The following is a 269343-nucleotide window of genomic DNA, read 5'->3' on the forward strand; positions in this document are numbered from 1 at the left end:
TGAGGGGCGCCGTGGGCCCACTGCTGAACACAGAGGGTGCCCTGGTGACAGGGGATGCAGAGGCCGAACTACTGAATGCCTTCTTTGCTACAGTCTGTACAGACAAGGCCAGCCCTCGGGAAGCCCAGTCCAGCAAGGACAGTAGGATGGCCTGGACAGCAGAGCACTTGGCCTGGGTGGAAGAGGAAGAAGTTAAAGATTTGCTGGCCAAGCTTGAGGCTCATAAGTCAATGGGTCCTGATGGGATGCATCCGAGAGTGCTGAGGGAGCAGCTGATGTGATTGCTGAGCCTCTCTCCATCATTTTTGATCAATCATGGAGCACAGGCGAGGTGCCTGAGGGCTGGAGACAGGCCAATGTCACTGCAGGCTGCAACAAGGGCTGGAAGGATGAGCCAGGAAACCACAGGCTGGTCAGCCTGACCTCCATCCCTGGAAAGGTGATGCAACAACTCATCCTGAATGTCACCACTAAACATATGAAGGATCAAATGGTTGCCAGGGGGAGTCAACATCGATCACCAAGGGGAAATCCTGTGTGACCAACCTGATGCCTTCTACCAGGACATAATCGGCTGGTTAGTTTAAGGGGAGCAGCAGATGTCACCTGCCTTGAGTTCAGCAAGGCTTTGGACATTGTCTCCCACAACACCCTCATCAGAAAGCTCAGGCAGTGTGGGCTGGATGAGTGGAGGTGAGGTGGATGGAGAACTGGCTGAATGACAGAGCCCAGAGGGTGCTGATCAATGGCACAGAGTCAGGTTGGAGGCCTGTGGCCAGTGGAGTTCCACAGGGATGGGTTCTGGGGCCAGTCTGGTTCAACATCTTCATCAAGCACCTGGATGAGGGGACAGAGGGACCCTCAGTGAGTTCCCTGCTGGCACCAAACTGGGAGCACTGGCTGATTCCCCAGAGACTGAGCTGCCAGGCAGTGAGAGCTGGACAGGCTGCGAGTTGGGCACAGAGGAACCTGCTGAGGGTCACCAAGGGCAGGGGCAGAGTCCTGCAGCTGGGGAGGAACAACCCCCTGCACCAGGCCAGGCTGGGGGTGACCTGCTGGAGAGCAGCTCCAGGAGACAGACCTGGCAGTGCTGGCTGATAAGAAACTGCCCATGAGCAGCAACGTGGCCTCGTGGGCAAGAAGCCAATGGCAGCCTGGGGGCATCCAGCAGAGTGTGGGCAGCAGGGCCAGGGAGCTTCTGCTCCCCCTCTGCTCTGCCACAGCTGCTGAGGCCTCAGCTGGAGTCCTGTGCCCAGTTGTGGGCTCCCCAGCTGCAGAGGGACAGGGAACTGCTGCAGAGAGGCCAGTGCAGGGCCACCCAGATGCTCAGGGCACTGGAGCATCTTCCTTGTGAGGAAAGGCTGCGGGCCCTGGGGCTGTTCAGGCTGGAGAAGAGGAGACTGAGGGGGCAGCTCATTCATAGCTCCAAATCTCTCACTGGTGGCTGTCAGGAGCTTGGGGCAGCACTTTCTCTCTGTTGTATCCAGTGACAGGACAAGGGGTGATGGGATGAAGCTGCAACACAAACAGTTCCATTGAAACACAAGGGAAAACTGTTTGAGTGTTTGAGTGAGGGAGCCCTGGCCCAGGCTGCCCAGGGAGGGTGTGGAGGCTCTTGCTCTGAAGGGCTTCAAACCCACCTGGACACATTCCTGTGTGACCTGATCTAGGTGAACCTGCTTCTGCAGGGGGATTAGGCTGGATGATCTCTAAAGGTCCCTTCCAACCCCTCCCATTCAGTGATTCTATACCTCACAGGTGACAGTTTCAAGCAGAGCCATATATGAGGCTATAGGTAAATGCCAAATCATTTGCTGAGCTGAGTCTGAATTCAGGTCCCAGTCCCAGGAAATGAAGCACTTCATGGCATGACTTAGATGCAGAGGAAAACGAGGATGCTGGACTACAAACTAATGTACAATGTGCAGCCTCATGGGCTTCAGTCCATCTGCTCCAGCCTGTGGCACTCCAGGATACGGCATCAGGACACAATGATGGTCTGACCCTGAAGGCTTTTTGACCCTTACAAACTACAGATGACATGCCTGGTTGTATCTGTTTCAAGAATGCGTTTGTTGTTGTTTTTCTAGGAGTGAGGGAAGAGCCTCTGGTTTTAGGTTATCCCTTGAGAGACTGAGAATGAATGACAAGATCTGAAAGCTCAGAACTGCCTGCATATAACCTTCCTTCCTGGAGTACTATTTGTCACTTAAAGAGCTTAATTCTTTGAAATGCAAATGTTAAGTTGGAGCACTTTATGAATTTATGAGTATGAAAAATGAATGTATCTCAGTTACAGTGGGAAAAGACAGGTATTGCACACAAATGGCAGACTTGAAGGCCTGTAAGTCATTTGGCTGGCCAGCTTCCCCTCCTAATCCCACTTTATACTGACACTACAAGTAATCTTATGATAAGAAAAACCAACTGTATATTATGAGATCAGAGGGCTTGCAAGGGAGACATTAAAACTGCTTCTCACATGTTGCTTTAGATGCAACACTGATATCCTTCCTTTCTCCTTCCATGACACGAGCTTTTCAGATGGCTGCTTCACTCAAATGCAGTAGATGTTTGTCCTGATTTCAGCTGGGACAGAGTTAATTTTCTCCCTAGCAGCTTGCACAGGCTGTGGTTTGGATTTAGTGTGTTGATAACACACTGAGGTTTAGTTGTTGCTAAGTAGCACTTATCCTAAGTCAAGGATTTGGTTTTTTGGCTTCTCATGGCCTGCCATCAAGAAGGTTGGAGGAACATGAGAAACTGGGAGGAGATACAGCTAGGACAGCTGACCCAAACTGATCAAAGGAATATTCCATACCATATGAGGTCATGGCCAGTATATAAACTGGAGGGAGTTGGCTGGGAGAGACAGGTCACAGCTCAGGGACTGGCTGAGCATGGGTCAGTGGGCATTGAGCAACTGCATTGGGCACCACTTGTCTCTCTTGGGCTTTATTTCATGATCCTGTCATCTTCCTTTTCATTATAGTAACAATAACAGATATATTTTATTATTTGTTTCCATTATTAAACTGTTCTTATCCCAACCCATGAGCTTTACTTGCTTTTGGTTCTCCTCACCATCCCACCAGGAGTGAGTGAGTAGCTGTGGGGTAATAGCTGCTGCCTGGGGTTAAACCACAACAATGCTGTTTAACTGCTGTTTCCACTAATGCCCTGTAAAGCCCATACAGGTAGTCTCAGCTCACTTACTCTGGTTGTTCTCTAGGGTCCCAGGAATCCTCAAATTCAGATCCTTCTGGGACTTCCTCTGTATTCCAAATAGCTTTGTCATTTCCAGGTTTCACTTGGAAAGTATCTGCAAGTGATGAGAAAAATCATCCTGTCATAGACTGGAATGTCTCTGATCCTTTAGGTTTGCTGAAAACTTCAGCTTTTCCTAGGCTTCAGAAAAAAGCCTTTGTACTAAAAGCATTCTAGTTAATGCTCACAGTCTCCTTCAGCTCAGAATGCAGAAGGAAGACAGAATGTTTTCCTTTCCTTTAAGTCTGCTTTATCCAACCTCCATGTCAAGGAAATCCCCCTTTCAGGCATAAAATATCTAGCACTTCAAAAATGGGTGAAGTGTAGCAGTGTGAAATAGTAATCCTCCCCAAGCCCCTCAACATGAGATTTTTATGTGGGCAGAGTCATTTACAAAAGGACCTCCTTTCTCACACAGAAATCCAGCTCTTCCCCTTAATTATTGAGCACAGACCAGATAAGGTACAGAAGACACATGACAGCTCACAGGCAGGATACCCTGGTTTATGCCTGTCCTACATGGAAAGGTAAGCTGGTAAATCTCCAGCTTGAAGGTTTTTATAGTAAGAATCTTTGGCTATTGTTGGAATCCCAAGCAAAACTACTCTATTTGTTATATTTGCAACAGTTCCTTTGCTGCTACAGTCATCCTAGTCCTTGCTGGCCTTTCTTACAGCTCATAACTAAGCTCCAGGAACAACTTTACATTTACTGTGCCAAGGCTAAACTTGTCTTCTTTTCTTTCCTGAGTATGATTCACACCAGTTTAGGAAGCCTGAACATATCTGTTCTCACTGTCTGAGAGTCTGCTTTTCCACATAGTGCCAGAACACCTGTGGTCAGGTAAAGTCTGGAATTGTCCAGTGTTTCCAGGCAAAGAAGTAGGTGCAGGAACTGAAAAATGTCTCTTGGACTGTTGAGGGCAGCACTGAACAAAGCTCTTGTTTCTAGATGTGGTCTAAATAGGGTTGTGACACTTCAGTGAGGGAGCATGGCACAACTGTGCTTCACAACACACTCTCTAGCTTTTCCTCATCATAGGCATAGGCTCAAATCCACACAGTCGACTCCATGAAGACCCCTTCAGGTGAGTACCTAGAAGTCCATCTTCCTTGTTTGCTCTGAGTGAGCACTAACATCTCCATGTGGAGCTTTTGGCTGCTCAGTTATGATTCCCCTCAGCCCATGTCCAGGCTGTGCTCTGTACTCTGTTTCTCATCATCACTGGAGGCTGCTGTGATCTGGAGTTACCTTTTCTGTGTGTTTTTGTGGGGGTTATTTTGCAGCTAAACTTTCAGGACCAGAAGAATTTTACAGTGTAAAATGTAATGCTGTTTCCATCTTGGAGGTCAATGACCTCTCTCTGACTCAAGCAAACCCTATTACTGGTAACTTACTACAGCTGTTACAGTCTGCTACCATGGCACTGAACATTAAACCACACAGACACTCCTCCTTACCAGTGGTCTCTCTCTTTCCTGGTCCAATAGTCCCAGGAGTCATGGCATTAACTGAACAGTGAGGCTGAGGAAAAAAAGGCAAATGCAGCTTCAATTAACTACATAGAGCCCAGCTCAGTAACAATTATGTCAATAAATACCAAATAAGGTCAAACAAATCCCTGCTAGGATCCACTGAACCTTCTTTCCTTGTCACACTCACCCAGCAGAAAGTGACCTTGCCCCAGTGGGTTTGAGCAGTACTCCCCAAAGCCCTGTGTTACAGACAGCTGTGCTTTCTGAGCATTAGCTTCCACAGCACTCTGGCAAAAACTTCCATGCTTTGCCTGCCAGGAAGCTGAGGGTGCTACAGGTTTCCTTTTGACAGTCAAGGTCATATGAGGCAACAACATTTCCCTCTAATTATGAATCAATTTAGTGCTAATAGGCCTATGTGAGGCATTCCTCTATATGTGAAGATCCCTTTGGTTTGATAACAGTGCCTCACATGCACAGAACATTCAATTAAATCAAAATAAAGATTTCCATTTCCCCAGATTGACTCAGACTTAATTGCCATCCCTTGTGGCAGTTTGCCATTGCTGTCTCTGAAGTGTCACTCATTTCATTAATAAGATGTAAACAAATTCTTTCAAAATCAGGATGTTGACTGCAAAGATGTACAGCAATAATGCCACTTTTAAAAGGCAGCCAGCAAGCAGCTAAAGTGTGGCTGGAGTGTGAAGGATCACATCTACCCCCTACTGAAAGGAAACTTCAAGGCATATGAACCCCTTTGATGCCCAACATTCCCATCTTTACCAATACTTGCCCACAGCTGCTGGGGCAGCCAGCTGGCTCTTTGCTGAGTGCATTAGAGGAACACTGAGCAGTTTGCAGTTTTTGTTATCCATGTCATAACATCACTTGTTCAAACTCTTAAGAGACCTGGCAGTCTCTGAGCCTTCACAGAGGCCCTCTACATTGTGTTTGTCAGCACCTCTGGCCCTCCTGGGCTATTCCTCCCATGCAGGCCTTGAGAAAAGCAGCAGCTGCATGGTTTCCAAAAGCTGTGATTTTCACCTAGTCCTGAGGTGAATGGATAGAGAAGGGAAAGATGCTTCTCTCATCAGTGATTCAGACCACTCACCTTCAAATGATTACCCACCCTTTCCTATTCTACAATCACCAACATATCTATTGTACTTCAATGACCAATTATCTCTACAGTCCTTCAACGCCTGGCACACAGAATGAGTTCACTTGGCTGCCTCTGGCTATTTTAGTCTTTACTCAGAAGTTGAGCAGCAACTTTTTTCCCTCCACATGCAGCATTCAGCTGCAATTGCCTTCATCTCCAGCAGACTTCAGGGAGAAGCAGGGGGAAGTGTAAAGTATCTAAAGCTCTTTCAAGTACAAGTTCTCATTTCTTTCAAGCTGAAAAACTAAATCTCCCTCCCATCTTGTGGCCACAATCTCTCCTTGTTTTCCTGGGGCACCTTCCTATTCTCTCCCTCAAGAGCTTGTGACACTGTTTCTGTGTTTCAAGTCAGTCCAAGACCTTCAAAGTTCCTTTTCACACGCTCTGGGAAAGAGAGCTTCACTTCTCCTCAGTTAATAAGGTCATGGTACAACATGTAAAAGAAGCAGTACTTCTGATGAAAGACTCACCACCTGTTCATCATCATCATCATCTTCTTGAGTATCATGAAGCAGTTTGGCAAGCAACTGCAGAGAAGGGCCTGAGGAAAGACTGTCCATATCAATACCTGCCACTCACCTATGCACCAAAAAACAAGTGACACGTGAAGAAGGAACAAAATGTGTCCTGTACAACTTGGAAAGCACAATTTTCCTACTGGGTGTTCTACAAAGGATAAAGTTCAGCCAAACTTTTACATGCATGATGTTAAAACATATAGAACAGAACATACTCCACCTTTCCTAGAATCACAGAGTGGTCTCAGCTGGAAGGGATCTTTCAGCCCATGGGGTGCAGCCTCTGTCCCAGCCCCATCACCCACCAGCCCATTGCCCTCAGTGCAACAGCCACCCAGCTCTGAAACCCCTCCAGGGACGGTGACTCCAGCAGCTCCCTGGGCAGCCCCTTCCAATGCCTCAGCTTATAGACTCTTTAGCACTATTGCAATCGCAGCCCAAGCCTCACAGCGGCCACCGAGCTAACAGCAGGCCCCACCTCCACACGCATCTGTAGCCACCGCAGCCACAGCGAGGGCAGCGGGTCGCCTCGGCCCAGCGCTGCCCCCGAGGGCCCGGGCAGGCGTTCGCGCACGGGTTGTGTGCCCAGCCGCGGGGGGACGGACACGCCGCAGCTCTCGACCCCGCGGCACGGGCACCGTGTGTCGCACGGGCGGGCCCCGCTCCGCGCCGCTCCAGCCGCCGCCAGGCCCCGGCCCAACCGCCGCCGCGTCCGCGTCGCCACGGCAACGGGGAACCGCCGCCCCTCGCGCCTCGCCTCGACGTCACCAGCCAATCCGACCGGGCTTCCCGGGAGTGGCGGCTGGAGCGGCCAATGACTGCTGAGGGCGGGGAAAACGCGGCCGGTGGTTGGCCGGCGAGGGAGGGGGCGGTGCTTTGCTGGGCCGCGCGCGGGGCGGTTGGGTTTCCGCTTCCGGCTGGGGCTGGGCCTGGCTCCGGGGCTGGGGCTCCGTCCCGCAGCAGCCATGAGCTTCGGCTTCGGGTCGGGCGCGGCGGGCAGCGGCTTCGGTTTGGGCACACCGAAGACGACCGGCACCACGGCCACGACGGGCTTCTCGTTCTCCACGCCCGCCGCCTCGGGGGGCTTCAGCTTCGGCAGCACGGCCCAGACGCCGGCCAGCAGCCAGCCCTTCTCCTTCAGCAAGCCGGCCGCCGCCACGCAGCCCCCCAGCTTCAGCTTCGGGACGCCGACCACGGCGACTGCGGCTCCCACAACCACCGTGTTCCCTCTGGGGTGAGGGGCGCGGGGCCGGCGGGCCCCGGGGAGGGGGTGCTGGGCGGCCCTGGGCGCTGGGGAGCACTGGCAGGGGCTGCCCAGATGGGCTGTGGAGGCTCCTTCTCTGGAGACGTTCCAACCCAGCTGGTTCCTGTGTGCCCTGCTCTAGGTGATGCTGCTCTGGCAGGGGGGTTGCACTGGCTGAGCTCTGCAGGGGCTGCCCAGATGGGCTGTGGAGGCTCCTTCTCTGGAGACGTTCCAACCCAGCTGGTTCCTGTGTGCCCTGCTCTAGGTGATGCTGCTCTGGCAGGGGGGTTGCACTGGCTGAGCTCTGCAGGGGCTGCCCAGATGGGCTGTGGAGGCTCCTTCTCTGGAGACATCCCAACCCAGCTGGTACCTGTGTGCCCTGCTCTAGGTGGTGCTGCCCTGGCAGGGGGGTTGCACTGGCTGAGCTCTCCAGGGGCTGCCCAGATGGGCTGTGGAAGCTCCTTCTCTGGAGACATCCCAACCCAGCTGGAGGAGTTCCTGTGTGTCCTGCTCTAGGTGATGCTGCTCTGGCAGGGGGGTTGCACTGGGTGAGCTTTCCAGGGGCTGCCCAGATGGGCTGTGGAGGCTCCTTCTCTGGAGACATTCCAACCCAGCTGGTTCCTGTGTGCCCTGCTCTAGGTGATGCTGCTCTGGCAGGGGGGTTGCACTGGCTGAGCTCTGCAGGGGCTGCCCAGATGGGCTGTGGAGGCTCCTTCTCTGGAGACATCCCAACCCAGCTGGTTCCTGTGTGCCCTGCTCTAGGTGGTGCTGCCCTGGCAGGGGGGTTGCACTGGGTGAGCTTTCCAGGCCCCTCCCAGCCCTTGAGACTCTGTGTTTCTGTGGGCGATGCCCCTGGGAAGTGCAAGTAATTATTGCAAGTAATTCTCAGGCAGCAAACCCCTTGCTCTTGTGCCCCAATTGACTGGAGCACTCTGGGAAGCATCTTTAGTGCAATGTGTTTGTGTCAGTGCTGCCTTTTTTCAGATGGGCGTTGAGAATGAGCTGTTTCACATTTTGGTCTGTAATTGGGGTATGGATGCTTGCATGAAGAAATGATACAGCTTTGTGTCTCAGCATGAAACATCTTGTCCTTTGATCCAAATGTGGAGCACTCAGAATGTTTCTTCAGCCAAGTAGGACCATTTTGCCCTTGGGAGGGACTGTAAGCTTGGAAGTGATTCTTCCAACCTGCTGTTGTTGAAGCTTGCCAGATGGGAGCAGTGGGAAGGGAGCTGCAGTGGGGACTGGCACTAAGAGTTAGTTGAAAAATATAGTCTTATATAGAAGAAGTGCAAAAGGGGATGTGAGAGCTGAGAGAGTAAGCAACTTCACTTACACTGCTATAAATGTCTTCTGGTGCCTGGCTGGGTGAAGGTAATTGAAGAGGGAGTTAGTATAAAGAGACTGAAGAGGACTTCAGATGACAAGGGTTGTGGTGTAGACATTGCCAAACTTGCAACACACCCCTGACTGAGTGCATGGCCTTTGGAAGGGTGATTTCTGCTGGCAGCAAACTGTTAGAAAGCCTTGAAATTGAGTAGATATTCATCTCCAACAGATTGGCTTCTTTTCTTCTCTAGGATGAATGCACCAAAGTTAAGCTTTGGAGGCAGTGCTACAACACAAGCTACTGGAATCGCAGGGGGCTTTGCATTTGGTAGGTCTGCACCAACCAGCGTGGCCTCGAGTCAAGCAGCAGCCCCTACTGGCTTTGTGTTTGGATCTGCTGGCACCACCAGCAGCAGCAGCAGCAGCACCACCACAGCTCAGTCTGGGACAACTGGAGGATTTACTTTTTCCAGTGGTAGCACAACTCAGGCTGGCACAAGCACCTTCAACATCGGCACCGCAGCTCCCCAAGCACCATCCACCGGGCTGACCTTTGGGACAGCAACTGCTGCCACCACTGCTGCCACCTTGGGAACTGCAACCCAGTCAGCAGCCCCCTTCAGTCTTGGGGGACAGACCACAGGTGAGTGCCAGGGCTTCAGATGGCTGCTGTAGTCAGGAAGCCTGTCAGCACAGAGGATAGCTGGGGATGGTGTGGAGATCCACAGAGTCTCAAGGGCTGGAAGGGGCCTGGAGAGCTCACCCAGTGCAACCCCCCTGCCAGGGCAGCACCACCTAGAGCAGGGCACACAGGAACTCATCCAGCTGGGTTGGAATGTCTCCAGAGAAGGAGCCTCCACAGCCCATCTGGGCAGCCCCTGCCAGTGCTCCCTCACCTCAACAGGGAACAACTTTGTCCTTGTGTCTCTTTGGAACCTCAGTTTGTTGCCCCTTGTCCTGCCACTGGCCATCCCTGAGCACAGCCTGGCTCCAGCCTCCTCACACCCACCCTTGATGCATTTGTAACCATGAATTAGATTCTTCAGCCTCCAGCTGCTGCTGGTGACAAATGAAGCTGCAATTGATGGGTTTTCTGAGATGCTTGCCTGGGGTCACCTGTGATGAATGACAACTGCTGGTGAGCCTTTGGGTTTAGAGAGTGAGGCTGAAATAGTTCTGCCAATGTGTGTAGAAAGTGCTTGTTGCATTTGAAGCCCTTCTAAAGTGTTTTGGATGGGTTTGCTGATGCAGAGGGAAGGGGCTGGCAGTGATGGGGAGGAGGTGCTGCAGGATGAGCCTGGCCCACAATGCCAAAGGTCACCTCCCTGATGGCAGGAACCTGCCCCCTCCTGCAGAGCTTTTGGTCTACTTGTTGGTGACAGTGCCTGCCTTGGAGGGAAGGTCAGCAGCTCTGGGGCAGGGTGATGCTTGTCTGTGTCAGCATTATTCTTGGAAATCTTTTTTACACAATGCCTGTGTTAGCTCCAGTTCATTTCTGGGACAGTACAAGAGTACTTACCACACCAGCTCCAGAGGGAACTGCTGCAGAGAGGCCGATGCAGGGCCACCCAGATGCTCAGGGGACTGGAGCATCTTCCTTGTGAGGAAAGGCTGCGGGCCCTGGGGCTGTTCAGGCTGGAGAAGAGGAGACTGAGGGGGCAACTCATTCATAGTTCCAAATCTCTCACTGGTGGGTGTCAGGAGCTTGGGGCAGCACTTTCCTTCTGTTGTATCCAGTGCCAGGACAAAGGGTGATGGGATGAAGCTGCAACACAAACAGTTCCATTGAAACATAAGGAGAAAGTGTTTCAGTGCTGAGGTGAGGGAGCCCTGGCCCAGGCTGCCCAGGGAGGGTGTGGAGGCTCCTGCTCTGGAGCTCTTCAAGACCCTCCTGGCCATGTTCCTGTGTGAGCTGATGTAGGTGGGAGCTGCTTTGGCAGGGGCTTGGGCTGGATGAGCTCTAAAGGTCCCTTCCAACCCCCACCATGCCGTGAGTCTATGACTGAATAACATTGTTTTTCTTATACTCCTACCCCTTCTACCTTGACTGTTGTGATCAGCAGAACCCACAGTGTCTCTGTAGTAAAACAACTGTAATTTCCATTTCCTTCTGCTTGTTGCAGGTCTAAGCTTTGGATCATTGACTTCAACAGCAGCCACTAGTGCACCCACAGCAACGCTGACTGCCAGTACCAGCCAGGGACCTACTCTGGCCTTTGGAAGCAAACCTGGAGGTAGGAAATTGTTTCAGGAAATAATTACTTGAGACTTGGTGAATCTGCTGTCCTTCTGGGAATAGTTTTCTAAGCTGGAGTCTGGTAATGAGCTAGAAGTGCTTGTGAATTTGCAAGAGCATCAGTGATCTGTGGCAGTTCATGCAGCCATTCACCTGAGCATCCCATGCTTTTGATTGTGTTCCCTGTGCCTTGTTCTCTTCTGTAATTCTTGCTTGAGTGCAGTGGGAAGGAGCCAGGGGTTTAAGGGGTACATTGTAATAAAGATAAGCCTGAAGTAGAAAACGAGGAGGAGTAGTTTGAAGCCCTTCCATCCTCAAAAGCCTGGTGGAAATGGGCAGATGTGTGTCCCCTCCTCAGCACGCCTCTTCTGAAATGGGTGAGAGCTTGCTGTGGTCTGATTGTACAAGGTAGATGCTTTTTCTGTTTGCAGTAAGATCCACAGCTGCCACAACTGCAGCCACCACCACAACCTCCATTCTTGGCACAACAGGGCCTACCCTGTTTTCATCTATAGTGAGTTCTTCAGCACCGACGTCGTCTACCGCCACAGGCCTCTCACGTAAGTCACAACATGCAGGTTTCATCTGTTAGGGGAATAAATGAGCAGCATGGTTGGTGGCAGCTGGTAGTGGTGGAGCTGTAGATGCTGGGGTAATAGAGAATTCAGAAGACCAGCTCTTCTCACTGTTTGCCACCTCCCCTCTTTGCAAACTGTCTTCAAAGGTGAGGCGTGAGAGTTTTGTTTAAGCTCAAGCACACTTTAGATTCAGAGTGGGCAAGCAACACAGGGCACTTTTAACTGTTTTGGTGTTTCTCTGGGTAGTACCACCACAAATTAGCTTTCTAGTGGTGTTTTAGCTACTGTCTTGTTTTAGCTACTTGTCCTTGAGTCTGGTTATGTCAGTCCTTGACTCTTGCATTAAGTGTTTGCACGTCTTTACGGTGGCCTGGGATGGTAGAGATGCAGGGTGCCAAAAACAAATATTCCCACTACTATGTGCTTGCAAGTTCCCCTGCTAATAACTGGCAAGTTTCCTCTTGCAAAATGAGTTTCATGGCAGCAAGTAGTGTCAGTTTTCTGATAGCTTTAAAGGCAGTAGCCCAGGTTTGAAGACAGTCCTAACAGCTCCCTTTCTGAGTCTTCGGTGAGGTATTAACACTTCAGTTTCTTTTGATTATGGAAACTAGCTACAGCCAGTGTTGCTCTTTACCAGGGTTAATGCTACTGTTCCATACATCATGCTGTCCTACCCCTACCTCTAAGAATTTAGGCAGCTGCTCCTAAGGCCCTTCACAAGTTTTATGTTAAAGCCATGCTGATTATGTTTAGCTGATGAGCTGCTGCAATTTGTAGATGCCACGTGCAGCAGTTTAATAACTTCTGTTTTGCCTAGCACTGCAGCACTTGCATTGCTACTCTAATTCCAAAACTGACCTTAATCTTAGTGTTTAAGAATGCTTTTAAGCAAGTGGGTGTTCTCTGTTTATCAGGGTATCTGAAATTTGTTGTTAGATGCTAATAGGGGGGTTGTTCCCAGGCAGCTGAGATGTGACCAGGGTGTTTCCTGTAGTATGTGCAATGGTATTGCTTTAGCTGTAGGCTTGTGCAGAGATTGCCTTTGCTGCCTGACAGTGTCCAGCACCCTTGGCTTCTCTTAGCATTTGATAGCAGTTAAATGTTAGATAATTCCAAACAGGTAAAGAGAAGCAATAGTAGCTTGGCACCAGGGTTGATAAAGTTGCCTGGAAGAATAACAATGATCCTCCTTAACACAAATACAGAGCAGACAGAGATGGGTGAGCAGGCAAGGGTAGAGCTTTTCAATGGGATGCTGTGTTTAATGGGTTATGCAAACTCTTAATATTGTCTTCTGTTTCCAGTTACTGCCCCTTCCACTGGGACAGCCAGTCTTGGATCACTTGGCTTTGGACTGAAGGTTCCTGGAACAACAGCTGGTACAACAAGCACTGCCACTAGTAAGAACTAGATGCTGCAAGTAGCTGAAGAGAAGGGAGCTCCACTAATGGGGCCACACTAATGTAGCAGTGCAGCAGTTCTAATTTCCAATGCTCTCCACATCTTTCCCTGATCCTCTTTTCCCATCTCCCCAAAGGCACAGTTACCTATGACTTCTGAGAGCCTGGCCACACACAGCAAAGGGACTGGGTTGAAGGAAGGCCCCTGGGCTTTGATGTTTAATCTGGATCAAGTCAACTAAATAGATTGACTGCCCCTGTTCTGGCCTGCCTGTGTAGTACAGAATTGCCCTGATGGATGAGGGAGAGGTGTCCAGATGGGGGAAGGGAGAGGGACTTTTAGGGAGAGAGGTTTTATGATTCAGTTACACCCCATTCATCTGTTTCTTCCATATGATGAGTTCTGAAGTGTTGGGTTTTATTAACTCTCCTTCAAAAGCAAACAAAGCAGAGATGAGTGCTGTTTGTGTCAGCCCTCGTGTGAAAACCTGCAGTGGCATCTGCTGCTGAACAATGGTTGGGTTTGGGACTGCACATCCTTTCCTGCATGGGGTTACCAGTCAGTTTTCAGCATGATGACATGGCTGCTCAGCTCTCAAGGTCTTTCTCAAGCTTGTTTCTGATGTGAGTGTGAAGAGTTCGAGCTCGGTGCCTAAAAGTGCTGTGTGAGTGGCTGACAGTAGCGTCTGATGGCTGCTCTTAGTTTTGTGAAAACCTGGAGATCCCATCTCTTGCCAAGATGCAGGAGAGGAACTGGGTTTGCTGGTAGTTGTTAGGTCTAATAGTAAAACATGAGACTGAGAGGGATGTGTGGGCAAATGTCCAGGGCTGCCAGTTCCTCACTTTACTGGAACTACTAGTTGGGTATGTACAGTGCACTGCCTTTGTGTCTAGGTGCCCTTCATTCCCTTCCTGGCAGATACGGGATTTGCTTTCTGTGTAAGGGACCTATTTGAGTTCATATTGCCCAGTGTTTGGAAGTGTGTGCTGGCCTGTTCTCCATGTGTTAGATAGCAGATGTGTCCTGTTGCTTGACTTGCATCTCTTCTTTCAGGCACTACTACTGCTTCTGGCTTTGCTTTGAATCTTAAGCCATTAACTACAACTGGTGCCATTGGAGCTGTGACTTCTGCAGCTGCCATCACCACCACCACAGCCAGTAGGTGAGTGTGTTCCAGCCAGCCCCTGCCTCTTTGGAGGAGAAGCTGTTATTAGTGATGGGATCCTGGGGGGGAAGGAGGGATCTTATCACCTTTATAGTTTGGGGTTTGATCTTTTTGCCTTTGTGGCACTTCCTCCCAGTGCCCCTCCAGTGATGACTTATGCCCAGCTGGAGAGTTTGATAAACAAGTGGAGCCTGGAACTGGAAGACCAAGAGAAACACTTCCTTCACCAAGCCACACAAGTGAACGCCTGGGATCGGACGCTGATAGAGAATGGAGAGAAGGTCAGGCAATGTCCAGAGGAACCTGATTTTGCTTGCTTACATCCTTAAAGGCCTTCAGGGTTAGAGATGCAACATCTAGTGGGACTTTCCCATCTGTATTTTACAAGCAGAATTGGATCTGTGTGCTTTTAAAAGACTCCCTTGTGTGTCTGTACTGGACTACAGGCACTGAAGCTTGGAAGTCTGTTCTGTGAGCTTACACCATGCTAACAACTTCCCTTAGGGTGGAGCTTTCAAAGCCAAACTTCCGCTGTTCCATTTCTGGTCTGGAAGTCTTTATGGAACCATTTCTTGTGTCTGGTAGATGTTGGTATGGTGCTGGCTTCCTGTTCCACTGCTCTCACGAGTTCACTTTGGAGTTTTCACAATGTAATTAAGTGTCTTGTGTTTCCAGATTACTTCATTACACAGAGAAGTAGAGAAAGTGAAACTTGATCAGAAGAGGTATGAAACTATGAACACTTGATGGTATTGTTTGCTTTTTGCATGCTCCTGTGTTTGTGGTGTGGCAGATGTAGAGCTCACAGAACTTTTGAGTTGATTAGTTAATGTTTTTCCTTTTCAGACTGGATCAGGAGCTAGACTTCATTCTATCACAGCAGAAAGAGCTTGAAGACTTGTTGACCCCTCTGGAGGAGTCTGTGAAGGAACAGAGTGGGACCATCTACTTGCAGCATGCGGATGAAGAACGGGAGAGGACGTAAGGCAGGAAGCTCCTTGGAGCGTGTGATGAGCAGGCTGATGTGGTGGGGATCAGTCAGCAAGAAGCAGTGTTGGGATACATAGAATCATAGAATAGTAGGGTTGGAAGGGACCTTTAGAGATGATCCAGTCCAACCCCCCTGCAGAAGCAGGTCAACCTAGATCAGGTCACAGGAACATGTCCAGACGGGTCTTGAAGACCTCCAAGGAAGGAGCCTCCACAACCAGGCTCTGGGCAGCCTGTTCCACTGCTCTGTGCAGTATTGATCCATCAGTGGCCTTTGTCAAATATGTAATCCTGTTTTATGCATGGCAACTTAGATTTTATGCATTAGAAACAGGGGAGTGGTGACTGGAAACCCTCGAGTGGGCATGAAGAGCTCTTTAGATGTTGGGTCTAACTGACTGTCTGGGAAATGGTCTCAGAAAACTGGTGATTATTTAGCTGGTGTGACTGGGAGTGGGTTTGCTGAAGTACAATATTCTGCCCTTTGTTCCCACATGTTGTGCAGCTTTAAACTGGCGGAAAATATCGATGCTCAGTTGAAGCGGATGGCACAAGACCTGAAGGACATCACTGAGCACCTGAACACATCCCGAGGCCCAGCAGACACCAGCGACCCGGTAAACACCACCTTTCCTTGTTTGTTGGTTGGAGACAGAGGATATTGAAACAGTTCTAACTCTTCCATTTGTCTGAATGGAATGCATGGTGAATGCTGCTTGTAGCTTTAACCTTGGAGGAGTAGTTTGTCCCTGAGTTGGATCTCTTCTGGGTAAAACTACTCTGACACAATCCAGGCTGACTCACCTACTTGCTCTGCACTCCTCTTAAGAGTTTTCAAGGTCTTTCATTCTGGTGTGAACTCTGGTTATTTGCTTGTCTAATTTTACCCTGGATTACAACTTGTTTTAGAGGCCTGTCTCAATGTTGATGTGGTTACCTCCTCCACTGCCTGCATCTTTCTGGGGCAAACCTAAATCTTGTTCAGGGTGCCATCTGTAGCAGCTGATCCTTTTTCCTCACACTGCTTTTGTATCCTCATGAAAACAAGATCTGAATTACCAGCTCTTTCTGATATGTATTAAATGGATCTCAATATTCCTTGAGGGTTTACTGAGAAGCTCTTTTTCAGACACAATTTCCCTTCAGTGTTGCAGACTTGATTCTGGTTTTTTCCCCATTCCTTTTTGCTTTTGCCACCTCAAGCCCAAGATGATTAATGTGGTGATGGTTCCTATGTCTGAATTGGAATTAGCCTAAAGCCACAGGTGTGTGCTCTAAGCCAGTCTGTTTTCTTGATGGTAAAGAGAAGCAAAGCAACACAGTTGCTGCACACTTCCCTGGGAAGGTGGCTGCTCAGTGAGTGGAGCTGTACATATGAGAGATCTGATTGCATCACATTCCAAAGGCAGGGACAGGCAGGCTGGCTTTTACTGCTTTTAGATTTTATGTAGTGTAACAAAGGACTTGTACCTTCTCTTTCTCTTCAGCTTCAGCAGATCTGTAAAATCTTGAATGCTCACATGGATTCACTGCAGTGGATTGACCAGAACTCAGGTGAGTGTCATCCTGCAGCTCTTGGGGAATGTAAATAGAAGGTAGCATGTGTTTGAAGTGGGTTTGGAATGTGAAGGAGTTTCTGAAGATCCCTGAGGAGTCTTCTCCTCACCTCCAATGACACTGTCCTTTCTGTGCTCAAAATCTCTTGATGTGCATTAAAGGCCTTTGCTGAGAAGTAATTCCTGGCAACTGCTACTGTTTCACAAAAAGCACTGCTTGCAGTGCCTCAGTGCAGAGCAGAGGACTGAAAAACCCTGTGCTGTGTTTTCTCAAGCTAAGGGTGAATATTTCAGCTTCTAAAATGTTTGTGAGTAGGAAAATTGGTGAGGGATGTGTGTGTGTGTGGTGAGTGTTCTCTGCTTCCCCCTCCTTCAGCAAGCCCCCTCCAGGCCAGCCTGAGCAGCAGGCATTTATCTGCAGGTGTGGAAATGGCACAGAAGTCGTGGGAGATGAAATGCAAAGCAGGAGATGCACTCAACAGTGAAAACTCGATGGTGTAGTTACTGTTGTTTCTTGTCCTGGATTCACCCTTTACTAGTATACCCCGGTGCCATACCCAATCAAGAAAGGAAGTTTTCGGAAGGGAGCGCCTCCTTGTGAGGGATTCGGGAATTGTGCACGGGTTTGGTGTGATGTTTGCAGCCACAGGGGGGCGTGGCAGAACAAAGCAGGACAAAGCAGGGCTCCTCTCACCAGCACGGCATCCCTCTGCCTGCCTGCAGTGCTGTGAAAGTGCCCGCTCCCAGTACACTTCTAGAGCGAAAGCGGGCATCCTGCTGTGTTCAAATAGGAGTGTTGGCTTAGGGCAGGGACTGAAACATATGTGTGAACTTTCCCACATTCCAAACCTACCTTCACTGGGAAATCTGCTGCAGCTCCTGTGGCAGCAGAATTCTGACTTTACAGAACTTGTGTGCAAATAGCAACCTGCTTCCTTTAGATTTCCCTAGAAGGGAGACCCATTTTTTCCTGCCATTCAGTACCAAAGAAGCTGCCTTATCAGTTAACAGTGATTCATTGTGTTTGCTGGGAAATGTACAACTAAAGGAAGAGTTGAGCTGTGGTTCACCTTCAAACAAGAAGGAAGCAATATGGCTAAGAAATTGCAAGGTTTTAAAAGAGGTTAATGCATCTCCCTGCTTCTGTGGGGTTCTTGGAGAGGAGCTTCTGTTGCTGTGTGCACTTAGTGGAAAAATGATACCATGTTGGGGTAAGCCTTCACACAGCCTGGGAAGGAAACATTCCTTAACTTGCTTTTTGTCTTAGGAAACCAAATCAAAACCCCACAAAACTAGAACTAGGACATCTGTGCTGTAGGTGATATTACCAGGTTTGTCTCCTGTGGAACACCTGCAGGACTGTTTCCCAACAGCCAGTTTCTGGGCACACTCATATTCACAGAGTCTCAAGGGCTGGAGGGGGGCTGCAGAGCTCATCCAGTGCAACCCCCCCTGCCAGGGCAGCACCACCTAGAGCAGGGCACACAGGAACCAGCTGGGTTGGAATGTCTCCAGAGAAGGAGCCTCCACAGCCCATCTGGGCAGCCCCTGCCAGTGCTGTCTCACCTCAACAGGGAACAACTTTGTCCTTGAAAAGTGACAAACTGAAATGTGTTGCTTCATCTCTTACTGCCATATTCTGGGTTTGGCATGCTGCACAACATAAACCCCAGCCTGGACTGGCTGTCTCCAAGCCCCAGGCTGTAACATCATGCTGTGGCCCTGTTGAAGAGCCTCTGATAAGCTTTCACAGAATGAAATTAGAAATTGCCTTAGCTTGTGCCCGGGATGTTTTGTACCTTGCCATGACTGGTGCATTTAAACTTGCTGATCAGTCAGTGTCTTCTGTGTATCCAAAGCAGAGATGTGCAAATAACAGCTGATCTGTGTTGTGGCTGCTAGTGCTCTGCAGCCTTTCTGTGCACTCACACCATCCTCCTTTTTGCTGGATATGCAGTGTACAGCTTGTTATGGCTGTGTGACACCCTGCCAGAAAATGTCTGTATACTTCTCACTGCCAGTCAGTGGGGTCTCAACCAGCTTCAGAATTGGGCAGAGAGGAACCTGCTGAGGTTCACCAAGGGCAAGGGCAGAGTCCTGCAGCTGGGGAGGAACAACCCCCTGCACCAGGCCAGGCTGGGGGTGACCTGCTGGAGAGCAGCTCCAGGAGACAGACCTGGGAGTGCTGGCTGATAAGAAACTGCCCATGAGCAGCAACGTGGCCTCGTGGGCAAGAAGCCAATGGCAGCCTGGGGGCATCCAGCAGAGTGTGGGCAGCAGGGCCAGGGAGCTTCTGCTCCCCCTCTCCTCTGCCACATGTGCTGAGGCCTCAGCTGGAGTCCTGTGCCCAGTTGTGGGCTCCCCAGCTGCAGAGGGACAGGGAACTGCTGCAGAGAGGCCAGTGCAGGGACACCCAGATGCTCAGGGGACTGGAGCATCTTCCTTGTGAGGAAAGGCTGCGGGCCCTGGGGCTGTTCAGGCTGGAGAAGAGGAGACTGAGGGGGCAGCTCATTCATAGCTCCAAATCTCTCACTGGTGGGTGTCAGGAGCTTGGGGCAGCACTTTCTCTCTGTTGTATCCAGTGGCAGGACAAGGGGTGATGGGATGAAGCTGCAACACAAACAGTTCCATTGAAGCATAAGGGAAAACTGTTTGAGTGTTTGAGTGAGGGAGCCCTGGCCCAGGCTGCCCAGGGAGGGTGTGGAGGCTCCTGCTCTGGAGCTCTTCAAGACTCTCCTGGACACGTTCCTGTGTGACCTGTTCTCGGTGGGACCTGCCTGACTCTTTACAACCTGTGTGTTTATAGGTGTGCAGTTCACCCCCAAGGAAATCTCACTTTCCTTGCTGATGTGGATTGAAGAGGAGGCAAAAGCTGGCAGTAGCTTTTTTCAGACAGGCCATCACAAGATCAGTTTTGTTCTCAGCTCCAGCACAAAGCTCTTGCCTCATGTGTCACTGAGAACTGAGACAATGAGATGATTCTTTTCCCCTTGTGGATATCATTTTCTGCCAAATGTTTTCTCCAGTTCAAACCCAACTCTAAAGCTCGCTGCTTTGGGTTGTTTTCCTTTTTTATTGAGGTTTTTCTAAGCAGAATTTGTTAGTGCTGGGGCAGGGGCATCTGTAGAAATAAGCCACTGAAAGTGAGCCAGCTGAGACTGAAGCTGCTGGAGAATCGTTGTGCAATTGGCACGTGGCTGAGGGAAGACAGAGGACTGCTGCTGGGTGTCTGTAAAATCATTGTCTTACTAAGACTTGCCAATGAAACCTCTTTCCTTCTGATACAAGAAACTGTAGTCCAGGTGATTGATATCCTGCTAATTGATTGGAGATGTTGAGCTGTGAAGCTGCAGCTGCTAAAGATATTTACTGGAACAAGTCTGAGTAATTCCAGTACCAAGGTGGGGGGGTCTAAAGTCAGTCTCTGCCAAACGGGAGCTTTTGAGTCCTACTTTGTCATGCTGCTGTACTGCAATACCCAAGCTACCCAGCAGTGTCTAATAAGAGCTGATGATGAGCTACAAGACTGATTCCTTTCCATGCAGGCAAACAAGAAATGTCAAGCAGCACGTGGTGAAAAGGAGACAATGGTGATGGAAAATGTCCGAGGGGAGAAGCAGCCCCCGACCTCTGAGAGGAAAAGGAGATACTGGAGAGTGAGAGATGCAAAGCAAGGAATAGCAAAGTGTGCTGATAAAGTCAGCCAGCTCTCTCGGGAAAAGGAACGCTGCAGCAGCTCTACGAAACAGAGGTACTTGTGAAACAAAGGTGCTCTGCTGTGTGACCTGAGCGAAGGATGGAAAGCAGCATCAGAAGAACCGCACTGCTGGTTTGCTGCCGGGCTCAGTGGCAGAGGCCTGTTTTCACTTGAGGCTGCTGCAGAGCTGTGACAGCCCCTCTTCTCCAAGGGAAGGGGAGGAAGCTACTGAGTTCTCACTGTCATCTTTTGGAAGTTCCTTTTCATATTTCCCTGGCAATAGCAAATGATGGGAAACAACAGGGGCTTTTTCTGCCAAAACTGAAGAGACTGCTTGTTGCAGACGCCTGGATTGTGAGATGGCCCTTGGAGATTCCCAAATGGTGGGGATCCCCAAGAAACCTGTCCCTGGAGATGCCCACCAACGCTCCCCCAGCCATGACCCTGCGTCCTGGAAGTTTCAGCTCCTGGCCTGCCCTGAGGTGAGGGCATTAGACAAACATGTCCTGCAGCTGGCACCGAGGTACCTGCGGAGCGAGTGCAGCCAGATGCAGTGGCTGATGCTCAATGCCCTCATCACCACCTGCGACGAGCCCTCGAAGGTAGGCAGGGGGCAGCCGGCCGGAGCCGTGCTGGGGGCGTGGGGCTGGGTGAGGGGAGCTGGGGGACATGCAGCTGGGGCTTGGCTGTGCTTTGGGAGCTCTGGCAGCTCCTGCCAGCCCTCCTGCCTCCCTGCTGGCCTCCCCAAGTCCCTTGTGGCAGGCCTTTGGCTTCTGGCTCCCGAGGCAGCAGCATGGGGTTGAAGCACTGGAGTGATTTTGGCAGTGCAGCTTTTCACGGCTTCACCACAAGCATCGTGTTGCACACAGGCCAAAAGCATGTGGATCCTGCAGGAAAGCCTCCTGGAGCTACTGCAGGACCTAGATGACGAGGTGGTCGAAACGAACCTCTCCTTGCTCAAAATGATGCTCCAGGCTGCCAACAGCCCAGTTTGCAGCACCCTCGTTCTGGAGCTGACTGGGAGGCTCCAGCCACTCTTTCACCACGTAAGGCTTTGTGCCCCCCACCACAGGCACTGGCTGCTGCCAGGAACCTTTGTGCTCTGTGCATTTTCAGAGCCATGCCCAGGTGGGCCTGCAGCAGCCGGTGCTGAGCTCTTGTCCTCTTTCTTTTCCACCAGACCACCAGCAGTGTGCAGCTGCTCTCCCTTGAGCTCTTCCAACGTCTGATGCAGTCTGTCAACAAAAAGGAAAGACAGCCGATGAAGACACGGGTGTATGAGAACGTGATCGAACTGCTCTGCCTCCTGCATGACGAGAGCCCGGAGGTGGCAGAGGTGAGGATCTCTGACCTGCCCATGTCCCTGCGGGAGGTCCCCAGGGCCAGGAAGGGCCATGAGCTTTGCCCGGGTGAGAGGACGCCCGTCCTGTGCCCTGGGCAGCGGTAGCATCTCCCTGCTCTGTGTGTCTGCAGGCCTCTCGGGTAACCCTGCTTGGAGCTGCCGCCTTCCTGAAGAAGAGGAGGCTCAGAAAGCTCCTGGAGAAGAGGAAGACATTGGAAGTGGGCAAGTACCTGGTAAGGATGGTCCCCAAGCAGCAGCCCCAGCCTGGGCAAGCTGTGCCCCTGCCCACTGCCACAGCCCGTCCCGGGCACAGGGCCACGGTCGGTACCAACCCTTCCCTTTGTCCCCTGTCCGTCTGCAGCTGTCAGGGTGCGGCAGCAGAGCCGCGCACTATGTGCAGCAGGCAGCGCGGTGCCTTTGGAGCCATCAGCAGCCCATACGAGAGGCGGCCGTCAGGTTCCTGGGTGAGACACAGCCCCTGTCCCTCCCTGCCCCGCTGCAGCTCGGCCCCAGCCCCGGCTGTGGCGCGGCCGCAGGAATCAGCCGCGTGGCTGCGGAGCCGCGAGTGCCCGGTGCAGGGCCCTGGCGCCCGCGAGGCTCCCTGCGCCCTGTGCCAGCCCTGCCCTGCGCCTGGCGCTCGCTCGCCCGGGGAAGAGCCTGGGCTCAGCCCTGCCAAGGGGAGGGGGGCGTGTGGCCGGGCTGCAGGGACCTGTGAGGCAACTGTGCCGCTGGGGCACTGACCGACTGTGCGTTCGCAGGGCTCGCCGGGCAGCACCTGAGGGGGCATCAGGAATTGCTGCAGCCCATCCATGAGGGTGAGTGAGGGCAGCGGGGCGGCAGCGGGGACTGGCAGGGAGGAGGAGAGGCCCTGGGAAGGGAGCTGCGGCCCCTGCCCCGGCCAGGGAGAGCAGAGAGAGATGTCAGGAGCCCGGGGGGTATTCAGCACCTTCCGGCTGATGCCGTTGGGCCCGGCTCCCTCTGGGCTGTGGGAACAGCTGGGGGTTGCCCTGGCAGGAGGGGTTCCTGGGGTGAACACAGGCTCTGATCTCAGCTCTGTTCCTCTCTGTTGCAGCCCTTGAAAACCTGCCAGAAGACACCATCTCGTCAGTAGCAAACCTGGCAGCTCAAACGCAGTGCACCCTGAGAGATGCAGAGAGAGCAGCTCCCTCCAGACTCAGCCTGCGAGAGTGGCTCCGCAGGGCCTGGAGCAGACGGCCTTCTCTCTGGGCCCGTCGCTGACCGGGCAGCTGCAGCTCTGAGCGGGGCCCATGCCAGGGGCTATTCCATGAGCTCCTCCCTGTGCTCCATGGCAAACCTTGGACCTACCAGCAGTTTTCTTTTGCATCGTTGCTCAGTAGTTTAGACACCGAGTTTAGCACTTGGGTTTCTTCCAGTTTGTGTACGTTTGATTTTCTGGCTTTCTTCACCCTGTGAGAACCATTTTCTACAGCTGGAAACTCTTTGTTACCCTTCATGTCAACAAACCTGGATTTGTTCCGTGTTGTTTGAGGGATGCAAAGTGCTTTGGTAAAAACAATAAAGCTCCGTCATCAAACCTTAACCAGTGCTCCCCATGTCTGGCCTGTCACGTTTCAAGCAGTAGCTCAAGAAGTCCCAGGGACGGACAGAGTTCTTCAAACAGCATGACAGAACCAAATATTTGTAGGTACAAATATGACTTGGACCAGCCAGCTTGAATAAAGATGGTGGGGACAAGTTAATGCAGCTGGCAAGCTACTTCCAACTATCAGAAACAGGTGCTGCAAGTTAATCAGTTGGGCCCTGGGTGATCACATGGGCAGAAGCAGCATATAAGGAAGTAGCCAGCCAAGGAAGGGTGGCTTTGAGTCCCTCTGTTGGTTGCACTGTGTTGGCTGTGTATGTGTCTGCAGGTGCATTACCCAGCCTCTCTACATCTTTGAATGAATATTGCTTGCACCGTTACAACAGGAAGGTGTCCAAGTGGGTTTGGAAACCTCCCAAGAAGGAGCCTCCACACCCTCCCTGGGCAGCCTGGGCCAGGGCTCCCTCACCTCAACAGGAAAGAAGTTTTTCCTTAAGGGGAATTGTTTGTGTTACAGCTTTTGTTCAATACCCCCTGTCCTGTCACTGGACACTACAGGAAAAACCCTCCCTGCTGCCTCCTCTCCTTGGCATGCAGCTTTCAGCACTTGTAAGTATTAACGAGGTCCCCCCTCAGTCTCCTCCAAGCTGAACTGTCCAAAGTCCAGCAGCCTTTCCTCAGAAGGAAGATGCTCCAGTCCCCTGAGCATCTGGGTGGCCCTGCACTGGCCTCTCTGCAGCAGTTCCCTGTCCCTCTGCAGCTGGGGAGCCCACAACTGGGCACAGGACTCCAGCTGAGGCCTCAGCACATGTGGCAGAGCAGAGGGGGAGCAGAAGCTCCCTGGCCCTGCTGCCCACACTCTGCTGGATGCCCCCAGGCTGCCATTAGCTTCTTGCCCACGAGGCCACGTTGCTGCTCACGTGCCGCAAAGTTTTTGGCTCTTGGCCTTAATAAACCTGCAGAGCTCAGCCAGTGCAACCCCCCTGCCAGGGCAGCACCACCTAGAGCAGGGCACTCAGGAACTCCTCCAGCTGGGTTGGAATGTCTCCAGAGAAGGAGCCTCCACAGCCCATCTGGGCAGCCCCTGCCAGTGCTCCCTCACCTCAACAGGGAACAACTTTGTCCTTGTGTCTCTTTGGAAGCTCTTCAGTTCCAGCTTGTTGCCCCTTGTCCTGTCACTGGCCATCCCTGAGCACAGCCTGGCTCCAGCCTCCTCACACCCACCCTTGATGCATCTGTAACCATTCCTGAGCTCACCCCTCAGGCTCCTCTCCTCCAAAACCCAGTTGTTGGCTGGTCACCAGTGTGTTCCCCAGGGCTCAGTGCTGGGCCCTGTTCTGTTTAACACCCTTCTCAATGATCTGGATGAGGGGATTGATGCTCCCTCGGTAAATTTGCCAGGTAGAGTCAGGACCCTGAACTTTAAGAGAGTGGATGAGATCCCCTGGGAAACTGCCCTGAGGGACAAAGGAGGTGAGCAGAGCTGGGAGCTTCTGAAGGACAGTTTTTTGAGCCCAAGAGCTCCCTGCCGTGCCCAGGCCCCATGTGAGTGACTGCAGGCAGCCCTGCTGTGGGCTCTGCCAGGCCCTGCACTGGGAGAGGGAGCAGGCAGGGCTGAGCATCCCGCTGGTACAGGCACTGAGCCCTGAAGGAGGCTGAAGCTGGTCACATCTCAAAGAGCAGCTCTCAGCTGGCCTGTGCTCGGGGGCCAGGGCTGGAAGTGGCTGGTCTAAGGGTCTGGAAGTGGTGTCAGGGGACAGGTTCTCCTGTCTGTTCAAGCAACAACCAGCTGGGCTGCATCTGGGAAGTCACAAATCACGTTTGAGGGCACTTGTGGGCATGGAGATGTTCTACAGGGCCCAAGAATCTCTTGCATGTGTTCTCCTGTGGGGCTCAGGGATGCTGCCAGTCCTGCAAAGGCTTCAGCAGAGCTCTTGTCCTCCACACAAAGGCGGGAAGCACTTGGTTGGGGTTTTTAATACAAAGTACATAGGTGTCGTGGTTTGGCCCAGCCAGCACAGAGGCACCACGACAGCCTCTCGCTCGGTGCCCCCATCCACCCCCACCCTCGTCAGGATGGCAGAGGCCCCAGAGAAAAGGGAGGAGGAAGAGAAGCAAGGTTGTTGTGGATGGAGACAAGGGCAGGGAGGGCTGGCTGCCCGTTACGGTTCCCGGCAAAACAGGCTCCAGTGCTCGACTGAGAGAGGAAAGGAGGAAAGTTTATTCTGCTACCAACATGAAACAGAACGGAACAAAAGCAAAAAGGGAGTAGGATGATGAGAAAATGACAACCACGGGACACAGTCCTTGGGGAACATCTCTGGCGTGGATTCTTCACACCTCCTCTCTTTCCTCACTGACCTTGGAGTCCGCGTGGTTGTTTCTCTCCCTCTTCCCACTCCTTGCATCGCCAGCAGACAGAGAAGAAGGAGGGACAGGAGGAGGAAGAAACAGGAAGAACCGTCATTTTCCAGCTTCTCCAAAAGTGATGGTGGAGGCGGCTCATTGGCTCAGCCCCAGCAGTGGGGCTGGCTCAGAGCTGGGCAGGGTTTCCAGCGACTTCTTACAGGAGCCATCTTTACAGCCCCTTCCCCCTTCCCAGAAACGGCTGTCATGTCAAACCCTGACCACAAAACATCAAACTCAGTCACTTTCCCCAGCAGAGACGTACCGGCGCTTGGCTTGGAAGAACCAGCAGCACTTGGCACACGAGCTCTGCAGCGAGCGCTGCTGCCTTGCAGACGGCAGGATCAAGCGGGTCTGAGTGGCCAGGCAGCAGATGGAGGGCTCGGGGTCTGTCTGCAGGGCCTGGAGGGCTGTGGCAGAAGGAGAAAGGGCCGGGATGAACCCCCGTGGCTTGTGTATGGCCGCCCCGGGCAGCCCCTCCAGACCCTGCCGGCCCCACGCGGCTCTCGCCCTGGCAGCAGGAGCACGTGGCACCAGGGCATGTGCTGGGAGCTGCTGCTCAGGAAGGCCTCAGAGCTCCCAAGCCTCTCCTCTGCCCTGCCAGCGTTTCCCTGGGGCAGAGCAAGGAAGGGCCGTCCCAGCCCCAGCCGTACTCACCGCAGTGGATCTCTCTCAGCCTCTCCTCGCTCCTGTCCCTGGAGAATCGCGCAGCAACCCCTGAGCAGAGAGCCCCGTCAGAGCTGCTGCCGCCCAGCACGTCCCCAGCTGCCCCTCGCTGCCGGCAGCAGCGGGGCCGGGCTGCCAGGAGAGGGGCTCTGGGGGCTGCAACTCACCCACAAACCTGATGGCCGCCGCTCGCACGCTGCCCTGCGAGTCCTGGAGGTACCGCAGGCTCTGCTGCAGGTACATGTCAGCTCTTCGCCTGTCCTTCCTCACCTGGAGACAGTAAGAGGCTGGGATGGACCCTCCACTGCCGGCCAGAGCAGTCCCTTCTCCCGCTGATCCCCTTCCCAGCCCGGGCACGGCCATCTCCCCAGCAGAGGCCTGTGGGGCCGAGGTACGGAGCCGCAGGCAGAGGCGGCTCTGGGGTGCCAAGACCCCTCTGCCCATCTGTCCGGGCTGCCAAAAGGACTGGGGTCTCCTCCAGCGGCCTGCGGGGTGGGGAGGGGAGCGTGGCTGGAGAAGAGCCCCTGGGGCCTCTGTGCTGGAGGGCTCCAGGCTGCGGGCCCGGGCCTTTGTCCTCACCAGGCACTCTGGGATCCTCCACGAGTCCTCGGAGCCGATGAAGCGCGTGGGCTTTTTGCACCGCAGGACGTCCATCACAGCCAGGAGGGTGTGCTGAGCCACCTGCAGAGCAGCAGAGGATGGGAACTGGCATCACGGCTTGGGGAAGGAGAGCCGGCGTCCCGCTCCTCTTGGCCAGGCGGCCTGCTGTTCCCAGCCCCGTATGGGGAGAGGCAGAGCCCGAGCGGGGGGCAGTGCCCGGGGCAGGGACATGGGGCAGCCAGCACCGCAGCTGCCTGGTGCTGCCGGCCAGCAGCAGCGAGATCCCGGAGAGCTGAGGGGCCGTCCCAGAGACACTGGGGCGGGCCGGAGCCAGCGGCACCTGCCAGGGGCACGTCCAGGGGCCTTTAGGCCACTAAAGGCCTGGGCTGCTCTGGGCAGATGGACCCCACCGGCCGCACCCCTGGGGAAATCAGGAAAGCCCATGGGGTGCATTCAGGCCCCGGGTGGCCACGGGCAGTGGCTGCTGAGAGCTGCTGCGCCAGGGCAGGCAGGGTGGGCAACGTCCGTGCCAGCTGCCAGCAGCCCCCACCCATGAGCCTCGGCCACCCCCGGGGTCTCTTCTCCCCCTTCCCCGCATCGCCGGCCCGCTTTGCAATCTGTACCTCGGCCACGCTCTCACAATGGTCGCTGCTGCGGAAGTAGAGCGGGACCAGCGCCCTCCTCAAATGGCTCTTCATCTTCTTCATGTCCTGGCGCTCCACAGTCCCCACCAGCTCTTGGAAGAAGCTGATGGAGCGCTGCCGCAGCTGGAGGCACTCCTGGCAGAGAGGAGGGCAGGGCAGGATGAGCAGAAGCACGAGGGAGGCCGATGGGAGGGGAGATGCTCTGGGCTCAGCTCCCACAGAGGCCTTACGTCGTCAAAGAGCGGCAGCAGCGGCTCCAAGAGCTGGACGGCGATGCAGCTGGCGAGCTGTCCCTCCAGGTGAAACATCACGTTCTGCAGGACAGCCAGGGCCCGAGCCCTCACCTCCATGTTGGCATCCTGCAGCGTCTCTGCAATATCTGGCAGCAGGAACACCATTTCTTTTGCCTGGGTGAAGCAGAGATTTCCTGTGAGGCGGGGCAAAGACCACCCACCCTGGCCAACGTGCTCTGGCCGCTGAGCACCAGGCTCCCCCCGGCTCCCGGCACAGGAGTCGCTGCAGCGGGCTCCTGGCTGGTGGTGGCCGTGGCAGGCAGAGGAGCAGGGCCAGGGGAGGGCAGCAGAGACTCCCTGTGCGCTGCTCAGCCGCTGCTTTGTCCAACCACCCCAGCGGGGCAGATGGCTGGGGAACCCTGACCCTGGAAAGCTCCCCAGGCACCCACCAGCCCCGTCCACGGCAGGAAGGGCGCTTGGAGCCGTCCCCCCGCCTCCTGACCCCCAGCCAGGGCTAAACCTCCGTGTGGGCCAACGTGGCTCCACTCGACACCTCGCTCACCGTCTGATGTCTCCGTGAGAGGGCGCGGAGACCCGCGAGCACCAACACGCGGTTCTCCCTCATCTCTGGGCTCCTCAGGTACTTCTGGAGCAGCTGCAGGAGGTCAGTGCTCTTCCCTTCAGCGTCGAACTCTTGCACCTGAGACAAAGAGACAAAGTGGTGAGAGAGGGGCAGAGCCTGTGGGGCTCCTGCTTCCCACGGGCAGCTCGGAGCAGGGTCCCGGGGCAGCCCTGCCCGCGCAGGACCGCACGGCAGCTTTGCCCACTCCTCCTGCCCTCTGACCATCAGCAGCCTCTTGTCCTCAGCCAGGGCTGGTTCCTTACCATCTGCTTCACGTCCTTGGTCTGCTGCTCCTCAGGGCCCAGCTGCCGGTTCCAATCGTCAGCGACATCCAGCAGCTTGTGGAAGAAGTCCGGCAGTGCCACGTCCTGGAGCAGCAGCGTCTCCCACATGGCCAGGCCGGCGCTGCCAAGTCCAGAGCATTTGGTCAGCGGGGCTGTCACGCAGCCCTGGCCCTGCCCAAGGCCCCTGGCCCGTGGGCAAGCAGGAGAAGGCTGAGGGGAGGGGGTTCCCCGTGGGGCAGGGAGGAGCGTGGTGGCTGGCAAGTGTGCAGGGGCGGTGGGCCCTGCTCCTCGGGGCTGGGGGGGCTGATACCTGTCAGACAGTGGGATTTGGCTGGACATGCTGTCAACCAGCGCCATGGGGTTGCTGTGGGCCAGCGGGACAATCAGGCCCATCAGGCTCCGCCGGGCTGCCAGTTTGCTGGTGTTCTCCAAGCTCTTGTGGATGGAGCTGACGACGTCTGACACCTGGAGGGGACACGGACTGTCTGGAGCGCGGCCCTTTCCTCAGCTGCCCCTTCCCACCCCTCTCGGAGAGGCAAGGCAAGGCAAAAGCAGGAGCAAAGGCCTCGAGGGCAGGGCAGCTCAGCCAGAGGCTACTTACATCGCCCATCCAGGGGTCAGGCTCGCTCATGGCCTCGTTCAGCACCCTCCTGGCCCACTGCTTGTCTTTCCGGCTGGTGTCCTGCATGGCTTCGATGGCCACCAAGACGGACCTTCTCTTCCGCCAACGCACTACAGAACCTAGCAGAGGAGGAAGAGCAGGGAGGGCTGTAGAGCAGAGCTGCGGGCAGGAGTGGGCAGAGGAAGGAGCTCTGCCCTTTGTCCCCATGCCCCCTTCCTGGGCACAGCCTCCCCGGGTGTCGTGGTTTGGCATGATAGCTTCTTCTCGTAAGGGGGAAGGGGCTGTAAAGATGGCTCCTGTGAGAAGTTGCTCACAACTCTCCCCAGCTCTGAGCCAGACCTACTGCCGGGGCTGAGCCAATGAGCCACCTCCACCATCACTTTTGAAGAAGAAGCCGGAAGAGGAGGTTTCTTCCTCCATCTTCCTCCATCTTCTTCCTTCTCTGCCTTTTCTTTTCCTTCGGGCTGGTGGTGGTGCAAGGAGTGGGAACAGCGAGAGTAACAACCACGTGGACTCCAAGGTCAGTGATGAAAGAGAGGAGGAGGCCGTGTCCCAAGGAAGGGACCCAAAATCCGCAGCTGTAACTGTTGGGAGGAACCCAAGCCAAAAAACTCATTCAACTTATGCCCAGAAGAGGCCTTGTCCCGAGAGAGGGACCCTGCAACTGCAGAAACTGCAACCGTGGTGAAGAATCCATGTCAGAGATATTCCCCAAGGACTGTCCCCCGTGTGAGGGACCCTGTATGGGCGGAAGCCGCAGCTGCTGGGAACAACCCCCACCAGAGAAGTTGGTTCAGGACTGTGTCCCGGGGGAGGAACCCCGTGTTGGAGCAGGGGAAGGATGCCAGGAGTTGTCCTCATCTGAGCAGAGAGAAGTGGCAGAGCCCATCTGTGAGAGACTGACCACATCCCCCAGTCCCTGCCTCCCTGAGCTGCTGAGGGGGGAGGAGGTAGAGATATGGGGAGCAGTGAGCTGGGCCCGGGAAGAAAGGAGGGATGGGGGAGGGAGATCTTAAAGTGCTGGTTGTGATTTTCTCATCATCCTACTCCCTTTTTGCTTTAATTCCATTCTGTTTCTTGTAGGATAAACTTTCCTGCTTTCCTCTCTCAGTCGAGTGCTGGAGTCTGTCTTACCCTTTAACCCTAACTGACAGCGAGCCCTCCCTGCCCTTGTCTCAATCCACAACAACCTTGCGATGCTGGAGCCCCTCACTCACCATCTTCCGATGAGTCAGAACCCATCGCATACACCAGGGTTTCGTCCCATGTCACGCGGTGCTTGAGTTTCTTTTTCGTAGCGCCGGGAGCCCCATCCTCCTTCCCAGCTCCCTTCGAGGAGCTGGCGACTGTCGGCACGCTCGGGGAGGGCACACGAATGCGGTCAGGGCGGGAATGGCGAAGCCTTTGCAAGGCGCCTCGTCTCTCGGAGATTGTCAGGGACTGTGTCAAAGAGAAGCTGCGCTGGCTCAGGGCGCTCCTCAGCTCCCTGCTCCTGACTTGCCCCATGGCTGTCTCAACAGACACTGGCTGGGGCAGGCGGCTGCTGCCAAAGGCCCTGCGCTGGGGGTGACGTCACAAAGGGCCCCGTTCTGAGCTGCCGCCCAGTGTGGGGCACGGGAAGGGGGATGGCATCATGTGGGGCACAGGAAGGGGGGATGGCATCATGTGAGGCACGGGAAGGGGGATGGCATCATGTGGGGCACGGGAAGTGGGATGTAATCATGGGGGGTGTTGAGGAGTGGTTAAGGGAGAATGGACACGGATCCCAGGGTATAATGTTAGGCCTGATGGGGCAAGGCAATCTGAGTTCTAGTTATATGAATTTAATGCACAACCAAGACCAGAGTCAGAGCCATGGTTAAAGCAGTTGCTGTCACGCAGACAGCAGGCCGCTTTCTGCTCCTTCAAGGTCGGGCTGTTTTCAGCTAACGAGGTAACAGCCCAAGGTGGAAAACAACTACGGGGGAAAAACAAGATGGGAAAATGTGAGGGAGCTTGCTTATCGCAGAAACCGCAAGTAGGATGAACACAAGAATGTAATCTATTAGCTGCTGTTGCTGAGCTAGCTTTGAAGCTGCTGTGTATATAAGTTAGAGCCTGCTCTCAATCAAGAAGAAGATTTCTGCTATCACTCACATTGAGTAGGACTGATTTCTTCCCACCCAGCTGAGAATAGGACCCTGGGTTGATCGCCGCATGAAGTAGGCTTCGAGCCTGGGTTTTTCAGACTTAGCGTCTGGTTTCAGGCTTCGTGCCTGGGTTTCAGGCCTTTGTGCCTGGGTTTCAGGCCTTTGTGCCTGGGTTTCAGGCCTTCGTGCCTGGGTTTCAGGCTTCGTGCCTGGGTTTCAGGCCTCTGTGCCTGGGTTTCAGGCTTCGTGCCTGGGTTTCAGGCTTCGTGCCTGGGTTTCAGGCTTTGAGCCTGGGTTTTTCAGGCTTCGTGCCTGGGTTTCAGGCTTCGAGCCTGGGTTTTTCAGACTTAGCGTCTGGTTTCAGGCTTCGTGCCTGGGTTTCAGGCCTTTGTGCCTGGGTTTCAGGCCTTTGTGCCTGGGTTTCAGGCTTCGTGCCTGGGTTTCAGGCCTTCGTGCCTGGGTTTCAGGCCTTCGTGCCTGGGTTTCAGGCTTCGTGCCTGGGTTTCAGGCCTCTGTGCCTGGGTTTCAGGCTTTGTGCCTGGGTTTCAGGCCTCTGTGCCTGGGTTTCAGGCTTCGTGCCTGGGTTTCAGGCTTCGTGCCTGGGTTTCAGGCTTTGAGCCTGGGTTTTTCAGGCTTCGTGCCTGGGTTTCAGGCTTCGAGCCTGGGTTTTTCAGGCCAAGAGCCGAAAACTTCGCGGCAGGGGGCATGGGAAGGGGGGATAGCATCATGGGGGGCATGGGAAGGGGGATGGAATCATGGGGGGCATGGGAAGAGGCAAGGGGGGATGGCATCATGGGGGGCACAGGAAGGGGCAAGGGGGATGGCATCATCGGGGGCATGGGAAGGGGGATGGAATCATGGGGGGCACAGGAAGGGGGGATGGCATCGTGGGGGGCACAGGAAGGGGGGATGGCATCATTTGGGGCACAGGAAGGGGCAAGGGGGATGGCATCATGGGGGGCACCTGGCTTTGGAATTAAACTTGAGGCTGTGAACTCTGAAATTAGGGTTTGTGTCTGAAAGTGATGGTCCTGAAACCTATGGTTTTGCACCCTCAAAACGAGTCCTGGAAGGGGCAATGAGAGGCTTTGGCCATGAAATAGTTGAATTCTATGCTTCAAGCACCACTTCCTCCAAGCCCAGGATCAGTGTGTCCCCACATGTAGGAACGGAGGCTGGAGGCCTCCATGGGTGAGCAAGGATCTGCTGGGACAGCTCAGGCCGAAAGCAGCCATCTCTGAGAGGTGGAAACGGGGCCTGGCTTCTTGGGAAGAGTACACAACATTGCCAGAGCATGCAGGGGTGCCACCAAGAAGGCCAAAGCCCTTCTAGAATTCAACCTGGCCAAGAAAGTAAAGCAAAGCAAGAAGGTGTTTGTCATGACATCAACAGCAAAAGGAAGATGAGGGGCGCCGTGGGCCCACTGCTGAACACAGAGGGTGCCCTGGTGACAGGGGATGCAGAGGCCGAACTACTGAATGCCTTCTTTGCTACAGTCTGTACAGACAAGGCCAGCCCTCAAGAAGCCCAGTCCAGCAAGGACAGTAGGATGGCCTGGACAGCAGAGCACTTGGCCTGGGTGGAAGAGGAAGAAGTTAAAGATTTGCTGGCCAAGCTTGAGGCTCATAAGTCAATGGGTCCTGACGGGATGCATCCGAGAGTGCTGAGGGAGCAGCTGATGTGATTGCTGAGCCTCTCTCCATCATTTTTGATCAATCATGGAGCACAGGCGAGGTGCCTGAGGGCTGGAGACAGGCCAATGTCACTGCAGGCTGCAACAAGGGCAGGAAGGATGAGCCAGGAAACCACAGGCTGGTCAGCCTGACCTCCATCCCTGGAAAGGTGATGCAACAACTCATCCTGAATGTCACCACTAAACAGGCAACAGGCACAAGCTGTAACTGAAGAGGTGCCAAAGAGACACAAGGACAAAGTTGTTCCCTGTTGAGGTGAGGGAGCACTGGCAGGGGTTGCCCAGATGGGCTGTGGAGGCTCATTCCCTGGAGACATTCCAATCCAGCTGGACAAGTTCCTGTGTGCCTTTCCCTCACCCACTAAGCAGGTCACCTTGTCATAGAAGGAGATCAGATTGGTCCAGCAGGACCTGCCCTTCATAAAGCTGTTTTGACTGGGCTTGAAGCCATCCTCCAGCACAGGCCCCAGGTCAGCTGCACGTCCTGGCAGTGCTGGGTGATAACAGACCATGAGCAGCAACGTGGCCTCGTGGGCAAGAAGCCAATGGCAGCCTGGGGGCATCCAGCAGAGTGTGGGCAGCAGGGCCAGGGAGCTTCTGCTCCCCCTCTGCTCTGCCACATCTGCTGAGGCCTCAGCTGGAGTCCTGTGCCCAGTTGTGGGCTCCCCAGCTGCAGAGGGACAGGGAACTGCTGCAGAGAGGCCAGTGCAGGGACACCCAGATGCTCAGGGGACTGGAGCATCTTCCTTGTGAGGAAAGGCTGCTGGACTTTGGACAGTTCAGCTTGGAGGAGACTGAGGGGGGACCTCGTTAATACTTACAAGTGCTGAAAGCTGCATGCCAAGGAGAGGAGGCAGCAGGGAGGGTTTTTCCTGTAGTGTCCAGTGACAGGACAGGGGGTATTGAACAAAAGCTGTAACACAAACAATTCCCCTTAAGGAAAAGCTTCTTTCCTGTTGAGGTGAGGGAGCCCTGGCCCAGGCTGCCCAGGGAGGGTGTGGAGGCTCCTTCTTGGGAGGTTTCCAAACCCACTTGGACACCTTCCTGTTGTAACGGTGCAAGCAAGATTCATTCAAAGATGTAGAGAGGCTGGGTAATGCACCTGCAGACACATACACAGCCAACACAGTGCAACCAACAGAGGGACTCAAAGCCACCCTTCCTTGGCTGGCTACTTCCTTATATGCTGCTTCTGCCCATGTGATCACCCAGGGCCCAACTGATTAACTTGCAGCACCTGTTTCTGATAGTTGGAAGTAGCTTGCCAGCTGCATTAACTTGTCCCCACCATCTTTATTCAAGCTGGCTGGTCCAAGTCATATTCGTACCTACAAATATTTGGTTCTGTCATGCTGTTTGAAGAACTCTGTCCGTCCCTGGGACTTCTTGAGCTACTGCTTGAAACGTGACAGGCCAGACATGGGGAGCACTGGTTAAGGTTTGATGACGGAGCTTTATTGTTTTTACCAAAGCACTTTGCGTCCCTCAAACAACACGGAACAAATCCAGTTTTGTTGACATGAAGGGTAACAAAGAGTTTCCAGATGTAGAAAATGGTTCTCACAGGGTGAAGAAAGCCAGAAAATCAAACGTACACAAACTGGAAGAAACCCAAGTGCTAAACTCGGTGTCTAAACTACTGAGTAACGATGCAAAAGAAAACTGCTGGTAGGTCCAAGGTTTGCCATGGAGCACAGGGAGGAGCTCATGGAATAGCCCCTGGCATGGGCCCCGCTCAGAGCTGCAGCTGCCCGGTCAGCGACGGGCCCAGAGAGAAGGCCGTCTGCTCCAGGCCCTGCGGAGCCACTCTCGCAGGCTGAGTCTGGAGGGAGCTGCTCTCTCTGCATCTCTCAGGGTGCACTGCGTTTGAGCTGCCAGGTTTGCTACTGACGAGATGGTGTCTTCTGGCAGGTTTTCAAGGGCTGCAACAGAGAGGAACAGAGCTGAGATCAGAGCCTGTGTTCACCCCAGGAACCCCTCCTGCCAGGGCAACCCCCAGCTGTTCCCACAGCCCAGAGGGAGCCGGGCCCAACGGCATCAGCCGGAAGGTGCTGAATACCCCCCGTGCCCCTGACATCTCTCTCTGCTCTCCCTGGCCGGGGCAGGGGCCGCAGCTCCCTTCCCAGGGCCTCTCCTCCTCCCTGCCAGTCCCCGCTGCCGCCCCGCTGCCCTCACTCACCCTCATGGATGGGCTGCAGCAATTCCTGATGCCCCCTCAGGTGCTGCCCGGCGAGCCCTGCGAACGCACAGTCGGTCAGTGCCCCAGCGGCACAGTTGCCTCACAGGTCCCTGCAGCCCGGCCACACGCCCCCCTCCCCTTGGCAGGGCTGAGCCCAGGCTCTTCCCCGGGCGAGCGAGCGCCAGGCGCAGGGCAGGGCTGGCACAGGGCGCAGGGAGCCCCGCGGGCGCCAGGGCCCTGCACCGGGCACTCGCGGCTCCGCAGCCACGCGGCTGATTCCTGCGGCCGCGCCACAGCCGGGGCTGGGGCCGAGCTGCAGCGGGGCAGGGAGGGACAGGGGCTGTGTCTCACCCAGGAACCTGACGGCCGCCTCTCGTATGGGCTGCTGATGGCTCCAAAGGCACCGCGCTGCCTGCTGCACATAGTGCGCGGCTCTGCTGCCGCACCCTGACAGCTGCAGACGGACAGGGGACAAAGGGAAGGGTTGGTACCGACCGTGGCCCTGTGCCCGGGACGGGCTGTGGCAGTGGGCAGGGGCACAGCTTGCCCAGGCTGGGGCTGCTGCTTGGGGACCATCCTTACCAGGTACTTGCCCACTTCCAATGTCTTCCTCTTCTCCAGGAGCTTTCTGAGCCTCCTCTTCTTCAGGAAGGCGGCAGCTCCAAGCAGGGTTACCCGAGAGGCCTGCAGACACACAGAGCAGGGAGATGCTACCGCTGCCCAGGGCACAGGACGGGCGTCCTCTCACCCGGGCAAAGCTCATGGCCCTTCCTGGCCCTGGGGACCTCCCGCGGGGACATGGGCAGGTCAGAGATCCTCACCTCTGCCACCTCCGGGCTCTCGGCATGCAGGAGGCAGAGCAGTTCGATCACGTTCTCATACACCCGTGTCTTCATCGGCTGTCTTTCCTTTTTGTTGACAGACTGCATCAGACGTTGGAAGAGCTCAAGGGAGAGCAGCTGCACACTGCTGGTGGTCTGGTGGAAAAGAAAGAGGACAAGAGCTCAGCACCGGCTGCTGCAGGCCCACCTGGGCATGGCTCTGAAAATGCACAGAGCACAAAGGTTCCTGGCAGCAGCCAGTGCCTGTGGTGGGGGGCACAAAGCCTTACGTGGTGAAAGAGTGGCTGGAGCCTCCCAGTCAGCTCCAGAACGAGGGTGCTGCAAACTGGGCTGTTGGCAGCCTGGAGCATCATTTTGAGCAAGGAGAGGTTCGTTTCGACCACCTCGTCATCTAGGTCCTGCAGTAGCTCCAGGAGGCTTTCCTGCAGGATCCACATGCTTTTGGCCTGTGTGCAACACGATGCTTGTGGTGAAGCCATGAAAAGCTGCACTGCCAAAATCACTCCAGTGCTTCAACCCCATGCTGCTGCCTCGGGAGCCAGAAGCCAAAGGCCTGCCTCAAGGGACTTGGGGAGGCCAGCAGGGAGGCAGGAGGGCTGGCAGGAGCTGCCAGAGCTCCCAAAGCACAGCCAAGCCCCAGCTGCATGTCCCCCAGCTCCCCTCACCCAGCCCCACGCCCCCAGCACGGCTCCAGCCGGCTGCCCCCTGCCTACCTTCGAGGGCTCGTCGCAGGTGGTGATGAGGGCATTGAGCATCAGCCACTGCATCTGGCTGCACTCGCTCCGCAGGTACCTCGGTGCCAGCTGCAGGACACCTTCGTCTAATGCCCTCACCTCAGGGCAGGCCAGGAGCTGAAACTCCCAAGACGCAGGGTCATGGCTGGGGGAGCGTTGGTGGGCATCTCCAGGGACAGGTTTCTTGGGGATCCCCACCATTTGGGAATCTCCAAGGGCCATCTCACAATCCAGGCGTCTGCAACAAGCAGTCTCTTCAGTTTTGGCAGAAAAAGCCCCTGTTGTTTCCCATCATTTGCTATTGCCAGGGAAATATGAAAAGGAACTTCCAAAAGATGACAGTGAGAACTCAGGAGCTTCCTCCCCTTCCCTTGGAGAAGAGGGGCTGTCACAGCTCTGCAGCAGCCTCAAGTGAAAACAGGCCTCTGCCACTGAGCCCGACAGCAAACCAGCAGTGCGGTTCTTCTGATGCTGCTTTCCATCCTTCGCTCAGGTCACACAGCAGAGCACCTTTGTTTCACAAGTACCTCTGTTTCGTAGAGCTGCTGCAGCGTTCCTTTTCCCGAGAGAGCTGGCTGACTTTATCAGCACACTTTGCTATTCCTTGCTTTGCATCTCTCACTCTCCAGTATCTCCTTTTCCTCTCAGAGGTCGGGGGCTGCTTCTCCCCTCGGACGTTTTCCATCACCATTGTCTCCTTTTCACCACGTGCTGCTTGACATTTCTTGTTTGCCTGCATGGAAAGGAATCAATCTTGTAGCTCATCAGCAGCTCTTATTAGACACTGCTGGGTAGCTTGGGTATTGCAGTACAGCAGCATGACAAAGTAGGACTCAAAAGCTCCCGTTTGGCAGAGACTGACTTTAGACCCCCCCCTTGGTACTGGAATTACTCAGACTTGTTCCAGTAAATATCTTTAGCAGCTGCAGCTTCACAGCTCAACATCTCCAATCAATTAGCAGGATATCAATCACCTGGACTACAGTTTCTTGTATCAGAAGGAAAGAGGTTTCATTGGCAAGTCTTAGTAAGACAATGATTTTACAGACACCCAGCAGCAGTCCTCTGTCTTCCCTCAGCCACGTGCCAATTGCACAACGATTCTCCAGCAGCTTCAGTCTCAGCTGGCTCACTTTCAGTGGCTTATTTCTACAGATGCCCCTGCCCCAGCACTAACAAATTCTGCTTAGAAAAACCTCAATAAAAAAGGAAAACAACCCAAAGCAGCGAGCTTTAGAGTTGGGTTTGAACTGGAGAAAACATTTGGCAGAAAATGATATCCACAAGGGGAAAAGAATCATCTCATTGTCTCAGTTCTCAGTGACACATGAGGCAAGAGCTTTGTGCTGGAGCTGAGAACAAAACTGATCTTGTGATGGCCTGTCTGAAAAAAGCTACTGCCAGCTTTTGCCTCCTCTTCAATCCACATCAGCAAGGAAAGTGAGATTTCCTTGGGGGTGAACTGCACACAGGTTGTAAAGAGTCAGGCAGGTCCCACCGAGAACAGGTCACACAGGAACGTGTCCAGGAGAGTCTTGAAGAGCTCCAGAGCAGGAGCCTCCACACCCTCCCTGGGCAGCCTGGGCCAGGGCTCCCTCACTCAAACACTCAAACAGTTTTCCCTTGTGTTTCAATGGAACTGTTTGTGTTGCAGCTTCATCCCATCACCCCTTGTCCTGCCACTGGATACAACAGAGAGAAAGTGCTGCCCCAAGCTCCTGACACCCACCAGTGAGAGATTTGGAGCTATGAATGAGCTGCCCCCTCAGTCTCCTCTTCTCCAGCCTGAACAGCCCCAGGGCCCGCAGCCTTTCCTCACAAGGAAGATGCTCCAGTCCCCTGAGCATCTGGGTGGCCCTGCACTGGCCTCTCTGCAGCAGTTCCCTGTCCCTCTGCAGCTGGGGAGCCCACAACTGGGCACAGGACTCCAGCTGAGGCCTCAGCACATGTGGCAGAGCAGAGGGGGAGCAGAAGCTCCATCAGAGCAGAGCTCTCACCACAGTCGGTGGTGGCAGCACTTCTGGCCCTTCTGAGCCTTGCTGAAGTGAAATTCTCTTCTGAAACGTGGCTACCTGAAAAACTGTGTGTTTTCTTTAAAGCTGGAACAACCAGCCCAGTTACAAGGTGTCCTTCCCATGGCCTCTGAGTGTGCTGAGCTGCTCCATTCCTGGCCTCTGCTGTACCCTGAGAAACAGTGTTTGGGAGTCATTTGTCTGCCAAAGCACCTGCAGGGCATCTGAGGCCCCTCTTCCCAGAGAGCAGCTGGGAAGGGAGTGAAAAGGGAGGAGGAAGAGAAGCAAGGTTGTTGTGGATGGAGACAAGGGCAGGGAGGGCTGGCTGCCCGTTACGGTTCCCGGCAAAACAGGCTCCAGTGCTCGACTGAGAGAGGAAAGGAGGAAAGTTTATTCTGCTACCAACATGAAACAGAACGGAACAAAAGCAAAAAGGGAGGAGGATGATGAGAAAATGACAACCATGGGACACAGTCCTTGGGGAACATCTCTGGCGTGGATTCTTCACGACACCGGGGCTCTCGGAGACAGAGGCTGCGATGCTGGAGCCCCTCACTCACCCTCTTCCGATGAGTCAGAACCCATCTCATACACCAGGGTTTCGTCCCATGTCACCCTTTTCTTTTTCGTAGCGCCGGGAGCCCCATCCTCCTTCCCAGCTCCCTTCGAGGAGCTGGCGACTGTCGGCACGCTCGGGGAGGGCACACGAATGCGGTCAGGGCGGGAATGGCGAAGCCTTTGCAAGGCGCCTCGTCTCTCGGAGCTTGTCAGGGACTGTGTCAAAGAGAAGCTGCGCTGGCTCAGGGCGCTCTTCAGCTCCCTGCTCCTGACCTGCCCCATGGCTGTCTCAACAGACACTGGCTGGGGCAGGCGGCTGCTGCCAAAGGCCCTGCGCTGGGGGTGACGTCACAAAGGGCCCCGTTCTGAGCTGCCGCCCAGTGTGGGGCACGGGAAGGGGGATGGCATCATGGGGGGCACGGGAAGGGGGGATGGCATCATGGGGGGCACAGGAAGGGGAGATGGCATCGTGGGGTCACAGGAAGGGGCAAGGGGGATGGCATCATGGGGGGCACTTGGCTTTGGAATTAAACTTGAGGCTGTGAACTCTGAAATTAGGGTTTGTGTAGTGATGGTTAGGTAGTGATTAGGTTAGTGTAGTGATTAGGTAGTGATGGTTTTGAAATCTAAGGTTTTGCACCCTCAAAACGAGTCCTAGGAGGGGCAATGAGAGGCTTTGGCCATGAAATAGTTGAATTCTATGCTTCAAGCACCACTTCCTCCAAGCCCAGGATCAGTGTGTCCCCACATGTAGGAACGGAGGCTGGAGGCCTCCATGGGTGAGCAAGGATCTGCTGGGACAGCTCAGGCCGAAAGCAGCCATCTCTGAGAGGTGGAAACGGGGCCTGGCTTCTTGGGAAGAGTACACAACATTGCCAGAGCATGCAGGGGTGCCACCAAGAAGGCCAAAGCCCTTCTAGAATTCAACCTGGCCAAGAAAGTAAAGCAAAGCAAGAAGGTGTTTGTCATGACATCAACAGCAAAAGGAAGATGAGGGGCGCCGTGGGCCCACTGCTGAACACAGAGGGTGCCCTGGTGACAGGGGATGCAGAGGCCGAACTACTGAATGCCTTCTTTGCTACAGTCTGTACAGACAAGGCCAGCCCTCGGGAAGCCCAGTCCAGCAAGGACAGTAGGATGGCCTGGACAGCAGAGCACTTGGCCTGGGTGGAAGAGGAAGAAGTTAAAGATTTGCTGGCCAAGCTTGAGGCTCATAAGTCAATGGGTCCTGACGGGATGCATCCGAGAGTGCTGAGGGAGCAGCTGATGTGATTGCTGAGCCTCTCTCCATCATTTTTGATCAATCATGGAGCACAGGCGAGGTGCCTGAGGGCTGGAGACAGGCCAATGTCACTGCAGGCTGCAACAAGGGCTGGAAGGATGAGCCAGGAAACCACAGGCTGGTCAGCCTGACCTCCATCCCTGGAAAGGTGATGCAACAACTCATCCTGAATGTCACCACTAAACATATGAAGGATCAAATGGTTGCCAGGGGGAGTCAACATCGATCACCAAGGGGAAATCCTGTGTGACCAACCTGATGCCTTCTACCAGGACATAATCGGCTGGTTAGTTTAAGGGGAGCAGCAGATGTCATCTGCCTTGAGTTCAGCAAGGCTCTGGGCATTGTCTCCCACAACACCCTCATCAGAAAGCTCAGGCAGTGTGGGCTGGATGAGTGGAGGTGAGGTGGATGGAGAACTGGCTGAATGACAGAGCCCAGAGGGTGCTGATCAATGGCACAGAGTCAGGTTGGAGGCCTGTGGCCAGTGGAGTTCCACAGGGATGGGTTCTGGGGCCAGTCTGGTTCAACATCTTCATCAAGCACCTGGATGAGGGGACAGAGGGACCCTCAGTGAGTTCCCTGCTGGTACCAAACTGGGAGCACTGGCTGATTCCCCAGAGGCTGAGCTGCCAGGCAGTGAGAGCTGGTCAGGCTGCGAGTTGGGCACAGAGGAACCTGCTGAAGGTCACCAAGGGCAGGGGCAGAGTCCTGCAGCTGGGGAGGAACAACCCCCTGCACCAGGCCAGGCTGGGGATGACCTGCTGGAGAGCAGCTCCAGGAGACAGACCTGGGAGTGCTGGGTGATAAGAAACTGCCCATGAGCAGCAACGTGGCCTCGTGGGCAAGAAGCCAACAGCAGCCTGGGGGCATCCAGCAGAGTGTGGGCAGCAGGGCCAGGGAGCTTCTGCTCCCCCTCTGCTCTGCCACATGTGCTGAGGCCTCAGCTGGAGTCCTGTGCCCAGTTGTGGGCTCCCCAGCTGCAGAGGGACAGGGAACTGCTGCAGAGAGGCCAGTGCAGGGCCACCCAGATGCTCAGGGGACTGGAGCATCTTCCTTGTGAGGAAAGGCTGCGGGCCCTGGGGCTGTTCAGGCTGGAGAAGAGGAGACTGAGGGGGCATCTCATTCATAGCTCCAAATCTCTCACTGGTGGGTGTCAGGAGCTTGGGGCAGCACTTTCTCTCTGTTGTATCCAGTGGCAGGACAAGGGGTGATGGGATGAAGCTGCAACACAAACAGTTCCATTGAAACACAAGGAGAAACTGTTGGAGTGTTTGAGTGAGGGAGCCCTGGCCCAGGCTGCCCAGGGAGGGTGTGGAGGCTCTTGCTCTGAAGGGCTTCAAACCCACCTGGACACGTTCCTGTGTGACCTGATCTAAGTGAACCTGCTTCTGCAGGGGGATTAGGCTGGATGATCTCTAAAGGTCCCTTCCAACCCTTCCCATTCAGTGATTCTATACCTCACAGGTGACAGTTTCAAGCAGAGCCATATGTGAGGCTATAGGTAAATGCCAAATCATTTGCTGAGCTGAGTCTGAATTCAGGTCCCAGTCCCAGGAAATGAAGCACTTCATGGCATGACTTAGATGCAGAGGAAAACGAGGATGCTGGACTACAAACTAATGTACAATGTGCAGCCTCATGGGCTTCAGTCCATCTGCTCCAGCCTGTGGCACTCCAGGATACGGCATCAGGACACAATGATGGTCTGACCCTGAAGGCTTTTTGACCCTTACAAACTACAGATGACATGCCTGGTTGTATCTGTTTCAAGAATGCGTTTGTTGTTGTTTTTCTAGGAGTGAGGGAAGAGTCTCTGGTTTTAGGTTATCCCTTGAGAGACTGAGAATGAATGACAAGATCTGAAAGCTCAGAACTGCCTGCATATAACCTTCCTTCCTGGAGTACTATTTGTCACTTAAAGAACTTAATTCTTTGAAATGCAAATGTTAAGTTGGAGCACTTTATGAATTTATGAGTATGAAAAATGAATGTATCTCAGTTACAGTGGGAAAAGACAGGTATTGCACACAAATGGCAGACTTGAAGGCCTGTAAGTCATTTGGCTGGCCAGCTTCCCCTCCTAATCCCACTTTATACTGACACTACAAGTAATCTTATGATAAGAAAAACCAACTGTATATTATGAGATCAGAGGGCTTGCAAGGGAGACATTAAAACTGCTTCTCACATGTTGCTTTAGATGCAACACTGATATCCTTCCTTTCTCCTTCCATGACACGAGCTTTTCAGATGGCTGCTTCACTCAAATGCAGTAGATGTTTGTCCTGATTTCAGCTGGGACAGAGTTAATTTTCTCCCTAGCAGCTTGCACAGGCTGTGGTTTGGATTTAGTGTGTTGATAACACACTGAGGTTTAGTTGTTGCTAAGTAGCACTTATCCTAAGTCAAGGATTTTGTTTTTTGGCTTCTCATGGCCTGCCATCACGAAGGTTGGAGGAACATGAGAAACTGGGAGGAGATACAGCTAGGACAGCTGACCCAAACTGATCAAAGGAATATTCCATACCATATGAGGTCATGGCCAGTATATAAACTGGAGGGAGTTGGCTGGGAGAGACAGGTCACAGCTCAGGGACTGGCTGAGCATGGGTCAGTGGGCATTGAGCAACTGCATTGGGCGCCACTTGTCTCTCTTGGGCTTTATTTCATGATCCTGTCATCTTCCTTTTCATTATAGTAACAATAACAGATATATTTTATTATTTGTTTCCATTATTAAACTGTTCTTATCCCAACCCATGAGCTTTACTTGCTTTTGGTTCTCCTCACCATCCCATCAGGAGTGAGTGAGCAGCTGTGGGGTAATAGCTGCTGCCTGGGGTTAAACCACAACAATGCTGTTTAACTGCTGTTTCCACTAATGCCCTGTAAAGCCCATACAGGTAGTCTCAGCTCACTTACTCTGGTTGTTCTCTAGGGTCCCAGGAATCCTCAAATTCAGATCCTTCTGGGACTTCCTCTGTATTCCAAATAGTTTTATCATTTCCAGGTTTCACTTGGAAAGTATCTGCAAGTGATGAGAAAAATCATCCTGTCATAGACTGGAATGTCTCTGATCCTTTAGGTTTGCTGAAAACTTCAGCTTTTCCTAGGCTTCAGAAAAAAGCCTTTGTACTAAAAGCATTCTAGTTAATGCCCACAGTCTCCTTCAGCTCAGAATGCAGAAGGAAGACAGAATGTTTTCCTTTCCTTTAAGTCTGCTTTATCCAACCTCCATGTCAAGGAAATCCCCCTTTCAGGCATAAAATATCTAGCACTTCAAAAATGGGTGAAGTGTAGCAGTGTGAAATATTAATCCTCCCCAAGCCCCTCAACATGAGATTTTTATGTGGGCAGAGTCATTTACAAAAGGACCTCCTTTCTCACACAGAAATCCAGCTCTTCCCCTTAATTATTGAGCACAGACCAGATAAGGTACAGAAGACACATGACAGCTCACAGGCAGGATACCCTGGTTTATGCCTGTCCTACATGGAAAGGTAAGCTGGTAAATCTCCAGCTTGAAGGTTTTTATAGTAAGAATCTCTGGCTATTGTTGGAATCCCAAGCAAAACTACTCTATTTGTTATATTTGCAACAGTTCCTTTGCTGCTACAGTCATCCTAGTCCTTGCTGGCCTTTCTTACAGCTCATAACTAAGCTCCAGGAACAACTTTACATTTACTGTGCCAAGGCTAAACTTGTCTTCTTTTCTTTCCTGAGTATGATTCACACCAGTTTAGGAAGCCTGAACATATCTGTTCTCACTGTCTGAGAGTCTGCTTTTCCACATAGTGCCAGAACACCTGTGGCCAGGTAAAGTCTGGAATTGTCCAGTGTTTCCAGGCAAAGAAGTAGGTGCAGGAACTGAAAAATGTCTCTTGGACTGTTGAGGGCAGCACTGAACAAAGCTCTTGTTTCTAGATGTGGTCTAAATAGGGTTGTGACACTTCAGTGAGGGAGCATGGCACAACTGTGCTTCACAACACACTCTCTAGCTTTTCCTCATCATAGGCATAGGCTCAAATCCACACAGTCGACTCCATGAAGACCCCTTCAGGTGAGTACCTAGAAGTCCATCTTCCTTGTTTGCTCTGAGTGAGCACTAACATCTCCATGTGGAGCTTTTGGCTGCTCAGTTATGATTCCCCTCAGCCCATGTCCAGGCTGTGCTCTGTACTCTGTTTCTCATCATCACTGGAGGCTGCTGTGATCTGGAGTTACCTTTTCTGTGTGTTTTTGTGGGGGTTATTTTGCAGCTAAACTTTCAGGACCAGAAGAATTTTACAGTGTAAAATGTAATGCTGTTTCCATCTTGGAGGTCAATGACCTCTCTCTGACTCAAGCAAACCCTATTACTGGTAACTTACTACAGCTGTTACAGTCTGCTACCATGGCACTGAACATTAAACCACACAGACACTCCTCCTTACCAGTGGTCTCTCTCTTTCCTGGTCCAATAGTCCCAGGAGTCATGGCATTAACTGAACAGTGAGGCTGAGGAAAAAAAGGCAAATGCAGCTTCAATTAACTACATAGAGCCCAGCTCAGTAACAATTATGTCAATAAATACCAAATAAGGTCAAACAAATCCCTGCTAGGATCCACTGAACCTTCTTTCCTTGTCACACTCACCCAGCAGAAAGTGACCTTGCCCCAGTGGGTTTGAGCAGTACTCCCCAAAGCCCTGTGTTACAGACAGCTGTGCTTTCTGAGCATTAGCTTCCACAGCACTCTGGCAAAAACTTCCATGCTTTGCCTGCCAGGAAGCTGAGGGTGCTACAGGTTTCCTTTTGACAGTCAAAGTCATATGAGGCAACAACATTTCCCTCTAATTATGAATCAATTTAGTGCTAATAGGCCTATGTGAGGCATTCCTCTATATGTGAAGATCCCTTTGGTTTGATAACAGTGCCTCACATGCACAGAACATTCAATTAAATCAAAATAAAGATTTCCATTTCCCCAGATTGACTCAGACTTAATTGCCATCCCTTGTGGCAGTTTGCCATTGCTGTCTCTGAAGTGTCACTCATTTCATTAATAAGATGTAAACAAATTCTTTCAAAATCAGGATGTTGACTGCAAAGATGTACAGCAATAATGCCACTTTTAAAAGGCAGCCAGCAAGCAGCTAAAGTGTAGCTGGAGTGTGAAGGATCACATCTACCCCCTACTGAAAGGAAACTTCAAGGCATATGAACCCCTTTGATGCCCAACATTTCCATCTTTACCAATACTTGCCCACAGCTGCTGGGGCAGCCAGCTGGCTCTTTGCTGAGTGCATTAGAGGAACACTGAGGAGTTTGCAGTTTTTGTTATCCATGTCATAACATGACTTGTTCAAACTCTTAAGAGACCTGGCAGTCTCTGAGCCTTCACAGAGGCCCTCTACATTGTGTTTGTCAGCACCTCTGGCCCTCCTGGGCTACTCCTCCCATGCAGGCCTTGAGAAAAGCAGCAGCTGCATGGTTTCCAAAAGCTGTGATTTTCACCTAGTCCTGAGGTGAATGGATAGAGAAGGGAAAGATGCTTCTCTCATCAGTGATTCAGACCACTCACCTTCAAATGATTACCCACCCTTTCCTATTCTACAATCACCAACATATCTATTGTACTTCAATGACCAATTATCTCTACAGTCCTTCAACGCCTGGCACACAGAATGAGTTCACTTGGCTGCCTCTGGCTATTTTAGTCTTTACTCAGAAGTTGAGCAGCAACTTTTTTCCCTCCACATGCAGCATTCAGCTGCAATTGCCTTCACCTCCAGCAGACTTCAGGGAGAAGCAGGGGGAAGTGTAAAGTATCTAAAGCTCTTTCAAGTACAAGTTCTCACTTCTTTCAAGCTGAAAAACTAAATCTCCCTCCCATCTTGTGGTCACAATCTCTCCTTGTTTTCCTGGGGCACCTTCCTAGTCTCTCCCTCAAGAGCTTGTGACACTGTGTTTCTGTGTTTCAAGTCAGTCCAAGACCTTCAAAGTTCCTGTTCACATACTCTGGGAAAGAGAGCTTCACTTCTCCTCAGTTAATAAGGTCATGGTACAACATGTAAAAGAAGCAGTACTTCTGATGAAAGACTCACCACATGTTCATCATCATCATCATCTTCTTGAGTATCATGAAGCAGCTTGGCAAGCAACTGCAGAGAAGGGCCTGAGGAAAGACTGTCCATATCAATACCTGCCACTCACCTATGCACCAAAAAACAAGTGACATGTGAAGAAGGAACAAAATGTGTCCTGTACAACTTGGAAAGCACAATTTTCCTACTGGGTGTTCTACAAAGGATAAAGTTCAGCCAAACTTTTACATGCATGATGTTAAAACATATATAACAGAACATACTCCACCTTTCCTAGAATCACAGAGTGGTCTCAGCTGGAAGGGATCTTTCAGCCCATGGGGTGCAGCCTCTGTCCCAGCCCCATCACCCACCAGCCCATTGCCCTCAGTGCAACAGCCACCCAGCTCTGAAACCCCTCCAGGGACGGTGACTCCAGCAGCTCCCTGGGCAGCCCCTTCCAATGCCTCAGCTTATAGACTCTTTAGCACTTATTGCAATCGCAGCCCAAGCCTCACAGCGGCCACCGAGCTAACAGCAGGCCCCACCTCCACACGCATCTGTAGCCACCGCAGCCACAGCGAGGGCAGCGGGTCGCCTCGGCCCAGCGCTGCCCCCGAGGGCCCGGGCAGGCGTTCGCGCACGGGTTGTGTGCCCAGCCGCGGGGGGACGGACACGCCGCGGCTCTCGACCCCGCGCCCCGCTCCGCGCCGCTCCAGCCGCCGCCAGGCCCCGGCCCAGCCGCCGCCGCGTCCGCGTCGCCACGGCAACGGGGAACCGCCGCCCCTCGCGCCTCGCCTCGACGTCACCAGCCAATCCGACCGGGCTTACCGGGAGTGGCGGCTGGAGCGGCCAATGACTGCTGAGGGCGGGGAAAACGCGGCCGGTGGTTGGCCGGCGACGGAGGGGGCGGTGCTTTGCTGGGCCGCGCGCGGGGCGGTTGGGTTTCCGCTTCCGGCCGGGACTGGGCCTGGCTCCGGGGCTGGGGCTCCGTCCCGCAGCAGCCATGAGCTTCGGCTTCGGGTCGGGCGCGGCGGGCAGCGGCTTCGGTTTGGGCACACCGAAGACGACCGGCACCACGGCCACGACGGGCTTTTCGTTCTCCACGCCCGCCGCTTCGGGGGGCTTCAGCTTCGGCAGCACGGCCCAGACGCCGGCCAGCAGCCAGCCCTTCTCCTTCAGCAAGCCGGCCGCCGCCACGCAGCCCCCCAGCTTCAGCTTCGGGACGCCGACCACGGCGACTGCGGCTCCCACAACCACCGTGTTCCCTCTGGGGTGAGGGGCGCGGGGCCGACGGGCCCCGGGGAGCGGGTGCTGGGCGGCCCTGGGCGCTGGGGAGCACTGGCAGGGGCTGCCCAGATGGGCTGTGGAGGCTCCTTCTCTGGAGACATTCCAACCCAGCTGGAGGAGTTCCTGTGTGCCCTGCTCTAGGTGGTGCTGCCCTGGCAGGGGGGTTGCACTGGCTGAGCTCTGCAGGGGCTGCCCAGATGGGCTGTGGAGGCTCCTTCTCTGGAGACATCCCAACCCAGCTGGTTCCTGTGTGCCCTGCTCTAGGTGGTGCTGCCCTGGCAGGGGGGTTGCACTGGCTGAGCTTTCCAGGCCCCTCCCAGCCCTTGAGACTCTGTGTTTCTGTGGGCGATGCCCCTGGGAAGTGCAAGTAATTACTGCAAGTAATTCTCAGGCAGCAAACCCCTTACTCTTGTGCCCCAATTGACTGGAGCACTCTGGGAAGCATCTTTAGTGCAATGTGTTTGTGTCAGTGCTGCCTTTTTTCAGATGGGCATTGAGAATGAGCTGTTTCACATTTTGGTCTGTAATTGGGGTATGGATGCTTGCATGAAGAAATGATACAGCTTTGTGTCTCAGCATGAAACATCTTGTCCTTTCTGATCCAAATGTGGAGCACTCAGAATGTTTCTTCAGCCAAGTAGGACCATTTTGTCCTTGGGAGGGGCTGTAAGCTTGGAAGTGATTCTTCCAACCTGCTGTTGTTGAAGCTTGCCAGATGGGAGCATTGGGAAGGGAGCTGCAATGGGGACTGGCACTAAGAGTTAGTTGAAAAATATAGTCTTATATAGAAGAAGTGCAAAAGGAGGTGTGAGAGCTGAGAGAGTAAGCAACTTCACTTACACTGCTATAAATGTCTTCTGGTGCCTGGCTGGGTGAAGGTAATTTAAGAGGGAGTTAGTATAAAGAGACTGAAGAGGACTTCAGATGACAAGGGTTGTGGTGTAGACATTGCCAAACTTGCAACACACCCCTGACTGAGTGCATGGCCTTTGGAAGGGTGATTTCTGCTGGCAGCAAACTGTTAGAAAGCCTTGAAATTGAGTAGATATTCATCTCCAACAGATTGGCTTCTTTTCTTCTCTAGGATGAATGCACCAAAGTTAAGCTTTGGAGGCAGTGCTGCAACACAAGCTACTGGAATCGCAGGGGGCTTTGCATTTGGTAGGTCTGCACCAACCAGCGTGGCCTCGAGTCAAGCAGCAGCCCCTACTGGCTTTGTGTTTGGATCTGCTGGCACCACCACCAGCAGCAGCAGCAGCACCACCACAGCTCAGTCTGGGACAATTGGAGGATTTACTTTTTCCAGTGGTAGCACAACTCAGGCTGGCACAAGCACCTTCAACATCGGCACCGCAGCTCCCCAAGCACCATCCACCGGGCTGACCTTTGGGACAGCAACTGCTGCCACCACTGCTGCCACCTTGGGAACTGCAACCCAGTCAGCAGCCCCCTTCAGCCTTGGGGGACAGACCACAGGTGAGTGCCAGGGCTTCAGATGGCTGCTGTAGTCAGGAAGCCTGTCAGCACAGAGGATAGCTGGGGATGGTGTGGAGATCCACAGAGTCTCAAGGGCTGGAAGGGGCCTGGAGAGCTCATCCAGTGCAACTCCCCTGCCAGGGCAGCACCACCTAGAGTAAGGCACACTTGAACTCATCCAGCTGGGTTGGGATGTCTCCAGAGAAGGAGCCTCCACAGCCCATCTGGGCAGCCCCTGCCAGTGCTCCCTCACCTCAACAGGGAACAACTTTGTCCTTGTGTCTCTTTGGAACCTCAGTTTGTTGCCCCTTGTCCTGCCACTGGCCATCCCTGAGCACAGCCTGGCTCCAGCCTCCTCACACCCACCCTTGATGCATTTGTAACCATGAATTAGATTCTTCAACCTCCAGCTGCTGCTGGTGACAAATGAAGCTGCAATTGATGGGTTTTCTGAGATGCTTGCCTGGGGTCACCTGTGATGAATGACAACTGCTGGTGAGCCTTTGGGTTTAGGGAGTGAGGCTGAAATAGTTCTGCCAATGTGTGTAGAAAGTGCTTGTTGCATTTGAAGCCCTTCTAAAGTGTTTTGAATGGGTTTGCTGGTGCAGAGGGAAGGGGCTGGCAGTGATGGGGAGGAGGTGCTGCAGGATGAGCCTGGCCCACAATGCCAAAGGTAACCTCCCTGATGGCAGGAACCTGCCTCCTCCTGCAGAGCTTTTGGTCTACTTGTTGGTGACAGTGCCTGCCTTGGAGGGAAGGTCAGCAGCTCTGGGGCAGGGTGATGCTTGTCTGTGTCAGCATTATTCTTGGAAATCTTTTTTACACAATGCCTGTGTTAGCTCCAGTTCATTTCTGGGACAGTACAAGAGTACTTACCACACCAGCTCCAGAGGGAACTGCTGCAGAGAGGCCAGTGCAGGGCCACCCAGATGCTCAGGGGACTGGAGCATCTTCCTTGTGAGGAAAGGCTGCGGGCCCTGGGGCTGTTCAGGCTGGAGAAGAGGAGACTGAGGGGGCAGCTCATTCATAGCTCCAAATCTCTCACTGGTGGGTGTCAGGAGCTTGGGGCAGCACTTTCTCTCTGTTGTATCCAGTGCCAGGACAAGGGGTGATGGGATGAAGCTGCAACACAGACAGTTCCATTGAAACATAAGGAGAAAGTGTTTCAGTGCTGAGGTGAGGGAGCCCTGGCCCAGGCTGCCCAGGGAGGGTGTGGAGGCTCCTGCTCTGGAGCTCTTCAAGACCCTCCTGGCCATGTTCCTGTGGGAGCTGCTTTGGCAGGGGCTTGGGCTGGATGAGCTCTAAAGGTCCCTTCCAACCCCCACCATGCTGTGAGTCTATGACTGAATAACATTGTTTTTCTTATACTCCTACCCCTTCTACCTTGACTGTTGTGATCAGCAGAACCCACAGTGTCTCTGTAGTAAAACAACTGTAATTTCCATTTCCTTCTGCTTGTTGCAGGTCTAAGCTTTGGATCATTGACTTCAACAGCAGCCACTAGTGCACCCACAGCAACGCTGACTGCCAGTAGCAGCCAGGGACCTACTCTGGCCTTTGGAAGCAAACCTGGAGGTAGGAAATTGTTTCAGGAAATAATTACTTGAGACTTGGTGAATCTGCTGTCCTTCTGGGAATAGTTTTCTAAGCTGGAGTCTGGTAATGAGCTAGAAGTGCTTGTGAATTTGCAAGAGCATCAGTGATCTGTGGCAGTTCATACAGCCATTCACCTGAGCATCCCATGCTTTTGATTGTGTTCCCTGTGCCTTGTTCTCTTCTGTAATTCTTGCTTGAGTGCAGTGGGAAGGAGCCAGGGGTTTCAGGGGTACACTGTAATAAAGATAAGCCTGAAGTAGAAAACGAGGAGGAGTAGTTTGAAGCCCTTCCATCCTCAAAAGCCTGGTGGAAATGGGCAGATGTGTGTCCCCTCCTCAGCACGCCTCTTCTGAAATGGGTGAGAGCTTGCTGTGGTCTGGTTGTACAAGGTAGATGCTTTTTCTTTTTGCAGTAACATCCACAGCTGCCACAACTGCAGCCACCACCACAACCTCCATTCTTGGCACAACAGGGCCTACCCTGTTTTCATCTATAGTGAGTTCTTCAGCACCGACGTCGTCTACCGCCACAGGCCTCTCACGTAAGTCACAACATGCAGGTTTCATCTGTTAGGGGAATAAATGAGCAGCATGGTTGGTGGCAGCTGGTAGTGGTGGAGCTGTAGATGCTGGGGTAATAGAGAATTCAGAAGACCAGCTCTTCTCACTGTTTGCCACCTCCCCTCTTTGCAAACTGTCTTCAAAGGTGAGGCGTGAGAGTTTTGTTTAAGCTCAAGCACACTTTAGATTCAGAGTGGGCAAGCAACACAGGGCACTTTTAGCTGTTTTGGTGTTTCTCTGGGTAGTACCACCACAAATTAGCTTTCTAGTGGTGTTTTAGCTACTGTCTTGTTTTAGCTACTTGTCCTTGAGTCTGGTTATGTCAGTCCTTGACTCTTGCATTAAGTGTTTGCACGTCTTTACAGTGGCCTGGGATGGTAGAGATGCAGGGTGCCAAAAACAAATATTCCCACTACTATGTGCTTGCAAGTTTCCCTGCTAATAACTGGCAAGTTTCCTCTTGCAAAATGAGTTTCATGGCAGCAAGTAGTGTCAGTTTTCTGATAGCTTTAAAGGCAGTAGCCCAGGTTTGAAGACAGTCCTAACAGCTCCCTTTCTGAGTCTTCAGTGAGGCATTAACACTTCAGTTTCTTTTGATTATGGAAACTAGCTACAGCCAGTGTTGCTCTTTACCAGGGTTAATGCTACTGTTCCATACACCATGCTGTCCTACCCCTACCTCTAAGAATTTAGGCAGCTGCTCCCAAGGCCCTTCACAAGTTTTATGTTAAAGCCATGCTAATTATGTTTAGCTGATGAGCTGCTGCAGTTTGTAGATGCCACGTGCAGCAGTTTAATAACTTCTGTTTTGCCTAGCACTGCAGCACTTGCATTGCTACTCTAATTCCAAAACTGACCTTAATCTTAGTGTTTAAGAATGCTTTTAAGCAAGTGGGTGTTCTCTGTTTATCAGGGTATCTGAAATTTGTTGTTAGATGCTAATAGGGGGGTTGTTCCCAGGCAGCTGAGATGTGACCAGGGTGTTTCCTGTAGTATGTGCAATGGTATTGCTTTAGCTGTAGGCTTGTGCAGAGATTGCCTTTGCTGCCTGACAGTGTCCAGAAACCTTGGCTTCTCTTAGCATTTGATAGCAGTTAAATGTTAGATAATTCCAAACAGGTAAAGAGAAGCAATGGTAGCTTGGCACCAGGGTTGATAAAGTTGCCTGGAAGAATAACAATGATCCTCCTTAACACAAATACAGAGCAGACAGAGATGGGTGAGCAGGCAAGGGTAGAGCTTTTCAATGGGATGCTGTGTTTAATGGGTTATGCAAACTCTTAATATTGTCTTCTGTTTCCAGTTACTGCCCCTTCCACTGGGACAGCCAGTCTTGGATCACTTGGCTTTGGACTGAAGGTTCCTGGAACAACAGCTGGTACAACAAGCACTGCCACTAGTAAGAACTAGATGCTGCAAGTAGCTGAAGAGAAGGGAGCTCCACTAATGGGGCCACACTAATGTAGCAGTGCAGCAGTTCTAATTTCCAATGCTCTCCACATCTTTCCCTGATCCTCTTTTCCCATCTCCCCAAAGGCACAGTTACCTATGACTTCTGAGAGCCTGGCCACACACAGCAAAGGGACTGGGTTGAAGGAAGGCCCCTGGGCTTTGATGTTTAATCTGGATCAAGTCAACTAAATAGATTGACTGCCCCTGTTCTGGCCTGCCTGTGTAGTACAGAATTGCCCTGATGGATGAGGGAGAGGTGTCCAGATGGGGGAAGGGAGAAGGACTTTTAGGGAGAGAGGTTTTATGATTCAGTTACACCCCATTCATCTGTTTCTTCCATATGATGAGTTCTGAAGTGTTGGGTTTTATTAACTCTCCTTCAAAAGCAAACAAAGCAGAGATGAGTGCTGTTTGTGTCAGCCCTCGTGTGAAAACCTGCAGTGGAATCTGCTGCTGCACAGTGGTTGGGTTTGGGACTGCACATCCTTTCCTGCATGGGGTTACCAGTCAGTTTTCAGCATGATGACATGGCTGCTCAGCTCTCAAGGTCTCTCTCAAGCTTGTTTCTGATGTGACTGTGAAGAGTTTGAGCTTGGTGCCTAAAAGTGCTGTGTGAGGGGCTGACAGTAGCATCTGATAGCTGCTCTTAGTTTTGTGAAAACCTGGAGATCCCACCTCTTGCCAAGATGCAGGAGAGGAACTGGGTTTGCTGATAGTTGTTAGGTCTAATAGTAAAACATGAGACTGAGAGGGATGTGTGGGCAAATGTCCAGGGCTGCCAGTTCCTCACTTTACTGGACCTACTAGCTGGGTATGTACAGTGCACTGCCTTTGTGTCAAGGTGCCCTTCATTCCCTTCCTGGCAGACATAGGATTTGCTTTCTGTGTAAGGGACCTATTTGAGTTCATATTGCCCAGTGTTTGGAAGTGTGTGCTGGGCCTGTTCTCCATGTGTTAGATAGCAGATGTGTCCTGTTGCTTGACTTGCATCTCTTCTTTCAGGCACTACTACTGCTTCTGGCTTTGCTTTGAATCTTAAGCCATTAACTACAACTGGTGCCATTGGAGCTGTGACTTCTGCAGCTGCCATCACCACCACCACAGCCAGCAGGTGAGTGTGTTCCAGCCAGCCCCTGCCTCTTTGGAGGAGAAGCTGTTATTAGTGATGGGATCCTGGGGGGGAAGCAGGGATCTTGTCACCTTTATAGTTTGGAGTTTGATGTTGTGGTTTGGACTTTGTGGCACTTCCTCCCAGTGTCCAAAGAGAAGCTGTTATTAGTGATGGGATCCTGGGGGAGAAGCAGGGATCTTGTCACCTTTATAGTTTGGTGTTTGATCTTTTTGCCTTTGTGGCACTTCCTCCCAGTGCCCCTCCAGTGATGACTTATGCCCAGCTGGAGAGTTTGATAAACAAGTGGAGCCTGGAACTGGAAGACCAAGAGAAACACTTCCTTCACCAAGCCACACAAGTGAACGCCTGGGATCGGACGCTGATAGAGAATGGAGAGAAGGTCAGGCAATGTCCAGAGGAACCTGATTTTGCTTGCTTACATCCTTAAAGGCCATCAGGGTTAGAGATGCAACATCTAGTGGGACTTTCCCATCTGTATTTTACAAGCAGAATTGGATCTGTGTGCTTTTAAAAGACTCGCTTGTGTGTCTGTACTGGGCTACAGGCACTGAAACTTGGAAGTCTGTTCTGTGAGCTTACACCATGCTAACAACTTCCCTTAGGGTGGAGCTTTCAAAGCCAAACTTCCACTGTTCCATTTCTGGTCTGGAAGTCTTTATGGAACCATTTCTTGTGTCTGGTAGACGTTGGTATGGTGCTGGCTTCCTGTTCCACCACTCTCACGAGTTCACTTTGGAGTTTCACAATGTAATTAAGTGTCTTGTGTTTCCAGATTACTTCATTACACAGAGAAGTAGAGAAAGTGAAACTTGATCAGAAGAGGTATGAAACTATGAACACTTGATGGCATTGTTTGCTTTTTGCATGCTCCTGTGTTTGTGGTGTGGCAGATGTAGAGCTCACAGAACTTTTGAGTTGATTAGTTAATGTTTTTCCTTTTCAGACTGGATCAGGAGCTAGACTTCATTCTATCACAGCAGAAAGAGCTTGAAGACTTGTTGACCCCTCTGGAGGAGTCTGTGAAGGAACAGAGTGGGACCATCTACTTGCAGCATGCGGATGAAGAACGGGAGAGGACGTAAGGCAGGAAGCTCCTTGGAGCGTGTGATGAGCAGGCTGATGTGGTGGGGATCAATCAGCAAGAAGCAGTGTTGGGATACATAGAATCATAGAATGGTAGGGGTTGGAAGGGACCTTTAGAGATCATCTAGTCCAACCCCCCTGCAGAAGCAGGTCAACCTAGATCAGGTCACACAGGAACATGTCCAGGCGGGTCTTGAAGACCTCCAAGGAAGGAGCCTGCACAACCCCTCTGGGCAGCCTGTTCCACTGCTCTGTGCAGTATTGATCCATCAATGGCCTTTGTCAAATATGTAATCCTGTTTTATGCATGGCAACTTAGATTTTATGCATTAGAAACAGGGGAGTGGTGACTGGAAACCCTCGAGTGGGCATGAAGAGCTCTTTAGCTGTTGGGTCGAACTGGCTGTCTGGGAAACGGTCTCAGAAAACTGGTGATTATTTAGCTGGTGTGACTGGGAGTGGGTTTGCTGAAGTACAATATTCTGCCCTTTGTTCCCACATGTTGTGCAGCTTTAAACTGGCTGAAAATATCGATGCTCAGTTGAAGCGGATGGCACAAGACCTGAAGGACATCACTGAGCACCTGAACACATCCCGAGGCCCAGCAGACACCAGCGACCCGGTAAACACAACCTTTCCTTGTTTGTTGGTAGGAGACAGAGGATATTGAAACAGTTCTAACTCTTCCATTTGTCTGAATGGAATGCATGGTGAATGCTGCTTGTAGCTTTAACCTTGGAGGAGTAGTTTGTCCCTGAGTTGGATCTCTTCTGGGTAAAACTACTCTGACACAATCCAGGCTGACTCACCTACGTGCTCTGCACTCCTCTTAAGAGTTTTCAAGGTCTTTCGTTCTGGTGTGAACTCTGGTTATTTGCTTGTCTAATTTTACCCTGGATTACAACTTGTTTTAGAGGCCTGTCTCAATGTTGATGTGGTTACCTCCTCCACTGCCTGCATCTTTCTGGGGCAAACCTAAATCTTGTTCAGGGTGCCATCTGTAGCAGCTGATCCTTTTTCCTCACACTGCTTTTGTACCCTCATGAAAACAAGATCTGAATTACCAGCTCTTTCTGATATGTATTAAATGGATCTCAATATTCCTTGAGGGTTTACTGAGAAGCTCTTTTTCAGACACAATTTCCCTTCAGTGTTGCAGACTTGATTCTGGTTTTTTCCCCATTCCTTTTTGCTTTTGCCACCTCAAGCCCAAGATGATTAATGTGGTGATGTTTCCTATGTCTGAATTGGAATTAGCCTAAAGCCACAGGTGTGTGCTCTAAGCCAGTCTGTTTTCTTGATGGTAAAGAGAAGCAAAGCAACACAGTTGCTGCACACTTCCCTGGGAAGGTGGCTGCTCAGTGAGTGGAGCTGTACATATGAGAGATCTGATTGCATCACATTCCAAAGGCAGGGACAGGCAGGCTGGCTTTTACTGCTTTTAGATTTTATGTAGTGTAACAAAGGACTTGTACCTTCTCTTTCTCTTCAGCTTCAGCAGATCTGTAAAATCTTGAATGCTCACATGGATTCACTGCAGTGGATTGACCAGAACTCAGGTGAGTGTCATCTTGCAGCTTTTGGGGAATGTAAATAGAAGGTAGCATGTGTTTGAAGTGGGTTTGGAATGTGAAGGAGTTTCTGAAGATCCCTGAGGAGTCTTCTCCTCACCTCCAATGACACTGTCCTTTCTGTGCTCAAAATCTCTTGATGTGCATTAAAGGCCTCTGCTGAGAAGTAATTCCTGGCAACTGCTACTGTTTCACAAAAAGCACTGCTTGCAGTGCCTCAGTGCAGAGCAGAGGACTGAAAAGCCCTGTGCTGTGTTTTCTCAAGCTAAGGGTGAATATTTCAGCTTCTAAAATGTTTGTGAGTAGGAAAATTGGTGAGGGATGTGTGTGTGTGTGGTGAGTGTTCTCTGCTTCCCCCTCCTTCAGCAAGCCCCCTCCAGGCCAGCCTGAGCAGCAGGCATTTATCTGCAGGTGTGGAAATGGCACAGAAGTCGTGGGAGATGAAATGCAAAGCAGGAGATGCACTCGACAGTGAAAACTCGATGGTGTAGTTACTGTTGTTTCTTGTCCTGGATTCACCCTTTACTAGTATACCCCGGTGCCATACCCAATCAAGAAAGGAAGTTTTCGGAAGGGAGCGCCTCCTTGTGAGGGATTCGGGAATTGTGCACGGGTTTGGTGTGATGTTTGCAGCCACAGGGGGGCGTGGCAGAACAAAGCAGGACAAAGCAGGGCTCGTCTCACCAGCACGGCATCCCTCTGCCTGCCTGCAGTGCTGTGAAAGTGCCCGCTCCCAGTACACTTCTAGAGCGAAAGCGGGCATCCTGCTGTGTTCAAATAGGAGTGTTGGCTTAGGGCAGGGACTGAAACATATGTGTGAACTTTCCCACATTCCAAACCTGCCTTCACCGGGAAATCTGCTGCAGCTCCTGTGGCAGCAGAATTCTGACTTTACAGAACTTGTGTGCAAATAGCAACCTGCTTCCTTTAGATTTCCCTAGAAGGGAGACCCATTTTTTCCTGCCATTCAGTACCAAAGAAGCTGCCTTATCAGTTAACAGTGATTCATTGTGTTTGCTGGGAAATGTACAACTAAAGGAAGAGTTGAGCTGTGGTTCACCTTCAAACAAGAAGGAAGCAATATGGCTAAGAAATTGCAAGGTTTTAAAAGAGGTTAATGCATCTCCCTGCTTCTGTGGGGTTCTTGGAGAGGAGCTTCTGTTGCTGTGTGCACTTAGTGGAAAAATGATACCATGTTGGGGTAAGCCTTCACACAGCCTGGGAAGGAAACATTCCTTAACTTGCTTTTTGTCTTAGGAAACCAAATCAAAACCCCACAAAACTAGAACTAGGACATCTGTGCTGTAGGTGATATTACCAGGTTTGTCTCCTGTGGAACACCTGCAGGACTGTTTCCCAACAGCCAGTTTCTGGGCACACTCATATTCACAGAGTCTCAAGGGCTGGAGGGGGGCTGCAGAGCTCATCCAGTGCAACCCCCCCAGCCAGAGCAGCAGCACCTAGAGCAGGGCACACAGGAACCAGCTGGGTTGGAATGTCTCCAGAGAAAGAGCTTCCACAGCCCATCTGGGCAGCCCCTGCCAGTGCTGTCTCACCTCAACAGGGAACAACTTTGTCCTTGAAAAGTGACAAACTGAAATGTGTTGCTTCATCTCTTACTGCCATATTCTGGGTTTGGCATGCTGCACAACATAAACCCCAGCCTGGACTGGCTGTCTCCAAGCCCCAGGCTGTAACATCATGCTGTGGCCCTGTTGGAGAGCCTCTGATAAGCTTTCACAGAATGAAATTAGAAATTGCCTTAGCTTGTGCCCGGGATGTTTTGTACCTTGCCATGACTGGTGCATTTAAACTTGCTGATCAGTCAGTGTCTTCTGTGTATCCAAAGCAGAGATGTGCAAATAACAGCTGATCTGTGTTGTGACTGCTAGTGCTCTGCAGCCTTTCTGTGCACTCACACCATCCTCCTTTTTGCTGGATATAGTGTACAGCTTGTTATGGCTGTGTGACACCCTGCCAGAAAATGTCTGTATACTTCTCACTGCCAGTCAGTGGGGTCTCAACCAGCTTCAGAATTGGGCACAGAGGAACCTGCTGAGGTTCACCAAGAGCAAGGGCAGAGTCCTGCAGCTGGGGAGGAACAACCCCCTGCACCAGGCCAGGCTGGGGATGACCTGCTGGAGAGCAGCTCCAGGAGACAGACCTGGGAGTGCTGGGTGATAAGAAACTGCCCATGAGCAGCAACGTGGCCTCGTGGGCAAGAAGCCAATGGCAGCCTGGGGGCATCCAGCAGAGTGTGGGCAGCAGGGCCAGGGACATGCAGCTGGGACATGGGGCTGGGTGAGGGGAGCTGGGGGACATGCAGCTGGGGCTTGGCTGTGCTTTGGGAGCTCTGGCAGCTCCTGCCAGCCCTCCTGCCTCCCTGCTGGCCTCCCCAAGTCCCTTGAGGCAGGCCTTTGGCTTCTGGCTCCCGAGGCAGCAGCATGGGGTTGAAGCACTGGAGTGATTTTGGCAGTGCAGCTTTTCACGGCTTCACCACAAGCATCGTGTTGCACACAGGCCAAAAGCATGTGGATCCTGCAGGAAAGCCTCCTGGAGCTACTGCAGGACCTAGATGACGAGGTGGTTGAAACGACCCTCTCCTTGCTCAAAATGATGCTCCAGGCTGCCAACAGCCCAGTTTGCAGCACCCTCGTTCTGGAGCTGACTGGGAGGCTCCAGCCACTCTTTCACCACGTAAGGCTTTGTGTCCCCCACCACAGGCACTGGCTGCTGCCAGGAACCTTTGTGCTCTGTGCATTTTCAGAGCCATGCCCAGGTGGGCCTGCAGCAGCTGGTGCTGAGCTCTTGTCCTCTTTCTTTTCCACCAGACCACCAGCAGTGTGCAGCTGCTCTCCCTTGAGCTCTTCCAACGTCTGATGCAGTCTGTCAACAAAAAGGAAAGACAGCCGATGAAGACACGGGTGTATGAGAACGTGATCGAACTGCTCTGCCTCCTGCATGCCGAGAGCCCGGAGGTGGCAGAGGTGAGGATCTCTGACCTGCCCATGTCCCCGCGGGAGGTCCCCAGGGCCAGGAAGGGCCATGAGCTTTGCCCGGGTGAGAGGACGCCCGTCCTGTGCCCTGGGCAGCGGTAGCATCTCCCTGCTCTGTGTGTCTGCAGGCCTCTCGGGTAACCCTGCTTGGAGCTGCCGCCTTCCTGAAGAAGAGGAGGCTCAGAAAGCTCCCGGAGAAGAGGAAGACATTGGAAGTGGGCAATGTCCCCTGTCCGTCTGCAGCTGTCAGGGTGCGGCAGCAGAGCCGCGCACTATGTGCAGCAGGCAGCGCGGTGCCTTTGGAGCCATCAGCAGCCCATACGAGAGGCGGCCGTCAGGTTCCTGGGTGAGACACAGCCCCTGTCCCTCCCTGCCCCGCTGCAGCTCGGCCCCAGCCCCGGCTGTGGCGCGGCCGCAGGAATCAGCCGCGTGGCTGTGGAGCCGCGAGTGCCCGGTGCAGGGCCCTGGCGCCCGCGGGGCTCCCTGCGCCCTGTGCCAGCCCTGCCCTGCGCCTGGCGCTCGCTCGCCCGGGGAAGAGCCTGGGCTCAGCCCTGCCAAGGGGAGGGGGGCGTGTGGCCGGGCTGCAGGGACCTGTGAGGCAACTGTGCCGCTGGGGCACTGACCGACTGTGCGTTCGCAGGGCTCGCCGGGCAGCACCTGAGGGGGCATCAGGAATTGCTGCAGCCCATCCATGAGGGTGAGTGAGGGCAGCGGGGCGGCAGCGGGGACTGGCAGGGAGGAGGAGAGGCCCTGGGAAGGGAGCTGCGGCCCCTGCCCCGGCCAGGGAGAGCAGAGAGAGATGTCAGGAGCCCGGGGGGTATTCAGCACCTTCCGGCTGATGCCGTTGGGCCCGGCTCCCTCTGGGCTGTGGGAACAGCTGGGGGTTGCCCTGGCAGGAGGGGTTCCTGGGGTGAACACAGGCTCTGATCTCAGCTCTGTTCCTCTCTGTTGCAGCCCTTGAAAACCTGCCAGAAGACACCGTCTCGTCAGTAGCAAACCTGGCAGCTCAAACGCAGTGCACCCTGAGAGATGCAGAGAGAGCAGCTCCCTCCAGACTCAGCCTGCGAGAGTGGCTCCGCAGGGCCTGGAGCAGACGGCCTTCTCTCTGGGCCCGTCGCTGACCGGGCAGCTGCAGCTCTGAGCGGGGCCCATGCCAGGGGCTATTCCATGAGCTCCTCCCTGTGCTCCATGGCAAACCTTGGACCTACCAGCAGTTTTCTTTTGCATCGTTGCTCAGTAGTTTAGACACCGAGTTTAGCACTTGGGTTTCTTCCAGTTTGTGTACGTTTGATTTTCTGGCTTTCTTCACCCTGTGAGAACCATTTTCTACAGCTGGAAACTCTTTGTTACCCTTCGTGTCAACAAAACTGGATTTGTTCCGTGTTGTTTGAGGGACGCAAAGTGCTTTGGTAAAAACAATAAAGCTCCGTCATCAAACCTTAACCAGTGCTCCCCATGTCTGGCCTGTCACGTTTCAAGCAGTAGCTCAAGAAGTCCCAGGGACGGACAGAGTTCTTCAAACAGCATGACAGAACCAAATATTTGTAGGTACAAATATGACTTGGACCAGCCAGCTTGAATAAAGATGGTGGGGACAAGTTAATGCAGCTGGCAAGCTACTTCCAACTATCAGAAACAGGTGCTGCAAGTTAATCAGTTGGGCCCTGGGTGATCACATGGGCAGAAGCAGCATATAAGGAAGTAGCCAGCAAAGGAAGGGTGGCTTTGAGTCCCTCTGTTGGTTGCACTGTGTTGGCTGTGTATGTCTCTGCAGGTGCATTACCCAGCCTCTCTACATCTTTGAATGAATATTGCTTGCACCGTTACAACAGGAAGGTGTCCAAGTGGGTTTGGAAACCTCCCAAGAAGGAGCCTCCACACCCTCCCTGGGCAGCCTGGGCCAGGGCTCCCTCACCTCAACAGGAAAGAAGCTTTTCCTTAAGGGGAATTGTTTGTGTTACAGCTTTTGTTCAATACCCCCTGTCCTGTCACTGGACACTACAGGAAAAACCCTCCCTGCTGCCTCATCTCCTTGGCATGCAGCTTTCAGCACTTGTAAGTATTAACGAGGTCCCCCCTCAGTCTCCTCCAAGCTGAACTGTCCAAAGTCCAGCAGCCTTTCCTCAGAAGGAAGATGCTCCAGTCCCCTGAGCATCTGGGTGTCCCTGCACTGGCCTCTCTGCAGCAGTTCCCTGTCCCTCTGCAGCTGGGGAGCCCACAACTGGGCACAGGACTCCAGCTGAGGCCTCAGCAGATGTGGCAGAGCAGAGGGGGAGCAGAAGCTCCCTGGCCCTGCTGCCCACACTCTGCTGGATGCCCCCAGGCTGCCATTGGCTTCTTGCCCACGAGGCCACGTTGCTGCTCATGGTCTGTTATCACCCAGCACTGCCAGGACGTGCAGCTGACCTGGGGCCTGTGCTGGAGGATGGCTTCAAGCCCAGTCAAAACAGCTTTATGAAGGGCAGGTCCTGCTGGACCAATCTGATCTCCTTCTATGACAAGGTGACCTGCTTAGTGGGTGAGGGAAAGGCACACAGGAACTTGTCCAGCTGGATTGGAATGTCTCCAGGGAATGAGCCTCCACAGCCCATCTGGGCAACCCCTGCCAGTGCTCCCTCACCTCAACAGGGAACAAGTTTGTCCTTGTGTCTCTTTGGCACCTCTTCAGTTACAGCTTGTGCCTGTTGCCTGTTTAGTGGTGACATTCAGGATGAGTTGTTGCATCACCTTTCCAGGGATGGAGGTCAGGCTGACCAGCCTGTGGTTTCCTGGCTCATCCTTCCTGCCCTTGTTGCAGCCTGCAGTGACATTGGCCTGTCTCCAGCCCTCAGGCACCTCGCCTGTGCTCCATGATTGATCAAAAATGATGGAGAGAGGCTCAGCAATCACATCAGCTGCTCCCTCAGCACTCTCGGATGCATCCCGTCAGGACCCATTGACTTATGAGCCTCAAGCTTGGCCAGCAAATCTTTAACTTCTTCCTCTTCCACCCAGGCCAAGTGCTCTGCTGTCCAGGCCATCCTACTGTCCTTGCTGGACTGGGCTTCTCGAGGGCTGGCCTTGTCTGTACAGACTGTAGCAAAGAAGGCATTCAGTAGTTCGGCCTCTGCATCCCCTGTCACCAGGGCACCCTCTGTGTTCAGCAGTGGGCCCACGGCGCCCCTCATCTTCCTTTTGCTGTTCATGTCATGACAAACACCTTCTTGCTTTGCTTTACTTTCTTGGCCAGGTTGAATTCTAGAAGGGCTTTGGCCTTCTTGGTGGCACCCCTGCATGCTCTGGCAATGTTGTGTACTCTTCCCAAGAAGCCAGGCCCCGTTTCCACCTCTCAGAGATGGCTGCTTTCGGCCTGAGCTGTCCCAGCAGATCCTTGCTCACCCATGGAGGCCTCCAGCCTCCGTTCCTACATGTGGGGACACACTGATCCTGGGCTTGGAGGAAGTGGTGCTTGAAGCATAGAATTCAACTATTTCATGGCCAAAGCCTCTCATTGCCCCTCCCAGGACTCGTTTTGAGGGTGCAAAACCTTAGGTTTCAGGACCATCACTTTCAGACACAAACCCTAATTTCAGAGTTCACAGCCTCAAGTTTAATTCCAAAGCCAGGTGCCCCCCATGATGCCATCCCCCTTGCCCCTTCCTGTGCCCCAAATGATGCCATCCCCCCTTCCTGTGCCCCCCACGATGCCATCCCCCCTTCCTGTGCCCCCCATGATTCCATCCCCCTTCCCATGCCCCCGATGATGCCATCCCCCCTTGCCTCTTCCCATGCCCCCCATGATGCTATCCCCCCTTCCCATGCCCCCTGCCGCGAAGTTTTCGGCTCTTGGCCTGAAAAACCCAGGCTCGAAGCCTGAAACCCAGGCACGAAGCCTGAAAAACCCAGGCTCAAAGCCTGAAACCCAGGCACGAAGCCTGAAACCCAGGCACAAAGCCTGAAACCCAGGCACAGAGGCCTGAAACCCAGGCACGAAGCCTGAAACCCAGGCACGAAGCCTGAAACCCAGGCACAAAGGCCTGAAACCCAGGCACAAAGGCCTGAAACCCAGGCACGAAGCCTGAAACCAGACGCTAAGTCTGAAAAACCCAGGCTCGAAGCCTACTTCATGCGGCGATCAACCCAGGGTCCGATTCTCAGCTGGGTGGGAAGAAATCAGTCCTACTCAATGTGAGTGATAGCAGAAATCTTCTTCTTTATTGAGAGCAGGCTCTAACTTATATACACAGCAGCTTCAAAACTAGCTCAGCAACAGCAGCTAATAGATTACATTCTTGTGTTCATCCTACTTGCGGTTTCTGCGATAAGCAAGCTCCCTCACATTTTCCCATCTTGTTTTTCCCCCGTAGTTGTTTTCCACCTTGGGCTGTTACCTCGTTAGCTGAAAACAGCCCGACCTTGAAGGAACAGAAAGCGGCCTGCTGTCTGCGTGACAGCAACTGCTTTAACCATGGCTCTGACTCTGGTCTTGATTGTGCATTAAATTCATATAACTAGAACTCAGATTGCCTTGCCCCATCAGGCCTAACATTATACTCTGGGATCTGTGTCCATTCTCCCTTAACCACTCCTCAACAAATCCCCCGTTTTGTTTTTGCACAATCAAGACTGAGTCAGTCAATTTAGGCACTGCCTTCATAATACAACTATATACTATTCTAAACATTACAAGCAAAAGCAAAATAACCAAAATCCATCTTAACCCTTCTTTGATTAACATAGTCAGCCAAGGTGACAACCCCCCAAAAGCTGATTGAAGCCAATTATCAAAAGGGTTATAACCCACCATAATCTTAGCATGAACCTTTAAATATGCCAAAGCTTTGTGAATAGATTCATTATGATCAGAAAGATTAAAACAACACATGCCTTCAAAGTCTTGGCATCCGTGCCCTTGTGCCAATAGCAAAAAATCAATAGCTGCACGATCTTGCAATAAGGCATGTCTAAGGCTTTTCTGGTCTGCTAGCAATTTTTCAATAACATCAGTAGGAACATTAGCTTGCTGCTCCGACCAACACACTAGTTTTTCTAACTGCCGTAAGGCCTGGGCTGCAGCCAACCCAGGTACAAATGCTGAAGCAAATACATTCGCCGTAATGGACCACAATTGTCCTTTACCATCACAATCTCCTTTTAAGTTGTGGGTGTTTCTTGTTTTCTGTAACTTGGTAATTTTTAACCAGTCCTGCTGTCGAGGAGCAAACAAAGTTAGTTTCCCTAAATAACATGGTTTCTAGATCTCTCTCTTGATCTACAGTAAATGCCTCCTCCTGAGCAATGAGGATATCATGCATACAATGATACACAAGTGCATGTCTAATACTACTTACATCACTAATCAAGCCTTCTAATGTCATTGAAGTTTGGTTACTTTGTTTGCTAAGCCAGCATCCTTATTTGCATAGCTGAGTTAATAAAGCAGATACTCTTACACCTGGAGCAAATATACTAGTTGCTATTATTGCTGAGGAAGACCAAAGGTAACATGGTCATCACATTCACCAGTAAATGCATGCACAAATTGTTTTGGACAATGATGTTTCTAAATCATTGTGTGATTAGGCATCAAGATCGTCAGTTGTCCCAAACTGTGTGGTCCCCTGTGTAATCTCGAGGGTATCCCAGGCCATGCCTGGTCCCCACAGACCAGAAAAATTCCCTTTGGTAACTGCATAGGCACAAGACTAGACCTGGATCTTTTTGGTGCAGTATAATTGCACGAAGATGTTGTGTTCTTATACATGCCCAGGATGGGATCCACATTCTGTCCCAAATGTTTTGGTATTGCTGGTAAAATTAAACATAACACAAAAATCCATCTTTATAGATCTCAATAATTCTAACTCCTGTGGCTCTGTTGTCATTATTGGTAGCTATGAAACCATCAAATCCCAGCTGTCAACTTTGCCATTACCCTGAACTAAGGGATTTGTTTTTAATGCCTTTGATACAGGCCATTGTGCCACAGCTGATGGAATTCCCACCAAACAGGTAGAAAAAGGATTATCTGGAGTGGCCATTGATAAACATATTGTAGACTGATTGATTGCTTTGGCCAGTGTAACCCACATGTTTTGCTTGGTTTGTTGAAATTGCCTAAAACCATTTACCACAATCATTTGAAGCATCAACAGTGTGACAAAATCCTTTTTTTTTTTTTACTTCTGATAAAAAAAAAAATCTTTCACCAATGAGTCTAAAACACAAACCACCTTTTAGCTTCTCAATGTCAAATGTTCTGTTCCTGACACCTAAAACACCTTAGAAAGTTTCCACTGTAAGAAAACCAATATTCATCATCACATTTACAGCAAAATGCATAACATCACGACCAGCAGTTTTTACAGTCTTTGAGGCAAGGGATTGAGGATGGAAAGGACGAGCCCAGCGGTTCGCGAGGGCTGATGTCAGCGCGGTGTGTGTGGGGGGGCTCCGGAGACACCGACCGGGCGCGGGAAGCGGCTGCGCGGCGGCGGCTGCGGATGGAAGGGGCGGGGGGGGTCTGGCTCACTCCGTGCCGGCCCCGGCGCCGCGGCGCAGTCGGTATTACGCTCTCCCGTGTTTTCTTTGTCTCCCCTCTCGTGCCCGATGGTGCCCAGCCTAACACGGGGTCGCGCTCCCCCACTCTCCTCTGATCATCCTGCGCCGCACCCCCGCCCGACTCCGCCCGCTCGGCATTGCCCTGCAAGTCGTCCCAGGGGTAACTCGTCGGGCTGGGCTCTGAATGGGGAGTAGCTCTCCCGCGGGGGCTCTGCTCCGAAGCCCCTTCGCCTCTCTGACTTTGTAAAAACTCTTGTGTAGAGAAGAACTTTTTTTTTTGTTGTTGTTGTTTTTTTTTCTCTCAGCACGCCCCGCTCAGCGCCGGGCGGCACCGGGCTGGCTTTCAGTGGCCACAGGCTGTGTTTCCATGGTCTCTTGTCGCTCCAGTTTCTTTAATACTTCCTGCAGGAACCTGTCCGTTCCCTTGTCTGTCTCCTTCAGCCTCGGTGCAACAGTCAACGCCTGGGCTGCAGCCATGGCCACACGCTGTTCTGCTTGCATTTCTTTTAAAGTATTTATCACGTCTCTCCAAACGAGACCTAAATTTTTACTGATCTTACTATTGTCCTTATCACCACTAATAGTGGCTTCCCAGAGAAGGTTTCCAATTTCTCGCCACTCACCAGAAAAGGGAGGTGAGACATAATTAGTCCTGATACCAAACAGTCCAGCTGTTGGCTCGGCTACAGTCTCGGGCATATCAAGCCGCTGAGTTACAGCAGCGGTCAAATCCTTTTCCAACTTATACTTTTTCAAACAGTTAATTACTTCGCTCCACGGTTTCATCAGTTTCCGAGCAGTTTTCTCTTCATCTATAACCAAGTCCCAAAGATAAGTCCCATATGCTCTCCACTCCTTCTCATCAAAATATTTCTCAGAGTCTTTAAAAAAGCCTTTACAATTACCATGTACAAGTAGACCAGACAAATCGGTCAGTTTAAAGTCCACCCCCTGCTTTTCTAACAAGCGATGTAAAAGTGAGAGTGCTGCCTCCTTTTCCATGTTGTCGGATCCTCGTCTCACCGCAACCTGTAGTCACTCCCCCGGGTACAGCAACCTCTGCTTGGGATCCGGCAGGCTTCCTCTGACGACTGCCTCTGCCTCTGGATTTTCAAGTCTCAGCTCCCCGCAGGCAGGCTCTTTACCCAGTAACACCCAGTGAAAGGTCCCTGTTCGGGCGCCATATGCCGCGAAGTTTTCGGCTCTTGGCCTGAAAAACCCAGGCTCGAAGCCTGAAACCCAGGCACGAAGCCTGAAACCCAGGCACGAAGCCTGAAACCCAGGCACAGAGGCCTGAAACCCAGGCACAAAGCCTGAAACCCAGGCACAGAGGCCTGAAACCCAGGCACAAAGCCTGAAACCCAGGCACGAAGGCCTGAAACCCAGGCACGAAGCCTGAAACCCAGGCACGAAGGCCTGAAACCAGACGCTAAGTCTGAAAAACCCAGGCTCGAAGCCTACTTCATGCGGCGATCAACCCAGGGTCCTATTCTCAGCTGGGTGGGAAGAAATCAGTCCTACTCAATGTGAGTGATAGCAGAAATCTTCTTCTTGATTGAGAGCAGGCTCTAACTTATATACACAGCAGCTTCAAAACTAGCTCAGCAACAGCAGCTAATAGATTACATTCTTGTGTTCATCCTACTTGCGGTTTCAGCGATAAGCAAGCTCCCTCACATTTTCCCATCTTGTTTTTCCCCCGTAGTTGTTTTCCACCTTGGGCTGTTACCTCGTTAGCTGAAAACAGCCCGACCTTGAAGGAACAGAAAGCGGCCTGCTGTCTGCGTGACAGCAACTGCTTTAACCATGGCTCTGACTCTGGTCTTGATTGTGCATTAAATTCATATAACTAGAACTCAGATTGCCTTGCCCCATCAGGCCTAACATTATACTCTGGGATCCATGTCCATTCTCCCTTAACCACTCCTCAACACCCCCCATGATGCCATCCCACTTCCCGTGCCCCCCATGATTACATCCCCCTTCCCGTGCCCCACATGATGCCATCCCCCCTTCCCGTGCCCCCCATGATGCCATCCCCCCTTCCCGTGCCCCACACTGGGTGGCAGCTCAGAACGGGGCCCTTTGTGACGTCACCCTCAGCGCAGGGCCTTTGGCAGCAGCCGCCTGCCCCAGCCAGTGTCTGTTGAGACAGCCATGGGGCAGGTCAGGAGCAGGGAGCTGAGGAGCGCCCTGAGCCAGCGCAGCTTCTCTTTGACACAGTCCCTGACAAGCTCCGAGAGACGAGGCGCCTTGCAAAGGCTTCGCCATTCCCGCCCTGACCGCATTCGTGTGCCCTCCCCGAGCGTGCCGACAGTCGCCAGCTCCTCGAAGGGAGCTGGGAAGGAGGATGGGGCTCCCGGCGCTACGAAAAAGAAACTCAAGCACCGCGTGACATGGGACGAAACCCTGGTGTATGCGATGGGTTCTGACTCATCGGAAGATGGTGAGTGAGGGGCTCCAGCATCGCAAGGTTGTTGTGGATTGAGACAAGGGCAGGGAGGGCTCGCTGTCAGTTAGGGTTAAAGGGTAAGACAGACTCCAGCACTCGACTGAGAGAGGAAAGCAGGAAAGTTTATCCTACAAGAAACAGAATGGAATTAAAGCAAAAAGGGAGTAGGATGATGAGAAAATCACAACCAGCACTTTAAGATCTCCCTCCCCCATCCCTCCTTTCTTCCTGGGCCCAGCTCACTGCTCCCCATATCTCTACCTCCTCCCCCCTCAGCGGCTCAGGGAGGCAGGGACTGGGGGATGTGGTCAGTCTCTCACAGATGGGCTCTGCCACTTCTCTCTGCTCAGATGAGGACAACTCCTGGCATCCTTCCCCTGCTCCAACACGGGGTTCCTCCCCTGGGACACAGTCCTGAACCAACTTCTCTGGTGGGGGTTGTTCCCAGCAGCTGCGGCTTCCGCCCATACAGGGTCCCTCACACGGGGGACAGTCCTTGGGGAATATCTCAGGCGTGGATTCTTCACCACGGTTGCAGTTTCTGCAGTTGCAGGGTCCCTCTCTCGGGACAAGGCCTCTTCTGGGCATAAGTTGAATGAGTTTTTTGGCTTGGGTTCCTCCCAACAGTTACAGCTGCGGATTTTGGGTCCCTTCCTTGGGACACGGCCTCCTCCTCTCTTTCATCACTGACCTTGGAGTCCACGTGGTTGTTACTCTCGCTGTTCCCACTCCTTGCACCACCACCAGCCCGAAGGAAAAGAAAAGGCAGAGAAGGAAGAAGATGGAGGAAGATGGAGGAAGAAACCTCCTCTTCCGGCTTCTTCTTCAAAAGTGATGGTGGAGGTGGCTCATTGGCTCAGCCCCGGCAGTAGGTCTGGCTCAGAGCTGGGGAGAGTTGCGAGCAACTTCTCACAGGAGCCATCTTTACAGCCCCTTCCCCCTTACGAGAAGAAGCTATCATGCCAAACCACGACACCCAGGGAGGCTGTGCCCAGGAAGGGGGCATGGGGACAAAGGGCAGAGCTCCTTCCTCTGCCCACTCCTGCCCGCAGCTCTGCTCTACAGCCCTCCCTGCTCTTCCTCCTCTGCTAGGTCCTGTATCACATTTGCAGAAGAGAAGGTCCGTCTTGGTGGCCATCGAAGCCATGCAGGACACCAGCAGGAAAGACAAGCAGTGGGCCAGGAGGGTGCTGAACGAGGCCATGAGCGAGCCTGACCCCTGGATGGGCGATGTAAGTAGCCTCTGGCTGAGCTGCCCTGCCCTCGAGGCCTTTGCTCCTGCTTTTGCCTTGCCTTGCCTCTCCGAGAGGGGTGGGAAGGGGCAGCTGAGGAAAGGGCCGCGCTCCAGACAGTCCGTGTCCCCTCCAGGTGTCAGACGTCGTCAGCTCCATCCACAAGAGCTTGGAGAACACCAGCAAACTGGCAGCCCGGCGGAGCCTGATGGGCCTGATTGTCCCGCTGGCCCACAGCAACCCCATGGCGCTGGTTGACAGCATGTCCAGCCAAATCCCACTGTCTGACAGGTATCAGCCCCCCCAGCCCCGAGGAGCAGGGCCCACCGCCCCTGCACACTTGCCAGCCACCACGCTCCTCCCTGCCCCACGGGGAACCCCCTCCCCTCAGCCTTCTCCTGCTTGCCCACGGGCCAGGGGCCTTGGGCAGGGCCAGGGCTGCGTGACAGCCCCGCTGACCAAATGCTCTGGACTTGGCAGCGCCGGCCTGGCCATGTGGGAGACGCTGCTGCTCCAGGACGTGGCACTGCCGGACTTCTTCCACAAGCTGCTGGATGTCGCTGACGATTGGAACCGGCAGCTGGGCCCTGAGGAGCAGCAGACCAAGGACGTGAAGCAGATGGTAAGGAACCAGGCCTGGCTGAGGACAAGAGGCTGCTGATGGTCAGAGGGCAGGAGGAGTGGGCAAAGCTGCCGTGCGGTCCTGCGCGGGCAGGGCTGCCCCGGGACCCTGCTCCGAGCTGCCCGTGGGAAGCAGGAGCCCCACAGGCTCTGCCCCTCTCTCACCACTTTGTCTCTTTGTCTCAGGTGCAAGAGTTCGACGCTGAAGGGAAGAGCACTGACCTCCTGCAGCTGCTCCAGAAGTACCTGAGGAGCCCAGAGATGAGGGAGAACCGCGTGTTGGTGCTCGCGGGTCTCCGCGCCCTCTCACGGAGACATCAGACGGTGAGCGAGGTGTCGAGTGGAGCCACGTTGGCCCACACGGAGGTTTAGCCCTGGCTGGGGGTCAGGAGGCGGGGGGACGGCTCCAAGCGCCCTTCCTGCCGTGGAGGGGGCTGGTGGGTGCCTGGGGAGCTTTCCAGGGTCAGGGTTCCCCAGCCATCTGCCCCGCTGGGGTGGTTGGACAAAGCAGCGGCTGAGCAGCGCACAGGGAGTCTCTGCTGCCCTCCCCTGGCCCTGCTCCTCTGCCTGCCACGGCCACCACCAGCCAGGAGCCCGCTGCAGCGACTCCTGTGCCGGGAGCCGGGGGGAGCCTGGTGCTCAGCGGCCAGAGCACGTTGGCCAGGGTGGGTGGTCTTTGCCCCGCCTCACAGGAAATCTCTGCTTCACCCAGGCAAAAGAAATGGTGTTCCTGCTGCCAGATATTGCAGAGACGCTGCAGGATGCCAACATGGAGGTGAGGGCTCGGGCCCTGGCTGTCCTGCAGAACGTGATGTTTCACCTGGAGGGACAGCTCGCCAGCTGCATCGCCGTCCAGCTCTTGGAGCCGCTGCTGCCGCTCTTTGACGACGTAAGGCCTCTGTGGGAGCTGAGCCCAGAGCATCTCCCCTCCCATCGGCCTCCCTCGTGCTTCTGCTCATCCTGCCCTGCCCTCCTCTCTGCCAGGAGTGCCTCCAGCTGCGGCAGCTCTCCATCAGCTTCTTCCAAGAGCTGGTGGGGACTGTGGAGCGCCAGGACATGAAGAAGATGAAGAGCCATTTGAGGAGGGCGCTGGTCCCGCTCTACTTCCGCAGCAGCGACCATTGTGAGAGCGTGGCCGAGGTACAGATTGCAAAGCGGGCCGGCGATGCGGGGAAGGGGGAGAAGAGACCCCGGGGGTGGCCGAGGCTCATGGGTGGGGGCTGCTGGCAGCTGGCACGGACGTTGCCCACCCTGCCTGCCCTGGCGCAGCAGCTCTCAGCAGCCACTGCCCGTGGCCACCCGGGGCCTGAATGCACCCCATGGGCTTTCCTGATTTCCCCAGGGGTGCGGCCGGTGGGGTCCATCTGCCCAGAGCAGCCCAGGCCTTTAGTGGCCTAAAGGCCCCTGGACGTGCCCCTGGCAGGTGCCGCTGGCTCCGGCCCGCCCCAGTGTCTCTGGGACGGCCCCTCAGCTCTCCGGGATCTCGCTGCTGCTGGCCGGCAGCACCAGGCAGCTGCGGTGCTGGCTGCCCCATGTCCCTGCCCCGGGCACTGCCCCCCGCTCGGGCTCTGCCTCTCCCCATACGGGGCTGGGAACAGCAGGCCGCCTGGCCAAGAGGAGCGGGACGCCGGCTCTCCTTCCCCAAGCCGTGATGCCAGTTCCCATCCTCTGCTGCTCTGCAGGTGGCTCAGCACACCCTCCTGGCTGTGATGGACGTCCTGCGGTGCAAAAAGCCCACGCGCTTCATCGGCTCCGAGGACTCGTGGAGGATCCCAGAGTGCCTGGTGAGGACAAAGGCCCGGGCCCGCAGCCTGGAGCCCTCCAGCACAGAGGCCCCAGGGGCTCTTCTCCAGCCACGCTCCCCTCCCCACCCCGCAGGCCGCTGGAGGAGACCCCAGTCCTTTTGGCAGCCCGGACAGATGGGCAGAGGGGTCTTGGCACCCCAGAGCCGCCTCTGCCTGCGGCTCCGTACCTCGGCCCCACAGGCCTCTGCTGGGGAGATGGCCGTGCCCGGGCTGGGAAGGGGATCAGCGGGAGAAGGGACTGCTCTGGCCGGCAGTGGAGGGTCCATCCCAGCCTCTTACTCTCTCCAGGTGAGGAAGGACAGGCGAAGAGCTGACATGTACCTGCAGCAGAGCCTGCGGTACCTCCAGGACTCGCAGGGCAGCGTGCGAGCGGCGGCCATCAGGTTTGTGGGTGAGTTGCAGCCCCCAGAGCCCCTCTCCTGGCAGCCCGGCCCCGCTGCTGCCGGCAGCGAGGGGCAGCTGGGGACGTGCTGGGCGGCAGCAGCTCTGACAGGGCTCTCTGCTCAGGGGTTGCTGCGCGATTCTCCAGGGACAGGAGCGAGGAGAGGCTGAGAGAGATCCACTGCGGTGAGTACGGCTGGGGCTGGGACGGCCCTTCCTTGCTCTGCCCCAGGGAAACGCTGGCAGGGCAGAGGAGAGGCTTGGGAGCTCTGAGGCCTTCCTGAGCAGCAGCTCCCAGCACATGCCCTGGTGCCACGTGCTCCTGCTGCCAGGGCGAGAGCCGCGTGGGGCCGGCAGGGTCTGGAGGGGCTGCCCGGGGCGGCCATACACAAGCCACGGGGGTTCATCCCGGCCCTTTCTCCTTCTGCCACAGCCCTCCAGGCCCTGCAGACAGACCCCGAGCCCTCCATCTGCTGCCTGGCCACTCAGACCCGCTGGATCCTGCCGTCTGCAAGGCAGCAGCGCTCGCTGCGGAGCTTGTTTGCCAAGTGCTGCTGGCGCTTCCAAGCCAAGCGCCGGTACGTCTCTGCTGGGGAAAGTGACTGAGTTTGATGTTTTGTGGTCAGGGTTTGACATGACAGCCGTTTCTGGGAAGGGGGAAGGGGCTGTAAAGATGGCTCCTGTAAGAAGTCGCTGGAAACCCTGCCCAGCTCTGAGCCAGCCCCACTGCTGGGGCTGAGCCAATGAGCCGCCTCCACCATCACTTTTGGAGAAGCTGGAAAATGACGGTTCTTCCTGTTTCTTCCTCCTCCTGTCCCTCCTTCTTCTCTGTCTGCTGGCGATGCAAGGAGTGGGAAGAGTGAGAGAAACAACCACGCGGACTCCAAGGTCAGTGAGGAAAGAGAGGAGGTGTGAAGAATCCACGCCAGAGATGTTCCCCAAGGACTGTGTCCCGTGGTTGTCATTTTCTCATCATCCTACTCCCTTTTTGCTTTTGTTCCGTTCTGTTTCATGTTGGTAGCAGAATAAACTTTCCTCCTTTCCTCTCTCAGTCGAGCACTGGAGCCTGTTTTGCCGGGAACCGTAACGGGCAGCCAGCCCTCCCTGCCCTTGTCTCCATCCACAACAACCTTGCTTCTCTTCCTCCTCCCTTTTCTCTGGGGCCTCTGCCATCCTGACGAGGGTGGGGGTGGATGGGGGCACCGAGCGAGAGGCTGTCGTGGTGCCTCTGTGCTGGCTGGGCCAAACCACGACACCTATGTACTTCGTATTAAAAACCCCAACCAAGTGCTTCCCGCCTTTGTGTGGAGGACAAGAGCTCTGCTGAAGCCTTTGCAGGACTGGCAGCATCCCTGAGCCCCACAGGAGAACACATGCAAGAGATTCTTGGGCCCTGTAGAACATCTCCATGCCCACAAGTGCCCTCAAACGTGATTTGTGACTTCCCAGATGCAGCCCAGCTGGTTGTTGCTTGAACAGACAGGAGAACCTGTCCCCTGACACCACTTCCAGACCCTTAGACCAGCCACTTCCAGCCCTGGCCCCCGAGCACAGGCCAGCTGAGAACTGCTCTTTGAGATGTGACCAGCTTCAGCCTCCTTCAGGGCTCAGTGCCTGTACCAGCGGGATGCTCAGCCCTGCCTGCTCCCTCTCCCAGTGCAGGCCCTGGCAGAGCCCACAGCAGGGCTGCCTGCAGTCACTCACATGGGGCCTGGGCACGGCAGGGAGCTCTTGGGCTCAAAAAACTGTCCTTCAGAAGCTCCCAGCTCTGCTCACCTCCTTTGTCCCTCAGGGCAGTTTCCCAGGGGATCTCATCCACTCTCTTAAAGTTCAGGGTCCTGACTCTACCTGGCAAATTTACCGAGGGAGCATCAATCCCCTCATCCAGATCATTGAGAAGGGTGTTAAACAGAACAGGGCCCAGCACTGAGCCCTGGGGAACACACTGGTGACCAGCCAACAACTGGGTTTTGGAGGAGAGGAGCCTGAGGGGTGAGCTCAGGAATGGTTACAGATGCATCAAGGGTGGGTGTGAGGAGGCTGGAGCCAGGCTGTGCTCAGGGATGGCCAGTGACAGGACAAGGGGCAACAAGCTGGAACTGAAGAGCTTCCAAAGAGACACAAGGACAAAGTTGTTCCCTGTTGAGGTGAGGGAGCACTGGCAGGGGCTGCCCAGATGGGCTGTGGAGGCTCCTTCTCTGGAGACATTCCAACCCAGCTCGAGGAGTTCCTGAGTGCCCTGCTCTAGGTGGTGCTGCCCTGGCAGGGGGGTTGCACTGGCTGAGCTCTGCAGGTTTATTAAGGCCAAGAGCCAAAAACTTTGCGGCACGTGAGCAGCAACGTGGCCTCGTGGGCAAGAAGCTAATGGCAGCCTGGGGGCATCCAGCAGAGTGTGGGCAGCAGGGCCAGGGAGCTTCTGCTCCCCCTCTGCTCTGCCACATGTGCTGAGGCCTCAGCTGGAGTCCTGTGCCCAGTTGTGGGCTCCCCAGCTGCAGAGGGACAGGGAACTGCTGCAGAAAGGCCCCTGCAGGGCCACCCAGATGCTCAGGGGACTGGAGCATCTTCCTTGTGAGGAAAGGCTGCGGGCCCTGGGGCTGTTCAGGCTGGAGAAGAGGAGACTGAGGGGGCAGCTCATTCATAGCTCCAAATCTCTCACTGGTGGGTGTCAGGAGCTTGGGGCAGCACTTTCTCTCTGTTGTATCCAGTGGCAGGACAAGGGGTGATGGGATGAAGCTGCAACACAAACAGTTCCATTGAAACACAAGGGAAAACTGTTTGAGTGTTTGAGTGAGGGAGCCCTGGCCCAGGCTGCCCAGGGAGGGTGTGGAGGCTCCTGCTCTGGAGCTCTTCAAGACTCTCCTGGACACGTTCCTGTGTGACCTGTTCTCGGTGGGACCTGCCTGACTCTTTACAACCTGTGTGTTTATAGGTGTGCAGTTCACCCCCAAGGAAATCTCACTTTCCTTGCTGATGTGGATTGAAGAGGAGGCAAAAGCTGGCAGTAGCTTTTTTCAGACAGGCCATCACAAGATCAGTTTTGTTCTCAGCTCCAGCACAAAGCTCTTGCCTCATGTGTCACTGAGAACTGAGACAATGAGATGATTCTTTTCCCCTTGTGGATATCATTTCCTGCCAAATGTTTTCTCCAGTTCAAACCCAACTCTAAAGCTCGTGGTGAAAAGGAGACAATGGTGATGGAAAACGTCCGAGGGAAGAAGCAGCCCCCGACCTCTGAGAGGAAAAGGAGATACTGGAGAGTGAGAGATGCAAAGCAAGGAATAGCAAAGTGTGCTGATAAAGTCAGCCAGCTCTCTCGGGAAAAGGAACGCTGCAGCAGCTCTACGAAACAGAGGTACTTGTGAAACAAAGGTGCTCTGCTGTGTGACCTGAGCGAAGGATGGAAAGCAGCATCAGAACCGCACTGCTGGTTTGCTGCCGGGCTCAGTGGCAGAGGCCTGTTTTCACTTGAGGCTGCTGCAGAGCTGTGACAGCCCCTCTTCTCCAAGGGAAGGGGAGGAAGCTCCTGAGTTCTCACTGTCATCTTTTGGAAGTTCCTTTTCATATTTCCCTGGCAATAGCAAATGATGGGAAACAACAGGGGCTTTTTCTGCCAAAACTGAAGAGACTGCTTGTTGCAGATGCCTGGTTTGTGAGATGGCCCTTGGAGATTCCCAAATGGTGGGGATCCCCAAGAAACCTGTCCCTGGAGATGCCCACCAACGCTCCCCCAGCCATGACCCTGCGTCCTGGAAGTTTCAGCTCCTGGCCTGCCCTGAGGTGAGGGCATTAGACGAAGGTGTCCTGCAGCTGGCACCGAGGTACCTGCGGAGCGAGTGCAGCCAGATGCAGTGGCTGATGCTCAATGCCCTCATCACCACCTGCAACGAGCCCTCGAAGGTAGGCAGGGGGCAGCCGGCTGGAGCTGTGCAGGGGGCGTGGGGCTGGGTGAGGGGAGCTGGGGGACATGCAGCTTGGGCTTGGCTGTGCTTTGGGAGCTCTGGCAGCTCCTGCCAGCCCTCCTGCCTCCCTGCTGGCCTCCCCAAGTCCCTTGTGGCAGGCCTTTGGCTTCTGGCTCCCGAGGCAGCAGCATGGGGTTGAAGCACTGGAGTGATTTTGGCAGTGCAGCTTTTCACGGCTTCACCACAAGCATCGTGTTGCACACAGGCCAAAAGCATGTGGATCCTGCAGGAAAGCCTCCTGGAGCTACTGCAGGACCTAGATGACGAGGTGGTCGAAACGACCCTCTCCTTGCTCAAAATGATGCTCCAGGCTGCCAACAGCCCAGTTTGCAGCACCCTCGTTCTGGAGCTGACTGGGAGGCTCCAGCCACTCTTTCACCACGTAAGGCTTTGTGCCCCCCACCACAGGCACTGGCTGCTGCCAGGAACCTTTGTGCTCTGTGCATTTTCAGAGCCATGCCCAGGTGGGCCTGCAGCAGCCGGTGCTGAGCTCTTGTCCTCTTTCTTTTCCACCAGACCACCAGCAGTGTGCAGCTGCTCTCCCTTGAGCTCTTCCAACGTCTGATGCAGTCTGTCAACAAAAAGGAAAGACAGCCGATGAAGACACGGGTGTATGAGAACGTGATCGAACTGCTCTGCCTCCTGCATGCCGAGAGCCCGGAGGTGGCAGAGGTGAGGATCTCTGACCTGCCCATGTCCCCGCGGGAGGTCCCCAGGGCCAGGAAGGGCCATGAGCTTTGCCCGGGTGAGAGGACGCCCGTCCTGTGCCCTGGGCAGCGGTAGCATCTCCCTGCTCTGTGTGTCTGCAGGCCTCTTGGGTAACCCTGCTTGGAGCTGCCGCCTTCCTGAAGAAGAGGAGGCTCAGAAAGCTCCTGGAGAAGAGGAAGACATTGGAAGTGGGCAATGTCCCCTGTCCGTCTGCAGCTGTCAGGGTGCGGCAGCAGAGCCGCGCACTATGTGCAGCAGGCAGCGCGGTGCCTTTGGAGCCATCAGCAGCCCATACGAGAGGCGGCCGTCAGGTTCCTGGGTGAGACACAGCCCCTGTCCCTCCCTGCCCCGCTGCAGCTCGGCCCCAGCCCCGGCCAGGGAGAGCAGAGAGAGATGTCAGGAGCCCGGGGGGTATTCAGCACCTTCCGGCTGATGCCGTTGGGCCCGGCTCCCTCTGGGCTGTGGGAACAGCTGGGGGTTGCCCTGGCAGGAGGGGTTCCTGGGGTGAACACAGGCTCTGATCTCAGCTCTGTTCCTCTCTGTTGCAGCCCTTGAAAACCTGCCAGAAGACACCATCTCGTCAGTAGCAAACCTGGCAGCTCAAACGCAGTGCACCCTGAGAGATGCAGAGAGAGCAGCTCCCTCCAGACTCAGCCTGCGAGAGTGGCTCCGCAGGGCCTGGAGCAGACGGCCTTCTCTCTGGGCCCGTCGCTGACCGGGCAGCTGCAGCTCTGAGCGGGGCCCATGCCAGGGGCTATTCCATGAGCTCCTCCCTGTGCTCCATGGCAAACCTTGGACCTACCAGCAGTTTTCTTTTGCATCGTTGCTCAGTAGTTTAGACACCGAGTTTAGCACTTGGGTTTCTTCCAGTTTGTGTACGTTTGATTTTCTGTCTTTCTTCACCCTGTGAGAACCATTTTCTACAGCTGGAAACTCTTTGTTACCCTTCGTGTCAACAAACCTGGATTTGTTCCGTGTTGTTTGAGGGACGCAAAGTGCTTTGGTAAAAACAATAAAGCTCCGTCATCAAACCTTAACCAGTGCTCCCCATGTCTGGCCTGTCACGTTTCAAGCAGTAGCTCAAGAAGTCCCAGGGACGGACAGAGTTCTTCAAACAGCATGACAGAACCAAATATTTGTAGGTACAAATATGACTTGGACCAGCCAGCTTGAATAAAGATGGTGGGGACAAGTTAATGCAGCTGGCAAGCTACTTCCAACTATCAGAAACAGGTGCTGCAAGTTAATCAGTTGGGCCCTGGGTGATCACATGGGCAGAAGCAGCATATAAGGAAGTAGCCAGCCAAGGAAGGGTGGCTTTGAGTCCCTCTGTTGGTTGCACTGTGTTGGCTGTGTATGTGTCTGCAGGTGCATTACCCAGCCTGTCTACATCTTTGAATGAATCTTGCTTGCACCGTTACAACAGGAAGGTGTCCAAGTGGGTTTGGAAACCTCCCAAGAAGGAGCCTCCACACCCTCCCTGGGCAGCCTGGGCCAGGGCTCCCTCACCTCAACAGGAAAGAAGCTTTTCCTTAAGGGGAATTGTTTGTGTTACAGCTTTTGTTCAATACCCCCTGTCCTGTCACTGGACACTACAGGAAAAACCCTCCCTGCTGCCTCCTCTCCTTGGCATGCAGCTTTCAGCACTTGTAAGTATTAACGAGGTCCCCCCTCAGTCTCCTCCAAGCTGAACTGTCCAAAGTCCAGCAGCCTTTCCTCACAAGGAAGATGCTCCAGTCCCCTGAGCATCTGGGTGGCCCTGCACTGGCCTCTCTGCAGCAGTTCCCTGTCCCTCTGCAGCTGGGGAGCCCACAACTGGGCACAGGACTCCAGCTGAGGCCTCAGCACATGTGGCAGAGCAGAGGGGGAGCAGAAGCCCCTTGGCCCTGCTGCCCACACTCTGCTGGATGCCCCCAGGCTGCCATTAGCTTCTTGCCCACGAGGCCACGTTGCTGCTCACGTGCCGCAAAGTTTTTGGCTCTTGGCCTTAATAAACCTGCAGAGCTCAGCCAGTGCAACCCCCCTGCCAGGGCAGCACCACCTAGAGCAGGGCACTCAGGAACTCCTCCAGCTGGGTTGGAATGTCTCCAGAGAAGGAGCCTCCACAGCCCATCTGGGCAGCCCCTGCCAGTGCTCCCTCACCTCAACAGGGAACAACTTTGTCCTTGTGTCTCTTTGGAAGCTCTTCAGTTCCAGCTTGTTGCCCCTTGTCCTGTCACTGGCCATCCCTGAGCACAGCCTGGCTCCAGCCTCCTCACACCCACCCTTGATGCATCTGTAACCATTCCTGAGCTCACCCCTCAGGCTCCTCTCCTCCAAAACCCAGTTGTTGGCTGGTCACCAGTGTGTTCCCCAGGGCTCAGTGCTGGGCCCTGTTCTGTTTAACACCCTTCTCAATGATCTGGATGAGGGGATTGATGCTCCCTCGGTAAATTTGCCAGGTAGAGTCAGGACCCTGAACTTTAAGAGAGTGGATGAGATCCCCTGGGAAACTGCCCTGAGGGACAAAGGAGGTGAGCAGAGCTGGGAGCTTCTGAAGGACAGTTTTTTGAGCCCAAGAGCTCCCTGCCGTGCCCAGGCCCCATGTGAGTGACTGCAGGCAGCCCTGCTGTGGGCTCTGCCAGGCCCTGCACTGGGAGAGGGAGCAGGCAGGGCTGAGCATCCCGCTGGTACAGGCACTGAGCCCTGAAGGAGGCTGAAGCTGGTCACATCTCAAAGAGCAGCTCTCAGCTGGCCTGTGCTCGGGGGCCAGGGCTGGAAGTGGCTGGTCTAAGGGTCTGGAAGTGGTGTCAGGGGACAGGTTCTCCTGTCTGTTCAAGCAACAACCAGCTGGGCTGCATCTGGGAAGTCACAAATCACGTTTGAGGGCACTTGTGGGCATGGAGATGTTCTACAGGGCCCAAGAATCTCTTGCATGTGTTCTCCTGTGGGGCTCAGGGATGCTGCCAGTCCTGCAAAGGCTTCAGCAGAGCTCTTGTCCTCCACACAAAGGCGGGAAGCACTTGGTTGGGGTTTTTAATACGAAGTACATAGGTGTCGTGGTTTGGCCCAGCCAGCACAGAGGCACCACGACAGCCTCTCGCTCGGTGCCCCCATCCACCCCCACCCTCGTCAGGATGGCAGAGGCCCCAGAGAAAAGGGAGGAGGAAGAGAAGCAAGGTTGTTGTGGATGGAGACAAGGGCAGGGAGGGCTGGCTGCCCGTTACGGTTCCCGGCAAAACAGGCTCCAGTGCTCGACTGAGAGAGGAAAGGAGGAAAGTTTATTCTGCTACCAACATGAAACAGAACGGAACAAAAGCAAAAAGGGAGCAGGATGATGAGAAAATGACAACCACGGGACACAGTCCTTGGGGAACATCTCTGGCGTGGATTCTTCACACCTCCTCTCTTTCCTCACTGACCTTGGAGTCCGCGTGGTTGTTTCTCTCACTCTTCCCACTCCTTGCATCGCCAGCAGACAGAGAAGAAGGAGGGACAGGAGGAGGAAGAAACAGGAAGAACCGTCATTTTCCAGCTTCTCCAAAAGTGATGGTGGAGGCGGCTCATTGGCTCAGCCCCAGCAGTGGGGCTGGCTCAGAGCTGGGCAGGGTTTCCAGCGACTTCTTACAGGAGCCATCTTTACAGCCCCTTCCCCCTTCCCAGAAACGGCTGTCATGTCAAACCCTGACCACAAAACATCAAACTCAGTCACTTTCCCCAGCAGAGACGTACCGGCGCTTGGCTTGGAAGAACCAGCAGCACTTGGCACACAAGCTCCGCAGCGAGCGCTGCTGCCTTGCAGACGGCAGGATCCAGCGGGTCTGAGTGGCCAGGCAGCAGATGGAGGGCTCGGGGTCTGTCTGCAGGGCCTGGAGGGCTGTGGCAGAAGGAGAAAGGGCCGGGATGAACCCCCGTGGCTTGTGTATGGCCGCCCCGGGCAGCCCCTCCAGACCCTGCCGGCCCCACGCGGCTCTCGCCCTGGCAGCAGGAGCACGTGGCACCAGGGCATGTGCTGGGAGCTGCTGCTCAGGAAGGCCTCAGAGCTCCCAAGCCTCTCCTCTGCCCTGCCAGCGTTTCCCTGGCGCAGAGCAAGGAAGGGCCGTCCCAGCCCCAGCCGTACTCACCGCAGTGGATCTCTCTCAGCCTCTCCTCGCTCCTGTCCCTGGAGAATCGCGCAGCAACCCCTGAGCAGAGAGCCCCGTCAGAGCTGCTGCCGCCCAGCACGTCCCCAGCTGCCCCTCGCTGCCGGCAGCAGCGGGGCCGGGCTGCCAGGAGAGGGGCTCTGGGGGCTGCAACTCACCCACAAACCTGATGGCCGCCGCTCGCACGCTGCCCTGCGAGTCCTGGAGGTACCGCAGGCTCTGCTGCAGGTACATGTCAGCTCTTCGCCTGTCCTTCCTCACCTGGAGAGAGTAAGAGGCTGGGATGGACCCTCCACTGCCGGCCAGAGCAGTCCCTTCTCCCGCTGATCCCCTTCCCAGCCCGGGCATGGCCATCTCCCCGGCAGAGGCCTGTGGGGCCGAGGTACGGAGCCGCAGGCAGAGGCGGCTCTGGGGTGCCAAGACCCCTCTGCCCATCTGTCCGGGCTGCCAAAAGGACTGGGGTCTCCTCCAGCGGCCTGCGGGGTGGGGAGGGGAGCGTGGCTGGAGAAGAGCCCCTGGGGCCTCTGTGCTGGAGGGCTCCAGGCTGCGGGCCCGGGCCTTTGTCCTCACCAGGCACTCTGGGATCCTCCACGAGTCCTCGGAGCCGATGAAGCGCGTGGGCTTTTTGCACCGCAGGACGTCCATCACAGCCAGGAGGGTGTGCTGAGCCACCTGCAGAGCAGCAGAGGATGGGAACTGGCATCACGGCTTGGGGAAGGAGAGCCGGCGTCCCGCTCCTCTTGGCCAGGCGGCCTGCTGTTCCCAGCCCCGTATGGGGAGAGGCAGAGCCCGAGCGGGGGGCAGTGCCCGGGGCAGGGACATGGGGCAGCCAGCACCGCAGCTGCCTGGTGCTGCCGGCCAGCAGCAGCGAGATCCCGGAGAGCTGAGGGGCCGTCCCAGAGACACTGGGGCGGGCCGGAGCCAGCGGCACCTGCCAGGGGCACGTCCAGGGGCCTTTAGGCCACTAAAGGCCTGGGCTGCTCTGGGCAGATGGACCCCACCGGCCGCACCCCTGGGGAAATCAGGAAAGCCCATGGGGTGCATTCAGGCCCCGGGTGGCCACGGGCAGTGGCTGCTGAGAGCTGCTGCGCCAGGGCAGGCAGGGTGGGCAACGTCCGTGCCAGCTGCCAGCAGCCCCCACCCATGAGCCTCGGCCACCCCCGGGGTCTCTTCTCCCCCTTCCCCGCATCGCCGGCCCGCTTTGCAATCTGTACCTCGGCCACGCTCTCACAATGGTCGCTGCTGCGGAAGTAGAGCGGGACCAGCGCCCTCCTCAAATGGCTCTTCATCTTCTTCATGTCCTGGCGCTCCACAGTCCCCACCAGCTCTTGGAAGAAGCTGATGGAGAGCTGCCGCAGCTGGAGGCACTCCTGGCAGAGAGGAGGGCAGGGCAGGATGAGCAGAAGCACGAGGGAGGCCGATGGGAGGGGAGATGCTCTGGGCTCAGCTCCCACAGAGGCCTTACGTCGTCAAAGAGCGGCAGCAGCGGCTCCAAGAGCTGGACGGCGATGCAGCTGGCGAGCTGTCCCTCCAGGTGAAACATCACGTTCTGCAGGACAGCCAGGGCCCGAGCCCTCACCTCCATGTTGGCATCCTGCAGCGTCTCTGCAATATCTGGCAGCAGGAACACCATTTCTTTTGCCTGGGTGAAGCAGAGATTTCCTGTGAGGCGGGGCAAAGACCACCCACCCTGGCCAACGTGCTCTGGCCGCTGAGCACCAGGCTCCCCCCGGCTCCCGGCACAGGAGTCGCTGCAGCGGGCTCCTGGCTGGTGGTGGCCGTGGCAGGCAGAGGAGCAGGGCCAGGGGAGGGCAGCAGAGACTCCCTGTGCGCTGCTCAGCCGCTGCTTTGTCCAACCACCCCAGCGGGGCAGATGGCTGGGGAACCCTGACCCTGGAAAGCTCCCCAGGCACCCACCAGCCCCGTCCACGGCAGGAAGGGCGCTTGGAGCCGTCCCCCCGCCTCCTGACCCCCAGCCAGGGCTAAACCTCCGTGTGGGCCAACGTGGCTCCACTCGACACCTCGCTCACCGTCTGATGTCTCCGTGAGAGGGCGCGGAGACCCGTGAGCACCAACACGCGGTTCTCCCTCATCTCTGGGCTCCTCAGGTACTTCTGGAGCAGCTGCAGGAGGTCAGTGCTCTTCCCTTCAGCGTCGAACTCTTGCACCTGAGACAAAGAGACAAAGTGGTGAGAGAGGGGCAGAGCCTGTGGGGCTCCTGCTTCCCACGGGCAGCTCGGAGCAGGGTCCCGGGGCAGCCCTGCCCGCGCAGGACCGCACGGCAGCTTTGCCCACTCCTCCTGCCCTCTGACCATCAGCAGCCTCTTGTCCTCAGCCAGGGCTGGTTCCTTACCATCTGCTTCACGTCCTTGGTCTGCTGCTCCTCAGGGCCCAGCTGCCGGTTCCAATCGTCAGCGACATCCAGCAGCTTGTGGAAGAAGTCCGGCAGTGCCACGTCCTGGAGCAGCAGCGTCTCCCACATGGCCAGGCCGGCGCTGCCAAGTCCAGAGCATTTGGTCAGCGGGGCTGTCACGCAGCCCTGGCCCTGCCCAAGGCCCCTGGCCCGTGGGCAAGCAGGAGAAGGCTGAGGGGAGGGGGTTCCCCGTGGGGCAGGGAGGAGCGTGGTGGCTGGCAAGTGTGCAGGGGCGGTGGGCCCTGCTCCTCGGGGCTGGGGGGGCTGATACCTGTCAGACAGTGGGATTTGGCTGGACATGCTGTCAACCAGCGCCCTGGGGTAGCTGTGGGCCAGCGGGACAATCAGGCCCATCAGGCTCCGCCGGGCTGCCAGTTTGCTGGTGTTCTCCAAGCTCTTGTGGATGGAGCTGACGACGTCTGACACCTGGAGGGGACACGGACTGTCTGGAGCGCGGCCCTTTCCTCAGCTGCCCCTTCCCACCCCTCTCGGAGAGGCAAGGCAAGGCAAAAGCAGGAGCAAAGGCCTCGAGGGCAGGGCAGCTCAGCCAGAGGCTACTTACATCGCCCATCCAGGGGTCAGGCTCGCTCATGGCCTCGTTCAGCACCCTCCTGGCCCACTGCTTGTCTTTCCGGCTGGTGTCCTGCATGGCTTCGATGGCCACCAAGACGGACCTTCTCTTCCGCCAACGCACTACAGAACCTAGCAGAGGAGGAAGAGCAGGGAGGGCTGTAGAGCAGAGCTGCGGGCAGGAGTGGGCAGAGGAAGGAGCTCTGCCCTTTGTCCCCATGCCCCCTTCCTGGGCACAGCCTCCCTGGGTGTCGTGGTTTGGCATGATAGCTTCTTCTCGTAAGGGGGAAGGGGCTGTAAAGATGGCTCCTGTGAGAAGTTGCTCGCAACTCTCCCCAGCTCTGAGCCAGACCTACTGCCGGGGCTGAGCCAATGAGCCACCTCCACCATCACTTTTGAAGAAGAAGCCGGAAGAGGAGGTTTCTTCCTCCATCTTCCTCCATCTTCTTCCTTCTCTGCCTTTTCTTTTCGGGCTGGTGGTGGTGCAAGGATGGGAACAGCAAGAGAAACAACCACGTGGACTCCAAGGTCAGTGATGAAAGAGAGGAGGAGGCCGTGTCCCAAGGAAGGGACCCAATATCCACAGCTGTAACTGTGGGGAGGAACCCACGACAAAGCAGCTCATTCAGCTTATGCCCAGAAGAGGCCTTATCCCGAGAGAGGGACCCTGCAACTGCAGAAACTGCAACCGTGGTGAAGAATCCACGCCTGAGATATTCCCCAAGGACTGTCCCCCGTGTGAGGGACCCTGTATGGGCGGAAGCCGCAGCTGCTGGGAACAACCCCCACCAGAGAAGTTGGTTCAGGACTGTGTCCCGGGGGAGGAACCCCGTGTTGGAGCAGGGGAAGGATGCCAGGAGTTGTCCTCATCTGAGCAGAGAGAAGTGGCAGAGCCCATCTGTGAGAGACTGACCACATCCCCCAGTCCCTGCCTCCCTGAGCTGCTGAGGGGGGAGGAGGTAGAGATATGGGGAGCAGTGAGCTGGGCCCAGGAAGAAAGGAGGGATGGGGGAGGGAGATCTTAAAGTGCTGGTTGTGATTTTCTCATCATCCTACTCCCTTTTTGCTTTAATTCCATTCTGTTTCTTGTAGGATAAACTTTCCTGCTTTCCTCTCTCAGTCGAGTGCTGGAGTCTGTCTTACCCTTTAACCCTAACTGACAGCGAGCCCTCCCTGCCCTTGTCTCAATCCACAACAACCTTGCGATGCTGGAGCCCCTCACTCACCATCTTCCGATGAGTCAGAACCCATCGCATACACCAGGGTTTCGTCCCATGTCACGCGGTGCTTGAGTTTCTTTTTCGTAGCGCCGGGAGCCCCATCCTCCTTCCCAGCTCCCTTCGAGGAGCTGGCGACTGTCGGCACGCTCGGGGAGGGCACACGAATGCGGTCAGGGCGGGAATGGCGAAGCCTTTGCAAGGCGCCTCGTCTCTCGGAGATTGTCAGGGACTGTGTCAAAGAGAAGCTGCGCTGGCTCAGGGCGCTCCTCAGCTCCCTGCTCCTGACCTGCCCCATGGCTGTCTCAACAGACACTGGCTGGGGCAGGCGGCTGCTGCCAAAGGCCCTGCGCTGGGGGTGACGTCACAAAGGGCCCCGTTCTGAGCTGCCGCCCAGTGTGGGGCACGGGAAGGGGGGATGGCATCATGGGGGCACGGGAAGGGGGGATGGCATCATGTGGGGCACGGGAAGGGGGATGGCATCATGGGCGGCACGGGAAGGGGGGTGGAATCATGGGGGGTGTTGAGGAGTGGTTAAGGGAGAATGGACATGGATCCCAGAGTATAATGTTAGGCCTGATGGGGCAAGGCAATCTGAGTTCTAGTTATATGAATTTAATGCACAATCAAGACCAGAGTCAGAGCCATGGTTAAAGCAGTTGCTGTCAAGCAGACAGCAGGCCGCTTTCTGTTCCTTCAAGGTCGGGCTGTTTTCAGCTAACGAGGTAACAGCCCAAGGTGGAAAACAACTACGGGGGAAAAACAAGATGGGAAAATGTGAGGGAGCTTGCTTATTGCTGAAACCTCAAGTAGGATGAACACAAGAATGTAATCTATTAGCTGCTGTTGCTGAGCTAGGTTTGAAGCTGCTGTGTATATAAGTTAGAGCCTGCTCTCAATAAAGAAGAAGATTTCTGCTATCACTCACATTGAGTAGGACTGATTTCTTCCCACCCAGCTGAGAATAGGACCCTGGGTTGATCGCCGCATGAAGTAGGCTTCGAGCCTGGGTTTTTCAGACTTAGCGTCTGGTTTCAGGCCTTTGTGCCTGGGTTTCAGGCTTCGTGCCTGGGTTTCAGGCTTCGTGCCTGGGTTTCAGGCTTCGTGCCTGGGTTTCAGGCCTTCGTGCCTGGGTTTCAGGCTTTGTGCCTGGGTTTCAGGCCTCTGTGCCTGGGTTTCAGGCTTCGTGCCTGGGTTTCAGGCTTCGTGCCTGGGTTTCAGGCTTCGAGCCTGGGTTTTTCAGGCCAAGAGCCGAAAACTTCGCGGCATATGGCGCCCGAACAGGGACCTTTCACTGGGTGTTACTGGGTAAAGAGCCTGCCTGCGGGGAGCTGAGACTTGAAAATCCAGAGGCAGAGGCAGTCGTCGGAGGAAGCCTGCCGGATCCCAAGCAGAGGTTGCTGTACCCGGGGGAGTGACTACAGGTTGCGGTGAGACGAGGATCCGACAACATGGAAAAGGAGGCAGCACTCTCACTTTTACATCGCTTTTTAGAAAAGCAGGGGGTGGACTTTAAACTGACCGATTTGTCTGGTCTACTTGTACATAGTAATTGTAAAGGCTTTTTTAAAGACTCTGAGAAATATTTTGATGAGAAGGAGTGGAGAGCATATGGGACTTATCTTTGGGACTTGGTTATAGATGAAGAGAAAACTGCTCGGAAACTGATGAAACCGTGGAGCGAAGTAATTAACTGTTTGAAAAAGTATAAGTTGGAAAAGGATTTGACCGCTGCTGTAACTCAGCGGCTTGATATGCCCGAGACTGTAGCCGAGCCAACAGCTGGACTGTTTGGTATCAGGACTAATTATGTCTCACCTCCCTTTTCTGGTGAGTGGCGAGAAATTGGAAACCTTCTCTGGGAAGCCACTATTAGTGGTGATAAGGACAATAGTAAGATCAGTAAAAATTTAGGTCTCGTTTGGAGAGACGTGATAAATACTTTAAAAGAAATGCAAGCAGAACAGCGTGTGGCCATGGCTGCAGCCCAGGCGTTGACTGTTGCGCCGAGGCTGAAGGAGACAGACAAGGGAACGGACAGGTTCCTGCAGGAAGTATTAAAGAAACTGGAGCGACAAGAGACCATGGAAACACAGCCTGTGGCCACTGAAAGCCAGCCCGGTGCCGCCCGGCGCTGAGCGGGGCGTGCTGAGAGAAAAAAAAACAACAACAACAAAAAAAAGTTCTTCTCTACACAAGAGTTTTTACAAAGTCAGAGAGGCGAAGGGACTTCGGAGCAGAGCCCCCGCGGGAGAGCTACTCCCCATTCAGAGCCCAACCCGCCGAGTTACCCCTGGGACGACTCGCAGGGCAATGCCGAGCGGGCGGAGTCGGGCGGGGGTGCAGCGCAGGACGATCAGAGGAGAGTGGGGGAGCGCGACCCCGTGTTAGACTGGGCACCATCGGGCACGAGAGGGGAGACAAAGAAAACACGGGAGAGCGTAATACCGACTGCGCCGCCGGGGCCGGGGCCGGCACGGAGTGAGCCAGACCCCCCCCGCCCCTTCCATCCGCAGCCGCCGCCGCGCAGCCGCTTCCCGCGCCCGGTCGGTGTCTCCGGAGCCCCCCCCACACACACCGCGCTGACATCAGCCCTCGCGAACCGCTGGGCTCGTCCTTTCCATCCTCAATCCCTTGCCTCAACGAGTGTAAAAACTGTTGGTCGTGATGTTATGCATTTTGCTGTAAATGTGATGATGAATATTGGTTTTCTTACAGTGGAAACTTTCTAAGGTGTTTTAGGTGTCAGGAACAGAACATTTGACATTGAGAAGCTAAAAGGTGGTTTGTGTTTTAGACTCATTGGTGAAAGATTTTTTTTTTTATCAGAAGTAAAAAAAAAAAAAGGATTTTGTCACACTGTTGATGCTTCAAATGATTGTGGTAAATGGTTTTAGGCAATTTCAACAAACCAAGCAAAACATGTGGGTTACACTGGCCAAAGCAATCAATCAGTCTACAATATGTTTATCAATGGCCACTCCAGATAATCCTTTTTCTACCTGTTTGGTGGGAATTCCATCAGCTGTGGCACAATGGCCTGTACCAAAGGCATTAAAAACAAATCCCTTAGTTAAGGGTAATGGCAAAGTTGACAGCTGGGATTTGATCATTTCATGGTTGCCAATAATGACAACAGAGCCACAGGAGTTAGAATTATTGAGATCTATAAAGATGGATTTTTGTGTTATGTTTAATTTTACCAGCAATACCAAAACATTTGGGACAGAATGTGGATCCCATCCTGGGCATGTATAAGAACACAACATCTTCGTGCAATTATACTTCACCAAAAAGATCCAGGTCTAGTCTTGTGCCTATGCAGTTACCAAAGGGAATTTTTCTGGTCTGTGGGGACCAGGCATGGCCTGGGATACCCTCGAGATTACACAGGGGACCACACAGTTTGGGACAACTGACGATCTTGATGCCTAATCACACAATGATTTAGAAACATCATTGTCCAAAACAATTTGTGCATGCATTTACTGGTGAATGTGATGACCATGTTACCTTTGGTCTTCCTCAGCAATAATAGCAACTAGTATATTTGCTCCAGATGTAAGAGTATCTGCTTTATTAACTCAGCTATGCAAATTAGGATGCTGGCTTAGCAAACAAAGTAACCAAACTTCAATGACATTAGAAGGCTTGATTAGTGATGTAAGTAGTATTAGACATGCACTTGTGTATCATTGTATGCATGATATCCTCATTGCTCAGGAGGAGGCATTTACTGTAGATCAAGAGAGAGATCTAGAAACCATGTTATTTAGGGAAACTAACTTTGTTTGCTCCTCGACAGCAGGACTGGTTAAAAATTACCAAGTTACAGAAAACAAGAAACACCCACAACTTAAAAGGAGATTGTGATGGTAAAGGACAATTGTGGTCCATTACGGCGAATGTATTTGCTTCAGCATTTGTACCTGGGTTGGCTGCAGCCCAGGCCTTACGGCAGTTAGAAAAACTAGTGTGTTGGTCGGAGCAGCAAGCTAATGTTCCTACTGATGTTATTGAAAAATTGCTAGCAGACCAGAAAAGCCTTAGACATGCCTTATTGCAAGATCGTGCAGCTATTGATTTTTTGCTATTGGCACAAGGGCATGGATGCCAAGACTTTGAAGGCATGTGTTGTTTTAATCTTTCTGATCATAATGAATCTATTCACAAAGCTTTGGCATATTTAAAGGTTCATGCTAAGAATATTACGGTGGGTTATAACCCTTTTGATAATTGGCTTCAATCAGCTTTTGGGGGGTTGTCACCTTGGCTGACTATGTTAATCAAAGAAGGGTTAAGATGGATTTTGGTTATTTTGCTTTTGCTTGTAATGTTTAGAATAGTATATAGTTGTATTATGAAGGCAGTGCATACATTGACTGACTCAGTCTTGATTGTGCAAAAACAAAACGGGGGATTTGTTGAGGAGTGGTTAAGGGAGAATGGACATGGATCCCAGAGTATAATGTTAGGCCTGATGGGGCAAGGCAATCTGAGTTCTAGTTATATGAATTTAATGCACAACCAAGACCAGAGTCAGAGCCATGGTTAAAGCAGTTGCTGTCACGCAGACAGCAGGCCGCTTTCTGTTCCTTCAAGGTCGGGCTGTTTTCAGCTAACGAGGTAACAGCCCAAGGTGGAAAACAACTACGGGGGAAAAACAAGATGGGAAAATGTGAGGGAGCTTGCTTATCGCAGAAACCGCAAGTAGGATGAACACAAGAATGTAATCTATTAGCTGCTGTTGCTGAGCTAGTTTTGAAGCTGCTGTGTATATAAGTTAGAGCCTGCTCTCAATCAAGAAGAAGATTTCTGCTATCACTCACATTGAGTAGGACTGATTTCTTCCCACCCAGCTGAGAATAGGACCCTGGGTTGATCGCCGCATGAAGTAGGCTTCGTGCCTGGGTTTTTCAGACTTAGCGTCTGGTTTCAGGCTTCGTGCCTGGGTTTCAGGCTTCGTGCCTGGGTTTCAGGCTTCGTGCCTGGGTTTCAGGCCTTTGTGCCTGGGTTTCAGGCCTCTGTGCCTGGGTTTCAGGCCTCTGTGCCTGGGTTTCAGGCCTTCGTGCCTGGGTTTCAGGCTTCGTGCCTGGGTTTCAGGCCTCTGTGCCTGGGTTTCAGGCTTCGTGCCTGGGTTTCAGGCTTCGTGCCTGGGTTTCAGGCTTTGAGCCTGGGTTTTTCAGGCTTCGTGCCTGGGTTTCAGGCTTCGAGCCTGGGTTTTTCAGGCCAAGAGCCGAAAACTTCGCGGCAGGGGGCATGGGAAGGGGGGATAGCATCATGGGGGGCATGGGAAGAGGCAAGGGGGGATGGCATCATCGGGGGCATGGGAAGGGGGATGGAATCATGGGGGGCACAGGAAGGGGGGATGGCATCGTGGGGGGCACAGGAAGGGGGGATGGCATCATTTGGGGCACAGGAAGGGGCAAGGGGGATGGCATCATGGGGGGCACCTGGCTTTGGAATTAAACTTGAGGCTGTGAACTCTGAAATTAGGGTTTGTGTCTGAAAGTGATGGTCCTGAAACCTAAGGTTTTGCACCCTCAAAACGAGTCCTGGGAGGGGCAATGAGAGGCTTTGGCCATGAAATAGTTGAATTCTATGCTTCAAGCACCACTTCCTCCAAGCCCAGGATCAGTGTGTCCCCACATGTAGGAACGGAGGCTGGAGGCCTCCATGGGTGAGCAAGGATCTGCTGGGACAGCTCAGGCCGAAAGCAGCCATCTCTGAGAGGTGGAAACGGGGCCTGGCTTCTTGGGAAGAGTACACAACATTGCCAGAGCATGCAGGGGTGCCACCAAGAAGGCCAAAGCCCTTCTAGAATTCAACCTGGCCAAGAAAGTAAAGCAAAGCAAGAAGGTGTTTGTCATGACATCAACAGCAAAAGGAAGATGAGGGGCGCCGTGGGCCCACTGCTGAACACAGAGGGTGCCCTGGTGACAGGGGATGCAGAGGCCGAACTACTGAATGCCTTCTTTGCTACAGTCTGTACAGACAAGGCCAGCCCTCGAGAAGCCCAGTCCAGCAAGGACAGTAGGATGGCCTGGACAGCAGAGCACTTGGCCTGGGTGGAAGAGGAAGAAGTTAAAGATTTGCTGGCCAAGCTTGAGGCTCATAAGTCAATGGGTCCTGATGGGATGCATCCGAGAGTGCTGAGGGAGCAGCTGATGTGATTGCTGAGCCTCTCTCCATCATTTTTGATCAATCATGGAGCACAGGCGAGGTGCCTGAGGGCTGGAGACAGGCCAATGTCACTGCAGGCTGCAACAAGGGCAGGAAGGATGAGCCAGGAAACCACAGGCTGGTCAGCCTGACCTCCATCCCTGGAAAGGTGATGCAACAACTCATCCTGAATGTCACCACTAAACAGGCAACAGGCACAAGCTGTAACTGAAGAGGTGCCAAAGAGACACAAGGACAAACTTGTTCCCTGTTGAGGTGAGGGAGCACTGGCAGGGGTTGCCCAGATGGGCTGTGGAGGCTCATTCCCTGGAGACATTCCAATCCAGCTGGACAAGTTCCTGTGTGCCTTTCCCTCACCCACTAAGCAGGTCACCTTGTCATAGAAGGAGATCAGATTGGTCCAGCAGGACCTGCCCTTCATAAAGCTGTTTTGACTGGGCTTGAAGCCATCCTCCAGCACAGGCCCCAGGTCAGCTGCACGTCCTGGCAGTGCTGGGTGATAACAGACCATGAGCAGCAACGTGGCCTCGTGGGCAAGAAGCCAATGGCAGCCTGGGGGCATCCAGCAGAGTGTGGGCAGCAGGGCCAGGGAGCTTCTGCTCCCCCTCTGCTCTGCCACATCTGCTGAGGCCTCAGCTGGAGTCCTGTGCCCAGTTGTGGGCTCCCCAGCTGCAGAGGGACAGGGAACTGCTGCAGAGAGGCCAGTGCAGGGACACCCAGATGCTCAGGGGACTGGAGCATCTTCCTTCTGAGGAAAGGCTGCTGGACTTTGGACAGTTCAGCTTGGAGGAGACTGAGGGGGGACCTCGTTAATACTTACAAGTGCTGAAAGCTGCATGCCAAGGAGATGAGGCAGCAGGGAGGGTTTTTCCTGTAGTGTCCAGTGACAGGACAGGGGGTATTGAACAAAAGCTGTAACACAAACAATTCCCCTTAAGGAAAAGCTTCTTTCCTGTTGAGGTGAGGGAGCCCTGGCCCAGGCTGCCCAGGGAGGGTGTGGAGGCTCCTTCTTGGGAGGTTTCCAAACCCACTTGGACACCTTCCTGTTGTAACGGTGCAAGCAAGATTCATTCAAAGATGTAGAGAGGCTGGGTAATGCACCTGCAGAGACATACACAGCCAACACAGTGCAACCAACAGAGGGACTCAAAGCCACCCTTCCTTGGCTGGCTACTTCCTTATATGCTGCTTCTGCCCATGTGATCACCCAGGGCCCAACTGATTAACTTGCAGCACCTGTTTCTGATAGTTGGAAGTAGCTTGCCAGCTGCATTAACTTGTCCCCACCATCTTTATTCAAGCTGGCTGGTCCAAGTCATATTTGTACCTACAAATATTTGGTTCTGTCATGCTGTTTGAAGAACTCTGTCCGTCCCTGGGACTTCTTGAGCTACTGCTTGAAACGTGACAGGCCAGACATGGGGAGCACTGGTTAAGGTTTGATGACGGAGCTTTATTGTTTTTACCAAAGCACTTTGCGTCCCTCAAACAACACGGAACAAATCCAGTTTTGTTGACACGAAGGGTAACAAAGAGTTTCCAGCTGTAGAAAATGGTTCTCACAGGGTGAAGAAAGCCAGAAAATCAAACGTACACAAACTGGAAGAAACCCAAGTGCTAAACTCGGTGTCTAAACTACTGAGCAACGATGCAAAAGAAAACTGCTGGTAGGTCCAAGGTTTGCCATGGAGCACAGGGAGGAGCTCATGGAATAGCCCCTGGCATGGGCCCCGCTCAGAGCTGCAGCTGCCCGGTCAGCGACGGGCCCAGAGAGAAGGCCGTCTGCTCCAGGCCCTGCGGAGCCACTCTCGCAGGCTGAGTCTGGAGGGAGCTGCTCTCTCTGCATCTCTCAGGGTGCACTGCGTTTGAGCTGCCAGGTTTGCTACTGACGAGACGGTGTCTTCTGGCAGGTTTTCAAGGGCTGCAACAGAGAGGAACAGAGCTGAGATCAGAGCCTGTGTTCACCCCAGGAACCCCTCCTGCCAGGGCAACCCCCAGCTGTTCCCACAGCCCAGAGGGAGCCGGGCCCAACGGCATCAGCCGGAAGGTGCTGAATACCCCCCGGGCTCCTGACATCTCTCTCTGCTCTCCCTGGCCGGGGCAGGGGCCGCAGCTCCCTTCCCAGGGCCTCTCCTCCTCCCTGCCAGTCCCCGCTGCCGCCCCGCTGCCCTCACTCACCCTCATGGATGGGCTGCAGCAATTCCTGATGCCCCCTCAGGTGCTGCCCGGCGAGCCCTGCGAACGCACAGTCGGTCAGTGCCCCAGCGGCACAGTTGCCTCACAGGTCCCTGCAGCCCGGCCACACGCCCCCCTCCCCTTGGCAGGGCTGAGCCCAGGCTCTTCCCCGGGCGAGCGAGCGCCAGGCGCAGGGCAGGGCTGGCACAGGGCGCAGGGAGCCCCGCGGGCGCCAGGGCCCTGCACCGGGCACTCGCGGCTCCGCAGCCACGCGGCTGATTCCTGCGGCCGCGCCACAGCCGGGGCTGGGGCCGAGCTGCAGCGGGGCAGGGAGGGACAGGGGCTGTGTCTCACCCAGGAACCTGACGGCCGCCTCTCGTATGGGCTGCTGATGGCTCCAAAGGCACCGCGCTGCCTGCTGTACATAGTGCGCGGCTCTGCTGCCGCACCCTGACAGCTGCAGACGGACAGGGGACATTGCCCACTTCCAATGTCTTCCTCTTCTCCGGGAGCTTTCTGAGCCTCCTCTTCTTCAGGAAGGCGGCAGCTCCAAGCAGGGTTACCCGAGAGGCCTGCAGACACACAGAGCAGGGAGATGCTACCGCTGCCCAGGGCACAGGACGGGCGTCCTCTCACCCGGGCAAAGCTCATGGCCCTTCCTGGCCCTGGGGACCTCCCGCGGGGACATGGGCAGGTCAGAGATCCTCACCTCTGCCACCTCCGGGCTCTCGGCATGCAGGAGGCAGAGCAGTTCGATCACGTTCTCATACACCCGTGTCTTCATCGGCTGTCTTTCCTTTTTGTTGACAGACTGCATCAGACGTTGGAAGAGCTCAAGGGAGAGCAGCTGCACACTGCTGGTGGTCTGGTGGAAAAGAAAGAGGACAAGAGCTCAGCACCGGCTGCTGCAGGCCCACCTGGGCATGGCTCTGAAAATGCACAGAGCACAAAGGTTCCTGGCAGCAGCCAGTGCCTGTGGTGGGGGACACAAAGCCTTACGTGGTGAAAGAGTGGCTGGAGCCTCCCAGTCAGCTCCAGAACGAGGGTGCTGCAAACTGGGCTGTTGGCAGCCTGGAGCATCATTTTGAGCAAGGAGAGGGTCGTTTCAACCACCTCGTCATCTAGGTCCTGCAGTAGCTCCAGGAGGCTTTCCTGCAGGATCCACATGCTTTTGGCCTGTGTGCAACACGATGCTTGTGGTGAAGCCGTGAAAAGCTGCACTGCCAAAATCACTCCAGTGCTTCAACCCCATGCTGCTGCCTCGGGAGCCAGAAGCCAAAGGCCTGCCTCAAGGGACTTGGGGAGGCCAGCAGGGAGGCAGGAGGGCTGGCAGGAGCTGCCAGAGCTCCCAAAGCACAGCCAAGCCCCAGCTGCATGTCCCCCAGCTCCCCTCACCCAGCCCCATGTCCCAGCTGCATGTCCCTGGCCCTGCTGCCCACACTCTGCTGGATGCCCCCAGGCTGCCATTGGCTTCTTGCCCACGAGGCCACGTTGCTGCTCATGGGCAGTTTCTTATCACCCAGCACTCCCAGGTCTGTCTCCTGGAGCTGCTCTCCAGCAGGTCATCCCCAGCCTGGCCTGGTGCAGGGGGTTGTTCCTCCCCAGCTGCAGGACTCTGCCCTTGCTCTTGGTGAACCTCAGCAGGTTCCTCTGTGCCCAATTCTGAAGCTGGTTGAGACCCCACTGACTGGCAGTGAGAAGTATACAGACATTTTCTGGCAGGGTGTCACACAGCCATAACAAGCTGTACACTATATCCAGCAAAAAGGAGGATGGTGTGAGTGCACAGAAAGGCTGCAGAGCACTAGCAGTCACAACACAGATCAGCTGTTATTTGCACATCTCTGCTTTGGATACACAGAAGACACTGACTGATCAGCAAGTTTAAATGCACCAGTCATGGCAAGGTACAAAACATCCCGGGCACAAGCTAAGGCAATTTCTAATTTCATTCTGTGAAAGCTTATCAGAGGCTCTCCAACAGGGCCACAGCATGATGTTACAGCCTGGGGCTTGGAGACAGCCAGTCCAGGCTGGGGTTTATGTTGTGCAGCATGCCAAACCCAGAATATGGCAGTAAGAGATGAAGCAACACATTTCAGTTTGTCACTTTTCAAGGACAAAGTTGTTCCCTGTTGAGGTGAGACAGCACTGGCAGGGGCTGCCCAGATGGGCTGTGGAAGCTCTTTCTCTGGAGACATTCCAACCCAGCTGGTTCCTGTGTGCCCTGCTCTAGGTGCTGCTGCTCTGGCTGGGGGGGTTGCACTGGATGAGCTCTGCAGCCCCCCTCCAGCCCTTGAGACTCTGTGAATATGAGTGTGCCCAGAAACTGGCTGTTGGGAAACAGTCCTGCAGGTGTTCCACAGGAGACAAACCTGGTAATATCACCTACAGCACAGATGTCCTAGTTCTAGTTTTGTGGGGTTTTGATTTGGTTTCCTAAGACAAAAAGCAAGTTAAGGAATGTTTCCTTCCCAGGCTGTGTGAAGGCTTACCCCAACATGGTATCATTTTTCCACTAAGTGCACACAGCAACAGAAGCTCCTCTCCAAGAACCCCACAGAAGCAGGGAGATGCATTAACCTCTTTTAAAACCTTGCAATTTCTTAGCCATATTGCTTCCTTCTTGTTTGAAGGTGAACCACAGCTCAACTCTTCCTTTAGTTGTACATTTCCCAGCAAACACAATGAATCACTGTTAACTGATAAGGCAGCTTCTTTGGTACTGAATGGCAGGAAAAAATGGGTCTCCCTTCTAGGGAAATCTAAAGGAAGCAGGTTGCTATTTGCACACAAGTTCTGTAAAGTCAGAATTCTGCTGCCACAGGAGCTGCAGCAGATTTCCCGGTGAAGGCAGGTTTGGAATGTGGGAAAGTTCACACATATGTTTCAGTCCCTGCCCTAAGCCAACACTCCTATTTGAACACAGCAGGATGCCCGCTTTCGCTCTAGAAGTGCACTGGGAGCGGGCACTTTCACAGCACTGCAGGCAGGCAGAGGGATGCCGTGCTGGTGAGACGAGCCCTGCTTTGTCCTGCTTTGTTCTGCCACGCCCCCCTGTGGCTGCAAACATCACACCAAACCCGTGCACAATTCCCGAATCCCTCACAAGGAGACGCTCCCTTCCGAAAACTTCCTTTCTTGATTGGGTATGGCACCGGGGTATACTAGTAAAGGGTGAATCCAGGACAAGAAACAACAGTAACTACACCATCGAGTTTTCACTGTCGAGTGCATCTCCTGCTTTGCATTTCATCTCCCACGACTTCTGTGCCATTTCCACACCTGCAGATAAATGCCTGCTGCTCAGGCTGGCCTGGAGGGGGCTTGCTGAAGGAGGGGGAAGCAGAGAACACTCACCACACACACACACATCCCTCACCAATTTTCCTACTCACAAACATTTTAGAAGCTGAAATATTCACCCTTAGCTTGAGAAAACACAGCACAGGGCTTTTCAGTCCTCTGCTCTGCACTGAGGCACTGCAAGCAGTGCTTTTTGTGAAACAGTAGCAGTTGCCAGGAATTACTTCTCAGCAGAGGCCTTTAATGCACATCAAGAGATTTTGAGCACAGAAAGGACAGTGTCATTGGAGGTGAGGAGAAGACTCCTCAGGGATCTTCAGAAACTCCTTCACATTCCAAACCCACTTCAAACACATGCTACCTTCTATTTACATTCCCCAAAAGCTGCAAGATGACACTCACCTGAGTTCTGGTCAATCCACTGCAGTGAATCCATGTGAGCATTCAAGATTTTACAGATCTGCTGAAGCTGAAGAGAAAGAGAAGGTACAAGTCCTTTGTTACACTACATAAAATCTAAAAGCAGTAAAAGCCAGCCTGCCTGTCCCTGCCTTTGGAATGTGATGCAATCAGATCTCTCATATGTACAGCTCCACTCACTGAGCAGCCACCTTCCCAGGGAAGTGTGCAGCAACTGTGTTGCTTTGCTTCTCTTTACCATCAAGAAAACAGACTGGCTTAGAGCACACACCTGTGGCTTTAGGCTAATTCCAATTCAGACATAGGAAACATCACCACATTAATCATCTTGGGCTTGAGGTGGCAAAAGCAAAAAGGAATGGGGAAAAAACCAGAATCAAGTCTGCAACACTGAAGGGAAATTGTGTCTGAAAAAGAGCTTCTCAGTAAACCCTCAAGGAATATTGAGATCCATTTAATACATATCAGAAAGAGCTGGTAATTCAGATCTTGTTTTCATGAGGGTACAAAAGCAGTGTGAGGAAAAAGGATCAGCTGCTACAGATGGCACCCTGAACAAGATTTAGGTTTGCCCCAGAAAGATGCAGGCAGTGGAGGAGGTAACCACATCAACATTGAGACAGGCCTCTAAAACAAGTTGTAATCCAGGGTAAAATTAGACAAGCAAATAACCAGAGTTCACACCAGAATGAAAGACCTTGAAAACTCTTAAGAGGAGTGCAGAGCACGTAGGTGAGTCAGCCTGGATTGTGTCAGAGTAGTTTTACCCAGAAGAGATCCAACTCAGGGACAAACTACTCCTCCAAGGTTAAAGCTACAAGCAGCATTCACCATGCATTCCATTCAGACAAATGGAAGAGTTAGAACTGTTTCAATATCCTCTGTCTCCTACCAACAAACAAGGAAAGGTTGTGTTTACCGGGTCGCTGGTGTCTGCTGGGCCTCGGGATGTGTTCAGGTGCTCAGTGATGTCCTTCAGGTCTTGTGCCATCCGCTTCAACTGAGCATCGATATTTTCAGCCAGTTTAAAGCTGCACAACATGTGGGAACAAAGGGCAGAATATTGTACTTCAGCAAACCCACTCCCAGTCACACCAGCTAAATAATCACCAGTTTTCTGAGACCGTTTCCCAGACAGCCAGTTCGACCCAACAGCTAAAGAGCTCTTCATGCCCACTCGAGGGTTTCCAGTCACCACTCCCCTGTTTCTAATGCATAAAATCTAAGTTGCCATGCATAAAACAGGATTACATATTTGACAAAGGCCATTGATGGATCAATACTGCACAGAGCAGTGGAACAGGCTGCCCAGAGGGGTTGTGCAGGCTCCTTCCTTGGAGGTCTTCAAGACCCGCCTGGACATGTTCCTGTGTGACCTGATCTAGGTTGACCTGCTTCTGCAGGGGGGTTGGACTAGATGATCTCTAAAGGTCCCTTCCAACCCCTACCATTCTATGATTCTATGTATCCCAACACTGCTTCTTGCTGACTGATCCCCACCACATCAGCCTGCTCATCACACGCTCCAAGGAGCTTCCTGCCTTACGTCCTCTCCCGTTCTTCATCCGCATGCTGCAAGTAGATGGTCCCACTCTGTTCCTTCACAGACTCCTCCAGAGGGGTCAACAAGTCTTCAAGCTCTTTCTGCTGTGATAGAATGAAGTCTAGCTCCTGATCCAGTCTGAAAAGGAAAAACATTAACTAATCAACTCAAAAGTTCTGTGAGCTCTACATCTGCCACACCACAAACACAGGAGCATGCAAAAAGCAAACAATGCCATCAAGTGTTCATAGTTTCATACCTCTTCTGATCAAGTTTCACTTTCTCTACTTCTCTGTGTAATGAAGTAATCTGGAAACACAAGACACTTAATTACATTGTGAAACTCCAAAGTGAACTCGTGAGAGTGGTGGAACAGGAAGCCAGCACCATACCAACGTCTACCAGACACAAGAAATGGTTCCATAAAGACTTCCAGACCAGAAATGGAACAGTGGAAGTTTGGCTTTGAAAGCTCCACCCTAAGGGAAGTTGTTAGCATGGTGTAAGCTCACAGAACAGACTTCCAAGTTTCAGTGCCTGTAGCCCAGTACAGACACACAAGCGAGTCTTTTAAAAGCACACAGATCCAATTCTGCTTGTAAAATACAGATGGGAAAGTCCCACTAGATGTTGCATCTCTAACCCTGATGGCCTTTAAGGATGTAAGCAAGCAAAATCAGGTTCCTCTGGACATTGCCTGACCTTCTCTCCATTCTCTATCAGCGTCCGATCCCAGGCGTTCACTTGTGTGGCTTGGTGAAGGAAGTGTTTCTCTTGGTCTTCCAGTTCCAGGCTCCACTTGTTTATCAAACTCTCCAGCTGGGCATAAGTCATCACTGGAGGGGCACTGGGAGGAAGTGCCACAAAGGCAAAAAGATCAAACACCAAACTATAAAGGTGACAAGATCCCTGCTTCTCCCCCAGGATCCCATCACTAATAACAGCTTCTCTTTGGACACTGGGAGGAAGTGCCACAAAGTCCAAACCACAACATCAAACTCCAAACTATAAAGGTGACAAGATCCCTGCTTCCCCCCCAGGATCCCATCACTAATAACAGCTTCTCCTCCAAAGAGGCAGGGGCTGGCTGGAACACACTCACCTGCTGGCTGTGGTGGTGGTGATGGCAGCTGCAGAAGTCACAGCTCCAATGGCACCAGTTGTAGTTAATGGCTTAAGATTCAAAGCAAAGCCAGAAGCAGTAGTAGTGCCTGAAAGAAGAGATGCAAGTCAAGCAACAGGACACATCTGCTATCTAACACATGGAGAACAGGCCCAGCACACACTTCCAAACACTGGGCAATATGAACTCAAATAGGTCCCTTACACAGAAAGCAAATCCTATGTCTGCCAGGAAGGGAATGAAGGGCACCTTGACACAAAGGCAGTGCACTGTACATACCCAGCTAGTAGGTCCAGTAAAGTGAGGAACTGGCAGCCCTGGACATTTGCCCACACATCCCTCTCAGTCTCATGTTTTACTATTAGACCTAACAACTATCAGCAAACCCAGTTCCTCTCCTGCATCTTGGCAAGAGGTGGGATCTCCAGGTTTTCACAAAACTAAGAGCAGCTATCAGATGCTACTGTCAGCCCCTCACACAGCACTTTTAGGCACCAAGCTCAAACTCTTCACAGTCACATCAGAAACAAGCTTGAGAGAGACCTTGAGAGCTGAGCAGCCATGTCATCATGCTGAAAACTGACTGGTAACCCCATGCAGGAAAGGATGTGCAGTCCCAAACCCAACCACTGTGCAGCAGCAGATTCCACTGCAGGTTTTCACACGAGGGCTGACACAAACAGCACTCATCTCTGCTTTGTTTGCTTTTGAAGGAGAGTTAATAAAACCCAACACTTCAGAACTCATCATATGGAAGAAACAGATGAATGGGGTGTAACTGAATCATAAAACCTCTCTCCCTAAAAGTCCTTCTCCCTTCCCCCATCTGGACACCTCTCCCTCATCCATCAGGGCAATTCTGTACTACACAGGCAGGCCAGAACAGGGGCAGTCAATCTATTTAGTTGACTTGATCCAGATTAAACATCAAAGCCCAGGGGCCTTCCTTCAACCCAGTCCCTTTGCTGTGTGTGGCCAGGCTCTCAGAAGTCATAGGTAACTGTGCCTTTGGGGAGATGGGAAAAGAGGATCAGGGAAAGATGTGGAGAGCATTGGAAATTAGAACTGCTGCACTGCTACATTAGTGTGGCCCCATTAGTGGAGCTCCCTTCTCTTCAGCTACTTGCAGCATCTAGTTCTTACTAGTGGCAGTGCTTGTTGTACCAGCTGTTGTTCCAGGAACCTTCAGTCCAAAGCCAAGTGATCCAAGACTGGCTGTCCCAGTGGAAGGGGCAGTAACTGGAAACAGAAGACAATATTAAGAGTTTGCATAACCCATTAAACACAGCATCCCATTGAAAAGCTCTACCCTTGCCTGCTCACCCATCTCTGTCTGCTCTGTATTTGTGTTAAGGAGGATCATTGTTATTCTTCCAGGCAACTTTATCAACCCTGGTGCCAAGCTACCATTGCTTCTCTTTACCTGTTTGGAATTATCTAACATTTAACTGCTATCAAATGCTAAGAGAAGCCAAGGTTTCTGGACACTGTCAGGCAGCAAAGGCAATCTCTGCACAAGCCTACAGCTAAAGCAATACCATTGCACATACTACAGGAAACACCCTGGTCACATCTCAGCTGCCTGGGAACAACCCCCCTATTAGCATCTAACAACAAATTTCAGATACCCTGATAAACAGAGAACACCCACTTGCTTAAAAGCATTCTTAAACACTAAGATTAAGGTCAGTTTTGGAATTAGAGTAGCAATGCAAGTGCTGCAGTGCTAGGCAAAACAGAAGTTATTAAACTGCTGCACGTGGCATCTACAAACTGCAGCAGCTCATCAGCTAAACATAATTAGCATGGCTTTAACATAAAACTTGTGAAGGGCCTTGGGAGCAGCTGCCTAAATTCTTAGAGGTAGGGGTAGGACAGCATGGTGTATGGAACAGTAGCATTAACCCTGGTAAAGAGCAACACTGGCTGTAGCTAGTTTCCATAATCAAAAGAAACTGAAGTGTTAATGCCTCACTGAAGACTCAGAAAGGGAGCTGTTAGGACTGTCTTCAAACCTGGGCTACTGCCTTTAAAGCTATCAGAAAACTGACACTACTTGCTGCCATGAAACTCATTTTGCAAGAGGAAACTTGCCAGTTATTAGCAGGGAAACTTGCAAGCACATAGTAGTGGGAATATTTGTTTTTGGCACCCTGCATCTCTACCATCCCAGGCCACTGTAAAGACGTGCAAACACTTAATGCAAGAGTCAAGGACTGACATAACCAGACTCAAGGACAAGTAGCTAAAACAAGACAGTAGCTAAAACACCACTAGAAAGCTAATTTGTGGTGGTACTACCCAGAGAAACACCAAAACAGCTAAAAGTGCCCTGTGTTGCTTGCCCACTCTGAATCTAAAGTGTGCTTGAGCTTAAACAAAACTCTCACGCCTCACCTTTGAAGACAGTTTGCAAAGAGGGGAGGTGGCAAACAGTGAGAAGAGCTGGTCTTCTGAATTCTCTATTACCCCAGCATCTACAGCTCCACCACTACCAGCTGCCACCAACCATGCTGCTCATTTATTCCCCTAACAGATGAAACCTGCATGTTGTGACTTACGTGAGAGGCCTGTGGCGGTAGACGACGTCGGTGCTGAAGAACTCACTATAGATGAAAACAGGGTAGGCCCTGTTGTGCCAAGAATGGAGGTTGTGGTGGTGGCTGCAGTTGTGGCAGCTGTGGATGTTACTGCAAAAAGAAAAAGCATCTACCTTGTACAACCAGACCACAGCAAGCTCTCACCCATTTCAGAAGAGGCGTGCTGAGGAGGGGACACACATCTGCCCATTTCCACCAGGCTTTTGAGGATGGAAGGGCTTCAAACTACTCCTCCTCGTTTTCTACTTCAGGCTTATCTTTATTACAATGTACCCCTGAAACCCCTGGCTCCTTCCCACTGCACTCAAGCAAGAATTACAGAAGAGAACAAGGCACAGGGAACACAATCAAAAGCATGGGATGCTCAGGTGAATGGCTGTATGAACTGCCACAGATCACTGATGCTCTTGCAAATTCACAAGCACTTCTAGCTCATTACCAGACTCCAGCTTAGAAAACTATTCCCAGAAGGACAGCAGATTCACCAAGTCTCAAGTAATTATTTCCTGAAACAATTTCCTACCTCCAGGTTTGCTTCCAAAGGCCAGAGTAGGTCCCTGGCTGCTACTGGCAGTCAGCGTTGCTGTGGGTGCACTAGTGGCTGCTGTTGAAGTCAATGATCCAAAGCTTAGACCTGCAACAAGCAGAAGGAAATGGAAATTACAGTTGTTTTACTACAGAGACACTGTGGGTTCTGCTGATCACAACAGTCAAGGTAGAAGGGGTAGGAGTATAAGAAAAACAATGTTATTCAGTCATAGACTCACAGCATGGTGGGGGTTGGAAGGGACCTTTAGAGCTCATCCAGCCCAAGCCCCTGCCAAAGCAGCTCCCACAGGAACATGGCCAGGAGGGTCTTGAAGAGCTCCAGAGCAGGAGCCTCCACACCCTCCCTGGGCAGCCTGGGCCAGGGCTCCCTCACCTCAGCACTGAAACACTTTCTCCTTATGTTTCAATGGAACTGTCTGTGTTGCAGCTTCATCCCATCACCCCTTGTCCTGGCACTGGATACAACAGAGAGAAAGTGCTGCCCCAAGCTCCTGACACCCACCAGTGAGAGATTTGGAGCTATGAATGAGCTGCCCCCTCAGTCTCCTCTTCTCCAGCCTGAACAGCCCCAGGGCCCGCAGCCTTTCCTCACAAGGAAGATGCTCCAGTCCCCTGAGCATCTGGGTGGCCCTGCACTGGCCTCTCTGCAGCAGTTCCCTCTGGAGCTGGTGTGGTAAGTACTCTTGTACTGTCCCAGAAATGAACTGGAGCTAACACAGGCATTGTGTAAAAAAGATTTCCAAGAATAATGCTGACACAGACAAGCATCACCCTGCCCCAGAGCTGCTGACCTTCCCTCCAAGGCAGGCACTGTCACCAACAAGTAGACCAAAAGCTCTGCAGGAGGAGGCAGGTTCCTGCCATCAGGGAGGTTACCTTTGGCATTGTGGGCCAGGCTCATCCTGCAGCACCTCCTCCCCATCACTGCCAGCCCCTTCCCTCTGCACCAGCAAACCCATTCAAAACACTTTAGAAGGGCTTCAAATGCAACAAGCACTTTCTACACACATTGGCAGAACTATTTCAGCCTCACTCCCTAAACCCAAAGGCTCACCAGCAGTTGTCATTCATCACAGGTGACCCCAGGCAAGCATCTCAGAAAACCCATCAATTGCAGCTTCATTTGTCACCAGCAGCAGCTGGAGGTTGAAGAATCTAATTCATGGTTACAAATGCATCAAGGGTGGGTGTGAGGAGGCTGGAGCCAGGCTGTGCTCAGGGATGGCCAGTGGCAGGACAAGGGGCAACAAACTGAGGTTCCAAAGAGACACAAGGACAAAGTTGTTCCCTGTTGAGGTGAGGGAGCACTGGCAGGGGCTGCCCAGATGGGCTGTGGAGGCTCCTTCTCTGGAGACATCCCAACCCAGCTGGATGAGTTCAAGTGTGCCTTACTCTAGGTGGTGCTGCCCTGGCAGGGGAGTTGCACTGGATGAGCTCTCCAGGCCCCTTCCAGCCCTTGAGACTCTGTGGATCTCCACACCATCCCCAGCTATCCTCTGTGCTGACAGGCTTCCTGACTACAGCAGCCATCTGAAGCCCTGGCACTCACCTGTGGTCTGTCCCCCAAGGCTGAAGGGGGCTGCTGACTGGGTTGCAGTTCCCAAGGTGGCAGCAGTGGTGGCAGCAGTTGCTGTCCCAAAGGTCAGCCCGGTGGATGGTGCTTGGGGAGCTGCGGTGCCGATGTTGAAGGTGCTTGTGCCAGCCTGAGTTGTGCTACCACTGGAAAAAGTAAATCCTCCAGTTGTCCCAGACTGAGCTGTGGTGGTGCTGCTGCTGCTGCTGGTGGTGGTGCCAGCAGATCCAAACACAAAGCCAGTAGGGGCTGCTGCTTGACTCGAGGCCACGCTGGTTGGTGCAGACCTACCAAATGCAAAGCCCCCTGCGATTCCAGTAGCTTGTGTTGCAGCACTGCCTCCAAAGCTTAACTTTGGTGCATTCATCCTAGAGAAGAAAAGAAGCCAATCTGTTGGAGATGAATATCTACTCAATTTCAAGGCTTTCTAACAGTTTGCTGCCAGCAGAAATCACCCTTCCAAAGGCCATGCACTCAGTCAGGGGTGTGTTGCAAGTTTGGCAATGTCTACACCACAACCCTTGTCATCTGAAGTCCTCTTCAGTCTCTTTATACTAACTCCCTCTTAAATTACCTTCACCCAGCCAGGCACCAGAAGACATTTATAGCAGTGTAAGTGAAGTTGCTTACTCTCTCAGCTCTCACACCTCCTTTTGCACTTCTTCTATATAAGACTATATTTTTCAACTAACTCTTAGTGCCAGTCCCCATTGCAGCTCCCTTCCCAATGCTCCCATCTGGCAAGCTTCAACAACAGCAGGTTGGAAGAATCACTTCCAAGCTTACAGCCCCTCCCAAGGACAAAATGGTCCTACTTGGCTGAAGAAACATTCTGAGTGCTCCACATTTGGATCAGAAAGGACAAGATGTTTCATGCTGAGACACAAAGCTGTATCATTTCTTCATGCAAGCATCCATACCCCAATTACAGACCAAAATGTGAAACAGCTCATTCTCAATGCCCATCTGAAAAAAGGCAGCACTGACACAAACACATTGCACTAAAGATGCTTCCCAGAGTGCTCCAGTCAATTGGGGCACAAGAGTAAGGGGTTTGCTGCCTGAGAATTACTTGCAGTAATTACTTGCACTTCCCAGGGGCATCGCCCACAGAAACACAGAGTCTCAAGGGCTGGGAGGGGCCTGGAAAGCTCAGCCAGTGCAACCCCCCTGCCAGGGCAGCACCACCTAGAGCAGGGCACACAGGAACCAGCTGGGTTGGGATGTCTCCAGAGAAGGAGCCTCCACAGCCCATCTGGGCAGCCCCTGCAGAGCTCAGCCAGTGCAACCCCCCTGCCAGGGCAGCACCACCTAGAGCAGGGCACACAGGAACTCCTCCAGCTGGGTTGGAATGTCTCCAGAGAAGGAGCCTCCACAGCCCATCTGGGCAGCCCCTGCCAGTGCTCCCCAGCGCCCAGGGCCGCCCAGCACCCGCTCCCCGGGGCCCGTCGGCCCCGCGCCCCTCACCCCAGAGGGAACACGGTGGTTGTGGGAGCCGCAGTCGCCGTGGTCGGCGTCCCGAAGCTGAAGCTGGGGGGCTGCGTGGCGGCGGCCGGCTTGCTGAAGGAGAAGGGCTGGCTGCTGGCCGGCGTCTGGGCCGTGCTGCCGAAGCTGAAGCCCCCCGAAGCGGCGGGCGTGGAGAACGAAAAGCCCGTCGTGGCCGTGGTGCCGGTCGTCTTCGGTGTGCCCAAACCGAAGCCGCTGCCCGCCGCGCCCGACCCGAAGCCGAAGCTCATGGCTGCTGCGGGACGGAGCCCCAGCCCCGGAGCCAGGCCCAGCCCCGGCCGGAAGCGGAAACCCAACCGCCCCGCGCGCGGCCCAGCAAAGCACCGCCCCCTCCGTCGCCGGCCAACCACCGGCCGCGTTTTCCCCGCCCTCAGCAGTCATTGGCCGCTCCAGCCGCCACTCCCGGTAAGCCCGGTCGGATTGGCTGGTGACGTCGAGGCGAGGCGCGAGGGGCGGCGGTTCCCCGTTGCCGTGGCGACGCGGACGCGGCGGCGGCTGGGCCGGGGCCTGGCGGCGGCTGGAGCGGCGCGGAGCGGGGCGCGGGGTCGAGAGCCGCGGCGTGTCCGTCCCCCCGCGGCTGGGCACACAACCCGTGCGCGAACGCCTGCCCGGGCCCTCGGGGGCAGCGCTGGGCCGAGGCGACCCGCTGCCCTCGCTGTGGCTGCGGTGGCTACAGATGCGTGTGGAGGTGGGGCCTGCTGTTAGCTCGGTGGCCGCTGTGAGGCTTGGGCTGCGATTGCAATAAGTGCTAAAGAGTCTATAAGCTGAGGCATTGGAAGGGGCTGCCCAGGGAGCTGCTGGAGTCACCGTCCCTGGAGGGGTTTCAGAGCTGGGTGGCTGTTGCACTGAGGGCAATGGGCTGGTGGGTGATGGGGCTGGGACAGAGGCTGCACCCCATGGGCTGAAAGATCCCTTCCAGCTGAGACCACTCTGTGATTCTAGGAAAGGTGGAGTATGTTCTGTTATATATGTTTTAACATCATGCATGTAAAAGTTTGGCTGAACTTTATCCTTTGTAGAACACCCAGTAGGAAAATTGTGCTTTCCAAGTTGTACAGGACACATTTTGTTCCTTCTTCACATGTCACTTGTTTTTTGGTGCATAGGTGAGTGGCAGGTATTGATATGGACAGTCTTTCCTCAGGCCCTTCTCTGCAGTTGCTTGCCAAGCTGCTTCATGATACTCAAGAAGATGATGATGATGATGAACATGTGGTGAGTCTTTCATCAGAAGTACTGCTTCTTTTACATGTTGTACCATGACCTTATTAACTGAGGAGAAGTGAAGCTCTCTTTCCCAGAGTATGTGAACAGGAACTTTGAAGGTCTTGGACTGACTTGAAACACAGAAACACAGTGTCACAAGCTCTTGAGGGAGAGACTAGGAAGGTGCCCCAGGAAAACAAGGAGAGATTGTGACCACAAGATGGGAGGGAGATTTAGTTTTTCAGCTTGAAAGAAGTGAGAACTTGTACTTGAAAGAGCTTTAGATACTTTACACTTCCCCCTGCTTCTCCCTGAAGTCTGCTGGAGGTGAAGGCAATTGCAGCTGAATGCTGCATGTGGAGGGAAAAAAGTTGCTGCTCAACTTCTGAGTAAAGACTAAAATAGCCAGAGGCAGCCAAGTGAACTCATTCTGTGTGCCAGGCGTTGAAGGACTGTAGAGATAATTGGTCATTGAAGTACAATAGATATGTTGGTGATTGTAGAATAGGAAAGGGTGGGTAATCATTTGAAGGTGAGTGGTCTGAATCACTGATGAGAGAAGCATCTTTCCCTTCTCTATCCATTCACCTCAGGACTAGGTGAAAATCACAGCTTTTGGAAACCATGCAGCTGCTGCTTTTCTCAAGGCCTGCATGGGAGGAGTAGCCCAGGAGGGCCAGAGGTGCTGACAAACACAATGTAGAGGGCCTCTGTGAAGGCTCAGAGACTGCCAGGTCTCTTAAGAGTTTGAACAAGTCATGTTATGACATGGATAACAAAAACTGCAAACTCCTCAGTGTTCCTCTAATGCACTCAGCAAAGAGCCAGCTGGCTGCCCCAGCAGCTGTGGGCAAGTATTGGTAAAGATGGAAATGTTGGGCATCAAAGGGGTTCATATGCCTTGAAGTTTCCTTTCAGTAGGGGGTAGATGTGATCCTTCACACTCCAGCTACACTTTAGCTGCTTGCTGGCTGCCTTTTAAAAGTGGCATTATTGCTGTACATCTTTGCAGTCAACATCCTGATTTTGAAAGAATTTGTTTACATCTTATTAATGAAATGAGTGACACTTCAGAGACAGCAATGGCAAACTGCCACAAGGGATGGCAATTAAGTCTGAGTCAATCTGGGGAAATGGAAATCTTTATTTTGATTTAATTGAATGTTCTGTGCATGTGAGGCACTGTTATCAAACCAAAGGGATCTTCACATATAGAGGAATGCCTCACATAGGCCTATTAGCACTAAATTGATTCATAATTAGAGGGAAATGTTGTTGCCTCATATGACTTTGACTGTCAAAAGGAAACCTGTAGCACCCTCAGCTTCCTGGCAGGCAAAGCATGGAAGTTTTTGCCAGAGTGCTGTGGAAGCTAATGCTCAGAAAGCACAGCTGTCTGTAACACAGGGCTTTGGGGAGTACTGCTCAAACCCACTGGGGCAAGGTCACTTTCTGCTGGGTGAGTGTGACAAGGAAAGAAGGTTCAGTGGATCCTAGCAGGGATTTGTTTGACCTTATTTGGTATTTATTGACATAATTGTTACTGAGCTGGGCTCTATGTAGTTAATTGAAGCTGCATTTGCCTTTTTTTCCTCAGCCTCACTGTTCAGTTAATGCCATGACTCCTGGGACTATTGGACCAGGAAAGAGAGAGACCACTGGTAAGGAGGAGTGTCTGTGTGGTTTAATGTTCAGTGCCATGGTAGCAGACTGTAACAGCTGTAGTAAGTTACCAGTAATAGGGTTTGCTTGAGTCAGAGAGAGGTCATTGACCTCCAAGATGGAAACAGCATTACATTTTACACTGTAAAATTCTTCTGGTCCTGAAAGTTTAGCTGCAAAATAACCCCCACAAAAACACACAGAAAAGGTAACTCCAGATCACAGCAGCCTCCAGTGATGATGAGAAACAGAGTACAGAGCACAGCCTGGACATGGGCTGAGGGGAATCATAACTGAGCAGCCAAAAGCTCCACATGGAGATGTTAGTGCTCACTCAGAGCAAACAAGGAAGATGGACTTCTAGGTACTCACCTGAAGGGGTCTTCATGGAGTCGACTGTGTGGATTTGAGCCTATGCCTATGATGAGGAAAAGCTAGAGAGTGTGTTGTGAAGCACAGTTGTGCCATGCTCCCTCACTGAAGTGTCACAACCCTATTTAGACCACATCTAGAAACAAGAGCTTTGTTCAGTGCTGCCCTCAACAGTCCAAGAGACATTTTTCAGTTCCTGCACCTACTTCTTTGCCTGGAAACACTGGACAATTCCAGACTTTACCTGGCCACAGGTGTTCTGGCACTATGTGGAAAAGCAGACTCTCAGACAGTGAGAACAGATATGTTCAGGCTTCCTAAACTGGTGTGAATCATACTCAGGAAAGAAAAGAAGACAAGTTTAGCCTTGGCACAGTAAATGTAAAGTTGTTCCTGGAGCTTAGTTATGAGCTGTAAGAAAGGCCAGCAAGGACTAGGATGACTGTAGCAGCAAAGGAACTGTTGCAAATATAACAAATAGAGTAGTTTTGCTTGGGATTCCAACAATAGCCAGAGATTCTTACTATAAAAACCTTCAAGCTGGAGATTTACCAGCTTACCTTTCCATGTAGGACAGGCATAAACCAGGGTATCCTGCCTGTGAGCTGTCATGTGTCTTCTGTACCTTATCTGGTCTGTGCTCAATAATTAAGGGGAAGAGCTGGATTTCTGTGTGAGAAAGGAGGTCCTTTTGTAAATGACTCTGCCCACATAAAAATCTCATGTTGAGGGGCTTGGGGAGGATTAATATTTCACACTGCTACACTTCACCCATTTTTGAAGTGCTAGATATTTTATGCCTGAAAGGGGGATTTCCTTGACATGGAGGTTGGATAAAGCAGACTTAAAGGAAAGGAAAACATTCTGTCTTCCTTCTGCATTCTGAGCTGAAGGAGACTGTGGGCATTAACTAGAATGCTTTTAGTACAAAGGCTTTTTTCTGAAGCCTAGGAAAAGCTGAAGTTTTCAGCAAACCTAAAGGATCAGAGACATTCCAGTCTATGACAGGATGATTTTTCTCATCACTTGCAGATACTTTCCAAGTGAAACCTGGAAATGATAAAACTATTTGGAATACAGAGGAAGTCCCAGAAGGATCTGAATTTGAGGATTCCTGGGACCCTAGAGAACAACCAGAGTAAGTGAGCTGAGACTACCTGTATGGGCTTTACAGGGCATTAGTGGAAACAGCAGTTAAACAGCATTGTTGTGGTTTAACCCCAGGCAGCAGCTATTACCCCACAGCTGCTCACTCACTCCTGATGGGATGGTGAGGAGAACCAAAAGCAAGTAAAGCTCATGGGTTGGGATAAGAACAGTTTAATAATGGAAACAAATAATAAAATATATCTGTTATTGTTACTATAATGAAAAGGAAGATGACAGGATCATGAAATAAAGCCCAAGAGAGACAAGTGGCGCCCAATGCAGTTGCTCAATGCCCACTGACCCATGCTCAGCCAGTCCCTGAGCTGTGACCTGTCTCTCCCAGCCAACTCCCTCCAGTTTATATACTGGCCATGACCTCATATGGTATGGAATATTCCTTTGATCAGTTTGGGTCAGCTGTCCTAGCTGTATCTCCTCCCAGTTTCTCATGTTCCTCCAACCTTCGTGATGGCAGGCCATGAGAAGCCAAAAAACAAAATCCTTGACTTAGGATAAGTGCTACTTAGCAACAACTAAACCTCAGTGTGTTATCAACACACTAAATCCAAACCACAGCCTGTGCAAGCTGCTAGGGAGAAAATTAACTCTGTCCCAGCTGAAATCAGGACAAACATCTACTGCATTTGAGTGAAGCAGCCATCTGAAAAGCTCGTGTCATGGAAGGAGAAAGGAAGGATATCAGTGTTGCATCTAAAGCAACATGTGAGAAGCAGTTTTAATGTCTCCCTTGCAAGCCCTCTGATCTCATAATATACAGTTGGTTTTTCTTATCATAAGATTACTTGTAGTGTCAGTATAAAGTGGGATTAGGAGGGGAAGCTGGCCAGCCAAATGACTTACAGGCCTTCAAGTCTGCCATTTGTGTGCAATACCTGTCTTTTCCCACTGTAACTGAGATACATTCATTTTTCATACTCATAAATTCATAAAGTGCTCCAACTTAACATTTGCATTTCAAAGAATTAAGTTCTTTAAGTGACAAATAGTACTCCAGGAAGGAAGGTTATATGCAGGCAGTTCTGAGCTTTCAGATCTTGTCATTCATTCTCAGTCTCTCAAGGGATAACCTAAAACCAGAGACTCTTCCCTCACTCCTAGAAAAACAACAACAAACGCATTCTTGAAACAGATACAACCAGGCATGTCATCTGTAGTTTGTAAGGGTCAAAAAGCCTTCAGGGTCAGACCATCATTGTGTCCTGATGCCGTATCCTGGAGTGCCACAGGCTGGAGCAGATGGACTGAAGCCCATGAGGCTGCACATTGTACATTAGTTTGTAGTCCAGCATCCTCGTTTTCCTCTGCATCTAAGTCATGCCATGAAGTGCTTCATTTCCTGGGACTGGGACCTGAATTCAGACTCAGCTCAGCAAATGATTTGGCATTTACCTATAGCCTCACATATGGCTCTGCTTGAAACTGTCACCTGTGAGGTATAGAATCACTGAATGGGAAGGGTTGGAAGGGACCTTTAGAGATCATCCAGCCTAATCCCCCTGCAGAAGCAGGTTCACTTAGATCAGGTCACACAGGAATGTGTCCAGGTGGGTTTGAAGCCCTTCAGAGCAAGAGCCTCCACACCCTCCCTGGGCAGCCTGGGCCAGGGCTCCCTCACTCAAACACTCCAACAGTTTCTCCTTGTGTTTCAATGGAACTGTTTGTGTTGCAGCTTCATCCCATCACCCCTTGTCCTGCCACTGGATACAACAGAGAGAAAGTGCTGCCCCAAGCTCCTGACACCCACCAGTGAGAGATTTGGAGCTATGAATGAGATGCCCCCTCAGTCTCCTCTTCTCCAGCCTGAACAGCCCCAGGGCCCGCAGCCTTTCCTCACAAGGAAGATGCTCCAGTCCCCTGAGCATCTGGGTGGCCCTGCACTGGCCTCTCTGCAGCAGTTCCCTGTCCCTCTGCAGCTGGGGAGCCCACAACTGGGCACAGGACTCCAGCTGAGGCCTCAGCACATGTGGCAGAGCAGAGGGGGAGCAGAAGCTCCCTGGCCCTGCTGCCCACACTCTGCTGGATGCCCCCAGGCTGCTGTTGGCTTCTTGCCCACGAGGCCACGTTGCTGCTCATGGGCAGTTTCTTATCACCCAGCACTCCCAGGTCTGTCTCCTGGAGCTGCTCTCCAGCAGGTCATCCCCAGCCTGGCCTGGTGCAGGGGGTTGTTCCTCCCCAGCTGCAGGACTCTGCCCCTGCCCTTGGTGACCTTCAGCAGGTTCCTCTGTGCCCAACTCGCAGCCTGACCAGCTCTCACTGCCTGGCAGCTCAGCCTCTGGGGAATCAGCCAGTGCTCCCAGTTTGGTACCAGCAGGGAACTCACTGAGGGTCCCTCTGTCCCCTCATCCAGGTGCTTGATGAAGATGTTGAACCAGACTGGCCCCAGAACCCATCCCTGTGGAACTCCACTGGCCACAGGCCTCCAACCTGACTCTGTGCCATTGATCAGCACCCTCTGGGCTCTGTCATTCAGCCAGTTCTCCATCCACCTCACCTCCACTCATCCAGCCCACACTGCCTGAGCTTTCTGATGAAGGTGTTGTGGGAGACAATGCCCAGAGCCTTGCTGAACTCAAGGCAGATGACATCTGCTGCTCCCCTTAAACTAACCAGCCGATTATGTCCTGGTAGAAGGCATCAGGTTGGTCACACAGGATTTCCCCTTGGTGATCGATGTTGACTCCCCCTGGCAACCATTTGATCCTTCATATGTTTAGTGGTGACATTCAGGATGAGTTGTTGCATCACCTTTCCAGGGATGGAGGTCAGGCTGACCAGCCTGTGGTTTCCTGGCTCATCCTTCCAGCCCTTGTTGCAGCCTGCAGTGACATTGGCCTGTCTCCAGCCCTCAGGCACCTCGCCTGTGCTCCATGATTGATCAAAAATGATGGAGAGAGGCTCAGCAATCACATCAGCTGCTCCCTCAGCACTCTCGGATGCATCCCGTCAGGACCCATTGACTTATGAGCCTCAAGCTTGGCCAGCAAATCTTTAACTTCTTCCTCTTCCACCCAGGCCAAGTGCTCTGCTGTCCAGGCCATCCTACTGTCCTTGCTGGACTGGGCTTCCCGAGGGCTGGCCTTGTCTGTACAGCCTGTAGCAAAGAAGGCATTCAGTAGTTCGGCCTCTGCATCCCCTGTCACCAGGGCACCCTCTGTGTTCAGCAGTGGGCCCACGGCGCCCCTCATCTTCCTTTTGCTGTTGATGTCATGACAAACACCTTCTTGCTTTGCTTTACTTTCTTGGCCAGGTTGAATTCTAGAAGGGCTTTGGCCTTCTTGGTGGCACCCCTGCATGCTCTGGCAATGTTGTGTACTCTTCCCAAGAAGCCAGGCCCCGTTTCCACCTCTCAGAGATGGCTGCTTTCGGCCTGAGCTGTCCCAGCAGATCCTTGCTCACCCATGGAGGCCTCCAGCCTCCGTTCCTACATGTGGGGACACACTGATCCTGGGCTTGGAGGAAGTGGTGCTTGAAGAATAGAATTCAACTATTTCATGGCCAAAGCCTCTCATTGCCCCTCCCAGGACTCGTTTTGAGGGTGCAAAACCTTAGATTTCAAAACCATCACTACCTAATCACTACACTAACCTAATCACTACCTAACCATCACTACACAAACCCTAATTTCAGAGTTCACAGCCTCAAGTTTAATTCCAAAGCCAAGTGCCCCCCATGATGCCATCCCCCTTGCCCCTTCCTGTGACCCCACGATGCCATTTCCCCTTCCTGTGCCCCTCATGATGCCATCTCCCCTTCCCGTGCCCCCCATGATGCCATCCCCCCTTCCCATGCCCCCGATGATGCCATCCCCCCTTCCCGTGCCCTCCATGATTCCACCCCCCTTCCCGTGCCCCACATGATGCCATCCCCCCTTCCCGTGCCCCCATGATGCCATCCCTCCTTCCCGTGCCCCACACTGGGCGGCAGCTCAGAACGGGGCCCTTTGTGACGTCACCCCCAGCGCAGGGCCTTTGGCAGCAGCCGCCTGCCCCAGCCAGTGTCTGTTGAGACAGCCATGGGGCAGGTCAGGAGCAGGGAGCTGAAGAGCGCCCTGAGCCAGCGCAGCTTCTCTTTGACACAGTCCCTGACAAGCTCCGAGAGACGAGGCGCCTTGCAAAGGCTTCGCCATTCCCGCCCTGACCGCATTCGTGTGCCCTCCCCGAGCGTGCCGACAGTCGCCAGCTCCTCGAAGGGAGCTGGGAAGGAGGATGGGGCTCCCGGCGCTACGAAAAAGAAAAGGGTGACATGGGACGAAACCCTGGTGTATGAGATGGGTTCTGACTCATCGGAAGATGGTGAGTGAGGGGCTCCAGCATCGCAGCCTCTGTCTCCGAGAGCCCCGGTGTCGTGAAGAATCCACGCCAGAGATGTTCCCCAAGGACTGTGTCCCGTGGTTGTCATTTTCTCATCATCCTGCTCCCTTTTTGATTTGTTCCGTTCTGTTTCATGTTGGTAGCAGAATAAACTTTCCTCCTTTCCTCTCTCAGTCGAGCACTGGAGCCTGTTTTGCCGGGAACCGTAACGGGCAGCCAGCCCTCCCTGCCCTTGTCTCCATCCACAACAACCTTGCTTCTCTTCCTCCTCCCTTTTCACTCCCTTCCCAGCTGCTCTCTGGGAAGAGGGGCCTCAGATGCCCTGCAGGTGCTTTGGAAGACAAATGACTCCCAAACACTGTTTCTCAGGGTACAGCAGAGGCCAGGAATGGAGCAGCTCAGCACACTCAGAGGCCATGGGAAGGACACCTTGTAACTGGGCTGGTTGTTCCAGCTTTAAAGAAAACACACAGTTTTTCAGGTAGCCACGTTTCAGAAGAGAATTTCACTTCAGCAAGGCTCAGAAGGGCCAGAAGTGCTGCCACCACCGACTGTGGTGAGAGCTCTGCTCTGATGGAGCTTCTGCTCCCCCTCTGCTCTGCCACATGTGCTGAGGCCTCAGCTGGAGTCCTGTGCCCAGTTGTGGGCTCCCCAGCTGCAGAGGGACAGGGAACTGCTGCAGAGAGGCCAGTGCAGGGCCACCCAGATGCTCAGGGGACTGGAGCATCTTCCTTGTGAGGAAAGGCTGCGGGCCCTGGGGCTGTTCAGGCTGGAGAAGAGGAGACTGAGGGGGCAGGTCATTCATAGCTCCAAATCTCTCACTGGTGGGTGTCAGGAGCTTGGGGCAGCACTTTCTCTCTGTTGTATCCAGTGGCAGGACAAGGGGTGATGGGATGAAGCTGCAACACAAACAGTTCCATTGAAACACAAGGGAAAACTGTTTGAGTGTTTGAGTGAGGGAGCCCTGGCCCAGGCTGCCCAGGGAGGGTGTGGAGGCTCCTGCTCTGGAGCTCTTCAAGACTCTCCTGGACACGTTCCTGTGTGACCTGTTCTCGGTGGGACCTGCCTGACTCTTTACAACCTGTGTGCAGTTCACCCCCAAGGAAATCTCACTTTCCTTGCTGATATGGATTGAAGAGGAGGCAAAAGCTGGCAGTAGCTTTTTTCAGACAGGCCATCACAAGATCAGTTTTGTTCTCAGCTCCAGCACAAAGCTCTTGCCTCATGTGTCACTGAGAACTGAGACAATGAGATGATTCTTTTCCCCTTGTGGATATCATTTTCTGCCAAATGTTTTCTCCAGTTCAAACCCAACTCTAAAGCTCGCTGCTTTGGGTTGTTTTCCTTTTTTATTGAGGTTTTTCTAAGCAGAATTTGTTAGTGCTGGGGCAGGGGCATCTGTAGAAATAAGCCACTGAAAGTGAGCCAGCTGAGACTGAAGCTGCTGGAGAATCGTTGTGCAATTGGCACGTGGCTGAGGGAAGACAGAGGACTGCTGCTGGGTGTCTGTAAAATCATTGTCTTACTAAGACTTGCCAATGAAACCTCTTTCCTTCTGATACAAGAAACTGTAGTCCAGGTGATTGATATCCTGCTAATTGATTGGAGATGTTGAGCTGTGAAGCTGCAGCTGCTAAAGATATTTACTGGAACAAGTCTGAGTAATTCCAGTACCAAGGGGGGGAAACAACAGGGGCTTTTTCTGCCAAAACTGAAAAGACTGCTTGTTGCAGACGCCTGGATTGTGAGATGGCACTTGGAGATTCCCAAATGGTGGGGATCCCCAAGAAACCTGTCCCTGGAGATGCCCACCAACGCTCCCCCAGCCATGACCCTGCGTCCTGGAAGTTTCAGCTCCTGGCCTGCCCTGAGGTGAGGGCATTAGACGAACATGTCCTGCAGCTGGCACCGAGGTACCTGCGGAGCGAGTGCAGCCAGATGCAGTGGCTGATGCTCAATGCCCTCATCACCACCTGCGACGAGCCCTCGAAGGTAGGCAGGGGGCAGCCGGCTGGAGCCATGCTGGGGGCGTGGGGCTGGGTGAGGGGAGCTGGGGGACATGCAGCTGGGGCTTGGCTGTGCTTTGGGAGCTCTGGCAGCTCCTGCCTGCCCTCCTGCCTCCCTGCTGGCCTCCCCAAGTCCCTTGAGGCAGGCCTTTGGCTTCTGGCTCCCGAGGCAGCAGCATGGGGTTGAAGCACTGGAGTGATTTTGGCAGTGCAGCTTTTCACGGCTTCACCACAAGCATCGTGTTGCACACAGGCCAAAAGCATGTGGATCCTGCAGGAAAGCCTCCTGGAGCTACTGCAGGACCTAGATGACGAGGTGGTCGAAACGAACCTCTCCTTGCTCAAAATGATGCTCCAGGCTGCCAACAGCCCAGTTTGCAGCACCCTCGTTCTGGAGCTGACTGGGAGGCTCCAGCCACTCTTTCACCACGTAAGGCTTTGTGCCCCCCACCACAGGCACTGGCTGCTGCCAGGAACCTTTGTGCTCTGTGCATTTTCAGAGCCATGCCCAGGTGGGCCTGCAGCAGCCGGTGCTGAGCTCTTGTCCTCTTTCTTTTCCACCAGACCACCAGCAGTGTGCAGCTGCTCTCCCTTGAGCTCTTCCAACGTCTGATGCAGTCTGTCAACAAAAAGGAAAGACAGCCGATGAAGACACGGGTGTATGAGAACGTGATCGAACTGCTCTGCCTCCTGCATGCCGAGAGCCCGGAGGTGGCAGAGGTGAGGATCTCTGACCTGCCCATGTCCCCGCGGGAGGTCCCCAGGGCCAGGAAGGGCCATGAGCTTTGCCCGGGTGAGAGGACGCCCGTCCTGTGCCCTGGGCAGCGGTAGCATCTCCCTGCTCTGTGCGTCTGCAGGCCTCTCGGGTAACCCTGCTTGGAGCTGCCGCCTTCCTGAAGAAGAGGAGGCTCAGAAAGCTCCCAGAGAAGAGGAAGACATTGGAAGTGGGCAAGTACCTGGTAAGGATGGTCCCCAAGCAGCAGCCCCAGCCTGGGCAAGCTGTGCCCCTGCCCACTGCCACAGCCCGTCCCGGGCACAGGGCCACGGTCGGTACCAACCCTTCCCTTTGTCCCCTGTCCGTCTGCAGCTGTCAGGGTGCGGCAGCAGAGCCGCGCACTATGTGCAGCAGGCAGCGCGGTGCCTTTGGAGCCATCAGCAGCCGATACGAGAGGCGGCCGTCAGGTTCCTGGGTGAGACACAGCCCCTGTCCCTCCCTGCCCCGCTGCAGCTCGGCCCCAGCCCCGGCTGTGGCGCGGCCGCAGGAATCAGCCGCGTGGCTGCGGAGCCGCGAGTGCCCGGTGCAGGGCCCTGGCGCCCGCGGGGCTCCCTGCGCCCTGTGCCAGCCCTGCCCTGCGCCTGGCGCTCGCTCGCCCGGGGAAGAGCCTGGGCTCAGCCCTGCCAAGGGGAGGGGGGCGTGTGGCCGGGCTGCAGGGACCTGTGAGGCAACTGTGCCGCTGGGGCACTGACCGACTGTGCGTTCGCAGGGCTTGCCGGGCAGCACCTGAGGGGGCATCAGGAATTGCTGCAGCCCATCCATGAGGGTGAGTGAGGGCAGCGGGGCGGCAGCGGGGACTGGCAGGGAGGAGGAGAGGCCCTGGGAAGGGAGCTGCGGCCCCTGCCCCGGCCAGGGAGAGCAGAGAGAGATGTCAGGAGCCCGGGGGGTATTCAGCACCTTCCGGCTGATGCCGTTGGGCCCGGCTCCCTCTGGGCTGTGGGAACAGCTGGGGGTTGCCCTGGCAGGAGGGGTTCCTGGGGTGAACACAGGCTCTGATCTCAGCTCTGTTCCTCTCTGTTGCAGCCCTTGAAAACCTGCCAGAAGACACCGTCTCGTCAGTAGCAAACCTGGCAGCTCAAACGCAGTGCACCCTGAGAGATGCAGAGAGAGCAGCTCCCTCCAGACTCAGCCTGCGAGAGTGGCTCCGCAGGGCCTGGAGCAGACGGCCTTCTCTCTGGGCCCGTCGCTGACCGGGCAGCTGCAGCTCTGAGCGGGGCCCATGCCAGGGGCTATTCCATGAGCTCCTCCCTGTGCTCCATGGCAAACCTTGGACCTACCAGCAGTTTTCTTTTGCATCGTTGCTCAGTAGTTTAGACACCGAGTTTAGCACTTGGGTTTCTTCCAGTTTGTGTACGTTTGATTTTCTGGCTTTCTTCACCCTGTGAGAACCATTTTCTACAGCTGGAAACTCTTTGTTACCCTTCGTGTCAACAAAACTGGATTTGTTCCGTGTTGTTTGAGGGACGCAAAGTGCTTTGGTAAAAACAATAAAGCTCCGTCATCAAACCTTAACCAGTGCTCCCCATGTCTGGCCTGTCACGTTTCAAGCAGTAGCTCAAGAAGTCCCAGGGACGGACAGAGTTCTTCAAACAGCATGACAGAACCAAATATTTGTAGGTACAAATATGACTTGGACCAGCCAGCTTGAATAAAGATGGTGGGGACAAGTTAATGCAGCTGGCAAGCTACTTCCAACTATCAGAAACAGGTGCTGCAAGTTAATCAGTTGGGCCCTGGGTGATCACATGGGCAGAAGCAGCATATAAGGAAGTAGCCAGCCAAGGAAGGGTGGCTTTGAGTCCCTCTGTTGGTTGCACTGTGTTGGCTGTGTATGTGTCTGCAGGTGCATTACCCAGCCTCTCTACATCTTTGAATGAATCTTGCTTGCACCGTTACAACAGGAAGGTGTCCAAGTGGGTTTGGAAACCTCCCAAGAAGGAGCCTCCACACCCTCCCTGGGCAGCCTGGGCCAGGGCTCCCTCACCTCAACAGGAAAGAAGCTTTTCCTTAAGGGGAATTGTTTGTGTTACAGCTTTTGTTCAATACCCCCTGTCCTGTCACTGGACGCTACAGGAAAAACCCTCCCTGCTGCCTCCTCTCCTTGGCATGCAGCTTTCAGCACTTGTAAGTATTAACGAGGTCCCCCCTCAGTCTCCTCCAAGCTGAACTGTCCAAAGTCCAGCAGCCTTTCCTCACGAGGAAGATGCTCCAGTCCCCTGAGCATCTGGGTGTCCCTGCACTGGCCTCTCTGCAGCAGTTCCCTGTCCCTCTGCAGCTGGGGAGCCCACAACTGGGCACAGGACTCCAGCTGAGGCCTCAGCAGATGTGGCAGAGCAGAGGGGGAGCAGAAGCTCCCTGGCCCTGCTGCCCACACTCTGCTGGATGCCCCCAGGCTGCCATTGGCTTCTTGCCCACGAGGCCACGTTGCTGCTCATGGTCTGTTATCACCCAGCACTGCCAGGACGTGCAGCTGACCTGGGGCCTGTGCTGGAGGATGGCTTCAAGCCCAGTCAAAACAGCTTTATGAAGGGCAGGTCCTGCTGGACCAATCTGATCTCCTTCTATGACAAGGTGACCTGCTTAGTGGGTGAGGGAAAGGCACACAGGAACTTGTCCAGCTGGATTGGAATGTCTCCAGGGAATGAGCCTCCACAGCCCATCTGGGCAACCCCTGCCAGTGCTCCCTCACCTCAACAGGGAACAACTTTGTCCTTGTGTCTCTTTGGCACCTCTTCAGTTACAGCTTGTGCCTGTTGCCTGTTTAGTGGTGACATTCAGGATGAGTTGTTGCATCACCTTTCCAGGGATGGAGGTCAGGCTGACCAGCCTGTGGTTTCCTGGCTCATCCTTCCTGCCCTTGTTGCAGCCTGCAGTGACATTGGCCTGTCTCCAGCCCTCAGGCACCTCGCCTGTGCTCCATGATTGATCAAAAATGATGGAGAGAGGCTCAGCAATCACATCAGCTGCTCCCTCAGCACTCTCGGATGCATCCCGTCAGGACCCATTGACTTATGAGCCTCAAGCTTGGCCAGCAAATCTTTAACTTCTTCCTCTTCCACCCAGGCCAAGTGCTCTGCTGTCCAGGCCATCCTACTGTCCTTGCTGGACTGGGCTTCTCGAGGGCTGGCCTTGTCTGTACAGACTGTAGCAAAGAAGGCATTCAGTAGTTCGGCCTCTGCATCCCCTGTCACCAGGGCACCCTCTGTGTTCAGCAGTGGGCCCACGGCGCCCCTCATCTTCCTTTTGCTGTTGATGTCATGACAAACACCTTCTTGCTTTGCTTTACTTTCTTGGCCAGGTTGAATTCTAGAAGGGCTTTGGCCTTCTTGGTGGCACCCCTGCATGCTCTGGCAATGTTGTGTACTCTTCCCAAGAAGCCAGGCCCCGTTTCCACCTCTCAGAGATGGCTGCTTTCGGCCTGAGCTGTCCCAGCAGATCCTTGCTCACCCATGGAGGCCTCCAGCCTCCGTTCCTACATGTGGGGACACACTGATCCTGGGCTTGGAGGAAGTGGTGCTTGAAGCATAGAATTCAACTATTTCATGGCCAAAGCCTCTCATTGCCCCTCCCAGGACTCGTTTTGAGGGTGCAAAACCTTAGGTTTCAGGACCATCACTTTCAGACACAAACCCTAATTTCAGAGTTCACAGCCTCAAGTTTAATTCCAAAGCCAGGTGCCCCCCATGATGCCATCCCCCTTGCCCCTTCCTGTGCCCCAAATGATGCCATCCCCCCTTCCTGTGCCCCCCACGATGCCATCCCCCCTTCCTGTGCCCCCCATGATTCCATCCCCCTTCCCATGCCCCCGATGATGCCATCCCCCCTTGCCTCTTCCCATGCCCCCCATGATGCTATCCCCCCTTCCCATGCCCCCTGCCGCGAAGTTTTCGGCTCTTGGCCTGAAAAACCCAGGCTCGAAGCCTGAAACCCAGGCACGAAGCCTGAAAAACCCAGGCTCAAAGCCTGAAACCCAGGCACGAAGCCTGAAACCCAGGCACAAAGCCTGAAACCCAGGCACAGAGGCCTGAAACCCAGGCACGAAGCCTGAAACCCAGGCACGAAGCCTGAAACCCAGGCACAAAGGCCTGAAACCCAGGCACAAAGGCCTGAAACCCAGGCACGAAGCCTGAAACCAGACGCTAAGTCTGAAAAACCCAGGCTCGAAGCCTACTTCATGCGGCGATCAACCCAGGGTCCGATTCTCAGCTGGGTGGGAAGAAATCAGTCCTACTCAATGTGAGTGATAGCAGAAATCTTCTTCTTTATTGAGAGCAGGCTCTAACTTATATACACAGCAGCTTCAAAACTAGCTCAGCAACAGCAGCTAATAGATTACATTCTTGTGTTCATCCTACTTGCGGTTTCTGCGATAAGCAAGCTCCCTCACATTTTCCCATCTTGTTTTTCCCCCGTAGTTGTTTTCCACCTTGGGCTGTTACCTCGTTAGCTGAAAACAGCCCGACCTTGAAGGAACAGAAAGCGGCCTGCTGTCTGCGTGACAGCAACTGCTTTAACCATGGCTCTGACTCTGGTCTTGATTGTGCATTAAATTCATATAACTAGAACTCAGATTGCCTTGCCCCATCAGGCCTAACATTATACTCTGGGATCCATGTCCATTCTCCCTTAACCACTCCTCAACAAATCCCCCGTTTTGTTTTTGCACAATCAAGACTGAGTCAGTCAATGTATGCACTGCCTTCATAATACAACTATATACTATTCTAAACATTACAAGCAAAAGCAAAATAACCAAAATCCATCTTAACCCTTCTTTGATTAACATAGTCAGCCAAGGTGACAACCCCCCAAAAGCTGATTGAAGCCAATTATCAAAAGGGTTATAACCCACCGTAATATTCTTAGCATGAACCTTTAAATATGCCAAAGCTTTGTGAATAGATTCATTATGATCAGAAAGATTAAAACAACACATGCCTTCAAAGTCTTGGCATCCGTGCCCTTGTGCCAATAGCAAAAAATCAATAGCTGCACGATCTTGCAATAAGGCATGTCTAAGGCTTTTCTGGTCTGCTAGCAATTTTTCAATAACATCAGTAGGAACATTAGCTTGCTGCTCCGACCAACACACTAGTTTTTCTAACTGCCGTAAGGCCTGGGCTGCAGCCAACCCAGGTACAAATGCTGAAGCAAATACATTCGCCGTAATGGACCACAATTGTCCTTTACCATCACAATCTCCTTTTAAGTTGTGGGTGTTTCTTGTTTTCTGTAACTTGGTAATTTTTAACCAGTCCTGCTGTCGAGGAGCAAACAAAGTTAGTTTCCCTAAATAACATGGTTTCTAGATCTCTCTCTTGATCTACAGTAAATGCCTCCTCCTGAGCAATGAGGATATCATGCATACAATGATACACAAGTGCATGTCTAATACTACTTACATCACTAATCAAGCCTTCTAATGTCATTGAAGTTTGGTTACTTTGTTTGCTAAGCCAGCATCCTAATTTGCATAGCTGAGTTAATAAAGCAGATACTCTTACACCTGGAGCAAATATACTAGTTGCTATTATTGCTGAGGAAGACCAAAGGTAACATGGTCATCACATTCACCAGTAAATGCATGCACAAATTGTTTTGGACAATGATGTTTCTAAATCATTGTGTGATTAGGCATCAAGATCGTCAGTTGTCCCAAACTGTGTGGTCCCCTGTGTAATCTCGAGGGTATCCCAGGCCATGCCTGGTCCCCACAGACCAGAAAAATTCCCTTTGGTAACTGCATAGGCACAAGACTAGACCTGGATCTTTTTGGTGAAGTATAATTGCACGAAGATGTTGTGTTCTTATACATGCCCAGGATGGGATCCACATTCTGTCCCAAATGTTTTGGTATTGCTGGTAAAATTAAACATAACACAAAAATCCATCTTTATAGATCTCAATAATTCTAACTCCTGTGGCTCTGTTGTCATTATTGGCAACCATGAAATGATCAAATCCCAGCTGTCAACTTTGCCATTACCCTTAACTAAGGGATTTGTTTTTAATGCCTTTGGTACAGGCCATTGTGCCACAGCTGATGGAATTCCCACCAAACAGGTAGAAAAAGGATTATCTGGAGTGGCCATTGATAAACATATTGTAGACTGATTGATTGCTTTGGCCAGTGTAACCCACATGTTGTGCTTGGTTTGTTGAAATTGCCTAAAACCATTTACCACAATCATTTGAAGCATCAACAGTGTGACAAAATCCTTTTTTTTTTTTACTTCTGATAAAAAAAAAAATCTTTCACCAATGAGTCTAAAACACAAACCACCTTTTAGCTTCTCAATGTCAAATGTTCTGTTCCTGACACCTAAAACACCTTAGAAAGTTTCCACTGTAAGAAAACCAATATTCATCATCACATTTACAGCAAAATGCATAACATCACGACCAGCAGTTTTTACACTCGTTGAGGCAAGGGATTGAGGATGGAAAGGACGAGCCCAGCGGTTCGCGAGGGCTGATGTCAGCGCGGTGTGTGTGGGGGGGCTCCGGAGACACCGACCGGGCGCGGGAAGCGGCTGCGCGGCGGCGGCTGCGGATGGAAGGGGCGGGGGGGGTCTGGCTCACTCCGTGCCGGCCCCGGCCCCGGCGGCGCAGTCGGTATTACGCTCTCCCGTGTTTTCTTTGTCTCCCCTCTCGTGCCCGATGGTGCCCAGCCTAACACGGGGTCGCGCTCCCCCACTCTCCTCTGATCATCCTGCGCCGCACCCCCGCCCGACTCCGCCCGCTCGGCATTGCCCTGCGAGTCGTCCCAGGGGTAACTCGGCGGGTTGGGCTCTGAATGGGGAGTAGCTCTCTCGCGGGGGCTCTGCTCCGAAGCCCCTTCGCCTCTCTGACTTTGTAAAAACTCTTGTGTAGAGAAGAACTTTTGTTTTGTTTTGGTTTTTTGTTTTTTTCTCTCAGCACGCCCCGCTCAGCGCCGGGCGGCACCGGGCTGGCTTTCAGTGGCCACAGGCTGTGTTTCCATGGTCTCTTGTCGCTCCAGTTTCTTTAATACTTCCTGCAGGAACCTGTCCGTTCCCTTGTCTGTCTCCTTCAGCCTCGGTGCAACAGTCAACGCCTGGGCTGCAGCCATGGCCACACGCTGTTCTGCTTGCATTTCTTTTAAAGTATTTATCACGTCTCTCCAAACGAGACCTAAATTTTTACTGATCTTACTATTGTCCTTATCACCACTAATAGTGGCTTCCCAGAGAAGGTTTCCAATTTCTCGCCACTCACCAGAAAAGGGAGGTGAGACATAATTAGTCCTGATACCAAACAGTCCAGCTGTTGGCTCGGCTGCAGTCTCAGGCATATCAAGCCGCTGAGTTACAGCAGCGGTCAAATCCTTTTCCAACTTATACTTTTTCAAACAGTTAATTACTTCGCTCCACGGTTTCATCAGTTTCCGAGCAGTTTTCTCTTCATCTATAACCAAGTCCCAAAGATAAGTCCCATATGCTCTCCACTCCTTCTCATCAAAATATTTCTCAGAGTCTTTAAAAAAGCCTTTACAATTACTATGTACAAGTAGACCAGACAAATCGGTCAGTTTAAAGTCCACCCCCTGCTTTTCTAAAAAGCGATGTAAAAGTGAGAGTGCTGCCTCCTCATCCATGTTGTCGGATCCTCGTCTCACCGCAACCTGTAGTCACTCCCCCGGGTACAGCAACCTCTGCTTGGGATCCGGCAGGCTTCCTCCGACGACTGCCTCTGCCTCTGGATTTTCAAGTCTCAGCTCCCCGCAGGCAGGCTCTTTACCCAGTAACACCCAGTGAAAGGTCCCTGTTCGGGCGCCATATGCCGCGAAGTTTTCGGCTCTTGGCCTGAAAAACCCAGGCTCGAAGCCTGAAACCCAGGCACGAAGCCTGAAACCCAGGCACGAAGCCTGAAACCCAGGCACAGAGGCCTGAAACCCAGGCACAAAGCCTGAAACCCAGGCACGAAGGCCTGAAACCCAGGCACGAAGCCTGAAACCCAGGCACGAAGCCTGAAACCCAGGCACAAAGGCCTGAAACCAGACGCTAAGTCTGAAAAACCCAGGCTCGAAGCCTACTTCATGCGGCGATCAACCCAGGGTCCTATTCTCAGCTGGGTGGGAAGAAATCAGTCCTACTCAATGTGAGTGATAGCAGAAATCTTCTTCTTTATTGAGAGCAGGCTCTAACTTATATGCACAGCAGCTTCAAAACTAGCTCAGCAACAGCAGCTAATAGATTACATTCTTGTGTTCATCCTACTTGAGGTTTCAGCAATAAGCAAGCTCCCTCACATTTTCCCATCTTGTTTTTCCCCCGTAGTTGTTTTCCACCTTGGGCTGTTACCTCGTTAGCTGAAAACAGCCCGACCTTGAAGGAACAGAAAGCGGCCTGCTGTCTGCGTGACAGCAACTGCTTTAACCATGGCTCTGACTCTGGTCTTGATTGTGCATTAAATTCATATAACTAGAACTCAGATTGCCTTGCCCCATCAGGCCTAACATTATACTCTGGGATCCATGTCCATTCTCCCTTAACCACTCCTCAACACCCCCCATGATTCCACCCCCCTTCCCGTGCCGCCCATGATGCCATCCCCCTTCCCGTGCCCCACATGATGCCATCCCCCCTTCCCGTGCCCCCCATGATGCCATCCCCCCTTCCCGTGCCCCACACTGGGCGGCAGCTCAGAACGGGGCCCTTTGTGACGTCACCCCCAGCGCAGGGCCTTTGGCAGCAGCCGCCTGCCCCAGCCAGTGTCTGTTGAGACAGCCATGGGGCAGGTCAGGAGCAGGGAGCTGAGGAGCGCCCTGAGCCAGCGCAGCTTCTCTTTGACACAGTCCCTGACAATCTCCGAGAGACGAGGCGCCTTGCAAAGGCTTCGCCATTCCCGCCCTGACCGCATTCGTGTGCCCTCCCCGAGCGTGCCGACAGTCGCCAGCTCCTCGAAGGGAGCTGGGAAGGAGGATGGGGCTCCCGGCGCTACGAAAAAGAAACTCAAGCACCGCGTGACATGGGACGAAACCCTGGTGTATGCGATGGGTTCTGACTCATCGGAAGATGGTGAGTGAGGGGCTCCAGCATCGCAAGGTTGTTGTGGATTGAGACAAGGGCAGGGAGGGCTCGCTGTCAGTTAGGGTTAAAGGGTAAGACAGACTCCAGCACTCGACTGAGAGAGGAAAGCAGGAAAGTTTATCCTACAAGAAACAGAATGGAATTAAAGCAAAAAGGGAGTAGGATGATGAGAAAATCACAACCAGCACTTTAAGATCTCCCTCCCCCATCCCTCCTTTCTTCCCGGGCCCAGCTCACTGCTCCCCATATCTCTACCTCCTCCCCCCTCAGCAGCTCAGGGAGGCAGGGACTGGGGGATGTGGTCAGTCTCTCACAGATGGGCTCTGCCACTTCTCTCTGCTCAGATGAGGACAACTCCTGGCATCCTTCCCCTGCTCCAACACGGGGTTCCTCCCCCGGGACACAGTCCTGAACCAACTTCTCTGGTGGGGGTTGTTCCCAGCAGCTGCGGCTTCCGCCCATACAGGGTCCCTCACACGGGGGACAGTCCTTGGGGAATATCTCAGGCGTGGATTCTTCACCACGGTTGCAGTTTCTGCAGTTGCAGGGTCCCTCTCTCGGGATAAGGCCTCTTCTGGGCATAAGCTGAATGAGCTGCTTTGTCGTGGGTTCCTCCCCACAGTTACAGCTGTGGATATTGGGTCCCTTCCTTGGGACACGGCCTCCTCCTCTCTTTCATCACTGACCTTGGAGTCCACGTGGTTGTTTCTCTTGCTGTTCCCATCCTTGCACCACCACCAGCCCGAAAAGAAAAGGCAGAGAAGGAAGAAGATGGAGGAAGATGGAGGAAGAAACCTCCTCTTCCGGCTTCTTCTTCAAAAGTGATGGTGGAGGTGGCTCATTGGCTCAGCCCCGGCAGTGGGTCTGGCTCAGAGCTGGGGAGAGTTGCGAGCAACTTCTCACAGGAGCCATCTTTACAGCCCCTTCCCCCTTACGAGAAGAAGCTATCATGCCAAACCACGACACCCAGGGAGGCTGTGCCCAGGAAGGGGGCATGGGGACAAAGGGCAGAGCTCCTTCCTCTGCCCACTCCTGCCCGCAGCTCTGCTCTACAGCCCTCCCTGCTCTTCCTCCTCTGCTAGGTTCTGTAGTGCGTTGGCGGAAGAGAAGGTCCGTCTTGGTGGCCATCGAAGCCATGCAGGACACCAGCCGGAAAGACAAGCAGTGGGCCAGGAGGGTGCTGAACGAGGCCATGAGCGAGCCTGACCCCTGGATGGGCGATGTAAGTAGCCTCTGGCTGAGCTGCCCTGCCCTCGAGGCCTTTGCTCCTGCTTTTGCCTTGCCTTGCCTCTCCGAGAGGGGTGGGAAGGGGCAGCTGAGGAAAGGGCCGCGCTCCAGACAGTCCGTGTCCCCTCCAGGTGTCAGACGTCGTCAGCTCCATCCACAAGAGCTTGGAGAACACCAGCAAACTGGCAGCCCGGCGGAGCCTGATGGGCCTGATTGTCCCGCTGGCCCACAGCAACCCCATGGCGCTGGTTGACAGCATGTCCAGCCAAATCCCACTGTCTGACAGGTATCAGCCCCCCCAGCCCCGAGGAGCAGGGCCCACCGCCCCTGCACACTTGCCAGCCACCACGCTCCTCCCTGCCCCACGGGGAACCCCCTCCCCTCAGCCTTCTCCTGCTTGCCCACGGGCCAGGGGCCTTGGGCAGGGCCAGGGCTGCGTGACAGCCCCGCTGACCAAATGCTCTGGACTTGGCAGCGCCGGCCTGGCCATGTGGGAGACGCTGCTGCTCCAGGACGTGGCACTGCCGGACTTCTTCCACAAGCTGCTGGATGTCGCTGACGATTGGAACCGGCAGCTGGGCCCTGAGGAGCAGCAGACCAAGGACGTGAAGCAGATGGTAAGGAACCAGCCCTGGCTGAGGACAAGAGGCTGCTGATGGTCAGAGGGCAGGAGGAGTGGGCAAAGCTGCCGTGCGGTCCTGCGCGGGCAGGGCTGCCCCGGGACCCTGCTCCGAGCTGCCCGTGGGAAGCAGGAGCCCCACAGGCTCTGCCCCTCTCTCACCACTTTGTCTCTTTGTCTCAGGTGCAAGAGTTCGACGCTGAAGGGAAGAGCACTGACCTCCTGCAGCTGCTCCAGAAGTACCTGAGGAGCCCAGAGATGAGGGAGAACCGCGTGTTGGTGCTCACGGGTCTCCGCGCCCTCTCACGGAGACATCAGACGGTGAGCGAGGTGTCGAGTGGAGCCACGTTGGCCCACACGGAGGTTTAGCCCTGGCTGGGGGTCAGGAGGCGGGGGGACGGCTCCAAGCGCCCTTCCTGCCGTGGACGGGGCTGGTGGGTGCCTGGGGAGCTTTCCAGGGTCAGGGTTCCCCAGCCATCTGCCCCGCTGGGGTGGTTGGACAAAGCAGCGGCTGAGCAGCGCACAGGGAGTCTCTGCTGCCCTCCCCTGGCCCTGCTCCTCTGCCTGCCACGGCCACCACCAGCCAGGAGCCCGCTGCAGCGACTCCTGTGCCGGGAGCCGGGGGGAGCCTGGTGCTCAGCGGCCAGAGCACGTTGGCCAGGGTGGGTGGTCTTTGCCCCGCCTCACAGGAAATCTCTGCTTCACCCAGGCAAAAGAAATGGTGTTCCTGCTGCCAGATATTGCAGAGACGCTGCAGGATGCCAACATGGAGGTGAGGGCTCGGGCCCTGGCTGTCCTGCAGAACGTGATGTTTCACCTGGAGGGACAGCTCGCCAGCTGCATCGCCGTCCAGCTCTTGGAGCCGCTGCTGCCGCTCTTTGACGACGTAAGGCCTCTGTGGGAGCTGAGCCCAGAGCATCTCCCCTCCCATCGGCCTCCCTCGTGCTTCTGCTCATCCTGCCCTGCCCTCCTCTCTGCCAGGAGTGCCTCCAGCTGCGGCAGCTCTCCATCAGCTTCTTCCAAGAGCTGGTGGGGACTGTGGAGCGCCAGGACATGAAGAAGATGAAGAGCCATTTGAGGAGGGCGCTGGTCCCGCTCTACTTCCGCAGCAGCGACCATTGTGAGAGCGTGGCCGAGGTACAGATTGCAAAGCGGGCCGGCGATGCGGGGAAGGGGGAGAAGAGACCCCGGGGGTGGCCGAGGCTCATGGGTGGGGGCTGCTGGCAGCTGGCACGGACGTTGCCCACCCTGCCTGCCCTGGCGCAGCAGCTCTCAGCAGCCACTGCCCGTGGCCACCCGGGGCCTGAATGCACCCCATGGGCTTTCCTGATTTCCCCAGGGGTGCGGCCGGTGGGGTCCATCTGCCCAGAGCAGCCCAGGCCTTTAGTGGCCTAAAGGCCCCTGGACGTGCCCCTGGCAGGTGCCGCTGGCTCCGGCCCGCCCCAGTGTCTCTGGGACGGCCCCTCAGCTCTCCGGGATCTCGCTGCTGCTGGCCGGCAGCACCAGGCAGCTGCGGTGCTGGCTGCCCCATGTCCCTGCCCCGGGCACTGCCCCCCGCTCGGGCTCTGCCTCTCCCCATACGGGGCTGGGAACAGCAGGCCGCCTGGCCAAGAGGAGCGGGACGCCGGCTCTCCTTCCCCAAGCCGTGATGCCAGTTCCCATCCTCTGCTGCTCTGCAGGTGGCTCAGCACACCCTCCTGGCTGTGATGGACGTCCTGCGGTGCAAAAAGCCCACGCGCTTCATCGGCTCCGAGGACTCGTGGAGGATCCCAGAGTGCCTGGTGAGGACAAAGGCCCGGGCCCGCAGCCTGGAGCCCTCCAGCACAGAGGCCCCAGGGGCTCTTCTCCAGCCACGCTCCCCTCCCCACCCCGCAGGCCGCTGGAGGAGACCCCAGTCCTTTTGGCAGCCCGGACAGATGGGCAGAGGGGTCTTGGCACCCCAGAGCCGCCTCTGCCTGCGGCTCCGTACCTCGGCCCCACAGGCCTCTGCTGGGGAGATGGCCGTGCCCGGGCTGGGAAGGGGATCAGCGGGAGAAGGGACTGCTCTGGCCGGCAGTGGAGGGTCCATCCCAGCCTCTTACTCTCTCCAGGTGAGGAAGGACAGGCGAAGAGCTGACATGTACCTGCAGCAGAGCCTGCGGTACCTCCAGGACTCGCAGGGCAGCGTGCGAGCGGCGGCCATCAGGTTTGTGGGTGAGTTGCAGCCCCCAGAGCCCCTCTCCTGGCAGCCCGGCCCCGCTGCTGCCGGCAGCGAGGGGCAGCTGGGGACGTGCTGGGCGGCAGCAGCTCTGACGGGGCTCTCTGCTCAGGGGTTGCTGCGCGATTCTCCAGGGACAGGAGCGAGGAGAGGCTGAGAGAGATCCACTGCGGTGAGTACGGCTGGGGCTGGGACGGCCCTTCCTTGCTCTGCCCCAGGGAAACGCTGGCAGGGCAGAGGAGAGGCTTGGGAGCTCTGAGGCCTTCCTGAGCAGCAGCTCCCAGCACATGCCCTGGTGCCACGTGCTCCTGCTGCCAGGGCGAGAGCCGCGTGGGGCCGGCAGGGTCTGGAGGGGCTGCCCGGGGCGGCCATACACAAGCCACGGGGGTTCATCCCGGCCCTTTCTCCTTCTGCCACAGCCCTCCAGGCCCTGCAGACAGACCCCGAGCCCTCCATCTGCTGCCTGGCCATTCAGACCCGCTTGATCCTGCTGTCTGTAAGGCAGCAGCGCTCGCTGCGGAGCTTGTTTGCCAAGTGCTGCTGGTTCTTCCAAGCCAAGCGCCGGTACGTCTCTGCTGGGGAAAGTGACTGAGTTTGATGTTTTGTGGTCAGGGTTTGACATGACAGCCGTTTCTGGGAAGGGGGAAGGGGCTGTAAAGATGGCTCCTGTAAGAAGTCGCTGGAAACCCTGCCCAGCTCTGAGCCAGCCCCACTGCTGGGGCTGAGCCAATGAGCCGCCTCCACCATCACTTTTGGAGAAGCTGGAAAATGACGGTTCTTCCTGTTTCTTCCTCCTCCTGTCCCTCCTTCTTCTCTGTCTGCTGGCGATGCAAGGAGTGGGAAGAGTGAGAGAAACAACCACGCGGACTCCAAGGTCAGTGAGGAAAGAGAGGAGGTGTGAAGAATCCACGCCAGAGATGTTCCCCAAGGACTGTGTCCCGTGGTTGTCATTTTCTCATCATCCTGCTCCCTTTTTGCTTTTGTTCCGTTCTGTTTCATGTTGGTAGCAGAATAAACTTTCCTCCTTTCCTCTCTCAGTCGAGCACTGGAGCCTGTTTTGCCGGGAACCGTAACGGGCAGCCAGCCCTCCCTGCCCTTGTCTCCATCCACAACAACCTTGCTTCTCTTCCTCCTCCCTTTTCTCTGGGGCCTCTGCCATCCTGACGAGGGTGGGGGTGGATGGGGGCACCGAGCGAGAGGCTGTCGTGGTGCCTCTGTGCTGGCTGGGCCAAACCACGACACCTATGTACTTCGTATTAAAAACCCCAACCAAGTGCTTCCCGCCTTTGTGTGGAGGACAAGAGCTCTGCTGAAGCCTTTGCAGGACTGGCAGCATCCCTGAGCCCCACAGGAGAACACATGCAAGAGATTCTTGGGCCCTGTAGAACATCTCCATGCCCACAAGTGCCCTCAAACGTGATTTGTGACTTCCCAGATGCAGCCCAGCTGGTTGTTGCTTGAACAGACAGGAGAACCTGTCCCCTGACACCACTTCCAGACCCTTAGACCAGCCACTTCCAGCCCTGGCCCCCGAGCACAGGCCAGCTGAGAACTGCTCTTTGAGATGTGACCAGCTTCAGCCTCCTTCAGGGCTCAGTGCCTGTACCAGCGGGATGCTCAGCCCTGCCTGCTCCCTCTCCCAGTGCAGGCCCTGGCAGAGCCCACAGCAGGGCTGCCTGCAGTCACTCACATGGGGCCTGGGCACGGCAGGGAGCTCTTGGGCTCAAAAAACTGTCCTTCAGAAGCTCCCAGCTCTGCTCACCTCCTTTGTCCCTCAGGGCAGTTTCCCAGGGGATCTCATCCACTCTCTTAAAGTTCAGGGTCCTGACTCTACCTGGCAAATTTACCGAGGGAGCATCAATCCCCTCATCCAGATCATTGAGAAGGGTGTTAAACAGAACAGGGCCCAGCACTGAGCCCTGGGGAACACACTGGTGACCAGCCAACAACTGGGTTTTGGAGGAGAGGAGCCTGAGGGGTGAGCTCAGGAATGGTTACAGATGCATCAAGGGTGGGTGTGAGGAGGCTGGAGCCAGGCTGTGCTCAGGGATGGCCAGTGACAGGACAAGGGGCAACAAGCTGGAACTGAAGAGCTTCCAAAGAGACACAAGGACAAAGTTGTTCCCTGTTGAGGTGAGGGAGCACTGGCAGGGGCTGCCCAGATGGGCTGTGGAGGCTCCTTCTCTGGAGACATTCCAACCCAGCTGGAGGAGTTCCTGAGTGCCCTGCTCTAGGTGGTGCTGCTCTGGCAGGGGGGTTGCACTGGCTGAGCTCTGCAGGTTTATTAAGGCCAAGAGCCAAAAACTTTGCGGCACGTGAGCAGCAACGTGGCCTCGTGGGCAAGAAGCTAATGGCAGCCTGGGGGCATCCAGCAGAGTGTGGGCAGCAGGGCCAGGGAGCTTCTGCTCCCCCTCTGCTCTGCCACATGTGCTGAGGCCTCAGCTGGAGTCCTGTGCCCAGTTGTGGGCTCCCCAGCTGCAGAGGGACAGGGAACTGCTGCAGAGAGGCCAGTGCAGGGACACCCAGATGCTCAGGGGACTGGAGCATCTTCCTTGTGAGGAAAGGCTGCTGGACTTTGGACAGTTCAGCTTGGAGGAGACTGAGGGGGGACCTCGTTAATACTTACAAGTGCTGAAAGCTGCATGCCAAGGAGAGGAGGCAGCAGGGAGGGTTTTTCCTGTAGTGTCCAGTGACAGGACAGGGGGTATAGAACAAAAGCTGTAACACAAACAATTCCCCTTAAGGAAAAGCTTCTTTCCTGTTGAGGTGAGGGAGCCCTGGCCCAGGCTGCCCAGGGAGGGTGTGGAGGCTCCTTCTTGGGAGGTTTCCAAACCCACTTGGACACCTTCCTGTTGTAACGGTGCAAGCAATATTCATTCAAAGATGTAGAGAGGCTGGGTAATGCACCTGCAGACACATACACAGCCAACACAGTGCAACCAACAGAGGGACTCAAAGCCACCCTTCCTTGGCTGGCTACTTCCTTATATGCTGCTTCTGCCCATGTGATCACCCAGGGCCCAACTGATTAACTTGCAGCACCTGTTTCTGATAGTTGGAAGTAGCTTGCCAGCTGCATTAACTTGTCCCCACCATCTTTATTCAAGCTGGCTGGTCCAAGTCATATTTGTACCTACAAATATTTGGTTCTGTCATGCTGTTTGAAGAACTCTGTCCGTCCCTGGGACTTCTTGAGCTACTGCTTGAAACGTGACAGGCCAGACATGGGGAGCACTGGTTAAGGTTTGATGACGGAGCTTTATTGTTTTTACCAAAGCACTTTGCGTCCCTCAAACAACACGGAACAAATCCAGGTTTGTTGACACGAAGGGTAACAAAGAGTTTCCAGCTGTAGAAAATGGTTCTCACAGGGTGAAGAAAGCCAGAAAATCAAACGTACACAAACTGGAAGAAACCCAAGTGCTAAACTCGGTGTCTAAACTACTGAGCAACGATGCAAAAGAAAACTGCTGGTAGGTCCAAGGTTTGCCATGGAGCACAGGGAGGAGCTCATGGAATAGCCCCTGGCATGGGCCCCGCTCAGAGCTGCAGCTGCCCGGTCAGCGACGGGCCCAGAGAGAAGGCCGTCTGCTCCAGGCCCTGCGGAGCCACTCTCGCAGGCTGAGTCTGGAGGGAGCTGCTCTCTCTGCATCTCTCAGGGTGCACTGCGTTTGAGCTGCCAGGTTTGCTACTGACGAGATGGTGTCTTCTGGCAGGTTTTCAAGGGCTGCAACAGAGAGGAACAGAGCTGAGATCAGAGCCTGTGTTCACCCCAGGAACCCCTCCTGCCAGGGCAACCCCCAGCTGTTCCCACAGCCCAGAGGGAGCCGGGCCCAACGGCATCAGCCGGAAGGTGCTGAATACCCCCCGGGCTCCTGACATCTCTCTCTGCTCTCCCTGGCCGGGGCTGGGGCCGAGCTGCAGCGGGGCAGGGAGGGACAGGGGCTGTGTCTCACCCAGGAACCTGACGGCCGCCTCTCGTATGGGCTGCTGATGGCTCCAAAGGCACCGCGCTGCCTGCTGCACATAGTGCGCGGCTCTGCTGCCGCACCCTGACAGCTGCAGACGGACAGGGGACATTGCCCACTTCCAATGTCTTCCTCTTCTCCAGGAGCTTTCTGAGCCTCCTCTTCTTCAGGAAGGCGGCAGCTCCAAGCAGGGTTACCCGAGAGGCCTGCAGACACACAGAGCAGGGAGATGCTACCGCTGCCCAGGGCACAGGACGGGCGTCCTCTCACCCGGGCAAAGCTCATGGCCGTTCCTGGCCCTGGGGACCTCCCGCGGCGACATGGGCAGGTCAGAGATCCTCACCTCTGCCACCTCCGGGCTCTCGGCATGCAGGAGGCAGAGCAGTTCGATCACGTTCTCATACACCCGTGTCTTCATCGGCTGTCTTTCCTTTTTGTTGACAGACTGCATCAGACGTTGGAAGAGCTCAAGGGAGAGCAGCTGCACACTGCTGGTGGTCTGGTGGAAAAGAAAGAGGACAAGAGCTCAGCACCAGCTGCTGCAGGCCCACCTGGGCATGGCTCTGAAAATGCACAGAGCACAAAGGTTCCTGGCAGCAGCCAGTGCCTGTGGTGGGGGGCACAAAGCCTTACGTGGTGAAAGAGTGGCTGGAGCCTCCCAGTCAGCTCCAGAACGAGGGTGCTGCAAACTGGGCTGTTGGCAGCCTGGAGCATCATTTTGAGCAAGGAGAGGTTCGTTTCGACCACCTCGTCATCTAGGTCCTGCAGTAGCTCCAGGAGGCTTTCCTGCAGGATCCACATGCTTTTGGCCTGTGTGCAACACGATGCTTGTGGTGAAGCCGTGAAAAGCTGCACTGCCAAAATCACTCCAGTGCTTCAACCCCATGCTGCTGCCTCGGGAGCCAGAAGCCAAAGGCCTGCCACAAGGGACTTGGGGAGGCCAGCAGGGAGGCAGGAGGGCTGGCAGGAGCTGCCAGAGCTCCCAAAGCACAGCCAAGCCCCAGCTGCATGTCCCCCAGCTCCCCTCACCCAGCCCCACGCCCCCAGCACGGCTCTGGACGGCTGCCTCCTGCCTACCTTCGAGGGCTCGTTGCAGGTGGTGATGAGGGCATTGAGCATCAGCCACTGCATCTGGCTGCACTCGCTCCGCAGGTACCTCGGTGCCAGCTGCAGGACATGTTCGTCTAATGCCCTCACCTCAGGACAGGCCAGGAGCTGAAACTTCCAGGACGCAGGGTCATGGCTGGGGGAGCGTTGGTGGGCATCTCCAGGGACAGGTTTCTTGGGGATCCCCACCATTTGGGAATCTCCAAGGGCCATCTCACAAACCAGGTGTCTGCAACAAGCAGTCTCTTCAGTTTTGGCAGAAAAAGCTCCTGTTGTTTCCCATCATTTGCTATTGCCAGGGAAATATGAAAAGGAACTTCCAAAAGATGACAGTGAGAACTCAGTAGCTTCCTCCCCTTCCCTTGGAGAAGAGGGGCTGTCACAGCTCTGCAGCAGCCTCAAGTGAAAACAGGCCTCTGCCACTGAGCCCGGCAGCAAACCAGCAGTGCGGTTCTTCTGATGCTGCTTTCCATCCTTCGCTCAGGTCACACAGCAGAGCACCTTTGTTTCACAAGTACCTCTGTTTCGTAGAGCTGCTGCAGCGTTCCTTTTCCCGAGAGAGCTGGCTGACTTTATCAGCACACTTTGCTATTCCTTGCTTTGCATCTCTCACTCTCCAGTATCTCCTTTTCCTCTCAGAGGTCGGGGGCTGCTTCTCCCCTCGGACGTTTTCCATCACCATTGTCTCCTTTTCACCACGTGCTGCTTGACATTTCTTGTTTGCCTGCATGGAAAGGAATCAATCTTGTAGCTCATCAGCAGCTCTTATTAGACACTGCTGGGTAGCTTGGGTATTGCAGTACAGCAGCATGACAAAGTAGGACTCAAAAGCTCCCGTTTGGCAGAGACTGACTTTAGACCCCCCCCTTGGTACTGGAATTACTCAGACTTGTTCCAGTAAATATCTTTAGCAGCTGCAGCTTCACAGCTCAACATCTCCAATCAATTAGCAGGATATCAATCACCTGGACTACAGTTTCTTGTATCAGAAGGAAAGAGGTTTCATTGGCAAGTCTTAGTAAGACAATGATTTTACAGACACCCAGCAGCAGTCCTCTGTCTTCCCTCAGCCACGTGCCAATTGCACAACGATTCTCCAGCAGCTTCAGTCTCAGCTGGCTCACTTTCAGTGGCTTATTTCTACAGATGCCCCTGCCCCAGCACTAACAAATTCTGCTTAGAAAAACCTCAATAAAAAAGGAAAACAACCCAAAGCAGCGAGCTTTAGAGTTGGGTTTGAACTGGAGAAAACATTTGGCAGAAAATGATATCCACAAGGGGAAAAGAATCATCTCATTGTCTCAGTTCTCAGTGACACATGAGGCAAGAGCTTTGTGCTGCAGCTGAGAACAAAACTGATCTTGTGATGGCCTGTCTGAAAAAAGCTACTGCCAGCTTTTGCCTCCTCTTCAATCCACATCAGCAAGGAAAGTGAGATTTCCTTGGGGGTGAACTGCACACAGGTTGTAAAGAGTCAGGCAGGTCCCACCGAGAACAGGTCACACAGGAACGTGTCCAGGAGAGTCTTGAAGAGCTCCAGAGCAGGAGCCTCCACACCCTCCCTGGGCAGCCTGGGCCAGGGCTCCCTCACTCAAACACTCAAACAGTTTTCCCTTGTGTTTCAATGGAACTGTTTGTGTTGCAGCTTCATCCCATCACCCCTTGTCCTGCCACTGGATACAACAGAGAGAAAGTGCTGCCCCAAGCTCCTGACACCCACCAGTGAGAGATTTGGAGCTATGAATGACCTGCCCCCTCAGTCTCCTCTTCTCCAGCCTGAACAGCCCCAGGGCCCGCAGCCTTTCCTCACAAGGAAGATGCTCCAGTCCCCTGAGCATCTGGGTGGCCCTGCACTGGCCTCTCTGCAGCAGTTCCCTGTCCCTCTGCAGCTGGGGAGCCCACAACTGGGCACAGGACTCCAGCTGAGGCCTCAGCACATGTGGCAGAGCAGAGGGGGAGCAGAAGCTCCATCAGAGCAGAGCTCTCACCACAGTCGGTGGTGGCAGCACTTCTGGCCCTTCTGAGCCTTGCTGAAGTGAAATTCTCTTCTGAAACGTGGCTACCTGAAAAACTGTGTGTTTTCTTTAAAGCTGGAACAACCAGCCCAGTTACAAGGTGTCCTTCCCATGGCCTCTGAGTGTGCTGAGCTGCTCCATTCCTGGCCTCTGCTGTACCCTGAGAAACAGTGTTTGGGAGTCATTTGTCTTCCAAAGCACCTGCAGGGCATCTGAGGCCCCTCTTCCCAGAGAGCAGCTGGGAAGGGAGTGAAAAGGGAGGAGGAAGAGAAGCAAGGTTGTTGTGGATGGAGACAAGGGCAGGGAGGGCTGGCTGCCCGTTACGGTTCCCGGCAAAACAGGCTCCAGTGCTTGACTGAGAGAGGAAAGGAGGAAAGTTTATTCTGCTACCAACATGAAACAGAACGGAACAAAAGCAAAAAGGGAGGAGGATGATGAGAAAATGACAACCACGGGACACAGTCCTTGGGGAACATCTCTGGCGTGGATTCTTCACGACACCGGGGCTCTCGGAGACAGAGGCTGCGATGCTGAAGCCCCTCACTCACCCTCTTCCGATGAGTCAGAACCCATCTCATACACCAGGGTTTCGTCCCATGTCACCCTTTTCTTTTTCGTAGCGCCGGGAGCCCCATCCTCCTTCCCAGCTCCCTTCGAGGAGCTGGCGACTGTCGGCACGCTCGGGGAGGGCACACGAATGCGGTCAGGGCGGGAATGGCGAAGCCTTTGCAAGGCGCCTCGTCTCTCGGAGCTTGTCAGGGACTGTGTCAAAGAGAAGCTGCGGTGGCTCAGGGCGCTCCTCAGCTCCCTGCTCCTGACCTGCCCCATGGCTGTCTCAACAGACACTGGCTGGGGCAGGCGGCTGCTGCCAAAGGCCCTGCGCTGGGGGTGACGTCACAAAGGGCCCCGTTCTGAGCTGCCGCCCAGTGTGGGGCACGGGAAGGGGGGTGGCATCATGGGGGGCACGGGAAGGGGGGTGGCATCATGGGGGGCACAGGAAGGGGAGATGGCATCATGGAGTCACAGGAAGGGGCAAGGGGGATGGCATCATGGGGGGCACGGGAAGGGGGGTGGCATCATGGGGGGCACAGGAAGGGGAGATGGCATCGTGGAGTCACAGGAAGGGGCAAGGGGGATGGCATCATGGGGGGCACTTGGCTTTGGAATTAAACTTGAGGCTGTGAACTCTGAAATTAGGGTTTGTGTAGTGATGGTTAGGTAGTGATTAGGTTAGTGTAGTGATTAGGTAGTGATGGTTTTGAAATCTAAGGTTTTGCACCCTCAAAACGAGTCCTGGGAGGGGCAATGAGAGGCTTTGGCCATGAAATAGTTGAATTCTATGCTTCAAGCACCACTTCCTCCAAGCCCAGGATCAGTGTGTCCCCACATGTAGGAACGGAGGCTGGAGGCCTCCATGGGTGAGCAAGGATCTGCTGGGACAGCTCAGGCCGAAAGCAGCCATCTCTGAGAGGTGGAAACGGGGCCTGGCTTCTTGGGAAGAGTACACAACATTGCCAGAGCATGCAGGGGTGCCACCAAGAAGGCCAAAGCCCTTCTAGAATTCAACCTGGCCAAGAAAGTAAAGCAAAGCAAGAAGGTGTTTGTCATGACATCAACAGCAAAAGGAAGATGAGGGGCGCCGTGGGCCCACTGCTGAACACAGAGGGTGCCCTGGTGACAGGGGATGCAGAGGCCGAACTACTGAATGCCTTCTTTGCTACAGTCTGTACAGACAAGGCCAGCCCTCGAGAAGCCCAGTCCAGCAAGGACAGTAGGATGGCCTGGACAGCAGAGCACTTGGCCTGGGTGGAAGAGGAAGAAGTTAAAGATTTGCTGGCCAAGCTTGAGGCTCATAAGTCAATGGGTCCTGACGGGATGCATCCGAGAGTGCTGAGGGAGCAGCTGATGTGATTGCTGAGCCTCTCTCCATCATTTTTGATCAATCATGGAGCACAGGCGAGGTGCCTGAGGGCTGGAGACAGGCCAATGTCACTGCAGGCTGCAACAAGGGCTGGAAGGATGAGCCAGGAAACCACAGGCTGGTCAGCCTGACCTCCATCCCTGGAAAGGTGATGCAACAACTCATCCTGAATGTCACCACTAAACATATGAAGGATCAAATGGTTGCCAGGGGGAGTCAACATCGATCACCAAGGGGAAATCCTGTGTGACCAACCTGATGCCTTCTACCAGGACATAATCGGCTGGTTAGTTTAAGGGGAGCAGCAGATGTCATCTGCCTTGAGTTCAGCAAGGCTCTGGGCATTGTCTCCCACAACACCCTCATCAGAAAGCTCAGGCAGTGTGGGCTGGATGAGTGGAGGTGAGGTGGATGGAGAACTGGCTGAATGACAGAGCCCAGAGGGTGCTGATCAATGGCACAGAGTCAGGTTGGAGGCCTGTGGCCAGTGGAGTTCCACAGGGATGGGTTCTGGGGCCAGTCTGGTTCAACATCTTCATCAAGCACCTGGATGAGGGGACAGAGGGACCCTCAGTGAGTTCCCTGCTGGTACCAAACTGGGAGCACTGGCTGATTCCCCAGAGGCTGAGCTGCCAGGCAGTGAGAGCTGGACAGGCTGCGAGTTGGGCACAGAGGAACCTGCTGAGGGTCACCAAGGGCAGGGGCAGAGTCCTGCAGCTGGGGAGAAACAACCCCCTGCACCAGGCCAGGCTGGGGATGACCTGCTGGAGAGCAGCTCCAGGAGACAGACCTGGGAGTGCTGGGTGATAAGAAACTGCCCATGAGCAGCAACGTGGCCTCGTGGGCAAGAAGCCAACAGCAGCCTGGGGGCATCCAGCAGAGTGTGGGCAGCAGGGCCAGGGAGCTTCTGCTCCCCCTCTGCTCTGCCACAGCTGCTGAGGCCTCAGCTGGAGTCCTGTGCCCAGTTGTGGGCTCCCCAGCTGCAGAGGGACAGGGAACTGCTGCAGAGAGGCCAGTGCAGGGCCACCCAGATGCTCAGGGGACTGGAGCATCTTCCTTGTGAGGAAAGGCTGCGGGCCCTGGGGCTGTTCAGGCTGGAGAAGAGGAGACTGAGGGGGCATCTCATTCATAGCTCCAAATCTCTCACTGGTGGGTGTCAGGAGCTTGGGGCAGCACTTTCTCTCTGTTGTATCCAGTGCCAGGACAAGGGGTGATGGGATGAAGCTGCAACAGAAACAGTTCCATTGAAACACAAGGAGAAACTGTTTGAGTGTTTGAGTGAGGGAGCCCTGGCCCAGGCTGCCCAGGGAGGGTGTGGAGGCTCTTGCTCTGAAGGGCTTCAAACCCACCTGGACACGTTCCTGTGTGACCTGATCTAGGTGAACCTGCTTCTGCAGGGGGATTAGGCTGGATGATCTCTAAAGGTCCCTTCCAACCCTTCCCATTCAGTGATTCTATACCTCACAGGTGACAGTTTCAAGCAGAGCCATATGTGAGGCTATAGGTAAATGCCAAATCATTTGCTGAGCTGAGTCTGAATTCAGGTCCCAGTCCCAGGAAATGAAGCACTTCATGGCATGACTTAGATGCAGAGGAAAACGAGGATGCTGGACTACAAACTAATTTACAATGTGCAGCCTCATGGGCTTCAGTCCATCTGCTCCAGCCTGTGGCACTCCAGGATACGGCATCAGGACACAATGATGGTCTGACCCTGAAGGCTTTTTGACCCTTACAAACTACAGATGACATGCCTGGTTGTATCTGTTTCAAGAATGCGTTTGTTGTTGTTTTTCTAGGAGTGAGGGAAGAGTCTCTGGTTTTAGGTTATCCCTTGAGAGACTGAGAATGAATGACAAGATCTGAAAGCTCAGAACTGCCTGCATATAACCTTCCTTCCTGGAGTACTATTTGTCACTTAAAGAACTTAATTCTTTGAAATGCAAATGTTAAGTTGGAGCACTTTATGAATTTATGAGTATGAAAAATGAATGTATCTCAGTTACAGTGGGAAAAGACAGGTATTGCACACAAATGGCAGACTTGAAGGCCTGTAAGTCATTTGGCTGGCCAGCTTCCCCTCCTAATCCCACTTTATACTGACACTACAAGTAATCTTATGATAAGAAAAACCAACTGTATATTATGAGATCAGAGGGCTTGCAAGGGAGACATTAAAACTGCTTCTCACATGTTGCTTTAGATGCAACACTGATATCCTTCCTTTCTCCTTCCATGACACGAGCTTTTCAGATGGCTGCTTCACTCAAATGCAGTAGATGTTTGTCCTGATTTCAGCTGGGACAGAGTTAATTTTCTCCCTAGCAGCTTGCACAGGCTGTGGTTTGGATTTAGTGTGTTGATAACACACTGAGGTTTAGTTGTTGCTAAGTAGCACTTATCCTAAGTCAAGGATTTTGTTTTTTGGCTTCTCATGGCCTGCCATCGCGAAGGTTGGAGGAACATGAGAAACTGGGAGGAGATACAGCTAGGACAGCTGACCCAAACTGATCAAAGGAATATTCCATACCATATGAGGTCATGGCCAGTATATAAACTGGAGGGAGTTGGCTGGGAGAGACAGGTCACAGCTCAGGGACTGGCTGAGCATGGGTCAGTGGGCATTGAGCAACTGCATTGGGCGCCACTTGTCTCTCTTGGGCTTTATTTCATGATCCTGTCATCTTCCTTTTCATTATAGTAACAATAACAGATATATTTTATTATTTATTTCCATTATTAAACTGTTCTTATCCCAACCCATGAGCTTTACTTGCTTTTGGTTCTCCTCACCATCCCATCAGGAGTGAGTGAGCAGCTGTGGGGTAATAGCTGCTGCCTGGGGTTAAACCACAACAATGCTGTTTAACTGCTGTTTCCACTAATGCCCTGTAAAGCCAATACAGGTAGTCTCAGCTCACTTACTCTGGTTGTTCTCTAGGGTCCCAGGAATCCTCAAATTCAGATCCTTCTGGGACTTCCTCTGTATTCCAAATAGTTTTATCATTTCCAGGTTTCACTTGGAAAGTATCTGCAAGTGATGAGAAAAATCATCCTGTCATAGACTGGAATGTCTCTGATCCTTTAGGTTTGCTGAAAACTTCAGCTTTTCCTAGGCTTCAGAAAAAAGCCTTTGTACTAAAAGCATTCTAGTTAATGCCCACAGTCTCCTTCAGCTCAGAATGAGAATTTGCAGAAGGAAGACAGAATGTTTTCCTTTCCTTTAAGTCTGCTTTATCCAACCTCCATGTCAAGGAAATCCCCCTTTCAGGCATAAAATATCTAGCACTTCAAAAATGGGTGAAGTGTAGCAGTGTGAAATATTAATCCTCCCCAAGCCCCTCAACATGAGATTTTTATCTGGGCAGAGTCATTTACAAAAGGACCTCCTTTCTCACACAGAAATCCAGCTCTTCCCCTTAATTATTGAGCACAGACCAGATAAGGTACAGAAGACACATGACAGCTCACAGGCAGGATACCCTAGTTTATGCCTGTCCTACATGGAAAGGTAAGCTGGTAAATCTCCAGCTTGAAGGTTTTTATAGTAAGAATCTCTGGCTATTGTTGGAATCCCAAGCAAAACTACTCTATTTGTTATATTTGCAACAGTTCCTTTGCTGCTACAGTCATCCTAGTCCTTGCTGGCCTTTCTTACAGCTCATAACTAAGCTCCAGGAACAACTTTACATTTACTGTGCCAAGGCTAAACTTGTCTTCTTTTCTTTCCTGAGTATGATTCACACCAGTTTAGGAAGCCTGAACATATCTGTTCTCACTGTCTGAGAGTCTGCTTTTCCACATAGTGCCAGAACACCTGTGGTCAGGTAAAGTCTGGAATTGTCCAGTGTTTCCAGGCAAAGAAGTAGGTGCAGGAACTGAAAAATGTCTCTTGGACTGTTGAGGGCAGCACTGAACAAAGCTCTTGTTTCTAGATGTGGTCTAAATAGGGTTGTGACACTTCAGTGAGGGAGCATGGCACAACTGTGCTTCACAGCACACTCTCTAGCTTTTCCTCATCATAGGCATAGGCTCAAATCCACACAGTCGACTCCATGAAGACCCCTTCAGGTGAGTACCTAGAAGTCCATCTTCCTTGTTTGCTCTGAGTGAGCACTAACATCTCCATGTGGAGCTTTTGGCTGCTCAGTTATGATTCCCCTCAGCCCATGTCCAGGCTGTGCTCTGTACTCTGTTTCTCATCATCACTGGAGGCTGCTGTGATCTGGAGTTACCTTTTCTGTGTGTTTTTGTGGGGGTTATTTTGCAGCTAAACTTTCAGGACCAGAAGAATTTTACAGTGTAAAATGTAATGCTGTTTCCATCTTGGAGGTCAATGACCTCTCTCTGACTCAAGCAAACCCTATTACTGGTAACTTACTACAGCTGTTACAGTCTGCTACCATGGCACTGAACATTAAACCACACAGACACTCCTCCTTACCAGTGGTCTCTCTCTTTCCTGGTCCAATAGTCCCAGGAGTCATGGCATTAACTGAACAGTGAGGCTGAGGAAAAAAAGGCAAATGCAGCTTCAATTAACTACATAGAGCCCAGCTCAGTAACAATTATGTCAATAAATACCAAATAAGGTCAAACAAATCCCTGCTAGGATCCACTGAACCTTCTTTCCTTGTCACACTCACCCAGCAGAAAGTGACCTTGCCCCAGTGGGTTTGAGCAGTACTCCCCAAAGCCCTGTGTTACAGACAGCTGTGCTTTCTGAGCATTAGCTTCCACAGCACTCTGGCAAAAACTTCCATGCTTTGCCTGCCAGGAAGCTGAGGGTGCTACAGGTTTCCTTTTGACAGTCAAGGTCATATGAGGCAACAACATTTCCCCCTAATTATGAATCAATTTAGTGCTAATAGGCCTATGTGAGGCATTCCTCTATATGTGAAGATCCCTTTGGTTTGATAACAGTGCCTCACATGCACAGAACATTCAATTAAATCAAAATAAAGATTTCCATTTCCCCAGATTGACTCAGACTTAATTGCCATCCCTTGTGGCAGTTTGCCATTGCTGTCTCTGAAGTGTCACTCATTTCATTAATAAGATGTAAACAAATTCTTTCAAAATCAGGATGTTGACTGCAAAGATGTACAGCAATAATGCCACTTTTAAAAGGCAGCCAGCAAGCAGCTAAAGTGTAGCTGGAGTGTGAAGGATCACATCTACCCCCTACTGAAAGGAAACTTCAAGGCATATGAACCCCTTTGATGCCCAACATTTCCATCTTTACCAATACTTGCCCACAGCTGCTGGGGCAGCCAGCTGGCTCTTTGCTGAGTGCATTAGAGGAACACTGAGGAGTTTGCAGTTTTTGTTATCCATGTCATAACATGACTTGTTCAAACTCTTAAGAGACCTGGCAGTCTCTGAGCCTTCACAGAGGCCCTCTACATTGTGTTTGTCAGCACCTCTGGCCCTCCTGGGCTACTCCTCCCATGCAGGCCTTGAGAAAAGCAGCAGCTGCATGGTTTCCAAAAGCTGTGATTTTCACCTAGTCCTGAGGTGAATGGATAGAGAAGGGAAAGATGCTTCTCTCATCAGTGATTCAGACCACTCACCTTCAAATGATTACCCACCCTTTCCTATTCTACAATCACCAACATATCTATTGTACTTCAATGACCAATTATCTCTACAGTCCTTCAACGCCTGGCACACAGAATGAGTTCACTTGGCTGCCTCTGGCTATTTTAGTCTTTACTCAGAAGTTGAGCAGCAACTTTTTTCCCTCCACATGCAGCATTCAGCTGCAATTGCCTTCACCTCCAGCAGACTTCAGGGAGAAGCAGGGGGAAGTGTAAAGTATCTAAAGCTCTTTCAAGTACAAGTTCTCACTTCTTTCAAGCTGAAAAACTAAATCTCCCTCCCATCTTGTGGTCACAATCTCTCCTTGTTTTCCTGGGGCACCTTCCTAGTCTCTCCCTCAAGAGCTTGTGACACTGTGTTTCTGTGTTTCAAGTCAGTCCAAGACCTTCAAAGTTCCTGTTCACATACTCTGGGAAAGAGAGCTTCACTTCTCCTCAGTTAATAAGGCCATGGTACAACATGTAAAAGAAGCAGTACTTCTGATGAAAGACTCACCACATGTTCATCATCATCATCATCTTCTTGAGTATCATGAAGCAGCTTGGCAAGCAACTGCAGAGAAGGGCCTGAGGAAAGACTGTCCATATCAATACCTGCCACTCACCTATGCACCAAAAAACAAGTGACATGTGAAGAAGGAACAAAATGTGTCCTGTACAACTTGGAAAGCACAATTTTCCTACTGGGTGTTCTACAAAGGATAAAGTTCAGCCAAACTTTTACATGCATGATGTTAAAACATATATAACAGAACATACTCCACCTTTCCTAGAATCACAGAGTGGTCTCAGCTGGAAGGGATCTTTCAGCCCATGGGGTGCAGCCTCTGTCCCAGCCCCATCACCCACCAGCCCATTGCCCTCAGTGCAACAGCCACCCAGCTCTGAAACCCCTCCAGGGACGGTGACTCCAGCAGCTCCCTGGGCAGCCCCTTCCAATGCCTCAGCTTATAGACTCTTTAGCACTTATTGCAATCGCAGCCCAAGCCTCACAGCGGCCACCGAGCTAACAGCAGGCCCCACCTCCACACGCATCTGTAGCCACCGCAGCCACAGCGAGGGCAGCGGGTCGCCTCGGCCCAGCGCTGCCCCCGAGGGCCCGGGCAGGCGTTCGCGCACGGGTTGTGTGCCCAGCCGCGGGGGGACGGACACGCCGCGGCTCTCGACCCCGCGCCCCGCTCCGCGCCGCTCCAGCCGCCGCCAGGCCCCGGCCCAGCCGCCGCCGCGTCCGCGTCGCCACGGCAACGGGGAACCGCCGCCCCTCGCGCCTCGCCTCGACGTCACCAGCCAATCCGACCGGGCTTCCCGGGAGTGGCGGCTGGAGCGGCCAATGACTGCTGAGGGCGGGGAAAACGCGGCCGGTGGTTGGCCGGCGAGGGAGGGGGCGGTGCTTTGCTGGGCCGCGCGCGGGGCGGTTGGGTTTCCGCTTCCGGCCGGGACTGGGCCTGGCTCCGGGGCTGGGGCTCCGTCCCGCAGCAGCCATGAGCTTCGGCTTCGGGTCGGGCGCGGCGGGCAGCGGCTTCGGTTTGGGCACACCGAAGACGACCGGCACCACGGCCACGACGGGCTTTTCGTTCTCCACGCCCGCCGCTTCGGGGGGCTTCAGCTTCGGCAGCACGGCCCAGACGCCGGCCAGCAGCCAGCCCTTCTCCTTCAGCAAGCCGGCCGCCGCCACGCAGCCCCCCAGCTTCAGCTTCGGGACGCCGACCACGGCGACTGCGGCTCCCACAACCACCGTGTTCCCTCTGGGGTGAGGGGCGCGGGGCCGACGGGCCCCGGGGAGCGGGTGCTGGGCGGCCCTGGGCGCTGGGGAGCACTGGCAGGGGCTGCCCAGATGGGCTGTGGAGGCTCCTTCTCTGGAGACATTCCAACCCAGCTGGAGGAGTTCCTGTGTGCCCTGCTCTAGGTGGTGCTGCCCTGGCAGGGGGGTTGCACTGGCTGAGCTCTCCAGGGGCTGCCCAGATGGGCTGTGGAGGCTCCTTCTCTGGAGACATCCCAACCCAGCTGGTTCCTGTGTGCCCTGCTCTAGGTGGTGCTGCCCTGGCAGGGGGGTTGCACTGGGTGAGCTTTCCAGGCCCCTCCCAGCCCTTGAGACTCTGTGTTTCTGTGGGCGATGCCCCTGGGAAGTGCAAGTAATTACTGCAAGTAATTCTCAGGCAGCAAACCCCTTACTCTTGTGCCCCAATTGACTGGAGCACTCTGGGAAGCATCTTTAGTGCAATGTGTTTGTGTCAGTGCTGCCTTTTTTCAGATGGGCATTGAGAATGAGCTGTTTCACATTTTGGTCTGTAATTGGGGTATGGATGCTTGCATGAAGAAATGATACAGCTTTGTGTCTCAGCATGAAACATCTTGTCCTTTGATCCAAATGTGGAGCACTCAGAATGTTTCTTCAGCCAAGTAGGACCATTTTGTCCTTGGGAGGGGCTGTAAGCTTGGAAGTGATTCTTCCAACCTGCTGTTGTTGAAGCTTGCCAGATGGGAGCAGTGGGAAGGGAGCTGCAGTGGGGACTGGCACTAAGAGTTAGTTGAAAAATATAGTCTTATATAGAAGAAGTGCAAAAGGGGGTGTGAGAGCTGAGAGAGTAAGCAACTTCACTTACACTGCTATAAATGTCTTCTGGTGCCTGGCTGGGTGAAGGTAATTTAAGAGGGAGTTAGTATAAAGAGACTGAAGAGGACTTCAGATGACAAGGGTTGTGGTGTAGACATTGCCAAATTTGCAACACACCCCTGACTGAGTGCATGGCCTTTGGAAGGGTGATTTCTGCTGGCAGCAAACTGTTAGAAAGCCTTGAAATTGAGTAGATATTCATCTCCAACAGATTGGCTTCTTTTCTTCTCTAGGATGAATGCACCAAAGTTAAGCTTTGGAGGCAGTGCTGCAACACAAGCTACTGGAATCGCAGGGGGCTTTGCATTTGGTAGGTCTGCACCAACCAGCGTGGCCTCGAGTCAAGCAGCAGCCCCTACTGGCTTTGTGTTTGGATCTGCTGGCACCACCAGCAGCAGCAGCAGCAGCACCACCACAGCTCAGTCTGGGACAACTGGAGGATTTACTTTTTCCAGTGGTAGCACAACTCAGGCTGGCACAAGCACCTTCAACATCGGCACCGCAGCTCCCCAAGCACCATCCACCGGGCTGACCTTTGGGACAGCAACTGCTGCCACCACTGCTGCCACCTTGGGAACTGCAACCCAGTCAGCAGCCCCCTTCAGCCTTGGGGGACAGACCACAGGTGAGTGCCAGGGCTTCAGATGGCTGCTGTAGTCAGGAAGCCTGTCAGCACAGAGGATAGCTGGGGATGGTGTGGAGATCCACAGAGTCTCAAGGGCTGGAAGGGGCCTGGAGAGCTCACCCAGTGCAACTCCCCTGCCAGGGCAGCACCACCTAGAGTAGGGCACACTTGAGACATTCCAACCCAGCTGGATGAGTTCCAGAGAAGGAGCCTCCACAGCCCATCTGGGCAGCCCCTGCCAGTGCTCCCTCACCTCAACAGGGAACAGCTTTGTCCTTGTGTCTCTTTGGAACCTCAGTTTGTTGTCTCTTGTCCTGTCACTGGCCATCCCTGAGCACAGCCTGGCTCCAGCCTCCTCACACCCACCCTTGATGCATTTGTAACCATGAATTAGATTCTGCAGCCTCCAGCTGCTGCTGGTGACAAATGAAGCTGCAATTGATGGGTTTTCTGAGATGCTTGCCTGGGGTCACCTGTGATGAATGACAACTGCTGGTGAGCCTTTGAGTTTAGAGAGTGAGACTGAAATAGTTCTGCCAATGTGTGTAGAAAGTGCTTGTTGCATTTGAAGCCCTTCTAAAGTGTTTTGAATGGGTTTGCTGGTGCAGAGGGAAGGGGCTGGGAGTGATGGGGAGGAGGTGCTGCAGGATGAGCCTGGCCCACAATGCCAAAGGTCACCTCCCTGATGGCAGGAACCTGCCCCCTCCTGCAGAGCTTTTGGTCTACTTGTTGGTGACAGTGCCTGCCTTGGAGGGAAGGTCAGCAGCTCTGGGGCAGGGTGATGCTTGTCTGTGTCAGCATTATTCTTGGAAATCTTTTTTACACAATGCCTGTGTTAGCTCCAGTTCATTTCTGGGACAGTACAAGAGTACTTACCACACCAGCTCCAGAGGGAACTGCTGCAGAGAGGCCAGTGCAGGGCCACCCAGATGCTCAGGGGACTGGAGCATCTTCCTTGTGAGGAAAGGCTGCGGGCCCTGGGGCTGTTCAGGCTGGAGAAGAGGAGACTGAGGGGGCAGCTCATTCATAGCTCCAAATCTCTCACTGGTGGGTGTCAGGAGCTTGGGGCAGCACTTTCTCTCTGTTGTATCCAGTGGCAGGACAAGGGGTGATGGGATGAAGCTGCAACACAAACAGTTCCATTGAAACATAAGGAGAAAGTGTTTCAGTGCTGAGGTGAGGGAGCCCTGGCCCAGGCTGCCCAGGGAGGGTGTGGAGGCTCCTGCTCTGGAGCTCTTCAAGACCCTCCTGGCCATGTTCCTGTGGGAGCTGCTTTGGCAGGGGCTTGGGCTGGATGAGCTCTAAAGGTCCCTTCCAACCCCCACCATGCCGTGAGTCTATGACTGAATAACATTGTTTTTCTTATACTCCTACCCCTTCTACCTTGACTGTTGTGATCAGCAGAACCCACAGTGTCTCTGTAGTAAAACAACTGTAATTTCCATTTCCTTCTGCTTGTTGCAGGTCTAAGCTTTGGATCATTGACTTCAACAGCAGCCACTAGTGCACCCACAGCAACGCTGACTGCCAGTACCAGCCAGGGACCTACTCTGGCCTTTGGAAGCAAACCTGGAGGTAGGAAACTGTTTCAGGAAATAATTACTTGAGACTTGGTGAATCTGCTGTCCTTCTGGGAATAGTTTTCTAAGCTGGAGTCTGGTAATGAGCTAGAAGTGCTTGTGAATTTGCAAGAGCATCAGTGATCTGTGGCAGTTCATACAGCCATTCACCTGAGCATCCCATGCTTTTGATTGTGTTCCCTGTGCCTTGTTCTCTTCTGTAATTCTTGCTTGAGTGCAGTGGGAAGGAGCCAGGGGTTTCAGGGGTACATTGTAATAAAGATAAGCCTGAAGTAGAAAACGAGGAGGAGTAGTTTGAAGCCCTTCCATCCTCAAAAGCCTGGTGGAAATGGGCAGATGTGTGTCCCCTCCTCAGCACGCCTCTTCTGAAATGGGTGAGAGCTTGCTGTGGTCTGGTTGTACAAGGTAGATGCTTTTTCTTTTTGCAGTAACATCCACAGCTGCCACAACTGCAGCCACCACCACAACCTCCATTCTTGGCACAACAGGGCCTACCCTGTTTTCATCTATAGTGAGTTCTTCAGCACCGACGTCGTCTACCGCCACAGGCCTCTCACGTAAGTCACAACATGCAGGTTTCATCTGTTAGGGGAATAAATGAGCAGCATGGTTGGTGGCAGCTGGTAGTGGTGGAGCTGTAGATGCTGGGGTAATAGAGAATTCAGAAGACCAGCTCTTCTCACTGTTTGCCACCTCCCCTCTTTGCAAACTGTCTTCAAAGGTGAGGCGTGAGAGTTTTGTTTAAGCTCAAGCACACTTTAGATTCAGAGTGGGCAAGCAACACAGGGCACTTTTAGCTGTTTTGGTGTTTCTCTGGGTAGTACCACCACAAATTAGCTTTCTAGTGGTGTTTTAGCTACTGTCTTGTTTTAGCTACTTGTCCTTGAGTCTGGTTATGTCAGTCCTTGACTCTTGCATTAAGTGTTTGCACGTCTTTACAGTGGCCTGGGATGGTAGAGATGCAGGGTGCCAAAAACAAATATTCCCACTACTATGTGCTTGCAAGTTTCCCTGCTAATAACTGGCAAGTTTCCTCTTGCAAAATGAGTTTCATGGCAGCAAGTAGTGTCAGTTTTCTGATAGCTTTAAAGGCAGTAGCCCAGGTTTGAAGACAGTCCTAACAGCTCCCTTTCTGAGTCTTCAGTGAGGCATTAACACTTCAGTTTCTTTTGATTATGGAAACTAGCTACAGCCAGTGTTGCTCTTTACCAGGGTTAATGCTACTGTTCCATACACCATGCTGTCCTACCCCTACCTCTAAGAATTTAGGCAGCTGCTCCCAAGGCCCTTCACAAGTTTTATGTTAAAGCCATGCTAATTATGTTTAGCTGATGAGCTGCTGCAATTTGTAGATGCCACGTGCAGCAGTTTAATAACTTCTGTTTTGCCTAGCACTGCAGCACTTGCATTGCTACTCTAATTCCAAAACTGACCTTAATCTTAGTGTTTAAGAATGCTTTTAAGCAAGTGGGTGTTCTCTGTTTATCAGGGTATCTGAAATTTGTTGTTAGATGCTAATAGGGGGGTTGTTCCCAGGCAGCTGAGATGTGACCAGGGTGTTTCCTGTAGTATGTGCAATGGTATTGCTTTAGCTGTAGGCTTGTGCAGAGATTGCCTTTGCTGCCTGACAGTGTCCAGAAACCTTGGCTTCTCTTAGCATTTGATAGCAGTTAAATGTTAGATAATTCCAAACAGGTAAAGAGAAGCAATGGTAGCTTGGCACCAGGGTTGATAAAGTTGCCTGGAAGAATAACAATGATCCTCCTTAACACAAATACAGAGCAGACAGAGATGGGTGAGCAGGCAAGGGTAGAGCTTTTCAATGGGATGCTGTGTTTAATGGGTTATGCAAACTCTTAATATTGTCTTCTGTTTCCAGTTACTGCCCCTTCCACTGGGACAGCCAGTCTTGGATCACTTGGCTTTGGACTGAAGGTTCCTGGAACAACAGCTGGTACAACAAGCACTGCCACTAGTAAGAACTAGATGCTGAAAGTAGCTGAAGGGAAGGGAGCTCCACTAATGGGGCCACACTAATGTAGCAGTGCAGCAGTTCTAATTTCCAATGCTCTCCACATCTTTCCCTGATCCTCTTTTCCCATCTCCCCAAAGGCACAGTTACCTATGACTTCTGAGAGCCTGGCCACACACAGCAAAGGGACTGGGTTGAAGGAAGGCCCCTGGGCTTTGATGTTTAATCTGGATCAAGTCAACTAAATAGATTGACTGCCCCTGTTCTGGCCTGCCTGTGTAGTACAGAATTGCCCTGATGGATGAGGGAGAGGTGTCCAGATGGGGGAAGGGAGAGGGACTTTTAGGGAGAGAGGTTTTATGATTCAGTTACACCCCATTCATCTGTTTCTTCCATATGATGAGTTCTGAAGTGTTGGGTTTTATTAACTCTCCTTCAAAAGCAAACAAAGCAGAGATGAGTGCTGTTTGTGTCAGCCCTCGTGTGAAAACCTGCAGTGGCATCTGCTGCTGCACAGTGGTTGGGTTTGGGACTGCACATCCTTTCCTGCATGGGGTTACCAGTCAGTTTTCAGCATGATGACATGGCTGCTCAGCTCTCAAGGTCTTTCTCAAGCTTGTTTCTGATGTGACTGTGAAGAGTTTGAGCTTGGTGCCTAAAAGTGCTGTGTGAGTGGCTGACAGTAGCGTCTGATGGCTGCTCTTAGTTTTGTGAAAACCTGGAGATCCCACCTCTTGCCAAGATGCAGGAGAGGAACTGGGTTTGCTGATAGTTGTTAGGTCTAATAGTAAAACATGAGACTGAGAGGGATGTGTGGGCAAATGTCCAGGGCTGCCAGTTCCTCACTTTACTGGACCTACTAGCTGGGTATGTACAGTGCACTGCCTTTGTGTCAAGGTGCCCTTCATTCCCTTCCTGGCAGACATAGGATTTGCTTTCTGTGTAAGGGACCTATTTGAGTTCATATTGCCCAGTGTTTGGAAGTGTGTGCTGGCCTGTTCTCCATGTGTTAGATAGCAGATGTGTCCTGTTGCTTGACTTGCATCTCTTCTTTCAGGCACTACTACTGCTTCTGGCTTTGCTTTGAATCTTAAGCCATTAACTACAACTGGTGCCATTGGAGCTGTGACTTCTGCAGCTGCCATCACCACCACCACAGCCAGCAGGTGAGTGTGTTCCAGCCAGCCTCTGCCTCTTTGGAGGAGAAGCTGTTATTAGTGATGGGATCCTGGGGGGGAAGGAGGGATCTTATCACCTTTATAGTTTGGGGTTTGATCTTTTTGCCTTTGTGGCACTTCCTCCCAGTGCCCCTCCAGTGATGACTTATGCCCAGCTGGAGAGTTTGATAAACAAGTGGAGCCTGGAACTGGAAGACCAAGAGAAACACTTCCTCCACCAAGCCACACAAGTGAACGCCTGGGATCGGACGCTGATAGAGAATGGAGAGAAGGTCAGGCAATGTCCAGAGGAACCTGATTTTGCTTGCTTAGATCCTTAAAGGCCTTCAGGGTTAGAGATGCAACATCTAGTGGGACTTTCCCATCTGTATTTTACAAGCAGAATTGGATTTGTGTGCTCTTAAAAGACTCGCTTGTGTGTCTGTACTGGGCTACAGGCACTGAAGCTTGGAAGTCTGTTCTGTGAGCTTACACCATGCTAACAACTTCCCTTAGGGTGAAGCTTTCAAGGCCAAACTTCCACTGTTCCATTTCTGGTCTGGAGATCTTTATGGAACCATTTCTTGTGTCTGGTAGACGTTGGTATGGTGCTGGCTTCCTGTTCCACCACTCTCACGAGTTCACTTTGGAGTTTCACAATGTAATTAAGTGTCTTGTGTTTCCAGATTACTTCATTACACAGAGAAGTAGAGAAAGTGAAACTTGATCAGAAGAGGTATGAAACTATGAACACTTGATGGCATTGTTTGCTTTTTGCATGCTCCTGTGTTTGTGGTGTGGCAGATGTAGAGCTCACAGAACTTTTGAGTTGAGTAGTTAATGTTTTTCCTTTTCAGACTGGATCAGGAGCTAGACTTCATTCTGTCACAGCAGAAAGAGCTTGAAGACTTGTTGACCCCTCTGGAGGAGTCTGTGAAGGAACAGAGTGGGACCATCTACTTGCAGCATGCGGATGAAGAACGGGAGAGGACGTAAGGCAGGAAGCTCCTTGGAGCGTGTGATGAGCAGGCTGATGTGGTGGGGATCAGTCAGCAAGAAGCAGTGTTGGGATACATAGAATCATAGAATGGTAGGGGTTGGAAGGGACCTTTAGAGATCATCTAGTCCAACCCCCCTGCAGAAGCAGGTCAACCTAGATCAGGTCACACAGGAACATGTCCAGGCGGGTCATGAAGACCTCCAAGGAAGGAGCCTGCACAACCCCTCTGGGCAGCCTGTTCCACTGCTCTGTGCAGTATTGATCCATCAATGGCCTTTGTCAAATATGTAATCCTGTTTTATGCATGGCAACTTAGATTTTATGCATTAGAAACAGGGGAGTGGTGACTGGAAACCCTCGAGTGGGCATGAGGAGCTCTTTAGCTGTTGGGTCTAAAATGGTCTCAGAAAACTGGTGATTATTTAGCTAGTGTGACTGGGAGTGGGTTTGCTGAAGTACAATATTCTGCCCTTTGTTCCCACATGTTGTGCAGCTTTAAACTGGCTGAAAATATCGATGCTCAGTTGAAGCGGATGGCACAAGACCTGAAGGACATCACTGAGCACCTGAACACATCCCGAGGCCCAGCAGACACCAGCGACCCGGTAAACACAACCTTTCCTTGTTTGTTGGTAGGAGACAGAGGATATTGAAACAGTTCTAACTCTTCCATTTGTCTGAATGGAATGCATGGTGAATGCTGCTTGTAGCTTTAACCTTGGAGGAGTAGTTTGTCCCTGAGTTGGATCTCTTCTGGGTAAAACTACTCTGACACAATCCAGGCTGAGTCACCTACGTGCTCTGCACTCCTCTTAAGAGTTTTCAAGGTCTTTCGTTCTGGTGTGAACTCTGGTTATTTGCTTGTCTAATTTTACCCTGGATTACAACTTGTTTTAGAGGCCTGTCTCAATGTTGATGTGGTTACCTCCTCCACTGCCTGCATCTTTCTGGGGCAAACCTAAATCTTGTTCAGGGTGCCATCTGTAGCAGCTGATCCTTTTTCCTCACACTGCTTTTGTATCCTCATGAAAACAAGATCTGAATTACCAGCTCTTTCTGATTATGTATTAAATGGATCTCAATATTCCTTGAGGGTTTACTGAGAAGCTCTTTTTCAGACACAATTTCCCTTCAGTGTTGCAGACTTGATTCTGGTTTTTTCCCCATTCCTTTTTGCTTTTGCCACCTCAAGCCCAAGATGATTAATGTGGTGATGTTTCCTATGTCTGAATTGGAATTAGCCTAAAGCCACAGGTGTGTGCTCTAAGCCAGTCTGTTTTCTTGATGGTAAAGAGAAGCAAAGCAACACAGTTGCTGCACACTTCCCTGGGAAGGTGGCTGCTCAGTGAGTGGAGCTGTACATATGAGAGATCTGATTGCATCACATTCCAAAGGCAGGGACAGGCAGGCTGGCTTTTACTGCTTTTAGATTTTATGTAGTGTAACAAAGGACTTGTACCTTCTCTTTCTCTTCAGCTTCAGCAGATCTGTAAAATCTTGAATGCTCACATGGATTCACTGCAGTGGATTGACCAGAACTCAGGTGAGTGTCATCCTGCAGCTCTTGGGGAATGTAAATAGAAGGTAGCATGTGTTTGAAGTGGGTTTGGAATGTGAAGGAGTTTCTGAAGATCCCTGAGGAGTCTTCTCCTCACCTCCAATGACACTGTCCTTTCTGTGCTCAAAATCTCTTGATGTGCATTAAAGGCCTCTGCTGAGAAGTAATTCCTGGCAACTGCTACTGTTTCACAAAAAGCACTGCTTGCAGTGCCTCAGTGCAGAGCAGAGGACTGAAAAACCCTGTGCTGTGTTTTCTCAAGCTAAGGGTGAATATTTCAGCTTCTAAAATGTTTGTGAGTAGGAAAATTGGTGAGGGATGTGTGTGTGTGTGGTGAGTGTTCTCTGCTTCCCCCTCCTTCAGCAAGCCCCCTCCAGGCCAGCCTGAGCAGCAGGCATTTATCTGCAGGTGTGGAAATGGCACAGAAGTCGTGGGAGATGAAATGCAAAGCAGGAGATGCACTCAACAGTGAAAACTCGATGGTGTAGTTACTGTTGTTTCTTGTCCTGGATTCACCCTTTACTAGTATACCCCGGTGCCATACCCAATCAAGAAAGGAAGTTTTCGGAAGGGAGCGCCTCCTTGTGAGGGATTCGGGAATTGTGCACGGGTTTGGTGTGATGTTTGCCGCCACAGGGGGGCGTGGCAGAACAAAGCAGGACAAAGCAGGGCTCCTCTCACCAGCACGGCATCCCTCTGCCTGCCTGCAGTGCTGTGAAAGTGCCCGCTCCCAGTGCACTTCTAGAGCGAAAGCGGGCATCCTGCTGTGTTCAAATAGGAGTGTTGGCTTAGGGCAGGGACTGAAACTTCCACATTCCAAACCTACCTTCACTGGGAAATCTGCTGCAGCTCCTGTGGCAGCAGAATTCTGACTTTACAGAACTTGTGTGCAAATAGCAACCTGCTTCCTTTAGATTTCCCTAGAAGGGAGACCCATTTTTTCCTGCCATTCAGTACCAAAGAAGCTGCCTTATCAGTTAACAGTGATTCATTGTGTTTGCTGGGAAATGTACAACTAAAGGAAGAGTTGAGCTGTGGTTCACCTTCAAACAAGAAGGAAGCAATATGGCTAAGAAATTGCAAGGTTTTAAAAGAGGTTAATGCATCTCCCTGCTTCTGTGGGGTTCTTGGAGAGGAGCTTCTGTTGCTGTGTGCACTTAGTGGAAAAATGATACCATGTTGGGGTAAGCCTTCACACAGCCTGGGAAGGAAACATTCCTTAACTTGCTTTTTGTCTTAGGAAACCAAATCAAAACCCCACAAAACTAGAACTAGGACATCTGTGCTGTAGGTGATATTACCAGGTTTGTCTCCTGTGGAACACCTGCAGGACTGTTTCCCAACAGCCAGTTTCTGGGCACACTCATATTCACAGAGTCTCAAGGGCTGGAGGGGGGCTGCAGAGCTCATCCAGTGCAACCCCCCCAGCCAGAGCAGCAGCACCTAGAGCAGGGCACACAGGAACCAGCTGGGTTGGAATGTCTCCAGAGAAAGAGCTTCCACAGCCCATCTGGGCAGCCCCTGCCAGTGCTGTCTCACCTCAACAGGGAACAACTTTGTCCTTGAAAAGTGACAAACTGAAATGTGTTGCTTCATCTCTTACTGCCATATTCTGGGTTTGGCATGCTGCACAACATAAACCCCAGCCTGGACTGGCTGTCTCCAAGCCCCAGGCTGTAACATCATGCTGTGGCCCTGTTGGAGAGCCTCTGATAAGCTTTCACAGAATGAAATTAGAAATTGCCTTAGCTTGTGCCCGGGATGTTTTGTACCTTGCCATGACTGGTGCATTTAAACTTGCTGATCAGTCAGTGTCTTCTGTGTATCCAAAGCAGAGATGTGCAAATAACAGCTGATCTGTGTTGTGACTGCTAGTGCTCTGCAGCCTTTCTGTGCACTCACACCATCCTCCTTTTTGCTGGATATAGTGTACAGCTTGTTATGGCTGTGTGACACCCTGCCAGAAAATGTCTGTATACTTCTCACTGCCAGTCAGTGGGGTCTCAACCAGCTTCAGAATTGGGCACAGAGGAACCTGCTGAGGTTCACCAAGAGCAAGGGCAGAGTCCTGCAGCTGGGGAGGAACAACCCCCTGCACCAGGCCAGGCTGGGGATGACCTGCTGGAGAGCAGCTCCAGGAGACAGACCTGGGAGTGCTGGGTGATAAGAAACTGCCCATGAGCAGCAACGTGGCCTCGTGGGCAAGAAGCCAACGGCAGCCTGGGGGCATCCAGCAGAGTGTGGGCAGCAGGGCCAGGGAGCTTCTGCTCCCCCTCTGCTCTGCCACAGCTGCTGAGGCCTCAGCTGGAGTCCTGTGCCCAGTTGTGGGCTCCCCAGCTGCAGAGGGACAGGGAACTGCTGCAGAGAGGCCAGTGCAGGGCCACCCAGATGCTCAGGGGACTGGAGCATCTTCCTTGTGAGGAAAGGCTGCGGGCCCTGGGGCTGTTCAGGCTGGAGAAGAGGAGACTGAGGGGGCATCTCATTCATAGCTCCAAATCTCTCACTGGTGGGTGTCAGGAGCTTGGGGCAGCACTTTCTCTCTGTTGTATCCAGTGGCAGGACAAGGGGTGATGGGATGAAGCTGCAACACAAACAGTTCCATTGAAGCATAAGGGAAAACTGTTGGAGTGTTTGAGTGAGGGAGCCCTGGCCCAGGCTGCCCAGGGAGGGTGTGGAGGCTCCTGCTCTGGAGCTCTTCAAGACTCTCCTGGACACGTTCCTGTGTGACCTGTTCTCGGTGGGACCTGCCTGACTCTTTACAACCTGTGTGTTTATAGGTGTGCAGTTCACCCCCAAGGAAATCTCACTTTCCTTGCTGATGTGGATTGAAGAGGAGGCAAAAGCTGGCAGTAGCTTTTTTCAGACAGGCCATCACAAGATCAGTTTTGTTCTCAGCTCCAGCACAAAGCTCTTGCCTCATGTGTCACTGAGAACTGAGACAATGAGATGATTCTTTTCCTCTTGTGGATATCATTTTCTGCCAAATGTTTTCTCCAGTTCAAACCCAACTCTAAAGCTCGCTGCTTTGGGTTGTTTTCCTTTTTTATTGAGGTTTTTCTAAGCAGAATTTGTTAGTGCTGGGGCAGGGGCATCTGTAGAAATAAGCCACTGAAAGTGAGCCAGCTGAGACTGAAGCTGCTGGAGAATCGTTGTGCAATTGGCACGTGGCTGAGGGAAGACAGAGGACTGCTGCTGGGTGTCTGTAAAATCATTGTCTTACTAAGACTTGCCAATGAAACCTCTTTCCTTCTGATACAAGAAACTGTAGTCCAGGTGATTGATATCCTGCTAATTGATTGGAGATGTTGAGCTGTGAAGCTGCAGCTGCTAAAGATATTTACTGGAACAAGTCTGAGTAATTCCAGTACCAAGGGGGGGGTCTAAAGTCAGTCTCTGCCAAACGGGAGCTTTTGAGTCCTACTTTGTCATGCTGCTGTACTGCAATACCCAAGCTACCCAGCAGTGTCTAATAAGAGCTGATGATGAGCTACAAGACTGATTCCTTTCCATGCAGGCAAACAAGAAATGTCAAGCAGCACGTGGTGAAAAGGAGACAATGGTGATGGAAAACGTCCGAGGGGAGAAGCAGCCCCCGACCTCTGAGAGGAAAAGGAGATACTGGAGAGTGAGAGATGCAAAGCAAGGAATAGCAAAGTGTGCTGATAAAGTCAGCCAGCTCTCTCGGGAAAAGGAACGCTGCAGCAGCTCTACGAAACAGAGGTACTTGTGAAACAAAGGTGCTCTGCTGTGTGACCTGAGCGAAGGATGGAAAGCAGCATCAGAAGAACCGCACTGCTGGTTTGCTGCCGGGCTCAGTGGCAGAGGCCTGTTTTCACTTGAGGCTGCTGCAGAGCTGTGACAGCCCCTCTTCTCCAAGGGAAGGGGAGGAAGCTACTGAGTTCTCACTGTCATCTTTTGGAAGTTCCTTTTCATATTTCCCTGGCAATAGCAAATGATGGGAAACAACAGGGGCTTTTTCTGCCAAAACTGAAGAGACTGCTTGTTGCAGACGCCTGGATTGTGAGATGGCCCTTGGAGATTCCCAAATGGTGGGGATCCCCAAGAAACCTGTCCCTGGAGATGCCCACCAACGCTCCCCCAGCCATGACCCTGCGTCCTGGAAGTTTCAGCTCCTGGCCTGCCCTGAGGTGAGGGCATTAGACAAACATGTCCTGCAGCTGGCACCGAGGTACCTGCGGAGCGAGTGCAGCCAGATGCAGTGGCTGATGCTCAATGCCCTCATCACCACCTGCGACGAGCCCTCGAAGGTAGGCAGGGGGCAGCCGGCTGGAGCCGTGCTGGGGGCGTGGGGCTGGGTGAGGGGAGCTGGGGGACATGCAGCTGGGGCTTGGCTGTGCTTTGGGAGCTCTGGCAGCTCCTGCCAGCCCTCCTGCCTCCCTGCTGGCCTCCCCAAGTCCCTTGAGGCAGGCCTTTGGCTTCTGGCTCCCGAGGCAGCAGCATGGGGTTGAAGCACTGGAGTGATTTTGGCAGTGCAGCTTTTCACGGCTTCACCACAAGCATCGTGTTGCACACAGGCCAAAAGCATGTGGATCCTGCAGGAAAGCCTCCTGGAGCTACTGCAGGACCTAGATGACGAGGTGGTCGAAACGAACCTCTCCTTGCTCAAAATGATGCTCCAGGCTGCCAACAGCCCAGTTTGCAGCACCCTCGTTCTGGAGCTGACTGGGAGGCTCCAGCCACTCTTTCACCACGTAAGGCTTTGTGCCCCCCACCACAGGCACTGGCTGCTGCCAGGAACCTTTGTGCTCTGTGCATTTTCAGAGCCATGCCCAGGTGGGCCTGCAGCAGCCGGTGCTGAGCTCTTGTCCTCTTTCTTTTCCACCAGACCACCAGCAGTGTGCAGCTGCTCTCCCTTGAGCTCTTCCAACGTCTGATGCAGTCTGTCAACAAAAAGGAAAGACAGCCGATGAAGACACGGGTGTATGAGAACGTGATCGAACTGCTCTGCCTCCTGCATGCCGAGAGCCCGGAGGTGGCAGAGGTGAGGATCTCTGACCTGCCCATGTCCCTGCGGGAGGTCCCCAGGGCCAGGAAGGGCCATGAGCTTTGCCCGGGTGAGAGGACGCCCGTCCTGTGCCCTGGGCAGCGGTAGCATCTCCCTGCTGTGTGTGTCTGCAGGCCTCTCGGGTAACCCTGCTTGGAGCTGCCGCCTTCCTGAAGAAGAGGAGGCTCAGAAAGCTCCTGGAGAAGAGGAAGACATTGGAAGTGGGCAAGTACCTGGTAAGGATGGTCCCCAAGCAGCAGCCCCAGCCTGGGCAAGCTGTGCCCCTGCCCACTGCCACAGCCCGTCCCGGGCACAGGGCCACGGTCGGTACCAACCCTTCCCTTTGTCCCCTGTCCGTCTGCAGCTGTCAGGGTGCGGCAGCAGAGCCGCGCACTATGTGCAGCAGGCAGCGCGGTGCCTTTGGAGCCATCAGCAGCCCATACGAGAGGCGGCCGTCAGGTTCCTGGGTGAGACACAGCCCCTGTCCCTCCCTGCCCCGCTGCAGCTCGGCCCCAGCCCCGGCTGTGGCGCGGCCGCAGGAATCAGCCGCGTGGCTGCGGAGCCGCGAGTGCCCGGTGCAGGGCCCTGGCGCCCGCGGGGCTCCCTGCGCCCTGTGCCAGCCCTGCCCTGCGCCTGGCGCTCGCTCGCCCGGGGAAGAGCCTGGGCTCAGCCCTGCCAAGGGGAGGGGGGCGTGTGGCCGGGCTGCAGGGACCTGTGAGGCAACTGTGCCGCTGGGGCACTGACCGACTGTGCGTTCGCAGGGCTCGCCGGGCAGCACCTGAGGGGGCATCAGGAATTGCTGCAGCCCATCCATGAGGGTGAGTGAGGGCAGCGGGGCGGCAGCGGGGACTGGCAGGGAGGACGAGAGGCCCTGGGAAGGGAGCTGCGGCCCCTGCCCCGGCCAGGGAGAGCAGAGAGAGATGTCAGGAGCACGGGGGGTATTCGGCACCTTCCGGCTGATGCCGTTGGGCCCGGCTCCCTCTGGGCTGTGGGAACAGCTGGGGGTTGCCCTGGCAGGAGGGGTTCCTGGGGTGAACACAGGCTCTGATCTCAGCTCTGTTCCTCTCTGTTGCAGCCCTTGAAAACCTGCCAGAAGACACCATCTCGTCAGTAGCAAACCTGGCAGCTCAAACGCAGTGCACCCTGAGAGATGCAGAGAGAGCAGCTCCCTCCAGACTCAGCCTGCGAGAGTGGCTCCGCAGGGCCTGGAGCAGACGGCCTTCTCTCTGGGCCCGTCGCTGACCGGGCAGCTGCAGCTCTGAGCGGGGCCCATGCCAGGGGCTATTCCATGAGCTCCTCCCTGTGCTCCATGGCAAACCTTGGACCTACCAGCAGTTTTCTTTTGCATCGTTGCTCAGTAGTTTAGACACCGAGTTTAGCACTTGGGTTTCTTCCAGTTTGTGTACGTTTGATTTTCTGGCTTTCTTCACCCTGTGAGAACCATTTTCTACAGCTGGAAACTCTTTGTTACCCTTCGTGTCAACAAACCTGGATTTGTTCCGTGTTGTTTGAGGGACGCAAAGTGCTTTGGTAAAAACAATAAAGCTCCGTCATCAAACCTTAACCAGTGCTCCCCATGTCTGGCCTGTCACGTTTCAAGCAGTAGCTCAAGAAGTCCCAGGGACGGACAGAGTTCTTCAAACAGCATGACAGAACCAAATATTTGTAGGTACAAATATGACTTGGACCAGCCAGCTTGAATAAAGATGGTGGGGACAAGTTAATGCAGCTGGCAAGCTACTTCCAACTATCAGAAACAGGTGCTGCAAGTTAATCAGTTGGGCCCTGGGTGATCACATGGGCAGAAGCAGCATATAAGGAAGTAGCCAGCCAAGGAAGGGTGGCTTTGAGTCCCTCTGTTGGTTGCACTGTGTTGGCTGTGTATGTGTCTGCAGGTGCATTACCCAGCCTCTCTACATCTTTGAATGAATCTTGCTTGCACCGTTACAACAGGAAGGTGTCCAAGTGGGTTTGGAAACCTCCCAAGAAGGAGCCTCCACACCCTCCCTGGGCAGCCTGGGCCAGGGCTCCCTCACCTCAACAGGAAAGAAGCTTTTCCTTAAGGGGAATTGTTTGTGTTACAGCTTTTGTTCAATACCCCCTGTCCTGTCACTGGACACTACAGGAAAAACCCTCCCTGCTGCCTCCTCTCCTTGGCATGCAGCTTTCAGCACTTGTAAGTATTAACGAGGTCCCCCCTCAGTCTCCTCCAAGCTGAACTGTCCAAAGTCCAGCAGCCTTTCCTCAGAAGGAAGATGCTCCAGTCCCCTGAGCATCTGGGTGTCCCTGCACTGGCCTCTCTGCAGCAGTTCCCTGTCCCTCTGCAGCTGGGGAGCCCACAACTGGGCACAGGACTCCAGCTGAGGCCTCAGCACATGTGGCAGAGCAGAGGGGAAGCAGAAGCTCCCTGGCCCTGCTGCCCACACTCTGCTGGATGCCCCCAGGCTGCCATTGGCTTCTTGCTCAAGAGGCCACGTTGCTGCTCATGGTCTGTTATCACCCAGCACTGCCAGGACGTGCAGCTGACCTGGGGCCTGTGCTGGAGGATGGCTTCAAGCCCAGTCAAAACAGCTTTATGAAGGGCAGGTCCTGCTGGACCAATCTGATCTCCTTCTATGACAAGGTGACCTGCTTAGTGGGTGAGGGAAAGGCACACAGGAACTTGTCCAGCTGGATTGGAATGTCTCCAGGGAATGAGCCTCCACAGCCCATCTGGGCAACCCCTGCCAGTGCTCCCTCACCTCAACAGGGAACAAGTTTGTCCTTGTGTCTCTTTGGCACCTCTTCAGTTACAGCTTGTGCCTGTTGCCTGTTTAGTGGTGACATTCAGGATGAGTTGTTGCATCACCTTTCCAGGGATGGAGGTCAGGCTGACCAGCCTGTGGTTTCCTGGCTCATCCTTCCTGCCCTTGTTGCAGCCTGCAGTGACATTGGCCTGTCTCCAGCCCTCAGGCACCTCGCCTGTGCTCCATGATTGATCAAAAATGATGGAGAGAGGCTCAGCAATCACATCAGCTGCTCCCTCAGCACTCTCGGATGCATCCCGTCAGGACCCATTGACTTATGAGCCTCAAGCTTGGCCAGCAAATCTTTAACTTCTTCCTCTTCCACCCAGGCCAAGTGCTCTGCTGTCCAGGCCATCCTACTGTCCTTGCTGGACTGGGCTTCCCGAGGGCTGGCCTTGTCTGTACAGACTGTAGCAAAGAAGGCATTCAGTAGTTCGGCCTCTGCATCCCCTGTCACCAGGGCACCCTCTGTGTTCAGCAGTGGGCCCACGGCGCCCCTCATCTTCCTTTTGCTGTTGATGTCATGACAAACACCTTCTTGCTTTGCTTTACTTTCTTGGCCAGGTTGAATTCTAGAAGGGCTTTGGCCTTCTTGGTGGCACCCCTGCATGCTCTGGCAATGTTGTGTACTCTTCCCAAGAAGCCAGGCCCCGTTTCCACCTCTCAGAGATGGCTGCTTTCGGCCTGAGCTGTCCCAGCAGATCCTTGCTCACCCATGGAGGCCTCCAGCCTCCGTTCCTACATGTGGGGACACACTGATCCTGGGCTTGGAGGAAGTGGTGCTTGAAGCATAGAATTCAACTATTTCATGGCCAAAGCCTCTCATTGCCCCTCCCAGGACTCGTTTTGAGGGTGCAAAACCTTAGATTTCAGGACCATCACTTTCAGACACAAACCCTAATTTCAGAGTTCACAGCCTCAAGTTTAATTCCAAAGCCAGGTGCCCCCCATGATGCCATCCCCCTTGCCCCTTCCCGTGCCCCCCATGATGCCATCCCCCCTTCCTGTGCCCCCCACAATGCCATCTCCCCTTCCTGTGCCCCCCCATGATGCCATCCCCCCTTGCCCCTTCCCATGCCCCCCATGATGCCATCCCCCTTCCCGTGCCCCCCATGATTCCATCCCCCCTTCCCATGCCCCCATGATGCCACCCCCCTTCCCGTGCCCCCCATGATTCCATCCCCCCTTCCCGTGCCCCCCATGATGCCATCCCCCTTCCCGTGCCCCACACTGGGCGGCAGCTCAGAACGGGGCCCTTTGTGACGTCACCCCCAGCGCAGGGCCTTTGGCAGCAGCCGCCTGCCCCAGCCAGTGTCTGTTGAGACAGCCATGGGGCAGGTCAGGAGCAGGGAGCTGAAGAGCGCCCTGAGCCAGCGCAGCTTCTCTTTGACACAGTCCCTGACAATCTCCGAGAGACGAGGCGCCTTGCAAAGGCTTCGCCATTCCCGCCCTGACCGCATTCGTGCGTCCTGCCAGAGCGTGCCGACAGTCGCCAGCTCCTCGAAGGGAGCTGGGAAGGAGGATGGGGCTCCCGGCGCTACGAAAAAGAAACTCAAGCACAGGGTGACATGGGACGAAACCCTGGTGTATGCGATGAGTGAGAGTTCTGAGTCATCAGAAGACGGTGAGTGAGGGGCTCCAGCATCGCAGCCTCTGTCCCCGAGAGCCCCGGTGTCGTGGTCTGGCCCAGCCAGCACAGCAGCACCACGACAGTCTCTCGCTCGGTGCCCCCATCCACCCCCACCCTTGTCAGGATGGCAGAGGCCTCAGTGAAATGGTAGTAAAAAGATAAGCAAGGTTGTTGTGGATTGAGACAAGGGCAGGGAGGGCTCGCTGTCAGTTATGGTTAAAGGGTAAGACAGACTCCAGCACTCGACTGAGAGAGGAAAGCAGGAAAGTTTATTCAAGTTTATACAGCTGTGGATATTGGGTCCCTTCCTTGGGACACGGCCTCCTCCTCTCTTTCATCACTGACCTTGGAGTCCGCGTGGTTGTTTCTCTCGCTGTTCCCACTCCTTGCACCACCACCAGCCCGAAGGAAAAGAAAAGGCAGAGAAGGAAGAAGATGGAGGAAGATGGAGGAAGAAACCTCCTCTTCCAGCTTCTTCTTCAAAAGTGATGGTGGAGGTGGCTCATTGGCTCAGCCCCGGCAGTAGGTCTGGCTCAGAGCTGGGGAGAGTTGTGAGCAACTTCTCACAGGAGCCATCTTTACAGCCCCTTCCCCCTTACGAGAAGAAGCTATCATGCCAAACCACGACACCCGGGGAGGCTGTGCCCAGGAAGGGGGCATGGGGACAAAGGGCAGAGCTCCTTCCTCTGCCCACTCCTGCCTGCAGCTCTGCTCTACAGCCCTCCCTGCTCTTCCTCCTCTGCTAGGTCCTGTATCACATTTGCAGAAGAGAAGGTCCGTCTTGGCGGCCATCGAAGCCATGCAGGACACCAGCACCGAAGACGAGCAGGGGGCCAGGAGGGTGCTGAACGAGGCCATGAGAGAGCCTGACTCCTGGATGGGTGATGTAAGTAGCCTCTGGCTGAGCTGCCCTGCCCTCGAGGCCTTTGCTCCTGCTTTTGCCTTGCCTTGCCTCTCCGAGAGGGGTGGGAAGGGGCAGCTGAGGAAAGGGCCGCGCTCCAGACAGTCCGTGTCCCCTCCAGGTGTCAGACGTCGTCAGCTCCATCCACAAGAGCTTGGAGAACACCAGCAAACTGGCAGCCCGGCGGAGCCTGATGGGCCTGATTGTCCCGCTGGCCCACAGCAACCCCATGGCGCTGGTTGACAGCATGTCCAGCCAAATCCCACTGTCTGACAGGTATCAGCCCCCCCAGCCCCGAGGAGCAGGGCCCACCGCCCCTGCACACTTGCCAGCCACCACGCTCCTCCCTGCCCCACGGGGAACCCCCTCCCCTCAGCCTTCTCCTGCTTGCCCACGGGCCAGGGGCCTTGGGCAGGGCCAGGGCTGCGTGACAGCCCCGCTGACCAAATGCTCTGGACTTGGCAGCGCCGGCCTGGCCATGTGGGAGACGCTGCTGCTCCAGGACGTGGCACTGCCGGACTTCTTCCACAAGCTGCTGGATGTCGCTGACGATTGGAACCGGCAGCTGGGCCCTGAGGAGCAGCAGACCAAGGACGTGAAGCAGATGGTAAGGAACCAGCCCTGGCTGAGGACAAGAGGCTGCTGATGGTCAGAGGGCAGGAGGAGTGGGCAAAGCTGCCGTGCGGTCCTGCGCGGGCAGGGCTGCCCCGGGACCCTGCTCCGAGCTGCCCGTGGGAAGCAGGAGCCCCACAGGCTCTGCCCCTCTCTCACCACTTTGTCTCTTTGTCTCAGGTGCAAGAGTTCGACGCTGAAGGGAAGAGCACTGACCTCCTGCAGCTGCTCCAGAAGTACCTGAGGAGCCCAGAGATGAGGGAGAACCGCGTGTTGGTGCTCGCGGGTCTCCGCGCCCTCTCACGGAGACATCAGACGGTGAGCGAGGTGTCGAGTGGAGCCACGTTGGCCCACACGGAGGTTTAGCCCTGGCTGGGGGTCAGGAGGCGGGGGGACGGCTCCAAGCGCCCTTCCTGCCGTGGACGGGGCTGGTGGGTGCCTGGGGAGCTTTCCAGGGTCAGGGTTCCCCAGCCATCTGCCCCGCTGGGGTGGTTGGACAAAGCAGCGGCTGAGCATCGCACAGGGAGTCTCTGCTGCCCTCCCCTGGCCCTGCTCCTCTGCCTGCCACGGCCACCACCAGCCAGGAGCCCGCTGCAGCGACTCCTGTGCCGGGAGCCGGGGGGAGCCTTGTGCTCAGCGGCCAGAGCACGTTGGCCAGGGTGGGTGGTCTTTGCCCCGCCTCACAGGAAATCTCTGCTTCACCCAGGCAAAAGAAATGGTGTTCCTGCTGCCAGATATTGCAGAGACGCTGCAGGATGCCAACATGGAGGTGAGGGCTCGGGCCCTGGCTGTCCTGCAGAACGTGATGTTTCACCTGGAGGGACAGCTCGCCAGCTGCATCGCCGTCCAGCTCTTGGAGCCGCTGCTGCCGCTCTTTGACGACGTAAGGCCTCTGTGGGAGCTGAGCCCAGAGCATCTCCCCTCCCATCGGCCTCCCTCGTGCTTCTGCTCATCCTGCCCTGCCCTCCTCTCTGCCAGGAGTGCCTCCAGCTGCGGCAGCTCTCCATCAGCTTCTTCCAAGAGCTGGTGGGGACTGTGGAGCGCCAGGACATGAAGAAGATGAAGAGCCATTTGAGGAGGGCGCTGGTCCCGCTCTACTTCCGCAGCAGCGACCATTGTGAGAGCGTGGCCGAGGTACAGATTGCAAAGCGGGCCGGCGATGCGGGGAAGGGGGAGAAGAGACCCCGGGGGTGGCCGAGGCTCATGGGTGGGGGCTGCTGGCAGCTGGCACGGACGTTGCCCACCCTGCCTGCCCTGGCGCAGCAGCTCTCAGCAGCCACTGCCCGTGGCCACCCGGGGCCTGAATGCACCCCATGGGCTTTCCTGATTTCCCCAGGGGTGCGGCCGGTGGGGTCCATCTGCCCAGAGCAGCCCAGGCCTTTAGTGGCCTAAAGGCCCCTGGACGTGCCCCTGGCAGGTGCCGCTGGCTCCGGCCCGCCCCAGTGTCTCTGGGACGGCCCCTCAGCTCTCCGGGATCTCGCTGCTGCTGGCCGGCAGCACCAGGCAGCTGCGGTGCTGGCTGCCCCATGTCCCTGCCCCGGGCACTGCCCCCCGCTCGGGCTCTGCCTCTCCCCATACGGGGCTGGGAACAGCAGGCCGCCTGGCCAAGAGGAGCGGGACGCCGGCTCTCCTTCCCCAAGCCGTGATGCCAGTTCCCATCCTCTGCTGCTCTGCAGGTGGCTCAGCACACCCTCCTGGCTGTGATGGACGTCCTGCGGTGCAAAAAGCCCACGCGCTTCATCGGCTCCGAGGACTCGTGGAGGATCCCAGAGTGCCTGGTGAGGACAAAGGCCCGGGCCCGCAGCCTGGAGCCCTCCAGCACAGAGGCCCCAGGGGCTCTTCTCCAGCCACGCTCCCCTCCCCACCCCGCAGGCCGCTGGAGGAGACCCCAGTCCTTTTGGCAGCCCGGACAGATGGGCAGAGGGGTCTTGGCACCCCAGAGCCGCCTCTGCCGGCGGCTCCGTACCTCGGCCCCACAGGCCTCTGCTGGGCAGATGGCCGTGCCCGGGCTGGGAAGGGGATCAGCGGGAGAAGGGACTGCTCTGGCCGGCAGTGGAGGGTCCATCCCAGCCTCTTACTCTCTCCAGGTGAGGAAGGACAGGCGAAGAGCTGACATGTACCTGCAGCAGAGCCTGCGGTACCTCCAGGACTCGCAGGGCAGCGTGCGAGCGGCGGCCATCAGGTTTGTGGGTGAGTTGCAGCCCCCAGAGCCCCTCTCCTGGCAGCCCGGCCCCGCTGCTGCCGGCAGCGAGGGGCAGCTGGGGACGTGCTGGGCGGCAGCAGCTCTGACGGGGCTCTCTGCTCAGGGGTTGCTGCGCGATTCTCCAGGGACAGGAGCGAGGAGAGGCTGAGAGAGATCCACTGCGGTGAGTACGGCTGGGGCTGGGACGGCCCTTCCTTGCTCTGCCCCAGGGAAACGCTGGCAGGGCAGAGGAGAGGCTTGGGAGCTCTGAGGCCTTCCTGAGCAGCAGCTCCCAGCACATGCCCTGGTGCCACGTGCTCCTGCTGCCAGGGCGAGAGCCGCGTGGGGCCGGCAGGGTCTGGAGGGGCTGCCCGGGGCGGCCATACACAAGCCATGGGGGTTCATCCCGGCCCTTTCTCCTTCTGCCACAGCCCTCCAGGCCCTGCAGACAGACCCTGAGCCCTCCATCTGCTGCCTGGCCACTCAGACCCGCTGGATCCTGCCGTCTGCAAGGCAGCAGCGCTCGCTGCGGAGCTTGTGTGCCAAGTGCTGCTGGTGCTTCCAAGCCAAGCGCCGGTACGTCTCTGCTGGGGAAAGTGACTGAGTTTGATGTTTTGTGGTCAGGGTTTGACATGACAGCCGTTTCTGGGAAGGGGGAAGGGGCTGTAAAGATGGCTCCTGTAAGAAGTCGCTGGAAACCCTGCCCAGCTCTGAGCCAGCCCCACTGCTGGGGCTGAGCCAATGAGCCGCCTCCACCATCACTTTTGGAGAAGCTGGAAAATGACGGTTCTTCCTGTTTCTTCCTCCTCCTGTCCCTCCTTCTTCTCTGTCTGCTGGCGATGCAAGGAGTGGGAAGAGTGAGAGAAACAACCACGCGGACTCCAAGGTCAGTGAGGAAAGAGAGGAGGTGTGAAGAATCCACGCCAGAGATGTTCCCCAAGGACTGTGTCCCGTGGTTGTCATTTTCTCATCATCCTGCTCCCTTTTTGCTTTTGTTCCGTTCTGTTTCATGTTGGTAGCAGAATAAACTTTCCTCCTTTCCTCTCTCAGTCGAGCACTGGAGCCTGTTTTGCCGGGAACCGTAACGGGCAGCCAGCCCTCCCTGCCCTTGTCTCCATCCACAACAACCTTGCTTCTCTTCCTCCTCCCTTTTCACTTCCTTCCCAGCTGCACTCTGGGAAGAGGGGCCTCAGATGCCCTGCAGGTGCTTTGGAAGACAAATGACTCCCAAACACCGTCCCTCAGAGTGCAGCAGAGGCCAGGAATGGAGCAGCTCAGCACACTCAGAGGCCATGGGAAGGACACCTTGTAACTGGGCTGGTTGTTCCAGCTTTAAAGAAAACACACAGTTTTTCAGGTAGCCACGTTTCAGAAGAGAATTTCACTTCAGCAAGGCTCAGAAGGGCCAGAAGTGCTGCCACCACCGACTGTGGTGAGAGCTCTGCTCTGATGGAGCTTCTGCACCCCCTCTCCTCTGCCACATGTGCTGAGGCCTCAGCTGGAGTCCTGTGCCCAGTTGTGGGCTCCCCAGCTGCAGAGGGACAGGGAACTGCTGCAGAGAGGCCAGTGCAGGGCCACCCAGATGCTCAGGGGACTGGAGCATCTTCCTTGTGAGGAAAGGCTGCGGGCCCTGGGGCTGTTCAGGCTGGAGAAGAGGAGACTGAGGGGGCAGCTCATTCATAGCTCCAAATCTCTCACTGGTGGGTGTCAGGAGCTTGGGGCAGCACTTTCTCTCTGTTGTATCCAGTGGCAGGACAAGGGGTGATGGGATGAAGCTGCAACACAAACAGTTCCATTGAAGCATAAGGGAAAACTGTTGGAGTGTTTGAGTGAGGGAGCCCTGGCCCAGGCTGCCCAGGGAGGGTGTGGAGGCTCCTGCTCTGGAGCTCTTCAAGACTCTCCTGGACACGTTCCTGTGTGACCTGTTCTCGGTGGGACCTGCCTGACTCTTTACAACCTGTGTGTTTATAGGTGTGCAGTTCACCCCCAAGGAAATCTCACTTTCCTTGCTGATGTGGATTGAAGAGGAGGCAAAAGCTGGCAGTAGCTTTTTTCAGACAGGCCATCACAAGATCAGTTTTGTTCTCAGCTCCAGCACAAAGCTCTTGCCTCATGTGTCACTGAGAACTGAGACAATGAGATGATTCTTTTCCCCTTGTGGATATCATTTTCTGCCAAATGTTTTCTCCAGTTCAAACCCAACTCTAAAGCTCGCTGCTTTGGGTTGTTTTCCTTTTTTATTGAGGTTTTTCTAAGCAGAATTTGTTAGTGCTGGGGCAGGGGCATCTGTAGAAATAAGCCACTGAAAGTGAGCCAGCTGAGACTGAAGCTGCTGGAGAATCGTTGTGCAATTGGCACGTGGCTGAGGGAAGACAGAGGACTGCTGCTGGGTGTCTGTAAAATCATTGTCTTACTAAGACTTGCCAATGAAACCTCTTTCCTTCTGATACAAGAAACTGTAGTCCAGGTGATTGATATCCTGCTAATTGATTGGAGATGTTGAGCTGTGAAGCTGCAGCTGCTAAAGATATTTACTGGAACAAGTCTGAGTAATTCCAGTACCAAGGGGGGGGTCTAAAGTCAGTCTCTGCCAAACGGGAGCTTTTGAGTCCTACTTTGTCATGCTTCTGTACTCCAATACCCAAGCTACCCAGCAGTGTCTAATAAGAGCTGATGATGAGCTACAAGACTGATTCCTTTCCATGCAGGCAAACAAGAAATGTCAAGCAGCACGTGGTGAAAAGGAGACAATGGTGATGGAAAACGTCCGAGGGGAGAAGCAGCCCCCGACCTCTGAGAGGAAAAGGAGATACTGGAGAGTGAGAGATGCAAAGCAAGGAATAGCAAAGTGTGCTGATAAAGTCAGCCAGCTCTCTCGGGAAAAGGAACGCTGCAGCAGCTCTACGAAACAGAGGTACTTGTGAAACAAAGGTGCTCTGCTGTGTGACCTGAGCGAAGGATGGAAAGCAGCATCAGAAGAACCGCACTGCTGGTTTGCTGCCGGGCTCAGTGGCAGAGGCCTGTTTTCACTTGAGGCTGCTGCAGAGCTGTGACAGCCCCTCTTCTCCAAGGGAAGGGGAGGAAGCTACTGAGTTCTCACTGTCATCTTTTGGAAGTTCCTTTTCATATTTCCCTGGCAATAGCAAATGATGGGAAACAACAGGGGCTTTTTCTGCCAAAACTGAAGAGACTGCTTGTTGCAGACGCCTGGATTGTGAGATGGCCCTTGGAGATTCCCAAATGGTGGGGATCCCCAAGAAACCTGTCCCTGGAGATGCCCACCAACGCTCCCCCAGCCATGACCCTGCGTCCTGGAAGTTTCAGCTCCTGGCCTGCCCTGAGGTGAGGGCATTAGACAAACATGTCCTGCAGCTGGCACCGAGGTACCTGCGGAGCGAGTGCAGCCAGATGCAGTGGCTGATGCTCAATGCCCTCATCACCACCTGCGACGAGCCCTCGAAGGTAGGCAGGGGGCAGCCGGCTGGAGCCATGCTGGGGGCGTGGGGCTGGGTGAGGGGAGCTGGGGGACATGCAGCTGGGGCTTGGCTGTGCTTTGGGAGCTCTGGCAGCTCCTGCCAGCCCTCCTGCCTCCCTGCTGGCCTCCCCAAGTCCCTTGTGGCAGGCCTTTGGCTTCTGGCTCCCGAGGCAGCAGCATGGGGTTGAAGCACTGGAGTGATTTTGGCAGTGCAGCTTTTCACGGCTTCACCACAAGCATCGTGTTGCACACAGGCCAAAAGCATGTGGATCCTGCAGGAAAGCCTCCTGGAGCTACTGCAGGACCTAGATGACGAGGTGGTCGAAACGAACCTCTCCTTGCTCAAAATGATGCTCCAGGCTGCCAACAGCCCAGTTTGCAGCACCCTCGTTCTGGAGCTGACTGGGAGGCTCCAGCCACTCTTTCACCACGTAAGGCTTTGTGCCCCCCACCACAGGCACTGGCTGCTGCCAGGAACCTTTGTGCTCTGTGCATTTTCAGAGCCATGCCCAGGTGGGCCTGCAGCAGCCGGTGCTGAGCTCTTGTCCTCTTTCTTTTCCACCAGACCACCAGCAGTGTGCAGCTGCTCTCCCTTGAGCTCTTCCAACGTCTGATGCAGTCTGTCAACAAAAAGGAAAGACAGCCGATGAAGACACGGGTGTATGAGAACGTGATCGAACTGCTCTGCCTCCTGCATGCCGAGAGCCCGGAGGTGGCAGAGGTGAGGATCTCTGACCTGCCCATGTCCCTGCGGGAGGTCCCCAGGGCCAGGGCCCGTCCTGTGCCCTGGGCAGCGGTAGCATCTCCCTGCTCTGTGTGTCTGCAGGCCTCTCGGGTAACCCTGCTTGGAGCTGCCGCCTTCCTGAAGAAGAGGAGGCTCAGAAAGCTCCTGGAGAAGAGGAAGACATTGGAAGTGGGCAATATCCCCTGTCCGTCTGCAGCTGTCAGGGTGCGGCAGCAGAGCCGCGCACTATGTGCAGCAGGCAGCGCGGTGCCTTTGGAGCCATCAGCAGCCCATACGAGAGGCGGCCGTCAGGTTCCTGGGTGAGACACAGCCCCTGTCCCTCCCTGCCCCGCTGCAGCTCGGCCCCAGCCCTGGCCAGGGAGAGCAGAGAGAGATGTCAGGAGCCCGGGGGGTATTCAGCACCTTCCGGCTGATGCCGTTGGGCCCGGCTCCCTCTGGGCTGTGGGAACAGCTGGGGGTTGCCCTGGCAGGAGGGGTTCCTGGGGTGAACACAGGCTCTGATCTCAGCTCTGTTCCTCTCTGTTGCAGCCCTTGAAAACCTGCCAGAAGACACCATCTCGTCAGTAGCAAACCTGGCAGCTCAAACGCAGTGCACCCTGAGAGATGCAGAGAGAGCAGCTCCCTCCAGACTCAGCCTGCGAGAGTGGCTCCGCAGGGCCTGGAGCAGATGGCCTTCTCTCTGGGCCCGTCGCTGACCGGGCAGCTGCAGCTCTGAGCGGGGCCCATGCCAGGGGCTATTCCATGAGCTCCTCCCTGTGCTCCATGGCAAACCTTGGACCTACCAGCAGTTTTCTTTTGCATCGTTGCTCAGTAGTTTAGACACCGAGTTTAGCACTTGGGTTTCTTCCAGTTTGTGTACGTTTGATTTTCTGGCTTTCTTCACCCTGTGAGAACCATTTTCTACAGCTGGAAACTCTTTGTTACCCTTCGTGTCAACAAACCTGGATTTGTTCCGTGTTGTTTGAGGGACGCAAAGTGCTTTGGTAAAAACAATAAAGCTCCGTCATCAAACCTTAACCAGTGCTCCCCATGTCTGGCCTGTCACGTCTCAAGCAGTAGCTCAAGAAGTCCCAGGGACGGACAGAGTTCTTCAAACAGCATGACAGAACCAAATATTTGTAGGTACAAATATGACTTGGACCAGCCAGCTTGAATAAAGATGGTGGGGACAAGTTAATGCAGCTGGCAAGCTACTTCCAACTATCAGAAACAGGTGCTGCAAGTTAATCAGTTGGGCCCTGGGTGATCACATGGGCAGAAGCAGCATATAAGGAAGTAGCCAGCCAAGGAAGGGTGGCTTTGAGTCCCTCTGTTGGTTGCACTGTGTTGGCTGTGTATGTGTCTGCAGGTGCATTACCCAGCCTCTCTACATATTTGAATGAATATTGCTTGCACCGTTACAACAGGAAGGTGTCCAAGTGGGTTTGGAAACCTCCCAAGAAGGAGCCTCCACACCCTCCCTGGGCAGCCTGGGCCAGGGCTCCCTCACCTCAACAGGAAAGAAGCTTTTCCTTAAGGGGAATTGTTTGTGTTACAGCTTTTGTTCAATACCCCCTGTCCTGTCACTGGACACTACAGGAAAAACCCTCCCTGCTGCCTCCTCTCCTTGGCATGCAGCTTTCAGCACTTGTAAGTATTAACGAGGTCCCCCCTCAGTCTCCTCCAAGCTGAACTGTCCAAAGTCCAGCAGCCTTTCCTCACAAGGAAGATGCTCCAGTCCCCTGAGCATCTGGGTGTCCCTGCACTGGCCTCTCTGCAGCAGTTCCCTGTCCCTCTGCAGCTGGGGAGCCCACAACTGGGCACAGGACTCCAGCTGAGGCCTCAGCACATGTGGCAGAGCAGAGGGGGAGCAGAAGCTCCCTGGCCCTGCTGCCCACACTCTGCTGGATGCCCCCAGGCTGCCATTAGCTTCTTGCCCACGAGGCCACGTTGCTGCTCACGTGCCGCAAAGTTTTTGGCTCTTGGCCTTAATAAACCTGCAGAGCTCAGCCAGTGCAACCCCCCTGCCAGAGCAGCACCACCTAGAGCAGGGCACTCAGGAACTCCTCCAGCTGGGTTGGAATGTCTCCAGAGAAGGAGCCTCCACAGCCCATCTGGGCAGCCCCTGCCAGTGCTCCCTCACCTCAACAGGGAACAACTTTGTCCTTGTGTCTCTTTGGAAGCTCTTCAGTTCCAGCTTGTTGCCCCTTGTCCTGTCACTGGCCATCCCTGAGCACAGCCTGGCTCCAGCCTCCTCACACCCACCCTTGATGCATCTGTAACCATTCCTGAGCTCACCCCTCAGGCTCCTCTCCTCCAAAACCCAGTTGTTGGCTGGTCACCAGTGTGTTCCCCAGGGCTCAGTGCTGGGCCCTGTTCTGTTTAACACCCTTCTCAATGATCTGGATGAGGGGATTGATGCTCCCTCGGTACATTTGCCAGGTAGAGTCAGGACCCTGAACTTTAAGAGAGTGGATGAGATCCCCTGGGAAACTGCCCTGAGGGACAAAGGAGGTGAGCAGAGCTGGGAGCTTCTGAAGGACGGTTTTTTGAGCCCAAGAGCTCCCTGCCGTGCCCAGGCCCCATGTGAGTGACTGCAGGCAGCCCTGCTGTGGGCTCTGCCAGGGCCTGCACTGGGAGAGGGAGCAGGCAGGGCTGAGCATCCCGCTGGTACAGGCACTGAGCCCTGAAGGAGGCTGAAGCTGGTCACATCTCAAAGAGCAGTTCTCAGCTGGCCTGTGCTCGGGGGCCAGGGCTGGAAGTGGCTGGTCTAAGGGTCTGGAAGTGGTGTCAGGGGACAGGTTCTCCTGTCTGTTCAAGCAACAACCAGCTGGGCTGCATCTGGGAAGTCACAAATCACGTTTGAGGGCACTTGTGGGCATGGAGATGTTCTACAGGGCCCAAGAATCTCTTGCATGTGTTCTCCTGTGGGGCTCAGGGATGCTGCCAGTCCTGCAAAGGCTTCAGCAGAGCTCTTGTCCTCCACACAAAGGCGGGAAGCACTTGGTTGGGGTTTTTAATACAAAGTACATAGGTGTCGTGGTTTGGCCCAGCCAGCACAGAGGCACCACGACAGCCTCTCGCTCGGTGCCCCCATCCACCCCCACCCTCGTCAGGATGGCAGAGGCCCCAGAGAAAAGGGAGGAGGAAGAGAAGCAAGGTTGTTGTGGATGGAGACAAGGGCAGGGAGGGCTGGCTGCCCGTTACGGTTCCCGGCAAAACAGGCTCCAGTGCTCGACTGAGAGAGGAAAGGAGGAAAGTTTATTCTGCTACCAACATGAAACAGAACGGAACAAAAGCAAAAAGGGAGCAGGATGATGAGAAAATGACAACCACGGGACACAGTCCTTGGGGAACATCTCTGGCGTGGATTCTTCACACCTCCTCTCTTTCCTCACTGACCTTGGAGTCCGCGTGGTTGTTTCTCTCACTCTTCCCACTCCTTGCATCGCCAGCAGACAGAGAAGAAGGAGGGACAGGAGGAGGAAGAAACAGGAAGAACCGTCATTTTCCAGCTTCTCCAAAAGTGATGGTGGAGGCGGCTCATTGGCTCAGCCCCAGCAGTGGGGCTGGCTCAGAGCTGGGCAGGGTTTCCAGCGACTTCTTACAGGAGCCATCTTTACAGCCCCTTCCCCCTTCCCAGAAACGGCTGTCATGTCAAACCCTGACCACAAAACATCAAACTCAGTCACTTTCCCCAGCAGAGACGTACCGGCGCTTGGCTTGGAAGCACCAGCAGCACTTGGCAAACAAGCTCCGCAGCGAGCGCTGCTGCCTTGCAGACGGCAGGATCCAGCGGGTCTGAGTGGCCAGGCAGCAGATGGAGGGCTCGGGGTCTGTCTGCAGGGCCTGGAGGGCTGTGGCAGAAGGAGAAAGGGCCGGGATGAACCCCCGTGGCTTGTGTATGGCCGCCCCGGGCAGCCCCTCCAGACCCTGCCGGCCCCACGCGGCTCTCGCCCTGGCAGCAGGAGCACGTGGCACCAGGGCATGTGCTGGGAGCTGCTGCTCAGGAAGGCCTCAGAGCTCCCAAGCCTCTCCTCTGCCCTGCCAGCGTTTCCCTGGGGCAGAGCAAGGAAGGGCCGTCCCAGCCCCAGCCGTACTCACCGCAGTGGATCTCTCTCAGCCTCTCCTCGCTCCTGTCCCTGGAGAATCGCGCAGCAACCCCTGAGCAGAGAGCCCCGTCAGAGCTGCTGCCGCCCAGCACGTCCCCAGCTGCCCCTCGCTGCCGGCAGCAGCGGGGCCGGGCTGCCAGGAGAGGGGCTCTGGGGGCTGCAACTCACCCACAAACCTGATGGCCGCCGCTCGCACGCTGCCCTGCGAGTCCTGGAGGTACCGCAGGCTCTGCTGCAGGTACATGTCAGCTCTTCGCCTGTCCTTCCTCACCTGGAGAGAGTAAGAGGCTGGGATGGACCCTCCACTGCCGGCCAGAGCAGTCCCTTCTCCCGCTGATCCCCTTCCCAGCCCGGGCACGGCCATCTCCCCAGCAGAGGCCTGTGGGGCCGAGGTACGGAGCCGCAGGCAGAGGCGGCTCTGGGGTGCCAAGACCCCTCTGCCCATCTGTCCGGGCTGCCAAAAGGACTGGGGTCTCCTCCAGCGGCCTGCGGGGTGGGGAGGGGAGCGTGGCTGGAGAAGAGCCCCTGGGGCCTCTGTGCTGGAGGGCTCCAGGCTGCGGGCCCGGGCCTTTGTCCTCACCAGGCACTCTGGGATCCTCCACGAGTCCTCGGAGCCGATGAAGCGCGTGGGCTTTTTGCACCGCAGGACGTCCATCACAGCCAGGAGGGTGTGCTGAGCCACCTGCAGAGCAGCAGAGGATGGGAACTGGCATCACGGCTTGGGGAAGGAGAGCCGGCGTCCCGCTCCTCTTGGCCAGGCGGCCTGCTGTTCCCAGCCCCGTATGGGGAGAGGCAGAGCCCGAGCGGGGGGCAGTGCCCGGGGCAGGGACATGGGGCAGCCAGCACCGCAGCTGCCTGGTGCTGCCGGCCAGCAGCAGCGAGATCCCGGAGAGCTGAGGGGCCGTCCCAGAGACACTGGGGCGGGCCGGAGCCAGCGGCACCTGCCAGGGGCACGTCCAGGGGCCTTTAGGCCACTAAAGGCCTGGGCTGCTCTGGGCAGATGGACCCCACCGGCCGCACCCCTGGGGAAATCAGGAAAGCCCATGGGGTGCATTCAGGCCCCGGGTGGCCACGGGCAGTGGCTGCTGAGAGCTGCTGCGCCAGGGCAGGCAGGGTGGGCAACGTCCGTGCCAGCTGCCAGCAGCCCCCACCCATGAGCCTCGGCCACCCCCGGGGTCTCTTCTCCCCCTTCCCCGCATCGCCGGCCCGCTTTGCAATCTGTACCTCGGCCACGCTCTCACAATGGTCGCTGCTGCGGAAGTAGAGCGGGACCAGCGCCCTCCTCAAATGGCTCTTCATCTTCTTCATGTCCTGGCGCTCCACAGTCCCCACCAGCTCTTGGAAGAAGCTGATGGAGAGCTGCCGCAGCTGGAGGCACTCCTGGCAGAGAGGAGGGCAGGGCAGGATGAGCAGAAGCACGAGGGAGGCCGATGGGAGGGGAGATGCTCTGGGCTCAGCTCCCACAGAGGCCTTACGTCGTCAAAGAGCGGCAGCAGCGGCTCCAAGAGCTGGACGGCGATGCAGCTGGCGAGCTGTCCCTCCAGGTGAAACATCACGTTCTGCAGGACAGCCAGGGCCCGAGCCCTCACCTCCATGTTGGCATCCTGCAGCGTCTCTGCAATATCTGGCAGCAGGAACACCATTTCTTTTGCCTGGGTGAAGCAGAGATTTCCTGTGAGGCGGGGCAAAGACCACCCACCCTGGCCAACGTGCTCTGGCCGCTGAGCACCAGGCTCCCCCCGGCTCCCGGCACAGGAGTCGCTGCAGCGGGCTCCTGGCTGGTGGTGGCCGTGGCAGGCAGAGGAGCAGGGCCAGGGGAGGGCAGCAGAGACTCCCTGTGCGCTGCTCAGCCGCTGCTTTGTCCAACCACCCCAGCGGGGCAGATGGCTGGGGAACCCTGACCCTGGAAAGCTCCCCAGGCACCCACCAGCCCCGTCCACGGCAGGAAGGGCGCTTGGAGCCGTCCCCCCGCCTCCTGACCCCCAGCCAGGGCTAAACCTCCGTGTGGGCCAACGTGGCTCCACTCGACACCTCGCTCACCGTCTGATGTCTCCGTGAGAGGGCGCGGAGACCCGCGAGCACCAACACGCGGTTCTCCCTCATCTCTGGGCTCCTCAGGTACTTCTGGAGCAGCTGCAGGAGGTCAGTGCTCTTCCCTTCAGCGTCGAACTCTTGCACCTGAGACAAAGAGACAAAGTGGTGAGAGAGGGGCAGAGCCTGTGGGGCTCCTGCTTCCCACGGGCAGCTCGGAGCAGGGTCCCGGGGCAGCCCTGCCCGCGCAGGACCGCACGGCAGCTTTGCCCACTCCTCCTGCCCTCTGACCATCAGCAGCCTCTTGTCCTCAGCCAGGGCTGGTTCCTTACCATCTGCTTCACGTCCTTGGTCTGCTGCTCCTCAGGGCCCAGCTGCCGGTTCCAATCGTCAGCGACATCCAGCAGCTTGTGGAAGAAGTCCGGCAGTGCCACGTCCTGGAGCAGCAGCGTCTCCCACATGGCCAGGCCGGCGCTGCCAAGTCCAGAGCATTTGGTCAGCGGGGCTGTCACGCAGCCCTGGCCCTGCCCAAGGCCCCTGGCCCGTGGGCAAGCAGGAGAAGGCTGAGGGGAGGGGGTTCCCCGTGGGGCAGGGAGGAGCGTGGTGGCTGGCAAGTGTGCAGGGGCGGTGGGCCCTGCTCCTCGGGGCTGGGGGGGCTGATACCTGTCAGACAGTGGGATTTGGCTGGACATGCTGTTAACCAGCGCCCTGGGGTAGCTGTGGGCCAGCGGGACAATCAGGCCCATCAGGCTCCGCCGGGCTGCCAGTTTGCTGGTGTTCTCCAAGCTCTTGTGGATGGAGCTGACGACGTCTGACACCTGGAGGGGACACGGACTGTCTGGAGCGCGGCCCTTTCCTCAGCTGCCCCTTCCCACCCCTCTCGGAGAGGCAAGGCAAGGCAAAAGCAGGAGCAAAGGCCTCGAGGGCAGGGCAGCTCAGCCAGAGGCTACTTACATCACCCATCCAGGAGTCAGGCTCTCTCATGGCCTCGTTCAGCACCCTCCTGGCCCCCTGCTCGTCTTCGGTGCTGGTGTCCTGCATGGCTTCGATGGCCGCCAAGACGGACCTTCTCTTCTGCAAATGTGATACAGGACCTAGCAGAGGAGGAAGAGCAGGGAGGGCTGTAGAGCAGAGCTGCAGGCAGGAGTGGGCAGAGGAAGGAGCTCTGCCCTTTGTCCCCATGCCCCCTTCCTGGGCACAGCCTCCCCGGGGCTCTCGGAGACAGAGGCTGCGATGCTGGAGCCCCTCACTCACCCGTTTCCAATGGCTCAGAACTCCCGTTCATCTCACACACCAAGTCTTCCCATTTCACCCTGTGCTTGAGTTTCTTTTTCTTAGTGCAGGGAGCCTCATCCTCCTTCCCAGCTCCCTTCGAGGCTGACTCCACGCTCCTGTGGGATGCTGGAATGGGTTCAGAGCGGGAATGGCGAAGCCATCGCGAAGCGACTCGTCTCTTGGAGTTTGTCAGGGACTGTGTCAAAGAGAAGCTGCGGTGGCTCAGGGCGCTCTTCAGCTCCCTGCTCCTGACCTGCCCCATGGCTGTCTCAACAGACACTGGCTGGGGCAGGCGGCTGCTGCCAAAGGCCCTGCGCTGGGGGTGACGTCACAAAGGGCCCCGTTCTGAGCTGCCGCCCAGTGTGGGGCACGGGAAGGGGGGTGGCATCATGGGGGCACGGGAAGGGGGGTGGAATCATGGGGGCACGGGAAGGGGGGATGGCATCATGGGGGGCACGGGAAGGGGGGATGGCATCATGTGGGGCACAGGAAGGGGGGATGGCATCATGTGGGGCACGGGAAGGGGGATGACATCATGTGGGGCACGGGAAGGGGGGTGGAATCATGGGGGGCACAGGAAGGGGGGATGGCATCATGTGGGGCACGGGAAGGGGGATGGCATCATGTGGGGCACGGGAAGGGGGGATGGCATCATGGGGGGCACGGGAAGGGGCAAGGGGGATGGCATCATGGGGGGCACCTGGCTTTGGAATTAAACTTGAGGCTGTGAACTCTGAAATTAGGGTTTGTGTCTGAAAGTGATGCTTTGGTCCTGAAACCTAAGGTTTGCACCCTCAACACGAGTCCTGGGAGGTGCAACGAGAGGCTTTGGCCATGAAACAGTTGAAGTATTCTATGCTAACCAAGTAATTTGGACATGCAGAAAGGTATTCCGGGCCCTTGAAAGTATGGCTTGGAAGTTGGAAATGAGGGCTTCAACCCTAAAAAGAGACTTTGGAGCATCCAGATGCTGCTGTCAAGCCAGGAATCAAAGCTCTGGACCCTGCAATGAGGCTGTGAGCCTTCCAACACAGGTGTTAAGATCCTCCTGTCACACCAGAAATACAGAGGAGAGAAAATACAAAATCAAACCCAAATCCCACAGTAAAAAGCATTTTCAAAATGAAACAAAATATTTGATCATAGAACCACAGAGTTTCAAGGGCTGGAAGGGACCTGGAAAGCTCATCCAGTGCAACCCCCCAGCCAGGGCAGCACCACCTAGAGCAGGGCACACAGGAACCAGCTGGGTTGGAATGTCTACAGAGAAGGAGCCTCCGCAGCCCATCTGGGCAGCCCCTGCCAGTGCTCCCTCACCTCAGCAGGGAAAAACTAATCCAATCAGTTTAAAGGTCATAGCAGAACAAAGCACACTTTGTCGTGATGTGTGCTGCCTGCTGGGAGCCAAGATCTGCAGAGTGGCTGAGAGTGTGCCACGTCTCGTCAGGGACGTGGGCTGCTGTCCTCTCCTCCTCTTCCACGTGGGGCTGAATGATGGAATGAGCCATGGCATTTCCAGAATGGGTTTGGTTCCCTCAGTTAAATCCATTCCTTCAGGTGCCTTCAGTTGCCTGAGTCACGTCAGTGACTGACCCCTGCAGCCCAGTGACACTCCTGTGTGGCGTGTGGAATCCAACTGTACATGTGTGGAAGGGAGATGGGAGACACATGCCCTTGTAATCACAGTAATAATAGGCACAAGAAGCTTATTCTAAGAAGTGATCTCTACAACTTTCCTGTTGGTCTTTGTTGCGTCTTTTTCTCATGATCAACATTCAAAGTCATTTTGAACAAGCCATCCATTTAAAAAGCTTTATTTCCTTCAAGAGATCATCTCCCAGTCATGCTCTCCAAATTGGACCAAGGGCTCTCTTGACCTTGACACGGGCTGAAGTGTGAGGGAGGCCTGGCCCAGGCTGCCCAGGGAGGGTGTGGAGGCTCCTTCTTGGGAGGTTTCCAACCCCACCTGGACATGTTCCTGTGCCCCTGATTGAGGGGAACCTGCTTGAGCAGGGCTTGGGCTGGATGAGCTCTGCAGGGCCCTTCCAGCCCCCACCACGCTGGGACTCTCTGGCTGTCAAATCCCCGTTTCACTGCCATTCAATCCCTGCATCCAGTCACCTGAGGACCCCTTGATTTTCATTCCTTCATGAATTGCCATTAGAGCACTGTTTGAGCATTAACAAAGGCCTCTTAGTGAACCCCAAAAGGATGACTCCTGTTAACCCTTCCCGTGCCACAGCCCTCCTGTCACAGCTCCAAGGCCCTTGTCCCGGGCACACAGCAGCAGACACAGCAAGTGCCGCTGTGACCGAGAGAGGGGCCGTGGCAGATGCAGGAGCCTGACCCAGGAAGGGACCGACACCAGCCGAGCCGCAGGGGAGGTTCCAGAGAGCAGCGCAGGGCCTGGCACAGGGACTGGTCCCCCCGCGGGTCCCCGTCGCCATGGACACGGGGCCCGTCCCGCCCGGCGCCGTGTCACAACGGGCCCGTGTCACAAGGCGACACTTCCAGAGCCAGGGTGGCCGTGGCCCTGCAGTGTCTGACGAGGCGGCGACGGGAGAGGACAGGAGCAGGCAGCTGCCCGGGAGACCCCCAGCGCAGCTCCTGGCTTTGCCTGCCGCCCCCGGCAGCCCCACGCTGCTGGGCCTTTGTTTGCCTTCAGCTGCCCTCCCCTCTTCCCCACACGTGCCTCTATCTGCAGGATAGCACTGAGACCGCCCTGGGACAGCCTGGGAGGAGGAGTGGGCTCCTCACAGCATGGAGGAGAGACCCCCCAGCCACCCCTGGACAGAGAGGAAGGAGGAGTGGGCTCCTCACAGCATGGAGGAGAGACCCCCCAGCCGCCCCAGAACAGCCAGGGAGGAGAAACGGGCTCACAGCATGGAGCAGAGACCCCCCAGCCACCCCAGGACAGTGAGCAAGGAGGATGGGGCTCCCCACAGCATGGAGCAGAGACCCCCCAGCCGCCCCAGGACTGCCTGGGAGGAAGATGGGGCTTCTCAAAGGACTGAGGAGAGACCCCTCAGCCGCCCCAAAACTGCCTGGGAGGAGGATGGAGCTTCTCAAAGGACTGAGAAGAGACCCCCCAGCCGCCCCAGGACTGCCAGGAAGGAGGATGGAGCTTCTCAAAGGATTGAGGAGAGACCCCCCAGCCGCCCCAGGACTGCCTGGGAGGAGGACAGGGCTCCTCAGGAGAGCAGGTCTCTGCCGAAGCCCTACGAGGTGTCGGAGGTGCAGGTGCTGTGGACAGGTGAGTGAGGGGCTCCGAGGGCTGGGCAGGCCGGGGCCAGCGAGCACGGCCGGCTCTGTGCCGGGAGCCCGTTTCTGTGGCTCGCTGGCAGCAGCCGTCCCGTGGGCACGGGGCACGGCGGGGCTGCAATGCCAGGGCTGCTCGGGGCTGGCAGCTGGCCGCAGCACAGCCTCCCCCTGCTCAGCTACGACGAATGTCCAGCTCTTTCCACCCTTTGGGGAGGTGGTTGGCAAGGCTGATGAATCCCACTGACCCTTGTCTACACGCCATGTAGGCGAGACGCTGCCAGAGGAGCATCCAGAGGATGAAGCGCTCCAGACAGAAGAGGATTCTGTGAGTGCCGCCTCTCCTTCTTCCAGCAGCAGCAGCAGCATCAGCTTTGTGACTGAGGTACTGAGCTTTGGTCTCGCTGGGTCTCCTGTCCGTGGCACTGTCAGGATGCTGCTGTGAGCAGAGGGGCCCAGAGTCGCCTGGGGAGAGGGCGGCTGCTGTCCCCGAGCAGGGACTGTCTGAGGGTGGCACTGCAGTGTCCCAGGCAGAGCTGCAGACCTCCTGGCCACCAGCCAGCCCTGCTTCTCTGCCTGGCAAACACACGCTGCCCGTGATCCCAGCTTTCCTGCTCCCTCCCCCTGGGGATCCTCCATCCTGCAGAGGCTGCAGCCCCTGCTGCCAGCTTTCCTGGGTGCTGCTGCCAGCACTGCCCGGCACCTCTTGCCAGAGCTGCTCGTGCTGCTCAGCTGAGCAGCACCATGGGGGTGCTGGCCAGGACGGCTCCTAACTCACTCTCTTCCCTCCTTCCTCCCTCTCTCCCACAGGACCTTGTGAACAACCTGCAGCCTTTTTATAGGACAGACACCGTCCTCACGGCCATTGAGGCCTTAACAGCATCCAAAGCCTGGGTGAGGCAAAAGGGCAAGGAAATCCTGGACATGGCCATGAGTGACCCGGACTCCTGGCTGTGGGATGTAAGTGCCCTGGGGCTGGATTGCCCTGCCCGTGAGCCCTGCCAGGCCTTGCTCCTCTTCCCTCCCTGACCCAGCTCTCTCGGGCACCTGAGGCCATTTCAAGGCAGCAGAGAGGGACGGGAAGGGCAGAGGTTTGAGAGGCAGACGGTGGGCACCACCATCCTCCCACGTGTTCTCTTCAGGTGCCATCCATCATGAGGTGCATCCACGAAGCCATGGAGGGTGTGCACACAGACATATCCCGGCACATACTGAACTCGCTCCTTCTCCTGCTGAGCGACAGGAGACCCGTGGAGGTGGGCAGGAACTTGCTGAGCATCTCTCCAGCGTGCGACAGGTACTGACCCCGAGAGCCATGAGGGCTTGTTCCCCCTGGGGAGAGAGAGGGGCTGGGTGGCTGCCAGAGCCGTGGCAAGCTGCAGGACATTCCTGAGGAGCGGGACGTTCGGTCCCTCCCTCCCACCCCACGTCCCAGCCCCAGTGGGTCGGCCAGAGCCGGCCGAGGCAGAGCCCCAGCACCCCGCTCCTTCCCAGCCCTTGGGGAGCAGCCCCTCAGCCCCGTCCCGCCTGCCTGAGCAGGGCCCCCGGGCACCCCAAGCGCAGGAGGTGTCGGGGCAGGGCCGCAGCACGGGCCGGCGGCGCCGAGGCCGGGCGGGCACGGCACGGTGGCTGCGGCAGCCCCGCTGACAGAGGCTCTGTCTCTGCAGCGCTGTCCTGGCCATGCTGGAGGTGATCTTCTCGGCGCCCGGCCCTTTGCACGCTGCCCTGAGGGAGATGATGCGCGCGCTGCGGGAGCGGCGGCCGCGCGGGCCGTTGGGCTCTGACCTGGAGTACACCTGCATCTATCCCTTGGCGGTGAGCGAGGGGTCGGTGCCCCCGTGCCTGCAGCCTCCTCTGCGGGCTGGAGCCCCGGGACTGGGGAAGGGCCGGGGCTGGGGAGGGAAGGGCCGGGAGCCAGAGGCTCTGCTGCTCCCTCACCGCCGTCTCTCCTGCAGCTGCTGTCCCAGGGGAGCAGGACTGCAAAGGGCTTGGAGGAGATGTACAGAGCCTGGAGGTTCCTGAGGCGGCCCAGCACGCCGGTGCTCTCGCTGGTGCTCAGAGGCCTCGTCACCCTGTCGCAGGACCCCGGGATGGTGAGCGGCGCGTAGTCAAGTGACTGCGGCTCGGGGGGGGTCTCTCGGTGCCTCACACACACCAGCCCGTGTGTTTCATCCAGGCCAGAAGCATGCAGGTGCTGCTGCCAGACATGATGGAGATGATGCCGCATGCCAGCGCTGACGTCAGGCTGAAGGCCCTGGCTGTCTTCAGGAATGTGTTGGGGGCCATGGAGATGCACGAGGCCAGCCCCATCGCTCTGCGGCTCTCTGAGGAGCTCCTGCGCTGCTTTGACGATGTAAGGAGCTGTGGAGCCTGAGCCCCACCGATGGCCACTGCGGGAGGACGACTCTGCTCCCCTCCTCGCTCCTCCTGGCTGGCCCTTCACGGGCCTGGGGCTGTTCAGCCTTGGCTGCACATGTGGCCCACGTTTGAGGAGCTGATCCCGGAGCTTCTCCCTTCCCATCGGCCACACCAGTGACCCTGCTGGCCTGGGCAAGGGAGCGGCTGTTGCTGAAGTCCTCCTGTCCTCCTCCCTCCCAGGAGTGTAGGCACTTGCGAGAGGACTCCATCAGGCTCTTCAGAGACGTGCTGCACATGGTGGAGAAGAAGAGCGAGTATCAGCTAAAGAAGAACGTGCGGAAGAGCCTGATCCCACTGCTCTTCGGCATGAGTGACGAGGTGGCGGCCGTGGCCAAGGTACAGACGTCACAGCATCCCAGTGGTGTGGGGAAGGGGGCTCAGGCTGGGGGCGGTCAGCCCCTTGGAATGTGTGTCACCTTGGGGTCCCACTACCTGAGGCAGCAGGGACAGGGCAGAGCTTCCCTCGTGCCCTGCAGCAGGCCCCTGGCTGCCTTCCTGCCCAGGAAGGAGGAGGAGGGTGCCCAGTCCCCCTTTCCCTGGGCTCTGGTGCCATCTCCAGCCTCTGCTTTTCTGCAGGCCTCCATGGTCACCTTCCTGGCCTGCTCAGACATCCTGGGGTGGAGGAAGCTGAGCTACGTGGCTGTGACAAGTCGGACGGACGAGATTGCAGAGTGCTTGGTGAGGACAACCCCCACGGCCCCGGGGGGCTGCAGGAGGGCTGCCCCACGGACCCACAGCCCACAGCTGCGCCCTCCTTCCAGCACCGACCTGCCAAGGGCTCTTCTCTCTCCCCGCCCCAGCCCAGGGTGCTGAAGGAGACCCACGTGGGCCCTGGCAAAGGGACAGAGGTGGCTCAGCACTCCCGGGCCCCCTCTGCCTGTGTCTCTCACCTCAGCCCCACAGGGCTCCTGGCTGGGGGACGGGAATAGCCGGGGGGCAGGGGGGTGCTGCTAAGAGGGATTGGTGCAGATGGCTGGGGAGGGTCTGTAGCAGCCCATGTCCTTGTGCTCTCTCCAGCTGCAGCAGGACAGCACCAGGGCACAGAAGTACCTGCTCTGGAGCGTGCCATACCTACAGGACACTCAACCATCCGTGCGAGCTGAGGCCATCAGGTTCCTGGGTGAGCCACAGCCCCTGGGGCCCCTCTCCTGGCAGCCTGGCCCTGTGCCTTCCCCCTGCCCACACGCCTGGCTTGGAGGCAGCCTGTCAGTCCCACAGCCCCAGCTACTCCCCTCCCTTCCCTGGGGCCGTCCCTGCTGAGGGGCAGGAGGGTGCAGGGCCCGTGGCAGCTCTGACAGCCGCTCTGTCCCCAGGTCTTGCCGCGCAGCACCCAAAGCCCCTGAGACGCCAGAAGCTGCAGGACGCCTGCAACGGTGAGTAGGGCCAGTGCTGTGCTGGCTGGGGCTGGTGGGGCAGGGCACAGAGCGTGGCCCTGCTCCAGGGAAACACTGGAGGGGCAGAGGGATGCCAGGGGCACAGGGCATTGCTGGGCAGCGGCTTCCAGCAGGTCCCTTTGTCTCACCTGCTCCTCCTGGCAAGGGAAAGAGGTGGGTGAGTGGGTACAGCCTGGAGGGCACTGCTGGGGGTCTCTGCAGGCAGGGGGGGTTCATGGCTGCTCTGCTTCTTTCTCTGGCAGCCCTCCAGCCCCTGACAAGAGACAAGGAACCCTCAGTGGCCCACCTGGCAACTCAGACCATCTACATCCTGACGTCTCTCCGGGAGAAGTTACCCGCAGGACAGAGACGGTGGTGGCAGCGCTTCTGGCCCTTCTGAGCCTTGAACGTGGCCACCTGAAAACCTGTTTGCTTTAAAGCTGGAACAACCAGCCCAGTTACAAGGTGTCCTTCCCATGGCCTCTGAGTGTGCTGAGCTGCTCCATTCCTGGCCTCTGCTGCTGCCTGCGGGACGGCGTTTGGGAGTCATTTGTCTCCCAAAGCACCTGCAGGGCATCTGAGGCCCCTCTTCCCAGAGAGCGGCTGGGCAGCAGGAGCTGAGGGGAAGGACAGAAGGAAATCTCGTTGTTTCCCTTTGCTGCCACACACAGCCTTTGCTTTTCTTTATTAAACTGTCTTTATCAGGACATTGATCATTCCTGCTGTTGCTCTGTCTGTGCTTACAATGTTCCTCTAGAGACGTTTGGATTCCTCTCCCTGCAGCTCAGGCCTGAACCTGTTCTGTCCCAGCTGGAGCCCAGTGAGAAGTGTGTCCAAGGCTTCCTCAGAGCTGGCTCGCTCACAGCCTCTGTCTCTTGAAATGGCATCTGCCCAGGAGAGAGCCTGAGCTCTGAGCCCTCCCTCCAAAGCTGGTGTTGAGAACAGGCTTGAGGAAGAGCATCCTGAAAGTTGCTCTCCCTGCCTGTGCTCAGGGTCACAGCGTCCCCTGTTAGAGACCGAGGACTAGATTTAGGAGTCACCCATCTGCTGCCCTTCTCTCCTCCCCCTTCTGCTCCAGCACCAGCCCTCTCCATGGCCTGCAGGCCTTCAGGAGAAACCTGCTCCTGCCTGGATTCGCCTCACAGGCCACAGCCACCTTCAGGAGAACGTGCTCCAACGTGGGCTCTCCACAGGCTGCAGCTTCTCTCAGGAAATCTCCTCCTGCTCTGGCTGACTCCCCAGAGGCTGTGCTGCCATTCAGCGGGATCTCGACTGGCTTGAGAGTTGGGCAGAGAGGAACCTCATGAGGTTCAACAAGGACAAGGGCAGAGTCCTGCATCTGGGAAGGAACAACCCCATGCACCAGCAGAGGCTGGGGGTTGAACTGCTGAAGACCAGCTCTGCAGAGAGAGACCTGGGAGTGCTGATTGATAACAAACTAAATAAGAGCCAGGAACGTGGCCTCGTGGGCAAGAAGCCAATGGCAGCCTGGGGGCATCCAGCAGAGTGTGGGCAGCAGGGCCAGGGAGCTTCTGCTCCCCCTTTGCTCTGCCACAGCTGCTGAGGCCTCAGCTGGAGCCCTGTGCCCAGTTGTGGGCTCCCCAGCTGCAGAGGGACAGGGAACTGCTGCAGAGAGGCCAGAGCAGGGCCACCCAGATGCTCAGGGGACTGGAGCATCTTCCTTGTGAGGAAAGGCTGCAGGCCCTGGGGCTGTTCAGGCTGGAGAAGAGGAGACTGAGGGGGGATCTTGTTAACATTTATAAATATCTAAAGGGTGGGTGTCAGGAGGTTGGGACATCCCTTTGTTCTGTAGTAGCTAGTAACAGGACAAGGGGTGATGGGATGAAGCTGGAACAGAAAAAGTTCCACTTAAACATAAGAAAAAACTATTTCCCTGTTGAGGTGAGGGAGCCCTGGCCCAGGCTGTCCAGAGGGGTTGTGGAGGCTCCTTCCTTGGAGGTCTTTGAGACCCACCTGGACATGTTCCTGTGTGACCTGACCTAGGTGAACCTGCTACTGCAGGGGGGTTGGACTAGATGATCTCTAAAGGTCCCTTCCAACCCCACCATTCTATGATTCTATGACTCTGTAACCCCAGGGCAGTGTGTGTCTGCACTTGAGCCCATGAAAGAGCCCAGCAGCTCTATTTTGCAAAGCTGAATGTCTAATACTACTTACATCACTAATCAAGCCTTCTAATGTCATTGAGGTTTGGTTACTTTGTTTGCTAAGCCAGCATCCTACTTTGCATAGCTGAGTTAATAAAGCAGATACTCCTACACCTGGAGCAAATATACTAGTTGCTATTATTGCTGAGGGAGACCAAAGGTAACATGGTCATCACATTCGCCAGTAAATGCATGCACAAATTGTTTTGGACAATGATGTTTCTAAATCATTGTGTGATTAGGCACCAAGATCGTCAGTTGTCCCAAACTGTGTGGTCCCCTGTGTAATCTCGAGGGTATCCCAGGCCATACCTGGTCCCCACAGATCAGAAACATTCCCTTTGGTAACTGCATATGCACAAGACTAGGCCTGGGTCTTTTTGGTGCAGTATAATTGCACCAAGATGTTGTGTTCTTATACACGCCCAGGATGGGATCCACATTCTGTCCCAAATGTTTTGGTATTGCTGGTAAAATTAAACATAACACAAAAATCCATCTTTATAGATCCCAATAATTCTAACTCCTGTGGCTCTGTTGTCATTATTGGTAGCTATGAAACCATCAAATCCCAGCTGTCAACTTTGCCATTACCCCTAACTAAGGGATTTGTTTTTAATGCCTTTGGTACAGGCCATTGTGCCACATCTGATGGAACTCCCACCAAACAGGTAGAAAAAGGATTATCTGGAGTGGTCATTGATAAACATATTGTAGACTGATTGATGGCTTTGGCCAGCGTAAGCCACATGTTGTGCTTGGGTTGTTGAAATTGCCTAAAACCATTTACCACAATCATTTGAAGCATCAACAGTGTGACAAAATCCATTTTTTTTTTACTCCTGATCAAAAACAATCCTTCACCAATGAGTCTAAAACACAAACCACCTTTTAGCTTCTCAATGTCAAATGTTCTGTTCTTCCAAGTTCCATTCCTGACACCTAAACCACCTTAGAAAGTTTCCACTGTCAGAAAACCACTGTTCATCACCACATTTACAGCAAAATGCAGGGCATCACGGCCAACAGTTTTTACACTCGTTGAGGCAAGGGACTGAGGATGGAAAGGACGAGCCCAGCGGTCCGTGAGGGCCGGGGCCGGCGGTGTCGGCGCGGTGTGTGTGGGGGGCTCCGGAGACACCGACCGGGCGCGGGAAGCGGCTGCGCGGCGGCGGCTGCGGATGGAAGGGGCGGGGGGGGTCTGGCTCACTCCGTGCCGGCCCCGGCCCCGGCGGCGCAGTCGCTGTTACTCTCTCCCATGTTTTCTTTGTCTCCCCTTGCGTGCCCGATGGTGCCCAGTCTGACATGGGGTCGTGCTCCCCCCTTCTCCTCTGATCATCCTGCACACCCCAATCAGCGACAGCACCGGGCTGTGTTTCAGCGGCACAGGCTGCACCGGGCTGTGTTTCAGTGGTACAGACCAGACAAATGGGTCAGATTAAAGTCCACCCCCCCGCTTTTCTAACAAGCGATGTAAAAGTGAGACTGCTGCCTCCTTATCCATGTTGTCGGCTCCTGCCGGCCTAAAAAAACCAGCTCGTGGCCTAAAAAACCAGCTCGAAGCCTGAAAAAGAAAAACAGCTCCAAGCCTACTTCATGCGGCGATCAACCCAGGGTCCGATTCTCAGCTGGGTGGGAAGAAATCAGTCCTACTCAATGTGAGTGATAGCAGAAATCTTCTTCCCTTTATTGAGAGCAGGCTCTAACTTACATACACAGCAGCTTCAAAGCTAGCTCAGCAACAGCAGCTGGTAGGTTACATTTTCATGTTCATCCTGCTTGCAGTTCCTGTGATAAGCAAGCCTCCCTTCCCGTCTTGTTTTTCCCCAAAGTTGTTAACCACCTTTAGCCGAAAACAGTCCGACCTTGAGGGAACAGAACACGCCTGCTGTCTACGTGACAGCAACTGCTTTAACCATGGCTCTGACTCTGGTCTTGATTGTGCATCAAATCCATATAACTAGAGCCCAGGCTGCCTTGCCCCAACGGGCCCAGCATTATACCCCGGGATCCGTGTCTGTGCTCCCTCAAGATTTTCTCCACAAGCATGGACGCTCAGCCCTGCCTGCTCCCTCTCCCAGTGCAGGCCCTGGCAGAGCCCACAGCAGGGCTGCCTGCAGTCACTCACATGGGGCCTGGGCACGGCAGGGAGCTCTTGGGCTCAAAAAACTGTCCTTCAGAAGCTCCCAGCTCTGCTCACCTCCTTTGTCCCTCAGGGCAGTTTCCCAGGGGATCTCATCCACTCTCTTAAAGTTCAGGGTCCTGACTCTACCTGGCAAATTTACCGAGGGAGCATCAATCCCCTCATCCAGATCATTGAGAAGGGTGTTAAACAGAACAGGGCCCAGCACTGAGCCCTGGGGAACACACTGGTGACCAGCCAACAACTGGGTTTTGGAGGAGAGGAGCCTGAGGGGTGAGCTCAGGAATGGTTACAGATGCATCAAGGGTGGGTGTGAGGAGGCTGGAGCCAGGCTGTGCTCAGGGATGGCCAGTGACAGGACAAGGGGCAACAAGCTGGAACTGAAGAGCTTCCAAAGAGACACAAGGACAAAGTTGTTCCCTGTTGAGGTGAGGGAGCACTGGCAGGGGCTGCCCAGATGGGCTGTGGAGGCTCCTTCTCTGGAGACATTCCAACCCAGCTGGAGGAGTTCCTGAGTGCCCTGCTCTAGGTGGTGCTGCCCTGGCAGGGGGGTTGCACTGGCTGAGCTCTGCAGGTTTATTAAGGCCAAGAGCCAAAAACTTTGCGGCACGTGAGCAGCAACGTGGCCTCGTGGGCAAGAAGCCAATGGCAGCCTGGGGGCATCCAGCAGAGTGTGGGCAGCAGGGCCAAGGGGCTTCTGCTCCCCCTCTGCTCTGCCACATGTGCTGAGGCCTCAGCTGGAGTCCTGTGCCCAGTTGTGGGCTCCCCAGCTGCAGAGGGACAGGGAACTGCTGCAGAGAGGCCAGTGCAGGGACACCCAGATGCTCAGGGGACTGGAGCATCTTCCTTGTGAGGAAAGGCTGCTGGACTTTGGACAGTTCAGCTTGGAGGAGACTGAGGGGGGACCTCGTTAATACTTACAAGTGCTGAAAGCTGCATGCCAAGGAGAGGAGGCAGCAGGGAGGGTTTTTCCTGTAGTGTCCAGTGACAGGACAGGGGGTATTGAACAAAAGCTGTAACACAAACAATTCCCCTTAAGGAAAAGCTTCTTTCCTGTTGAGGTGAGGGAGCCCTGGCCCAGGCTGCCCAGGGAGGGTGTGGAGGCTCCTTCTTGGGAGGTTTCCAAACCCACTTGGACACCTTCCTGTTGTAACGGTGCAAGCAATATTCATTCAAAGATGTAGAGAGGCTGGGTAATGCACCTGCAGAGACATACACAGCCAACACAGTGCAACCAACAGAGGGACTCAAAGCCACCCTTCCTTGGCTGGCTACTTCCTTATATGCTGCTTCTGCCCATGTGATCACCCAGGGCCCAACTGATTAACTTGCAGCACCTGTTTCTGATAGTTGGAAGTAGCTTGCCAGCTGCATTAACTTGTCCCCACCATCTTTATTCAAGCTGGCTGGTCCAAGTCATATTTGTACCTACAAATATTTGGTTCTGTCATGCTGTTTGAAGAACTCTGTCCGTCCCTGGGACTTCTTGAGCTACTGCTTGAAACGTGACAGGCCAGACATGGGGAGCACTGGTTAAGGTTTGATGACGGAGCTTTATTGTTTTTACCAAAGCACTTTGCGTCCCTCAAACAACACGGAACAAATCCAGGTTTGTTGACATGAAGGGTAACAAAGAGTTTCCAGCTGTAGAAAATGGTTCTCACAGGGTGAAGAAAGCCAGAAAATCAAACGTACACAAACTGGAAGAAACCCAAGTGCTAAACTCGGTGTCTAAACTACTGAGCAACGATGCAAAAGAAAACTGCTGGTAGGTCCAAGGTTTGCCATGGAGCACAGGGAGGAGCTCATGGAATAGCCCCTGGCATGGGCCCCGCTCAGAGCTGCAGCTGCCCGGTCAGCGACGGGCCCAGAGAGAAGGCCGTCTGCTCCAGGCCCTGCGGAGCCACTCTCGCAGGCTGAGTCTGGAGGGAGCTGCTCTCTCTGCATCTCTCAGGGTGCACTGCGTTTGAGCTGCCAGGTTTGCTACTGACGAGACGGTGTCTTCTGGCAGGTTTTCAAGGGCTGCAACAGAGAGGAACAGAGCTGAGATCAGAGCCTGTGTTCACCCCAGGAACCCCTCCTGCCAGGGCAACCCCCAGCTGTTCCCACAGCCCAGAGGGAGCCGGGCCCAACGGCATCAGCCGGAAGGTGCTGAATACCCCCCGGGCTCCTGACATCTCTCTCTGCTCTCCCTGGCCGGGGCAGGGGCCGCAGCTCCCTTCCCAGGGCCTCTCGTCCTCCCTGCCAGTCCCCGCTGCCGCCCCGCTGCCCTCACTCACCCTCATGGATGGGCTGCAGCAATTCCTGATGCCCCCTCAGGTGCTGCCCGGCAAGCCCTGCGAACGCACAGTCGGTCAGTGCCCCAGCGGCACAGTTGCCTCACAGGTCCCTGCAGCCCGGCCACACGCCCCCCTCCCCTTGGGAGGGCTGAGCCCAGGCTCTTCCCCGGGCGAGCGAGCGCCAGGCGCAGGGCAGGGCTGGCACAGGGCGCAGGGAGCCTCGCGGGCGCCAGGGCCCTGCACCGGGCACTCGCGGCTCCGCAGCCACGCGGCTGATTCCTGCGGCCGCGCCACAGCCGGGGCTGGGGCCGAGCTGCAGCGGGGCAGGGAGGGACAGGGGCTGTGTCTCACCCAGGAACCTGACGGCCGCCTCTCGTATGGGCTGCTGATGGCTCCAAAGGCACCGCGCTGCCTGCTGCACATAGTGCGCGGCTCTGCTGCCGCACCCTGACAGCTGCAGACGGACAGGGGACAAAGGGAAGGGTTGGTACCGACCGTGGCCCTGTGCCCGGGACGGGCTGTGGCAGTGGGCAGGGGCACAGCTTGCCCAGGCTGGGGCTGCTGCTTGGGGACCATCCTTACCAGGTACTTGCCCACTTCCAATGTCTTCCTCTTCTCCAGGAGCTTTCTGAGCCTCCTCTTCTTCAGGAAGGCGGCAGCTCCAAGCAGGGTTACCCGAGAGGCCTGCAGACACACAGAGCAGGGAGATGCTACCGCTGCCCAGGGCACAGGACGGGCGTCCTCTCACCCGGGCAAAGCTCATGGCCCTTCCTGGCCCTGGGGACCTCCCGCGGGGACATGGGCAGGTCAGAGATCCTCACCTCTGCCACCTCCGGGCTCTCGTCATGCAGGAGGCAGAGCAGTTCGATCACGTTCTCATACACCCGTGTCTTCATCGGCTGTCTTTCCTTTTTGTTGACAGACTGCATCAGACGTTGGAAGAGCTCAAGGGAGAGCAGCTGCACACTGCTGGTGGTCTGGTGGAAAAGAAAGAGGACAAGAGCTCAGCACCGGCTGCTGCAGGCCCACCTGGGCATGGCTCTGAAAATGCACAGAGCACAAAGGTTCCTGGCAGCAGCCAGTGCCTGTGGTGGGGGGCACAAAGCCTTACGTGGTGAAAGAGTGGCTGGAGCCTCCCAGTCAGCTCCAGAACGAGGGTGCTGCAAACTGGGCTGTTGGCAGCCTGGAGCATCATTTTGAGCAAGGAGAGGGTCGTTTCGACCACCTCGTCATCTAGGTCCTGCAGTAGCTCCAGGAGGCTTTCCTGCAGGATCCACATGCTTTTGGCCTGTGTGCAACACGATGCTTGTGGTGAAGCCGTGAAAAGCTGCACTGCCAAAATCACTCCAGTGCTTCAACCCCATGCTGCTGCCTCGGGAGCCAGAAGCCAAAGGCCTGCCACAAGGGACTTGGGGAGGCCAGCAGGGAGGCAGGAGGGCTGGCAGGAGCTGCCAGAGCTCCCAAAGCACAGCCAAGCCCCAGCTGCATGTCCCCCAGCTCCCCTCACCCAGCCCCACGCCCCCAGCACGGCTCTGGACGGCTGCCTCCTGCCTACCTTCGAGGGCTCGTTGCAGGTGGTGATGAGGGCATTGAGCATCAGCCACTGCATCTGGCTGCACTTGCTCCGCAGGTACCTCGGTGCCAGCTGCAGGACATGTTCGTCTAATGCCCTCACCTCAGGGCAGGTCAGGAGCTGAAACACAGCAAGCAGTGACGAGGACGCCCGGCTCTCCCAGGGCTCTCCCAGGGCTCCACCTCAGCCCGGCCCTCAGGGTCACCTCAGCCAGGAACGCCATGATAGGGATCTCCCAGCACACCTCCTCACATCTCAGCACCTGCAGCAGGCGCTCAGTCAGCTTGTAGCATATGGTAGTCGACATCCTGCACATCTCCCTGGCAAGAGCGGTCAAGAAGACACCGTTGGCCCTGAGCAGGGTGGGCAAATCCCTCCCTCCGCTGAAGGCAGGTCTGGTTTAGTTTGGGGGTTGTGGGGGGTGCTCCATCTGCAGGGGGAAATGGTTGGGGGGAGCTGGGAGAAGGGGGCTGTCACCTGCCAAGCAGCCCCATCGCATAGTGCCGGGACTCATCCTTGAGGAGTAATTCCCAGCCACGCTGCTTCTTCATTTCAGACACCACATCCCCATAGCCCAGGCAGCAGAGCAGCTCTTTCACAGTGCGCAGCACAAACCTGTGTGCAGAGCAAAGCCCAGGTCACACCAGGAGCCCTGGGCCCAGCTCCGGGCCGTGGCAGGGCTGGCAGGACTGGCGTGGGGCACCTGCTGGGGGTGGTGGGAAGGTGGCCTTCTGGCTGGTGCTCCTGGCAGAAGCAGGCGTTGGGCAGCTTGTCCGCGAGGAAGAAACTTTGGAAGAGCAGAGCCAGGAAGAAGGCAGGAAAATTCTCCCACAAGCTTGGTGGGTAGTCGGGCATCTGAAGGATGGCCTGCAGCGCTCTGGTTGCCTGCAGGAAAGAAACAGCCCAAGACAGAGCTCAGCACCCAGACGACTCCGTGCAGGGCCTGAGTGCGGGGGTGAGCAGAGGCGCGGGACAGAAACTCACGGCCATGGGATTGATTTCAATGCTGTCCCCTTTGGAGGTGGATGTTCTGTGCAGGGGCATGTCCTCCAGCACGCCGAGCAGCTCCTGCAGCACCTCCTCTGCTTTCTCACTCTCGGACACAAGCTTCCTCCAGAGGGCCCCAGCAATACTGCAGGCCCAGAGATCAATGTCAGAGGGGGCTTGGCCGCAGCACCGAGGCCTGGGCAACTGTGGGGGCTGGGGCTGGCCTCCAGCCCTGCCTCTGCCCGCTGCCCCCAGCGACGGGGCCTCGAGGGGCAGGGAAGGAACAGGGCAGTGGGCTCTGGGACTGGCAAACCGAGAGGCCAGAGGGCTCTAAAAATCTCCGTCTGCCTGGCAGCTCCACGGGCCGGGCCCTACGGCTGCTGAGCCTGGGGCTGTCAGGGCAGGCCGGGTCCCATTACCTGGGGCACAACGGGGCACAGTGCAGCAGGGTCACCACCGCATCATGGGGGTGGACGTTGGCCAGCAGCAGAGAAACCACACCTGCCAAGTGCTCAGTCACATGGCTGGGCTGCTCCTCTTCTGTCAGGTTCCAGCCTGGAAGGGGCAAAGAGCGAGCTGAGGCAGAGCTGAGGGGAACACAGCTGAGCCCCCCGCTCCCCGGGCAGGGCCAACCCCGGCACAGGGCTGCTGGGGACGCTGACCTGTGTCTCTCCGGCTGCAGTCTGGGGGGGCCCAGGGGATAGAGCCCAGCCCTGGGGAACAGCCCCAGCCCCTCTTTCCCTGGGGATGCCCAGCGGGACCGGGACAGGGCCCAGGCGGCTGCAGCCACCAGCGCTGGGGCCCAGCTCAGCCACTCACCCGCCTCCAGCAGCTGGACCTCCTCCTCCACCTCAGCGGGCTGCCCCTCCTCCACCTCAGCGGGCTGCCCCTCCTCCACCTCAGCAGGCTGCCCCTCCTGCACCACATTGGGCTGCCCCTCCTGCACCACACTGGGCTGCCCCTCCTGCACCACATTGGGCTGCCCTGCTGCATCAGCCCCAGAGTCTTCCTCCTGCTCTTCCTCTTCTCCCATCCAGGCGAGCCTGGGCACCCTGGGGGGTTTCTCCTCCCTCCTGCTGAGGCCTGGCCTCGAGGGCTGCTGCTGCCGCATGGCTGGGAAACGTTGGGCAAAGTGCTGAGGGTCAGTGGGGAACGAGGGGTCTGCACACGGCTCCTGGCAGCCACAATCTGTCCCGTCCTGTCCTCCGGGCACTCTGGGGTGGTCATGGCTGCGCCAGTGCTACATCATGCCAGAGAACCAAGGGCTCTGTGACACGCTGCCACGGCCCGTGGGGCCCCGTTTCCCCCTCACACTGGCCCCAGCCCCGCCCAGCTCCAAAGGAGCTCCCTGGGACAGCACCTCCGAGCCCAGCACAGCCCAGAAACAACTCCCAGGACGCAGGGTCATGGCTGGGGGAGCGTTGGTGGGCATCTCCAGGGACAGGTTTCTTGGGGATCCCCACCATTTGGGAATCTCCAAGTGCCATCTCACAATCCAGGCGTCTGCAACAAGCAGTCTTTTCAGTTTTGGCAGAAAAAGCCCCTGTTGTTTCCCCCCCTTGGTACTGGAATTACTCAGACTTGTTCCAGTAAATATCTTTAGCAGCTGCAGCTTCGCAGCTCAACATCTCCAATCAATTAGCAGGATATCAATCACCTGGACTACAGTTTCTTGTATCAGAAGGAAAGAGGTTTCATTGGCAAGTCTTAGTAAGACAATGATTTTACAGACACCCAGCAGCAGTCCTCTGTCTTCCCTCAGCCACGTGCCAATTGCACAACGATTCTCCAGCAGCTTCAGTCTCAGCTGGCTCACTTTCAGTGGCTTATTTCTACAGATGCCCCTGCCCCAGCACTAACAAATTCTGCTTAGAAAAACCTCAATAAAAAAGGAAAACAACCCAAAGCAGCGAGCTTTAGAGTTGGGTTTGAACTGGAGAAAACATTTGGCAGAAAATGATATCCACAAGGGGAAAAGAATCATCTCATTGTCTCAGTTCTCAGTGACACATGAGGCAAGAGCTTTGTGCTGGAGCTGAGAACAAAACTGATCTTGTGATGGCCTGTCTGAAAAAAGCTACTGCCAGCTTTTGCCTCCTCTTCAATCCACATCAGCAAGGAAAGTGAGATTTCCTTGGGGGTGAACTGCACACCTATAAACACACAGGTTGTAAAGAGTCAGGCAGGTCCCACCGAGAACAGGTCACACAGGAACGTGTCCAGGAGAGTCTTGAAGAGCTCCAGAGCAGGAGCCTCCACACCCTCCCTGGGCAGCCTGGGCCAGGGCTCCCTCACTCAAACACTCCAACAGTTTCTCCTTGTGTTTCAATGGAACTGTTTGTGTTGCAGCTTCATCCCATCACCCCTTGTCCTGCCACTGGATACAACAGAGAGAAAGTGCTGCCCCAAGCTCCTGACACCCACCAGTGAGAGATTTGGAGCTATGAATGAGCTGCCCCCTCAGTCTCCTCTTCTCCAGCCTGAACAGCCCCAGGGCCCGCAGCCTTTCCTCACAAGGAAGATGCTCCAGTCCCCTGAGCATCTGGGTGGCCCTGCACTGGCCTCTCTGCAGCAGTTCCCTGTCCCTCTGCAGCTGGGGAGCCCACAACTGGGCACAGGACTCCAGCTGAGGCCTCAGCACATGTGGCAGAGCAGAGGGGGAGCAGAAGCCCCTTGGCCCTGCTGCCCACACTCTGCTGGATGCCCCCAGGCTGCCATTAGCTTCTTGCCCACGAGGCCACGTTGCTGCTCACGTGCCGCAAAGTTTTTGGCTCTTGGCCTTAATAAACCTGCAGAGCTCAGCCAGTGCAACCCCCCTGCCAGGGCAGCACCACCTAGAGCAGGGCACTCAGGAACTCCTCCAGCTGGGTTGGAATGTCTCCAGAGAAGGAGCCTCCACAGCCCATCTGGGCAGCCCCTGCCAGTGCTCCCTCACCTCAACAGGGAACAACTTTGTCCTTGTGTCTCTTTGGAAGCTCTTCAGTTCCAGCTTGTTGCCCCTTGTCCTGTCACTGGCCATCCCTGAGCACAGCCTGGCTCCAGCCTCCTCACACCCACCCTTGATGCATCTGTAACCATTCCTGAGCTCACCCCTCAGGCTCCTCTCCTCCAAAACCCAGTTGTTGGCTGGTCACCAGTGTGTTCCCCAGGGCTCAGTGCTGGGCCCTGTTCTGTTTAACACCCTTCTCAATGATCTGGATGAGGGGATTGATGCTCCCTCGGTAAATTTGCCAGGTAGAGTCAGGACCCTGAACTTTAAGAGAGTGGATGAGATCCCCTGGGAAACTGCCCTGAGGGACAAAGGAGGTGAGCAGAGCTGGGAGCTTCTGAAGGACAGTTTTTTGAGCCCAAGAGCTCCCTGCCGTGCCCAGGCCCCATGTGAGTGACTGCAGGCAGCCCTGCTGTGGGCTCTGCCAGGGCCTGCACTGGGAGAGGGAGCAGGCAGGGCTGAGCATCCCGCTGGTACAGGCACTGAGCCCTGAAGGAGGCTGAAGCTGGTCACATCTCAAAGAGCAGTTCTCAGCTGGCCTGTGCTCGGGGGCCAGGGCTGGAAGTGGCTGGTCTAAGGGTCTGGAAGTGGTGTCAGGGGACAGGTTCTCCTGTCTGTTCAAGCAACAACCAGCTGGGCTGCATCTGGGAAGTCACAAATCACGTTTGAGGGCACTTGTGGGCATGGAGATGTTCTACAGGGCCCAAGAATCTCTTGCATGTGTTCTCCTGTGGGGCTCAGGGATGCTGCCAGTCCTGCAAAGGCTTCAGCAGAGCTCTTGTCCTCCACACAAAGGCGGGAAGCACTTGGTTGGGGTTTTTAATACAAAGTACATAGGTGTCGTGGTTTGGCCCAGCCAGCACAGAGGCACCACGACAGCCTCTCGCTCGGTGCCCCCATCCACCCCCACCCTCGTCAGGATGGCAGAGGCCCCAGAGAAAAGGGAGGAGGAAGAGAAGCAAGGTTGTTGTGGATGGAGACAAGGGCAGGGAGGGCTGGCTGCCCGTTACGGTTCCCGGCAAAACAGGCTCCAGTGCTCGACTGAGAGAGGAAAGGAGGAAAGTTTATTCTGCTACCAACATGAAACAGAACGGAACAAAAGCAAAAAGGGAGCAGGATGATGAGAAAATGACAACCACGGGACACAGTCCTTGGGGAACATCTCTGGCGTGGATTCTTCACACCTCCTCTCTTTCCTCACTGACCTTGGAGTCCGCGTGGTTGTTTCTCTCACTCTTCCCACTCCTTGCATCGCCAGCAGACAGAGAAGAAGGAGGGACAGGAGGAGGAAGAAACAGGAAGAACCGTCATTTTCCAGCTTCTCCAAAAGTGATGGTGGAGGCGGCTCATTGGCTCAGCCCCAGCAGTGGGGCTGGCTCAGAGCTGGGCAGGGTTTCCAGCGACTTCTTACAGGAGCCATCTTTACAGCCCCTTCCCCCTTCCCAGAAACGGCTGTCATGTCAAACCCTGACCACAAAACATCAAACTCAGTCACTTTCCCCAGCAGAGACGTACCGGCGCTTGGCTTGGAAGCACCAGCAGCACTTGGCAAACAAGCTCCGCAGCGAGCGCTGCTGCCTTGCAGACGGCAGGATCCAGCGGGTCTGAGTGGCCAGGCAGCAGATGGAGGGCTCGGGGTCTGTCTGCAGGGCCTGGAGGGCTGTGGCAGAAGGAGAAAGGGCCGGGATGAACCCCCGTGGCTTGTGTATGGCCGCCCCGGGCAGCCCCTCCAGACCCTGCCGGCCCCACGCGGCTCTCGCCCTGGCAGCAGGAGCACGTGGCACCAGGGCATGTGCTGGGAGCTGCTGCTCAGGAAGGCCTCAGAGCTCCCAAGCCTCTCCTCTGCCCTGCCAGCGTTTCCCTGGGGCAGAGCAAGGAAGGGCCGTCCCAGCCCCAGCCGTACTCACCGCAGTGGATCTCTCTCAGCCTCTCCTCGCTCCTGTCCCTGGAGAATCGCGCAGCAACCCCTGAGCAGAGAGCCCCGTCAGAGCTGCTGCCGCCCAGCACGTCCCCAGCTGCCCCTCGCTGCCGGCAGCAGCGGGGCCGGGCTGCCAGGAGAGGGGCTCTGGGGGCTGCAACTCACCCACAAACCTGATGGCCGCCGCTCGCACGCTGCCCTGCGAGTCCTGGAGGTACCGCAGGCTCTGCTGCAGGTACATGTCAGCTCTTCGCCTGTCCTTCCTCACCTGGAGAGAGTAAGAGGCTGGGATGGACCCTCCACTGCCGGCCAGAGCAGTCCCTTCTCCCGCTGATCCCCTTCCCAGCCCGGGCACGGCCATCTCCCCAGCAGAGGCCTGTGGGGCCGAGGTACGGAGCCGCAGGCAGAGGCGGCTCTGGGGTGCCAAGACCCCTCTGCCCATCTGTCCGGGCTGCCAAAAGGACTGGGGTCTCCTCCAGCGGCCTGCGGGGTGGGGAGGGGAGCGTGGCTGGAGAAGAGCCCCTGGGGCCTCTGTGCTGGAGGGCTCCAGGCTGCGGGCCCGGGCCTTTGTCCTCACCAGGCACTCTGGGATCCTCCACGAGTCCTCGGAGCCGATGAAGCGCGTGGGCTTTTTGCACCGCAGGACGTCCATCACAGCCAGGAGGGTGTGCTGAGCCACCTGCAGAGCAGCAGAGGATGGGAACTGGCATCACGGCTTGGGGAAGGAGAGCCGGCGTCCCGCTCCTCTTGGCCAGGCGGCCTGCTGTTCCCAGCCCCGTATGGGGAGAGGCAGAGCCCGAGCGGGGGGCAGTGCCCGGGGCAGGGACATGGGGCAGCCAGCACCGCAGCTGCCTGGTGCTGCCGGCCAGCAGCAGCGAGATCCCGGAGAGCTGAGGGGCCGTCCCAGAGACACTGGGGCGGGCCGGAGCCAGCGGCACCTGCCAGGGGCACGTCCAGGGGCCTTTAGGCCACTAAAGGCCTGGGCTGCTCTGGGCAGATGGACCCCACCGGCCGCACCCCTGGGGAAATCAGGAAAGCCCATGGGGTGCATTCAGGCCCCGGGTGGCCACGGGCAGTGGCTGCTGAGAGCTGCTGCGCCAGGGCAGGCAGGGTGGGCAACGTCCGTGCCAGCTGCCAGCAGCCCCCACCCATGAGCCTCGGCCACCCCCGGGGTCTCTTCTCCCCCTTCCCCGCATCGCCGGCCCGCTTTGCAATCTGTACCTCGGCCACGCTCTCACAATGGTCGCTGCTGCGGAAGTAGAGCGGGACCAGCGCCCTCCTCAAATGGCTCTTCATCTTCTTCATGTCCTGGCGCTCCACAGTCCCCACCAGCTCTTGGAAGAAGCTGATGGAGAGCTGCCGCAGCTGGAGGCACTCCTGGCAGAGAGGAGGGCAGGGCAGGATGAGCAGAAGCACGAGGGAGGCCGATGGGAGGGGAGATGCTCTGGGCTCAGCTCCCACAGAGGCCTTACGTCGTCAAAGAGCGGCAGCAGCGGCTCCAAGAGCTGGACGGCGATGCAGCTGGCGAGCTGTCCCTCCAGGTGAAACATCACGTTCTGCAGGACAGCCAGGGCCCGAGCCCTCACCTCCATGTTGGCATCCTGCAGCGTCTCTGCAATATCTGGCAGCAGGAACACCATTTCTTTTGCCTGGGTGAAGCAGAGATTTCCTGTGAGGCGGGGCAAAGACCACCCACCCTGGCCAACGTGCTCTGGCCGCTGAGCACCAGGCTCCCCCCGGCTCCCGGCACAGGAGTCGCTGCAGCGGGCTCCTGGCTGGTGGTGGCCGTGGCAGGCAGAGGAGCAGGGCCAGGGGAGGGCAGCAGAGACTCCCTGTGCGCTGCTCAGCCGCTGCTTTGTCCAACCACCCCAGCGGGGCAGATGGCTGGGGAACCCTGACCCTGGAAAGCTCCCCAGGCACCCACCAGCCCCGTCCACGGCAGGAAGGGCGCTTGGAGCCGTCCCCCCGCCTCCTGACCCCCAGCCAGGGCTAAACCTCCGTGTGGGCCAACGTGGCTCCACTCGACACCTCGCTCACCGTCTGATGTCTCCATGAGAGGGCGCGGAGACCCGCGAGCACCAACACGCGGTTCTCCCTCATCTCTGGGCTCCTCAGGTACTTCTGGAGCAGCTGCAGGCGGTCAGTGCTCTTCCCTTCAGCGTCGAACTCTTGCACCTGAGACAAAGAGACAAAGTGGTGAGAGAGGGGCAGAGCCTGTGGGGCTCCTGCTTCCCACGGGCAGCTCGGAGCAGGGTCCCGGGGCAGCCCTGCCCGCGCAGGACCGCACGGCAGCTTTGCCCACTCCTCCTGCCCTCTGACCATCAGCAGCCTCTTGTCCTCAGCCAGGGCTGGTTCCTTACCATCTGCTTCACGTCCTTGGTCTGCTGCTCCTCAGGGCCCAGCTACCGGTTCCAATCGTCAGCGACATCCAGCAGCTTGTGGAAGAAGTCCGGCAGTGCCACGTCCTGGAGCAGCAGCGTCTCCCACATGGCCAGGCCGGCGCTGCCAAGTCCAGAGCATTTGGTCAGCGGGGCTGTCACGCAGCCCTGGCCCTGCCCAAGGCCCCTGGCCCGTGGGCAAGCAGGAGAAGGCTGAGGGGAGGGGGTTCCCTGTGGGGCAGGGAGGAGCGTGGTGGCTGGCAAGTGTGCAGGGGCGGTGGGCCCTGCTCCTCGGGGCTGGGGGGGCTGATACCTGTCAGACAGTGGGATTTGGCTGGACATGCTGTCAACCAGCGCCATGGGGTTGCTGTGGGCCAGCGGGACAATCAGGCCCATCAGGCTCCGCCGGGCTGCCAGTTTGCTGGTGTTCTCCAAGCTCTTGTGGATGGAGCTGACGACGTCTGACACCTGGAGGGGACACGGACTGTCTGGAGCGCGGCCCTTTCCTCAGCTGCCCCTTCCCACCCCTCTCGGAGAGGCAAGGCAAGGCAAGGCAAAAGCAGGAGCAAAGGCCTCGAGGGCAGGGCAGCTCAGCCAGAGGCTACTTACATCGCCCAGCCAGGGGTCAGGCTCTCTCATGGCCTCGTTCAGCACCCTCCTGGCCCCCTGCTCGTCTTCGGTGCTGGTGTCCTGCATGGCTTCGATGGCCGACAAGACGGACCTTCTCTTCTCTAAACACGATACAGGACCTAGCAGAGGAGGAAGAGCAGGGAGGGCTGTAGAGCAGAGCTGCGGGCAGGAGTGGGCAGAGGAAGGAGCTCTGCCCTTTGTCCCCATGCCCCCTTCCTGGGCACAGCCTCCCCGGGTGTCGTGGTTTGGCATGATAGCTTCTTCTCGTAAGGGGGAAGGGGCTGTAAAGATGGCTCCTGTGAGAAGTTGCTCGCAACTCTCCCCAGCTCTGAGCCAGACCCACTGCCGGGGCTGAGCCAATGAGCCACCTCCACCATCACTTTTGAAGAAGAAGCTAGAAGAGGAGGTTTCTTCCTCCATCTTCCTCCATCTTCTTCCTTCTCTGCCTTTTCTTTTCCTTCGGGCTGGTGGTGGTGCAAGGAGTGGGAACAGCGAGAGAAACAACCACGCGGACTCCAAGGTCAGTGATGAAAGAGAGGAGGAGGCCGTGTCCCAAGGAAGGGACCCAATATCCACAGCTGTATAAACTTGAATAAACTTTCCTGCTTTCCTCTCTCAGTCGAGTGCTGGAGTCTGTCTTACCCTTTAACCATAACTGACAGCGAGCCCTCCCTGCCCTTGTCTCAATCCACAGCAACCTTGCTTATCTTTTTACTACCATTTCACTGAGGCCTCTGCCATCCTGACAAGGGTGGGGGTGGATGGGGGCACCGAGCGAGAGACTGTCGTGGTGCTGCTGTGCTGGCTGGGCCAGACCACGACACCGGGGCTCTCGGGGACAGAGGCTGCGATGCTGGAGCCCCTCACTCACCGTCTTCTGATGACTCAGAACTCTCACTCATCGCATACACCAGGGTTTCGTCCCATGTCACCCTGTGCTTGAGTTTCTTTTTCGTAGCGCCGGGAGCCCCATCCTCCTTCCCAGCTCCCTTCGAGGAGCTGGCGACTGTCGGCACGCTCGGGGAGGGCACACGAATGCGGTCAGGGCGGGAATGGCGAAGCCTTTGCAAGGCGCCTCGTCTCTCGGAGATTGTCAGGGACTGTGTCAAAGAGAAGCTGCGCTGGCTCAGGGCGCTCTTCAGCTCCCTGCTCCTGACTTGCCCCATGGCTGTCTCAACAGACACTGGCTGGGGCAGGCGGCTGCTGCCAAAGGCCCTGCGCTGGGGGTGACGTCACAAAGGGCCCCGTTCTGAGCTGCCGCCCAGTGTGGGGCACGGGAAGGGGGATGGCATCATGGGGGGCACGGGAAGGGGGGATGGCATCATGGGGGGCACGGGAAGGGGGGATGGAATCATGGGGGGCACGGGAAGGGGGGATGGCATCATGGGGGGGCACAGGAAGGGGAGATGGCATTGTGGGGGGAACAGGAAGGGGCAAGGGGGGATGGCATCATGGGGGGCACGGGAAGGGGCAAGGGGGATGGCATCATGGGGGGCACCTGGCTTTGGAATTAAACTTGAGGCTGTGAACTCTGAAATTAGGATTTGTGTCTGAAAGTGATGGTCCTGAAACCTATGGTTTTGCACCCTCAAAACGAGTCCTGGAAGGGGCAATGAGAGGCTTTGGCCATGAAATAGTTGAATTCTATGCTTCAAGCACCACTTCCTCCAAGCCCAGGATCAGTGTGTCCCCACATGTAGGAACGGAGGCTGGAGGCCTCCATGGGTGAGCAAGGATCTGCTGGGACAGCTCAGGCCGAAAGCAGCCATCTCTGAGAGGTGGAAACGGGGCCTGGCTTCTTGGGAAGAGTACACAACATTGCCAGAGCATGCAGGGGTGCCACCAAGAAGGCCAAAGCCCTTCTAGAATTCAACCTGGCCAAGAAAGTAAAGCAAAGCAAGAAGGTGTTTGTCATGACATCAACAGCAAAAGGAAGATGAGGGGCGCCGTGGGCCCACTGCTGAACACAGAGGGTGCCCTGGTGACAGGGGATGCAGAGGCCGAACTACTGAATGCCTTCTTTGCTACAGTCTGTACAGACAAGGCCAGCCCTCGGGAAGCCCAGTCCAGCAAGGACAGTAGGATGGCCTGGACAGCAGAGCACTTGGCCTGGGTGGAAGAGGAAGAAGTTAAAGATTTGCTGGCCAAGCTTGAGGCTCATAAGTCAATGGGTCCTGACGGGATGCATCCGAGAGTGCTGAGGGAGCAGCTGATGTGATTGCTGAGCCTCTCTCCATCATTTTTGATCAATCATGGAGCACAGGCGAGGTGCCTGAGGGCTGGAGACAGGCCAATGTCACTGCAGGCTGCAACAAGGGCTGGAAGGATGAGCCAGGAAACCACAGGCTGGTCAGCCTGACCTCCATCCCTGGAAAGGTGATGCAACAACTCATCCTGAATGTCACCACTAAACAGGCAACAGGCACAAGCTGTAACTGAAGAGGTGCCAAAGAGACACAAGGACAAACTTGTTCCCTGTTGAGGTGAGGGAGCACTGGCAGGGGTTGCCCAGATGGGCTGTGGAGGCTCATTCCCTGGAGACATTCCAATCCAGCTGGACAAGTTCCTGTGTGCCTTTCCCTCACCCACTAAGCAGGTGACCTTGTCATAGAAGGAGATCAGATTGGTCCAGCAGGACCTGCCCTTCATAAAGCTGTTTTGACTGGGCTTGAAGCCATCCTCCAGCACAGGCCTCAGGTCAGCTGCACGTCCTGGCAGTGCTGGGTGATAACAGACCATGAGCAGCAACGTGGCCTCGTGGGCAAGAAGCCAATGGCAGCCTGGGGGCATCCAGCAGAGTGTGGGCAGCAGGGCCAGGGAGCTTCTGCTCCCCCTCTGCTCTGCCACATCTGCTGAGGCCTCAGCTGGAGTCCTGTGCCCAGTTGTGGGCTCCCCAGCTGCAGAGGGACAGGGAACTGCTGCAGAGAGGCCAGTGCAGGGACACCCAGATGCTCAGGGGACTGGAGCATCTTCCTTGTGAGGAAAGGCTGCTGGACTTTGGACAGTTCAGCTTGGAGGAGACTGAGGGGGGACCTCGTTAATACTTACAAGTGCTGAAAGCTGCATGCCAAGGAGAGGAGGCAGCAGGGAGGGTTTTTCCTGTAGTGTCCAGTGACAGGACAGGGGGTATTGAACAAAAGCTGTAACACAAACAATTCCCCTTAAGGAAAAGCTTCTTTCCTGTTGAGGTGAGGGAGCCCTGGCCCAGGCTGCCCAGGGAGGGTGTGGAGGCTCCTTCTTGGGAGGTTTCCAAACCCACTTGGACACCTTCCTGTTGTAACGGTGCAGCAAGATTCATTCAAAGATGTAGAGAGGCTGGGTAATGCACCTGCAGACACATACACAGCCAACACAGTGCAACCAACAGAGGGACTCAAAGCCACCCTTCCTTGGCTGGCTACTTCCTTATATGCTGCTTCTGCCCATGTGATCACCCAGGGCCCAACTGATTAACTTGCAGCACCTGTTTCTGATAGTTGGAAGTAGCTTGCCAGCTGCATTAACTTGTCCCCACCATCTTTATTCAAGCTGGCTGGTCCAAGTCATATTTGTACCTACAAATATTTGGTTCTGTCATGCTGTTTGAAGAACTCTGTCCGTCCCTGGGACTTCTTGAGCTACTGCTTGAAACGTGACAGGCCAGACATGGGGAGCACTGGTTAAGGTTTGATGACGGAGCTTTATTGTTTTTACCAAAGCACTTTGCGTCCCTCAAACAACACGGAACAAATCCAGGTTTGTTGACACGAAGGGTAACAAAGAGTTTCCAGCTGTAGAAAATGGTTCTCACAGGGTGAAGAAAGCCAGAAAATCAAACGTACACAAACTGGAAGAAACCCAAGTGCTAAACTCGGTGTCTAAACTACTGAGCAACGATGCAAAAGAAAACTGCTGGTAGGTCCAAGGTTTGCCATGGAGCACAGGGAGGAGCTCATGGAATAGCCCCTGGCATGGGCCCCGCTCAGAGCTGCAGCTGCCCGGTCAGCGACGGGCCCAGAGAGAAGGCCGTCTGCTCCAGGCCCTGCGGAGCCACTCTCGCAGGCTGAGTCTGGAGGGAGCTGCTCTCTCTGCATCTCTCAGGGTGCACTGCGTTTGAGCTGCCAGGTTTGCTACTGACGAGATGGTGTCTTCTGGCAGGTTTTCAAGGGCTGCAACAGAGAGGAACAGAGCTGAGATCAGAGCCTGTGTTCACCCCAGGAACCCCTCCTGCCAGGGCAACCCCCAGCTGTTCCCACAGCCCAGAGGGAGCCGGGCCCAACGGCATCAGCCGGAAGGTGCTGAATACCCCCCGTGCCCCTGACATCTCTCTCTGCTCTCCCTGGCCGGGGCAGGGGCCGCAGCTCCCTTCCCAGGGCCTCTCGTCCTCCCTGCCAGTCCCCGCTGCCGCCCCGCTGCCCTCACTCACCCTCATGGATGGGCTGCAGCAATTCCTGATGCCCCCTCAGGTGCTGCCCGGCGAGCCCTGCGAACGCACAGTCGGTCAGTGCCCCAGCGGCACAGTTGCCTCACAGGTCCCTGCAGCCCGGCCACACGCCCCCCTCCCCTTGGCAGGGCTGAGCCCAGGCTCTTCCCCGGGCGAGCGAGCGCCAGGCGCAGGGCAGGGCTGGCACAGGGCGCAGGGAGCCCCGCGGGCGCCAGGGCCCTGCACCGGGCACTCGCGGCTCCGCAGCCACGCGGCTGATTCCTGCGGCCGCGCCACAGCCGGGGCTGGGGCCGAGCTGCAGCGGGGCAGGGAGGGACAGGGGCTGTGTCTCACCCAGGAACCTGACGGCCGCCTCTCGTATGGGCTGCTGATGGCTCCAAAGGCACCGCGCTGCCTGCTGCACATAGTGCGCGGCTCTGCTGCCGCACCCTGACAGCTGCAGACGGACAGGGGACAAAGGGAAGGGTTGGTACCGACCGTGGCCCTGTGCCCGGGACGGGCTGTGGCAGTGGGCAGGGGCACAGCTTGCCCAGGCTGGGGCTGCTGCTTGGGGACCATCCTTACCAGGTACTTGCCCACTTCCAATGTCTTCCTCTTCTCCAGGAGCTTTCTGAGCCTCCTCTTCTTCAGGAAGGCGGCAGCTCCAAGCAGGGTTACCCGAGAGGCCTGCAGACACACAGAGCAGGGAGATGCTACCGCTGCCCAGGGCACAGGACGGGCGTCCTCTCACCCGGGCAAAGCTCATGGCCGTTCCTGGCCCTGGGGACCTCCCGCGGGGACATGGGCAGGTCAGAGATCCTCACCTCTGCCACCTCCGGGCTCTCGTCATGCAGGAGGCAGAGCAGTTCGATCACGTTCTCATACACCCGTGTCTTCATCGGCTGTCTTTCCTTTTTGTTGACAGACTGCATCAGACGTTGGAAGAGCTCAAGGGAGAGCAGCTGCACACTGCTGGTGGTCTGGTGGAAAAGAAAGAGGACAAGAGCTCAGCACCGGCTGCTGCAGGCCCACCTGGGCATGGCTCTGAAAATGCACAGAGCACAAAGGTTCCTGGCAGCAGCCAGTGCCTGTGGTGGGGGGCACAAAGCCTTACGTGGTGAAAGAGTGGCTGGAGCCTCCCAGTCAGCTCCAGAACGAGGGTGCTGCAAACTGGGCTGTTGGCAGCCTGGAGCATCATTTTGAGCAAGGAGAGGGTCGTTTCGACCACCTCGTCATCTAGGTCCTGCAGTAGCTCCAGGAGGCTTTCCTGCAGGATCCACATGCTTTTGGCCTGTGTGCAACACGATGCTTGTGGTGAAGCCGTGAAAAGCTGCACTGCCAAAATCACTCCAGTGCTTCAACCCCATGCTGCTGCCTCGGGAGCCAGAAGCCAAAGGCCTGCCACAAGGGACTTGGGGAGGCCAGCAGGGAGGCAGGAGGGCTGGCAGGAGCTGACAGAGCTCCCAAAGCACAGCCAAGCCCCAGCTGCATGTCCCCCAGCTCCCCTCACCCAGCCCCACGCCCCCAGCACGGCTCTGGACGGCTGCCTCCTGCCTACCTTCGAGGGCTCGTTGCAGGTGGTGATGAGGGCATTGAGCATCAGCCACTGCATCTGGCTGCACTCGCTCCGCAGGTACCTCGGTGCCAGCTGCAGGACATGTTCGTCTAATGCCCTCACCTCAGGGCAGGTCAGGAGCTGAAACACAGCAAGCAGTGACGAGGACGCCCGGCTCTCCCAGGGCTCTCCCAGGGCTCCACCTCAGCCCGGCCCTCAGGGTCACCTCAGCCAGGAACGCCATGATAGGGATCTCCCAGCACACCTCCTCACATCTCAGCACCTGCAGCAGGCGCTCAGTCAGCTTGTAGCATATGGTAGTTGACATCCTGCACATCTCCCTGGCAAGAGCGGTCAAGAAGACACCGTTGGCCCTGAGCAGGGTGGGCAAATCCCTCCCAGGACCGACCCGCTGAAGGCAGGTCTGGTTTAGTTTGGGGGTTGTGGGGGGTGCTCCATCTGCAGGGGGAAATGGTTGGGGGGAGCTGGGAGAAGGGGGCTGTCACCTGCCAAGCAGCCCCATCGCATAGTGCCGGGACTCATCCTTGAGGAGTAATTCCCAGCCACGCTGCTTCTTCATTTCAGACACCACATCCCCATAGCCCAGGCAGCAGAGCAGCTCTTTCACAGTGCGCAGCACAAACCTGTGTGCAGAGCAAAGCCCAGGTCACACCAGGAGCCCTGGGCCCAGCTCCGGGCCGTGGCAGGGCTGGCAGGACTGGCGTGGGGCACCTGCTGGGGGTGGTGGGAAGGTGGCCTTCTGGCTGGTGCTCCTGGCAGAAGCAGGCGTTGGGCAGCTTGTCCGCGAGGAAGAAACTTTGGAAGAGCAGAGCCAGGAAGAAGGCAGGAAAATTCTCCCACAAGCTTGGTGGGTAGTCGGGCATCTGAAGGATGGCCTGCAGCGCTCTGGTTGCCTGCAGGAAAGAAACAGCCCAAGACAGAGCTCAGCACCCAGACGACTCCGTGCAGGGCCTGAGTGCGGGGGTGAGCAGAGGCGCGGGACAGAAACTCACGGCCATGGGATTGATTTCAATGCTGTCCCCTTTGGAGGTGGATGTTCTGTGCAGGGGCATGTCCTCCAGCACGCCGAGCAGCTCCTGCAGCACCTCCTCTGCTTTCTCACTCTCGGACACAAGCTTCCTCCAGAGGGCCCCAGCAATACTGCAGGCCCAGAGATCAATGTCAGAGGGGGCTTGGCCGCAGCACCGAGGCCTGGGCAACTGTGGGGGCTGGGGCTGGCCTCCAGCCCTGCCTCTGCCCGCTGCCCCCAGCGACGGGGCCTCGAGGGGCAGGGAAGGAACAGGGCAGTGGGCTCTGGGACTGGCAAACCGAGAGGCCAGAGGGCTCTAAAAATCTCCGTCTGCCTGGCAGCTCCACGGGCCGGGCCCTACGGCTGCTGAGCCTGGGGCTGTCAGGGCAGGCCGGGTCCCATTACCTGGGGCACAACGGGGCACAGTGCAGCAGGGTCACCACCGCATCATGGGGGTGGACGTTGGCCAGCAGCAGAGAAACCACACCTGCCAAGTGCTCAGTCACATGGCTGGGCTGCTCCTCTTCTGTCAGGTTCCAGCCTGGAAGGGGCAAAGAGCGAGCTGAGGCAGAGCTGAGGGGAACACAGCTGAGCCCCCCGCTCCCCGGGCAGGGCCAACCCCGGCACAGGGCTGCTGGGGACGCTGACCTGTGTCTCTCCGGCTGCAGTCTGGGGGGGCTCAGGGGATAGAGCCCAGCCCTGGGGAACAGTCCCAGCCCCTCTTTCCCTGGGGATGCCCAGCGGGACCGGGACAGGGCCCAGGCGGCTGCAGCCACCAGCGCTGGGGCCCAGCTCAGCCACTCACCCGCCTCCAGCAGCTGGACCTCCTCCACCTCAGCGGGCTGCCCCTCCTCCACCTCAGCGGGCTGCCCCTCCTCCACCTCAGCAGGCTGCCCCTCCTGCACCACATTGGGCTGCCCCTCCTGCACCACACTGGGCTGCCCCTCCTGCACCACATTGGGCTGCCCTGCTGCATCAGCCCCAGAGTCTTCCTCCTGCTCTTCCTCTTCTCCCATCCAGGCGAGCCTGGGCACCCTGGGGGGTTTCTCCTCCCTCCTGCTGAGGCCTGGCCTCGAGGGCTGCTGCTGCCGCATGGCTGGGAAACGTTGGGCAAAGTGCTGAGGGTCAGTGGGGAACGAGGGGTCTGCACACGGCTCCTGGCAGCCACAATCTGTCCCGTCCTGTCCTCCGGGCACTCTGGGGTGGTCATGGCTGCGCCAGTGCTACATCATGCCAGAGAACCAAGGGCTCTGTGACACGCTGCCACGGCCCGTGGGGCCCCGTTTCCCCCTCACACTGGCCCCAGCCCCGCCCAGCTCCAAAGGAGCTCCCTGGGACAGCACCTCCGAGCCCAGCACAGCCCAGAAACAACTCCCAGGACGCAGGGTCATGGCTGGGGGAGCGTTGGTGGGCATCTCCAGGGACAGGTTTCTTGGGGATCCCCACCATTTGGGAATCTCCAAGTGCCATCTCACAATCCAGGCGTCTGCAACAAGCAGTCTTTTCAGTTTTGGCAGAAAAAGCCCCTGTTGTTTCCCCCCCTTGGTACTGGAATTACTCAGACTTGTTCCAGTAAATATCTTTAGCAGCTGCAGCTTCGCAGCTCAACATCTCCAATCAATTAGCAGGATATCAATCACCTGGACTACAGTTTCTTGTATCAGAAGGAAAGAGGTTTCATTGGCAAGTCTTAGTAAGACAATGATTTTACAGACACCCAGCAGCAGTCCTCTGTCTTCCCTCAGCCACGTGCCAATTGCACAACGATTCTCCAGCAGCTTCAGTCTCAGCTGGCTCACTTTCAGTGGCTTATTTCTACAGATGCCCCTGCCCCAGCACTAACAAATTCTGCTTAGAAAAACCTCAATAAAAAAGGAAAACAACCCAAAGCAGCGAGCTTTAGAGTTGGGTTTGAACTGGAGAAAACATTTGGCAGAAAATGATATCCACAAGGGGAAAAGAATCATCTCATTGTCTCAGTTCTCAGTGACACATGAGGCAAGAGCTTTGTGCTGGAGCTGAGAACAAAACTGATCTTGTGATGGCCTGTCTGAAAAAAGCTACTGCCAGCTTTTGCCTCCTCTTCAATCCACATCAGCAAGGAAAGTGAGATTTCCTTGGGGGTGAACTGCACACCTATAAACACACAGGTTGTAAAGAGTCAGGCAGGTCCCACCGAGAACAGGTCACACAGGAACGTGTCCAGGAGAGTCTTGAAGAGCTCCAGAGCAGGAGCCTCCACACCCTCCCTGGGCAGCCTGGGCCAGGGCTCCCTCACTCAAACACTCAAACAGTTTTCCCTTGTGTTTCAATGGAACTGTTTGTGTTGCAGCTTCATCCCATCACCCCTTGTCCTGCCACTGGATACAACAGAGAGAAAGTGCTGCCCCAAGCTCCTGACACCCACCAGTGAGAGATTTGGAGCTATGAATGAGCTGCCCCCTCAGTCTCCTCTTCTCCAGCCTGAACAGCCCCAGGGCCCGCAGCCTTTCCTCACAAGGAAGATGCTCCAGTCCCCTGAGCATCTGGGTGGCCCTGCACTGGCCTCTCTGCAGCAGTTCCCTGTCCCTCTGCAGCTGGGGAGCCCACAACTGGGCACAGGACTCCAGCTGAGGCCTCAGCACATGTGGCAGAGCAGAGGGGGAGCAGAAGCTCCCTGGCCCTGCTGCCCACACTCTGCTGGATGCCCCCAGGCTGCCATTGGCTTCTTGCCCACGAGGCCACGTTGCTGCTCATGGGCAGTTTCTTATCACCCAGCACTCCCAGGTCTGTCTCCTGGAGCTGCTCTCCAGCAGGTCACTCCCAGCCTGGCCTGGTGCAGGGGGTTGTTCCTCCCCAGCTGCAGGACTCTGCCCCTGCCCTTGATGACCTTCACCAGGTTCCTCTGTGCCCAACTCGCAGCCTGTCCAGCTCTCACTGCCTGGCAGCTCAGCCTCTGGGGAATCAGCCAGTGCTCCCAGTTTGGTACCAGCAGGGAACTCACTGAGGGTCCCTCTGTCCCCTCATCCAGGTGCTTGATGAAGATGTTGAACCAGACTGGCCCCAGAACCCATCCCTGTGGAACTCCACTGGCCACAGGCCTCCAACCTGACTCTGTGCCATTGATCAGCACCCTCTGGGCTCTGTCATTCAGCCAGTTCTCCATCCACCTCACCTCCACTCATCCAGCCCACACTGCCTGAGCTTTCTGATGAGGGTGTTGTGGGAGACAATGTCCAGAGCCTTGCTGAACTCAAGGCAGATGACATCTGCTGCTCCCCTTAAACTAACCAGCCGATTATGTCCTGGTAGAAGGCACCAGGTTGGTCACACAGGATTTCCCCTTGGTGATCGATGTTGACTCCCCCTGGCAACCATTTGATCCTTCATATGTTTAGTGGTGACATTCAGGATGAGTTGTTGCATCACCTTTCCAGGGATGGAGGTCAGGCTGACCAGCCTGTGGTTTCCTGGCTCATCCTTCCTGCCCTTGTTGCAGCCTGCAGTGACATTGGCCTGTCTCCAGCCCTCAGGCACCTCGCCTGTGCTCCATGATTGATCAAAAATGATGGAGAGAGGCTCAGCAATCACATCAGCTGCTCCCTCAGCACTCTCGGATGCATCCCGTCAGGACCCATTGACTTATGAGCCTCAAGCTTGGCCAGCAAATCTTTAACTTCTTCCTCTTCCACCCAGGCCAAGTGCTCTGCTGTCCAGGCCATCCTACTGTCCTTGCTGGACTGGGCTTCCCGAGGGCTGGCCTTGTCTGTACAGACTGTAGCAAAGAAGGCATTCAGTAGTTCGGCCTCTGCATCCCCTGTCACCAGGGCACCCTCTGTGTTCAGCAGTGGGCCCACGGCGCCCCTCATCTTCCTTTTGCTGTTGATGTCATGACAAACACCTTCTTGCTTTGCTTTACTTTCTTGGCCAGGTTGAATTCTAGAAGGGCTTTGGCCTTCTTGGTGGCACCCCTGCATGCTCTGGCAATGTTGTGTACTCTTCCCAAGAAGCCAGGCCCCGTTTCCACCTCTCAGAGATGGCTGCTTTTGGCCTGAGCTGTCCCAGCAGATCCTTGCTCACCCATGGAGGCCTCCAGCCTCCGTTCCTACATGTGGGGACACACTGATCCTGGGCTTGGAGGAAGTGGTGCTTGAAGCATAGAATTCAACTATTTCATGGCCAAAGCCTCTCATTGTCCCTCCTAGGACTCGTTTTGAGGGTGCAAAACCTTAGGTTTCAGGACCATCACTTCCAGACACAAACCCTAATTTCAGAGTTCACAGCCTCAAGTTTAATTCCAAAGCCAGGTGCCCCCCATGATGCCATCCCCCTTGCCCTTTCCTGTGCCCCCCATGATGCCATCCCCCCTTCCTGTGCCCCCCATGATTCCATCCCCCTTCCCATGCCCCCGATGATGCCATCCCCCCTTCCCATGCCCCCCATGATTCCATCCCCCCTTCCCGTGCCCCCATGATGCCATCCCCCCTTCCCGTGCCCCACACTGGGCGGCAGCTCAGAACGGGGCCCTTTGTGACGTCACCCCCAGCGCAGGGCCTTTGGCAGCAGCCGCCTGCCCCAGCCAGTGTCTGTTGAGACAGCCATGGGGCAAGTCAGGAGCAGGGAGCTGAGGAGCGCCCTGAGCCACCGCAGCTTCTCTTTGACACAGTCCCTGACAAGCTCCGAGAGACGAGGCGCCTTGCAAAGGCTTCGCCATTCCCGCCCTGACCGCATTCGTGTGCCCTCCCCGAGCGTGCCGACAGTCGCCAGCTCCTCGAAGGGAGCTGGGAAGGAGGATGGGGCTCCCGGCGCTACGAAAAAGAAACTCAAGCACAGGGTGACATGGGACGAAACCCTGGTGTATGCGATGGGTTCTGACTCATCGGAAGATGGTGAGTGAGGGGCTCCAGCATCGCAAGGTTGTTGTGGATTGAGACAAGGGCAGGGAGGGCTCGCTGTCAGTTAGGGTTAAAGGGTAAGACAGACTCCAGCACTCGACTGAGAGAGGAAAGCAGGAAAGTTTATCCTACAAGAAACAGAATGGAATTAAAGCAAAAAGGGAGTAGGATGATGAGAAAATCACAACCAGCACTTTAAGATCTCCCTCCCCCATCCCTCCTTTCTTCCTGGGCCCAGCTCACTGCTCCCCATATCTCTACCTCCTCCCCCCTCAGCAGCTCAGGGAGGCAGGGACTGGGGGATGTGGTCAGTCTCTCACAGATGGGCTCTGCCACTTCTCTCTGCTCAGATGAGGACAACTCCTGGCATCCTTCCCCTGCTCCAACACGGGGTTCCTCCCCCGGGACACAGTCCTGAACCAACTTCTCTGGTGGGGGTTGTTCCCAGCAGCTGCGGCTTCCGCCCATACAGGGTCCCTCACACGGGGGACAGTCCTTGGGGAATATCTCAGGCGTGGATTCTTCACCACGGTTGCAGTTTCTGCAGTTGCAGGGTCCCTCTCTCGGGATAAGGCCTCTTCTGGGCATAAGCTGAATGAGCTGCTTTGTCGTGGGTTCCTCCCCACAGTTAGAGCTGTGGATATTGGGTCCCTTCCTTGGGACACGGCCTCCTCCTCTCTTTCATCACTGACCTTGGAGTCCGCGTGGTTGTTTCTCTCGCTGTTCCCACTCCTTGCACCACCACCAGCCCGAAAAGAAAAGGCAGAGAAGGAAGAAGATGGAGGAAGATGGAGGAAGAAACCTCCTCTTCCGGCTTCTTCTTCAAAAGTGATGGTGGAGGTGGCTCATTGGCTCAGCCCCGGCAGTGGGTCTGGCTCAGAGCTGGGGAGAGTTGCGAGCAACTTCTCACAGGAGCCATCTTTACAGCCCCTTCCCCCTTACGAGAAGAAGCTATCATGCCAAACCACGACACCCGGGGAGGCTGTGCCCAGGAAGGGGGCATGGGGACAAAGGGCAGAGCTCCTTCCTCTGCCCACTCCTGCCCGCAGCTCTGCTCTACAGCCCTCCCTGCTCTTCCTCCTCTGCTAGGTTCTGTAGTGCGTTGGCGGAAGAGAAGGTCCGTCTTGGTGGCCATCGAAGCCATGCAGGACACCAGCAGGAAAGACAAGCAGTGGGCCAGGAGGGTGCTGAACGAGGCCATGAGCGAGCCTGACCCCTGGATGGGCGATGTAAGTAGCCTCTGGCTGAGCTGCCCTGCCCTCGAGGCCTTTGCTCCTGCTTTTGCCTTGCCTTGCCTTGCCTCTCCGAGAGGGGTGGGAAGGGGCAGCTGAGGAAAGGGCCGCGCTCCAGACAGTCCGTGTCCCCTCCAGGTGTCAGACGTCGTCAGCTCCATCCACAAGAGCTTGGAGAACACCAGCAAACTGGCAGCCCGGCGGAGCCTGATGGGCCTGATTGTCCCGCTGGCCCACAGCAACCCCATGGCGCTGGTTGACAGCATGTCCAGCCAAATCCCACTGTCTGACAGGTATCAGCCCCCCCAGCCCCGAGGAGCAGGGCCCACCGCCCCTGCACACTTGCCAGCCACCACGCTCCTCCCTGCCCCACGGGGAACCCCCTCCCCTCAGCCTTCTCCTGCTTGCCCACGGGCCAGGGGCCTTGGGCAGGGCCAGGGCTGCGTGACAGCCCCGCTGACCAAATGCTCTGGACTTGGCAGCGCCGGCCTGGCCATGTGGGAGACGCTGCTGCTCCAGGACGTGGCACTGCCGGACTTCTTCCACAAGCTGCTGGATGTCGCTGACGATTGGAACCGGCAGCTGGGCCCTGAGGAGCAGCAGACCAAGGACGTGAAGCAGATGGTAAGGAACCAGCCCTGGCTGAGGACAAGAGGCTGCTGATGGTCAGAGGGCAGGAGGAGTGGGCAAAGCTGCCGTGCGGTCCTGCGCGGGCAGGGCTGCCCCGGGACCCTGCTCCGAGCTGCCCGTGGGAAGCAGGAGCCCCACAGGCTCTGCCCCTCTCTCACCACTTTGTCTCTTTGTCTCAGGTGCAAGAGTTCGACGCTGAAGGGAAGAGCACTGACCTCCTGCAGCTGCTCCAGAAGTACCTGAGGAGCCCAGAGATGAGGGAGAACCGCGTGTTGGTGCTCGCGGGTCTCCGCGCCCTCTCACGGAGACATCAGACGGTGAGCGAGGTGTCGAGTGGAGCCACGTTGGCCCACACGGAGGTTTAGCCCTGGCTGGGGGTCAGGAGGCGGGGGGACGGCTCCAAGCGCCCTTCCTGCCGTGGACGGGGCTGGTGGGTGCCTGGGGAGCTTTCCAGGGTCAGGGTTCCCCAGCCATCTGCCCCGCTGGGGTGGTTGGACAAAGCAGCGGCTGAGCAGCGCACAGGGAGTCTCTGCTGCCCTCCCCTGGCCCTGCTCCTCTGCCTGCCACGGCCACCACCAGCCAGGAGCCCGCTGCAGCGACTCCTGTGCCGGGAGCCGGGGGGAGCCTGGTGCTCAGCGGCCAGAGCACGTTGGCCAGGGTGGGTGGTCTTTGCCCCGCCTCACAGGAAATCTCTGCTTCACCCAGGCAAAAGAAATGGTGTTCCTGCTGCCAGATATTGCAGAGACGCTGCAGGATGCCAACATGGAGGTGAGGGCTCGGGCCCTGGCTGTCCTGCAGAACGTGATGTTTCACCTGGAGGGACAGCTCGCCAGCTGCATCGCCGTCCAGCTCTTGGAGCCGCTGCTGCCGCTCTTTGACGACGTAAGGCCTCTGTGGGAGCTGAGCCCAGAGCATCTCCCCTCCCATCGGCCTCCCTCGTGCTTCTGCTCATCCTGCCCTGCCCTCCTCTCTGCCAGGAGTGCCTCCAGCTGCGGCAGCTCTCCATCAGCTTCTTCCAAGAGCTGGTGGGGACTGTGGAGCGCCAGGACATGAAGAAGATGAAGAGCCATTTGAGGAGGGCGCTGGTCCCGCTCTACTTCCGCAGCAGCGACCATTGTGAGAGCGTGGCCGAGGTACAGATTGCAAAGCGGGCCGGCGATGCGGGGAAGGGGGAGAAGAGACCCCGGGGGTGGCCGAGGCTCATGGGTGGGGGCTGCTGGCAGCTGGCACGGACGTTGCCCACCCTGCCTGCCCTGGCGCAGCAGCTCTCAGCAGCCACTGCCCGTGGCCACCCGGGGCCTGAATGCACCCCATGGGCTTTCCTGATTTCCCCAGGGGTGCGGCCGGTGGGGTCCATCTGCCCAGAGCAGCCCAGGCCTTTAGTGGCCTAAAGGCCCCTGGACGTGCCCCTGGCAGGTGCCGCTGGCTCCGGCCCGCCCCAGTGTCTCTGGGACGGCCCCTCAGCTCTCCGGGATCTCGCTGCTGCTGGCCGGCAGCACCAGGCAGCTGCGGTGCTGGCTGCCCCATGTCCCTGCCCCGGGCACTGCCCCCCGCTCGGGCTCTGCCTCTCCCCATACGGGGCTGGGAACAGCAGGCCGCCTGGCCAAGAGGAGCGGGACGCCGGCTCTCCTTCCCCAAGCCGTGATGCCAGTTCCCATCCTCTGCTGCTCTGCAGGTGGCTCAGCACACCCTCCTGGCTGTGATGGACGTCCTGCGGTGCAAAAAGCCCACGCGCTTCATCGGCTCCGAGGACTCGTGGAGGATCCCAGAGTGCCTGGTGAGGACAAAGGCCCGGGCCCGCAGCCTGGAGCCCTCCAGCACAGAGGCCCCAGGGGCTCTTCTCCAGCCACGCTCCCCTCCCCACCCCGCAGGCCGCTGGAGGAGACCCCAGTCCTTTTGGCAGCCCGGACAGATGGGCAGAGGGGTCTTGGCACCCCAGAGCCGCCTCTGCCTGCGGCTCCGTACCTCGGCCCCACAGGCCTCTGCTGGGGAGATGGCCGTGCCCGGGCTGGGAAGGGGATCAGCGGGAGAAGGGACTGCTCTGGCCGGCAGTGGAGGGTCCATCCCAGCCTCTTACTCTCTCCAGGTGAGGAAGGACAGGCGAAGAGCTGACATGTACCTGCAGCAGAGCCTGCGGTACCTCCAGGACTCGCAGGGCAGCGTGCGAGCGGCGGCCATCAGGTTTGTGGGTGAGTTGCAGCCCCCAGAGCCCCTCTCCTGGCAGCCCGGCCCCGCTGCTGCCGGCAGCGAGGGGCAGCTGGGGACGTGCTGGGCGGCAGCAGCTCTGACGGGGCTCTCTGCTCAGGGGTTGCTGCGCGATTCTCCAGGGACAGGAGCGAGGAGAGGCTGAGAGAGATCCACTGCGGTGAGTACGGCTGGGGCTGGGACGGCCCTTCCTTGCTCTGCCCCAGGGAAACGCTGGCAGGGCAGAGGAGAGGCTTGGGAGCTCTGAGGCCTTCCTGAGCAGCAGCTCCCAGCACATGCCCTGGTGCCACGTGCTCCTGCTGCCAGGGCGAGAGCCGCGTGGGGCCGGCAGGGTCTGGAGGGGCTGCCCGGGGCGGCCATACACAAGCCACGGGGGTTCATCCCGGCCCTTTCTCCTTCTGCCACAGCCCTCCAGGCCCTGCAGACAGACCCCGAGCCCTCCATCTGCTGCCTGGCCACTCAGACCCGCTGGATCCTGCCGTCTGCAAGGCAGCAGCGCTCGCTGCGGAGCTTGTGTGCCAAGTGCTGCTGGTGCTTCCAAGCCAAGCGCCGGTACGTCTCTGCTGGGGAAAGTGACTGAGTTTGATGTTTTGTGGTCAGGGTTTGACATGACAGCCGTTTCTGGGAAGGGGGAAGGGGCTGTAAAGATGGCTCCTGTAAGAAGTCGCTGGAAACCCTGCCCAGCTCTGAGCCAGCCCCACTGCTGGGGCTGAGCCAATGAGCCGCCTCCACCATCACTTTTGGAGAAGCTGGAAAATGACGGTTCTTCCTGTTTCTTCCTCCTCCTGTCCCTCCTTCTTCTCTGTCTGCTGGCGATGCAAGGAGTGGGAAGAGTGAGAGAAACAACCACGCGGACTCCAAGGTCAGTGAGGAAAGAGAGGAGGTGTGAAGAATCCACGCCAGAGATGTTCCCCAAGGACTGTGTCCCGTGGTTGTCATTTTCTCATCATCCTGCTCCCTTTTTGCTTTTGTTCCGTTCTGTTTCATGTTGGTAGCAGAATAAACTTTCCTCCTTTCCTCTCTCAGTCGAGCACTGGAGCCTGTTTTGCCGGGAACCGTAACGGGCAGCCAGCCCTCCCTGCCCTTGTCTCCATCCACAACAACCTTGCTTCTCTTCCTCCTCCCTTTTCTCTGGGGCCTCTGCCATCCTGACGAGGGTGGGGGTGGATGGGGGCACCGACCGAGAGGCTGTCGTGGTGCCTCTGTGCTGGCTGGGCCAAACCACGACACCTATGTACTTTGTATTAAAAACCCCAACCAAGTGCTTCCCGCCTTTGTGTGGAGGACAAGAGCTCTGCTGAAGCCTTTGCAGGACTGGCAGCATCCCTGAGCCCCACAGGAGAACACATGCAAGAGATTCTTGGGCCCTGTAGAACATCTCCATGCCCACAAGTGCCCTCAAACGTGATTTGTGACTTCCCAGATGCAGCCCAGCTGGTTGTTGCTTGAACAGACAGGAGAACCTGTCCCCTGACACCACTTCCAGACCCTTAGACCAGCCACTTCCAGCCCTGGCCCCCGAGCACAGGCCAGCTGAGAACTGCTCTTTGAGATGTGACCAGCTTCAGCCTCCTTCAGGGCTCAGTGCCTGTACCAGCGGGATGCTCAGCCCTGCCTGCTCCCTCTCCCAGTGCAGGCCCTGGCAGAGCCCACAGCAGGGCTGCCTGCAGTCACTCACATGGGGCCTGGGCACGGCAGGGAGCTCTTGGGCTCAAAAAACTGTCCTTCAGAAGCTCCCAGCTCTGCTCACCTCCTTTGTCCCTCAGGGCAGTTTCCCAGGGGATCTCATCCACTCTCTTAAAGTTCAGGGTCCTGACTCTACCTGGCAAATTTACCGAGGGAGCATCAATCCCCTCATCCAGATCATTGAGAAGGGTGTTAAACAGAACAGGGCCCAGCACTGAGCCCTGGGGAACACACTGGTGACCAGCCAACAACTGGGTTTTGGAGGAGAGGAGCCTGAGGGGTGAGCTCAGGAATGGTTACAGATGCATCAAGGGTGGGTGTGAGGAGGCTGGAGCCAGGCTGTGCTCAGGGATGGCCAGTGACAGGACAAGGGGCAACAAGCTGGAACTGAAGAGCTTCCAAAGAGACACAAGGACAAAGTTGTTCCCTGTTGAGGTGAGGGAGCACTGGCAGGGGCTGCCCAGATGGGCTGTGGAGGCTCCTTCTCTGGAGACATTCCAACCCAGCTGGAGGAGTTCCTGAGTGCCCTGCTCTAGGTGGTGCTGCCCTGGCAGGGGGGTTGCACTGGCTGAGCTCTGCAGGTTTATTAAGGCCAAGAGCCAAAAACTTTGCGGCACGTGAGCAGCAACGTGGCCTCGTGGGCAAGAAGCTAATGGCAGCCTGGGGGCATCCAGCAGAGTGTGGGCAGCAGGGCCAAGGGGCTTCTGCTCCCCCTCTGCTCTGCCACATGTGCTGAGGGCTCAGCTGGAGTCCTGTGCCCAGTTGTGGGCTCCCCAGCTGCAGAGGGACAGGGAACTGCTGCAGAGAGGCCAGTGCAGGGCCACCCAGATGCTCAGGGGACTGGAGCATCTTCCTTGTGAGGAAAGGCTGCGGGCCCTGGGGCTGTTCAGGCTGGAGAAGAGGAGACTGAGGGGGCAGCTCATTCATAGCTCCAAATCTCTCACTGGTGGGTGTCAGGAGCTTGGGGCAGCACTTTCTCTCTGTTGTATCCAGTGGCAGGACAAGGGGTGATGGGATGAAGCTGCAACACAAACAGTTCCATTGAAACACAAGGAGAAACTGTTGGAGTGTTTGAGTGAGGGAGCCCTGGCCCAGGCTGCCCAGGGAGGGTGTGGAGGCTCCTGCTCTGGAGCTCTTCAAGACTCTCCTGGACACGTTCCTGTGTGACCTGTTCTCGGTGGGACCTGCCTGACTCTTTACAACCTGTGTGCAGTTCACCCCCAAGGAAATCTCACTTTCCTTGCTGATGTGGATTGAAGAGGAGGCAAAAGCTGGCAGTAGCTTTTTTCAGACAGGCCATCACAAGATCAGTTTTGTTCTCAGCTCCAGCACAAAGCTCTTGCCTCATGTGTCACTGAGAACTGAGACAATGAGATGATTCTTTTCCCCTTGTGGATATCATTTTCTGCCAAATGTTTTCTCCAGTTCAAACCCAACTCTAAAGCTCGTGGTGAAAAGGAGACAATGGTGATGGAAAACGTCCGAGGGAAGAAGCAGCCCCCGACCTCTGAGAGGAAAAGGAGATACTGGAGAGTGAGAGATGCAAAGCAAGGAATAGCAAAGTGTGCTGATAAAGTCAGCCAGCTCTCTCGGGAAAAGGAACGCTGCAGCAGCTCTACGAAACAGAGGTACTTGTGAAACAAAGGTGCTCTGCTGTGTGACCTGAGCGAAGGATGGAAAGCAGCATCAGAAGAACCGCACTGCTGGTTTGCTGCCGGGCTCAGTGGCAGAGGCCTGTTTTCACTTGAGGCTGCTGCAGAGCTGTGACAGCCCCTCTTCTCCAAGGGAAGGGGAGGAAGCTACTGAGTTCTCACTGTCATCTTTTGGAAGTTCCTTTTCATATTTCCCTGGCAATAGCAAATGATGGGAAACAACAGGGGCTTTTTCTGCCAAAACTGAAGAGACTGCTTGTTGCAGACGCCTGGATTGTGAGATGGCCCTTGGAGATTCCCAAATGGTGGGGATCCCCAAGAAACCTGTCCCTGGAGATGCCCACCAACGCTCCCCCAGCCATGACCCTGCGTCCTGGAAGTTTCAGCTCCTGGCCTGCCCTGAGGTGAGGGCATTAGACGAAGGTGTCCTGCAGCTGGCACCGAGGTACCTGCGGAGCGAGTGCAGCCAGATGCAGTGGCTGATGCTCAATGCCCTCATCACCACCTGCAACGAGCCCTCGAAGGTAGGCAGGGGGCAGCCGGCTGGAGCTGTGCAGGGGGCGTGGGGCTGGGTGAGGGGAGCTGGGGGACATGCAGCTGGGGCTTGGCTGTGCTTTGGGAGCTCTGGCAGCTCCTGCCAGCCCTCCTGCCTCCCTGCTGGCCTCCCCAAGTCCCTTGTGGCAGGCCTTTGGCTTCTGGCTCCCGAGGCAGCAGCATGGGGTTGAAGCACTGGAGTGATTTTGGCAGTGCAGCTTTTCACGGCTTCACCACAAGCATCGTGTTGCACACAGGCCAAAAGCATGTGGATCCTGCAGGAAAGCCTCCTGGAGCTACTGCAGGACCTAGATGACGAGGTGGTCGAAACGAACCTCTCCTTGCTCAAAATGATGCTCCAGGCTGCCAACAGCCCAGTTTGCAGCACCCTCGTTCTGGAGCTGACTGGGAGGCTCCAGCCACTCTTTCACCACGTAAGGCTTTGTGCCCCCCACCACAGGCACTGGCTGCTGCCAGGAACCTTTGTGCTCTGTGCATTTTCAGAGCCATGCCCAGGTGGGCCTGCAGCAGCCGGTGCTGAGCTCTTGTCCTCTTTCTTTTCCACCAGACCACCAGCAGTGTGCAGCTGCTCTCCCTTGAGCTCTTCCAACGTCTGATGCAGTCTGTCAACAAAAAGGAAAGACAGCCGATGAAGACACGGGTGTATGAGAACGTGATCGAACTGCTCTGCCTCCTGCATGCCGAGAGCCCGGAGGTGGCAGAGGTGAGGATCTCTGACCTGCCCATGTCCCTGCGGGAGGTCCCCAGGGCCAGGAAGGGCCATGAGCTTTGCCCGGGTGAGAGGACGCCCGTCCTGTGCCCTGGGCAGCGGTAGCATCTCCCTGCTCTGTGTGTCTGCAGGCCTCTCGGGTAACCCTGCTTGGAGCTGCCGCCTTCCTGAAGAAGAGGAGGCTCAGAAAGCTCCTGGAGAAGAGGAAGACATTGGAAGTGGGCAAGTACCTGGTAAGGATGGTCCCCAAGCAGCAGCCCCAGCCTGGGCAAGCTGTGCCCCTGCCCACTGCCACAGCCCGTCCCGGGCACAGTGCCACGGTCGGCACCAACCCTTCCCTTTGTCCCCTGTCCGTCTGCAGCTGTCAGGGTGCGGCAGCAGAGCCGCGCACTATGTGCAGCAGGCAGCGCGGTGCCTTTGGAGCCATCAGCAGCCCATACGAGAGGCGGCCGTCAGGTTCCTGGGTGAGACACAGCCCCTGTCCCTCCCTGCCCCGCTGCAGCTCGGCCCCAGCCCCGGCTGTGGCGCGGCCGCAGGAATCAGCCGCGTGGCTGCGTAGCCGCGAGTGCCCGGTGCAGGGCCCTGGCGCCCGCGGGGCTCCCTGCGCCCTGTGCCAGCCCTGCCCTGCGCCTGGCGCTCGCTCGCCCGGGGAAGAGCCTGGGCTCAGCCCTGCCAAGGGGAGGGGGGCGTGTGGCCGGGCTGCAGGGACCTGTGAGGCAACTGTGCCGCTGGGGCACTGACCGACTGTGCGTTCGCAGGGCTCGCCGGGCAGCACCTGAGGGGGCATCAGGAATTGCTGCAGCCCATCCATGAGGGTGAGTGAGGGCAGCGGGGCGGCAGCGGGGACTGGCAGGGAGGAGGAGAGGCCCTGGGAAGGGAGCTGCGGCCCCTGCCCCGGCCAGGGAGAGCAGAGAGAGATGTCAGGGGCACGGGGGCTATTCAGCACCTTCCGGCTGATGCCGTTGGGCCCGGCTCCCTCTGGGCTGTGGGAACAGCTGGGGGTTGCCCTGGCAGGAGGGGTTCCTGGGGTGAACACAGGCTCTGATCTCAGCTCTGTTCCTCTCTGTTGCAGCCCTTGAAAACCTGCCAGAAGACACCATCTCGTCAGTAGCAAACCTGGCAGCTCAAACGCAGTGCACCCTGAGAGATGCAGAGAGAGCAGCTCCCTCCAGACTCAGCCTGCGAGAGTGGCTCCGCAGGGCCTGGAGCAGACGGCCTTCTCTCTGGGCCCGTCGCTGACCGGGCAGCTGCAGCTCTGAGCGGGGCCCATGCCAGGGGCTATTCCATGAGCTCCTCCCTGTGCTCCATGGCAAACCTTGGACCTACCAGCAGTTTTCTTTTGCATCGTTGCTCAGTAGTTTAGACACCGAGTTTAGCACTTGGGTTTCTTCCAGTTTGTGTACGTTTGATTTTCTGGCTTTCTTCACCCTGTGAGAACCATTTTCTACAGCTGGAAACTCTTTGTTACCCTTCGTGTCAACAAAACTGGATTTGTTCCGTGTTGTTTGAGGGACGCAAAGTGCTTTGGTAAAAACAATAAAGCTCCGTCATCAAACCTTAACCAGTGCTCCCCATGTCTGGCCTGTCACGTTTCAAGCAGTAGCTCAAGAAGTCCCAGGGACGGACAGAGTTCTTCAAACAGCATGACAGAACCAAATATTTGTAGGTACAAATATGACTTGGACCAGCCAGCTTGAATAAAGATGGTGGGGACAAGTTAATGCAGCTGGCAAGCTACTTCCAACTATCAGAAACAGGTGCTGCAAGTTAATCAGTTGGGCCCTGGGTGATCACATGGGCAGAAGCAGCATATAAGGAAGTAGCCAGCAAAGGAAGGGTGGCTTTGAGTCCCTCTGTTGGTTGCACTGTGTTGGCTGTGTATGTGTCTGCAGGTGCATTACCCAGCCTGTCTACATCTTTGAATGAATATTGCTTGCACCGTTACAACAGGAAGGTGTCCAAGTGGGTTTGGAAACCTCCCAAGAAGGAGCCTCCACACCCTCCCTGGGCAGCCTGGGCCAGGGCTCCCTCACCTCAACAGGAAAGAAGTTTTTCCTTAAGGGGAATTGTTTGTGTTACAGCTTTTGTTCAATACCCCCTGTCCTGTCACTGGACACTACAGGAAAAACCCTCCCTGCTGCCTCCTCTCCTTGGCATGCAGCTTTCAGCACTTGTAAGTATTAACGAGGTCCCCCCTCAGTCTCCTCCAAGCTGAACTGTCCAAAGTCCAGCAGCCTTTCCTCACAAGGAAGATGCTCCAGTCCCCTGAGCATCTGGGTGTCCCTGCACTGGCCTCTCTGCAGCAGTTCCCTGTCCCTCTGCAGCTGGGGAGCCCACAACTGGGCACAGGACTCCAGCTGAGGCCTCAGCAGATGTGGCAGAGCAGAGGGGGAGCAGAAGCTCCCTGGCCCTGCTGCCCACACTCTGCTGGATGCCCCCAGGCTGCCATTGGCTTCTTGCCCACGAGGCCACGTTGCTGCTCATGGTCTGTTATCACCCAGCACTGCCAGGACGTGCAGCTGACCTGAGGCCTGTGCTGGAGGATGGCTTCAAGCCCAGTCAAAACAGCTTTATGAAGGGCAGGTCCTGCTGGACCAATCTGATCTCCTTCTATGACAAGGTCACCTGCTTAGTGGGTGAGGGAAAGGCACACAGGAACTTGTCCAGCTGGATTGGAATGTCTCCAGGGAATGAGCCTCCACAGCCCATCTGGGCAACCCCTGCCAGTGCTCCCTCACCTCAACAGGGAACAAGTTTGTCCTTGTGTCTCTTTGGCACCTCTTCAGTTACAGCTTGTGCCTGTTGCCTGTTTAGTGGTGACATTCAGGATGAGTTGTTGCATCACCTTTCCAGGGATGGAGGTCAGGCTGACCAGCCTGTGGTTTCCTGGCTCATCCTTCCTGCCCTTGTTGCAGCCTGCAGTGACATTGGCCTGTCTCCAGCCCTCAGGCACCTCGCCTGTGCTCCATGATTGATCAAAAATGATGGAGAGATGCTCAGCAATCACATCAGCTGCTCCCTCAGCACTCTCGGATGCATCCCGTCAGGACCCATTGACTTATGAGCCTCAAGCTTGGCCAGCAAATCTTTAACTTCTTCCTCTTCCACCCAGGCCAAGTGCTCTGCTGTCCAGGCCATCCTACTGTCCTTGCTGGACTGGGCTTCTCGAGGGCTGGCCTTGTCTGTACAGACTGTAGCAAAGAAGGCATTCAGTAGTTCGGCCTCTGCATCCCCTGTCACCAGGGCACCCTCTGTGTTCAGCAGTGGGCCCACGGCGCCCCTCATCTTCCTTTTGCTGTTGATGTCATGACAAACACCTTCTTGCTTTGCTTTACTTTCTTGGCCAGGTTGAATTCTAGAAGGGCTTTGGCCTTCTTGGTGGCACCCCTGCATGCTCTGGCAATGTTGTGTACTCTTCCCAAGAAGCCAGGCCCCGTTTCCACCTCTCAGAGATGGCTGCTTTCGGCCTGAGCTGTCCCAGCAGATCCTTGCTCACCCATGGAGGCCTCCAGCCTCCGTTCCTACATGTGGGGACACACTGATCCTGGGCTTGGAGGAAGTGGTGCTTGAAGCATAGAATTCAACTATTTCATGGCCAAAGCCTCTCATTGTCCCTCCTAGGACTCGTTTTGAGGGTGCAAAACCTTAGGTTTCAGGACCATCACTTTCAGACACAAACCCTAATTTCAGAGTTCACAGCCTCAAGTTTAATTCCAAAGCCAGGTGCCCCCCATGATGCCATCCCCCTTGCCCCTTCCTGTGCCCCAAATGATGCCATCCCCCCTTCCTGTGCCCCCCACGATGCCATCCCCCCTTCCTGTGCCCCCCATGATTCCATCCCCCTTCCCATGCCCCCGATGATGCCATCCCCCTTGCCCCTTCCTGTGCCCCCCATGATGCCATCCCCCCTTGCCTCTTCCCATGCCCCCCATGATTCCATCCCCCTTCCCATGCCCCCCATGATGCTATCCCCCCTTCCCATGCCCCCTGCCGCGAAGTTTTCGGCTCTTGGCCTGAAAAACCCAGGCTCAAAGCCTGAAACCCAGGCACGAAGCCTGAAAAACCCAGGCTCAAAGCCTGAAACCCAGGCACGAAGCCTGAAACCCAGGCACGAAGCCTGAAACCCAGGCACAGAGGCCTGAAACCCAGGCACAAAGCCTGAAACCCAGGCACGAAGGCCTGAAACCCAGGCACAGAGGCCTGAAACCCAGGCACAAAGCCTGAAACCCAGGCACAGAGGCCTGAAACCCAGGCACAAAGCCTGAAACCCAGGCACAGAGGCCTGAAACCCAGGCACAAAGCCTGAAACCCAGGCACAGAGGCCTGAAACCCAGGCACAGAGGCCTGAAACCCAGGCACAAAGCCTGAAACCCAGGCACAGAGGCCTGAAACCCAGGCACGAAGCCTGAAACCCAGGCACAGAGGCCTGAAACCCAGGCACAAAGCCTGAAACCCAGGCACAGAGGCCTGAAACCCAGGCACAAAGCCTGAAACCCAGGCACGAAGGCCTGAAACCCAGGCACGAAGCCTGAAACCCAGGCATGAAGCCTGAAACCCAGGCACAAAGCCTGAAACCCAGGCACAAAGGCCTGAAACCAGACGCTAAGTCTGAAAAACTCAGGCTCGAAGCCTACTTCATGCGGCGATCAACCCAGGGTCCTATTCTCAGCTGGGTGGGAAGAAATCAGTCCTACTCAATGTGAGTGATAGCAGAAATCTTCTTCTTTATTGAGAGCAGGCTCTAACTTATATACACAGCAGCTTCAAAACTAGCTCAGCAACAGCAGCTAATAGATTACATTCTTGTGTTCATCCTACTTGTGGTTTCAGCGATAAGCAAGCTCCCTCACATTTTCCCATCTTGTTTTTCCCCCGTAGTTGTTTTCCACCTTGGGCTGTTACCTCGTTAGCTGAAAACAGCCCGACCTTGAAGGAACAGAAAGCGGCCTGCTGTCTGCGTGACAGCAACTGCTTTAACCATGGCTCTGACTCTGGTCTTGATTGTGCATTAAATTCATATAACTAGAACTCAGATTGCCTTGCCCCATCAGGCCTAACATTATACTCTGGGATCCATGTCCATTCTCCCTTAACCACTCCTCAACAAATCCCCCGTTTTGTTTTTGCACAATCAAGACTGAGTCAGTCAATGTATGCACTGCCTTCATAATACAACTATATACTATTCTAAACATTACAAGCAAAAGCAAAATAACCAAAATCCATCTTAACCCTTCTTTGATTAACATAGTCAACCAAGGTGACAACCCCCCAAAAGCTGATTGAAGCCAATTATCAAAAGGGTTATAACCCACCATAATATTCTTAGCATGAACCTTTAAATATGCCAAAGCTTTGTGAATAGATTCATTATGATCAGAAAGATTAAAACAACACATGCCTTCAAAGTCTTGGCATCCGTGCCCTTGTGCCAATAGCAAAAAATCAATAGCTGCACGATCTTGCAATAAGGCATGTCTAAGGCTTTTCTGGTCTGCTAGCAATTTTTCAATAACATCAGTAGGAACATTAGCTTGCTGCTCCGACCAACACACTAGTTTTTCTAACTGCCGTAAGGCCTGGGCTGCAGCCAACCCAGGTACAAATGCTGAAGCAAATACATTCGCCGTAATGGACCACAATTGTCCTTTACCATCACAATCTCCTTTTAAGTTGTGGGTGTTTCTTGTTTTCTGTAACTTGGTAATTTTTAACCAGTCCTGCTGTCGAGGAGCAAACAAAGTTAGTTTCCCTAAATAACATGGTTTCTAGATCTCTCTCTTGATCTACAGTAAATGCCTCCTCCTGAGCAATGAGGATATCATGCATACAATGATACACAAGTGCATGTCTAATACTACTTACATCACTAATCAAGCCTTCTAATGTCATTGAAGTTTGGTTACTTTGTTTGCTAAGCCAGCATCCTAATTTGCATAGCTGAGTTAATGAAGCAGATACTCCTACACCTGGAGCAAATATACTAGTTGCTATTATTGCTGAGGAAGACCAAAGGTAACATGGTCATCACATTCACCAGTAAATGCATGCACAAATTGTTTTGGACAATGATGTTTCTAAATCATTGTGTGATTAGGCATCAAGATCGTCAGTTGTCCCAAACTGTGTGGTCCCCTGTGTAATCTCGAGGGTATCCCAGGCCATGCCTGGTCCCCACAGACCAGAAAAATTCCCTTTGGTAACTGCATAGGCACAAGACTAGACCTGGATCTTTTTGGTGAAGTATAATTGCACGAAGATGTTGTGTTCTTATACATGCCCAGGATGGGATCCACATTCTGTCCCAAATGTTTTGGTATTGCTGGTAAAATTAAACATAACACAAAAATCCATCTTTATAGATCTCAATAATTCTAACTCCTGTGGCTCTGTTGTCATTATTGGTAGCTATGAAACCATCAAATCCCAGCTGTCAACTTTGCCATTACCCTGAACTAAGGGATTTGTTTTTAATGCCTTTGATACAGGCCATTGTGCCACAGCTGATGGAATTCCCACCAAACAGGTAGAAAAAGGATTATCTGGAGTGGCCATTGATAAACATATTGTAGACTGATTGATTGCTTTGGCCAGTGTAACCCACATGTTTTGCTTGGTTTGTTGAAATTGCCTAAAACCATTTACCACAATCATTTGAAGCATCAACAGTGTGACAAAATCCTTTTTTTTTTTTTACTTCTGATAAAAAAAAAAATCTTTCACCAATGAGTCTAAAACACAAACCACCTTTTAGCTTCTCAATGTCAAATGTTCTGTTCCTGACACCTAAAACACCTTAGAAAGTTTCCACTGTAAGAAAACCAATATTCATCATCACATTTACAGCAAAATGCATAACATCACGACCAACAGTTTTTACACTCGTTGAGGCAAGGTATTGAGGATGGAAAGGACGAGCCCAGCGGTTCGCGAGGGCTGATGTCAGCGCGGTGTGTGTGGGGGGGCTCCGGAGACACCGACCGGGCGCGGGAAGCGGCTGCGCGGCGGCGGCTGCGGATGGAAGGGGCGGGGGGGGTCTGGCTCACTCCGTGCCGGCCCCGGCCCCGGCGGCGCAGTCGGTATTACGCTCTCCCGTGTTTTCTTTGTCTCCCCTCTCGTGCCCGATGGTGCCCAGTCTAACACGGGGTCGCGCTCCCCCACTCTCCTCTGATCGTCCTGCGCCGCACCCCCGCCCGACTCCGCCCGCTCGGCATTGCCCTGCGAGTCGTCCCAGGGGTAACTCGTCGGGTTGGGCTCTGAATGGGGAGTAGCTCTCCCGCGGGGGCTCTGCTCCGAAGCCCCTTCGCCTCTCTGACTTTGTAAAAACTCTTGTGTAGAGAAGAACTTTTTTTTTTTTTTTTTTTTACTTTTTTTTTTGTTGTTGTTGTTTTTTTTTCTCTCAGCACGCCCCGCTCAGCGCCGGGCGGCACCGGGCTGGCTTTCAGTGGCGACAGGCTGTGTTTCCATGGTCTCTTGTCGCTCCAGTTTCTTTAATACTTCCTGCAGGAACCTGTCCGTTCCCTTGTCTGTCTCCTTCAGCCTCGGTGCAACAGTCAACGCCTGGGCTGCAGCCATGGCCACACGCTGTTCTGCTTGCATTTCTTTTAAAGTATTTATCACGTCTCTCCAAACAAGACCTAAATTTTTACTGATCTTACTATTGTCCTTATCACCACTAATAGTGGCTTCCCAGAGAAGGTTTCCAATTTCTCGCCACTCACCAGAAAAGGGAGGTGAGACATAATTAGTCCTGATACCAAACAGTCCAGCTGTTGGCTCGGCTACAGTCTCGGGCATATCAAGCCGCTGAGTTACAGCAGCGGTCAAATCCTTTTCCAACTTATACTTTTTCAAACAGTTAATTACTTCGCTCCACGGTTTCATCAGTTTCCGAGCAGTCTTATCTTCATCTATAACCAAGTCCCAAAGATAAGTCCCATATGCTCTCCACTCCTTCTCATCAAAATATTTCTCAGAGTCTTTAAAAAAGCCTTTACAATTACCATGTACAAGTAGACCAGACAAATCGGTCAGTTTAAAGTCCACCCCCTGCTTTTCTAAAAAGCGATGTAAAAGTGAGAGTGCTGCCTCCTTTTCCATGTTGTCGGATCCTCGTCTCACCGCAACCTGTAGTCACTCCCCCGGGTACAGCAACCTCTGCTTGGGATCCGGCAGGCTTCCTCCGACGACTGCCTCTGCCTCTGGATTTTCAAGTCTCAGCTCCCCGCAGGCAGGCTCTTTACCCAGTAACACCCAGTGAAAGGTCCCTGTTCGGGCGCCATATGCCGCGAAGTTTTCGGCTCTTGGCCTGAAAAACCCAGGCTCGAAGCCTGAAACCCAGGCACGAAGCCTGAAACCCAGGCACAAAGCCTGAAACCCAGGCACAGAGGCCTGAAACCCAGGCACAAAGCCTGAAACCCAGGCACAGAGGCCTGAAACCCAGGCACAAAGCCTGAAACCCAGGCACGAAGGCCTGAAACCCAGGCACGAAGCCTGAAACCCAGGCACAAAGCCTGAAACCCAGGCACGAAGGCCTGAAACCCAGGCACAAAGCCTGAAACCCAGGCACGAAGGCCTGAAACCCAGGCACAGAGGCCTGAAACCCAGGCACGAAGCCTGAAACCCAGGCACGAAGGCCTGAAACCCAGGCACAAAGGCCTGAAACCCAGGCACAAAGGCCTGAAACCAGACGCTAAGTCTGAAAAACCCAGGCTCGAAGCCTACTTCATGCAGCGATCAACCCAGGGTCCTATTCTCAGCTGGGTGGGAAGAAATCAGTCCTACTCAATGTGAATGATAGCAGAAATCTTCTTCTTTATTGAGAGCAGGCTCTAACTTATATACACAGCAGCTTCAAAACTAGCTCAGCAACAGCAGCTAATAGATTACATTCTTGTGTTCATCCTACTTGCGGTTTCAGCGATAAGCAAGCTCCCTCACATTTTCCCATCTTGTTTTTCCCCCGTAGTTGTTTTCCACCTTGGGCTGTTAGCTCGTTAGCTGAAAACAGCCCGACCTTGAAGGAACAGAAAGCGGCCTGCTGTCTGCGTGACAGCAACTGCTTTAACCATGGCTCTGACTCTGGTCTTGATTGTGCATTAAATTCATATAACTAGAACTCAGATTGCCTTGCCCCATCAGGCCTAACATTATACTCTGGGATCCATGTCCATTCTCCCTTAACCACTCCTCAACACCCCCCATGATGCCATCCCACTTCCCGTGCCCCCCATGATTACATCCCCCTTCCCGTGCCCCACATGATGCCATCCCCCCTTCCCGTGCCCCACATGATGCCATCCCCCCTTCCCGTGCCCCACACTGGGCGGCAGCTCAGAACGGGGCCCTTTGTGACGTCACCCCCAGCGCAGGGCCTTTGGCAGCAGCCGCCTGCCCCAGCCAGTGTCTGTTGAGACAGCCATGGGGCAAGTCAGGAGCAGGGAGCTGAAGAGCGCCCTGAGCCAGCGCAGCTTCTCTTTGACACAGTCCCTGACAAGCTCCGAGAGACGAGGCGCCTTGCAAAGGCTTCGCCATTCCCGCCCTGACCGCATTCGTGTGCCCTCCCCGAGCGTGCCGACAGTCGCCAGCTCCTCGAAGGGAGCTGGGAAGGAGGATGGGGCTCCCGGCGCTACGAAAAAGAAACTCAAGCACCGCGTGACATGGGACGAAACCCTGGTGTATGCGATGGGTTCTGACTCATCGGAAGATGGTGAGTGAGGGGCTCCAGCATCGCAAGGTTGTTGTGGATTGAGACAAGGGCAGGGAGGGCTCGCTGTCAGTTAGGGTTAAAGGGTAAGACAGACTCCAGCACTCGACTGAGAGAGGAAAGCAGGAAAGTTTATCCTACAAGAAACAGAATGGAATAAAAGCAAAAAGGGAGTAGGATGATGAGAAAATCACAACCAGCACTTTAAGATCTCCCTCCCCCATCCCTCCTTTCTTCCCGGGCCCAGCTCACTGCTCCCCATATCTCTACCTCCTCCCCCCTCAGCAGCTCAGGGAGGCAGGGACTGGGGGATGTGGTCAGTCTCTCACAGATGGGCTCTGCCACTTCTCTCTGCTCAGATGAGGACAACTCCTGGCATCCTTCCCCTGCTCCAACACGGGGTTCCTCCCCCGGGACACAGTCCTGAACCAACTTCTCTGGTGGGGGTTGTTCCCAGCAGCTGCGGCTTCCGCCCATACAGGGTCCCTCACACGGGGGACAGTCCTTGGGGAATATCTCAGGCGTGGATTCTTCACCACGGTTGCAGTTTCTGCAGTTGCAGGGTCCCTCTCTCGGGACAAGGCCTCTTCTGGGCATAAGTTGAATGAGTTTTTTGGCTTGGGTTCCTCCCAACAGTTACAGCTGCGGATTTTGGGTCCCTTCCTTGGGACACGGCCTCCTCCTCTCTTTCATCACTGACCTTGGAGTCCGCGTGGTTGTTACTCTCGCTGTTCCCACTCCTTGCACCACCACCAGCCCGAAGGAAAAGAAAAGGCAGAGAAGGAAGAAGATGGAGGAAGATGGAGGAAGAAACCTCCTCTTCCGGCTTCTTCTTCAAAAGTGATGGTGGAGGTGGCTCATTGGCTCAGCCCCGGCAGTGGGTCTGGCTCAGAGCTGGGGAGAGTTGTGAGCAACTTCTCACAGGAGCCATCTTTACAGCCCCTTCCCCCTTACGAGAAGAAGCTATCATGCCAAACCACGACACCCAGGGAGGCTGTGCCCAGGAAGGGGGCATGGGGACAAAGGGCAGAGCTCCTTCCTCTGCCCACTCCTGCCCGCAGCTCTGCTCTACAGCCCTCCCTGCTCTTCCTCCTCTGCTAGGTCCTGTATCACATTTGCAGAAGAGAAGGTCCGTCTTGGTGGCCATCGAAGCCATGCAGGACACCAGCAGGAAAGACAAGCAGTGGGCCAGGAGGGTGCTGAACGAGGCCATGAGCGAGCCTGACCCCTGGATGGGCGATGTAAGTAGCCTCTGGCTGAGCTGCCCTGCCCTCGAGGCCTTTGCTCCTGCTTTTGCCTTGCCTTGCCTCTCCGAGAGGGGTGGGAAGGGGCAGCTGAGGAAAGGGCCGCGCTCCAGACAGTCCGTGTCCCCTCCAGGTGTCAGACGTCGTCAGCTCCATCCACAAGAGCTTGGAGAACACCAGCAAACTGGCAGCCCGGCGGAGCCTGATGGGCCTGATTGTCCCGCTGGCCCACAGCAACCCCATGGCGCTGGTTGACAGCATGTCCAGCCAAATCCCACTGTCTGACAGGTATCAGCCCCCCCAGCCCCGAGGAGCAGGGCCCACCGCCCCTGCACACTTGCCAGCCACCACGCTCCTCCCTGCCCCACGGGGAACCCCCTCCCCTCAGCCTTCTCCTGCTTGCCCACGGGCCAGGGGCCTTGGGCAGGGCCAGGGCTGCGTGACAGCCCCGCTGACCAAATGCTCTGGACTTGGCAGCGCCGGCCTGGCCATGTGGGAGACGCTGCTGCTCCAGGACGTGGCACTGCCGGACTTCTTCCACAAGCTGCTGGATGTCGCTGACGATTGGAACCGGCAGCTGGGCCCTGAGGAGCAGCAGACCAAGGACGTGAAGCAGATGGTAAGGAACCAGCCCTGGCTGAGGACAAGAGGCTGCTGATGGTCAGAGGGCAGGAGGAGTGGGCAAAGCTGCCGTGCGGTCCTGCGCGGGCAGGGCTGCCCCGGGACCCTGCTCCGAGCTGCCCGTGGGAAGCAGGAGCCCCACAGGCTCTGCCCCTCTCTCACCACTTTGTCTCTTTGTCTCAGGTGCAAGAGTTCGACGCTGAAGGGAAGAGCACTGACCTCCTGCAGCTGCTCCAGAAGTACCTGAGGAGCCCAGAGATGAGGGAGAACCGCGTGTTGGTGCTCACGGGTCTCCGCGCCCTCTCACGGAGACATCAGACGGTGAGCAAGGTGTCGAGTGGAGCCACGTTGGCCCACACGGAGGTTTAGCCCTGGCTGGGGGTCAGGAGGCGGGGGGACGGCTCCAAGCGCCCTTCCTGCCGTGGACGGGGCTGGTGGGTGCCTGGGGAGCTTTCCAGGGTCAGGGTTCCCCAGCCATCTGCCCCGCTGGGGTGGTTGGACAAAGCAGCGGCTGAGCATCGCACAGGGAGTCTCTGCTGCCCTCCCCTGGCCCTGCTCCTCTGCCTGCCACGGCCACCACCAGCCAGGAGCCCGCTGCAGCGACTCCTGTGCCGGGAGCCGGGGGGAGCCTTGTGCTCAGCGGCCAGAGCACGTTGGCCAGGGTGGGTGGTCTTTGCCCCGCCTCACAGGAAATCTCTGCTTCACCCAGGCAAAAGAAATGGTGTTCCTGCTGCCAGATATTGCAGAGACGCTGCAGGATGCCAACATGGAGGTGAGGGCTCGGGCCCTGGCTGTCCTGCAGAACGTGATGTTTCACCTGGAGGGACAGCTCGCCAGCTGCATCGCCGTCCAGCTCTTGGAGCCGCTGCTGCCGCTCTTTGACGACGTAAGGCCTCTGTGGGAGCTGAGCCCAGAGCATCTCCCCTCCCATCGGCCTCCCTCGTGCTTCTGCTCATCCTGCCCTGCCCTCCTCTCTGCCAGGAGTGCCTCCAGCTGCGGCAGCTCTCCATCAGCTTCTTCCAAGAGCTGGTGGGGACTGTGGAGCGCCAGGACATGAAGAAGATGAAGAGCCATTTGAGGAGGGCGCTGGTCCCGCTCTACTTCCGCAGCAGCGACCATTGTGAGAGCGTGGCCGAGGTACAGATTGCAAAGCGGGCCGGCGATGCGGGGAAGGGGGAGAAGAGACCCCGGGGGTGGCCGAGGCTCATGGGTGGGGGCTGCTGGCAGCTGGCACGGACGTTGCCCACCCTGCCTGCCCTGGCGCAGCAGCTCTCAGCAGCCACTGCCCGTGGCCACCCGGGGCCTGAATGCACCCCATGGGCTTTCCTGATTTCCCCAGGGGTGCGGCCGGTGGGGTCCATCTGCCCAGAGCAGCCCAGGCCTTTAGTGGCCTAAAGGCCCCTGGACGTGCCCCTGGCAGGTGCCGCTGGCTCCGGCCCGCCCCAGTGTCTCTGGGACGGCCCCTCAGCTCTCCGGGATCTCGCTGCTGCTGGCCGGCAGCACCAGGCAGCTGCGGTGCTGGCTGCCCCATGTCCCTGCCCCGGGCACTGCCCCCCGCTCGGGCTCTGCCTCTCCCCATACGGGGCTGGGAACAGCAGGCCGCCTGGCCAAGAGGAGCGGGACGCCGGCTCTCCTTCCCCAAGCCGTGATGCCAGTTCCCATCCTCTGCTGCTCTGCAGGTGGCTCAGCACACCCTCCTGGCTGTGATGGACGTCCTGCGGTGCAAAAAGCCCACGCGCTTCATCGGCTCCGAGGACTCGTGGAGGATCCCAGAGTGCCTGGTGAGGACAAAGGCCCGGGCCCGCAGCCTGGAGCCCTCCAGCACAGAGGCCCCAGGGGCTCTTCTCCAGCCACGCTCCCCTCCCCACCCCGCAGGCCGCTGGAGGAGACCCCAGTCCTTTTGGCAGCCCGGACAGATGGGCAGAGGGGTCTTGGCACCCCAGAGCCGCCTCTGCCTGCGGCTCCGTACCTCGGCCCCACAGGCCTCTGCTGGGGAGATGGCCGTGCCCGGGCTGGGAAGGGGATCAGCGGGAGAAGGGACTGCTCTGGCCGGCAGTGGAGGGTCCATCCCAGCCTCTTACTCTCTCCAGGTGAGGAAGGACAGGCGAAGAGCTGACATGTACCTGCAGCAGAGCCTGCGGTACCTCCAGGACTCGCAGGGCAGCGTGCGAGCGGCGGCCATCAGGTTTGTGGGTGAGTTGCAGCCCCCAGAGCCCCTCTCCTGGCAGCCCGGCCCCGCTGCTGCCGGCAGCGAGGGGCAGCTGGGGACGTGCTGGGCGGCAGCAGCTCTGACGGGGCTCTCTGCTCAGGGGTTGCTGCGCGATTCTCCAGGGACAGGAGCGAGGAGAGGCTGAGAGAGATCCACTGCGGTGAGTACGGCTGGGGCTGGGACGGCCCTTCCTTGCTCTGCCCCAGGGAAACGCTGGCAGGGCAGAGGAGAGGCTTGGGAGCTCTGAGGCCTTCCTGAGCAGCAGCTCCCAGCACATGCCCTGGTGCCACGTGCTCCTGCTGCCAGGGCGAGAGCCGCGTGGGGCCGGCAGGGTCTGGAGGGGCTGCCCGGGGCGGCCATACACAAGCCACGGGGGTTCATCCCGGCCCTTTCTCCTTCTGCCACAGCCCTCCAGGCCCTGCAGACAGACCCCGAGCCCTCCATCTGCTGCCTGGCCACTCAGACCCGCTGGATCCTGCCGTCTGCAAGGCAGCAGCGCTCGCTGCGGAGCTTGTGTGCCAAGTGCTGCTGGTGCTTCCAAGCCAAGCGCCGGTACGTCTCTGCTGGGGAAAGTGACTGAGTTTGATGTTTTGTGGTCAGGGTTTGACATGACAGCCGTTTCTGGGAAGGGGGAAGGGGCTGTAAAGATGGCTCCTGTAAGAAGTCGCTGGAAACCCTGCCCAGCTCTGAGCCAGCCCCACTGCTGGGGCTGAGCCAATGAGCCGCCTCCACCATCACTTTTGGAGAAGCTGGAAAATGACGGTTCTTCCTGTTTCTTCCTCCTCCTGTCCCTCCTTCTTCTCTGTCTGCTGGCGATGCAAGGAGTGGGAAGAGTGAGAGAAACAACCACGCGGACTCCAAGGTCAGTGAGGAAAGAGAGGAGGTGTGAAGAATCCACGCCAGAGATGTTCCCCAAGGACTGTGTCCCGTGGTTGTCATTTTCTCATCATCCTGCTCCCTTTTTGCTTTTGTTCCGTTCTGTTTCATGTTGGTAGCAGAATAAACTTTCCTCCTTTCCTCTCTCAGTCGAGCACTGGAGCCTGTTTTGCCGGGAACCGTAACGGGCAGCCAGCCCTCCCTGCCCTTGTCTCCATCCACAACAACCTTGCTTCTCTTCCTCCTCCCTTTTCTCTGGGGCCTCTGCCATCCTGACGAGGGTGGGGGTGGATGGGGGCACCGAGCGAGAGGCTGTCGTGGTGCCTCTGTGCTGGCTGGGCCAAACCACGACACCTATGTACTTCGTATTAAAAACCCCAACCAAGTGCTTCCCGCCTTTGTGTGGAGGACAAGAGCTCTGCTGAAGCCTTTGCAGGACTGGCAGCATCCCTGAGCCCCACAGGAGAACACATGCAAGAGATTCTTGGGCCCTGTAGAACATCTCCATGCCCACAAGTGCCCTCAAACGTGATTTGTGACTTCCCAGATGCAGCCCAGCTGGTTGTTGCTTGAACAGACAGGAGAACCTGTCCCCTGACACCACTTCCAGACCCTTAGACCAGCCACTTCCAGCCCTGGCCCCCGAGCACAGGCCAGCTGAGAACTGCTCTTTGAGATGTGACCAGCTTCAGCCTCCTTCAGGGCTCAGTGCCTGTACCAGCGGGATGCTCAGCCCTGCCTGCTCCCTCTCCCAGTGCAGGCCCTGGCAGAGCCCACAGCAGGGCTGCCTGCAGTCACTCACATGGGGCCTGGGCACGGCAGGGAGCTCTTGGGCTCAAAAAACTGTCCTTCAGAAGCTCCCAGCTCTGCTCACCTCCTTTGTCCCTCAGGGCAGTTTCCCAGGGGATCTCATCCACTCTCTTAAAGTTCAGGGTCCTGACTCTACCTGGCAAATTTACCGAGGGAGCATCAATCCCCTCATCCAGATCATTGAGAAGGGTGTTAAACAGAACAGGGCCCAGCACTGAGCCCTGGGGAACACACTGGTGACCAGCCAACAACTGGGTTTTGGAGGAGAGGAGCCTGAGGGGTGAGCTCAGGAATGGTTACAGATGCATCAAGGGTGGGTGTGAGGAGGCTGGAGCCAGGCTGTGCTCAGGGATGGCCAGTGACAGGACAAGGGGCAACAAGCTGGAACTGAAGAGCTTCCAAAGAGACACAAGGACAAAGTTGTTCCCTGTTGAGGTGAGGGAGCACTGGCAGGGGCTGCCCAGATGGGCTGTGGAGGCTCCTTCTCTGGAGACATTCCAACCCAGCTGGAGGAGTTCCTGAGTGCCCTGCTCTAGGTGGTGCTGCCCTGGCAGGGGAGTTGCACTGGCTGAGCTCTGCAGGTTTATTAAGGCCAAGAGCCAAAAACTTTGCGGCACGTGAGCAGCAACGTGGCCTCGTGGGCAAGAAGCTAATGGCAGCCTGGGGGCATCCAGCAGAGTGTGGGCAGCAGGGCCAGGGAGCTTCTGCTCCCCCTCTGCTCTGCCACATGTGCTGAGGCCTCAGCTGGAGTCCTGTGCCCAGTTGTGGGCTCCCCAGCTGCAGAGGGACAGGGAACTGCTGCAGAGAGGCCAGTGCAGGGACACCCAGATGCTCAGGGGACTGGAGCATCTTCCTTGTGAGGAAAGGCTGCTGGACTTTGGACAGTTCAGCTTGGAGGAGACTGAGGGGGGACCTCGTTAATACTTACAAGTGCTGAAAGCTGCATGCCAAGGAGAGGAGGCAGCAGGGAGGGTTTTTCCTGTAGTGTCCAGTGACAGGACAGGGGGTATTGAACAAAAGCTGTAACACAAACAATTCCCCTTAAGGAAAAACTTCTTTCCTGTTGAGGTGAGGGAGCCCTGGCCCAGGCTGCCCAGGGAGGGTGTGGAGGCTCCTTCTTGGGAGGTTTCCAAACCCACTTGGACACCTTCCTGTTGTAACGGTGCAAGCAATATTCATTCAAAGATGTAGACAGGCTGGGTAATGCACCTGCAGACACATACACAGCCAACACAGTGCAACCAACAGAGGGACTCAAAGCCACCCTTCCTTTGCTGGCTACTTCCTTATATGCTGCTTCTGCCCATGTGATCACCCAGGGCCCAACTGATTAACTTGCAGCACCTGTTTCTGATAGTTGGAAGTAGCTTGCCAGCTGCATTAACTTGTCCCCACCATCTTTATTCAAGCTGGCTGGTCCAAGTCATATTTGTACCTACAAATATTTGGTTCTGTCATGCTGTTTGAAGAACTCTGTCCGTCCCTGGGACTTCTTGAGCTACTGCTTGAAACGTGACAGGCCAGACATGGGGAGCACTGGTTAAGGTTTGATGACGGAGCTTTATTGTTTTTACCAAAGCACTTTGCGTCCCTCAAACAACACGGAACAAATCCAGTTTTGTTGACACGAAGGGTAACAAAGAGTTTCCAGCTGTAGAAAATGGTTCTCACAGGGTGAAGAAAGCCAGAAAATCAAACGTACACAAACTGGAAGAAACCCAAGTGCTAAACTCGGTGTCTAAACTACTGAGCAACGATGCAAAAGAAAACTGCTGGTAGGTCCAAGGTTTGCCATGGAGCACAGGGAGGAGCTCATGGAATAGCCCCTGGCATGGGCCCCGCTCAGAGCTGCAGCTGCCCGGTCAGCGACGGGCCCAGAGAGAAGGCCGTCTGCTCCAGGCCCTGCGGAGCCACTCTCGCAGGCTGAGTCTGGAGGGAGCTGCTCTCTCTGCATCTCTCAGGGTGCACTGCGTTTGAGCTGCCAGGTTTGCTACTGACGAGATGGTGTCTTCTGGCAGGTTTTCAAGGGCTGCAACAGAGAGGAACAGAGCTGAGATCAGAGCCTGTGTTCACCCCAGGAACCCCTCCTGCCAGGGCAACCCCCAGCTGTTCCCACAGCCCAGAGGGAGCCGGGCCCAACGGCATCAGCCGGAAGGTGCTGAATACCCCCCGTGCCCCTGACATCTCTCTCTGCTCTCCCTGGCCGGGGCAGGGGCCGCAGCTCCCTTCCCAGGGCCTCTCCTCCTCCCTGCCAGTCCCCGCTGCCGCCCCGCTGCCCTCACTCACCCTCATGGATGGGCTGCAGCAATTCCTGATGCCCCCTCAGGTGCTGCCCGGCGAGCCCTGCGAACGCACAGTCGGTCAGTGCCCCAGCGGCACAGTTGCCTCACAGGTCCCTGCAGCCCGGCCACACGCCCCCCTCCCCTTGGCAGGGCTGAGCCCAGGCTCTTCCCCGGGCGAGCGAGCGCCAGGCGCAGGGCAGGGCTGGCACAGGGCGCAGGGAGCCCCGCGGGCGCCAGGGCCCTGCACCGGGCACTCGCGGCTCCGCAGCCACGCGGCTGATTCCTGCGGCCGCGCCACAGCCGGGGCTGGGGCCGAGCTGCAGCGGGGCAGGGAGGGACAGGGGCTGTGTCTCACCCAGGAACCTGACGGCCGCCTCTCGTATGGGCTGCTGATGGCTCCAAAGGCACCGCGCTGCCTGCTGCACATAGTGCGCGGCTCTGCTGCCGCACCCTGACAGCTGCAGACGGACAGGGGACAAAGGGAAGGGTTGGTACCGACCGTGGCCCTGTGCCCGGGACGGGCTGTGGCAGTGGGCAGGGGCACAGCTTGCCCAGGCTGGGGCTGCTGCTTGGGGACCATCCTTACCAGGTACTTGCCCACTTCCAATGTCTTCCTCTTCTCCAGGAGCTTTCTGAGCCTCCTCTTCTTCAGGAAGGCGGCAGCTCCAAGCAGGGTTACCCGAGAGGCCTGCAGACACACAGAGCAGGGAGATGCTACCGCTGCCCAGGGCACAGGACGGGCGTCCTCTCACCCGGGCAAAGCTCATGGCCCTTCCTGGCCCTGGGGACCTCCCGCAGGGACATGGGCAGGTCAGAGATCCTCACCTCTGCCACCTCCGGGCTCTCGGCATGCAGGAGGCAGAGCAGTTCGATCACGTTCTCATACACCCGTGTCTTCATCGGCTGTCTTTCCTTTTTGTTGACAGACTGCATCAGACGTTGGAAGAGCTCAAGGGAGAGCAGCTGCACACTGCTGGTGGTCTGGTGGAAAAGAAAGAGGACAAGAGCTCAGCACCGGCTGCTGCAGGCCCACCTGGGCATGGCTCTGAAAATGCACAGAGCACAAAGGTTCCTGGCAGCAGCCAGTGCCTGTGGTGGGGGGCACAAAGCCTTACGTGGTGAAAGAGTGGCTGGAGCTTCCCAGTCAGCTCCAGAACGAGGGTGCTGCAAACTGGGCTGTTGGCAGCCTGGAGCATCATTTTGAGCAAGGAGAGGTTCATTTCGACCACCTCGTCATCTAGGTCCTGCAGTAGCTCCAGGAGGCTTTCCTGCAGGATCCACATGCTTTTGGCCTGTGTGCAACACGATGCTTGTGGTGAAGCCGTGAAAAGCTGCACTGCCAAAATCACTCCAGTGCTTCAACCCCATGCTGCTGCCTCGGGAGCCAGAAGCCAAAGGCCTGCCACAAGGGACTTGGGGAGGCCAGCAGGGAGGCAGGAGGGCTGGCAGGAGCTGACAGAGCTCCCAAAGCACAGCCAAGCCCCAGCTGCATGTCCCCCAGCTCCCCTCACCCAGCCCCACGCCCCCAGCATGGCTCCAGCCGGCTGCCCCCTGCCTACCTTCGAGGGCTCGTCGCAGGTGGTGATGAGGGCATTGAGCATCAGCCACTGCATCTGGCTGCACTCGCTCCGCAGGTACCTCGGTGCCAGCTGCAGGACACCTTCGTCTAATGCCCTCACCTCAGGGCAGGCCAGGAGCTGAAACTCCCAGGACGCAGGGTCATGGCTGGGGGAGCGTTGGTGGGCATCTCCAGGGACAGGTTTCTTGGGGATCCCCACCATTTGGGAATCTCCAAGGGCCATCTCACAATCCAGGCGTCTGCAACAAGCAGTCTCTTCAGTTTTGGCAGAAAAAGCCCCTGTTGTTTCCCATCATTTGCTATTGCCAGGGAAATATGAAAAGGAACTTCCAAAAGATGACAGTGAGAACTCAGTAGCTTCCTCCCCTTCCCTTGGAGAAGAGGGGCTGTCACAGCTCTGCAGCAGCCTCAAGTGAAAACAGGCCTCTGCCACTGAGCCCGGCAGCAAACCAGCAGTGCGGTTCTTCTGATGCTGCTTTCCATCCTTCGCTCAGGTCACACAGCAGAGCACCTTTGTTTCACAAGTACCTCTGTTTCGTAGAGCTGCTGCAGCGTTCCTTTTCCCCAGAGAGCTGGCTGACTTTATCAGCACACTTTGCTATTCCTTGCTTTGCATCTCTCACTCTCCAGTATCTCCTTTTCCTCTCAGAGGTCGGGGGCTGCTTCTCCCCTCGGACGTTTTCCATCACCATTGTCTCCTTTTCACCACGTGCTGCTTGACATTTCTTGTTTGCCTGCATGGAAAGGAATCAGTCTTGTAGCTCATCATCAGCTCTTATTAGACACTGCTGGGTAGCTTGGGTATTGGAGTACAGAAGCATGACAAAGTAGGACTCAAAAGCTCCCGATTGGCAGAGACTGACTTTAGACCCCCCCACCTTGGTACTGGAATTACTCAGACTTGTTCCAGTAAATATCTTTAGCAGCTGCAGCTTCACAGCTCAACATCTCCAATCAATTAGCAGGATATCAATCACCTGGACTACAGTTTCTTGTATCAGAAGGAAAGAGGTTTCATTGGCAAGTCTTAGTAAGACAATGATTTTACAGACACCCAGCAGCAGTCCTCTGTCTTCCCTCAGCCACGTGCCAATTGCACGACGATTCTCCAGCAGCTTCAGTCTCAGCTGGCTCACTTTCAGTGGCTTATTTCTACAGATGCCCCTGCCCCAGCACTAACAAATTCTGCTTAGAAAAACCTCAATAAAAAAGGAAAACAACCCAAAGCAGCGAGCTTTAGAGTTGGGTTTGAACTGGAGAAAACATTTGGCAGAAAATGATATCCACAAGGGGAAAAGAATCATCTCATTGTCTCAGTTCTCAGTGACACATGAGGCAAGAGCTTTGTGCTGGAGCTGAGAACAAAACTGATCTTGTGATGGCCTGTCTGATAAAAGCTACTGCCAGCTTTTGCCTCCTCTTCAATCCACATCAGCAAGGAAAGTGAGATTTCCTTGGGGGTGAACTGCACACAGGTTGTAAAGAGTCAGGCAGGTCCCACCGAGAACAGGTCACACAGGAACGTGTCCAGGAGAGTCTTGAAGAGCTCCAGAGCAGGAGCCTCCACACCCTCCCTGGGCAGCCTGGGCCAGGGCTCCCTCACTCAAACACTCAAACAGTTTTCCCTTGTGTTTCAATGGAACTGTTTGTGTTGCAGCTTCATCCCATCACCCCTTGTCCTGCCACTGGATACAACAGAGAGAAAGTGCTGCCCCAAGCTCCTGACACCCACCAGTGAGAGATTTGGAGCTATGAATGAGCTGCCCCCTCAGTCTCCTCTTCTCCAGCCTGAACAGCCCCAGGCCCCGCAGCCTTTCCTCACAAGGAAGATGCTCCAGTCCCCTGAGCATCTGGGTGGCCCTGCAGTGGTCTCTCTGCAGCAGTTCCCTGTCCCTCTGCAGCTGGGGAGCCCACAACTGGGCACAGGACTCCAGCTGAGGCCTCAGCACATGTGGCAGAGCAGAGGGGGAGCAGAAGCTCCATCAGAGCAGAGCTCTCACCACAGTCGGTGGTGGCAGCACTTCTGGCCCTTCTGAGCCTTGCTGAAGTGAAATTCTCTTCTGAAACGTGGCTACCTGAAAAACTGTGTGTTTTCTTTAAAGCTGGAACAACCAGCCCAGTTACAACGTGTCCTTCCCATGGCCTCTGAGTGTGCTGAGTTGCTCCATTCCTGGCCTCTGCTGTACCCTGAGAAACAGTGTTTGGGAGTCATTTGTCTTCCAAAGCACCTGCAGGGCATCTGAGGCCCCTCTTCCCAGAGAGCAGCTGGGAAGGGAGTGAAAAGGGAGCAGGAAGAGAAGCAAGGTTGTTGTGGATGGAGACAAGGGCAGGGACGGCTGGCTGCCCGTTACGGTTCCCGGCAAAACAGGCTCCAGTGCTCGACTGAGAGAGGAAAGGAGGAAAGTTTATTCTGCTACCAACATGAAACAGAACGGAACAAAAGCAAAAAGGGAGCAGGATGATGAGAAAATGACAACCACGGGACACAGTCCTTGGGGAACATCTCTGGCGTGGATTCTTCACGACACCGGGGCTCTCGGAGACAGAGGCTGCGATGCTGGAGCCCCTCACTCACCCTCTTCCGATGAGTCAGAACCCATCTCATACACCAGGGTTTCGTCCCATGTCACCCTTTTCTTTTTCGTAGCGCCGGGAGCCCCATCCTCCTTCCCAGCTCCCTTCGAGGAGCTGGCGACTGTCGGCACGCTCGGGGAGGGCACACGAATGCGGTCAGGGCGGGAATGGCGAAGCCTTTGCAAGGCGCCTCGTCTCTCGGAGCTTGTCAGGGACTGTGTCAAAGAGAAGCTGCGCTGGCTCAGGGCGCTCTTCAGCTCCCTGCTCCTGACCTGCCCCATGGCTGTCTCAACAGACACTGGCTGGGGCAGGCGGCTGCTGCCAAAGGCCCTGCGCTGGGGGTGACGTCACAAAGGGCCCCGTTCTGAGCTGCCACCCAGTGTGGGGCACGGGAAGGGGGATGGCATCATGTGGGGCACGGGAAGGGGGGATGGCATCATGGGCGGCACGGGAAGGGGGGATGGCATCATGAGGGGCACGGGAAGGGGAGATGGCATCATGAGGGGCACAGGAAGGGGAGATGGCATCATGAGGGGCACAGGAAGGGGAGATGGCATCGTGGGGTCACAGGAAGGGGCAAGGGGGGATGGCATCATGCGGGGCAGAGGAAGGGGCAAGGGGGATGGCATCATGGGGGGCACTTGGCTTTGGAATTAAACTTGAGGCTGTGAACTCTGAAATTAGGGTTTGTGTAGTGATGGTTAGGTAGTGATTAGGTTAGTGTAGTGATTAGGTAGTGATGGTTTTGAAATCTAAGGTTTTGCACCCTCAAAACGAGTCCTGGGAGGGACAATGAGAGGCTTTGGCCATGAAATAGTTGAATTCTATGCTTCAAGCACCACTTCCTCCAAGCCCAGGATCAGTGTGTCCCCACATGTAGGAACGGAGGCTGGAGGCCTCCATGGGTGAGCAAGGATCTGCTGGGACAGCTCAGGCCGAAAGCAGCCATCTCTGAGAGGTGGAAACGGGGCCTGGCTTCTTGGGAAGAGTACACAACATTGCCAGAGCATGCAGGGGTGCCACCAAGAAGGCCAAAGCCCTTCTAGAATTCAACCTGGCCAAGAAAGTAAAGCAAAGCAAGAAGGTGTTTGTCATGACATCAACAGCAAAAGGAAGATGAGGGGCACCGTGGGCCCACTGCTGAACACAGAGGGTGCCCTGGTGACAGGGGATGCAGAGGCCGAACTACTGAATGCCTTCTTTGCTACAGTCTGTACAGACAAGGCCAGCCCTCGGGAAGCCCAGTCCAGCAAGGACAGTAGGATGGCCTGGACAGCAGAGCACTTGGCCTGGGTGGAAGAGGAAGAAGTTAAAGATTTGCTGGCCAAGCTTGAGGCTCATAAGTCAATGGGTCCTGACGGGATGCATCCGAGAGTGCTGAGGGAGCAGCTGATGTGATTGCTGAGCCTCTCTCCATCATTTTTGATCAATCATGGAGCACAGGCGAGGTGCCTGAGGGCTGGAGACAGGCCAATGTCACTGCAGGCTGCAACAAGGGCTGGAAGGATGAGCCAGGAAACCACAGGCTGGTCAGCCTGACCTCCATCCCTGGAAAGGTGATGCAACAACTCATCCTGAATGTCACCACTAAACATATGAAGGATCAAATGGTTGCCAGGGGGAGTCAACATTGATCACCAAGGGGAAATCCTGTGTGACCAACCTGATGCCTTCTACCAGGACATAATCGGCTGGTTAGTTTAAGGGGAGCAGCAGATGTCATCTGCCTTGAGTTCAGCAAGGCTCTGGACATTGTCTCCCACAACACCCTCATCAGAAAGCTCAGGCAGTGTGGGCTGGATGAGTGGAGGTGAGGTGGATGGAGAACTGGCTGAATGACAGAGCCCAGAGGGTGCTGATCAATGGCACAGAGTCAGGTTGGAGGCCTGTGGCCAGTGGAGTTCCACAGGGATGGGTTCTGGGGCCAGTCTGGTTCAACATCTTCATCAAGCACCTGGATGAGGGGACAGAGGGACCCTCAGTGAGTTCCCTGCTGGTACCAAACTGGGAGCACTGGCTGATTCCCCAGAGGCTGAGCTGCCAGGCAGTGAGAGCTGGACAGGCTGCGAGTTGGGCACAGAGGAACCTGCTGAGGGTCACCAAGGGCAGGGGCAGAGTCCTGCAGCTGGGGAGGAACAACCCCCTGCACCAGGCCAGGCTGGGAGTGACCTGCTGGAGAGCAGCTCCAGGAGACAGACCTGGGAGTGCTGGGTGATAAGAAACTGCCCATGAGCAGCAACGTGGCCTCATGGGCAAGAAGCCAACAGCAGCCTGGGGGCATCCAGCAGAGTGTGGGCAGCAGGGCCAGGGAGCTTCTGCTCCCCCTCTGCTCTGCCACAGCTGCTGAGGCCTCAGCTGGAGTCCTGTGCCCAGTTGTGGGCTCCCCAGCTGCAGAGGGACAGGGAACTGCTGCAGAGAGGCCAGTGCAGGGCCACCCAGATGCTCAGGGGACTGGAGCATCTTCCTTGTGAGGAAAGGCTGCGGGCCCTGGGGCTGTTCAGGCTGGAGAAGAGGAGACTGAGGGGGCAGCTCATTCATAGCTCCAAATCTCTCACTGGTGGGTGTCAGGAGCTTGGGGCAGCACTTTCTCTCTGTTGTATCCAGTGGCAGGACAAGGGGTGATGGGATGAAGCTGCAACACAAACAGTTCCATTGAAACATAAGGAGAAACTGTTTGAGTGTTTGAGTGAGGGAGCCCTGGCCCAGGCTGCCCAGGGAGGGTGTGGAGGCTCTTGCTCTGAAGGGCTTCAAACCCACCTGGACACGTTCCTGTGTGACCTGATCTAGGTGAACCTGCTTCTGCAGGGGGATTAGGCTGGATGATCTCTAAAGGTCCCTTCCAACCCCTCCCATTCAGTGATTCTATACCTCACAGGTGACAGTTTCAAGCAGAGCCATATGTGAGGCTATAGGTAAATGCCAAATCATTTGCTGAGCTGAGTCTGAATTCAGGTCCCAGTCCCAGGAAATGAAGCACTTCATGGCATGACTTAGATGCAGAGGAAAACGAGGATGCTGGACTACAAACTAATGTACAATGTGCAGCCTCATGGGCTTCAGTCCATCTGCTCCAGCCTGTGGCACTCCAGGATACGGCATCAGGACACAATGATGGTCTGACCCTGAAGGCTTTTTGACCCTTACAAACTACAGATGACATGCCTGGTTGTATCTGTTTCAAGAATGCGTTTGTTGTTGTTTTTCTAGGAGTGAGGGAAGAGTCTCTGGTTTTAGGTTATCCCTTGAGAGACTGAGAATGAATGACAAGATCTGAAAGCTCAGAACTGCCTGCATATAACCTTCCTTCCTGGAGTACTATTTGTCACTTAAAGAGCTTAATTCTTTGAAATGCAAATGTTAAGTTGGAGCACTTTATGAATTTATGAGTATGAAAAATGAATGTATCTCAGTTACAGTGGGAAAAGACAGGTATTGCACACAAATGGCAGACTTGAAGGCCTGTAAGTCATTTGGCTGGCCAGCTTCCCCTCCTAATCCCACTTTATACTGACACTACAAGTAATCTTATGATAAGAAAAACCAACTGTATATTATGAGATCAGAGGGCTTGCAAGGGAGACATTAAAACTGCTTCTCACATGTTGCTTTAGATGCAACACTGATATCCTTCCTTTCTCCTTCCATGACACGAGCTTTTCAGATGGCTGCTTCACTCAAATGCAGTAGATGTTTGTCCTAATTTCAGCTGGGACAGAGTTAATTTTCTCCCTAGCAGCTTGCACAGGCTGTGGTTTGGATTTAGTGTGTTGATAACACACTGAGGTTTAGTTGTTGCTAAGTAGCACTTATCCTAAGTCAAGGATTTTGTTTTTTGGCTTCTCATGGCCTGCCATCACGAAGGTTGGAGGAACATGAGAAACTGGGAGGAGATACAGCTAGGACAGCTGACCCAAACTGATCAAAGGAATATTCCATACCATATGAGGTCATGGCCAGTATATAAACTGGAGGGAGTTGGCTGGGAGAGACAGGTCACAGCTCAGGGACTGGCTGAGCATGGGTCAGTGGGCATTGAGCAACTGCATTGGGCGCCACTTGTCTCTCTTGGGCTTTATTTCATGATCCTGTCATCTTCCTTTTCATTATAGTAACAATAACAGATATATTTTATTATTTATTTCCATTATTAAACTGTTCTTATCCCAACCCATGAGCTTTACTTGCTTTTGGTTCTCCTCACCATCCCATCAGGAGTGAGCGAGCAGCTGTGGGGTAATAGCTGCTGCCTGGGGTTAAACCACAACAATGCTGTTTAACTGCTGTTTCCACTAATGCCCTGTAAAGCCCATACAGGTAGTCTCAGCTCACTTACTCTGGTTGTTCTCTAGGGTCCCAGGAATCCTCAAATTCAGATCCTTCTGGGACTTCCTCTGTATTCCAAATAGCTTTGTCATTTCCAGGTTTCACTTGGAAAGTATCTGCAAGTGATGAGAAAAATCATCCTGTCATAGACTGGAATGTCTCTGATCCTTTAGGTTTGCTGAAAACTTCAGCTTTTCCTAGGCTTCAGAAAAAAGCCTTTGTACTAAAAGCATTCTAGTTAATGCCCACAGTCTCCTTCAGCTCAGAATGCAGAAGGAAGACAGAATGTTTTCCTTTCCTTTAAGTCTGCTTTATCCAACCTCCATGTCAAGGAAATCCCCCTTTCAGGCATAAAATATCTAGCACTTCAAAAATGGGTGAAGTGTAGCAGTGTGAAATATTAATCCTCCCCAAGCCCCTCAACATGAGATTTTTATGTGGGCAGAGTCATTTACAAAAGGACCTCCTTTCTCACACAGAAATCCAGCTCTTCCCCTTAATTATTGAGCACAGACCAGATAAGGTACAGAAGACACATGACAGCTCACAGGCAGGATACCCTGGTTTATGCCTGTCCTACATGGAAAGGTAAGCTGGTAAATCTCCAGCTTGAAGGTTTTTATAGTAAGAATCTCTGGCTATTGTTGGAATCCCAAGCAAAACTACTCTATTTGTTATATTTGCAACAGTTCCTTTGCTGCTACAGTCATCCTAGTCCTTGCTGGCCTTTCTTACAGCTCATAACTAAGCTCCAGGAACAACTTTACATTTACTGTGCCAAGGCTAAACTTGTCTTCTTTTCTTTCCTGAGTATGATTCACACCAGTTTAGGAAGCCTGAACATATCTGTTCTCACTGTCTGAGAGTCTGCTTTTCCACATAGTGCCAGAACACCTGTGGTCAGGTAAAGTCTGGAATTGTCCAGTGTTTCCAGGCAAAGAAGTAGGTGCAGGAACTGAAAAATGTCTCTTGGACTGTTGAGGGCAGCACTGAACAAAGCTCTTGTTTCTAGATGTGGTCTAAATAGGGTTGTGACACTTCAGTGAGGGAGCATGGCACAACTGTGCTTCACAACACACTCTCTAGCTCTTCCTCATCATAGGCATAGGCTCAAATCCACACAGTCGACTCCATGAAGACCCCTTCAGGTGAGTACCTAGAAGTCCATCTTCCTTGTTTGCTCTGAGTGAGCACTAACATCTCCATGTGGAGCTTTTGGCTGCTCAGTTATGATTCCCCTCAGCCCATGTCCAGGCTGTGCTCTGTACTCTCTTTCTCATCATCACTGGAGGCTGCTGTGATCTGGAGTTACCTTTTCTGTGTGTTTTTGTGGGGGTTATTTTGCAGCTAAACTTTCAGGACCAGAAGAATTTTACAGTGTAAAATGTAATGCTGTTTCCATCTTGGAGGTCAATGACCTCTCTCTGACTCAAGCAAACCCTATTACTGGTAACTTACTACAGCTGTTACAGTCTGCTACCATGGCACTGAACATTAAACCACACAGACACTCCTCCTTACCAGTGGTCTCTCTCTTTCCTGGTCCAATAGTCCCAGGAGTCATGGCATTAACTGAACAGTGAGGCTGAGGAAAAAAAGGCAAATGCAGCTTCAATTAACTACATAAAGCCCAGCTCAGTAACAATTATGTCAATAAATACCAAATAAGGTCAAACAAATCCCTGCTAGGATCCACTGAACCTTCTTTCCTTGTCACACTCACCCAGCAGAAAGTGACCTTGCCCCAGTGGGTTTGAGCAGTACTCCCCAAAGCCCTGTGTTACAGACAGCTGTGCTTTCTGAGCATTAGCTTCCACAGCACTCTGGCAAAAACTTCCATGCTTTGCCTGCCAGGAAGCTGAGGGTGCTACAGGTTTCCTTTTGACAGTCAAGGTCATATGAGGCAACAACATTTCCCTCTAATTATGAATCAATTTAGTGCTAATAGGCCTATGTGAGGCATTCCTCTATATGTGAAGATCCCTTTGGTTTGATAACAGTGCCTCACATGCACAGAACATTCAATTAAATCAAAATAAAGATTTCCATTTCCCCAGATTGACTCAGACTTAATTGCCATCCCTTGTGGCAGTTTGCCATTGCTGTCTCTGAAGTGTCACTCATTTCATTAATAAGATGTAAACAAATTCTTTCAAAATCAGGATGTTGACTGCAAAGATGTACAGCAATAATGCCACTTTTAAAAGGCAGCCAGCAAGCAGCTAAAGTGTAGCTGGAGTGTGAAGGATCACATCTACCCCCTACTGAAAGGAAACTTCAAGGCATATGAACCCCTTTGATGCCCAACATTCCCATCTTTACCAATACTTGCCCACAGCTGCTGGGGCAGCCAGATGGCTCTTTGCTGAGTGCATTAGAGGAACACTGAGGAGTTTGCAGTTTTTGTTATCCATGTCATAACATGACTTGTTCAAACTCTTAAGAGACCTGGCAGTCTCTGAGCCTTCACAGAGGCCCTCTACATTGTGTTTGTCAGCACCTCTGGCCCTCCTGGGCTATTCCTCCCATGCAGGCCTTGAGAAAAGCAGCAGCTGCATGGTTTCCAAAAGCTGTGATTTTCACCTAGTCCTGAGGTGAATGGATAGAGAAGGGAAAGATGCTTCTCTCATCAGTGATTCAGACCACTCACCTTCAAATGATTACCCACCCTTTCCTATTCTACAATCACCAACATATCTATTGTACTTCAATGACCAATTATCTCTACAGTCCTTCAACGCCTGGCACACAGAATGAGTTCACTTGGCTGCCTCTGGCTATTTTAGTCTTTACTCAGAAGTTGAGCAGCAACTTTTTTCCCTCCACATGCAGCATTCAGCTGCAATTGCCTTCACCTCCAGCAGACTTCAGGGAGAAGCAGGGGGAAGTGTAAAGTATCTAAAGCTCTTTCAAGTACAAGTTCTCACTTCTTTCAAGCTGAAAAACTAAATCTCCCTCCCATCTTGTGGTCACAATCTCTCCTTGTTTTCCTGGGGCACCTTCCTATTCTCTCCCTTAAGAGCTTGTGACACTGTGTTTCTGTGTTTCAAGTCAGTCCAAGACCTTCAAAGTTCCTTTTCACACACTCTGGGAAAGAGAGCTTCACTTCTCCTCAGTTAATAAGGTCATGGTACAACATGTAAAAGAAGCAGTACTTCTGATGAAAGACTCACCACATGTTCATCATCATCATCATCTTCTTGAGTATCATGAAGCAGCTTGGCAAGCAACTGCAGAGAAGGGCCTGAGGAAAGACTGTCCATATCAATACCTGCCACTCACCTATGCACCAAAAAACAAGTGACATGTGAAGAAGGAACAAAATGTGTCCTGTACAACTTGGAAAGCACAATTTTCCTACTGGGTGTTCTACAAAGGATAAAGTTCAGCCAAACTTTTACATGCATGATGTTAAAACATATAGAACAGAACATACTCCACCTTTCCTAGAATCACAGAGTGGTCTCAGCTGGAAGGGATCTTTCAGCCCATGGGGTGCAGCCTCTGTCCCAGCCCCATCACCCACCAGCCCATTGCCCTCAGTGCAACAGCCACCCAGCTCTGAAACCCCTCCAGGGACGGTGACTCCAGCAGCTCCCCGGGCAGCCCCTTCCAATGCCTCAGCTTATAGACTCTTTAGCACTATTGCAATCGCAGCCCAAGCCTCACAGCGGCCACCGAGCTAACAGCAGGCCCCACCTCCACACGCATCTGTAGCCACCGCAGCCACAGCGAGGGCAGCGGGTCGCCTCGGCCCAGCGCTGCCCCCGAGGGCCCGGGCAGGCGTTCGCGCACGGGTTGTGTGCCCAGCCGCGGGGGGACGGACACGCCGCGGCTCTCGACCCCGCGCCCCGCTCCGCGCCGCTCCAGCCGCCGCCAGGCCCCGGCCCAGCCGCCGCCGCGTCCGCGTCGCCACGGCAACGGGGAACCGCCGCCCCTCGCGCCTCGCCTTGACGTCACCAGCCAATCCGACCGGGCTTACCGGGAGTGGCGGCTGGAGCGGCCAATGACTGCTGAGGGCGGGGAAAACGCGGCCGGTGGTTGGCCGGCGAGGGAGGGGGCGGTGCTTTGCTGGGCCGCGCGCGGGGCGGTTGGGTTTCCGCTTCCGGCCGGGGCTGGGCCTGGCTCCGGGGCTGGGGCTCCGTCCCGCAGCAGCCATGAGCTTCGGCTTCGGGTCGGGCGCGGCGGGCAGCGGCTTCGGTTTGGGCACACCGAAGACGACCGGCACCACGGCCACGACGGGCTTCTCGTTCTCCACGCCCGCCGCTTCGGGGGGCTTCAGCTTCGGCAGCACGGCCCAGACGCCGGCCAGCAGCCAGCCCTTCTCCTTCAGCAAGCCGGCCGCCGCCACGCAGCCCCCCAGCTTCAGCTTCGGGACGCCGACCACGGCGACTGCGGCTCCCACAACCACCGTGTTCCCTCTGGGGTGAGGGGCGCGGGGCCGGCGGGCCCCGGGGAGGGGGTGCTGGGCGGCCCTGGGCGCTGGGGAGCACTGGCAGGGGCTGCCCAGATGGGCTGTGGAGGCTCCTTCTCTAGAGACATTCCAACCCAGCTGGAGGAGTTCCTGAGTGCCCTGCTCTAGGTGGTGCTGCCCTGGCAGGGGGGTTGCACTGACTGAGCTCTCCAGGGGCTGCCCAGATGGGCTGTGGAGGCTCCTTCTCTGGAGACATCCCAACCCAGCTGGTTCCTGTGTGCCCTGCTCTAGGTGGTGCTGCCCTGGCAGGGGGGTTGCACTGGCTGAGCTTTCCAGGCCCCTCCCAGCCCTTGAGACTCTGTGTTTCTGTGGGCGATGCCCCTGGGAAGTGCAAGTAATTACTGCAAGTAATTCTCAGGCAGCAAACCCCTTACTCTTGTGCCCCAATTGACTGGAGCACTCTGGGAAGCATCTTTAGTGCAATGTGTTTGTGTCAGTGCTGCCTTTTTTCAGATGGGCATCGAGAATGAGCTGTTTCACATTTTGGTCTGTAATTGGGGTATGGATGCTTGCATGAAGAAATGATACAGCTTTGTGTCTCAGCATGAAACATCTTGTCCTTTGATCCAAATGTGGAGCACTCAGAATGTTTCTTCAGCCAAGTAGGACCATTTTGTCCTTGGGAGGGACTGTAAGCTTGGAAGTGATTCTTCCAACCTGCTGTTGTTGAAGCTTGCCAGATGGGAGCATTGGGAAGGGAGCTGCAGTGGGGACTGGCACTAAGAGTTAGTTGAAAAATATAGTCTTATATAGAAGAAGTGCAAAAGGGGATGTGAGAGCTGAGAGAGTAAGCAACTTCACTTACACTGCTATAAATGTCTTCTGGTGCCTGGCTGGGTGAAGGTAATTTAAGAGGGAGTTAGTATAAAGAGACTGAAGAGGACTTCAGATGACAAGGGTTGTGGTGTAGACATTGCCAAACTTGCAACACACCCCTGACTGAGTGCATGGCCTTGGGAAGGGTGATTTCTGCTGGCAGCAAACTGTTAGAAAGCCTTGAAATTGAGTAGATATTCATCTCCAACAGATTGGCTTCTTTTCTTCTCTAGGATGAATGCACCAAAGTTAAGCTTTGGAGGCAGTGCTGCAACACAAGCTACTGGAATCGCAGGGGGCTTTGCATTTGGTAGGTCTGCACCAACCAGCGTGGCCTCGAGTCAAGCAGCAGCCCCTACTGGCTTTGTGTTTGGATCTGCTGGCACCACCAGCAGCAGCAGCAGCAGCACCACCACAGCTCAGTCTGGGACAACTGGAGGATTTACTTTTTCCAGTGGTAGCACAACTCAGGCTGGCACAAGCACCTTCAACATCGGCACCGCAGCTCCCCAAGCACCATCCACCGGGCTGACCTTTGGGACAGCAACTGCTGCCACCACTGCTGCCACCTTGGGAACTGCAACCCAGTCAGCAGCCCCCTTCAGCCTTGGGGGACAGACCACAGGTGAGTGCCAGGGCTTCAGATGGCTGCTGTAGTCAGGAAGCCTGTCAGCACAGAGGATAGCTGGGGATGGTGTGGAGATCCACAGAGTCTCAAGGGCTGGAAGGGGCCTGGAGAGCTCATCCAGTGCAACTCCCCTGCCAGGGCAGCACCACCTAGAGCAGGGCACACTTGAGACATTCCAACCCAGCTGGATGAGTTCCAGAGAAGGAGCCTCCACAGCCCATCTGGGCAGCCCCTGCCAGTGCTCCCTCACCTCAACAGGGAACAGCTTTGTCCTTGTGTCTCTTTGGAACCTCAGTTTGTTGTCTCTTGTCCTGTCACTGGCCATCCCTGAGCGCAGCCTGGCTCCAGCCTCCTCACACCCACCCTTGATGCATTTGTAACCATGAATTAGATTCTGGAGCCTCCAGCTGCTGCTGGTGACAAATGAAGCTGCAGTTGATGGGTTTTCTGAAATGCTTGCCTGGGGTCACCTGTGATGAATGACAACTGCTGGTGAGCCTTTGGGTTTAGAGAGTGAGGCTGAAATAGTTCTGCCAATGTGTGTAGAAAGTGCTTGTTGCATTTGAAGCCCTTCTAAAGTGTTTTGGATGGGTTTGCTGATGCAGAGGGAAGGGGCTGGCAGTGATGGGGAGGAGGTGCTGCAGGATGAGCCTGGCCCACAATGCCAAAGGTCACCTCCCTGATGGCAGGAACCTGCCTCCTCCTGCAGAGCTTTTGGTCTACTTGTTGGTGACAGTGCCTGCCTTGGAGGGAAGGTCAGCAGCTCTGGGGCAGGGTGATGCTTGTCTGTGTCAGCATTATTCTTGGAAATCTTTTTTACACAATGCCTGTGTTAGCTCCAGTTCATTTCTGGGACAGTACAAGAGTACTTACCACACCAGCTCCAGAGGGAACTGCTGCAGAGAGGCCAGTGCAGGGCCACCCAGATGCTCGGGACTGGAGCATCTTCCTCGTGAGGAACGGCTGCGGGCCCTGGGGCTGTTCAGGCTGGAGAAGAGGAGACTGAGGGGGCAGCTCATTCATAGTTCCAAATCTCTCACTGGTGGGTGAGTGCTTGGGGCAGCACTTTCCTTCTGTTGTATCCAGTGCCAGGACAAGGGGTGATGGGATGAAGCTGCAACACAAACAGTTCCATTGAAACATAAGGAGAAAGTGTTTCAGTGCTGAGGTGAGGGAGCCCTGGCCCAGGCTGCCCAGGGAGGGTGTGGAGGCTCCTGCTCTGGAGCTCTTCAAGACCCTCCTGGCCATGTTCCTGTGTGAGCTGATGTAGGTGGGAGCTGCTTTGGCAGGGGCTTGGGCTGGATGAGCTCTAAAGGTCCCTTCCAACCCCCACCATGCTGTGAGTCTATGACTGAATAACATTGTTTTTCTTATACTCCTACCCCTTCTACCTTGACTGTTGTGATCAGCAGAACCCACAGTGTCTCTGTAGTAAAACAACTGTAATTTCCATTTCCTTCTGCTTGTTGCAGGTCTAAGCTTTGGATCATTGACTTCAACAGCAGCCACTAGTGCACCCACAGCAACGCTGACTGCCAGTACCAGCCAGGGACCTACTCTGGCCTTTGGAAGCAAACCTGGAGGTAGGAAATTGTTTCAGGAAATAATTACTTGAGACTTGGTGAATCTGCTGTCCTTCTGGGAATAGTTTTCTAAGCTGGAGTCTGGTAATGAGCTAGAAGTGCTTGTGAATTTGCAAGAGCATCAGTGATCTGTGGCAGTTCATACAGCCATTCACCTGAGCATCCCATGCTTTTGATTGTGTTCCCTGTGCCTTGTTCTCTTCTGTAATTCTTGCTTGAGTGCAGTGGGAAGGAGCCAGGGGTTTCAGGGGTACACTGTAATAAAGATAAGCCTGAAGTAGAAAACGAGGAGGAGTAGTTTGAAGCCCTTCCATCCTCAAAAGCCTGGTGGAAATGGGCAGATGTGTGTCCCCTCCTCAGCACGCCTCTTCTGAAATGGGTGAGAGCTTGCTGTGGTCTGGTTGTACAAGGTAGATGCTTTTTCTTTTTGCAGTAACATCCACAGCTGCCACAACTGCAGCCACCACCACAACCTCCATTCTTGGCACAACAGGGCCTACCCTGTTTTCATCTATAGTGAGTTCTTCAGCACCGACGTCGTCTACCGCCACAGGCCTCTCACGTAAGTCACAACATGCAGGTTTCATCTGTTAGGGGAATAAATGAGCAGCATGGTTGGTGGCAGCTGGTAGTGGTGGAGCTGTAGATGCTGGGGTAATAGAGAATTCAGAAGACCAGCTCTTCTCACTGTTTGCCACCTCCCCTCTTTGCAAACTGTCTTCAAAGGTGAGGCGTGAGAGTTTTGTTTAAGCTCAAGCACACTTTAGATTCAGAGTGGGCAAGCAACACAGGGCACTTTTAGCTGTTTTGGTGTTTCTCTGGGTAGTACCACCACAAATTAGCTTTCTAGTGGTGTTTTAGCTACTGTCTTGTTTTAGCTACTTGTCCTTGAGTCTGGTTATGTCAGTCCTTGACTCTTGCATTAAGTGTTTGCACGTCTTTACAGTGGCCTGGGATGGTAGAGATGCAGGGTGCCAAAAACAAATATTCCCACTACTATGTGCTTGCAAGTTTCCCTGCTAATAACTGGCAAGTTTCCTCTTGCAAAATGAGTTTCATGGCAGCAAGTAGTGTCAGTTTTCTGATAGCTTTAAAGGCAGTAGCCCAGGTTTGAAGACAGTCCTAACAGCTCCCTTTCTGAGTCTTCAGTGAGGCATTAACACTTCAGTTTCTTTTGATTATGGAAACTAGCTACAGCCAGTGTTGCTCTTTACCAGGGTTAATGCTACTGTTCCATACACCATGCTGTCCTACCCCTACCTCTAAGAATTTAGGCAGCTGCTCCCAAGGCCCTTCACAAGTTTTATGTTAAAGCCATGCTGATTATGTTTAGCTGATGAGCTGCTGCAGTTTGTAGATGCCACGTGCAGCAGTTTAATAACTTCTGTTTTGCCTAGCACTGCAGCACTTGCATTGCTACTCTAATTCCAAAACTGACCTTAATCTTAGTGTTTAAGAATGCTTTTAAGCAAGTGGGTGTTCTCTGTTTATCGGGGTATCTGAAATTTGTTGTTAGATGCTAATAGGGGGGTTGTTCCCAGGCAGCTGAGATGTGACCAGGGTGTTTCCTGTAGTATGTGCAATGGTATTGCTTTAGCTGTAGGCTTGTGCAGAGATTGCCTTTGCTGCCTGACAGTGTCCAGAAACCTTGGCTTCTCTTAGCATTTGATAGCAGTTAAATGTTAGATAATTCCAAACAGGTAAAGAGAAGCAATGGTAGCTTGGCACCAGGGTTGATAAAGTTGCCTGGAAGAATAACAATGATCCTCCTTAACACAAATACAGAGCAGACAGAGATGGGTGAGCAGGCAAGGGTAGAGCTTTTCAATGGGATGCTGTGTTTAATGGGTTATGCAAACTCTTAATATTGTCTTCTGTTTCCAGTTACTGCCCCTTCCACTGGGACAGCCAGTCTTGGATCACTTGGCTTTGGACTGAAGGTTCCTGGAACAACAGCTGGTACAACAAGCACTGCCACTAGTAAGAACTAGATGCTGCAAGTAGCTGAAGAGAAGGGAGCTCCACTAATGGGGCCACACTAATGTAGCAGTGCAGCAGTTCTAATTTCCAATGCTCTCCACATCTTTCCCTGATCCTCTTTTCCCATCTCCCCAAAGGCACAGTTACCTATGACTTCTGAGAGCCTGGCCACACACAGCAAAGGGACTGGGTTGAAGGAAGGCCCCTGGGCTTTGATGTTTAATCTGGATCAAGTCAACTAAATAGATTGACTGCCCCTGTTCTGGCCTGCCTGTGTAGTACAGAATTGCCCTGATGGATGAGGGAGAGGTGTGCAGATGGGGGAAGGGAGAGGGACTTTTAGGGAGAGAGGTTTTATGATTCAGTTACACCCCATTCATCTGTTTCTTCCATATGATGAGTTCTGAAGTGTTGGGTTTTATTAACTCTCCTTCAAAAGCAAACAAAGCAGAGATGAGTGCTGTTTGTGTCAGCCCTCGTGTGAAAACCTGCAGTGGAATCTGCTGCTGCACAGTGCTTGGGTTTGGGACTGCACATCCTTTCCTGCATGGGGTTACCAGTCAGTTTTCAGCATGATGACATGGCTGCTCAGCTCTCAAGGTCTTTCTCAAGCTTGTTTCTGATGTGACTGTGAAGAGTTCGAGCTCGGTGCCTAAAAGTGCTGTGTGAGGGGCTGACAGTAGCGTCTGATGGCTGCTCTTAGTTTTGTGAAAACCTGGAGATCCCATCTCTTGCCAAGATGCAGGAGAGGAACTGGGTTTGCTGGTAGTTGTTAGGTCTAATAGTAAAACATGAGACTGAGAGGGATGTGTGGGCAAATGTCCAGGGCTGCCAGTTCCTCACTTTACTGGAACTACTAGCTGGGTATGTACAGTGCACTGCCTTTGTGTCAAGGTGCCCTTCATTCCCTTCCTGGCAGACATAGGATTTGCTTTCTGTGTAAGGGACCTATTTGAGTTCGTATTGCCCAGTGTTTGGAAGTGTGTGCTGGCCTGTTCTCCATGTGTTGTTAGATAGCAGATGTGTCCTGTTGCTTGACTTGCATCTCTTCTTTCAGGCACTACTACTGCTTCTGGCTTTGCTTTGAATCTTAAGCCATTAACTACAACTGGTGCCATTGGAGCTGTGACTTCTGCAGCTGCCATCACCACCACCACAGCCAGCAGGTGAGTGTGTTCCAGCCAGCCCCTGCCTCTTTGGAGGAGAAGCTGTTATTAGTGATGGGATCCTGGGGGAGAAGCAGGGATCTTGTCACCTTTATAGTTTGGTGTTTGATCTTTTTGCCTTTGTGGCACTTCCTCCCAGTGCCCCTCCAGTGATGACTTATGCCCAGCTGGAGAGTTTGATAAACAAGTGGAGCCTGGAACTGGAAGACCAAGAGAAACACTTCCTCCACCAAGCCACACAAGTGAACGCCTGGGATCGGACGCTGATAGAGAATGGAGAGAAGGTCAGGCAATGTCCAGAGGAACCTGATTTTGCTTGCTTACATCCTTAAAGGCCATCAGGGTTAGAGATGCAACATCTAGTGGGACTTTCCCATCTGTATTTTACAAGCAGAATTGGATCTGTGTGCTTTTAAAAGACTCGCTTGTGTGTCTGTACTGGGCTACAGGCACTGAAACTTGGAAGTCTGTTCTGTGAGCTTACACCATGCTAACAACTTCCCTTAGGGTGGAGCTTTCAAAGCCAAACTTCCACTGTTCCATTTCTGGTCTGGAGATCTTTATGGAACCATTTCTTGTGTCTGGTAGACGTTGGTATGGTGCTGGCTTCCTGTTCCACCACTCTCACGAGTTCACTTTGGAGTTTCACAATGTAATTAAGTGTCTTGTGTTTCCAGATTACTTCATTACACAGAGAAGTAGAGAAAGTGAAACTTGATCAGAAGAGGTATGAAACTATGAACACTTGATGGTATTGTTTGCTTTTTGCATGCTCCTGTGTTTGTGGTGTGGCAGATGTAGAGCTCACAGAACTTTTGAGTTGAGTAGTTAATGTTTTTCCTTTTCAGACTGGATCAGGAGCTAGACTTCATTCTGTCACAGCAGAAAGAGCTTGAAGACTTGTTGACCCCTCTGGAGGAGTCTGTGAAGGAACAGAGTGGGACCATCTACTTGCAGCATGCGGATGAAGAACGGGAGAGGACGTAAGGCAGGAAGCTCCTTGGAGCGTGTGATGAGCAGGCTGATGTGGTGGGGATCAGTCAGCAAGAAGCAGTGTTGGGATACATAGAATCATAGAATGGTAGGGGTTGGAAGGGACCTTTAGAGATCATCTAGTCCAACCCCCCTGCAGAAGCAGGTCAACCTAGATCAGGTCACACAGGAACATGTCCAGGCGGGTCTTGAAGACCTCCAAGGAAGGAGCCTGCACAACCCCTCTGGGCAGCCTGTTCCACTGCTCTGTGCAGTATTGATCCATCAATGGCCTTTGTCAAATATGTAATCCTGTTTTATGCATGGCAACTTAGATTTTATGCATTAGAAACAGGGGAGTGGTGACTGGAAACCCTCGAGTGGGCATGAAGAGCTCTTTAGCTGTTGGGTCTAAAATGGTCTCAGAAAACTGGTGATTATTTAGCTGGTGTGACTGGGAGTGGGTTTGCTGAAGTACAATATTCTGCCCTTTGTTCCCACATGTTGTGCAGCTTTAAACTGGCTGAAAATATCGATGCTCAGTTGAAGCGGATGGCACAAGACCTGAAGGACATCACTGAGCACCTGAACACATCCCGAGGCCCAGCAGACACCAGTGACCCGGTAAACACCACCTTTCCTTGTTTGTTGGTAGGAGACAGAGGATATTGAAACAGTTCTAACTCTTCCATTTGTCTGAATGGAATGCATGGTGAATGCTGCTTGTAGCTTTAACCTTGGAGGAGTAGTTTGTCCCTGAGTTGGATCTCTTCTGGGTAAAACTACTCTGACACAATCCAGGCTGACTCACCTACTTGCTCTGCACTCCTCTTAAGAGTTTTCAAGGTCTTTCGTTCTGGTGTGAACTCTGGTTATTTGCTTGTCTAATTTTACCCTGGATTACAACTTGTTTTAGAGGCCTGTCTCAATGTTGATGTGGTTACCTCCTCCACTGCCTGCATCTTTCTGGGGCAAACCTAAATCTTGTTCAGGGTGCCATCTGTAGCAGCTGATCCTTTTTCCTCACACTGCTTTTGTATCCTCATGAAAACAAGATCTGAATTACCAGCTCTTTCTGATTATGTATTAAATGGATCTCAATATTCCTTGAGGGTTTACTGAGAAGCTCTTTTTCAGACACAATTTCCCTTCAGTGTTGCAGACTTGATTCTGGTTTTTTCCCCATTCCTTTTTGCTTTTGCCACCTCAAGCCCAAGATGATTAATGTGGTGATGGTTCCTATGTCTGAATTGGAATTAGCCTAAAGCCACAGGTGTGTGCTCTAAGCCAGTCTGTTTTCTTGATGGTAAAGAGAAGCAAAGCAACACAGTTGCTGCACACTTCCCTGGGAAGGTGGCTGCTCAGTGAGTGGAGCTGTACATATGAGAGATCTGATTGCATCACATTCCAAAGGCAGGGACAGGCAGGCTGGCTTTTACTGCTTTTAGATTTTATGTAGTGTAACAAAGGACTTGTACCTTCTCTTTCTCTTCAGCTTCAGCAGATCTGTAAAATCTTGAATGCTCACATGGATTCACTGCAGTGGATTGACCAGAACTCAGGTGAGTGTCATCCTGCAGCTCTTGGGGAATGTAAATAGAAGGTAGCATGTGTTTGAAGTGGGTTTGGAATGTGAAGGAGTTTCTGAAGATCCCTGAGGAGTCTTCTCCTCACCTCCAATGACACTGTCCTTTCTGTGCTCAAAATCTCTTGATGTGCATTAAAGGCCTCTGCTGAGAAGTAATTCCTGGCAACTGCTACTGTTTCACAAAAAGCACTGCTTGCAGTGCCTCAGTGCAGAGCAGAGGACTGAAAAACCCTGTGCTGTGTTTTCTCAAGCTAAGGGTGAATATTTCAGCTTCTAAAATGTTTGTGAGTAGGAAAATTGGTGAGGGATGTGTGTGTGTGTGGTGAGTGTTCTCTGCTTCCCCCTCCTTCAGCAAGCCCCCTCCAGGCCAGCCTGAGCAGCAGGCATTTATCTGCAGGTGTGGAAATGGCACAGAAGTCGTGGGAGATGAAATGCAAAGCAGGAGATGCACTCAACAGTGAAAACTCGATGGTGTAGTTACTGTTGTTTCTTGTCCTGGATTCACCCTTTACTAGTATACCCCGGTGCCATACCCAATCAAGAAAGGAAGTTTTCGGAAGGGAGCGCCTCCTTGTGAGGGATTCGGGAATTGTGCACGGGTTTGGTGTGATGTTTGCAGCCACAGGGGGGCGTGGCAGAACAAAGCAGGACAAAGCAGGGCTCCTCTCACCAGCACGGCATCCCTCTGCCTGCCTGCAGTGCTGTGAAAGTGCCCGCTCCCAGTGCACTTCTAGAGCGAAAGCGGGCATCCTGCTGTGTTCAAATAGGAGTGTTGGCTTAGGGCAGGGACTGAAACATATGTGTGAACTTTCCCACATTCCAAACCTGCCTTCACTGGGAAATCTGCTGCAGCTCCTGTGGCAGCAGAATTCTGACTTTACAGAACATGTGTGCAAATAGCAACCTGCTTCCTTTAGATTTCCCTAGAAGGGAGACCCATTTTTTCCTGCCATTCAGTACCAAAGAAGCTGCCTTATCAGTTAACAGTGATTCATTGTGTTTGCTGGGAAATGTACAACTAAAGGAAGAGTTGAGCTGTGGTTCACCTTCAAACAAGAAGGAAGCAATATGGCTAAGAAATTGCAAGGTTTTAAAAGAGGTTAATGCATCTCCCTGCTTCTGTGGGGTTCTTGGAGAGGAGCTTCTGTTGCTGTGTGCACTTAGTGGAAAAATGATACCATGTTGGGGTAAGCCTTCACACAGCCTGGGAAGGAAACATTCCTTAACTTGCTTTTGTCTTAGGAAACCAAATCAAAACCCCACAAAACTAGAACTAGGACATCTGTGCTGTAGGTGATATTACCAGGTTTATCTCCTGTGGAACACCTGCAGGACTGTTTCCCAACAGCCAGTTTCTGGGCACACTCATATTCACAGAGTCTCAAGGGCTGGAGGGGGGCTGCAGAGCTCATCCAGTGCAACCCCCCTGCCAGGGCAGCACCACCTAGAGCAGGGCACACAGGAACCAGCTGGGTTGGAATGTCTCCAGAGAAAGAGCTTCCACAGCCCATCTGGGCAGCCCCTGCCAGTGCTGTCTCACCTCAACAGGGAACAACTTTGTCCTTGAAAAGTGACAAACTGAAATGTGTTGCTTCATCTCTTACTGCCATATTCTGGGTTTGGCATGCTGCACAACATAAACCCCAGCCTGGACTGGCTGTCTCCAAGCCCCAGGCTGTAACATCATGCTGTGGCCCTGTTGGAGAGCCTTTGATAAGCTTTCACAGAATGAAATTAGAAATTGCCTTAGCTTGTGCCCGGGATGTTTTGTACCTTGCCATGACTGGTGCATTTAAACTTGCTGATCAGTCAATGTCTTCTGTGTATCCAAAGCAGAGATGTGCAAATAACAGCTGATCTGTGTTGTGGCTGCTAGTGCTCTGCAGCCTTTCTGTGCACTCACACCATCCTCCTTTTTGCTGGATATGCAGTGTACAGCTTGTTATGGCTGTGTGACACCCTGCCAGAAAATGTCTGTATACTTCTCACTGCCAGTCAGTGGGGTCTCAACCAGCTTCAGAATTGGGCACAGAGGAACCTGCTGAGGTTCACCAAGGGCAAGGGCAGAGTCCTGCAGCTGGGGAGGAACAACCTCCTGCACCAGGCCAGGCTGGGGGTGACCTGCTGGAGAGCAGCTCCAGGAGACAGACCTGGCAGTGCTGGCTGATAAGAAACTGCCCATGAGCAGCAACGTGGCCTCGTGGGCAAGAAGCCAATGGCAGCCTGGGGGCATCCAGCAGAGTGTGGGCAGCAGGGCCAGGCAGCTTCTGCTCCCCTTTTCTCTGCCACATCTGCTGAGGCCTCAGCTGGAGTCCTGTGCCCAGTTGTGGGCTCCCCAGCTGCAGAGGGACAGGGAACTGCTGCAGAGAGGCCAGTGCAGGGCCACCCAGATGCTCAGGGGACTGGAGCATCTTCCTTGTGAGGAAAGGCTGCGGGCCCTGGGGCTATTCAGGCTGGAGAAGAGGAGACTGAGGGGGCAGCTCATTCATAGCTCCAAATCTCTCACTGGTGGGTGTCAGGAGCTTGGGGCAGCACTTTCTTTCTGTTGTCTCCAGTGGCAGGACAAGGGGTGATGGGATGAAGCTGCAACACAAACAGTTCCATTGAAACACAAGGAAAAACTGTTTCAGTGCTGAGGTGAGGAAGCCCTGGCCCAGGCTGCCCAGGGAGGGTGTGGAAGCTCCTGCTCTGGAGCTCTTCAAGACCCTCCTGGCCATGTTCCTGTGTGAGCTGATGTAGGTGGGAGCTGCTTTGGCAGGGACTTGGGCTGGATGAGCTCTAAAGGTCCCTCCCACCCCCCACCATGCCGTGATTCTGTGTTGGTTTTTCCTCCTTCGTGCCCTGTCAAATCTGAGTGACTGTCAAAAGCCAAATGCTTTTGGTTCCCCCTTTGCAGACTGAGCTGTGCAGGTTGTGTGCCAGGGTTGCCTGTGTGCTTAACCCCCTGTTTCTCCCCCAGCCGTGTTGCAGAGGAAGGTTGAAGAGGTGACAAAGGTGTGTGAGAGCCGCCGCAAGGAGCAGGAGCGCAGCTTCCGCATCACCTTTGATTAAGAGACTCCAAGTTTAAAGGATTGACCTAAAAATAATACCCCAGAGAGTCTCCTGGATCTGGATGTCATATGATCTGGGCTTGTTGTTTTTTCCTTGCAATAAAATGTGGTGTTTTTTCCATAGCTGGTCTTGGAGGTGTGTGAGTGGAATTCCTCCCTCCCCTGGGAGGGACTGTGTGACATTGGCTGTGCTCTTTGTTCTGGCTGCACACAGACAGGTGAGACACACAAGTGCTGCCCTTGAGGGGTTTCAGCAGGATGTGACACAGCAGCTGAGCTCTCCTGGACTTAAATGTAACTCAAATCTGTTCAATCAGGACTTCAGAAGCTTTTATTCAGGTCCTTACAGAGACAGTGTAACAAAGAGCTGTCTCCAGCAGGAGCTGCAGAGACTCAAATGCCTCTCCTTGTCTGGCTGGAGTTTATGTTTAGATCAGGTATGTTTCCACCTCTGACAGGGGGCCTTGGTTTTGTGCTTTTGGCAATAAACTGCTCTTGTGCTGGTCCCTGTCAGCAGAATTC

At 55.0% G+C, this 269343-nt stretch overlaps 18 protein-coding genes across 29 annotated transcripts; 10 read left to right on the top strand and 8 right to left on the bottom strand.

The window, feature by feature from the left end:
- Positions 1-646: 646 nt before the first annotated feature.
- Positions 647-7079, bottom strand: LOC133626620 (dynein axonemal assembly factor 6-like). 2 transcript variants are annotated; one of them, XM_062006906.1, is made up of 5 exons: positions 6904-7079; positions 6378-6486; positions 4728-4791; positions 3217-3322; positions 647-837 (listed from the first exon to the last, which is right to left on the bottom strand). In XM_062006906.1, exons 2-5 carry the CDS (start codon positions 6465-6467, stop codon positions 666-668), a joined length of 432 nt encoding a protein of 143 aa, XP_061862890.1. In that variant the 5' UTR covers positions 6468-6486; positions 6904-7079; the 3' UTR covers positions 647-665. The 2 variants fall into 2 exon arrangements, with proteins under 2 accessions (XP_061862890.1, XP_061862891.1); XM_062006907.1 differs by lacking the exon at positions 6904-7079 and adding an exon at positions 6646-6903.
- Positions 7080-7349: 270 nt separating this feature from the next.
- On the top strand, positions 7350-20565 carry LOC133626647 (nuclear pore glycoprotein p62-like). Of its 2 annotated transcripts, none has more exons than XM_062007082.1 (12): positions 7350-7659; positions 9249-9640; positions 11121-11231; positions 11665-11793; positions 13116-13211; positions 14266-14374; positions 14514-14658; positions 15053-15102; positions 15224-15358; positions 15873-15984; positions 16855-16921; positions 20469-20565. In XM_062007082.1, the coding sequence occupies exons 1-12, from the start codon at positions 7391-7393 to the stop codon at positions 20498-20500; spliced, it is 1647 nt and encodes a 548-aa protein (XP_061863066.1). In that variant the 5' UTR covers positions 7350-7390; the 3' UTR covers positions 20501-20565. The 2 variants fall into 2 exon arrangements, with proteins under 2 accessions (XP_061863066.1, XP_061863065.1); XM_062007081.1 differs by lacking the exon at positions 20469-20565 and adding an exon at positions 17345-17484.
- A 19-nt stretch (positions 20566-20584) lies between these two features.
- On the top strand, positions 20585-23509 carry LOC133626649 (uncharacterized). Its single transcript, XM_062007085.1, has 7 exons — positions 20585-21222; positions 21490-21666; positions 21801-21956; positions 22094-22195; positions 22324-22426; positions 22721-22777; positions 23035-23509. The coding sequence occupies exons 1-7, from the start codon at positions 20980-20982 to the stop codon at positions 23199-23201; spliced, it is 1005 nt and encodes a 334-aa protein (XP_061863069.1). The 5' UTR covers positions 20585-20979; the 3' UTR covers positions 23202-23509.
- Positions 23510-35084: 11575 nt separating this feature from the next.
- Positions 35085-40032, bottom strand: LOC133626634 (uncharacterized). The gene is made up of 9 exons (XM_062006981.1): positions 39753-40032; positions 39529-39559; positions 37160-37418; positions 36716-36892; positions 36426-36581; positions 36187-36288; positions 35956-36058; positions 35605-35661; positions 35085-35347 (listed from the first exon to the last, which is right to left on the bottom strand). Exons 1-9 carry the CDS (start codon positions 40030-40032, stop codon positions 35181-35183), a joined length of 1332 nt encoding a protein of 443 aa, XP_061862965.1. The 3' UTR covers positions 35085-35180.
- A 1363-nt stretch (positions 40033-41395) lies between these two features.
- On the bottom strand, positions 41396-47792 carry LOC133626651 (dynein axonemal assembly factor 6-like). Its single transcript, XM_062007089.1, has 5 exons — positions 47648-47792; positions 47121-47191; positions 45469-45532; positions 43958-44063; positions 41396-41578 (listed from the first exon to the last, which is right to left on the bottom strand). The coding sequence occupies exons 3-5, from the start codon at positions 45509-45511 to the stop codon at positions 41407-41409; spliced, it is 321 nt and encodes a 106-aa protein (XP_061863073.1). The 5' UTR covers positions 45512-45532; positions 47121-47191; positions 47648-47792; the 3' UTR covers positions 41396-41406.
- A 277-nt stretch (positions 47793-48069) lies between these two features.
- LOC133626646 (nuclear pore glycoprotein p62-like) lies at positions 48070-61689 on the top strand. 3 transcript variants are annotated; one of them, XR_009819703.1, is made up of 16 exons: positions 48070-48374; positions 49474-49865; positions 51330-51440; positions 51874-52002; positions 53325-53420; positions 54476-54584; positions 54840-54984; positions 55378-55427; positions 55549-55683; positions 56199-56310; positions 57181-57247; positions 59780-59956; positions 60091-60246; positions 60384-60601; positions 60896-60952; positions 61210-61689. XR_009819703.1 is itself a non-coding variant. In XM_062007080.1 (12 exons), exons 1-12 carry the CDS (start codon positions 48106-48108, stop codon positions 58543-58545), a joined length of 1644 nt encoding a protein of 547 aa, XP_061863064.1. In that variant the 5' UTR covers positions 48070-48105; the 3' UTR covers positions 58546-58560. The 3 variants fall into 3 exon arrangements, 2 of the variants coding, with proteins under 2 accessions (XP_061863064.1, XP_061863063.1); XM_062007080.1 differs by lacking the exons at positions 59780-59956; positions 60091-60246; positions 60384-60601; positions 60896-60952; positions 61210-61689 and adding an exon at positions 58517-58560; XM_062007079.1 differs by lacking the exons at positions 59780-59956; positions 60091-60246; positions 60384-60601; positions 60896-60952; positions 61210-61689 and adding an exon at positions 57671-57818.
- A 19502-nt stretch (positions 61690-81191) lies between these two features.
- Positions 81192-107531, bottom strand: LOC133626645 (nuclear pore glycoprotein p62-like). Of its 4 annotated transcripts, XR_009819702.1 has the most exons (16): positions 107214-107531; positions 105723-106114; positions 104148-104258; positions 103586-103714; positions 102168-102263; positions 101004-101112; positions 100604-100748; positions 100161-100210; positions 99905-100039; positions 99278-99389; positions 98341-98407; positions 95632-95808; positions 95342-95497; positions 94987-95204; positions 94636-94692; positions 93891-94378 (listed from the first exon to the last, which is right to left on the bottom strand). XR_009819702.1 is itself a non-coding variant. In XM_062007075.1 (12 exons), the coding sequence occupies exons 1-12, from the start codon at positions 107480-107482 to the stop codon at positions 81222-81224; spliced, it is 1788 nt and encodes a 595-aa protein (XP_061863059.1). In that variant the 5' UTR covers positions 107483-107531; the 3' UTR covers positions 81192-81221. The 4 variants fall into 4 exon arrangements, 3 of the variants coding, with proteins under 3 accessions (XP_061863059.1, XP_061863062.1, XP_061863061.1); XM_062007075.1 differs by lacking the exons at positions 93891-94378; positions 94636-94692; positions 94987-95204; positions 95342-95497; positions 95632-95808 and adding an exon at positions 81192-81394; XM_062007078.1 differs by lacking the exons at positions 93891-94378; positions 94636-94692; positions 94987-95204; positions 95342-95497; positions 95632-95808 and adding an exon at positions 97028-97071.
- Positions 107532-107795: 264 nt separating this feature from the next.
- On the top strand, positions 107796-116072 carry LOC133626652 (dynein axonemal assembly factor 6-like). The gene is made up of 5 exons (XM_062007090.1): positions 107796-107940; positions 108359-108467; positions 110056-110119; positions 111525-111630; positions 115741-116072. The coding sequence occupies exons 2-5, from the start codon at positions 108378-108380 to the stop codon at positions 115745-115747; spliced, it is 267 nt and encodes an 88-aa protein (XP_061863074.1). The 5' UTR covers positions 107796-107940; positions 108359-108377; the 3' UTR covers positions 115748-116072.
- A 1649-nt stretch (positions 116073-117721) lies between these two features.
- LOC133626635 (uncharacterized) lies at positions 117722-119419 on the top strand. The gene is made up of 5 exons (XM_062006988.1): positions 117722-117964; positions 118232-118408; positions 118543-118698; positions 118836-118937; positions 119066-119419. The coding sequence occupies exons 1-5, from the start codon at positions 117722-117724 to the stop codon at positions 119417-119419; spliced, it is 1032 nt and encodes a 343-aa protein (XP_061862972.1).
- A 15300-nt stretch (positions 119420-134719) lies between these two features.
- On the bottom strand, positions 134720-137134 carry LOC133626636 (uncharacterized). Its single transcript, XM_062006989.1, has 5 exons — positions 136892-137134; positions 136448-136624; positions 136158-136313; positions 135803-136020; positions 134720-134753 (listed from the first exon to the last, which is right to left on the bottom strand). The coding sequence occupies exons 1-5, from the start codon at positions 137132-137134 to the stop codon at positions 134720-134722; spliced, it is 828 nt and encodes a 275-aa protein (XP_061862973.1).
- Positions 137028-147625, bottom strand: LOC133626650 (dynein axonemal assembly factor 6-like). Of its 3 annotated transcripts, none has more exons than XM_062007087.1 (5): positions 147481-147625; positions 146954-147062; positions 145302-145365; positions 143783-143888; positions 137028-137645 (listed from the first exon to the last, which is right to left on the bottom strand). In XM_062007087.1, exons 2-5 carry the CDS (start codon positions 147041-147043, stop codon positions 137597-137599), a joined length of 309 nt encoding a protein of 102 aa, XP_061863071.1. In that variant the 5' UTR covers positions 147044-147062; positions 147481-147625; the 3' UTR covers positions 137028-137596. The 3 variants fall into 3 exon arrangements, with proteins under 3 accessions (XP_061863071.1, XP_061863072.1, XP_061863070.1); XM_062007088.1 differs by lacking the exon at positions 137028-137645 and adding an exon at positions 139371-139698; XM_062007086.1 differs by lacking the exon at positions 137028-137645 and adding an exon at positions 141221-141403.
- A 277-nt stretch (positions 147626-147902) lies between these two features.
- LOC133626644 (nuclear pore glycoprotein p62-like) lies at positions 147903-171128 on the top strand. Of its 3 annotated transcripts, none has more exons than XM_062007072.1 (12): positions 147903-148207; positions 149305-149696; positions 151161-151271; positions 151705-151833; positions 153156-153251; positions 154306-154414; positions 154554-154698; positions 155092-155141; positions 155263-155397; positions 155899-156010; positions 156882-156948; positions 170926-171128. In XM_062007072.1, exons 1-12 carry the CDS (start codon positions 147939-147941, stop codon positions 171096-171098), a joined length of 1788 nt encoding a protein of 595 aa, XP_061863056.1. In that variant the 5' UTR covers positions 147903-147938; the 3' UTR covers positions 171099-171128. The 3 variants fall into 3 exon arrangements, with proteins under 3 accessions (XP_061863056.1, XP_061863058.1, XP_061863057.1); XM_062007074.1 differs by lacking the exon at positions 170926-171128 and adding an exon at positions 160478-160582; XM_062007073.1 differs by lacking the exon at positions 170926-171128 and adding an exon at positions 157372-157512.
- Positions 160594-163511, top strand: LOC133626648 (uncharacterized). Its single transcript, XM_062007083.1, has 7 exons — positions 160594-161231; positions 161499-161675; positions 161810-161965; positions 162103-162204; positions 162333-162435; positions 162730-162786; positions 163044-163511. Exons 1-7 carry the CDS (start codon positions 160989-160991, stop codon positions 163208-163210), a joined length of 1005 nt encoding a protein of 334 aa, XP_061863067.1. The 5' UTR covers positions 160594-160988; the 3' UTR covers positions 163211-163511.
- A 1666-nt stretch (positions 171129-172794) lies between the features above and the next one.
- LOC133626637 (uncharacterized) lies at positions 172795-174866 on the top strand. The gene is made up of 6 exons (XM_062006990.1): positions 172795-172993; positions 173283-173541; positions 173809-173985; positions 174120-174275; positions 174381-174503; positions 174828-174866. Exons 1-6 carry the CDS (start codon positions 172830-172832, stop codon positions 174864-174866), a joined length of 918 nt encoding a protein of 305 aa, XP_061862974.1. The 5' UTR covers positions 172795-172829.
- Positions 174867-209490: 34624 nt separating this feature from the next.
- Positions 209491-211424, bottom strand: LOC133626615 (uncharacterized). Its single transcript, XM_062006851.1, has 6 exons — positions 211327-211424; positions 211037-211192; positions 210798-210899; positions 210567-210669; positions 210216-210272; positions 209491-209958 (listed from the first exon to the last, which is right to left on the bottom strand). Exons 1-6 carry the CDS (start codon positions 211408-211410, stop codon positions 209792-209794), a joined length of 669 nt encoding a protein of 222 aa, XP_061862835.1. The 5' UTR covers positions 211411-211424; the 3' UTR covers positions 209491-209791.
- A 14131-nt stretch (positions 211425-225555) lies between these two features.
- LOC133626614 (uncharacterized) lies at positions 225556-227892 on the top strand. The gene is made up of 7 exons (XM_062006838.1): positions 225556-225600; positions 225868-226044; positions 226179-226334; positions 226472-226573; positions 226702-226804; positions 227099-227155; positions 227413-227892. Exons 1-7 carry the CDS (start codon positions 225559-225561, stop codon positions 227577-227579), a joined length of 804 nt encoding a protein of 267 aa, XP_061862822.1. The 5' UTR covers positions 225556-225558; the 3' UTR covers positions 227580-227892.
- Positions 227893-243355: 15463 nt separating this feature from the next.
- Positions 243356-256408, bottom strand: LOC133626638 (uncharacterized). The gene is made up of 12 exons (XM_062006991.1): positions 256264-256408; positions 255738-255846; positions 254086-254149; positions 252575-252680; positions 246196-246401; positions 245648-245906; positions 245204-245380; positions 244914-245069; positions 244675-244776; positions 244444-244546; positions 244093-244149; positions 243356-243835 (listed from the first exon to the last, which is right to left on the bottom strand). Exons 5-12 carry the CDS (start codon positions 246357-246359, stop codon positions 243669-243671), a joined length of 1185 nt encoding a protein of 394 aa, XP_061862975.1. The 5' UTR covers positions 246360-246401; positions 252575-252680; positions 254086-254149; positions 255738-255846; positions 256264-256408; the 3' UTR covers positions 243356-243668.
- A 264-nt stretch (positions 256409-256672) lies between these two features.
- Positions 256673-268944, top strand: LOC133626641 (nuclear pore glycoprotein p62-like). The gene is made up of 12 exons (XM_062007036.1): positions 256673-256990; positions 258088-258479; positions 259955-260065; positions 260499-260627; positions 261950-262045; positions 263103-263211; positions 263351-263495; positions 263889-263938; positions 264060-264194; positions 264696-264807; positions 265679-265745; positions 268731-268944. The coding sequence occupies exons 1-12, from the start codon at positions 256722-256724 to the stop codon at positions 268820-268822; spliced, it is 1707 nt and encodes a 568-aa protein (XP_061863020.1). The 5' UTR covers positions 256673-256721; the 3' UTR covers positions 268823-268944.
- The last annotated feature ends 399 nt before the right edge of the window (positions 268945-269343 follow it).

The sequence above is a fragment of the Colius striatus genome, chromosome 13 (genome assembly GCF_028858725.1).
Source record: "Colius striatus isolate bColStr4 chromosome 13, bColStr4.1.hap1, whole genome shotgun sequence".
Classification (NCBI taxonomy): Eukaryota; Metazoa; Chordata; class Aves; order Coliiformes; family Coliidae; genus Colius; species Colius striatus.

Coding starts and splice junctions, on each gene's coding strand:
- LOC133626641 (XM_062007036.1), top strand. CDS start 256,722: ATGAGCTTCGGCTTCGGGTCGGGCGCGGCGGGCAGCGGCTTCGGTTTG. Junction 256,991..258,087: donor ACCACCGTGTTCCCTCTGGG/GTGAGGGGCGCG, acceptor TTTCTTCTCTAG/GATGAATGCACCAAAGTTAA. Junction 263,212..263,350: donor ACCACCACCACAGCCAGCAG/GTGAGTGTGTTC, acceptor ACTTCCTCCCAG/TGCCCCTCCAGTGATGACTT.
- LOC133626649 (XM_062007085.1), top strand. CDS start 20,980: ATGGCCCTTGGAGATTCCCAAATGGTGGGGATCCCCAAGAAACCTGTC. Junction 21,223..21,489: donor CCTGCGACGAGCCCTCGAAG/GTAGGCAGGGGG, acceptor TGTTGCACACAG/GCCAAAAGCATGTGGATCCT. Junction 21,957..22,093: donor AGAGCCCGGAGGTGGCAGAG/GTGAGGATCTCT, acceptor GTGTGTCTGCAG/GCCTCTCGGGTAACCCTGCT.
- LOC133626615 (XM_062006851.1), bottom strand. CDS start 211,410: ATGATGCTCCAGGCTGCCAACAGCCCAGTTTGCAGCACCCTCGTTCTG. Junction 211,193..211,326: donor TCCAGCCACTCTTTCACCAC/GTAAGGCTTTGT, acceptor CTTTTCCACCAG/ACCACCAGCAGTGTGCAGCT. Junction 210,273..210,566: donor GGCGGCCGTCAGGTTCCTGG/GTGAGACACAGC, acceptor GTGCGTTCGCAG/GGCTCGCCGGGCAGCACCTG.
- LOC133626635 (XM_062006988.1), top strand. CDS start 117,722: ATGGCACTTGGAGATTCCCAAATGGTGGGGATCCCCAAGAAACCTGTC. Junction 117,965..118,231: donor CCTGCGACGAGCCCTCGAAG/GTAGGCAGGGGG, acceptor TGTTGCACACAG/GCCAAAAGCATGTGGATCCT. Junction 118,938..119,065: donor TGGAAGTGGGCAAGTACCTG/GTAAGGATGGTC, acceptor GTCCGTCTGCAG/CTGTCAGGGTGCGGCAGCAG.
- LOC133626652 (XM_062007090.1), top strand. CDS start 108,378: ATGGACAGTCTTTCCTCAGGCCCTTCTCTGCAGTTGCTTGCCAAGCTG. Junction 108,468..110,055: donor ATGATGATGATGAACATGTG/GTGAGTCTTTCA, acceptor TTTTTTCCTCAG/CCTCACTGTTCAGTTAATGC. Junction 110,120..111,524: donor AGGAAAGAGAGAGACCACTG/GTAAGGAGGAGT, acceptor CATCACTTGCAG/ATACTTTCCAAGTGAAACCT.
- LOC133626637 (XM_062006990.1), top strand. CDS start 172,830: ATGGTGATGGAAAACGTCCGAGGGGAGAAGCAGCCCCCGACCTCTGAG. Junction 174,276..174,380: donor AGAGCCCGGAGGTGGCAGAG/GTGAGGATCTCT, acceptor GTGTGTCTGCAG/GCCTCTCGGGTAACCCTGCT. Junction 174,504..174,827: donor GTCCGTCTGCAGCTGTCAGG/GTGCGGCAGCAG, acceptor TCTCTGTTGCAG/CCCTTGAAAACCTGCCAGAA.
- LOC133626638 (XM_062006991.1), bottom strand. CDS start 246,359: ATGGTGATGGAAAACGTCCGAGGGGAGAAGCAGCCCCCGACCTCTGAG. Junction 244,777..244,913: donor AGAGCCCGGAGGTGGCAGAG/GTGAGGATCTCT, acceptor GTGTGTCTGCAG/GCCTCTCGGGTAACCCTGCT. Junction 244,150..244,443: donor GGCGGCCGTCAGGTTCCTGG/GTGAGACACAGC, acceptor GTGCGTTCGCAG/GGCTCGCCGGGCAGCACCTG.
- LOC133626636 (XM_062006989.1), bottom strand. CDS start 137,134: ATGGCCCTTGGAGATTCCCAAATGGTGGGGATCCCCAAGAAACCTGTC. Junction 136,314..136,447: donor TCCAGCCACTCTTTCACCAC/GTAAGGCTTTGT, acceptor CTTTTCCACCAG/ACCACCAGCAGTGTGCAGCT. Junction 134,754..135,802: donor GGCGGCCGTCAGGTTCCTGG/GTGAGACACAGC, acceptor ATGTGTCTGCAG/GTGCATTACCCAGCCTCTCT.
- LOC133626614 (XM_062006838.1), top strand. CDS start 225,559: ATGCTCAATGCCCTCATCACCACCTGCAACGAGCCCTCGAAG. Junction 226,335..226,471: donor AGAGCCCGGAGGTGGCAGAG/GTGAGGATCTCT, acceptor GTGTGTCTGCAG/GCCTCTCGGGTAACCCTGCT. Junction 226,574..226,701: donor TGGAAGTGGGCAAGTACCTG/GTAAGGATGGTC, acceptor GTCCGTCTGCAG/CTGTCAGGGTGCGGCAGCAG.
- LOC133626651 (XM_062007089.1), bottom strand. CDS start 45,511: ATGACTCCTGGGACTATTGGACCAGGAAAGAGAGAGACCACTG. Junction 44,064..45,468: donor AGGAAAGAGAGAGACCACTG/GTAAGGAGGAGT, acceptor CATCACTTGCAG/ATACTTTCCAAGTGAAACCT. Junction 41,579..43,957: donor GACCCTAGAGAACAACCAGA/GTAAGTGAGCTG, acceptor CCCCTCATCCAG/GTGCTTGATGAAGATGTTGA.
- LOC133626648 (XM_062007083.1), top strand. CDS start 160,989: ATGGCCCTTGGAGATTCCCAAATGGTGGGGATCCCCAAGAAACCTGTC. Junction 161,232..161,498: donor CCTGCGACGAGCCCTCGAAG/GTAGGCAGGGGG, acceptor TGTTGCACACAG/GCCAAAAGCATGTGGATCCT. Junction 162,436..162,729: donor GGCGGCCGTCAGGTTCCTGG/GTGAGACACAGC, acceptor GTGCGTTCGCAG/GGCTCGCCGGGCAGCACCTG.
- LOC133626647 (XM_062007081.1), top strand. CDS start 7,391: ATGAGCTTCGGCTTCGGGTCGGGCGCGGCGGGCAGCGGCTTCGGTTTG. Junction 15,103..15,223: donor GTGAAACTTGATCAGAAGAG/GTATGAAACTAT, acceptor TTTCCTTTTCAG/ACTGGATCAGGAGCTAGACT. Junction 15,985..16,854: donor CAGCAGACACCAGCGACCCG/GTAAACACCACC, acceptor CTTTCTCTTCAG/CTTCAGCAGATCTGTAAAAT.
- LOC133626620 (XM_062006906.1), bottom strand. CDS start 6,467: ATGGACAGTCTTTCCTCAGGCCCTTCTCTGCAGTTGCTTGCCAAACTG. Junction 4,792..6,377: donor ATGATGATGATGAACAGGTG/GTGAGTCTTTCA, acceptor TTTTTTCCTCAG/CCTCACTGTTCAGTTAATGC. Junction 3,323..4,727: donor AGGAAAGAGAGAGACCACTG/GTAAGGAGGAGT, acceptor CATCACTTGCAG/ATACTTTCCAAGTGAAACCT.
- LOC133626646 (XM_062007079.1), top strand. CDS start 48,106: ATGAGCTTCGGCTTCGGGTCGGGCGCGGCGGGCAGCGGCTTCGGTTTG. Junction 48,375..49,473: donor ACCACCGTGTTCCCTCTGGG/GTGAGGGGCGCG, acceptor TTTCTTCTCTAG/GATGAATGCACCAAAGTTAA. Junction 49,866..51,329: donor CCTTGGGGGACAGACCACAG/GTGAGTGCCAGG, acceptor TGCTTGTTGCAG/GTCTAAGCTTTGGATCATTG.
- LOC133626650 (XM_062007086.1), bottom strand. CDS start 147,043: ATGGACAGTCTTTCCTCAGGCCCTTCTCTGCAGTTGCTTGCCAAGCTG. Junction 143,889..145,301: donor AGGAAAGAGAGAGACCACTG/GTAAGGAGGAGT, acceptor CATCACTTGCAG/ATACTTTCCAAGTGAAACCT. Junction 141,404..143,782: donor GACCCTAGAGAACAACCAGA/GTAAGTGAGCTG, acceptor CCCCTCATCCAG/GTGCTTGATGAAGATGTTGA.
- LOC133626644 (XM_062007072.1), top strand. CDS start 147,939: ATGAGCTTCGGCTTCGGGTCGGGCGCGGCGGGCAGCGGCTTCGGTTTG. Junction 154,415..154,553: donor ACCACCACCACAGCCAGCAG/GTGAGTGTGTTC, acceptor ACTTCCTCCCAG/TGCCCCTCCAGTGATGACTT. Junction 155,398..155,898: donor GATGAAGAACGGGAGAGGAC/GTAAGGCAGGAA, acceptor CATGTTGTGCAG/CTTTAAACTGGCTGAAAATA.
- LOC133626645 (XM_062007075.1), bottom strand. CDS start 107,482: ATGAGCTTCGGCTTCGGGTCGGGCGCGGCGGGCAGCGGCTTCGGTTTG. Junction 100,211..100,603: donor TGATAGAGAATGGAGAGAAG/GTCAGGCAATGT, acceptor TTGTGTTTCCAG/ATTACTTCATTACACAGAGA. Junction 100,040..100,160: donor GTGAAACTTGATCAGAAGAG/GTATGAAACTAT, acceptor TTTCCTTTTCAG/ACTGGATCAGGAGCTAGACT.
- LOC133626634 (XM_062006981.1), bottom strand. CDS start 40,032: ATGGGGCAGGTCAGGAGCAGGGAGCTGAAGAGCGCCCTGAGCCAGCGC. Junction 36,893..37,159: donor CCTGCGACGAGCCCTCGAAG/GTAGGCAGGGGG, acceptor TGTTGCACACAG/GCCAAAAGCATGTGGATCCT. Junction 36,582..36,715: donor TCCAGCCACTCTTTCACCAC/GTAAGGCTTTGT, acceptor CTTTTCCACCAG/ACCACCAGCAGTGTGCAGCT.